Source organism: Engystomops pustulosus, chromosome 7, assembly GCF_040894005.1.
Source record: "Engystomops pustulosus chromosome 7, aEngPut4.maternal, whole genome shotgun sequence".
Lineage (NCBI taxonomy): Eukaryota > Metazoa > Chordata > Amphibia > Anura > Leptodactylidae > Engystomops > Engystomops pustulosus.
Genome location: NC_092417.1, coordinates 10,078,593 through 10,336,757, shown reverse-complemented (window position 1 = coordinate 10,336,757; position 258,165 = coordinate 10,078,593). Strand labels below are relative to the sequence as shown.

General features: G+C 48.8%; 4 protein-coding genes across 16 annotated transcripts; 2 read left to right on the top strand and 2 right to left on the bottom strand.

The window, feature by feature from the left end:
• The first annotated feature begins 26,304 nt into the window (after positions 1-26,304).
• RXFP4 (relaxin family peptide/INSL5 receptor 4) lies at positions 26,305-32,193 on the top strand. Its single transcript, XM_072114690.1, has one exon. The coding sequence runs from the start codon at positions 26,679-26,681 to the stop codon at positions 27,885-27,887; it is 1,209 nt and encodes a 402-aa protein (XP_071970791.1). The 5' UTR covers positions 26,305-26,678; the 3' UTR covers positions 27,888-32,193.
• Positions 32,194-71,306: 39,113 nt separating this feature from the next.
• ARHGEF2 (Rho/Rac guanine nucleotide exchange factor 2) lies at positions 71,307-185,276 on the bottom strand. 9 transcript variants are annotated; one of them, XM_072114621.1, is made up of 27 exons: positions 185,145-185,276; positions 156,126-156,588; positions 153,799-153,940; positions 153,041-153,128; positions 149,115-149,154; positions 145,432-145,558; positions 97,503-97,665; positions 90,593-90,660; positions 90,412-90,475; positions 89,932-90,064; positions 89,745-89,857; positions 89,475-89,621; positions 88,959-89,209; positions 88,740-88,865; positions 88,520-88,637; positions 81,162-81,410; positions 80,991-81,067; positions 80,735-80,904; positions 78,219-78,286; positions 77,943-78,131; positions 77,723-77,818; positions 77,549-77,607; positions 76,768-76,809; positions 73,864-73,914; positions 73,296-73,736; positions 73,029-73,215; positions 71,307-72,747 (listed from the first exon to the last, which is right to left on the bottom strand). In XM_072114621.1, the coding sequence occupies exons 2-27, from the start codon at positions 156,380-156,382 to the stop codon at positions 72,662-72,664; spliced, it is 3,552 nt and encodes a 1,183-aa protein (XP_071970722.1). In that variant the 5' UTR covers positions 156,383-156,588; positions 185,145-185,276; the 3' UTR covers positions 71,307-72,661. The 9 variants fall into 9 exon arrangements, with proteins under 9 accessions (XP_071970722.1, XP_071970724.1, XP_071970723.1 ...); XM_072114623.1 differs by lacking the exon at positions 185,145-185,276 and adding an exon at positions 174,303-174,434; XM_072114622.1 differs by lacking the exon at positions 185,145-185,276 and adding an exon at positions 165,747-165,816.
• Positions 185,277-188,702: 3,426 nt separating this feature from the next.
• SSR2 (signal sequence receptor subunit 2) lies at positions 188,703-193,847 on the bottom strand. The gene is made up of 6 exons (XM_072114736.1): positions 193,703-193,847; positions 193,194-193,348; positions 192,642-192,740; positions 191,086-191,194; positions 190,920-190,997; positions 188,703-189,179 (listed from the first exon to the last, which is right to left on the bottom strand). Exons 2-6 carry the CDS (start codon positions 193,346-193,348, stop codon positions 189,069-189,071), a joined length of 552 nt encoding a protein of 183 aa, XP_071970837.1. The 5' UTR covers positions 193,703-193,847; the 3' UTR covers positions 188,703-189,068.
• A 9,361-nt stretch (positions 193,848-203,208) lies between these two features.
• Positions 203,209-256,866, top strand: LOC140069205 (NACHT, LRR and PYD domains-containing protein 3-like). Of its 5 annotated transcripts, XM_072114639.1 has the most exons (13): positions 203,220-203,339; positions 210,388-210,569; positions 215,586-215,637; positions 221,115-221,278; positions 223,330-223,501; positions 228,459-228,524; positions 238,484-240,182; positions 240,413-240,583; positions 242,226-242,396; positions 250,706-250,876; positions 252,005-252,175; positions 252,570-252,740; positions 256,304-256,866. In XM_072114639.1, exons 3-13 carry the CDS (start codon positions 215,613-215,615, stop codon positions 256,389-256,391), a joined length of 3,069 nt encoding a protein of 1,022 aa, XP_071970740.1. In that variant the 5' UTR covers positions 203,220-203,339; positions 210,388-210,569; positions 215,586-215,612; the 3' UTR covers positions 256,392-256,866. The 5 variants fall into 5 exon arrangements, with proteins under 5 accessions (XP_071970741.1, XP_071970740.1, XP_071970739.1 ...); XM_072114638.1 differs by lacking the exon at positions 210,388-210,569; XM_072114637.1 differs by lacking the exons at positions 203,220-203,339; positions 210,388-210,569 and adding an exon at positions 211,701-211,897.
• Positions 256,867-258,165: the final 1,299 nt, after the last annotated feature.

Below are 258,165 nucleotides of genomic sequence, written 5' to 3'. Positions count from 1 at the left end.
TTAGTGAGGCTTACGTGTGTCTCCTGGTAGTGATGTCAGGAGAGGAGGCTTCATGTCGGGGATGTATGTATTATATACTCTCCTCTAATATACGGGGGACACGTGGAAAGTAGTAGTAGCGCCCCTAGTATACTAACAGTCATAGAGCGCCCCCTAGTGTACTAGTAGTCATAGAGCGCCCCCTAGTGTACTAGTAGTCATAGAGCGCCCCCTAGTGTACTAGTAGTCATAGAGCGCCCCCTAGTGTAGTAGTAGTCATAGAGCGCCCCCTAGTGTACTAGTAGTCAGAGAGCGCCCCCTAGTGTACTAGTAGTCAGAGAGCGAGCGCCCACTAGTGTACTAGTAGTCATAGAGCGAGCGCCCCCTAGTGTACTAGTAGTCATAGAGCGAGCGCCCCCTAGTGTACTAGTAGTCATAGAGCCCCCCCTAGTGTACTAGTAGTCATAGAGCGCCCCCTAGTGTACTAGTAGTCATAAAGCGCCCCCTAGTGTACTAGTAGTCATAGAGCGCCCCCTAGTGTACTAGTAGTCATAGAGCGCCCCCTAGTGTACTAGTAGTCATAGAGCGCCCCCTAGTGTAGTAGTAGTCATAGAGCGCCCCCTAGTGTAGTAGTAGTCATAGAGCGCCCCCTAGTGTACTAGTAGTCATAGAGCGCCCCCTAGTGTACTAGTAGTCATAGAGCGCCCCCTAGTGTACTAGTAGTCATAGAGCGCCCCCTAGTGTACTAGTAGTCATAGAGCGCCCCCTAGTGTACTAGTAGTCATAGAGCGCCCCCTAGTGTACTAGTAGTCATAGAGCGCCCCCTAGTGTACTAGTAGTCATAGAGCGCCCCCTAGTGTACTAGTAGTCATAGAGCGCCCCCAGTGTACTAGTAGTCATAGAGCGCCCCCTAGTGTACTAGTAGTCATAGAGCGCCCCCTAGTGTAGTAGTAGTCATAGAGCGCCCCCAGTGTACTAGTAGTCATAGAGCGCCCCTAGTGTACTAGTAGTCATAGAGCGCCCCCTAGTATACTAGTAGTCAGAGAGCGCCCCCTAGTGTACTAGTAGTCAGAGAGCGCCCCCTAGTGTACTAGTAGTCATAGAGCGCCCCCTAGTGTACTGGTAGTCATAGAGCGCCCCCTAGTGTACTAGTAGTCATAGAGCCCCCCCTAGTGTAGTAGTAGTCATAGAGCCCCCTAGTGTAGTAGTAGTCATAGAGCGCCCCCTAGTGTACTAGTAGTCATAGAGCGCCCCCTAGTGTAGTAGTAGTCATAGAGCGCCCCCTAGTGTAGTAGTAGTCATAGAGCGCCCCCAGTGTACTAGTAGTCATAGAGCGCCCCCTAGTGTACTAGTAGTCATAGAGTGCCCCCTAGTGTACTAGTAGTCATAGAGCGCCCCCTAGTGTACTAGTAGTCATAGAGCGCCCCCTAGTGTACTAGTAGTCATAGAGTGCCCCCTAGTGTACTAGTAGTCATAGAGCGCCCCCTAGTGTACTAGTAGTCATAGAGCGCCTCCTAGTGTACTAGTAGTCATAGAGCGCCCCCTAGTGTACTAGTAGTCATAGAGCGCCCCCTAGTGTATTAGTAGTCATAGAGCGCCCCCTAGTGTACTAGTAGTCATAGAGCGCCCACTAGTGTACTAGTAGTCATAGAGCGCCCCCTAGTGTATTAGTAGTCATAGAGCGCCCCCTAGTGTACTAGTAGTCATAGAGCGCCCCCTAGTGTATTAGTAGTCATAGAGCGCCCCCTAGTGTATTAGTAGTCATAGAGCGCCCCCTAGTGTACTAGTAGTCATAGAGCGCCCCCTAGTGTACTAGTAGTCATAGAGCGCCCACTAGTGTACTAGTAGTCATAGAGCGCCCCCTAGTGTACTAGTAGTCATAGAGCGCCCCCTAGTGTACTAGTAGTCATAGAGCGCCCCCTAGTGTACTAGTAGTCATAGAGCGCCCCCTAGTGTACTAGTAGTCATAGAGCGCCCCCTAGTGTACTAGTAGTCATAGAGCGCCCCCTAGTGTACTAGTAGTCATAGAGCGCCCCCTAGTGTACTAGTAGTCATAGAGCCCCCCCTAGTGTAGTAGTAGTCATAGAGCGCCCCCTAGTGTACTAGTAGTCATAGAGCGCCCCCTAGTGTACTAGTAGTCATAGAGCGCCCCCTAGTGTACTAGTAGTCATAGAGCGCCCCCTAGTGTACTAGTAGTCATAGAGCGCCCCCTAGTGTACTGGTAGTCATAGAGCGCCCCCTAGTGTACTGGTAGTCATAGAGCGCCCCCTAGTGTACTAGTAGTCATAGAGCGCCCCCTAGTGTACTAGTAGTCATAGAGCGCCCCCTAGTGTACTAGTAGTCATAGAGCGCCCCCTAGTGTACTAGTAGTCATAGAGCCCCCCCTAGTGTAGTAGTAGTCATAGAGCCCCCTAGTGTAGTAGTAGTCATAGAGCCCCCTAGTGTAGTAGTAGTCATAGAGCCCCCTAGTGTACTAGTAGTCATAGAGCGCCCTAGTGTAGTAGTAGTCATAGAGCCCCCTAGTGTACTAGTAGTCATAGGACGCCCCCTAGTGTAGTAGTAGTCATAGAGCCCCCCCTAGTGTAGTAGTAGTCATAGAGCGCCCCCTAGTGTACTAGTAGTTATAGAGCGCCTCCTAGTGTACTAGTAGTTATAGAGCGCCTCCTAGTGTACTAGTAGTCATAGAGCGCCTCCTAGTGTACTAGTAGTCATAGAGCGCCTCCTAGTGTACTAGTAGTCATAGAGCCCCCCTAGTGTAGTAGTAGTCATAGAGCCCCCCCTAGTGTAGTAGTAGTCATAGAGCGCCCCCTAGTGTACTAGTAGTCATAGAGCGCCCCCTAGTGTACTAGCAGTCATAGAGCGCCCCCTAGTGTAGTAGTAGTCATAGAGCGCCCCCTAGTGTACTAGTAGTTATAGAGCGCCTCCTAGTGTACTAGTAGTTATAGAGCGCCTCCTAGTGTACTAGTAGTCATAGAGCGCCTCCTAGTGTACTAGTAGTCATAGAGCGCCTCCTAGTGTACTAGTAGTCATAGAGCCCCCCCTAGTGTAGTAGTAGTCATAGAGCCCCCCCTAGTGTAGTAGTAGTCATAGAGCGCCCCCTAGTGTACTAGTAGTCATAGAGCGCCCCCTAGTGTACTAGCAGTCATAGAGCGCCCCCTAGTGTAGTAGTAGTCATAGAGCGCCCCCTAGTGTACTAGTAGTCAGAGAGCGCCCCCTAGTGTACTAGTAGTCATAGAGCGCCCCCTAGTGTACTAGTAGTCATAGAGCGCCCCCTAGTGTACTAGTAGTCATAGAGCCCCCCCTAGTGTAGTAGTAGTCATAGAGCCCCCTAGTGTAGTAGTAGTCATAGAGCCCCCCCTAGTGTAGTAGTAGTCATAGAGCGCCCTAGTGTAGTAGTAGTCATAGAGCCCCCTAGTGTACTAGTAGTCATAGAGCGCCCCCTAGTGTACTAGTAGTCATAGAGCGCCCCCTAGTGTACTAGTAGTCATAGAGCGCCCCCTAGTGTACTAGTAGTCATAGAGCGCCTCCTAGTGTACTAGTAGTCATAGAGTGCCCCCTAGTGTACTAGTAGTCATAGAGCGCCCCCTAGTGTACTGGTAGTCATAGAGCGCCCCCTAGTGTACTAGTAGTCATAGAGCCCCCCCTAGTGTAGTAGTAGTCATAGAGCGCCCCCTAGTGTACTAGTAGTCATAGAGCGCCTCCTAGTGTACTAGTAGTCATAGAGCCCCCTAGTGTACTAGTAGTCATAGAGCCCCCTAGTGTACTAGTAGTCATAGAGCGCCCCCTAGTGTAGTAGTAGTCATAGAGCCCCCTAGTGTACTAGTAGTCATAGAGCGCCCCCTAGTGTACTAGTAGTCATAGAGCGCCCCCTAGTGTACTAGTAGTCATAGAGCGCCCCCTAGTGTACTAGTAGTCATAGAGCGCCCCCTAGTGTACTAGTAGTCATAGAGCCCCCTAGTGTACTAGTAGTCATAGAGCCCCCCCTAGTGTACTAGTAGTCATAGAGCGCCCACTAGTGTACTAGTAGTCATAGAGCGCCCCCTAGTGTACTAGTAGTCATAGAGCCCCCCCTAGTGTAGTAGTAGTCATAGAGCGCCCCCTAGTGTACTAGTAGTCATAGAGCGCCTCCTAGTGTACTAGTAGTCATAGAGCCCCCTAGTGTACTAGTAGTCATAGAGCCCCCTAGTGTACTAGTAGTCATAGAGCGCCCCCTAGTGTAGTAGTAGTCATAGAGCCCCCTAGTGTACTAGTAGTCATAGAGCGCCCCCTAGTGTACTAGTAGTCATAGAGCGCCCCCTAGTGTACTAGTAGTCATAGAGCGCCCCCTAGTGTACTAGTAGTCATAGAGCGCCCCCTAGTGTACTAGTAGTCATAGAGCGCCCCCTAGTGTACTAGTAGTCATAGAGCCCCCTAGTGTACTAGTAGTCATAGAGCGCCCCCTAGTATACTAGTAGTCATAGAGCACCCCCTAGTGTACTAGTAGTCATAGAGCGCCCCCTAGCGTACTAGTAGTCATAGAGCGCCCCCTAGTGTACTAGTAGTCATAGAGCGCCCCCTAGTGTACTAGTAGTCATAGAGCGCCCCCAGTGTACTAGTAGTCATAGAGCGCCCCCTAGTGTACTAGTAGTCATAGAGCGCCCCCTAGTGTACTAGTAGTCATAGAGCCCCCCCTAGTGTAGTAGTAGTCATAGAGCCCCCTAGTGTAGTAGTAGTCATAGAGCCCCCTAGTGTAGTAGTAGTCATAGAGCCCCCTAGTGTACTAGTAGTCATAGAGCGCCCTAGTGTAGTAGTAGTCATAGAGCCCCCTAGTGTACTAGTAGTCATAGGACGCCCCCTAGTGTAGTAGTAGTCATAGAGCCCCCCCTAGTGTAGTAGTAGTCATAGAGCGCCCCCTAGTGTACTAGTAGTTATAGAGCGCCTCCTAGTGTACTAGTAGTTATAGAGCGCCTCCTAGTGTACTAGTAGTCATAGAGCGCCTCCTAGTGTACTAGTAGTCATAGAGCGCCTCCTAGTGTACTAGTAGTCATAGAGCCCCCCCTAGTGTAGTAGTAGTCATAGAGCCCCCCCTAGTGTAGTAGTAGTCATAGAGCGCCCCCTAGTGTACTAGTAGTCATAGAGCGCCCCCTAGTGTACTAGCAGTCATAGAGCGCCCCCTAGTGTAGTAGTAGTCATAGAGCGCCCCCTAGTGTACTAGTAGTCAGAGAGCGCCCCCTAGTGTACTAGTAGTCATAGAGCGCCCCCTAGTGTACTAGTAGTCATAGAGCGCCCCCTAGTGTACTAGTAGTCATAGAGCCCCCCCTAGTGTAGTAGTAGTCATAGAGCCCCCTAGTGTAGTAGTAGTCATAGAGCCCCCCCTAGTGTAGTAGTAGTCATAGAGCGCCCTAGTGTAGTAGTAGTCATAGAGCCCCCTAGTGTACTAGTAGTCATAGAGCGCCCCCTAGTGTACTAGTAGTCATAGAGCGCCCCCTAGTGTACTAGTAGTCATAGAGCGCCCCCTAGTGTACTAGTAGTCATAGAGCGCCTCCTAGTATACTAGTAGTCATAGAGCCCCCCCTAGTGTAGTAGTAGTCATAGAGCGCCCCCTAGTGTACTAGTAGTCATAGAGCGCCTCCTAGTGTACTAGTAGTCATAGAGCCCCCTAGTGTACTAGTAGTCATAGAGCCCCCTAGTGTACTAGTAGTCATAGAGCGCCCCCTAGTGTAGTAGTAGTCATAGAGCCCCCTAGTGTACTAGTAGTCATAGAGCGCCCCCTAGTGTACTAGTAGTCATAGAGCGCCCCCTAGTGTACTAGTAGTCATAGAGCGCCCCCTAGTGTACTAGTAGTCATAGAGCGCCCCCTAGTGTACTAGTAGTCATAGAGCGCCCCCTAGTGTACTAGTAGTCATAGAGCCCCCTAGTGTACTAGTAGTCATAGAGCGCCCCCTAGTATACTAGTAGTCATAGAGCGCCCCCTAGTGTACTAGTAGTCATAGAGCGCCCCCTAGTGTACTAGTAGTCATAGAGCGCCCCCTAGTGTACTAGTAGTCATAGAGCGCCCCCTAGTGTACTAGTAGTCATAGAGCGCCCCCAGTGTACTAGTAGTCATAGAGCGCCCCCTAGTGTACTAGTAGTCATAGAGCCCCCCCTAGTGTACTAGTAGTCATAGAGCGCCCCCTAGTGTACTAGTAGTCATAGAGCGCCCCCTAGTGTACTAGTAGTCATAGAGCGCCCCCTAGTGTACTAGTAGTCATAGAGCGCCCCCTAGTGTACTAGTAGTCATAGAGCCCCCTGGTGTACTAGTAGTCATAGAGCGCCCTCTAGTGTACTAGTAGTCATAGAGCGCCCCCTAGTGTACTGGTAGTCATAGAGCCCCCCCTAGTGTACTAGTAGTCATAGAGCGCCCCCTAGTGTACTAGTAGTCATAGAGCGCCCCCTAGTGTACTAGTAGTCATAGAGCCCCCCCTAGTGTACTAGTAGTCATAGAGCGCCCCCTAGTGTACTAGTAGTCATAGAGCCCCCTAGTGTACTAGTAGTCATAGAGCGCCCCCTAGTGTACTAGTAGTCATAGAGCGCCCCCTAGTGTACTAGTAGTCATAGAGCGCCCCCTAGTGTACTAGTAGTCATAGAGCGCCCCCTAGTGTACTAGTAGTCATAGAGTGCCCCCTAGTGTACTAGTAGTCATAGAGCGCCCCCTAGTGTACTAGTAGTCATAGAGCGCCCCCTAGTGTACTAGTAGTCATAGAGCCCCCCCTAGTGTACTAGTAGTCATAGAGCGCCCCCTAGTGTACTAGTAGTCATAGAGCCCCCTAGTGTACTAGTAGTCATAGAGTGCCCCCTAGTGTACTAGTAGTCATAGAGCGCCCCCTAGTGTACTAGTAGTCATAGAGCGCCCCCTAGTGTACTAGTAGTCATAGAGCGCCCCCTAGTGTACTAGTAGTCATAGAGCCCCCCCTAGTGTACTAGTAGTCATAGAGCCCCCCCTAGTGTAGTAGTAGTCATAGAGCGCCCCCTAGTGTACTAGTAGTCATAGAGCCCCCCCTAGTGTACTAGTAGTCATAGAGCCCCCTAGTGTACTAGTAGTCATAGAGCGCCCCCTAGTGTACTAGTAGTCATAGAGCGCCCCCTAGTGTACTAGTAGTCATAGAGCGCCCCCTAGTGTACTAGTAGTCATAGAGCGCCCCCTAGTGTACTAGTAGTCATAGAGCGCCCCCTAGTGTACTAGTAGTAATAGAGCGCCCCCTAGTGTACTAGTAGTCATAGAGCGCCCCCTAGTGTACTAGTAGTCATAGAGCGCCCCCTAGTGTACTAGTAGTCATAGAGCGCCCCCTAGTGTACTAGTAGTCATAGAGCCCCCCCTAGTGTACTAGTAGTCATAGAGCCCCCCCTAGTGTACTAGTAGTCATAGAGCGCCCCCTAGTGTACTAGTAGTCATAGAGCCCCCCCTAGTGTACTAGTAGTCATAGAGCCCCCTAGTGTACTAGTAGTCATAGAGCGCCCCCTAGTGTACTAGTAGTCATAGAGCGCCCCCCAATGATCCTTGGTCCCATTACAGCAAAAAAATGTTGAAAATCTAATTGTTACAGGGACAAAAAACATTTGCCTGGATCTACTACTATTAAAGGGGTTATCCGGGTTTAAATTTTTTTTTATGTCCGGGCTGGGGAGGGCTAGTTAAACATAATAAACATGTACTTACCCCCTCCGGCGGCGCCGATGTCCCGCGCCGCGGTCCCTTCGATCCGTGCCCCTGTTTGTTTACAGGGGCACGGAAGCCGCGCACAGGGAGCTTCCGGTCCACGATGTGGACGGCTCCTCCCATGCGTCCCTATCTCTTAGCGTTGTAAGCGCTGAGAGATGGTGCGCATGGGAGCTTCCGGCCGGCCGGAAGCTCCCTGTGCGCTGGTGTAATGAAACCGGCGCACAGAGAAGACGGGCCGCGGCGCGGGACATCGGCAGCACCGGAGGAGGTAAGTACATGTTTATTATGTTTAACTAGCCCTCCCCAGCCCGGACATAAAAAAAAATTTAAACCCGGATAACCCCTTTAAATCTACCAATTCTGACTTACATACCAATGCAACTTAGGAACAAACCTACAGAACCGATCCTGTATGTAACCCGGGACTGCCTGTATCTAAACCAGGGGTGAATATTATTACAGTCAGGGAGAGAAACTTTGTAACATAAAAAAACTTCCAAATGTCTGAATCTTGGCTTTTTCACAATTCAGTGGGCTATAATTTTTTTTTTTTGCCTAAGATATTCATGTTGGAAAATTGCAGTTACATAGTCCTGCCACTAGATGGCACCAGAAGACATCAAGCAGTGCAGGTAGATCGGAGATATCCAGTGTTAGTTCCCAGTGTGTACAGTGTCCTTACATTATCAGCTGCGGGGGCTGGGGATGAAGCGCTTATTATTACCATCTGACAATGTTAATTATAGTCCATCATCAGCCTCTCAGGTAGAGATGACACATGTATGCGGTGTAGGAGGAGAGTGCTCCATGCACAGTGTCAGGAGGAGAGTGCTCCATGCACAGTGTCAGGAGGAGAGTGCTCCATGCACAGTGTCAGGAGGAGAGTGCTCCATGCACAGTGTCAGGAGGAGAGTGCTCCATGCACAGTGTCAGGAGGAGAGTGCTCCATGCACAGTGTCAGGAGGAGAGTGCTCCATGCACAGTGTCAGGAGGAGAGTGCTCCATGCACAGTGTCAGGAGGAGAGTGCTCCATGCACAGTGTCAGGAGGAGAGCGCTCCATGCACAGCGTCAGGAGGAGAGCGCTCCATGCACAGCGTCAGGAGGAGAGCGCTCCATGCACAGCGTCAGGAGGAGAGCGCCCCATGCACAGCGTCAGGAGGAGAGTGCTGCATAACAAGTGTCAGGAGGAGAGTGCTCCATGCACAGTGTCAGGAGGAGAGTGCTCCATGCACAGTGTCAAGACGAGAGTGCTCCATGCGCAGCATCAGGAGGAGAGTGCTCCATGTGCAGCATCAGGAGGAGAGTGCTCCATGTGCAGCATCAGGAGGAGAGTGCTCCATGTGCAGCATCAGGAGGAGAGTGCTCCATGTGCAGCATCAGGAGGAGAGTGCTCCACGCACAGGGTCAGGAGGAGAGCGCTCCACGCACAGCGTCAGGAGGAGAGCGCTCCACGCACAGCGTCAGGAGGAGAGCGAGAGCGCTCCATGCACAGCTCCTACTTCCACTGAACTACTCCACACTTCACTCACACCCAGAACTAGTGAGAACCCCTTTAATTAACTATGAGATTCTCTTATTAGAAGGTTCTGGGTTGCCAGCCAGTGATAATGCCTTATTACCACCAGGTGATGTAAAAAAGTAATCATACATATTAAAATATGTCAAAGTGAAAATCCAATTTCCAAATGATTTTTACCATTCAGTTATAGGTTATTCCCAATTTCAAAACAAACTGAATGAGTAATGAATATAAGTAAATATGATTTATGTATATCGCGCTCCTCCAATATGAAAAAAGTTGGTTTTTTTACCTTTCGTTGTTGCGATGCTCGGGTAGAGGGTAAGGAATCGGTGCACTGTTTTGCTTCTGCCACGGATCCGGAGCAGCCCCGGCCGGTGACCGCGTTCGGATGTGCGTGGACGCTGTTCGAAGTTCTCCGGTGTCTGCTTCGGTGACGTCACCACTGGAGCTACGGAAACAAAGGAGGAACAAGTTTCCTACGCGTTTCGGAGACAGGGACGGTCTCCTTCGTCAGGGATCGTTACACTCATTTGGAAGTATCCTTATGTAGCTACTTGGCCTCACCTTTGAACTTCTTACAGTGGGTGTTAGGTGCACCTATCGACAATTGGTTTTTAAAAGGCAAATATTTCTATCTCACTATTTAATCCCCCCGGGACAAGGGTATTGAGGTTGAAAATCCACTTACTTTCAGCTCTTGACATTTTGTTAATAAAGTTTCCTCCCCTTTGATCGGGGGGGGGGGGGGATGATTTCGATACCGAAAATAACAGTTCCGGATAATTGTCCTGAATGCTTTTCCATGAAATGTCGGGACAGTGGGTGCCCTTTATTCTTTTTCTTTATGTTTAGTATATGTTCGTTTATTCTCTTGTAAAGGGGCCGTATTGTTCTTCCTACGTATAATTTTTCACAACTACATTTTAATCCATATATCACCCCTTTAGTGTGACAGTTGATTCTATTTTTAATTGTGAATGAAGTATGGGACCCGCACATTTGTACCTCATGGACTGGATATTTTAGTTTCAGGGTCTTACACATGGAGCATCTTCTGCATGGGAAAAATCCGTTTGGCATTTGTGTCTCCAAGGTGATTTTATTTGTGTTTTTCGGGACTTTTTTGTTCTTAATGGTGGGTGCTATCAAGTTTCCTAGATTTTTAGCTTTCTTGAAAATGAAGGAGGGTTTTTCCGGTATTAGCTCGCCTATCACTTTATCCTCCTTCAGGATGTCCCAGTGTCTTTTGATGATCTTCTTAAACAAACCGCCATGGACTGTATGATTGATTAGGAAGGGGACCTTAATTTCGAACAGCGTCCACGCACATCCGAACGCGGTCACCGGCCGGGGCTGCTCCGGATCCGTGGCAGAAGCAAAACAGTGCACCGATTCCTTACCCTCTACTCGAGCATCGCAACAACAAAAGGTAAAAAAAAACAACTTTTTTCATATTGGAGGAGCGTGATATACACAAACCATATTTACTTGCATTTCCTTATGAATACGATAGGAGGTACCTAGTATATTGCAGCACCGATCAGACGCAGTTGCGCCAGTAAGCCCCTATCTTTATTACTACTGAGTAATGAATATAAGCTTCCTCCAAGTAAATCCAGTGAGTCTAGCATAGTGTGTACATACAGGAGGAGCTTAAAGCAGTGAAACAGTTGCATGAAATTTAGTTTGTGCTGTGTGAGCACTAAAGTTCACAGCTTCCCTGCTGAGCAGATAGTGTCCAGAGATGAGAGGCTGTGGGTTGCTGCAGCGGAGTCTATGAGATTGTTTGAGGTACAGAAAGATACAGAGAATGTTGTTCAGAATTACAGAATAGGATGCTGGGAATGGGAGATATTTTCCTTGTAGAAGGCTTCTGTATCCACAGATCTGCTCAGGCACAACTCTCTCGCTAGCTACACAAAGAGTATCAAATGACCTCCCTCTCCCTCCAGAGTGAGTAGGGAACAGTTATTCCTCTCCTCCAGCAGTTAGAATCCATTTATATTCTTGTCTCTCAGACATAAGCAGTAGTGATGGGAATTATGTCTCTTCTTAGTGAGCTCACTCTTCAGGTTCCGTTTACTAAGAAGAGCCGGCTCTTCTGGCTCCTGAACGACTCTCTATATAATATATAATAGAGCCACAGGCCAGTCAATTACCCTACACCATTCCACTTTTAACCCGATTGTATTGGGTTAAAGGGGGCGTGGTGAGACGTTTAGGGGCCGGGTTAAGTGAGCCATTGGCTCACTGACGGGAGCCGGCTCCCATTGTTCACGGATAAGAGCTGGCTCTTTCGTGAACGACACATCACTAAAAAGTTGCACAACTCAGTGAGACAACTACTGCAGGGACCGGCTGAATTCAGGAGGACAGTAAAGAACTGCTGGACTTACAGTCCTATTTTACAACTGCTAATGATCTATAAAAAAATGATCAGAGTTGCACTTTAATTGCGGGGCATAAATACCCATAAACGCCAGAGGCGGCGCTGTACCACCCAGATCAGACCGGGGTAACCCAGGGCTGTCCTAGGAATAAGGACAGGAGCAGGGTGATCAGGACTACTTCCCCGATACCACGGGGGTTACCAGAATTTCACCACTTGGAGCCGCGATTCCCTGTGTCGTACACAAGTTTCCTTTTCCAGTTAGTAATTCCAGCTGCAGTAATGGAGGATATTAACCAGTGATGGAACTGGGAGAATCCAGACGTAGGTGGTGGTCCGGAGGAGGAGGGGTCTGTCATTTTAATTAAGATACCATCTGGCAATTAGTATGGATAACACATAGGTAAACATCCGTGCCGGGATGTGTGTGTTCTGTGAGAGCAGGACTGCTCCCGTGTCACACACAATCACGCATACACACACAGCGCACACGCTAATCTCATGTCAATATTGATCTGGGATGGGCTTAAAAAGTAAAACCTTTATTAGCTCGTCATAAAAGTGGTAATTAAACGGTGTATAGGGAGCGAAGCCGGAAGGAGCCGGAGAGGGAGCTGGAAATTGGGAAGATGCTCAAATATCACTGGTAGCCAAGACTTATCTATATACTGATCCTGAGTTACATCCTGTAGATCTTTTAATTACATATAAAGTATAAAACATAACAATATATAACATAAACCAAAGCTAATATACAATATATACAAAATATTTACAATAACTTACCTGCTGGTCCGGCCCCATTCACGCCTAACAAAAGTTACCACTTAAAATACACCAAAATGAATAAACAAAGTTGGGGTCATTTACTTAGGGCCCGAATCGCTTTTTTTTGTCAGGTTTCCCAAAAATTACCAATTTGCGCCGAAGTGCCCCGGGTTTTTGGCACACCCGATCGGATTATGGCGCATCGACGCCGGCATGCACTCGATGGAAATCGGGGGGCGTGGCCGGCGGATTCGGAAAAAACATTTAAAAAAAAAATGTTTCGCTTGACACGCACTTACTTGCACCCAGGATAGCTTGGTGATCTCCAGTGAACTCCGACGGGTAAGTAAATCCCAGAAATTTCTAAAGGCCGACGAAAGTGCGATCAGCGAGAACCTTACTAAATACTTACTTGTCCCTCACACACAGCTTTCCAGGGAAGCAGCGCCAAGTCACGTCCCAAAACTTCAAGGGGATCCTGATGGAATTCAATAAACTCAAACCCAACCCCAGATCCCGACTTGGGCAATCCCTGAGGGCCAGAGGCTTCTGGAAATGGGTCAACAGAACCCTTTTGTCAAGGAGTTTCCTCGACATGGTCCTGATCTCCCACATTCCCAGACCCCACCGGCGAATCACCTTCAGAACCGGGGTAGCGTAAGCCGGAAGATGCCCATGCGGTGTACGGAGATCCTTCACTTGCCCTCCTGTCTCCCATTCCTGGAAGAGAGGCCGAAACCATCCCCTACAGGAGTATACCCACGGAGGAGCCCATCCCCTGCAGGAGTATACCCACGGAGGAGCCCTCTCTTTCCAGAGGTTGGCAATATTGATCTTAAGAAAGGTATTCACTAGGAACACCACAGGGTTGACCATACACAACCCTCCTTGTCTCCTCGTGCGGTAAGTAACCTCCCTCTTGATTAGGTTCAGCCTATTCCCCCATAACAGCTGGAAGAACAGACTGTAGACCCGAGTCCAGAGGGGTTCTGGCAACATGCACACATTGCCCAGATATATCAGTAACGGGAGCAGGTAGGTTTTGATCAGGTTCACCCTTTCTCTGAGGGTCAAAGACCAACCCTTCCACTGGTCCACCCTCTGAGCGGCGACCTCAAGCCTGCTGTCCAAGTTTTGCATTGGGTAATCCCCCTGCCCAAATTCGAGTCGTGGGGCTCTGGAAGAGTGTCCGGGAGATCAAAGCCTGGACTTCCCTCTCCCAGCCGGGACACTTATCCCGGTTGATCTTGGTCCCAGAAGCCTCTGAATAGCGTCCAACCTCCGACATTACTCATCGCACCTCCCATCCCGAGGACACGAAAACGGTGACATCATCGGCATATGCTACTACTCTACGAGTGGCTTCCGGTACTGCCCGATCCATCCCGACTCCCACCACCGGCCCACGGTCAACCCCCCTAAGGAATGGGTCGCTCGCGAACACGTAAAGAAGTGGGCTCAGAGGACAACCCTGGCGAACACCAGACCCGACCTCAAAAGCTCAAAAACTTTCAGTCAATCAACAAACTCTCCCGGCAGGCCATACCTCAGAAGGACAGACCAGAGGTACTCGTGGTTAACCTGATCCAAGGACAGCAAGTACCCCTTCCAGTTACCAGCCCTGCCCTGCTCCACTGCCTCCCGGACACAAAGCACAGCACTAAATGTACTACGGCCTGGAACAGAGCAGTGCTGGGTCCCCGAAAGGAGCCGGGGTGCAAACTGCACCAACCGATTAAACAGCACCTTTGCCAAAACCTTTCTGTCCGTATTGAGAAGCGCTATGGGACGCCAGTTCTCAACACGAGATCAGTCCTTACCCTTTGAGAGTATGATCAGGGCTGACCTCCTCATTGACTTTGGTAGAGCGTCCGAGGAGTCCCCTGGTTCAAGGACAGTTTCGGCCAGGAAAGCCGACATCACATCCCGATCTAGATCCTTCCTGCCCAAGAGGTGTGAGTAGAAGGATCTGACGACCTCCAGAATCCCTGATCTGGACCTTTTCAGGGACCCCGTACTGTCAACCAGTCCTGTGACAACTTTACCATTCACTGACATCTTGCAGTTTCTGTAAGGGTCGGGCGAGCGGTATTTCCCGTAATACCTCTCAAAAACCAAAGATGCGTGTCTATCGTACTGACACCTCTTCAGCAAGGATTTCACTCTGGAGATGTCCTCACGACTACCTCCAGTCGAGACGAGATGCTCAAGTTTCCTCCTCAGGCCCTGATACAGGCGGTACCTGTCCAGACTCCTGAGGCTCGAGAGCTGGCGGAAGAATCTCGCCACCCTTTTCTTGAGCATCTCCCACCACTCTGACTTACTGCTACAAAGGCCCAGCAATGGTACCTGGCTCTGAAGAAAGTCCTCAAAGGATTGTCTGATCTCTACTTCTTCCAGGAGAGACGAATTGAGCTTCCAGTAGCCTCTTCCCATCCGGGGGGTCTCTGTAACATTCAGAGAAAACAAAATTAGACAGTGGTCGGAGAACTCCACCTCAACAACAGAAACTGGTAAAGAAATGGCTTCCTCCTCCACTGTAGTCACTGTGGCAAAGGAGCGAGGACAACGGTGAGATGACCTAGCCCACCACACAAAGCGCACTTCTGCACTTGGCAGCTGGCGCTAAAGTGTGTGGGGTCACCGCACCTGTGACAGACCTTCGGCTGCCCCTGGTAGAAAATCAGGATTCTGTCTCGCCCAAGAAAGGCTGAAGAGGGAATATGGGCGACTGTGCCGCCTGAACACTTCAACTTAACCATGAAGGTCCAGGCCCCAGACCAAATGCCAAATTCATCACGGTTTTTCTGAGGTACCTGTACAACCTCACCATAACGACTGAGCCAAGTCATGATGTCCACGCAAGAAAGTGACTCATTACGGGTCAAAACGGTCACCTTCCTGACTGCGTTTTGGCGAGACACTGCTTGCACAGCAAAGTCTCGCCATGCGGGCTCGTTCTTTGCCAGCTCATAATTCGACCAGAAGAGCTCTAAGCCCTCCGGCCGAACAAAGCTGACATCGAACTCCGGAGTACCATAAGGATGTATCAGGGCAAAGATGTCACTAGCCCTGAAGTTCATCTTCAGGAGGAGCTCCACCACCCTTGACCTGGGTGGGCATGCGTCACTGCCCCGCCAGCGAAGACGAACCACATTCCTACGGGCAGCTCCGGGCCCGGTTGTGGGTAAAGACCATACAGTCTCTCCCCCCCTTTTCTCTTGGAAGGCTGCCAGGCCATGCCTGTCCGTCCAGAAGGACAGATCAACCTCTCTCCCCTCTACAGTGATTGACTTTTCCCCTCTCCTGAGAGCCTCCAGAAGACGCCTTCTTCTTCTTTTGAGCGTCATCCGGCAAATCATCACCAAAGTTAAAGTTCTGGAGGTGAACTGGGGACTCGAGTTGTCGTATTTGAGCCATTAGCGCCCCTCCCTGGCCGGTGCCATCTTTTTTCTCCTCCAGGTTGGCAGAGCGGCAGCCTGATGGTAATGCCTGTCGTGCGAGGCCACGCTGGTCTTCCTCATCCTCCTCCTCATCGCCATCATCTGCCTGGATCTCAAGCCGCTTCTGCTTTCTCAGCTGCTCATCCTGAGTTACACCCTGTATAATCCAGAGCTGCACTCACTATTCTGCTGCACCGCTGAGCTCCCACCCTGGAGGTGACGATACTGTGATTACTATGGGAGAAGAATCAATATTCCTGTTCCTGTTTCTTGATGATTTATGACCCCATATCCCCAGCGTCCGCTCTCAGGATGACCTGACCCTGTCCTCTCCTGACATCCAGGAGCTCCGGTGCTGCTGATACCAGGTCATCCTCTATACTACACACCACCAGCACCTCATCCTCTATACTCCACACCACCTGCACCTCATCCTCTATACTCCACACCACCAGCACCACATCCTCTATACCCCACACCACCAGCACCTCATCCTCTATACTCCACACCACCAGCACCACATCCTCTATACTCCACACCACCAGCACCTCATCCTCTATACTCCACACCACCAGCACCTCATCCTCTATACCCCACACCACCAGCACCACATCCTCTATACTCCACACCACCAGCACCACATCCTCTATACTCCACACCACCAGCACCACATCCTCTATACTCCACACCACCAGCACCACATCCTCTATACCCCACACCACCAGCACCTCATCCTCTATACTCCACACCACCAGCACCTCATCCTCTATACTCCACACCACCAGCACCTCATCCTCTATACTCCACACCACCAGCACCTCATCCTCTATACTCCACACCACCAGCACCACATCCTCTATACTCCACACCACCAGCACCACATCCTCTATACTACACACCACCAGCACCTCATCCTCTATACTCCACACCACCAGCACCACATCCTCTATACTCCACACCACCAGCACCTCATCCTCTATACTCCACACCACCAGCACCTCATCCTCTATACTCCACACCACCAGCACCACATCCTCTATACTCCACACCACCAGCACCTCATCCTCTATACTCCACACCACCAGCACCTCATCCTCTATACTCCACACCACCAGCACCTCATCCTCTATACTCCACACCACCAGCACCACATCCTCTATACTCCACACCACCAGCACCACATCCTCTATACTCCACACCACCAGCACCACATCCTCTATACCCCACACCACCAGCACCTCATCCTCTATACTCCACACCACCAGCACCACATCCTCTATACTCCACACCACCAGCACCTCATCCTCTATACTCCACACCACCAGCACCTCATCCTCTATACTCCACACCACCAGCACCTCATCCTCTATACTCCACACCACCAGCACCTCATCCTCTATACTCCACACCACCAGCACCACATCCTCTATACTCCACACCACCAGCACCACATCCTCTATACCCCACACCACCAGCACCTCATCCTCTATACTCCACACCACCAGCACCTCATCCTCTATACCCCACACCACCAGCACCTCATCCTCTATACCCCACACCACCAGCACCTCATCCTCTATACTCCACACCACCAGCACCTCATCCTCTATACTCCACACCACCAGCACCACATCCTCTATACTCCACACCACCAGCACCACATCCTCTATACTCCACACCACCAGCACCTCATCCTCTATACCCCACACCACCAGCACCTCATCCTCTATACTCCACACCACCAGCACCACATCCTCTATACTCCACACCACCAGCACCTCATCCTCTATACTCCACACCACCAGCACCTCATCCTCTATACTCCACACCACCAGCACCACATCCTCTATACTCCACACCACCAGCACCTCATCCTCTATACTCCACACCACCAGCACCTCATCCTCTATACTCCACACCACCAGCACCACATCCTCTATACTCCACACCACCAGCACCACATCCTCTATACTCCACACCACCAGCACCACATCCTCTATACCCCACACCACCAGCACCACATCCTCTATACTCCACACCAGCACCACATCCTCTATACTCCACACCACCAGCACCTCATCCTCTATACTCCACACCACCAGCACCACATCCTCTATACTCCACACCACCAGCACCTCATCCTCTATACTCCACACCACCAGCACCACATCCTCTATACTCCACACCACCAGCACCTCATCCTCTATACTCCACACCACCAGCACCTCATCCTCTATACTCCACACCACCAGCACCACATCCTCTATACTCCACACCACCAGCACCTCATCCTCTATACTCCACACCACCAGCACCTCATCCTCTATACTCCACACCACCAGCACCACATCCTCTATACTCCACACCACCAGCACCACATCCTCTATACTCCACACCACCAGCACCACATCCTCTATACCCCACACCACCAGCACCACATCCTCTATACTCCACACCAGCACCACATCCTCTATACTCCACACCACCAGCACCTCATCCTCTATACTCCACACCACCAGCACCACATCCTCTATACTCCACACCACCAGCACCTCATCCTCTATACTCCACACCACCAGCACCACATCCTCTATACTCCACACCACCAGCACCTCATCCTCTATACTCCACACCACCAGCACCTCATCCTCTATACTCCACACCACCAGCACCACATCCTCTATACTCCACACCACCAGCACCTCATCCTCTATACTCCACACCACCAGCACCACATCCTCTATACCCCACACCACCAGCGCCTCATCCTCTATACTCCACACCACCAGCACCTCATCCTCTATACTCCACACCACCAGCACCTCATCCTCTATACTCCACACCACCAGCACCACATCCTCTATACTCCACACCACCAGCACCACATCCTCTATACCCCACACCACCAGCACCTCATCCTCTATACTCCACACCACCAGCACCTCATCCTCTATACTCCACACCACCAGCACCTCATCCTCTATACTCCACACCACCAGCACCTCATCCTCTATACTCCACACCACCAGCACCACATCCTCTATACTCCACACCACCAGCACCACATCCTCTATACTCCACACCACCAGCACCACATCCTCTATACTCCACACCACCAGCACCTCATCCTCTATGCTCCACACCACCAGCACCTCATCCTCTATACCCCACACCACCAGCACCTCATCCTCTATACTCCACACCACCAGCACCTCATCCTCTGTACCCCACACCACCAGCACCTCATCCTCTATACTCCACACCACCAGCACCACATCCTCTATACTCCACACCACCAGCACCTCATCCTCTATACTCCACACCACCAGCACCTCATCCTCTATACTCCACACCACCAGCACCTCATCCTATATACTCCACACCACCAGCACCTCATCCTCTATACTCCACACCACCAGCACCTCATCCTCTATACTCCACACCACCAGCACCTCATCCTCTATACTCCACACCACCAGCACCACATCCTCTATACTCCAGAGTACCAGCACCTCATCCTCTATACTCCACACCACCAGCACCTCATCCTCTATACTCCACACCACCAGCACCACATCCTCTATACTCCACACCAGCACCACATCCTCTGTACTCCACACCACCAGCACCTCATCCTCTATACTCCACACCACCAGCACCTCATCCTCTATACTCCACACCACCAGCACCACATCCTCTATACCCCACACCACCAGCGCCTCATCCTCTATACCCCACACCACCAGCACCTCATCCTCTATACTCCACACCACCAGCACACTCCACACCACCAGCACCACATCCTCTATACTCCACACCACCAGCACCACATCCTCTATACTCCACACCACCAGCACCTCATCCTCTATACTCCACACCACCAGCACCTCATCCTCTATACTCCACACCACCAGCACCTCATCCTCTATACTCCACACCACCAGCACCTCATCCTCTATACCCCACACCACCAGCACCACATCCTCTATACTCCACACCACCAGCACCTCATCCTCTATACTCCACACCACCAGCACCTCATCCTCTATACTCCACACCACCAGCACCTCATCCTCTATACTCCACACCACCAGCACCACATCCTCTATACTCCCCACCACCAGCACCACATCCTCTATACTCCCCACCACCAGCAGTTACCACTCCTTGTCCTCTGGACTCCATGTTCCTTGTGTTGTATGATCTCTATACCAAGCACGGCACATATAGATCTGCGTCATAACCTAAAGTCTCTGATCCGGTTCCTGTCTGGTTCTGTATTCTGTCTGGGTCAGTGGAGCAGGTAGCGCTGCTGTTTATCACCCTGTATTATACCGCCCCCCCATCACTATAATCATCTATAATGTGCGTCTGGTTACATGCTGAACGTCACACGTATGAAAGTCGACAGCGTTGTCGTTATTAAGCGAGGAAATGATTTTTCGTCTTTATTATTTCCTTGAGAGACTTGCCTGCTGTTTAAACACGTTGTTTTGTGAGTGTCGCCCGGAGGCCGCCGGCACTGTGTACACTCCAGGAGAGGACCACACAGAGGACATGCCGGGGGTAACATCGCCAGGGGCTCTTTATCTTCACCGCATCTACTGAGTGAAGCCGCCTTTTCAGGAACTACGCAAATCGCGTTTGCAATGTAAATGTATAAACACGGTGAGCGTTGTGTGCAGTAAGAGACCTTGTCTGCTGCCGGGTTCCCTCAATAACCCATGGGGCCTTGAGATAAGTGACCGTAAGGTCACATAGTAGAAATGTGTCCACTGGAAGGATCTCAATGTTCCACTTGTAGGTACAGTCTCGCTTGTGTGACAGATATGCGGGTTCTGCTCCAAGTTCTGGTGCCGCTGACACATGGGGCCATTATGCAAGGCACAAGTTATGTCGCTTGTGCAAAGGAATCGAGCTGAAAAATGTAAGTGTCTAAAGGTCATCCGAGAAAACATGAAAAATGTGTCATAAAAGCCGTCGGTCGAGTTCTGCAAATAAACACAAGCCGATTTGGCTGTAGGTTTCCACTGGTAGCGATGAGTATAAGGCGCTGTGACAGCACAGAGTATTTCAGGGCAGGAGGATGATGATGGATGATCGGTCTATTCATATACATCATGGACGACATGCACCATGAGATAAGGACGGGAATAGAGACCAGAAGGGGTACGCAACATTTCAGGGTAGTACAATGTGGATGGTTCAGGTGAGGGTTCTTACAAAGGTAACATTAACGCCTGTACAATTCTCGCACAAGCAATTTTACTCCTTGAAAAAAATCTTTTAAATATGCATAAGACTCTTTCCTCTCTCTATGCAGCGACCTGTGGTTGCTTCATTGCTGCAGCTCGCGGGGTGTACAGTGTCAGCCACGCTCTGGTCCATGGTGTGCAGCGTCAGCCACGCTCTAGTGGCGGTTGTCAGGATTCAGGATACAGGAATCCACTGGACCACCGCGGGAGATGGAACTGGAATCTAAGTGGCACCTGGACTTCACCAGAGCCCAAAGCGGGTTGGACTTGCTGCGGCAGGATACCACCATGTCGTTCCACAGGTGCAACTAGCCCGCGGTGGCAGCCGAGGTCGAGGTACCTTAGCAGGAGACAGACTTGTGGTTGGGCCCAGGCACAGGGTCAAGGCAGGAGGCAGAGATGCAACGTCAAGTCCAATCTGGGGTCAGCAACGGGAGGTCCAGGCAGGTGGGAACGGGAACACAGGAACACGGACGAACTCTAGTAACACAGGAACGCAGGATCCATAATCACTATGGAGCTTTCTCTAAGGCTGCGAGGCACAAAGATCCGGCAGGGGACACAGGAAGGGGGTGGAGTCATCGCTGGATCCTGGGAAGGTGAATGGAACGCCGGGGACCGGGAGCAGCGGAAAGGGGCATGCGACCCGGGTGATGGGTTGCCTGAGCACCCGTGACAGTTGTGTTTGGTGGCAGCCACGCTTTGGTCCGGGGTGTTCGCCCCTTTTTGTGAAAAAAAAATCCCAGACAGAAAATAGACCATGCAGTAAAAAGCCACTTTAATGAACCTGATGGGCAGCGAAGCTCCGAAAATAGATCTAGATCTGTCCCAAGGAGCCGCCTAATGGTAAATCTCCCCCATTGTGTGGATGTGTTTTCATCACACGGGAGTAAAGCACTGGACGTATATTACTGTATCCCCCCCAATCCTTCACCCGGACAGGGGCCCCATCCAGGGGGCCCCCGAGGCTCCAGCCACCAATAAATGTGTAAATCCATCGGTGGCTCCGCTGTCCTGGTGGAGGACGTCATCCGTCAGCGGAGCGCATTCCTTGTCATCGCGCTTTATGGCAGGATCAGCCGCAGGTTGTAATTTCTCCTGTTGTCAAGATAAAGTCTCTCTCTTCAAATATATTATCAGGATCATAAATCAGAGGTAATTACTTAATTATACCCAATATCTCAGCCGCTACTCTGTTCTCACAGCTTCCATCCACCCCTGACAGGAGAGGTTATCATGGCGGCAGCGCAGGGTGTGACCGGCACAGGGGCCGCCATGTTCTCACCAGTGATGGCTCGCTCACAACCGAGTCGGTACAAAGTGACTTTTCATTGAACGATGGAGCCGGCTCCCACCTGTGAGCTAATCCAGTGAACATTTCCATCCAAATTGCACTATAGGGGGTCGGACCAGGCAGGGGACAGGACATGTGACGTTTATTGGGGTCTCTCTATTTCTAATAAATTCACCCTACACTAGCTGACTTTGGGGCTCTGTAAACCCCACCCTTCAAGACTAGCTCCACCCCTAACAGAGATTCCCTATATTTAATAAGGCAACCTTTCAGGAGCCGGCTGAGTGATCCAGCTCACTAAGAAGAGCCGGACTTCCCATCACTTGTTGTCACCAGTAACAATGAGGGGCTTACATGTCCCCCTATGTAATATTCTGTAGGTCCATACCATTGTTGTCGTGTATGCCCCCATTACAGAGTAGATCCACATCATTCCAGAAAGTGCCATCATTGTGTAGGAGCTGATCAGTGTATGGATATTAATCTTAATCATTATATCATGATCACCTTTCTTCCCCATACTGATGCTCGGTTTGAACTGCAGGAGATTGTCTTGACCATGTCTACATGCCTAAATGCACTGAGTTGCCGCCATGTGATTGGCTGATTAGAAATTAAGTGTTAACGAGCAGTTGGACAGGTGTACCTAATAAAGTGGCCGGTGAGTGTAGATCCCCCTGATACTATAGGTCCTGAACACTGTGTAGGTCCCAGCCTGAAGCATGTGTTGAGTTCAAGGGAAGGGGGAGGCAGCTGCAGCAGCCGGTGTGCCCGTGTCTCAGTCTCCTTATGCATTGTCCCTCCCTCCCTCCCCTCCACACCCCTCCTCCGTCTCCTGCTCCCTCCCCTCCACACCCCTTCTCCCTCTCCTGCTCCCTAGCCTCCACACCCCTCCTCACTCTCCTGCTCCCACCCCTCCACACCCCTTCTCCCTCTCCTGGTCCCTCCACACCCCCACTTTCTCCTGATCTCTCCCCTCTACACCCCTCCTCCCTCCCCTGCCTGCTCGGTGCACATAACAGGAAGTGGGGAGAAGAGCTGGGTGAGTGTCACAGGCACAGGCACACACAGGCTGCTGCTGCCCCTCCCCTGGGACTCACTACTCACTGCTGGTATGGAGCCAGGTAATATGAAATAAAGTTTTATAAAGTACTGAAATACTTCAGAATGCTGACAAAGGCATTTTTAAAGTCAGCAATAGCATAGGCCAGTGATGGCTAACCTATGGCACTGGTACCAGAGGTGGCACTCAGAGCCCTTTCTGTGGGCACTCAGGCCATCACCAGAGATGACTCCAGGTATCTTCCTGCAGTCCCAGACAGCCCAGGACTTGCTGTGCACAGAGCTATATTAAAGTGACAGCTCTACCTGGGACTATTTTCTGCTTTATTGGTGCCTCAGGTGCTGGTATCAATGAAAACTGTGACAGAGAAGGGAGTATAAATCACAAATTACATTTCTGTGTTGGCACTTTGTGATAAATAAGCGGGTCTTTGTTGAAGTTTGGGCACTCGGTCTCTAAAAGGTTCGCCATCACTGGCATAGGCTAAAGGAACCTGTCACCAGCTAAAAATGACATACCAGGTGACAGGTTCGCTTGAAGCGCCTACAGAAGATGATATATCTCTATTAACTAGAGATAAGTCCGATGAGGTGTCTCTTGTGTCCCTGCGCTGTTGGGGGAGCGATACACCCCAGGTTCATTGTATGGCTGGCATAACTACAGCACATGCACAGAAAGCCACGGTACAGTACGGAGCGAAGTATAAAGTTTTTGATTTTAATAACAGCCACGGAGGGACTTAACCCGATTTGGGACTCTGAACCGCCTGTCCATAAGGACCTGTGGATGGTTTAGTGTCCTATACTGCAGGACCTATAGAAGTAGACGTATAGGGGATTATACACGTATCCTCTGCTCCTTCCAGGTTAATATAACAGCCAGTGCTGGAGCTGCGGGGGGTCCGGAGGGGGGGGGGGGGGACCGGTTACCTTGACTCATGGAAGGAGAAAATGATCATTATGAGCAGCTGATTAACTCTCACCTATGCAATGTATGCGCCTCACGTCCCGCTATACGCCGCCCGCTGCACCTACACAGTTAATGGGTGAATCATGGGAGTAATGTGCTGCAGAAAAACAACAACCTGATCCCCGCAAATCCCTACTGCTCAGAGTAATAGGAAATAAATTGCAATTGACGAACATCCATGACACCTATATGTGCCGTGCGGGGGGAGGCGGTTATATATAGACACGAGGGGTCACGTTCCCCTGACTACACCGCGCTGTACATCACATGGACCGCAGGAATTACTCCACGCGTACTGCAGAGCATTGCACTGTCCCCAACACCTCCTGACAGATACATAGTGATATATGCTGCAGATTATTACACAACTGTCCTATCTAATGGTCTGCAGAACATCGCTCCTCTACCTCCTGACTGACCCTTAGTGATTTATCCTGCAGATTATTACACCTCTGACCTCTATAGAGAGCTGCAGGCCATCCTTTACCTCCTGATGCATAATGATATATCCTGCAGATTATTACACCTCTGACCTCTATAGAGAGAGGCAGAACATCATTTACCTCCTGATGGACCCATAGTGATATATCCTGCAGATTATTACACCTCTGACCTCTTTTAAGAGCTGCAGGACATGTTTTACCTCCTGACTGACGCTTGATGATATATCCTGCAGATTATTACACAACTGTCCTATCTAATGGTCTGCAGAACATCGCTCCTCTACCTCCTGACTGACCCTTAGTGATTTATCCTGCAGATTATTACACCTCTGACCTATTTTGAGAGCTGCAGGACATGTTTTACCTCCTGACTGACCCATAGTGATATATTCTGCAGATTATTACACCTCTGACCTCTATATAGATCTGCAGAACATCCTTTACCTCCTGAGGGACTAGTAGTGATATATCCTGCAGATTATTACACAATTGACCTATCTAAAGGTCTGCAGAACATCGCTCCTCTACCTCCTGAATGACCCATAGTGATATACCCTGCAGATTATCACACCCCTGACCTCTATATAGATCTGCAGAACATCTTTTACCTCCTGACTGATGCATGATGATATATCCTGCAGATTATTACACCTCTGACCTCTACAGAGAGCTGCAGGCCATCCTTTTACCTCCTGACTGACCCATAGTGATATTTACTGCAGATTATTACACCTTTGACCTCTGTATAGATCTACAGAACATCTTTTACCTCCATGATGATGTATCCTGCAGATTATCACACCACATATTACATATCACTCCCCCCGCCCCAGCTGATACATAATGAAATGAGTTTGCAGATTATTACACCACTGACCTCTCCAGGTCAGCAGAGCATCGCTCCTCTAACTTCTGACAGATACACAGTGATATCTCCTGCAGATTATTATATCACTGACATATATATATGGTCCTGCAGAGCATCGCTCCTCTATCTCCTGGCCGATACACAGAAATATATGCTGCAGACTATTGCTCCACTGACCTCATTAGACATTTGCAGAGCGTTGAGTTTTTGGTAAAATTTTAGTTTACCATATTTTTATGCCTTTCACTGTTCTTGTGGCATCGCTGTAACCTGCAGATGATTGCACCTCTGACCTTTATAGTATTCTGCAGCACATCACTCGTCTACCTCCTGCTAAATAGCGACATATCCTGCAGAGTATTGCACACTGACCCCTACACAGACCTGCAGAATGAAATCTATAAACAAATTGCCATTTGGCGTGTTCATTTTACGGAAAATCTCTCCTACAGGGGTGCGCAGCGTCCTGGATTTGCGTCCCCTTTAACCCTTCCATGGCCGCATTACACTCCGCACACAGGGAAGCGTTTCCTTGCTGGGGTTTATTGCAGAGACTTTACAACACACGGTCATAAATCTGTATTTTTCTCTCTCCGCGCAGAACGTTGGCTCGTCCTTGTCTCATCTTCAGATCCTGCTCTGTTTGTTCTTCATAACACAAGGCTACATATATGTGAGCAAACGGAGCGCAGAGTGATAGCCCAGCCTCTCCGAGAGAACAACCCCCAGCACTGAGTGATAGACAAGTCACAAGCAAGAAGCTGGGACTGTCACACACTGTGCGCTCCCAGACACTGCCACAGTCCAGCTGCTTCTAGGAATAGGCAGAAACAAATCACGGCAGGCGCAGGATGGTGACCCCGGAGCAGACCAGGAGCTAGAACCAACCAGAAATGGTCCTACTCGAAGAGAGCTGGTGACTGCGGAGACTCGAGGCAGAGTATGTCCCAACAACAACTCCTTTGACTACTTTCCACCCCCTGGCCAGGTCTAGAAGTTGGAACAAATGGATCTGAATTTGACTTCACACCTGGTTCCTGTGAACACCACCGAAGAGGCTCCAGGTCTCAGCGTAGACGACGATGCCACCATACCCACGTATGGGCTGGTGAGTTTCCGTATTCTTATCTCTACCATGTACTCTCTGGTGTGTGCGGTGGGACTGCTGGGCAACTTCTTTGTCATGTATCTAATACGGGCAAAGAGAGCCACTGGTCTCACAGCCATAGACATCTTCGTCTTCTGCCTGGCCTTAAGTGATTTCCAGTTTGCTTTTACCTTGCCCTTTTGGGCTGTGGATGCCATCATGGATTTCAGCTGGCCATTTGGACACCCGATGTGTAAAATCGTCTTGACTATGACTGTCCTGAATGTTTACAACAATGTTTTCCTACTGACTGCCATGGCGGTGACCAGATATTGGTCGGTGGCTTCGGCGCTGAGTCTTCGGTGTCGAGTGTCCGCCTACATCGCAAAATGGATCAGCTTCGCTCTTTGGTTACTTTCCCTGGTGGCCACCATCCCGACCACAGTTTTTGCCAGTACCAACAAAGTTCTGGGGGACGAGCTTTGTCTTCTCAAGTTTCCTGGGAACAAGTGGCTGGCCACCTACCATCTTCAGCGGGTCATCATCGCTTTTGTCATCCCACTGGTGGTGATATCTTCATCTTACATTATGCTCTTGAACTTCTTGAGACAACACAAGGTCAATTCCAACAACCAACACCGGCAAAGTAGAATTACCAATTCCATCCAACTGGTGATCATTGTCTTCTTTGTTTGCTGGTTTCCCAACCATGCTGGCATCTTCTGGGGAATCCTCATGAAGTATGAAGTAGTACAGTGGAGCGATGCCTATTACTACTTCCATACCTATGTCTACCCAATCACCCTCTGCCTTGCACATAGTAACAGCTGCCTCAACCCTGTTATCTACTGTCTCATGAGGAAGGAGTTTCGGATATCACTTAAAGCTTTGTTTTGGGAGGTTACAAGCATGGCTGGGTCCTACTTGCCCACTGGCAAGGACAAGCAAAGCAACCCAGATCAGGAAACGTCTATTCCCTTGTATCGGAAATCCAGCTATCCTCAAACCACTAGTAAGGACTACGCAGTAGCTACCATGTCCACCATAACCCTACTTCCAGAAGTGACCACCAAAGACCAAAGTCAACACAAAGCCGAGCCTAATGGTCAGGAGACCTCTATAGATTAGCCCAGTGACCTACAGATTGCAGGTAAAATGACTTTCCTCCCACGCATACAATTATTAACAAGTGGTGTTCATGTCAGCGACAAAAGCTGGTGAGGGCGACGTGGGCGAACTCCTGTTTCCATTTAGCCTTTCGTGAGAAACACATGGATGGCGGTGCGGTGGCCGCAATCGATTCTGTTTAGTCTCTGAGACTACAAGACACTTCAAAGTGTGTCAATGACTCCCGAGCAGTAATCCGCACTTAAACACGTCAATACCAGCGATTTGCCTAATGAACCAGAACAGCGTCTCGTTCTTAGTAAACAAAGACCTGCTGAATGGCCCTTAATGTATAATTGAGCCGCTTGCCGTGGTCCTGCATAGCCTGAGAAGTCATCCGCACAACCACGCAAAACAGTTATCCGTGCAGAAACTTTGCTGGACACGTATCGATCCTACGCTGCCGGGCAAGAAAACAGTGTTGGAACAAACTGGGGGGGGGGTGTCATGGACGTCATTGTATGTTATGGTGGAGTATGTCACATGATGGTTTATGATGGAGCAGGGTGAGATAATAGCCGGCTCTTACATGTTGTGTGACCACATCTGGGCCAATAAAGAAACTTTAGGTCGCCTGTTACAACAGGTCATCAACGGATCTGAGAACAATGGACATCATGTATTATCTGTCCCCGGGGGGCACATTAGTTTTTCATTTTCATTCCTCTTCTCCCAAGGCAAGGAGATAACAAGAATCTTATCGATCGCTGAGACGAGTGATTCTCACGCTGTGATCTGTTATTAGCGCATCCCGGAGACCTGGTTATTGGACTTCTTGTCCTTACATTCTATAAATTGGATTGTACAGTGTGGATATTGGATGGTCTGAAGACTATTGTGCCGTGTCTGTCTCACTGCCCTTCCCTTGTGTATACATAATTTTTTTTGTAGAAAAAGATTTGGTATTTAGTGTAAAAGCTGCCGGAAAATCCCAACAAAATAATCCGTGAGATTCTCGTTTCTTGTCTAATTTGTCCTCGGAAGTAAATCTACAGATAAGATAAGTTTTAGGCTCCCCCTGGAACAAGAACAATTTGCTTTTTGCAGTCATTTCCTTAGGGGAGGTTTCTCTTCTGTTACATATTGATGTTACGTGAGATTCCAGTGTGAATGTATAACAGGATAGAAGAATTGGTTGGATGTAATTTGGTTCTAGAATCTTGGGGGGGTTTGGGGTTTTATGACATCTGAAAGGCTTCACGGTTCTTGCTCCGCTGTCGGAAAGGTGAATTGTAAATTGTGCCATTTTATACAGCTCTGAAATACATCCATGACATACACAGTGACATCTTCCTCCCCCAGTAGAGTCGTCTTCTGACATGGTTACACTTATCATCCCGTCTTCTCATAGCTGATAGGTCACTCTCATCCCCTGATCAATACCTGGATTACGACTCCTATCTTCTCCATGTATCTGCTTCCTCTTTGTGAAAGGAAACATTGTAACTTACCTGCAGATACACCAGAGTCTTAAGATGTTTCGTTCAGTGGCAGCAAGAAGAGATCTTGGAAATGTGAAAGCAATTGTACAAGGTATAACAGAACGATGTAGAAATCACCTACTTACTGAAGACATTGTGGTATTGTGGATGTGATGTGAAGGAATCTGTGCACAGATCCGACACTCAACACAGAAACTGAGCGGATTTTATTATAGTCGATGTTTCTGTAATAAGTCTGCCCCATCCCCGAAACATCCCAATTCCCTGACAGCGACTACATCCGCCCCCCACAATCTCTCTAGTCGCCATACAGGATATTTAATGATTCCTTTGGCTCAGGATGATTCTAGTTTGTTCTATTAGGCCAGTGATGGCAAACCTTTTAGAGACCGAGTGCCCAAACTACAACAAAGACCCGCTTATTTATTGCAAAGTGCCAACACAGAAATGTAATTTGTGATTTATACTCCCTTGTCTATCACAGCTTTCATTGATACCAGTGCTCTGAGGACACCAATAAGGCATAAAATAGTCCCAGGTAGAGCTGTCACTTTACAATAGCTCTGTGCACAGCAAGTCCTGGGCTGTCTGGGACTGCAGGAAGATACCTGGAGTCATCTCTGGTGATGGCCCGAGTGCCCACAGAAAGGGCTCTGAGTGCCACCTCTGGCACCAGTGCCATAGGTTAGCCACCACTGTATTAGGGCAATGGGCAGAAATATCATAGACGTGCTGTACAAATCTCCTGATCCTGTCTGATGATAATGGCGTATACCGAGGCTGAGGTCACACGTTCCGGTTGCGTTTTGAAACACAATTCAATTGGAACACAAGGGGGGTGTCCTGACTGTATATGTGGTACAGCCGAAATCCATGCAGCTGATAAGGAGCACCCGGTGTATTGTATGGGTTACATACTAAACACATGATAATCATTCCAGATCACAATCCGCGCAACTTGTGTTCTGATTGAATTGCGATTCATAACTCAGTCGGAACGTTATTACATAAATGTTTTTGCCTCGGTTATTGTGAGTTAAAACTGGGAGACCATACAGACACAAGGCATAAGGGAAACACTTGCACTTTACTGTGTGCTTGACCGCACAAGATTTCCGCTCACTATAACTGATGCAAAAACTGATAAAATAATGGAGAATCCTGTGCCTCCATTTTCTGCCAGGTTTTGTTGGCTCGTGGTGCAGTCACACGTGGCGCTTACATTGTGTTTTGAAACACTTTTGTAATGCAATGGCAATGCCTTATGTTAAACTGTTAATATTCGTTAACATTTTGTAAATGTTATGTAAACACAACGTTAACACAACACAATTAGGCAAATCTCCAGCTGTTGAATTGTGTTTCCAAACACAATCTAAACACCACAAGTGAACGCAGCCTCAAAGCAGAATTTGGACCTGTTTGGATTAGCGAGTCTTTCCTTTAGTGCCTGCCGGGCAGTGATAGTGGACCAGGGGGATGACTATGGGGATTCGTACTATATGTATCTGTTAAGCTAAGGCTGAATTCACACTACCCTTCTTTACCTCCATTAATAAAGTGAAGAATGGAGGATTCAGGACAGTGCAATTATACATCAGCACTGAAATGTTCCGGTAATCTCATGACTGATGTGTTATTTATGTCATCTCCTCCGCTGGATTTGGATACTGCACATAAAAGAATAAAAAATAAGAAATGCATCTACTAGTAAGGCTGCGTTCACACTGCCGTTTACACCTCCTTTCTGTAAGTAAAGAACGGAAAGAATGGAAGTTTAACAAATCGGTTTAAAGAATAAAGGAATAACAGAGGCATAATGTATCACTTATGTCATCCTTTATGGTGAGTTTCGCACTGATCCGTTATCCAAACAGAGGAAAAGTCCTGCAGCCTCCGTCATTCTTTCCATCCAAAACCCCATGGATAATGGATCCCTGCCTAAACGGAACATAAGGGATGACACAAAATTTACATTGATGTCAGTGGGATTTTTAAGTGATACATTATACCTCTGTTATTCCTCCAACCTTTACTTTATATTTATCAGATGTATGTAATGAGGTGTAAACTGCAGTGTGAACGGAGCCTTAATAGTGGATGCATTTTTATACTTTTAGGTGCAGTATCCAAATCCATTTCTGTCTTAGCGGAGGAGAGGACATAAATAACGCGGCAGTCATGAGATTACCGGAACATTTCAGTGCTGATTGTATAATTGCACAGATCCCGGATCAGATGGTTCTCCTCTATCCTGCGGATTGGGAATAACATACAATCTTTCTACCTCCCCTTTAAGAATCGTGTTCAAGTGAAAACTGTAAATTCGCTGTTTTCTAACAATAAATTATGTTGCAATGTTTCATAGTCATAAATCCGGATGCCGTCATCAGAGATGCCACACATCGGCACTCCTGCCTCACTCCACTCATAAAAAGCAGCAATATACATAATATACACGGCACCCAGCTCTCCCAGGAGCAGATATACACATTGTATGGGGGTTAGGGGATTTTATGGCTGGTGGAGCGCGGCCTGACCCCGGAGCACAATCCTGTGTACAGTACGGGCTTAATGTGAATATTCTTGTTACTAGTCACGACGTGGGATGTACTGTCCGGTTATTGTAGATGCCGAGTATTTTTGTATAATGTTCCATGTATTGGTGGTGAGCTGTGTACTATAGTATATATATATATGTACAGTGTATAGGATTATACAGTATGTGCCCACTCTTGCCATAACACCTTGGACTGATGGAGCTGATGGAGATGTATCGCAGCAAAGAAGAGGAACCGGTGATTAAAAACATGTCATAAACTCAACCGAGTCTGATTGTCCTTTATACAAGAATTGTAACATCATGTTCTGCGTGTCGCGGCGCCGTACACGGTCATATATACTGTAATATAATGGCGCCTGGCAGCACTGGGGTATATGAGGAGCAAGCAAAGAGGATAAAGGGCATCTACCATCAGGATGAAGGACTGTATGCACATGAGCTTAAAGGGCTCCAGGCTCCATAGGTATTAATAGAGCCTGGAGCCCCTTGAGCTCATTTGCATACAGTCCTTCATCCTGATGGTAGATGCCCTTTAAATGAACAAATTGTGGTGACGATGGGTCTAGAACTAGCAGAGAACTAGTGGTGGTTCTGGTAGGTACTGCCCGGGCCGCGTTAAGTTTTGCATAGCGTCTGCAGAACTTGGATCCCCAGTCGTTGTATTAATTCATTCCCTTAACAAGGGCGGATAAAGACTGCCATGTGGACCCTGAATACTATAGACCCACTGACGAGAAGGTACTCGCTGTATCCGCCATAGAGGTGTATAGGTCAGTTGGCGCATGCGTGACTGGCCGCTCTGTTCATCTGGGATACAACATCAGTATAATGGACCCCTGTTCTCATGAGCTGCAGGGGTCCCAGCACTGAGACCCCCACCAATCAACAAGGTTGTCAGTGCATAGTCACTGGACAACCCCTTTAAGGTTACACCTTTGATTCCACTCCAGCTCCTGCCAGAGGGGGGCGCACTCCAGCCTGTCACTGCCCCTGCCGTACAATCCTTCATCTTGGTGGTAAATGTCCTTTAAATATATAATGATTTATGGGGGCGGGGAAATGCAATCCTAAATGCAAATCATACCCCAACCACCTGGGGGCGCCATTGCAGCCATTAGTGCCTGGATAATCCCTCTATTCACTGCTATCTGTATTCTCAGGACATACAAATAAATTCTAAGATGGAGGATTGTCTTAGGGGACACTATTACACCCCGTGTTTTCACCTCCCTGCAGAAAGGTTCCCCGTGTGACCTCGCTGCCAAAAGTGTCCTGAGGAGAGAGAATTAGAGGTCGGTGGAGAGTGGAGGCTCATTGATAGGAAGGTGTCAGGACACACAGGACTTCACCTCCCTCCACAGTAGTGACATCACTTCTCCTCATAGATCACAGCGATGACATCACACAACGATGACATCATCTGCCGTCTTCTTTCTGGTCGGAGTTCCTGGATGTTTCCTCTGTTCCTTCCTCTGTATAATAATATTGTCCGTTCCGCACTGGAGTATAAACCCTACAGCGTCCAGACAAGGACTCCAGATGGAGAAGCCACGGACGGAAGGAGCCGGGTGTGTGATAATGGAGTTATGAGGAATCTGCTTCCATCCAGAGCAAAGCTTGGGTATCTCCAACGCACTCCCCGGAATAATGACAATTATGAATGGGAGATGTAGCGTCTCCTCCCGGGAAATGGCCATTACCCGGCCGTAATCTTCAGGGCATCTGTCACCAGGAATTTATCATGCACGTGCAGCAATGCAGAAAGGGCCGCGGGGCGATGCATCAATGTCACCGGACAATAACATGCGCCGCTCGCCACCGCGGGGATAAGAGAACGGCCTGGTTTTGGCCAAATTATCAGGATTTCCAGACTACTGGGTGCAGGATTTTTTTTTTAACAAGAAAATGTGGAATATTTGGAGTATTAAAGGGGTTGTGTCATTATCAACAATTATTACATAATGCAGAAGATTTATCAAAAGTTTCTGAGGTAAATCTGTTCTAGTTGCCCATGGCAACCAATCAGGGCTCAGCTTTCATTTCCCCACAGCTGTTTATAAAACTAAAGCTGAGCTCTGATTGGTTTCCATGGGCAACTAGAACAGATTTACCTCAGAAACTTTTAATTTATCTCCCCCAATAAGCTTATATTGAGGTGGGCTTCATGTTAGAGGGATTTCAAGATTTCATTAGTCCCTTATGACTTTTGCGCACTGTTCTGCATACAATATGGCCGAAACCATCAGTCACAGTTGGATCTCTACTCCCCAATATTGTTCTTCCGATCCGGAAGCCCCAAAGAAGCCATAGGGCAGGTGACTAACCTCATCCCGTGCCCCAGGTGACTTCCGCAGGATTTTCTGAAACCTGCAAGTCCTGTGGATCAGAGGTGGTCATAGTCTCTAATCCTGCGGGGGGACGGGAGGTCGGATTTACATTCCTTATCTTCCGATATCAGTCATCTGATATCAGGGTCTGTTCACACAGATCATTTGCCACTGTTTTTTTATTCTTGGATCATCTTTACATCAGTTTTCCTTCAGTGTAAATGGAGGTTAAAAAAAAAACTGATACCAACTGATAAGTGTGAACGGATTCGAAAAGGAGCCTGGAGACCCTCAGAGGCAAATAGGATGCAGCTCCCTCCGATGATCCTTTCACCACCAAAACCTGGAAGGAAGAAGATCCAGTGGATTTACGATAACCCATTTTGTGGCGCATTGGGGGTCCGGATTGTTGGACACCCCTCATCATATACTTATTGGGACAGATTTACTTACCTGGTCCTGTCGCGATCCCGCAGTGAGTTGTGTCCGACATGGATTTGGGTCCGGCGCGATTCACTAAGATCATGCGTACGAGTTCCTGCATGCGCTGCTGCGCTGAGGTCACCTGGAGTTCACCTTCTTCTTCCTGGTGCATGTAAGTGCATTGTCTTGCAACACAAAACCTTTTTTCAATTCTGCGGTTTGTCCGAGTCCGTCGCGTAGTCCAATGACTACACCCCCCCCCACCCCCCGGTTTCTGTCGTGTGCAAGCCGTCGTGTGCAAAATCCGATCTTGTGCGCCAAAATCCCGGGACAATTTGGACAAAACGGAAACCCGACGAAAGTGGGGCGTTCGGCGCCCTTAGTAAATGAGCCCCATTATTGTCTTTACATCGGGGATCATTTGTTAATGACACAATCCCCTTAGACGGAGTGTACCGCGCCGGAGTGGTGGAGAAGTGCCCTGGGATTTCCATCATATTATTATTTCTGTCCATTATGTAATCTGTATGATAATGAGCCCCGTGCTGCGCCCTGGAGGTCCCCTACCATCTGGAGCGCTGCTGTTCCTGCCTGGACCTTTACCCTCTGTGTAGATCATCACGAGATTTGTCCTGCGAAGAGGAAAATTGGAAGGAGAGAGAGGAGTGATTTAGGAGGGGTGACAGTGCTCCGGGTGCTGAGGACATGCCCCCAGTGCACCCACTGCCTCATTAGCATATTAATTACATTGGGAACATCTCAGAGATATCACCATGGATGGAAATCACAGGTGTATGTAAGGTGTTTAACCACCCTAAACCCTCCGCACATCTCTCCCTGTGTCAGCCCTTCAGTCCTCGGATTCTCCTGAGCCCCGGATACTGGGAATCCATCCCATTCCCACACTCCGGCCTTACAGGTCACCGACACAACAAGGAATCTGGCACCAACCACTGAAATATCAGGCAGACCCGATACTCTGTCCAGGAATGTCCCTCCAATGTGCGACACATCCAGATCATACTACTACTCCCATCATCTCATAATACCTTCTGTGGAAGAGGTGGAGATCAGCCGGCTCAGTCAGTATCACACAGGACAGGATTAGATACACAGCTCAGCAGACAGTATCACACAGGATAGGATTAGATACACAGCCCGGTAGGCTGTATCACACAGGATAGGATTAGATACACAGCTCAGCAGACAGTATCACACAGGAGAGGATTAGATACACAGCTCAGCAGTCAGTATCACACAGGATAGGATTAGATACACAGCTCAGCAGACAGTATCACACAGGAGAGGATTAGATGCAGAGCTCAGCAGACAGTATCACACAGGATAGGATTAGATACACAGCTCAGCAGACAGTATCACACAGGAGATGATTAGATACACAGCTCAGCAGTATGACACAGGATGGGATTAGATACACAGCTCAGCAGACAGTATCACACAGGATAGGATTAGATACACAGCTCAGCAGACAGTATCACACAGGATAGGATTAGATACACAGCTCAGCAGACCATATCACACAGGATAGGATTAGATACACAGCTCAGCAGTCAGTATCACACAGGATAGGATTAGATACACAGCTCAGCAGACAGCATCACACAGGAGAGGATTAGATACACAGCTCAGCAGGGAGTATCACACAGGATAGGATTAGATACACAGCTCAGCAGACAGTATCACACAGGATAGGATTAGATACACAGCTCAGCAGACAGTATCACACATGATGGGATTAGATACACAGATCAGCAGACAGTATCACACAGGATAGGATTAGATACACAGATCAGCAGGCAGTATCACACAGGATAGGATTAGATACACAGCTCAGCAGACAGTATCACACATGATGGGATTAGATACACAGCTCAGCAGACAGTATCACACATGATGGGATTAGATACACAGCTCAGCAGTCAGTATCACACAGGATAGGATTAGATACACAGCTCAGCAGTCAGTATCACACAGGATAGGATTAGATACACAGCTCAGCAGTCAGTATCACAGAGGATAGGATTAGATACACAGCTCAGCAGACAGTATCACACAAGATAGGATTAGATACACAGCTCAGCAGTCAGTATCACACAGGAGAGGATTAGATACACAGCTCAGAAGTCAGTATCACACAGGATAGGATTAGATACACAGCTCAGCAGTCAGTATCACACAGGATAGGATTAGATACACAGCTCAGCAGTCAGTATCACAGAGGATAGGATTAGATACACAGCTCAGCAGACAGTATCACACAAGATAGGATTAGATACACAGCTCAGCAGTCAGTATCACACAGGAGAGGATTAGATACACAGCTCAGCAGACAGTATCACACAGGATGGGGTTAGATACACAGCTCAGCAGTCAGTATCACAGAGGATAGGATTAGATACACAGCTCAGCAGACAGTATCACACAGGATAGGATTAGATACACACCTTAGCAGACAGTATCACACAGGATAGGATTAGATACACAGCTCAGTACACAGTATCACACAGGATAGGATTAGATACACAGCTCAGCAGGGAGTATCACAGAGGATAGGATTAGATACACAGCTCAGCAGACAGTATCACACAAGATAGGATTAGATACACAGCTCAGCAGTCAGTATCACACAGGAGAGGATTAGATACACAGCTCAGCAGTCAGTATCACAGAGGATAGGATTAGATACACAGCTCAGCAGACAGTATCACACAAGATAGGATTAGATACACAGCTCAGCAGTCAGTATCACACAGGAGAGGATTAGATACACAGCTCAGCAGACAGTATCACACAGGATGGGGTTAGATACACAGCTCAGCAGTCAGTATCACAGAGGATAGGATTAGATACACAGCTCAGCAGACAGTATCACACAGGATAGGATTAGATACACACCTTAGCAGACAGTATCACACAGGATAGGATTAGATACACAGCTCAGTACACAGTATCACACAGGATAGGATTAGATACACAGCTCAGCAGGGAGTATCACAGAGGATAGGATTAGATACACAGCTCAGCAGACAGTATCACACAAGATAGGATTAGATACACAGCTCAGCAGTCAGTATCACACAGGAGAGGATTAGATACACAGCTCAGCAGTCAGTATCACAGAGGATAGGATTAGATACACAGCTCAGCAGACAGTATCACACAAGATAGGATTAGATACACAGCTCAGCAGTCAGTATCACACAGGAGAGGATTAGATACACAGCTCAGCAGACAGTATCACACAGGATGGGGTTAGATACACAGCTCAGCAGTCAGTATCACAGAGGATAGGATTAGATACACAGCTCAGCAGACAGTATCACACAGGATAGGATTAGATACACACCTTAGCAGACAGTATCACACAGGATAGGATTAGATACACAGCTCAGTACACAGTATCACACAGGATAGGATTAGATACACAGCTCAGCAGGGAGTATCACAGAGGATAGGATTAGATACACAGCTCAGTACACAGTATCACACAGGATAGGATTAGATACACAGCTCAGCAGGGAGTATCACAGAGGATAGGATTAGATACACAGCTCAGCAGACTGTATCACACAAGATAGGATTAGATACACAGCTCAGCAGGGAGTATCACACATGATGGGATTAGATACATCACACAGTGGCGTTGCTGTGTATTATTAGATCCTCCTATACGTTGCGTCCTCCCAGTAATCGTGTTGCGCTCCTGTAGCACCACCAGACATACAGATCCCTCTGCTATCAGGAGGACGGGGGAGGTTGTCCTCTTATTGGGGTGATATTAGGATCACTGATAACCTGCAGGTTTTCCTGGAACTTTACGCCCCTCATGACCTGGGGACACAGGTTTCTGGCACTGGAGGGGTCACATTTAGGGGTCACCAGGCATCAGTAAGCAGCAGATATTCTCCTCCCGGCACAAATAACATCCATTTTATTTCACGAAAACAAATGGTGATGATGAGAAGGGACCACAAAGGTCATGAAGACTGAGGACTCCTCCAGGGGACCTGTCAGCAGGTGTTACAGCCAGTGTATTGGCCCCCGAGAGCTGCCCCCCACCACTATAATGAGGTGAAAAGGTGGAGTAATATCTATAGGAAGCTGCGGTTTTTGTAAAAGCCGAGTTTTGTCCTTTGTGAGATGCATTTTGCATAGACATACAATAAATCTACCTCTATTGTCCTCCACTTACTCACATGGGCCCCTCACAGACACCCTCTGGCCACATAAAGTTGGCCAGTTGTGGGACATGACCGGTTCATGAAATGGCCAATCTTTCAGGATTGTGGAAGGACCCCCTTTTGAGTCCTGACCACCACATGTGGACGAGGTTACAATCCATCATAAACTTTAGATGCCATGGTTTAATTAGTCCGAGGCATTTACAGGGTCAATTTCTTACAACCTCACTGGCAGCCTGAAGCCTCCTGAAGGTTATATGGTGCAAGATGTCTCATACCCTGGACGGGGGGGTTGGGGGAGTCTGGTGTGACAGCCATATAAATATATAAAACTATAAAAATTCTCACTGTCTGCCCACAAAAAAAATATAAATGATAAAAAAGAGTTAGCTGAGGCCAGAGATTGTGATAATACCTGGACAAGTGTCTATTACGCTTGTATAGAAAGATATAAACTTCAAAAATAGTCACATGTGGCCGCATTGGCCATAGTCTGGTTGTGGGGTGACAGCCATAGTCTGGACAGGAAAGGGGGGTCTGGGGTATAACCCATAGTCTGGACAGGGAAGGGGGATTCTGGGGTGACAGCCATAGTCTGGACGGGGAAGGTGGATTCTGGGGTGACAGCCATAGTCTGGACAGGGAAGGGGGGTCTAGGGTGACAGCCATAGTCTGGACGGGGAAGGGGGGTCTGGGATGACAACCATCGTCTGGACGGGGAAGGGGGATTCTGGGGTGACAGCCATAATCTGGACAGGGAAGGGGGGTCTGGGGTGACAGGAATAGTCTGGACAGGGAAGGGGGGTCTGGGGTGACAGCCATAGTCTAGACGGAGGGGGGGGGGGGTTGGGGTGACAGGCATAGTCTGGACAGGGAAGGGGGGTCTAGGGTGACAACCATAGTCAGGACAGGGAAGGGGGGTCTGGGGTGACAGCCATAGTCTGGACAGGGAAGGGGGGTCTAGGGTGACAGCCATAGTCTGGACGGGGAAGGGGGATTCTGGGGTGACAGCCATAGTCTGGACGGGGAAGGGGGATTCTGGGTTGACAGCCATAGTCTGGACAGGGAAGGGGGGGTCTAGGGTGACAGCCATAGTCTGGACAGGGAAGGGGGGTCTAGGGTGACAACCATCGTCTGGACGGGGAAGGGGGATTTTGGGGTGACAGCCATAATCTGGACAGGGAAGGGGGGTCTGGGGTGACAGCCATAGTCTGGACGGGGAAGGGGGATTCTGGGGTGACAGCCATAGTCTGGACAGGAAAGGGGGATTCTGGGGTGACAGCCATAGTCTGGACGGGGAAGGGGGGTCTAGGGTGACAGCCATAGTCTCGACAGGGAAGGGGGGTCTGGGATGACAACCATCGTCTGGACAGGGAAGGGGGGTCTGGGGTGACAACCATCGTCTGAACGGGGAAGGTGGATTCTGGGGTGACAGCCATAGTCTGGACAGGGAAGGGGGGTCTGGAATGACAACCATCGTCTGGACGGGGAAGGGGGATTCTGGGGTGACAGCCATAATCTGAACAGGGAAGGGGGGTCTAGGGTGACAGCCATAGTCTGGACAGGGAAGGGGGCTCTGGGGTGACAGGAATAGTCTGGACAGGGAAGGGGGGTCTGGGGTGACAGCCATAGTCTAGACGGAGGGGGGGGGGGGTTGGGGTGACAGGCATAGTCACCCCAGAAGGGGGATTTTGGGGTGACAGCCATAGTCTGGACAGGGAAGGGGGGTCTAGGGTGACAGCCATAGTCTGGACAGGGAAGGGGGGTCTGGGGTGACAACCATCGTCTGGATGGGGAAGGGGGATTTTGGGGTGACAGCCATAATCTGGACAGGGAAGGGGGGTCTGGGGTGACAGCCATAGTCTGGATGGGGAAGGGGGGTCTAGGGTGACAGCCATAGTCTGGACAGGGAAGGGGGGTCTGGGGTGACAGCCATAGTCTGGACGGGGAAGGGGGATTCTGGGGTGACAGCCATAGTCTGGACAGGGAAGGGGGGTCTGGGGTGACAGCCATCGTCTGGACGGGGAAGGGGGATTCTGGGGTGACAGCCATAGTCTGGACAGGGAAGGGGGTCTGGGATGACAGCCATCGTCTGGATGGGGAAGGGGGATTCTGGGGTGACAGCCATAATCTGAACAGGGAAGGGGGGTCTGGGGTGACAGCCATAGTCTGGACAGGGAAGGGGGCTCTGGGGTGACAGGAATAGTCTGGACAGGGAAGGGGGGTCTGGGGTGACAGCCATAGTCTGGACGGGGAAGGGGGGTCTGGGGTGACAGCCATAGTCTGGACGGGGAAGGGGGATTCTGGGGTGACAGCCATAGTCTGGACAGGGAAGGGGGGTCTGGGGTGACAGCCATCGTCTGGACGGGGAAGGGGGATTCTGGGGTGACAGCCATAGTCTGGACAGGGAAGGGGGTCTGGGATGACAACCATCGTCTGGATGGGGAAGGGGGATTCTGGGGTGACAGCCATAATCTGAACAGGGAAGGGGGGTCTGGGGTGACAGCCATAGTCTGGACAGGGATGGGGGCTCTGGGGTGACAGGAATAGTCTGGACAGGGAAGGGGGGTCTGGGGTGACAGCCATAGTCTGGACGGGAAGGGGGATTCTGGGGTAACAGCCATAGTCTGGACAGGGAAGGGGGGTCTGGGGTGACAACCATCGTCTGGACGGAGAAGGGGGATTCTGGGGTGACAGCCATAGTCTAGATGGAGGGGGGGGGGTTTAGGGTGACAGGCATAGTCTGGACGGGGAAGGGGGATTTTGGGGTGACAGCCATAGTCTGGACAGGGAAGGGGGGTCTAGGGTGACAGCCATAGTCTGGACAGGGAAGGGGGGTGTAGGGTGACAGCCATAGTCTGGACAGGGAAGGGGGGTCTGGGGTGACAGCCATCGTCTGGACGGGGAAGGGGGATTCTGGGGTGACAGCCATAGTCTGGACAGGGAAGGGGGTCTGGGATGACAACCATCGTCTGGATGGGGAAGGGGGATTCTGGGGTGACAGCCATAATCTGAACAGGGAAGGGGGGTCTGGGGTGACAGCCATAGTCTGGACAGGGAAGGGGGTCTGGGATGACAACCATCGTCTGGATGGGGAAGGGGGATTCTGGGGTGACAGCCATAGTCTGGACAGGGAAGGGGGCTCTGGGGTGACAGGAATAGTCTGGACAGGGAAGGGGGGTCTGGGGTGACAGCCATAGTCTGGACGGGAAGGGGGATTCTGGGGTAACAGCCATAGTCTGGACAGGGAAGGGGGGTCTGGGGTGACAACCATCGTCTGGACGGAGAAGGGGGATTCTGGGGTGACAGCCATAGTCTAGATGGAGGGGGGGGGGGGTTTAGGGTGACAAGCATAGTCTGGACGGGGAAGGGGGATTTTGGGGTGACAGCCATAGTCTGGACAGGGAAGGGGGGTCTAGGGTGACAGCCATAGTCTGGACAGGGAAGGGGGGTCTAGGGTGACAGCCATAGTCTGGACAGGGAAGGGGGGTCTAGGGTGACAGCCATAGTCTGGACAGGGAAGGGGGGTCTGGGGTGACAACCATCGTCTGGATGGGGAAGGGGGATTCTGGGGTGACAACCATCGTCTGGACAGGGAAGGGGGATTCTGGGGTGACAGCCATAGTCTAGACGGAGGGGGGGGGTTTGGGGTGACAGGCATAGACAGGACAGGGAAGGGGACTCTGGGGTGACAGGAATAGTCTGGACAGGGAAGGGGGTCTGGGGTCACAGCCATAGTCTGGACAGGGAAGGGGGGTCTGGGGTCACAGCCATAGTCTGGAAAGGAGGGGACTGGGGCGAAATCTGGATAGTGGGGCACAGAAAGCACTGACTGGGCTGTAATGATTTCTTGCATGAATATTCATGTATTTACCCTGTATACACCTAGGAGTTATTTATATGTATTACTGAAAATTTCATACTCCTCCTCGGCTAGAAATACTCCTCAAAAATGGTGAGAGGAGTATTATTACCCTTCTGGGAAAGTGTTAGTGCGACCTCTGGTTGAGGCGGTTTATCTCAGACAATGTAGTACAGTACAGGACACAGGATTATCTATACTACGGGCTCCAAGATCTGGATCCACTGGTGATTATGGGGTTAAATCTCGCTCCCGCCTTGTCCTCTCGTTAGCACATTCTCCACACTCGCTCATCAGGTCTTAAACCTGCATACGGGTATTTAGAGAGAGGGTGTCGGCAAAACCGAGTGACCCTAAAGCGGATGATAAATCTGCACTGGTTTAGTACCTACAGCCTGGTATTCCCCCCCACACCTAAGAAAAAACTTTGTGGAAATTGAGCCGTTTAGATTTTCCAATGACAATTCTGGGTGATTGACCGGTTTGTACTCAATTCACACAGAATATTCACGATTTCTCAGGTTTTTCTGTTTCTATAAACTAAAAAAAATCAGTTTTCTAAGAAAAAACATAAAAATGCACCAGAACACAAAGTCATGTGACCGACAACCTGAGCAGCGCCAGCGTGTTTACACATCGCTATACGCCTGCCGAGCTATAAAAGCAGCGAGACTATGTCTGTACACGACCGCACCCCAAGGACGAGGCTAGAGGTGAGCGAACATCCGGATATAACATCCACATCCCAGGCCGTAAACCCGCTATGATACACATATGTAACAAATCACTGCCTTACACTACTTCCTATACTACTACTACTTCCTATGCCTTACACTACTATAATCCTGTACATTAGTAAAAACAAACAAATATATACAATACATTCTTGTGAGTAACTTCAAATTAAAAAGTCCCTGGTAATAAGGGAAAAAAGAAATAATAAACAGAATTTCATGACATGATACATTGTCTGTCACTGTAGATTTATGTTCCTCTGTAAGGGTCCATTCACACGTGGTATGCCCGCCGTGCGCTGGAGAGGAGGAGGAGGCGGCCCCTCCTCCCTCCATAGAAAACAGCGGCGCACGGCCGCACACACGCCGAGAGATAGAGCATGCCCGCCGTGCCGCTATTGCCGTCTATGGGGACGTACATGCAGCTACAAATTTGCGGCCGCATGTACGTCCACGCAGACGGCCGTGTGAATGAGCCCTAACTGAATATTCTCACTCTTTTTACCAAGCTCTAATGATTGGATCCACCTCAGCTCTGACAGTATCTGTGTGACTGCGGTCATGGGCTGGAAGGACTCGCTATGTACGGACACTCTGGTCCTGGTGTGCCAGTGGTAGTACTTAGTTACCGTGATGATCAGGTACATGGTCCCCCTGTCGATGCCGGCTACCTGTGGTGTCACCCCATAGATTACATCAGGGTAGGCCAGAGACTGCAGTCTTGGTATCCTGAGCCTGCGGGACACCTCCTGCCATATCCGCCTCCCTCCCTGGCACTCGGTAATGAAGTGCGTCTCCTCCTGCTGACAACCCAAGGGACACATACGATCCGAGACACTCAAAAACATAAAATTGCCCCTAATGAAAAGCTTCCCGTGCAGGGATAACCAGGCGATGTTGAATAGTTTTGCTGGGAGTCTCAGACTATTGAGGAACCTCAGACTCTCCTGCAGGATGGCCGTTGTGCAGTCCCTCAGAGCTGGCTGTAAAGTATAAAAGGTCCTACAGACACTCATATAAAGGTCCTTCCTGGTCCTACTCTCCAGATAGGTCTTCCCTATTCTCCTCTTTTTCATGCACCTGAGACCAAACTCCAGATATTGGGGGAGGAAGCCAGGAGTCCATCGGCCCCTCTTGAGACTGCCGCCTCGCACCCAAGACTCTGCAAAAGGCAATATCCAGTCCCTGACACTACTTACCCACAGGAGATCATTTGAGTCCAGGCAACCAAAATTAACTTTCAGAAACATGGAGTCAAAGAAAACCCTTGGATTTAACATATCCAGTCCACCCTCTCTCCTCTGCAGGTAGGTGATCCCTCTTTTTACTGGGTTCAACCTATTCCCCCATAAAAGCTGGAAGAACAGGCTAAAGAGCCGAGCGGAGAAAGATTCTGGCAAAGGAAAGACGACAGAGACGTAAAGGAAGACAGGGACCAGGTAAGTCTTCATCAGAGTAACCCTTTCTCTATAGGTCAGCCTCCAGTTCTTCCATCGCTGAACCTTTACATTTCCGGCTTCCAACTTCTCTTCCCAATTTAGTTTGGCATTATCCAGTAACACAGCTACATACAGCCGCCTCATCCCCAGTAACACAGCTACATACAGCCGCTTCATCCCCAGTAACACAGCTACATACAGCCGCCTCATCCCCAGTAACACAGCTACATACAGCCGCCTCATCCCCAGTAACACAGCTACATACAGCCGCTTCATCCCCAGTAACACAGCTACATACAGCCGCCTCGCCCCCAGTAACACAGCTACATACAGCCGCCTCACCCCCAGTAACACAGCTACATACAACCGCCTCATCCCCAGTAACACAGCTACATACAGCCGCTTCATCCCCAGTAACACAGCTACATACAGCCGCCTCATCCCCAGTAACACAGCTACATACAGCCGCTTCATCCCCAGTAACACAGCTACATACAGCCGCCTCGCCCCCAGTAACACAGCTACATACAGCCGCCTCACCCCCAGTAACACAGCTACATACAACTGCCTCATCCCCAGTAACACAGCTACATACAGCCGCTTCATCCCCAGTAACACAGCTACATACAACCGCCTCATCCCCAGTAACACAGCTACATACAGCCGCCTCGCACCCAGTAACACAGCTACATACAGCCGCTTCAACCCCAGTAACACAGCTACATACAGCCGCCTCGCCCCCAGTAACACAGCTACATACAGCCGCCTCACCCCCAGTAACAAAGCTACATACAGCCGCCTCAACCCTAGTAACACAGCTACATACAGCCGCCTCACCCCCAGTAACACAGCTACATACAGCCGCCTCAACCCTAGTAACACAGCTACATACAGAAACCTCAGCCCTAGTAACACAGCTACATACAGCCGCCTCAACCCTAGTAACACAGCTACATACAGCCGCCTCATCCCCAGTAACACAGTTACATACAGCCGCCTCAGCCCTAGTAACACAGCTACATACAGCCGCCTCAACCCCAGTAACACAGCTACATACAGCTACATACAGCCGCCTCATCCCCAGTAACACAGCTACATACAGCCGCCTCATCCCCAGTAACACAGCTACATACAGCCGCCTCAACCCTAGAAGCTATGAATAAGGTATAATTACCGAAACGCGTAAGCTTGGATGCTATTTTTTATTCCTTATGCTGTGTCATATACTACCGTGTCTATTTTTAATGGATCTAAAATAAAAATTGTTACTTTTTAATGAAACTTCTGACGTCTGATGTCCAGCTGGAAATAGTCTTTCTTTGATTTCATCGTTATATGCACCTGTGACCGAGGTTTTCCGTGCTGGAGTGTCCAGAGTCAAGACCATGTGGATTGTTCTAACGGAGAGGGTGAGCTGATTTCACAATATTTTTTTGTGACTGTTTTTGTGCAACCCTAGTAACACAGCTACATACAGCCACCTCAGCCCTAGTAACACAGCTACATACAGCCGCTTCATCCCCAGTAACACAGCTACATACAGCCACCTCAGCCCTAGTAACACAGCTACATACAGCCGCTTCATCCCCAGTAACACAGCTACATACAGCCGCCTCGCCCCCAGTAACACAGCTACATACAGCCGCCTCGCCCCCAGTAACACAGCTACATACAGCCACCTCAGCCCTAGTAACACAGCTACATACAGCCGCTTCATCCCCAGTAACACAGCTACATACAGCCGCCTCATCCCCAGTAACACAGCTACATACAGCCGCCTCATCCCCAGTAACACAGCTACATACAGCCGCTTAATCCCCAGTAATACAGCTACATACAGCCGCCTCGCACCCAGTAACACAGCTACATACAGCCGCCTCAACCCTAGTAACACAGCTACATACAGCCGCCTCATCCCCAGTAACACAGCTACATACAGCCGCCTCAGCCCTAGTAACACAGCTACATACAGCCGCCTCAACCCCAGTAACACAGCTACATACAGCTACATACAGCCGCCTCATGCCCAGTAACACAGCTACATACAGCCGCCTCAACCCTAGTAACACAGCTACATACAGCCACCTCAGCCCTAGTAACACAGCTACATACAGCCGCCTCATCCCCAGTAACACAGCTACATACAGCCGCCTCAACCCTAGTAACACAGCTACATACAGCCGCCTCAACCCCAGTAACACAGCTACATACAGCCACCTCAACTCCAGTAACACAGCTACATACAGCCACCTCAGCCCTAGTAACACAGCTACACACAGCCGCCTCAACTCCAGTAACACAGCTACATACAGCCACCTCAGCCCTAGTAACACAGCTACATACAGCCGCTTCATCCCCAGTAACACAGCTACATACAGCCGCCTCATCCCCAGTAACACAGCTACATACAGCCGCCTCACCCCTAGTAACACAGCTACATACAGCCACCTCACCCCCAGTAACACAGCTACATACAGCCGCCTCACCCCAGTAACACAGCTACATACAGCAGCCTCACCCCTAGTAACACAGCTATATACAGCCGCTTCATCCCCAGTAACACAGCTACATACAGCCACCTCAGCCCTAGTAACACAGCTACATACAGCCGCTTCAACCCCAGTAACACAGCTACATACAGCCGCCTTGCCCCCAGTAACACAGCTACATACAGCCACCTCAGCCCTAGTAACACAGCTACATACAGCCGCCTCGCCCCCAGTAACACAGCTACATACAGCCGCCTCGCCCCCAGTAACACCGCTACATACAGCTGCCTCATCCCGAGTAACACAGCTACATAAAGCCGCCTCATCCCCAGTAACACAGCTACATACAGCCGCCTCGCCCCCAGTAACACAGCTACATACAGCCGCCTCATCCCCAGTAACACAGCTTCATACAGCCACCTCAGCCCTAGTAACACAGCTACATACAGCCACCTCAACCCCAGTAACACAGCCACATACAGCCGCTTCATCCCCAGTAACACAGCTACATACAGCCGCCTCGCCCCCAGTAACACAGCTACATACAGCCGCCTCATCCCCAGTAACACAGCTACATACAGCCACCTCAGCCCTAGTAACACAGCTACATACAGCCGCTTCAACCCCAGTAACACAGCCACATACAGCCGCTTCATCCCCAGTAACACAGCTACATACAGCCGCCTCATCCCCAGTAACACAGCTACATACAGCTGCGCTTCCCCCCAGTAACACAGCTACATACAGCCGCCTCATCCCCAGTAACACAGCTACATACAGCCGCCTCATCCCCAGTAACACAGCTACATACAGCCGCCTCATCCCTAGTAACACAGCTACATACAGCCGCCTCATCCCCAGTGACACAGCTACATACAGCCGCCTCGCCCCCAGTAACATAGCTACATACAGCCGCCTAACCCCCAGTAACACAGCTACAGACAGCCGCTTCATCCCCAGTAACACAGCTACATACAGCCACCTCAACCCTAGTAACACAGCTACATACAGCCGCCTCAACCCCAGTAACACAGCCACATTCAGCCGCTTCATCCCCAGTAACACAGCTACATACAGCCGCCTCGCCCCCAGTAACACAGCTACATACAGCCGCCTCATCCTCAGTAACACAGCTACATACAGCCGCTTCATCCCCAGTAACACAGCTACATACAGCCGCCTCAACCCTAGTAACACAGCTACATACAGCCTCCTCAACCCTAGTAACACAGCTACATACAGCCTCCTCAACCCTAGTAACACAGCTACATACAGCCGCCTCAACCCTAGTAACACAGCTACATACAGCCGCCTCAACCCTAGTAACACAGCTACATACAGCCGCCTCAACCCCAGTAACACAGCTACATACAGCCGCCTCAACCCTAGTAACACAGATACATACAGCCGCCTCAACCCCAGTAACACAGCTACATACAGCCACCTCAGCCCTAGTAACACAGCTACATACAGCCGCCTCGCCCCCAGTAACACCGCTACATACAGCTGCCTCACCCCAGTAACACAGCTACATACAGCTGCGCTTCCCCCCAGTAACACAGCTACATACAGCCGCCTCATCCCCAGTGACACAGCTACATACAGCCGCCTCGCCCCCAGTAACATAGCTACATACAGCCGCCTAACCATCAGTAACACAGCTACAGACAGCCGCTTCATCCCCAGTAACACAGCTACATACAGCCACCTCAGCCCTAGTAACACAGCTACATACAGCCGCCTCAACCCCAGTAACACAGCCACATTCAGCCGCTTCATCCCCAGTAACACAGCTACATACAGCCGCCTCGCCCCCAGTAACACAGCTACATACAGCCGCCTCATCCTCAGTAACACAGCTACATACAGCCGCTTCATCCCCAGTAACACAGCTACATACAGCCGCCTCAACCCTAGTAACACAGCTACATACAGCCTCCTCAACCCTAGTAACACAGCTACATACAGCCTCCTCAACCCTAGTAACACAGCTACATACAGCCGCCTCAACCCTAGTAACACAGCTACATACAGCCGCCTCAACCCTAGTAACACAGCTACATACAGCCGCCTCAACCCCAGTAACACAGCTACATACAGCCGCCTCAACCCTAGTAACACAGATACATACAGCCGCCTCAACCCCAGTAACACAGCTACATACAGCCACCTCAGCCCTAGTAACACAGCTACATACAGCCGCCTCGCCCCCAGTAACACCGCTACATACAGCTGCCTCACCCCAGTAACACAGCTACATACAAACGCCTCGCCCCAAGTAACACAGCTACATACAGCCACCTCATCCCCAGTAACACAGCTACATACAGCCGCCTCATCCCCAGTAACACAGCTACATACAGCCGCCTCATCCCCAGTAACACAGCTACATACAGCCGCCTCAACCCCAGTAACACAGCTACATACAGCCGCCTCAACCCTAGTAACACAGCTACATACAGCCGCCTCAGCCCTAGTAACACAGCTACATACAGCCGCCTCAACCCTAGTAACACAGCTACATACAGCCGCCTCATCCCCAGTAACACAGCTACATACAGCCGCCTCAGCCCTAGTAACACAGCTACATACAGCCGCCTCAACCCCAGTAACACAGCTACATACAGCCACCTCAGCCCTAGTAACACAGCTACATACAGCCGCTTCATCCCCAGTAACACAGCTACATACAGCCGCCTCAACCCTAGTAACACAGCTACATACAGCCGCCTCAGCCCTAGTAACACAGCTACATACAGCCGCCTCAACTCCAGTAACACAGCTACATACAGCCACCTCAGCCCTAGTAACACAGCTACATACAGCCACTTCATCCCCAGTAACACAGCTACATACAACCGCCTCATCCCCAGTAACACAGCTACATACAGCTGCCTCATCCCCAGTAACACAGCTACATACAGCCACCTCAGCCCTAGTAACACAGCTACATACAGCCGCTTTAACCCCAGTAACACAGCTACATACAGCCACCTCAGCCCTAGTAACACAGCTACATACAGCCGCCTCGCCCCCAGTAACACCGCTACATACAGCTGCCTCACCCCGAGTAACACAGCTACATACAGCCGCCTCATCCCCAGTAACACAGCTACATACAGCCGCCTCGCCCCCAGTAACACAGCTACATACAGCCGCCTCATCCCCAGTAACACAGCTACATACAGCCACCTCAGCCCTAGTATTACAGCAACATACAGCCGCCTCAACCCCAGTAACACAGCCACATACAGCCGCTTCATCCCCAGTAACACAGCTACATACAGCCGCCTCGCCCCCAGTAACACAGCTACATACAGCCGCCTCATCCCCAGTAACACAGCTACATACAGCTGCGCTTCCCCCCAGTAACACAGCTACATACAGCCGCCTCATCCCCAGTGACACAGCTACATACAGCCGCCTCGCCCCCAGTAACATAGCTACATACAGCCGCCTAACCACCAGTAACACAGCTACAGACAGCCGCTTCATCCCCAGTAACACAGCTACATACAGCCACCTCAGCCCTAGTAACACAGCTACATACAGCCGCCTCAACCCCAGTAACACAGCCACATTCAGCCGCTTCATCCCCAGTAACACAGCTACATACAGCCGCCTCGCCCCCAGTAACACAGCTACATACAGCCGCCTCATCCTCAGTAACACAGCTACATACAGCCGCTTCATCCCCAGTAACAAAGCTACATACAGCCGCCTCAACCCTAGTAACACAGCTACATACAGCCGCCTCAACCCTAGTAACACAGCTACATACAGCCGCCTCAACCCTAGTAACACAGCTACATACAGCCGCCTCAACCCTAGTAACACAGCTACATACAGCCGCCTCAACCCTAGTAACACAGCTACATACAGCCGCCTCACCCCAGTAACACAGCTACATACAGCCGCCTCAACCCTAGTAACACAGCTACATACAGCTGCCTCAACCCCAGTAACACAGCTACATACAGCCACCTCAGCCCTAGTAACACAGCTACATACAGCCGCCTCGCCCCCAATAACACCGCTACATACAGCTGCCTCACCCCAGTAACACAGCTACATACAAACGCCTCGCCCCAAGTAACACAGCTACATACAGCCACCTCAGCCCTAGTAACACAGCTACATACAGCCGCCTCATCCCCAGTAACACAGCTACATACAGCCGCCTCATCCCCAGTAACACAGCTACATACAGCCACCTCGCCCCCAGTAACACAGCTACATACAGCTGCCTCACTCCAGTAACACAGCTACATACAGCCGCCTCACCCCCAGTAACACAGCTACATACAGCCACCTCACCCCCAGTAACACAGCTACATACAGCCGCCTCAACCCTAGTAACACAGCTACATACAGCCGCCTCGCCCCCAGTAACACCGCTACATACAGCTGCCTCACCCCAGTAACACAGCTACATACAAACGCCTCGCCCCAAGTAACACAGCTACATACAGCCACCTCAGCCCTAGTAACACAGCTACATACAGCCGCCTCATCCCCAGTAACACAGCTACATACAGCCGCCTCATCCCCAGTAACACAGCTACATACAGCCACCTCGCCCCCAGTAACACAGCTACATACAGCTGCCTCACTCCAGTAACACAGCTACATACAGCCGTCTCAAATCCAGTAACACAGCTACATACAGCCACCTCACCCCCAGTAACACAGCTACATACAGCCGCCTCAACCCTAGTAACACAGCTACATACAGCCGCCTCAACCCTAGTAACACAGCTACATACAGCCGCTTCATCCCCAGTAACACAGCTACATACAGCCGCCTCAACCCTAGTAACACAGCTACATACAGCCGCCTCATCCCCAGTAACACAGCTACATACAGCCACCTCATCCCCAGTAACACAGCTACATACAAACGCCTCGCCCCAAGTAACACAGCTACATACAGCTGCCTCACCCCAGTAACACAGCTACATACAAACGCCTCGCCCCAAGTAACACAGCTACATACAGCCACCTCAGCCCTAGTAACACAGCTACATACAGCCGCCTCATCCCCAGTAACACAGCTACATACAGCCGCCTAATCCCCAGTAACACAACTACATACAGCCACCTCGCCCCCTGTAACACAGCTACATACAGCTGCCTCACTCCAGTAACACAGCTACATACAGCCGCCTCACCCCTAGTAACACAGCTACATACAGCCACCTCAACCCCAGTAACACAGCTACATACAGCCGCCTCAACCCTAGTAACACAGCTACATACAGCCGCCTTGCCCCCAGTAACACCGCTACATACAGCTGCCTCACCCCAGTAACACAGCTACATACAAACGCCTCGCCCCAAGTAACACAGCTACATACAGCCACCTCAGCCCTAGTAACACAGCTACATACAGCCGCCTCATCCCCAGTAACACAGCTACATACAGCCGCCTCATCCCCAGTAACACAGCTACATACAGCCACCTCGCCCCCAGTAACACAGCTACATACAGCTGCCTCACTCCAGTAACACAGCTACATACAGCCGTCTCACCCCCAGTAACACAGCTACATACAGCCACCTCACCCCCAGTAACACAGCTACATACAGCCGCCTCAACCCTAGTAACACAGCTACATACAGCCGCCTCAACCCTAGTAACACAGCTACATACAGCCGCCTCATCCCCAGTAACACAGCTACATACAAACGCCTCAACCCTAGTAACACAGCTACATACAGCCACTTCAGCCCTAGAAACACAGCTACATACAGCCGCCTCATCCCCAGTAACACAGCTACATACAGCCGCCTCACCCCGAGTAACACAGCTACATACAGCCACCTCAGCCCTAGTAACACAGCTACATACAGCCGCCTCACCCCCAGTAACACAGCTACATACAGCCGCCTCGTCCCAGTAACACAGCTACATACAAACGCCTCGCCCCCAGTAACACAGCTACATACAAACGCCTCGCCCCAAGTAACACAGCTACATACAGCCACCTCAGCCCTAGTAACACAGCTACATACAGCCGCCTCACCCCCAGTAACACAGCTACATACAGCCGCCTCGTCCCAGTAACACAGCTACATACAAACGCCTCGCCCCCAGTAACACAGCTACATACAGCGCCTCATCCCCAGTAACAAATCTACATACAAACGCCTCGCCCCCAGTAACACAGCTACATACAGCAGCCTCATCCCCAGTAACACAGCTACATACAGCCGCCTCATCCCCAGTAACACAGCTACATACAGCCACCTCGCCCCCAGTAACACAGCTACATACAGCTGCCTCACTCCAGTAACACAGCTACATACAGCCACCTCGCCCCCAGTAACACAGCTACATACAGCTGCCTCACTCCAGTAACACAGCTACATACAGCCGCCTCACCCCCAGTAACACAGCTACATACAGCCACCTCACCCCCAGTAACACAGCTACATACAGCCGCCTCAACCCTAGTAACACAGCTACATACAGCCGCCTTAACCCTAGTAACACAGCTACATACAGCCGCTTCATCCCCAGTAACACAGCTACATACAGCCGCCTCAACCCTAGTAACACAGCTACATACAGCCACCTCATCCCCAGTAACACAGCTACATACAGCCGCCTCATCCCCAGTAACACAGCTACATACAAACGCCTCGCCCCAAGTAACACAGCTACATACAGCCATCTCAGCCCTAGTAACACAGCTACATACAGCCGCCTCACCCCCAGTAACACAGCTACATACAGCCGCCTCGCCCCAGTAACACAGCGACATACAAACGCCTCGCCCCCAGTAACACAGCTACATACAGCGCCTCATCCCCAGTAACAAATCTACATACAAACGCCTCGCCCCCAGTAACACAGCTACATACAGCCGCCTCATCCCCAGTAACACAGCTACATACAGCGCCTCATCCCCAGTAACACAGCTACATACAAACGCCTCGCCCCTAGTAACGCAGCTACATACAGCCGCCTCATCCCCAGTAACACAGCTACATACGGCCGCATCGCCCCCAGTAACACAGCTACATACAGCCGCCTAATCCCTAGTAACACAGCTACATACAGCCACCTCGCCCCCAGTAACACAGCTACATACAGCCGCCTCATCCCCAGTAACACAGCTACATATAGCCGCCTCATCCCCAGTAACACAGCTACATACAGCCGCCTCATCCCCAGTAACACAGCTACATACAGCAGTCTCATCCCCAGTAACACAGCTACATACAGCCGCCTCGCCCCCAGTAACACAGCTACACACAGCTACATACAGCCCCCTCACCCCCAGTAACACAGCTACATACAGCCGCCTCATCCCCAGTAATACAGCTACATACAGCCGCCTCACCCCCAGTAACACAGCTACATACAGTCGCTTCATCCCCAGTAACACAGCTACATACAGCCAACTCAGCCCTAGTAACACAGCTACATACAGCCGCTTCATCCCCAGTAAAACAGCTACATACAGCTGCCTCATCCCCAGTACCACAGCTACATACAGCCGCCTCTTCCCCAGTAACACAGCTACATACAGCCGCCTCATCCCCAGTAAAACAGCTACATTCAGCCGCCTCGCCCCCAGTAACACAGCTACACACAGCTACATACAGCCGCCTCATCCCCAGTAACACAGCAACATTTAGCCGCCTCACCCCCAGTAACACAGCAACATACAGCCGCCTCGCCCCCAGTAACACAGCTACATACCGCCGCCTAACCCTGAGTAACACAGCTACATACAACTGCCTCACCCCCAGTAAAACAGCTACATACAACTGCCTCACCCCGAGTAACACAGCTACATACAGCCGCCTCACCCCCAGTGACACAGCTACATACAGCCGCCTCATCCCCAGTAACACAGCTACATACAGCCGCCTCATCCCCAGTAACACAGCTACATACAGCCGCCTAACCCCGAGTAACACAGCTACATACAGCCGCCTCACCCCTAGTAACACAGCTACATACAGCCACCTCACCCCCAGTAACACAGCTGCATACAGCCACCTCACCCCCAGTAACACATTTACATACAGCCGCCTCGCCCCAGTAACACAGCTACATACAGCCGCCTAACCACGAGTAACACAGCTACTTACAGTTACCTCATCCCCAGTAACACAACTACATACAGCCGCTTCATCCCCAGTAACACAGCTACATACAGCCACCTCAGCCCTAGTAACACAGCTACATACAGCCGCTTCATCCCCAGTAACACTGCTACATACAGCTGCCTCATCCCCAGTAACACAGCTACATACAGCCGCCTCGCCCCCAGTAACACAGCTACATACAGCCGCCTCATCCCCAGTAACACAGCTACATACAGCCGCCTAATCCCTAGTAACACAGCTACATACAGCCGCCTAACCCCAGTAACACAGCTACATACAGCCACCTTACCCCCAGTAACTCAGCTACATACAGCCTCCTCTTCCCCAGTAACACAGCTACATACAGCCGCCTCATCCCCAGTAAAATAGCTACATACAGCCGCCTCAGCCCCAGTAACACAGCTACATACAGCCGCCTCATCCCCAATAACACAGCTACATACAGCCGCCTCATCCCCAGTAACACAGCTACATACAGCCGCCTCACCCCAGTAACACAGCTACATACAGTCGCCTAACCCCGTGTAACACAGCTACATACAGCCGCCTCTCCCCCAGGAACACAGCTACATACAGCCGCCTCACCCCCAGTAACACAGCTACATACAGCCGCCTCTCCCCCAGGAGCACAGCTACGTACAGCCGCCTCGTCCCCAGTAACACAGCTACATACAGCCGCCTCATCCCCAGTAACACAACTACATACAGCCGTCTCATCCCCAGTAACACAGCTACATACAGCCGTCTCATCCCCAGTAACACAGCTACATACAGCCGTCTCATCCCCAGTAACACAGGTACATACAGCCGTCTCATCCCCAGTAACACAGCTACATACAGCCGCCTCATCCCCAGTAACACAGCTACATACAGCCGCCTCATCCCCAGTAACACAACTACATACAGCCGTCTCATCCCCAGTAACACAGCTACATACAGCCGCCTCACCCCCAGTAACTCAGCTACATACAGTCGCCTAACCCCGTGTAACACAGCTACATACAGCCGCCTCACCCCTAGTAACACAGCTACATACAGCCACCTCATCCCCAGTAACACAGCTACATACAGCCGCCTCTCCCCCAGGAACACAGCTACATACAGCCGCCTCACCCCCAGTAACACAGCTACATACAGCCGCCTCTCCCCCAGGAACACAGCTACGTACAGCCGCCTCGTCCCCAGTAACACAGCTACATACAGCCGCCTCATCCCCAGTAACACAACTACATACAGCCGCCTCATCCCCCAGTAACACAGCTACATACAGCCGCCTCATCCCCAGTAACACAGCTACATACAGACGCCTCGCCCCCAGTAACACAGCTACATACAGCCGCCTCACCCCCAGGAACACAGCTACGTACAGCCGCCTCGTCCCCAGTAACACAGCTACATACAGCCGCCTCATCCCCAGTAACACAACTACATACAGCCGCCTCATCCCCCAGTAATACAGCTACATACAGCCGCCTCATCCCCAGTAACACAGCTACATACATCCACCTTATCCCCAGTAACACAGCTACATACAGCCGTCTCATCCCCAGTAACACAGCTACATACAGCCGTCTCATCCCCAGTAACACAGCTACATACAGCAATCTCATCCCCAGTAACACAGCTACATACAGCCGTCTCATCCCCAGTAACACAGCTACATACAGCCGTCTCATCCCCAGTAACACAGCTACATACAGCCGTCTCATCCCCAGTAACACAGCTACATACAGCCTCCTCATCCTCAGTAATACATACATACAGCCACCTCATCCCCAGTAACACAGCTACATACAGCCGCCTCATCCCCAGTAACACAGCTACATACAGCCGCCTCATCCCCAGTAACACAACTACATACTGCCACCTCACCCCCCCCCCCCCTCCCCACATTACCCGAATAAAATAAAATTGGCATCAAACCTAGTGACACTTCTCCGGTTTGCTCCCCAGGGGGAGCTAGATATCACATTGGGACAGATTTACTTACTCGGTCCATTTGCGATCCAGCGGCGCGTTCTCTGCGGTGGATTCGGGTCCGGACGGGATTCACTAAGGTAGTTCCTCAGCTGTCCACCAGGCGGCGCTGCTGCGCTGAAGTTCCCCGAAGCCCGCCGGAATGCACTGAAGTTCACCGGCCTACTCCTGGTGAAGGTCAGTGCAAGTTCCGCAACACTTTTTTTTTTTAAATGCGGCGGTTTTTCCGAATCCATCGAGTTTTCGTTTGGCTACGCCCCCCGATTTCCGTTGCGTGTATGCCGGCGCTGATGCGCCACAATCCGATCGTGTGCGCCAAAATCCCGGAGCAATACAGGGAAAATCGGCGCAAATGAAAATATTTGGGTAACACATCGGGAAAACGTGAATCGGGCCCTTAGTAAATGACCCCCATTGTACTTTGGAAGGAATAAACTCTGCTGACCTCTGGAAAAAATTATGATTATATTAAAAACGATAGCGACACAAATGAAAATTTTGCTGCACAATTTGGTTAATGTGTGTGTGGGGGGGCTGACCTTTTGACCTTTACAATTTTGTTAATATATTCAAATCAAAAGGAGCACAAACAAAAATGTGAGCAGTACCAACCAGCACAAACGTAGAACAATTGATTGACACCAGTTTTGTTTGATTTGGGCAATGTGGAGGGGACTGGTTGACCTCTTGAAACTTTTATTAATATCTTAAAAATGATAGCGACACAACGAAAATTTCTGCTGCACAAACGTTTGACACCAATTTTGTTTGATTTGTACAAGGTGGGAGACAGGACTCATTAGATGTTACTGTTGTTTGGTGTTAAGGGAATCACGAAATATTTGGGCTCCATGTCTGTTTTGGAGTGAAGGGCGATATGACAACTGGCCACGCAGCAATGTTACGTGCAGGAAGTTCAGTCCGTATGTTCAGTTGGATACGCTCATACAGGGGCACATTATTATTATAAGGAATTGTATATAAGGCTCTGTGTATAAGGCCCTGTATATAAGGCTCTGTGTATAAGGCCCTGTACTGTATATAAGGCTCTGTATATAAGGCTCTGTGTATAAGGCCCTGTGTATAAGGCCCTGTATATAAGGCACTGTCTATAAGCCTCTGTATATAAGGCCCTGTATATAAGGCGCTGTATATAAAGCTCTGTATATAAGGCCCCATATATAAGGCCCTGTATATGAGGCCCTGTATATAAGGTCCTGTATATAAGGCCCTGTCTATAAGGCTCTGTATATAAGGCCCTGTATATAAGGCGCTGTATATAAGGCTCTGTATATAAGGCCCTGTATATAAGGCCCTGTATATAAGGCTCTGTGTATAAGGCCCTGTGTATAAGGCTCTGTATATAAGGCCCTGTATATAAGGCCCTGTATATAAGGCTCTGTATATAAGACCCTGTATATAAGGCTCTGTATATAAGGCTCTGTATATAAGGCTCTGTATATAAGACCCTGTATATAAGGCTCTGTATATAAGGCTCTGTATATAAGGCTCTGTATATAAGGCTTTGTATGTAAGGGTCTGTGTATTAGTTCACATGTAGTGAATGTACAGTATCTGTGCGGTGTATATAGATGTAGTCGTGACTTGTGACTTCCCTGTGTATTAGATTAGATGACGAGGATCGTGTGTAGCATTTGTAGTGGGGTCACAGCGAGTTTAGCAGAAACAAGTGATCCCAGAACACGGAATCGCATTATCCCGTCTCGTCTTATTACCGAGACAGACGAGACCCGTCACCATGTACAGGATGAGAGATGGAAGAGGAAACCAGAGGAGGACATCACTTCTTGTATGTTACATCCCCCACCGGGGCCTTTCCTTGGGGCCTGGAGGCAGCCGGGGCCCAGAATACCGGAGTGGCTGGCGGTTGCGGCCTAGGGCACATTGATGTCACGGTGCTTGGTATGGGGACCGGAGGACTGTCCTACAGCCTGGCAGGTCTCCAGCAGGTGGTGTGTGCAAGAAATATGGAGGGAGAGGCTGATGTACTGGTTCTCCCTGGGGCAACCCTTTGGGGTCTGTAATATATGCCCCTAGGTGATGGATGGGGGAGCCCGTGGTGGTAACAGCCGTATCCAGGGATCAGATGGAGGCAACGTTGTGCAAATCAACTTACAGTTCTTTATTGAACAACAGGTAGCAGGCAATGGCCAAAACGGTCTCACAGCAGATTCTGGTTACTGGAGCGGTCATGGAGAGGGGTCCTCAGGAATAGTGCACCAGCCTGGTAGTAGATGATGGCGTAGTTGGAGCTGTGTCCAAACTGTGGAAGCTGCAGCTCTGGGTTAGAGTCTCCGGATTCTGGTTCTGGGATTAGTACAGCAATGAAAGTGTTCTCCACAACGGGATTTATTTACTAAGGGTCGCGGATTGCACTTTCGTTGGACTATTCACGCAGCTGGGACAGGTATTTCGCAGGGGATTGTGTTGCGGCTGCGAGTTAATGAGCCCCAATGTCTCTCTTCACTTAGACCGTGTGCTGAGGGTCTGGATGGTAAAGCATGTGCAGGACAGGATGAGATACACAGCTCAGCAGACTGTATCACACAGGATAGGATTAGATACACAGCTCAGCAGACTGTATCAAACATGATAGGATTAGATACACAGCTCAGCAGACAGTATCACACAGGATAGGATTAGATACACAGCTCAGCAGTCAGTATCACACAGGATAGGATTAGATACACAGCTCAGCAGACAGTATCACACATGATAGGATTAGATACACAGCTCAGCAGTCAGTATCACACAGGATAGGATTAGATACACAGCTCAGCAGTATAACACAGGATAGGATTAGATACACAGCTCAGCATACAGTATCACACATGATGGGATTAGATACACAGCTCAGCAGACAGTATCACACATGATAGGATTAGATACACAGCTCAGCATACAGTATCACACAGGATAGGATTAGATACACAGCTCAGCATACAGTATCACACAGGATAGGATTAGATACACAGCTCAGCAGACAGTATCACACAGGATAGGATTAGATACACAGCTCGGCAGTCAGTATCACACAGGAGAGGATTAGATACACAGCTCGGCAGTCAGTATCACACAGGAGAGGATTAGATACACAGCTCGGCAGGCAGTATCACACAGGAGAGGATTAGATACACAGCTCAGCAGACAGTATCACACAGGAGAGGATTAGATACACAGCACGGCAGGCAGTATCACACAGGAGAGGATTAGATACACAGCTCAGCAGACAGTATCACACAGGATAGGATTAGATACACAGCTCAGCAGACAGTATCACACAGGATAGGATTAGATACACAGCGCAGCAGGCAGTATCACACAGGATAGGATTAGATACACAGCGCAGCAGGCAATATCACACAGGAGAGGATTAGATACACAGCTCGGCAGGCAGTATCACACAGGACAGGATTAGATACATGGATCGGGCCGGGATGACAGGAGGTGACACATAGTTACGATGTGACGAGATGTAACATGTTATTCCCTTTTACAATGCTGGGGTTGCGGATCCTCCCGGGTTACAGGTGACATTGCAGGGACACGATGAGACCCGGGGATACGGCTTCTGCTGGCGCCGAGCGCGGCTTTTAATTTCCTCTTTTTAATAATATGTAACTGGATGGAATTTTTATTGCAGATTAACAAGAATTTCATGGAGACGACTGAAATCTGACAAATATAAAATCTACAAAGTGGTAATAAATCCCCTCGTTACACGGATATCAGCGCCATGACATCATCTCTGGGGATACAGCGTATCTAAACCCGCCTTGTGTCATCCATCTAAAGAGTTGGTGTATCTAAGCCTCCAATTTGTGGTATTGTGTAAGGGGTAGATATATGCAAGTCTATAGTGAGTGTATCTAAGCCTTTTATGTTACAATGATATCACCTAATAAGCTGGTGTATCTAATCCCTTGTCATATTCTCAACATTTGTATCTAAGCCTCTTATTTTTGGCATTGTTTATTCAGTTGGTGTATCCAAGCCTGATTTGTGATGCTCTCTATTGAAGATGTGTATCTAAGCCTAATTGTGTTTCATGTAGTCTAATGTGTTGGTGTATCTAAGCCTTTCATGCAAGATACAAATAAGTGTAACTTCATAAATGTATGTAATGTGAATATACGTCTATTTCTGCCAGAAAATCACTGCTTCCTGTGGTTAATAAATTTAGAGGGAACCCGTCAGCACATTTGCACATATACAGCTGATGACATGTTCCCATAGAGTCCTAGTAACTGACTGACCCCCTAATTTTAGCTAAAAATTGTTTCCGTTACATCCCCACAAATCAACCTTCGTGTTATATTACCTGGCATCAAAGGGGGCGAGTCCTGCTAGACTAGCTCCTCCCATCTACTGCTAATTCCCACCCCTAATGCCTCCTCACTTATTAAGAACTTCATGTCATGTGACCAGGGTGATGTCACCTAGGGTCCTCTACCCACTAATATTTGCAGTGCCTACCCCATGTATGCATCTGATCACATGAAATCACAGCCAACTCCATGCAGTGCTACTCCCCCCCATCCTCCATGGAGGCTTCTTTGATCTCATGTGATCACATGCATACAGCAGCAGAATATTATAGCCCCCACAAGTCTGGAACCACTTCCTACATATGGTGCTGGAATCAGCGTCTTGGGGAATGGAGGATGTGTCCCTTCTGCTGCTCTCAATGTTCAGTTTCAGGATCTTTTGGAGGACCTTTTTCAGTCAAAATAAGAGGATGTGGTTCACTGGCAGCCCAGGAGAAAAGAAGAGTCATACCCATGATAAAAGAGTCATGTCAGTCAGTCAAGTCAGTTGCATATCAGCAAAACAGCTGTAATTAATGTACAGCCCCTCACTGGCAGCTAATTTTAGATGATATGGAGAGGGTCTGTAACCCTTCCCCGGCAAGCATTGCTGGTGTGTGTGGAGGGGGGGGGGAGGGTTAAAATACTGGTGACAAGTCTTTAACCTGTTTCCGCTCTACAGTGTACTATTACGGCAGGATAATTGGCAAAAAGCTCTCCTTGCCGTAATAGTATGTGGTGGAGCCAATGCCGATTCGGTTCTGCACCGCAGCTCAACTGTCATTGGGAAACACAGGGTTTCCGCTGTAATCTAATGTTGACATTTATATGCCTGTGATCGGCACCTCCCCCCCCCCCCCCCCCACTCCATGCATCATTTTCGGGGCTCAGATCAATGTTACGCCAACCCTGCAGTCTGAGCTAAGACCACAGGGACCCAGACACCCCTGTCCAGACTATGGCTGATGCCCCAGACACCCCTGTCCAGACTATGGCTGATGCCCCAGACACCCCTGTCCAGACTATGGCTGACGCCCCAGACACCCCTGTCCGGACTATGGCTGATGCCCCAGACACCCCTGTCCAGACTAATGCTGACGCCCCAGACACCCCTGTCCAGACTATGGCTGACGCCCCAGACACCCCTGTCCAGACTATGGCTGACGCCCCAGACACCCCTGTCCAGACCATGGCTGATGCCCCAGAGACCCCTGTCCAGGCTATTGCTGACGCCCCAGACACCCCTGTCCAGACTATGGCTGACGCCCCAGACACCCCTGTCCGGACTATGGCTGACGCCCCAGACACCCCTGTCCAGACCATGGCTGATGCCCCAGAGACCCCTGTCCAGGCTATTGCTGACGCCCCAGACACCCCTGTCCAGACTATGGCTGACGCCCCAGACACCCCTGTCCAGACTATGGCTGACGCCCCAGAGACCCCTGTCCAGGCTATTGCTGACGCCCCAGACACCCCTGTCCAGACTATGGCTGACGCCCCAGACACCCCTGTCCAGACTATGGCTGACGCCCCAGACACCCCTGTCCAGACTATGGCTGACGCCCCAGACACCCCTGTCCAGACTATGGCTGACGCCCCAGACACCCCTGTCCAGACTATGGCTGACGCCCCAGACACCCCTGTCCAGACTATGGCTGACCCCCAGACACCCCTGTCCAGACTATGGCTGACGCCCCAGACACCCCTGTCCAGACTATGGCTGACGCCCCAGACACCCCTGTCCATACTATGGCTGACGCCCCAGACACCCCTGTCCATACTATGGCTGACGCCCCAGACACCCCTGTGCAGACTATGGCTGACGCCCCAGACACCCCTGTCCAGACTATGGCTGACGCCCCAGACACCCCTGTCCATACTATGGCTGACGCCCCAGACACCCCTGTCCATACTATGGCTGACGCCCCAGACACCCCTGTGCAGACTATGGCTGACGCCCCAGACACCCCTGTCCAGACTATGGCTGACGCCCCAGACACCCCTGTCCAGACTATGGCTGACGCCCCAGACACCCCTGTCCAGACTATGGCTGACGCCCCAGACACCCCTGTGCAGACTATGGCTGACGCCCCAGACACCCCTGTCCAGACTATGGCTGACACCCCAGACACCCCTGTCCAGACTATGGCTGACGCCCCAGACACCCCTGTCCAGACTATGGCTGACGCCCCAGACACCCCTGTCCAGACTATGGCTGACGCCCCAGACACCCCTGTCCAGACTATGGCTGACGCTCCAGACACCCCTGTCCAGACTATGGCTGACGCCCCAGACACCCCTGTCCAGACTTTTATTAGCCTTAGCCTAGACAGGAGGGGGTTACTTTTTTTAACTATGATTACGTGTCCCCTGCTGTAATATCTAATAGTAACATCCCATAGGATCTCTGTTATTAGTGATCTGTATACAGACGTGCAGCGTATATGCACAGGACATCCTCCCAGCATGCCCCTCACCTCCTCAGTGCTGTACTAGGGGGCGCTGTGACTACAGACTGATGCTGGCTGTCTGTAGGAGTTACATCGGCCAGTGACCTCCTTAGACTAGTATAAGTGACAGGACAGCGCCACCACCTGCTGGTCACTACAGTTACTGCAATTCTTTTTCCGAGATTTTGTGTGCGGTATTTGGTTTGGGGAATTATGATAATAATACCAACAATTATTATTATTTATATGGCGCACACAGATTACGCAGCACAGACCTTGCCAAATCGGTGCCTGTCCCCATGGGGCTCACAATCTAATCACCTACCAGTATGATCATCCTGCCAGCGCTCCCCGATCTCCGTCAGCTCCATAGAGATTAATGGAGCAGAGCGGTCATGTGCGGCCGTCTGCGCCATTAGTCTGGCGGAGGTATGCAGGACCCCACTTGACCCCTCATTTTCGTGATCTGTGGGTGTCTCCTCATGGAGACCCCCACCGTTCAGTAAAGTTAGGCCCTATGCTGTGGAAAGGGCCTAACTTGTGTTTGTCGGAAAACCCCTTTAATGTTAACCCTGTAGTGGTGGCAGGGTGCAGGATGGAACAGAAGGGGAAACTACACGAAACTCAAGTATAAGCCGAGGCCCCTAATTTTTCCACAAAATACTTGGAAAAGTTACTGCATAGAATATAAGCCGAGGGTGGGAAATGCCCCATGCAGCCTCCCCAGTAATTAATATAAGTTTTTGTGTGGAGGAGTACGTGTTGTTCTGCAGAGGTTGTGTACTACCTCGCCCCATCATGTCACAGAAATCATACACTGACTTGGAGGTGTATAACTATATGGCCTCCGATACGGAGTCAGCTAGTGGGGACGAGTGTCCGTTTTATCTGTCCACCTCGTCCTCACAAAGCGAACATCTCCTGGTGTGCCCCGGACTTCTCCTGGTGTGCCTCGGACTTCTCCTGGTGTGCCTCGGACTTCTGCTGGTGTGCCCCGAACTTCTCCTGTTGTGCCCCGGACATCTCCTGGTGTGCCCCGGACTTCTGCTGGTGTGCCCCGAACTTCTCCTGGAGTGCCCCGAACTTCTCCTGGTGTGCCCGGGACTTCTCCTGGAGTGCCCCGGACTTCTCCTGGTGTGCCCCGAACTTCTGCTGGAGTGCCCCGAACTTCTCCTGGTGTGCCCCGGACTTCTCCTGGTGTGCCCGGGACTACTCCTGGTGTGCCCGGGACTACTCCTGGCGTGCCCCGGACTTCTCCTGGTGTGCCCGGGACTACTCCTGGCGTGCCCCGGACTTCTCCTGGAGTGCCCCGGACTTCTCCTGGAGTGCCCCGGACTTCTGACCCCACATGGGTGACCCCCAGTAATTATGCCCCTGATTTTACGGCCAGTCCTGGGATACGCAGAGACACGGCAGGGCTCTGACCAGTGGACTACTTTAAGGTTTTTTTTAGTGAGGACCTAGTTGGTCTGATGGTTTCCCAGACCAATCTCTACGCTGTAACCCCACTTCTTTTTATTCGCAACCTCAAAGGTAGATCCCTGTTTCTGTTTCTTATGGGACTCGTCAAAAAGCTCACTATCAGGGACTATTGGAGCACAGACATTCTGTACCCACCCCGATGTTCCGCATGGCGACGAGTAGGATGCGCTTTGAAGCCATCCATAGGTTTTTGCTTTTTGCCAATAATTCTCAGTGCCCACCCAGAGATGGCCCCAGTTATGATAGGTTGTATAAGGTCCGACCCATATTAGACTACCCGAGTGCCCGATTTATGGAAGTGTATACTCCAGAGAGGAATTTATCGATAAACGGGTCTCTGGTGCATTTCAAAGGGAGACTTCAGTTCCGCCCAATACCTGCCCAATAAGAGGGCGAGGTAGGGCGTGATGTATAAGTTGTGTAAGAGTCTTCAACACCCCGGCCAACGTTTAGACAAGGTGGTAGTTGTGAATAGCGCCCTCTACCTGTCAGGCCTGGTGAGCCTGCGCTACTCACCCAGGGAGATCTCAGGTATCTGCAGCTGAAGCCTCTGCCTGGACAGGCAATAGTTACATGGGTGTAAGATACTATCCAATCATGTGGCTGTATTGTAATCTGGAGTGTGATTGGAGAGGAGCTACCACCTGACCAGGGGGAGAATAAAACCCCTGTGCAGGGGGAGCACATGGTCAGAGCTAAGAGAGAGACAGAGTGTGGAGCACATCTGCAGTGCTGACACAGAACCCAATCCCAGCTACTGAGTCCGGAGACTCTAACCCAGAGCTGCTGCTTCCACAGTTTGGACACAGCTCCATCTCCATTATCCCAGCATCTACTAGCAGGATGGTGCACTAATCCTGAGGACCCCTCTCCATGACCACTCCAGTACCAGAGTCCAGATCTGCTGTGAGACCGTCTAGGCCATTGCCTGCTGTTCAATAAAGAACCGGGTGTTGATTTGCACAACGTTGCCTCCATCTGATCCCTGGATACGGCTGTCACCACCACGGGCTCCCCATCCATTATCCAGGGACATATTTGACAGAGACTCAGGGGTTGCACCAGGGAGAACCACATCAGCCTCGCCCTCCATATTTCTTGCACACACCGTACTATTGCCGTACTCGGGAGAACCCACATCGTGATTTTTGGGGTGTTTGGCTAAAGTGGCATGACTTGGAAACAATATATTAGGCACTAAAATGATATTTTTTACTCATATTGTGGCCTCCTCTCATCTCCTCCTCATATTACGACCTCCTCATATTGTCACCTTCCCCTAATAGTGTGGCCTCACATCTCTTCATCAATGTGTCCTCTCTCTTCTCTCCCTTATATTGTAGCCCCCTCTCATACCCCCAAATTGTGCGCCCCCCTCATACACCACATATTTTTTTCCCCTCTCATATCCCTCCCATAATGTGCTAATACCTCTCTGCACCATCCGGTTATTCTGTGTCTTCTCCGGACACAGAGTTAAAGTCCCGACACAGCCGGTGCGGGGGCGGAGTTGACACGCATGAGTGGGCGGAGCTAATAGGTTTTAGGACCCACCAGTATTCTCACCGCTGGTCCAGTCCGACCCTGACCGTGTGCAGTTCGCCTAAGACACCAGTCCATAAGCTGGATCCCGTGGACTGGTCAGTGGCCTCCATATTAGTGGCATAAATCAAGAACACAGACAACTGCCAGCACCTTCCATATGAATACATTTTATTGACCAGCAAAGCAAAAATAACTTTTTTCCTTTTTTTTTTTTTTGGAGTTTTATCAGAACAAAAAAAAAATCCATGAATTTCATACAATATTAAGTCAGGCTATTTACAAAACTTGTCTTAATATTTATATATATACACATACAAATATCTGTTAAATATCTTACTCAGGTTTTCTTTTTTTTGACTGTATTAAAAAAAAAATTTTCGGAAGAAGCTGCTGGTTAACAGTTAACAGTACATCACTGATTGGTCCATCGGGGAAAATCGCAGAAAGTGGAGGCGGCCATTTTGTTTCTCTGAATTAAAAAAAAAACCTCAGGTTGAAAAAAAAAAAGCCCCGCCCACTTGGAAAGTTAAAAAATTATAAAAGAAAAACATTTCATTTCCCTCCTGGGGTGCAGAGTAAAATGTAATTATGATTATGATTGATTATTTCCAGCAGCTTTGCTTCGGAGTTCCCCATCTCTGCTTTACCGAGTGCTTATTGTTTTAAAAAAAAAAAAAAAACACAATTAAAAATGCAGACGCAAGTCGATAAAAAAAAAAAACAAAAAAAATTGTGAAACAAAACAGGACCGCAGTAAAAATCTAAAACTATTTACATGAGATCGGTTCGTACAAAATATAAATAGGTCTGACGGTTCTAATAGTCGATTTTCGGGTTTTTTTTCCTCGTTAGTGTAAAGCAGCCACGAAAGTTTTAATGTGAAAAAGAAACTAAATTTTTTTTTTTTTTTTTTTTACACGGAAACATTGAGGAAGAAGAGAAATGTGATGTGTAAAATGTGCCAAAAATAGTTGCAGGATAATCGTGAACGAACCAAAAATTTGCACCATATTTTGATCCTTCGGAGGGTCACATCTTGTGTCGCCCAATATCACTATTTTATTTTTGTAGTTTTTAATGATATTTATACAGATTTCTCCCTCTTCTGCCTTCAGGCCGAGGCAATTCAAGCTTCTCCCGAACGCAGATGTGTTTAGACCTGAATGATTGGTGGCAAACAACATTGGGGCTTATTTACTAAGGGTCCGTGGGCGCACTTTCTGATGTTTTCAGGATTTGCACGGCTGGGACAGGGATTTAACAAGGGATTGTGTCACATGTGATCGGATTGTGGTGCAGTTGCGCTCCTTTCATTTGGCAGAAATCAGGGTGCGGGCCATTGGACGATCCAACTGATTCGGACTGAGCGCGGGATTTAAGATTCAAATTGTGTCGCAAGACCAAGCATGCACCAGGAAGAAGAAGGAGAACCCTGGGGACCTGAGCGGGGAAGCGACACATGAAGGATATTGGACGCACGATCTTAGGGAGTCCCCGCACAGCGCATTATACACGGACAATGCACTTACATGCACCAGGAAGAAGAAGGTGAACCCTGGGGACCTGAGCGGGGAAGCGACACATGAAGGATATTGGACGCACGATCTTAGGGAGTCCCCGCACAGCGCATTATACACGGACAATGCACTTACATGCACCAGGAAGAAGAAGGTGAACTCCGGGGACCTGAGCGGGGAAGTGACACATGCAGGATATCGGGCGCAGGATCTTAGTGACTCCCCGCACAGCGCATTATACACGGACAATGCACTTACATGCACCAGGAAGAAGAAGGTGAACTCCGGGGACCTGAGCGGGGAAGCGACACATGCAGGATATCGGGTGCAGGATCTTAGTGACTCCCCGCACAGCGCATTATACACGGACAATGCACTTACATGCACCAGGAAGAAGAAGGTGAACTCCGGGGACCTGAGCGGGGAAGCGACACATGCAGGATATCGGGCGCAGGATCTTAGTGACTCCCGGCACAGCGCATTATACACGGACAATGCACTTACATGCACCAGGAAGAAGGTGAACTCCAGGGACCTGAGCGGGGAAGTGACACATGCAGGATATCGGGCGCACGATCATAGTGACTCCCCGCACAGCGCATTATACACGGACAATGCACTTACATGCACCAGGAAGAAGAAGGTGAACTCCGGGGACCTGAGTGGGGAAGTGACACATGCAGGATATCGGGCACACGATCTTAGTGACTCCCCGCACAGCGCATTATACACGGACAATGCACTTACATGCACCAGGAAGAAGAAGGTGAACTCCGGGGACCTGAGCGGGGAAGCGGCACATGCAGGATATCGGGCGTAGGATCTTAGTGACTCCCAGCACAGCGCATTATACACGGACAATGCACTTACATGCACCAGGAAGAAGGTGAACTCCGGGGACCTGAGCGGGGAAGAGACACATGCAGGATATCGGGCACACGATCTTAGTGACTCCCCGCACAGCGCATTATACACGGACAATGCACTTACATGCACCAGGAAGAAGAAGGTGAACTCCTGCGGACCTGAGCGGGGAGCGACACATGCAGGATATCGGGTGCAGGATCTTAGTGAATCCCCGCACAGCGCATTATACACGGACAATGCACTTACATGCACCAGGAAGAAGAAGGTGAACTCCGGGGACCTGAGCGGGGAAGCGACACATGCAGGATATCGGGTCCACGATCTTAGTGACTCCCCGCACAGTGCATTATACACAGACAATCCACTTACATGCACCAGGAAGAAGAAGGTGAACTCCGGGGACCTGAGCGGGGAAGCGGCACATGCAGGATATCGGGCGTAGGATCTTAGTGACTCCCAGCACAGCGCATTATACACGGACAATGCACTTACATGCACCAGGAAGAAGGTGAACTCCGGGGACCTGAGCGGGGAAGAGACACATGCAGGATATCGGGCACACGATCTTAGTGACTCCCCGCACAGCGCATTATACACGGACAATGCACTTACATGCACCAGGAAGAAGAAGGTGAACTCCTGCGGACCTGAGCGGGGAGCGACACATGCAGGATATCGGGTGCAGGATCTTAGTGAATCCCCGCACAGCGCATTATACACGGACAATGCACTTACATGCACCAGGAAGAAGAAGGTGAACTCCGGGGACCTGAGCGGGGAAGCGACACATGCAGGATATCGGGTCCACGATCTTAGTGACTCCCCGCACAGTGCATTATACACAGACAATCCACTTACATGCACCAGGAAGAAGAAGGTGAACTCCGGGGACCTGAGCGGGGAAGCGGCACATGCAGGATATCGGGCGCACGATCTTAGAGACTCCCCGCACAGCGCATTATACACAGACAATGCACTTACATGCACCAGGAAGAAGAAGGTGAACTCCAGGGACCTGAGCGGGGAAGCGACACATGAAGGATATCGGGCGCACGATCTTAGTGACTTCCCGCACAGCGCATTATACACGGACAATGCACTTCCATGCACCGGGAAGAAGAAGGTGAACTCCTGGGACCTGAGCGGGGAAGCGACACATGCAGGATATCGGGGGCAGGATCTTAGTGACTCCCCACACAGCGCATTATACACAGACAATGCACTTACATGCACCAGGAAGAAGAAGGTGAACTCCAGGGACCTGAGCGGGGAAGCGACACATGCAGGATATCGGGCGCACGATCTTAGTGACTCCCCGCACAGCGCATTATACACGGACAATGCACTTACATGCACCAGGAAGAAGAAGGTGAACTCCGGGGACCTGAGCGGGGTAGTGACACATGCAGGATATCAGGGGCAGGATCTTAGTGACTCCCTGCACAGCACATTATACACGGACAATGCACTTACATGCACCAGGAAGAAGAAGGTGAACTCCGGGGACCTGAGCGGGGTAGTGACACATGCAGGATATCAGGGGCAGGATCTTAGTGACTCCCTGCACAGCACATTATACACGGACAATGCACTTTCTGGGACTCCTCCGGACGGGTAAGTAAATGAACCCCATTGTATTTTAACAGTAAACTATCCAAAATATCTAAATCTTTCCTGGCAGCAAGTGTTTAGGTCTAAAGTCATCTGTGATCGGGAAAGGCTCCTCCCCGCTGCACTTTAATATGCAGCGTGTGAACACAGCCTGAAAGCTGCCGAGTCCTACAGGTACATTATTATTTTTGTCCAGGTGTCAGGAGTGATAATGATTTGGTCTAGTAACCTGTGTGCGAGGCCTCGGCCTGGTAACAATGATGCCTCCAGACGCGGCTCGTTTGGCTTTCTTAACAGTCATGGAAAAATAATTCCTTCAGCTTCGGGTTATTGGCTTCTCCTTGAACCTGTTTGGATGTGTCAAACAATAACTTAAAAAAAGAAACAAAAATAAAATAATTAAAATTCCATAAAATAATAAATAATGTCCATCCAGCGGGATCAAGGTAAGTGACAATATACCCGTCTTGGAGAAAGCTGCGGCGCTCGGCCACTTCCTGGATGTGGGGGGGGGGGGTCACTAGGTCAATTTTGGAAAATTGTAACTTCTAAAACAAACAAATTGGAATGTTTTCCCCCGTAGTTATAACTGCCCCCAAAAATAGTTGGTTTTGGAAGATTGGGTTTTCTTCTCGCCTTTCATGAGGGAGACATAAGTGATGCCCCGATGTGTTGTGATTTTTTTTAGGGTGAAATTGATGGCACTAAATTATTTGGAATATAAGATATTCTTAGGAGCGGTCATGACTGCGGTCACACATTACGGCCGGCTTGCATTTAGAAACATAAGTCAACCAAAACAAGGAGGGGGGTCTTGGCCCGATTTCATGCGTTTCAGCAGATCCGATTGGCCGAGGCCCCTCCACGTTCCGGTTGACTTGAGGCTTCCATTTGAGTAGCATTTAAAACACGTAACTGCAGCCATAACTTCTGTTCACACTCCGTATTTTCAGCTTCCGGCAACTAAACGGGACACGGAGTCAACAACTTCCGGTTCCATATCCCGAGTGTAACACGGATTGAAGAGCCGGTGATTGGGAGGCCTCACAGATCCCACTGATCGGCCAAACATAATTATCCCTGGACATTTCCTGCTAAAATTTAAGAGAAGTTTGGTAACATTTGGTAACAAGGGTCTATGTGACTTCCCCACATCCACATTCCTGACATGGGCAGGTATCCGAGGGCATGGAAGTTTTTCCGTCAATAAGTGAATTCATTCATTTCTAAAAACAAAATGTATACAGGAGGGGATTGAGCCGTTTCTTCCGCCACTAACAGTATCAGTCACTTTATTTCGCCGCTCCTCTGGGTAGAGCGGTTCGTCCATCTTGTCGTAAATTCCTACGTTCCTTAACTTTCGGAAGATCCCATCTCTGCGTCTCTCAGGTCCTGAACGCTCTCGGCCTCCTCTGGAATGTCCTGCATCCTCAGAAACTCTGCAACGACAGGAGACAAAGGATGTAGAGATCCCAAACCATAGAATCAATGGATAGAGAACGTCCTGCACTATATGTAACAATTTTGTTGCTGTAGTTGTGAAAAAATTCCAAAATGTGGAACTTTGCATCAGCCATAAAGTTTATAAAATAAATGTTTGAACAAACAAGAAAATCAGTAAAATCTTGGTACGAAGAAGAGTAGCGGACATGTGACCGTATAGCGCCACACACTATAGCGCTGTGTATGAGGTCATTTGATCATTGTGGACACCTCTTACCTCGCGTGCTTGAGGGCGATGTTGGCGGCCCACCTCCCTCTTCCTCAGAGGACTCGGTGTCTGCGATCTCTGGGAGCCTTTCCAGCTCGGTGAGGTCACTCAAGTCATCTTTAAGGTCTGGATCATCTTGAAACGTGATGATGGGGAGTTGTCCGTCCACCACCAGAGAGCGCCGCTCGTGATTGGACTGTGTGCGGATAGGACAGAGTTGTTAGAAACTGATGTTGAGATGCAGATTTGGGTGAAGAAGAAGTGGAATGTATTTACCTGAGGAGGGGTGAAGGTTTGGTACAGGGCGTCTCCGGCGGGCAGGCTGCGTCTTCTGGGGTCACATGGTCTGGTGACCCTGCCGAGGTCAATCCCGCTATTACTGCGCTCTCTCTGCACCAGGGTCAGCTGTCTCTTTGCTTCTTCCAGCTCGAGCTCCAGTTTGCTCCTGACCTGCTCGCTTTCCCTCAGCCGGGTCTCTAGGGTCCCGGCCTCCTGAGCTCGCTCTTCACACTGCCTCCTGCTGCGCCTCAGCTCTTCCTGGAGGAGGGTATGCTGCCGCTGCAGCAGGGTCAGCTCCGTCCCGGGCTTATCAATACTCTTAGACAAGGGCTCGGCCACAGTCAGGTCTCGGGAATTAGTACGGGAAAGAGTTTCCTTCTTATCGCTGCTGTCTGGGACCTGGAGGCTCAATAGGCTATCCTGCTGCGTGACCACAACCTGCAGACGAAACAGCAATGATTAGTGCTCCACCTAGTGTTGGGGCAGGTATGACCTCAGTAGTGGTAATACTTCACTGTAGCCTGAATAACATGCATCTAACCAAAATAATAGCACTTATTCTCACCTGTAGCCCGTGTAGCAGGTTGTAGAGACAGGAAATCCTCTGCAGCGCCTCCTACAGGAGGAAAAAGAAAAAGAGAACTTTATTCACCGGTCCGGATTTCTATAATCACTCAAACAATTATCATTATCCTTTGTCTCACAAATGATGGTTCTTAAGTATCTAGGAAATCCAAGTAGACCTTGAAATAATGGGGAAGAAGTCTAAGTGCATATAGTTCATATAGTCTACCATGTCAGTAACTATCTGCTCCAATAATGTGAATGGGCTAAATTCACCCTATAGAAGAAATGCATTGATAAGGGTCCTATCAAGACCTAAGAGGACATCATAATCATACAGGAGACATCTCCAGAAGGATAAACACCCCAAGATGTCACATATCTACATGGCCAAAGGTCCAACGAAAAAAGCAGGCACCCTACGGCTATAGAACTTTCTTTTACAATGTGGAGGAACAACAACTTCCTAATGAGGTTGCCTACATACCAACATCACATTACCAGAGCAATTGGGGAATACCTTCAGTGAAAGACACAAGAGGTTGATCCTTTTACAGTATGGCTAGCCCACAAGGCGCTTCTTAGATGGGTCATCATGGATATAAATGGCAATCGCCGCAAAACGAGGCAAGAAAAAACCTAAAAGCATACTGGCCCAAACTAAACAAATTGGGGGACTGATACAAAAAGACCCAAAAACCTATGCTCCTGATGGAGAAGTAGGATGGACATATGGTCTCCCTTAAAACAACCCACTATGTATCGCATAACAAACAGGAGGAGATCAGGAGGAGATCACCAAAGCCATTCATTCCCCAAAAACCCAAAAGCTCCAGGGCCTGATGGTTTTGCTAACAAGTACTGCCAGTTATTTGGAACGGGGCGTACTGTACCGAGGCGATGTGCCGAGCAGGGTACCCTCCCAGAAGAGATGTTACTTGCCACAGTAGTTACCAACCCAAAACCAGGGAAACCCGCCGACACTCCGACCAACTTTCCTCCCATATTTCTGTGATACCAAATTATATTCCAAACTAATAGCTCAGAGTTTATTGGGAATCCTCCCAAATAGTGCATAACAATCAGGTGGGGTTCACAATCCTCACATGAGACGAGAAGACTGGTCTCACTGATGACCATGATGGAGAGATCTCCAATGCCTTTTCTGCTCCCCACACCGGACACAGAGACGGCATTCGATAGAATAAACTTGTGGTTCGCCTTCTCCACCATAATAAATTTGGGTTCTCTGGAACCATACTGGATGCAATCAAAGTGCTTCACACCATCCCCTCAGCTGGAGTCCTTGCAAATGGATCTCTATCAGATAAGTTCTTGATCACCAATGGCACACGCCTAGGGTGCCCTTTATCTCCACTGGTCTTTACCCATTCACTGAGGCCCATAGAACCAACCCAGACAATGCTGGACTATCGGCAGGGGCTAGACAGCACAAAATCTTCCTCTTCGCATAAGACCCCATTATCTCACTCACTAATCCCACCGCCTCCCCCAGAGGGGTCACAGATCTCATAACACAATTCGGAAGGATATTAGAAGGTCAATAGTAACAAATTCCCAATGCTGGGCTTCCACATTTCATCTTCCTTACGTAGAGCTGCGGAGTTTGGATTTCCATTCCAATGGGAAAAGGAATCAATCCCTAACCTTGGAATTGAACTGGTCACCCCACCAAGGAAAACGGCAGCAGCCAATGTTTCCTCGCTTCTAAGCGCCTTACAAAGAGATTCCTCCAGGGGTGAAGAATCCTCTACAGAATTATGACTTGGCTGAGAGTGATATATTACTTTCGCACATTAGCCGTCTCTATCCCAAACTGTCTTTTCAACCAACTTCAAAAACAAATGCTAACATTTATGTGGGGCATATCTAAGCCACGAGTGGCAACTTTTTAAGCCCCAGAATAAAGGAGGAATGGGGATACCCAATCTGCTCTGGTACTACCATATGACACGGTGGCAGTGCTCTTCAGCATCTGGCAGGCATGAAATCGATAAGGGATTGAACAATAATAGACCCCTGATTCACCGGGTGCAAGTGCACTCAGTTCCTGCCCCATATCGCTACCTAGAGCCCCCTCACTTCAGGCCCATGAGCTGGAAATATATGGCATGAAAACTCAGAGGCCAAAAGTGTGGATAGATAAAGGACATGCTACCATAGCGGACCTGACCGCGGGGGAGAAAGTAAGATCAGCCACTGCCATTGTACAGGAATCTGATATTCTGGGACCCCAAGTCCGGACTATTACACAAATGAGAAAATGTAGGCATTCCTATTTCTTCAAAGAAGGGTTTCAGCTATTTATGGCTATGAGACTGATGTATGGCGCAATGGTGGGGGAAATGGGGACTTCAAGAGGTCACACATTCTTAAGTGGGAAAAAGACCTGGAAAAGGAATTCTCTAGTGCCCAATGGCATCAGCCGTGTGTCTGGATTACCAATCATTAAACTGAACTAACCTCACTGAGGTCCAACAAAAACAATCATAACTAGATGCTACTATATACTCCATCGCATTTAGCCACAATATACCCCGGCACAACTAAGAGGGGCTCATGGCACAACTAAGAGGGGCTCATGGCACAACTAAGAGGGACTCAATTGCTCACAACACCAGTGTCCACAGTTTCTCCATCTTGTGGTTTTGCCCGATACTGAAGCCTCTTTGGATGGGAATTTTTGAGATGCCCTGAACCCCCCCCCGACCGCCCGCCCGCCCATTGGCAATACTCATTCTGGACATTAATAGGTTCACCTGCAAAAATCGAAAAATCATAGCACCGAGTACAGAAGAGGTGATTCCAGCATTGAATACACGGGGCCAAAGGTCGGGCACTGGCTACACAAGGTGACAGTGTTACTGGGATCTGTGGTACTTACCTCCTGTGGACTTTTATTCTGCAGCTGGTTTCCATTCCGGTCCTACAGAAGAGCAGACATGACATGTAGTGACCCGTGTGCCATACAGACCACACACTGAGCATATACACGCAGCCACATGCTGACACCACAGCTGTAACACTGAGTAAGACAACATCACAGCTGTAACACTGAGTAAGACATCATCACAGCTGTAATACTGAGTAAGACAACATCACAGCTGTAATACTGAGTAAGACAACATCACAGCTGTAATACTGAGTAAGACAACATCACAGCTGTAATACTGAGCAAGACATCATCACAGCTGTAACACTGAGTAAGACAACATCACAGCTGTAACACTGAGTAAAACAACATCACAGCTGTAACACTGAGTAAGACAACATCACAGCTGTAATACTGAGTAAGACAACATCACAGCTGTAATACTGAGTAAGACAACATCACAGCTGTAATACTGAGTAAGACAACATCACAGCTGTAACACTGAGTAAGACATCATCACAGCTGTAACACTGAGTAAGACAACATCACAGCTGTAATACTGAGTAAGACAACATCACAGCTGTAATACTGAGTAAGACATCATCACAGCTGTAACACTGAGTAAGACATCATCACAGCTGTAACACTGAGTAAGACATCATCACAGCTGTAACACTGAGTAAGACATCATCACAGCTGTAAAACTGAGTACTTCCTCAGTAAAGCTGTACAGTGTAACGGCTTGAGATACTAAGTATCTGCAAGGATCCGCAGGGAGAGTTGATGGATTTACCTTTTGATCTTCATCCTTGTTAGAATCCAGGGATCCGTTCACACTGCTGCTCTCAGTATCTAGAATGGACAATTATTTCATTATAAAAAAAAATCCATCATATTACAAAAGTCATTCTGGTAAAGTCCAGAAAATCTTCCATATAAAATCTAGCGCCCCCTGGAGGATACTCACTGGGAGTGTTGTGAGGGGTAGAAACATGATTATGATCCATTTTTGGCAACTGCTGATCGGTTCCAATTGAAAGTATCACATCCTTAAGCGCTTCCACTAGAAAATAAATACACAATAGGAATAAATAAAGCTGCTGCAGTACCACATCCGGCCATCGGAGGCAGCGTCAGACTGAACACACGTTTAAACAAAGTGTAATGGATGGCAAGAGGGACCTCACCTTCTTTAATGGCCTCCGTGATAAGTTTCTCTCCTCGGTAGCTGTCTGTGGATTCAGTCCTGAAGAGTTTCCGGGTGTTACCCCCCACACAGATGTCTTCTCCCGCCTGGAGCTGCAGCACTTTAGTGAAAAGGGTCACCTTTTCTTCGAGTATGTCTGCAACTTCTCGATCCCTCTGTTGGATGACCTCTGCAGGAAACACAAGTATAATTATCCTTTAGTGATCCTACAATGGAAAACAAGTTATAGGATACAGGAGATGGAAGTCATGGATACCTTTCAGCTTTCTTAGTTTGGCGTCAACTTCGGTCTCAATCAGTGGGAAATCCTCACGTTTGGGACATCTGAAATAGAAGATCACGTTATATGAGAGCCACCATTCTACAGAAGACTTGTAGGGATCAACAGAATAGTGGCCTGCTCTTCATGTAGTCCATATGGTGGTCACGCAGGATGACCACCTTACCCGTATCCAATGGACAACCATCCATCTGATCTGCAGAAGACGTCTGGCCAACTACTGCTCACAAGAGGTTGGGAAACCGAAAAGAATTGGGTATGCCAAGCTTCAACATTACCAGAGGAGGTTAAAGGGGTTTTCCAGGTACCTTCAGGTGATGTAGAATAATTGAAATCTCCAGAAGATACCCATTGCTTTTGGTCTAGGTGACCATTGCAACACTTGAAACGGGTGTCAAAATAGGGTAAATACCGTAAAAGCCGAGGCCCCTAATTTTAACACAAAAAACTAGAAAAACCTATTGACTCGAGTATAAGCCGAGGGTGGAAAATACATTGGTGACAGCCCCCCAGTATATAGCCCTCCAGCCCCCTGTAGTATATAGCCAGCCAGCCCCCTGTAGTATATAGCCCGCCAGCCCCCTGTAGTATATAGCCTGCCAGCCCCCTGTAGTATATAGCCTGCCAGCCCCCTGTAGTATATAGCCTGCCAGCCCCCTGTAGCATATAGCCCACCAGCCCCCTGTAGCATATAGCCCACCAGCCCCCTGTAGTATTTATCCAATGTAGTATATAGCCAGCCAGCCCCCTGTAGGATATAGCCAACCAGCCCCCTGTAGGATATAGCCAGCCAGGCTCCTGTAGTATATAGCCACCCAGCCCCCTGTAGCATATAGCCCGCCAGAACCACGTAGTATATATCCCCTGTAGTAGATACCCGCCAGCCCCCTGTAGTATTTATCCCCTGTAGAATATAGCCTGCCAGCCCCCTGTAGCATATAGCCCACCAGCCCCCTGTAGTATTTATCCAATGTAGTATATAGCCAGCCAGCCCCCTGTAGGATATAGCCAGCCAGCCCCCTGTAGGATATAGCTAGCCAGCCCCCTGTAGGATATAGCCAGCCAGCCCCCTCTAGGATATAGCCAGCCAGCCCCCTCTAGGATATAGCCAGCCAGCCCCCTGGAGTATATAGCCCGCCAGCCCCCTGTAGTATATAGCCTGCCAGCCCCCTGTAGGATATAGCCAGCCAGCCCCCTGTAGGATATAGCCAGCCAGCCCCCTGTAGGATATAGCCAGCCAGCCCCCTCTAGGATATAGCCAGCCAGCCCCCTCTAGGATATAGCCAGCCAGCCCCCTCTAGGATATAGCCAGCCAGCCCCCTCTAGGATATAGCCAGCCAGCCCCCTCTAGGATATAGCCAGCCAGCCCCCTCTAGGATATAGCCAGCCAGCCCCCTCTAGGATATAGCCAGCCAGCCCCCTCTAGGATATAGCCAGCCAGCCCCCTGGAGTATATAGCCCGCCAGCCCCCTGTAGTATATAGCCTGCCAGCCCCCTGTAGTATATAGCCTGCCAGCCCCCTGTAGCATATAGCCCACCAGCCCCCTGTAGTATTTATCCAATGTAGTATATAGCCAGCCAGCCCCCTGTAGGATATAGCCAGCCAGCCCCCTGTAGGATATAGCCAGCCAGGCTCCTGTAGTATATAGCCACCCAGCCCCCTGTAGCATATAGCCCGCCAGAACCCCGTAGTATATATCCCCTGTAGTACATACCCGCCAGCCCCCTGTAGTATTTATCCCCTGTAGAATATAGCCTGCCAGCCCCCTGTAGCATATAGCCCACCAGCCCCCTGTAGTATTTATCCAATGTAGTATATAGCCAGCCAGCCCCCTCTAGGATATAGCCAGCCAGCCCCCTCTAGGATATAGCCAGCCAGCCCCCTCTAGGATATAGCCAGCCAGCCCCCTCTAGGATATAGCCAGCCAGCCCCCTCTAGGATATAGCCAGCCAGCCCCCTCTAGGATATAGCCAGATAGCCCCCTCTAGGATATAGCCAGCCAGCCCCCTGGAGTATATAGCCAGCCAGCCCCCTGTAGGATACAGCCAGCCAGCCCCCTGGAGTATATAGCCAGCCAGCCTCCTGGAGTATATAGCCAGCCAGCCTCCTGGAGTATATAGCCAGCCAGCCTCCTGGAGTATATAGCCAGCCAGCCTCCTGGAGTATATAGCCAGCCAGCCTCCTGGAGTATATAGCCAGCCAGCCTCCTGGAGTATATAGCCATGGGCGTCAGAAGGAGAGTACACTTTTTGGGGTTTGGGGACTCTTGAGCCGAGTTAGGGTTTTTCAGCTAATTTTTTGTGCTGAAAAACTCGGCTTATACTTGAATATACGGTAAGTACACTTTTTTGGGAAAGCCCCCACTAGCCCAGGCTTGACCATGGAGAACATGTACATGCAGAGTATCAGGGGGAAGAACTTTTGCTTGAATTGGCCGTCGGGAGGAGCGGAAGTTTGTCAGATAGTGTCTGTAGTTGCTGCTTAGACTTACACTTTGACAGCCTGTGCAATCAGCTTCATCCACGTGTTGCGTTCTTCTCGAGAAGCAGCATGGACCTCGTACATCTCAGGAGGCTTGGCGCTGATCAAAAACATTCCTTTTTCCTGGTTGGCAATATCCCGGACAATGAGGTTTTGTAGAGAGATAATAGGTGATTTGTCCTAGGATAGAAAATCAGTGGTCAACATCGGGATGGGTCAAGTCAACACTTCAGTCCAGAAGACCTTTGAAGACCACAAGTTCTCACCAGGGTTGGGAAGTAGTATTTCTGGTCCTTCTCTTGGAGCAGGACAAGGGCATCAGTCATTAGCAGCATGATAACATCTACGAGAAAATATACACCTAGATCAGTCATCAAAAGCCCAAACAGAACATCGCAATACGTCCTGACAGCCCCACAAGTGGTTGTCGTTGTCACCTTTGAAACGCCCAGCGACCGTCTTCCACAGTAAGGAACCTTCATGAACCAACTTCCGTCTCAGCAGCTCTTCCTTGCTGAAGCAATTATTGTCCTGCACCGAGGCTGCGGATTTGCTGTCCACTTTCTGGTAGATCTCTTGCAGACGGAGGTTCTTCTCGTAATTGTAGACATCTTGGTCAATAGAGGAAAGGAGGTCCTTCACGAGTGTCAGAGAGGTGGCCAAGTCCTGGTGCTCCTCCTCATCACCTGCACAAATAAGGGCTTTTAGTGGGCGGCACTCAACAAGCAGGAACCAGAATACGTGTCAGTCACTGATGTGCTGAACCCAATGTTATACAATATATTCATAGAGGGCAGTATTATAGCAGTTATATTCTTGTACATAGGGGGCAGTATTATAGTAGTTATATTCTTGTACATAGGGTGCAGTATTATAGTAGTTATATTCCTGTACATAGGGGGCAGTATTATAGTAGTTATATTCTTGTACATAGGGGGCAGTATTATAGTAGTTATATTCTTGTACATAGGGTGCAGTATTATAGTAGTTATATTCTTGTACATAGGGGGCAGTATTATAGTAGTTATATTCTTGTACATAGGGGGCAGTATTATAGTAGTTATATCCCTGTACATAGGGGGCAGTATTATAGTAGTTATATTCTTGTACATAGGGTGCAGTATTATAGTAGTTATATTCCTGTACATAGGGGGCAGTATTATAGTAGTTATATTCTTGTACATAGGGGGCAGTATTATAGTAGTTATATCCCTGTACATAGGGGGCAGTATTATAGTAGTTATGTTCTTGTACATAGGGGGCAGTATTATAGTAGTTATATTCTTGTACATAGGGGCAGTATTATAGTAGTTATATTCTTGTACATAGGGGGCAGTATTATAGCAGTTATATTCTTGTACATAGGGGGCAGTATTATAGTAGTTATATTCTTGTACATAGGGTGCAGTATTATAGTAGTTATATTCCTGTACATAGGGGGCAGTATTATAGTAGTTATATTCTTGTACATAGGGGGCAGTATTATAGTAGTTATATCCCTGTACATAGGGGGCAGTATTATAGTAGTTATATTCTTGTACATAGGGGACAGTATTATAGTAGTTATATCCCTGTACATAGGGGGCAGTATTATAGTAGTTATATTCTTGTACATAGGGGGCAGTATTATAGTAGTTATATCCCTGTACATAGGGGGCAGTATTATAGTAGTTATATTCTTGTACATAGGGGGCAGTATTATAGTAGTTATATCCCTGTACATAGGGGGCAGTATTATAGTAGTTATATTCTTGTACATAGGGGACAGTATTATAGTAGTTATATTCTTGTACATAGGGGCAGTATTATAGTAGTTATATTATTGTACATAGGGGGCAGTATTATAGTAGTTATATTCTTGTACATAGGGGGCAGTATTATAGTAGTTATATTCTTGTACATAGGGGGCAGTATTATTGTAGTTATATCCCTGTACATAGGGGGCAGTATTATAGTAGTTATATTCTTGTACATAGGGTGCAGTATTATAGTAGTTATATTCCTGTACATAGGGGGCAGTATTATAGTAGTTATATTCCTGTACATAGGGGGCAGTATTATAGTAGTTATACTCTTGTACATAGGGGGCAGTATTATAGTAGTTATATTCTTGTACATAGGGGGGCAGTATTATAGTAGTTATATTCTTGTACATAGGGGCAGTATTATAGTAGTTATATTCTTGTACATAGGGGGCAGTATTATTGTAGTTATATCCTTGTACATAGGGGCAGTATTATAGTAGTTATATTCCTGTACATAGGGGGCAGTATTATAGTAGTTATATTCTTGTACATAGGGGGCAGTATTATAGTAGTTACATTCTTGTACATAGGGGGTAGTATTATAGTAGTTATATTCCTGTACATAGGGGGCAGTATTATAGTAGTTATATTCTTGTACATAGGAGGCAGTATTATAGTAGTTATATTCCTGTACATAGGGGGCAGTATTATAGTAGTTACATTCTTGTACATAGGGGGTAGTATTATAGTAGTTATATTCCTGTACATAGGGGGCAGTATTATAGTAGTTATATTCTTGTACATAGGAGGCAGTATTATAGTAGTTATATTCCTGTACATAGGGGGCAGTATTATAGTAGTTATATTCTTGTACATAGGGGGCAGTATTATAGTAGTTACATTCTTGTACATAGGGGGTAGTATTATAGTAGTTATATTCCTGTACATAGGGGCAGTATTATAGTAGTTATATTCCTGTACATAGGGGGCAGTATTATAGTAGTTATATTCCTGTACATAGGGAGCAGTATTATAGTAGTTATATTCTTGTACACAGGGGGCAGTATTATAGTAGTTATATTCTTGTACATAGGGGGCAGTATTATAGTAGTTATATTCCTGTACATAGGGGGCAGTATTATAGTACCGTATTTTCCGGGCCATTAGGCGCACCGGAGTATAAGGCGCAACAGTCCGATGCGCCTTATATATGTAATAATTACATATATAAGGCGCATCGGACTATAAGGCGCAGGGTCGGGGGCGTGGCGGAGGTCCGGGGGCGGAGCGGGGACCCGACGGGACGAGACGCGACGCCGAGACGCGGAACGCGGGGAAGGTGAGGGGGAGGTAAAGAATAGAATACTTACATAGATCCCCGCTACCGGAGACAGCAGATCTCCAGCGGGAACTGCAGACCACGCGGCAGAAGTTGTTTGTGCCGCGTGGTCTGCAGTTCCCGCTGGAAATCTGCTGTCTCCGGTAGCGGGGACCTATGTAAGTAGGGTCCGCTGCCTCATATAGGGCGCACCGGACTATAAGGCGCACTTTGGATTTCCAAGGAAATCCAAGGCTTTTAAGTGCGCCTTATAGTCCGGAAAATACTGTAGTTATATCCTTGTACATAGGGGTCAGTATTATAGTAGTTATATTCTTGTACATAGGGGTCAGTATTATAGTAGTTATATTCTTGTACATAGGGGGCAGTATTATAGTAGTTATATTCTTGTACATAGGGGTCAGTATTATAGTAGTTATATTCTTGTACATAGGAGGCAGTATTATAGTAGTTATATTCTTGTACATAGGGGGCAGTATTATAGTAGTTATATTCCTGTACATAGGGGGCAGTATTATAGTAGTTATATTCTTGTACATAGGAGGCAGTATTATAGTAGTTATATTCTTGTACATAGGGGCAGTATTATAGTAGTTATATTCTTGTACATAGGGGGCAGTATTATAGTAGTTATATTCTTGTACATAGGGGGCAGTATTATAGTAGTTATATTCTTGTACATAGGGGGCAGTATTATAGTAGTTATATTCTTGTACATAGGGGGCAGTATTATAGTAGTTATATTCTTGTACATAGGGGGCAGTATTATAGTAGTTATATCCTTGTACATAGGGGGCAGTATTATAGTAGTTATATTCTTGTACATAGGGGGCAGTATTATAGTAGTTATATTCTTGTACATAGGGGGCAGTATTATAGTAGTTATATTCTTGTACATAGGGGGCAGTATTATAGTAGTTATATTCTTGTACATAGGGGGCAGTATTATAGTAGTTATATTCTTGTACATAGGGGGCAGTATTATAGTAGTTATATTCTTGTACATAGGGGGCAGTATTATAGTAGTTATATCCTTGTGAGAATAAGGAAGCAAAGGAAAGTCCAGCTCAAACCACGAGTGGAACGCTGAATACTGGAGAGCACGGGTCCTCGCCCCAGACGAGTAGAAGCCACGAAACCAAAGGAATGATCCAGCTCAGATCCAGGTAGATTGCAGCATAAAACGAAATCTTTATTTAGACCATTTTAAAAGAGACATGGGAACAGCAAGGAAAAATCCAACGCGTTTCAGACGCTCACGGCGTCCTTAGTCATGGATAAAATAACAATTCACAATGATGGTATTTAACAAAAAGAAACATGTCATGTGACCAATAAGCCCTCCTCCGTGGAATAGAAAAAATGCAATTAAGAAGACCAGCAGCTGGTGTGAATGTATCAAGATCCTCAAGGGGAGTGGTTTAGTGGTTAGAACCAGCGGCGAACAACTTCACCATGGCAACCATCAAACACACTACGCTGCGAGGTAAAAATCTGCGGAGAGTCACTATCGCATAATGGATGATCAACAGGGTAAGATTAATCATGAGCATAGTATCAGCATATATGAAGGAAAATGCTGGTAATGAATACCCCACTTTGGAGTTTAAACATAAGAGCATTTGATAGAAGAAATGTATAAAACACATATGAAATACAATGGTGATATTTACCAGGAAAATCATATTTTGTGATCACTAAGCCCTCTATCGTGAAATAGGGGAAATGCAATAGAGAAAACCAGCAACTGGTGTAAGTATGTACATGTAACAAAGTAAGATTGAATGTAAACATGAATGTAAACATAATGTTGACATATAAACATAAATATAAACATAAAAAGAAACATGTATGGGAATCCACGGAGAGTCACTGTCGCATGTGGGATATTCGGCAAAGTAAAATTAAATGTAGACTTGAAATGTAAACAAAAAATGTTAACATGTAAACATAAATGTAAACATAATGTTAACATATATGGAGAAAATTGCTGATGATGAGTACCCCACATGCGACATTAAGGAATTTAGGCATGGAAATATTTGATAAGAAGAACATATGAAGCATATGTGATAAAATCAATCATCATTTGGCTGAGGTGAGCAGGCGTAATAGGAAGGAAACAAAATGCAGACATTTTTATGTTTATATGTCAACATTATGTTTACATTCATGTTTACATTCAATCTTACTTTGTTACATGTACATACTTACACCAGTTGCTGGTTTTCTCTATTGCATTTCCCCTATTTCACGATAGAGGGCTTAGTGATCACAAAATATGATTTTCCTGGTAAATATCACCATTGTATTTCATATGTGTTTTATACATTTCTTCTATCAAATGCTCTTATGTTTAAACTCCAAAGTGGGGTATTCATTACCAGCATTTTCCTTCATATATGCTGATACTATGCTCATGATTAATCTTACCCTGTTGATCATCCATTATGCGATAGTGACTCTCCGCAGATTTTTACCTCGCAGCGTAGTGTGTTTGATGGTTGCCATGGTGAAGTTGTTCGCCGCTGGTTCTAACCACTAAACCACTCCCCTTGAGGATCTTGATACATTCACACCAGCTGCTGGTCTTCTTAATTGCATTTTTTCTATTCCACGGAGGAGGGCTTATTGGTCACATGACATGTTTCTTTTTGTTAAATACCATCATTGTGAATTGTTATTTTATCCATGACTAAGGACGCCGTGAGCGTCTGAAACGCGTTGGATTTTTCCTTGCTGTTCCCATGTCTCTTTTAAAATGGTCTAAATAAAGATTTCGTTTTATGCTGCAATCTACCTGGATCTGAGCTGGATCATTCCTTTGGTTTCGTAGTTATATCCTTGTACATAGGGGGCAGTATTATAGTAGTTATATTCTTGTACATAGGGGGCAGTATTATAGTAGTTATATTCCTGTACATAGGGGGCAGTATTATAGTAGTTATATTCTTGTACATAGGAGGCAGTATTATAGTAGTTATATTACTGTACATAGGGGCAGTATTATAGTAGTTATATTCTTGTACATAGGGGGCAGTATTATAGTAGTTATATTCTTGTACATAGGGGGCAGTATTATAGTAGTTATATTCTTGTACATAGGGGCAGTATTATAGTAGTTATATTCTTGTACATAGGGGGCAGTGTTATAGTAGTTATATTCTTGTACATAGGGGCAGTATTATAGCAGTTATATTCTTGTACATAGGGGGCAGTATTATAGTAGTTATATTCTTGTACATAGGAGGCAGTATTATAGTAGTTATATTCCTGTACATAGGGGGCAGTGTTATAGTAGTTATATTCTTGTACATAGGGGGCAGTATTATAGTAGTTATATTCCTGTACATAGGGGGCAGTATTATAGTAGTTATATTCCTGTACATAGGGGGCAGTGTTATAGTAGTTATATTCTTGTACATAGGGGGCAGTATTATAGTAGTTATATTCTTGTACATAGGGGGCAGTATTATAGTAGTTATATTCTTGTACATAGGGGGCAGTATTATAGTAGTTATATCCTTGTACATAGGGGGCAGTATTATAGTAGTTATATTCTTGTACATAGGGGGCAGTATTATAGTAGTTATATTCTTGTACATAGGAGGCAGTATTATAGTAGTTATATTTCTGTACACAGGGGGCAGTATTATAGTAGTTATATTCCTGTACATAGGGGGCAGTATTATAGTAGTTATATTCTTGTACAAAGGGGGCAGTATTATAGTAGTTATATTTCTGTACACAGGGGGCAGTATTATAGTAGTTATATTCTTGTACAAAGGGGGCAGTATTATAGTAGTTATATTCCTGTACATAGGGGGCAGTATTATAGTAGTTATATTCCTGTACATAGGGGGCAGTATTATAGTAGTTATATTCCTGTACATAGGAGGCGTTATTATAGTAGTTATATTCCTGTACATATGGGGCAGTATTATAATAGTTATATTCTTGTACATATGGGGCAGTATTATAATAGTTATATTCTTGTACATATGGGGCAGTATTATAGTAGTTATATTCCTGTACATAGGGGGCAGTATTATAGTAGTTATATTCTTGTACATAGGGGGCAGTATTATAGTAGTTATATTCCTGTACATAGGGGGCAGTATTATAGTAGTTATATTCCTGTACATAGGGGGCAGTATTATAGTAGTTATATTCCTGTACATAGGGGCAGTATTATAGTAGTTATATTCCTGTACATAGGGGGTAGTATTATAGTAGTTATATTCCTGTACATAGGGGGCAGTATTATAGTAGTTATATTCCTGTACATAGGGGGCAGTATTATAGTAGTTATATTCTTGTACATAGGGGGCAGTATTATAGTAGTTATATTCCTGTACATAGGGGGCAGTATTATAGTAGTTATATTCCTGTACATAGGGGGCAGTATTATAGTAGTTATATTCTTGTACATAGGGAGCAGTATTATAGTAGTTATATTCTTGTACATAGGGGGCAGTATTATAGTAGTTATATTCCTGTACATAGGGGGCAGTATTATAGTAGTTATATTCCTGTACATTTGTTCTAGATGGTATAGTCGTGAGTGACAACTTATTCTTGTGATGTGCTCAGAGTCGTTGTCACTGCCCGTCGCCCACTCCAGCTTACATACAGTACATTAGTCAGTGAGTACATAGGAGGTTTCACTCTGCAGGGAACATGACTCACATCTACAGAACATACGTCTCACCTTTAGAATTCTGCAGGATCCGATCTATGAGGACTGGATACTTGGTAATTCTCTGGGTGACTAGAAGAATACACTCTGGTACTCCGTGCCTCCGGAGCAGCTGAGAACGAGTCAGTTTCTTTATGATGAGAAGAAGCAAATCAGAAATTAATAAATTACTATAATGCCCCTCATCCCACATAGTGATATGACTAGAGATGGGAGTGCCAGGAATACTTACTCGTATCAGCTGCTGAAATTTCTTATCCCGGGAGAACAATTCCTTGTAGAGTTTTACGGCCTTCTGATGTTGGCTGCAGAATTCAGTGTAAGCTTTTTTCATATGTTCTGCGTTAGTCCCTGAAAACTGCGGGAGGAAGAGGATTAAATACATCTGACAACACTGAAGATCGTCCCGTATTTCACGGGATTTCATCTTCCAATCATAACACATCGTTACCTGGTTTATGAGGATGTCTCCCAGCTTGTTAATGACAAAGTTCTTGTTGCTGTCAGATGCCAAGGAGTCCTTTCTTCTTTCGAGGAGTTGGATGAGGAAGCGTATATGGATATCACTGAGTTCATCTACACAAGGGAACATCTTCTGGACCAAGGCGGGATCCATCTGCAGGTCCTCCAGCATTCCTTTACGGAACAAGTTGGTCATAATTTTCAAGGTGCGAACGTGGTGGACTTCAGTTTGGATAAGCTCTGAGAAGAAAACCATAAAGGACGTGTCAGACACTGGAATTCACCGATTTCTGTTCACAGGTGTTAGTTGGGATCGTATTAGTAATAAAAAGGTCAGCTAATTTTCTAATATCATTGCCACTCCCATCCGGAGTTGATTAGAGATGAATTGTGATAGTAGACAGGCCCTACGGACATGCGTGGTGCTGTTTTTCGAGAACAAAATCAAGACTCTACTTTCTGATCCCGGACGAACCCCCAAGATTCTGAGGTCTCCGCCTCTCACCGTATATAACATCCTGTCTTTTCATCACGTCTTTCTTGTGCTGCTGCAGATAATTATTATCCACCGCCGTGCTCCACGAATCTGCCTCAAACTCCTTCTCGTCCGTTGCAAAATCGCTCATCAGCTGACTGCAGATTATGTCGGCTCCTGGGAGACATTACACATGGAATATCATAAGAATATCTAATGTCCAGGCCGAGTGGTCAAAGCACTTGGGTAAGAGTGGTCAGAGTATTGGGTAAGTGATACGTAAGGGGCAGAGGCACTTACCTCCTTCATCTATCAGAGACTCCACAGACAACGTCCGATTCCTCATGTTCAGAGAATCCGTGGACTGAGACAGAATCCTGCGTATTCCCAGGGGGCTCTCATCATTCAGATTCCTGCGGACAATATATTGTAAATGCTCCTGGCCCCCACCATGTAGTCACAACCCTGAAGGAAACTCCACTCTTACCCTGCAATATTGGTGGTGGACACGCTTTTGGAGAGAGATAACGATGGTCGGCCCCGGCGTGAGCCCAGCAGGGAGTGTCGGAGGCTGTCGGAAGGATAGATGGCAGAGTTGGGCCTCTCTCTTAGTGTAGTCGCTGCAAGAGAAAAGTTTCCATTTGTATGTGGGTGCAGTACCGTCTATCTCCTGGGGGTGGCAGTAAAGGATCAGGGGTTTATTCTTTATTGCAGATCTTCTCCTCGTTCTGTGCGGTCACATGACGTAGGTGTAATAAAATCGCTAGTTCTGAGGAATGAATGACTTCCTGATTTTGCAGTTTGACCACCCAGCACCCCCCCCCCCCCGATGACATGATTACAGGTTACTTTATTGTGCGGAGACATCTGTTCCCCAGCGCGACGTGCAATTACCCCCAGTTTATTAGGGTATATAAATGGCACATAACGACCCGCTCGACCGGTTCTTACACCACACTGTACTTACATTTATTCCTTAGTGACACGTTCTGTAGAGCAGAGTTGTTCTTCAGGAACGCCGCTTTCTGTTGCTGGAAAAAAATAAAGGGAAAAAAAACGTCACCAATGCCCCTTCACCGTGTGACCTCTGACCCTAGAGCTACCCTCAATCCTGCCCCATGTAACCCCAAAAATGAATCCATATCTACCTTCTGCTTCACCTTGGTACAGCTGGGAAGGGCGTCCTTACACCGGTTGTGTATGGTAACGCTGCAGGCTGAGGGGGGAAGACGAGGACAACGATTAATTACAAGCTTTCGGCTTAGAAATCTAAAATGGCTGCCTGTGTTCAAAATGGCCGCCTACATCCAATATGGCTGCTCCTGCAGGCTAATACAGGATACACCATCTAAGTGTATACTTGGCCTCTGATCACACGGCCCTTGTGTGCGTCATATATAACCGTGACCACCACCTTTGGCAGCTAGTATGCAAATTAGCTTTTTTATGTCAGGTGGGCGGTGCAAGTCTGTCTGTTGTAGCCAAGGACCGCCCACCTGACAGCCTAATTAGCATATTAGGTGAAGAACAGAAGACCAGTGATTGTTTGGGGGAAGTTGGGGGCTTAAGAAAAAACTATTATTGTGTTTTTCAGATTCTACCACCCAAAGAGCACGGAAGTGGAGGACACGGGACGGGAACTAGCAGCTCCACTGTCCCCTAGGACATTGTAAGGGTTAATGATGAGCGCCGTCTCAGGACAGGAGCTTCCTCTTCTGTAAAAATAGACAGCGGAAACCCCTCCGGAGCGGCCCGGCATCACTCGGACCTATATGACACTGCTGGACACATAGAAGAGCCCAGATGTAGTAGTCGTAGTCATGGAGGAGGTAGAGGATCACTGAGGCAGCGTAGGCCCCGTAGCTCAGGACTGTGACCTCATGGAGGCGCGAGGCTGTAATTATACACAATTAGAGTGAGATAATTTAATTTCCTGTTTTTTCTTTCATCCATGGGGGGGAAGGGGGTGGATAATTAACTCTTTAAAGAGGTTTCGGACTGAGATGCGGCGGCGGTTACGAGGCCTCTGCCAATATACAGCACCCCGAGGGAGATGACGTATCCCGAAACTGCAGAGCCGGTAATGAGAGGAACGAGGGCAGACAGACAACTCCTCTCCTGTAACGTCTCACAGAAGCTCCATTGTGCGCAGGCCGGAGCCCAGACACATCACAAGGTCTCAGCTGAGGAAATGTCATGATGTAACCACCAGGGCCACAGACAAGGCCACCAGGGCCACGGCCACCAGGGCCACAGACACGCCCACCAGGGCCACAGACACGGCCACCAGGGCCACGGCCACCAGGGCCACAGACACGGCCACCAGGGAACGTCATCAGATCGTTGCCCATCACACAGAATATTATCCTATATGCAGTATATGGCGGTATTATATATACACAGGACGTGCACCTATTACTATAGTCCTCAGGAGCGATGTCACTACAGCCAAAATAACACCAAAAACAAGTCTCTGAACTTTCACCTTTCTCACGGTCACACCCTGAGACCACATCCTGTCACCCACTGCTGTCATAGCAACGTACAGGACGTGATGTGTGCACCCAGGAAACGCAGCTCACATGGGCGCACCTCTGTTATAAGACTGTATCACACAGGATGGGATTAGATACACAGATCACCAGTATCACACAGGAGAGGATTAGATACACAGCTCAGCAGTATCACACAGGAGAGAATTAGATACACAGCTCAGCAGTATCACACAGGAGAGGATTAGATACACAGCTCAGCAGTATCACACAGGATGGGATTAGATACACAGATCAACAGTATCACACAGGAGAGGATTAGATACACAGCTCAGTAGACAGTATCACACAGGAGAGGATTAGATACACAGCTCAGCAGTATCACACAGGAGAGGATTAGATACACAGCTCAGCAGACTGTATCACACAGGAGAGGATTAGATACACAGCTCAGCAGACAGTATCACACAGGAGAGGATTAGATACACAGCTCAGCAGACAGTATCACACAGGAGAGGATTAGATACACAGCTCAGCAGTATCACACAGGATAGGATTAGATACACAGCTCAGCAGTATCACACAGGAGAAGATTAGATACACAGCTCAGCAGTATCACACAGGAGAGGATGAGATACACAGCTCAGCAGTATCACACAGGAGAGGATGAGATACACAGCTCAGCAGTATCACACAGGATAGGATTAGATACACAGCTCAGCAGTATCACACAGGAGAGGATTAGATACACAGCTCAGTAGACAGTATCACACAGGAGAGGATTAGATACACAGCTCAGCAGACAGTATCACACAGGATAAGATTAGATACACAGCAGACAGTATCACACAGGAGAGGATTAGATACACAGCTCAGCAGACAGTATCACACAGGATAAGATTAGATACACAGCAGACAGTATCACACAGGAGAGGATTAGATACACAGCAGACAGTATCACACAGCATAGGATTAGATACACAGCAGACAGTATCACACAGCATAGGATTAGATACACAGCAGACAGTATCACACATGGTCTTGGATACGTTGCTTCTATCACTTGTGGACCCTCCGGTAATAACATTCTGGGCAGGGTTTTCACATTGTTGCAGATTTTCCTTCTATCATCGCTCAATCTTACATTTTCACTAATATAATGTTTCTTAAACTGTTCTGGATCAGTTCCATCTCTATGGTGAGGACCTCTATTCCAGGATTTTTCCCCAAAAACCCTACAATTTGCACAATACACGACGGTGGCTGCAGTAGAGGTCACTCACACCCCCCATTTGTCTGTCGCTGGACGCGACCCAGCGCCAGGTCACGACCCTTGGTACTGTCCCATTATATAAAGGTTACATTATAACTCCCCAATAATCCGACCCCTGGCACCGTCCCACTTTAACCTCCCGATAATCCGACCCCCGGTACTGTCCCATTATAACCTCCGGATAATCCGACCCCCGGTACCGTCCCATTATAACCTCCGGATAATCCGACCCCCGGTACCGTCCCATTATAACCTCCGGATAATCCGACCCCCGGTACCGTCCCATTATAACCTCCGGATAATCCGACCCCCGGTACCGTCCCATTATAACCTCCCGATAATCCGACCCCCGGTACTGTCCCACTATAACCTCCCGATAATCCGACCCCCGGTACTGTCCCACTATAACCTCCCGATAATCCGACCCCCGGTACTGTCCCACTATAACCTCCCGATAATCCGACCCCCGGTACTGTCCCATTATAACCTCCGGATAATCCATGTGTAACACATCGGAGTCAATTTGACAACAGATGATATTTTAGTCTTTATAATCTAAAAATATGAATTTAATGTGTTGAATACACGAGCAGAGAGACAGGTGAGACACAGGACCTGGGGGGCAGAGAGATGCAGGGAGCCGCGGGTCACCACTGCCGGGATTTACACTCCCTACAGCTGACAAGCACCGCACATGTCGTCTGTCTGAGCACAAGGAAACTATTAAGGGGGATGGAAGCGCAGCTGCTGGGAAAGGGATCTCAGCACAGGAGGAGACAGCTGCACAGAGCAGGGGTAAGAGCAGTAACCAAATATCCACTACAGCCTGGAGGGGGGCCACCACATGACCCCAGCCAAGGGGAGGCCCCATGTACACAAACATAGAGACACATACATGACATCCAGTATTATACCCCAGAGCTGCACTCACTATTCTGCTGACTAAACTGAACCCACACTGAATTTGCTGCAGTTCTTAGGATTTAGGGCGATGGCCTCTTCTATACAGGACAGTGCAGGGTGTGATTAGAGGGCCCGGCCATAGGGGGCGTTTATCCTGGACGCCCCTGCTCTGTGTGGTCTGGTGTTATCCCCTTCCAGTATTTACCTGGTAAACCTCAGATTTGGCGTCTGGAGGAGATGGAGGATCCGGAGCCCGGACACATCACACGGCAGGGAAGGAAGTCTGGGATAATTAGTATCGCTGCGGGGGGATGGCAGAGCGTGTGCTCCTATTAAGGGGTCCTATGGGAGGTGCGGGGGGAGGGGGGGGGATGTATAATTAAGGGGAGTATTAAGCAAACGGATTAATCTGGAAGAGGAAAGACCAGAGATTAACCACTTAATTCCCAACATCTCGGATTTCTTAATGGAGATTTTCATCAGGGAGATAAAATTCCGGGCAGAAGATCCGACATCCATCGCTCGCAGCCTGAAGAAGGGGGAGAAATCAGCAGATCCGTGCAGACCCCCAGTGCTCCTAGCGGCGGCTGGTGACTACCCCGGGGTCTCTATACCCACCTAGGGAGCAGAGAATGAAGTCGGAGGCCAAACTAACGTGTATAGTTTATGTGTATTACTGGGGGGGTCCAGTGCTTATATACTGTCTAGTCTCCACATGGATATGGAGGTCCAAACGGGTCACCGGCCCATAGCAGGGAATTCGGCTTCAACCTGCGCCATTGTTGGATGGAAGAAGGAAAGTAGAACCCTAAACCACTACTATAGGTGTCCCCTGCAGTGAGTATACACAGCGCGGGTGATGACCCTCTGGAGGTCAAGGGAAGGTTGAACGAGTTCTTCTAGAGCCCGGTCCTCCACATTCTGGGATTCATCAATGAGGAACATCCTGAAGAAAATAATCTTGGAGACCTTGGAGATGACCATAGACCTAATCCGCCGCCAATGTCCATGGTCTGTGACCAAAAATCTGCATCTACTTGAGGAGCATCCAACGTGGAGGTCAGGATCCCATATCCATGTATATATCAGAAGGCGGATCAGCGCTCAGCCGCGAGTCTGCCAGCCATATGTCATGTAATGTATTCAGGGAGGATGGGGGGGGGGGTTGTATTCAGACACATTTTTGGAAATGTACTCGTGCCACGGAACAGCATGTTCTGAAAAAAGCCCACGTTGGCAAAGAGATGACTCCCAGCGTCTCCACGTCTGCTGCTCGGTGGAGATGGATTGATGGGGGTGGGGGGGGCCTTATTCTCCCACTGGTGGTCGGAGAGGTCTCAATAGACACAGTAGACTGCTCACACTGCCACTAGAGGTCCAAATTATCCGTGCACTGGTGTAAGGTCAGGTACGATGATGGACACCTCGATGGAAAACCCAATAGACTCAGAACCGCATCTACTACAAGATTGACGGGATAGTCGGGATGACGGCGTGTATCTATACACCAGGAGTGATGGGGATAGTCGGGATGACGGTGTGTATGTATACACCAGGAGTGATGGGGATAGTCGGGATGACGGCGTGTGTGTATACACCAGGAGTGATGGGGATAGTCGGGATGACGGCGTGTAGGTATACACCAGGAATGATGGGGATAGTCGGGATGACGGCGTGTATGTATACACCAGGAATGATGGGGATAGTCGGGATGACGGCGTGTGTGTATACACCAGGAATGATGGGGATAGTCGGGATGACGGCGTGTATGTATACACCAGGAGTGATGGGGATAGTCGGGATGACGGCGTGTATGTATACACCAGGAGTGATGGGGATAGTCGGGATGACGGCGTGTATGTATACACGATGAATGTTGGGGATAGTCGGGATGACAGCGTGTATGTATACACCAGGGATGATGGGGATAGTCGGGATGACGGCGTGTGTGTATACACCAGGAATGATGGGGATAGTCGGGATGACGGCGTGTGTGTATACACCAGGAGTGATGGGGATAGTCGGGATGACGGCGTGTGTGTATACACCAGGAGTGATGGGGATAGTCGGGATGACGGCGTGTAGGTATACACCAGGAATGATGGGGATAGTCGGGATGACGGCGTGTGTGTATACACCAGGAGTGATGGGGATAGTCGGGATGACGGCGTGTGTGTATACACCAGGAATGATGGGGATAGTAGGGATGACGGCGTGTATGTATACACCAGGAATGATGGGGATAGTCGGGATGACGGCGTGTGTGTATACACCAGGAATGATGGGGATAGTCGGGATGACGGCGTGTATGTATACACCAGGAATGATGGGGATAGTTGGGATGACGGCGTGTATGTATACACCAGGAATGATGGGGATAGTCGGGATGATGGTGTGTATGTATACACCAGGAATGATGGGGATAGTCGGGATGATGGTGTGTATGTATACACCAGGAATGATGGGGATAGTCGGGATGAAGGTGTGTATGTATGCACCAGGAATGATGGGGATAGTCGGGATGATGGTGTGTATGTATACACCAGGAATGACGGGGATAGTCGGGATGACGGCGTGTGTGTATACACCAGGAATGATGGGGATAGTCGGGATGAAGGTGTGTATGTATGCACCAGGAATGATGGGGATAGTCGGGATGAAGGTGTGTATGTATACACCAGGAATGACGGGGATAGTCGGGATGAAGGTGTGTATGTATGCACCAGGAATGATGGGGATAGTAGGGATGACGGCGTGTGTGTATACACCAGGATTGGATTGCGTAGACTATGCTCCTGGATTATTTACTGTTACAGCAGGATAGACACACCTGAGCGAGTAGACCATGTTCCGGGATTATCTACGGTTACAGCAGGATTGTTACATTGTTGCAAGTAGGTGAAACAACTTCTATGACAACTGATGTGTCAGACTCCACCCACTTCCTACATAAGTCACACAAGAAATATCCGACAACCAGGACTGCAGTGGAATTTGTAAGAATGTAGAAATTTTAAGCCTGATCATGATCCATCATCACCTCTAGGACTTATTATGCAGTGAGTGGAGTTCCCCTTTAAATGAATTGTAAATGCACAGCGTGGCTAAACATTCAGCCTTGTCTTGTATGTATTGTCAGCTATAGCTGGATGCATTGTCTGCATTGTCCGCCCCTTTAAGGAGTCTCCAGCCTCGCTGCCTGCAGGGGTCCTCGCTGCTCACCTACTCAGGAGCTCATATCTGCCGCAACACCCACATGCAGAGCCATGCGTTACATACACAGTACAGGGTGCCTGCGGGGTCTACAACCCGTACAATGGGGGTAAGCGGCCGAGGTACTTAAAGGGGATGTCCATCACATGACTGACCTCAAGGGGTTCACATACTTACTGGGACAGATGAGAGCCTCTTTGGCGGTGATGCTCTTGCTACAGACGAAGCACATGGTGGTCCCGGACACGGAGATGGTGGTGAAGAGGTGGCCATTCGTGTAGCGGGTGTCCTTCTCCTTCCCATCTTTTTCCCTCTCCTTCATTTTCTCTTTTTCCTTATTCTGTATAAAGAAGATACAAAGCCGGTCAGTGGTCCATTCCCGATCCTGTATTATCCATTCCCGATCCCGTATTATTCATTCCCGATCCCTCATTACCCATTCCCGATCCCGTATTACCCATTCCCGATCCCGTATCATCCATTCCCGATCCCGTATCATCCATTCCCGATCCCGTATCATCCATTCCCGATCCCGCATCATCCATTCCCGATCCCGTATTACCCATTCCCGATCCTGTATTATCCATTCCCGATCCCGTATTATCCATTCCCAATCCCGTATTATCCATTCCCGATCCCGTATCATCCATTCCCGATCCCATATTACCCATGATCCCACGCTCCCGCAGCTGCACCTAGAGGTCACCACTTCCCCGGGGTCACATGAACCTACCGTCCCCGCGATTGTCCGCTCGTTCAGGCGCTTGGCCCTCCAGGTCATGGTCTGGAGCCTGCGAGGGGAGGCTTCCCCCCGGGCAGGGCCGTGGATGGAGGGGCTGCGGAGACCCTGCTGGTGCTGCATCCCCGGGAAAATGCTGCATTATCCACCAACACAGAGGATTCCTGAAATATCTCTCCGCTCACTAGTTTTCTATGTATAACCATGACAACCATCAACCGAGCCAGAGCCTCCCTCATCCACTAACATCACTGCAGAGACACCGACAGTGTATCCAAGCCCAGCATGTGTGATACTGCCTGCGCAACCATGTATCCAAGCCCAGCATGTGTGATACTGCCTGCTGAACCCTGTATCCAAGCCCAGCATGTGTGATACTGCCTGCTGAACCCTGTATCCAAGCCCAGCATGTGTGATACTGCCTGCGCAACCGTGTATCCAAGCCCAGCATGTGTGATACTGCCTGCTGAACCCTGTATCCAAGCCCAGCATGTGTGATACTGCCTGCGCAACCGTGTATCCAAGCCCAGCATGTGTGTGATACTGCCAGCGGAACCATGTATCCAAGCCCAGCATGTGTGTGATACTGCCAGCGGAACCATGTATCCAAGCCCAGCATGTGTGATACTGCCTGCTGAACCGTGTATCCAAGCCCAGCATGTGTGATACTGCCTGCGCAACCATGTATCCAAGCCCAGCATGTGTGATACTGCCTGCGCAACCATGTATCCAAGCCCAGCATGTGTGATACTGCCTGCGCAACCATGTATCCAAGCCCAGCATGTGTGTGATACTGCCAGCGGAACCATGTATCCAAGCCCAGCATGTGTGATACTGCCTGCGCAACCATGTATCCAAGCCCAGCATGTGTGTGATACTGCCTGCTGAACCCTGTATCCAAGCCCAGCATGTGTGATACTGCCTGCGCAACCCTGTATCCAAGCCCAACATGTGTGATACTGCCTGCGCAACCGTGTATCCAAGCCCAGCATGTGTGTGATACTGCCAGCGGAACCATGTATCCAAGCCCAGCATGTGTGTGATACTGCCTGCTGAACCGTGTATCCAAGCCCAGCATGTGTGATACTGCCTGCTGAACCCTGTATCCAAGCCCAGCATGTGTGTGATACTGCCAGCGGAACCATGTATCTAAGCCCAGCATGTGTGAAACTGCCTGCGCAACCATGTATCTAAGCCAAGCATGTGTGAAACTGCCTGCGCAACCATGTATCTAAGCCAAGCATGTGTGGTACAGCCTGCAGAACCGTGTATCCAAGCCCAGCATGTGTGATACTGTCTGCAGAGCTGTGTATCTAATCCTCTCCTGTGTGATACAGTCTGTATCTAAGCACACATATAGTACGGGGGGTCTCCTGTATGATACTGTCTGCTGAGCTGTGTATCTAATCCTATCCTGTGTGATACTGTCTGCAGAGCTGTGTATCTAATCCTCTCCTGTGTGATACAGTCTGTATCTAAGCACACATATAGTACGGGGGGTCTCCTGTGTGATACAGTCTGCAGAGCTGTGTATCTAAGCACACATGTAGTGAGGGGTCTCCTGTGTTAGTCGCGGCCCCGCCATTGTCAGTTCTGGGTAATACAGTGAATGTGCAGAGCTGAGGCTCTGGGGTCTCTGAAGACCCTTAAAGGGGTTTTACAATCTATAATAACTGGAATCCCCCTCCTCGGGGGTCAGTGCGGTGAGTCACATCCTGTGTAACTACACACATTGCTCTAGTCACAGTTAAACCTTTCCGTCACGCTGTGAATCACTGATGACCTGAGATTTCCACTATTTGCTTCTCCAGTGGGTTTTACAACTACAACTCCCATCATGCCCTCAGTCTGCAGCCATACAGCCACATACTATACAGAAGATTATGACGGGTAAACATTTTGGGATTGGGTAACATTTTTCGGAGGGAACAGGGTTTCCGGGTGACACAAGTCCTCTACTTCCTGCTTCTGTTACTGAGCAACTACTACACCCATCGTGACCCTGCCGCTACTTCCTGTAGACTGTCAACAAACCCAGGAAACCTTCAGGTCAGAGCAGGCTGGGAGTTGTAGTTCTACAAGGGACCTTGGATTAGGAGCCAGATCCTCTGTATAATCAGCTGCAGTCCCCACTACCATCTATAGGGGGCGCACTTCTCCATTCAGAAGCTGGGGCAACCCAAGTGTGGGACCCTCTAAGGGCTGATCCCCAAAATCCTGGACCCCCGGAGCGTTATCACACTTTTTCAGGCATTTCCCTTTTAAACGGAATCTAAATATTTGTTGCCATTTTTGTGTTATTATTATTAGTAACGTGTTCTGTGCAGGACGCGGCTTCCTGCGCTGCGTCCTGCCGATTACACGAGGAGGAGGAGCCACAGTAATGGCCCCTCCCACTCCGCTCTTAAAGAATTAGAATTGTCACTGCTGAGCGTCAGTCGGTCTATTAGTCAAGAGGATTGATTGTAGCATCTTCATAAGGATCAGTTATGTCCTCACACTGCTGTGCACTTGGCTCTCTGCACCGAGATGTTACACAGCTCCCCTACTCTGCATTACAGCTGAGGAATTGGACAATGCTGAAGCGTAAACTCAGAGTAAAGACTGTGCAGGATATCAGTGCAGGAAGCTACGGGCACAGCAGTGTGAGGACGCTTGCCCATTTCTACAATTCTGAATTATAAATCCATGTATCACAGTCCTGCTGCTACTAACAACTTACATAAAATGTATGATCATTCAGCTCTCCAGGGGGCTTGCAATGGCTGCACAGAGCACAGCAGTGTGAGAACACATTTCACCTTCCTGTAATCTTGAAATGTAAATCCATATTTCACAATCCTGCTGCTACTAACAATGTGCACAATGGGGCTTATTTACTAAAGGTCGCGGATTGCACTTTCATCAGACTTCCCGACGTTTTTGGAATTGCACGGTTGTGGTATATAACAGGGGTCTGCGCTGGGATTTTGGCGCAGCTGCGCTGCTTTCATGCGACAAAATTGGGGGCGTGTTATGTAGCACCGCCGCAGAGAGAACAGGGCACAACAGTGTGAGAAGCCCCCAGTGCTACAATTCTGGAAGATAAAGACATATATCACAGTCCTGCTGCTACTAACAACATACACAAGGGCTCATCTCTCCAGGGACAATACATAACACTCGCTGCAGAGAGCACAGAGCACAGCAGTGTGGGGTCTGATTACACATCTCTCCAGGGACAATACATAACACTGGCTGCAGAGAGCACAGAGCACAGCAGTGTGAGGTCTGATTACACATCTCTCCAGGGACAATACATAACACTGGCTGCAGAGAGCACAGAGCACAGCAGTGTGAGGTCTGATTACACATCTCTCCAGGGACAATACATAACACTGGCTGCAGAGAGCACAGAGCACAGCAGTGTGAGGTCTGATTACACATCTCTCCAGGGACAATACATAACACTGGCTGCAGAGAGCACAGCAGTGTGAGGTCTGATTACACATCTCTCCAGGACAATACATAACACTGGCTGCAGAGAGCACAGAGCACAGCAGTGTGAGGTCTGATTACACATCTCTCCAGGGACAATACATAACACTGGCTGCAGAGAGCACAGCACAGCAGTGTGAGGTCTGATTACACATCTCTCCAGGGACAATACATAACACTGGCCGCAGAGAGCACAGAGCACAGCAGTGTGAGGTCTGATTACACATCTCTCCAGGGACAATACATAACACTGGCTGCAGAGAGCACAGAGCACAGCAGTGTGAGGTCTGATTACACATCTCTCCAGGGACAATACATAACACTGGCTGCAGAGAGCACAGAGCACAGCAGTGTGAGGTCTGATTACACATCTCTCCAGGGACAATACATAACCCTGGCTGCAGACTATAGGGTCAAAACTGCGTACACTGTCAGGGACTTCTGACGTACCGGGTTACAGGACAATAAAGATGAAATCTGAGCTCAGCATTTGAATATGCAAATACATTCTGGATTCTGCTAATTTGGATACAAATCCTAGGATGCGATTTCACACTAGATTTATCACCGGAACATCCCTGGAGCAGTCTCTGAGCCAACAGAGCTTACAATCTAAGCAGATTAGCTGAAAAAATCCTCTGTACCTCCACACGGAGGCCAATCCCGATCCCTGGCAGCACAGACCCTCATAATTTCTCCATAATTTCCAGCAGTACAGACCCTCATCTTCCCCCCATAATTCCCGGCAGTACAGACCCTCATCTCTCCCCCGGCAGAGATTACGTCCCCTCGGCGGTTCCGTCTCTGCAAAGTTTCGTCTTCTCGTATTCCACCTGCGGCGGTAATTACCAGTAATACATCCCTGGCCTTAGTAAACATGGGTGGAGGTCCGCGGGGTGCGGGGTGGGTGTCAGGCGGCCGTCAGGTAGCTCACAGCTGGCAATGGCGCAGCCTGATGACATAGAGCACCTCTCCTAACAACGGGAACAGCTGGCGGGGATCAGGAGGAGCCCAAACCTCACAGGGATTTACTGGCATCCGCAGCTAGATAAACCCTAGGACACAGCACCAGGCACACGAAGGGCACAAGAGCACAGCACCAGGCACCCACAGGGCACGAGAGCACAGCACCAGGCACCCACAGGGCACAAGAGCACAGCACCAGGCACCCGCAGGGCACAAGAGCACAGCACCAGGCACCCACAGGGCACAAGAGCACAGCACCAGGCACCCACAGGGCACAAGAGCACAGCACCAGGCACCCACAGGGCACAAGAGCACAGCACCAGGCACCCACAGGGCACAAGAGCACAGCACCAGGCACCCACAGGGCACAAGAGCACAGCACCAGGCACCCACAGGGCACAAGAGCACAGCACCAGGCACCCACAGGGCACGAGAGCACAGCACCAGGCACCCACAGGGCACAAGAGCACAGCACCAGGCACCCACAGGGCACAAGAGCACAGCACCAGGCACCCGCAGGGCACAAGAGCACAGCACCAGGCACCCACAGGGCACAAGAGCACAGCACCAGGCACCCGAAGGGCACGAGAGCACAGCACAAGGCACCCACAGGGCACGAGAGCACAGCACCAGGCACCCACAGGGCACGAGAGCACAGCACCAGGCACCCACAGGGCACAAGAGCAAAGCACAAGGAACCCGAAGGGCACGAGAGCACAGCACAAGGAACCCACGGGGCACGAGAGCACAGCACAAGGAACCCACGGGGCACGAGAGCACAGCACAAGGCACCCACAGAGCACAAGGCACCCACAGGGCACAAGGGCACAGCACCAGGCACCCACAGGGCACGAGAGCACAGCACCAGGCACCCACAGGACACAGCACCAGGCGCCCGCAGGACACAGCACCAGGCGCCCGCAGGACACAGCACCAGGCGCCCGCAGGACACAGCACCAGGCGCCCACAGGACACAGCACCAGGCGCCCACAGGACACAGCACCAGGCGCCCACAGGACACAGCACCAGGCGCCCACAGGACACAGCACCAGGCGCCCACAGGACACAGCACCAGGCGCCCACAGGACACAGCACCAGGCGCCCACAGGACACAGCACCAGGCGCCCACAGGACACAGCACCAGGCGCCCACAGGACACAGCACCAGGCGCCCACAGGACACAGCACCAGGCGCCCACAGGACACAGCACCAGGCGCCCACAGGACACAGCACCACGGCCCACAGGACACAGCACCAGGCGCCCACAGGACACAAGGATGCAGCACCAGGCGCCCACAGGACACAGCACCAGGCGCCCACAGGACACAGCACCAGGCGCCCACAGGACACAGCACCAGGCGCCCACAGGACACAAGGATGCAGCACCAGGCGCCCACAGGACACAAGGACGCGGCACCAGGCGCCCACAGGACACAAGGACCAGGCGCCCACAGGACACAGCACCAGGCGCCCACAGGACGCAGCACCAGGCGCCCACAGGACGCAGCACCAGGCGCCCACAGGACGCAGCACCAGGCGCCCACAGGACACAGCACCAGGCGCCCACAGGACACAAGGACGCGGCACCAGGCACCCACAGGACACGGCACCAGGCACCCACAGGACACAAGGACGTGGCACCAGGCACCCACAGGACACAAGGACGCGGCACCAGGCACCCACAGGACACAAGGACGCGGCACCAGGCACCCACAGGGCACGTGTCTGCACCCGGGGGGCAGCTACCTAGACTTTCTGTACAAATTTCGTCTCCGTCTGCTATAAAAAGCAGCAAAACAACCATTATCTTACCGGAAGTAGCCCCAAAATATTGGTTGTGCCATAAGTGCGACACAAATTAAGGAAAATCTGGAAAATTTTTCTGACCTAAACTGGTAGTAGGTGTAATATGTAACGCTGGAGGGGTAGGAGCTGGAGGATAGCAGTGCCCGGAGGGATCTCGTCGACTCATAATGAGGCCTATCGTAATGAATGCTCATGAAGTCTGGGGCTTGTTACATATAGATCTTACTTGAGCCAGGCCACTTATGTGCCCCCCCCCCCCAGCAGCTCTGGGCCCCGGCACTTGGCCAGGTATGCCCAGTGCTAGCGTCGGCCCTGATGACTGCACCACCAGAAGCAGCTCCCGGAATATAAGCCTTGGCGATGACATCAGTCGCTAAGCATCGGCTGTGATTCATATAGGTGCAGTCTATAGGGGGGAGGTCTGCACAGGGTAACGGTGGGAGTAGGAATAAAAATTCTGCTGAGTAACACAGACGTCCTGGTGATGTGCAGAGTAAAGATCTCGCTACTCCGACACATTACATGGAAACGAGTCACACGGAGAGGTCACCAAATTTATCAGGAACACAGATTGTGCTGATGCTGAATGTGACCAATATCAGGCCAATGTCTGTACAATCATCTGATGAATAATCGTGGATTTCATATCAGTTGTAATCATTACTCCAACTATGCGGACAATCAGGGACAGATCAATCCACAGAAAAGACAAAACTTGAAGGATAGAACCTTTCATCCGAGTGTCAATGTCTAACGAGGAGGCGCGGGGAGAGAGCGTGTGTACCGAGAGATTCGGGCGAGAGTGTGCGTGTGTACAGAAGATTAAGGCGAGAGTGTGCGTGTGTACAGAAGATTCGGGTGAGAGTGTGCGTGTGTACAGAAGATTCGGGTGAGAGTGTGCGTGTGTACAGAAGATTCGGGCGAGAGTGTGCGTGTGTACAGAAGATTCGGGTGAGAGTGTGCGTGTGTACAGAAGATTCGGGTGAGAGTGTGCGTGTGTACAGAAGATTCGGGTGAGAGTGTGCGTGTGTACAGAAGATTCGGGCGAGAGTGTGCGTGTGTACAGAAGATTCGGGTGAGAGTGTGCGTGTGTACAGAAGATTCGGGTGAGAGTGTGCGTGTGTACAGAAGATTCGGGTGAGAGTGTGCGTGTGTACAGAAGATTCGGGCGAGAGTGTGCGTGTGTACAGAAGATTCGGGCGAGAGTGTGTGTGTGTACAGAAGATTGGGGCGAGAGTGTGCGTGTGTACAGAAGATTGGGGCGAGAGTGTGCGTGTGTACAGAAGATTGGGACGAGAGTGTGGGTGTGTACAGAAGATTCGGGCGAGAGTGTGCGTGTGTACAGAAGATTGGGGCGAGAGTGTGTGTGTGTACAGAAGATTGGGGCGAGAGTGTGTGTGTGTACAGAAGATTGGGGCGAGAGTGTGTGTGTGTACAGAAGATTCGGGCGAGAGCGTGCGTGTGTACAGAAGATTCGGGTGAGAGTGTGTGTGTGTGTACAGAAGATTGGGGCGAGAGTGTGTGTGTGTACAGAAGATTGGGACGAGAGCGTGCGTGTGTACAGAAGATTGGGACGAGAGCGTGCGTGTGTACAGAAGATTGGGACGAGAGTGTGTGTGTGTACAGAAGATTGGGACGAGAGTGTGTGTGTGTACAGAAGATTGGGACGAGAGTGTGTGTGTGTACAGAAGATTGGGACGAGAGTGTGTGTGTGTACAGAAGATTGGGGCGAGAGTGTGTGTATGTACAGAAGATTGGGGCGAGAGTGTGCGTGTGTACAGAAGATTCGGACGAGAGTGTGTATGAAGGATCATACAAGTGATTGCATATGTATCAGTAAGGAGAAGTATATATATATATCAGGCCGGATTATAGGCCTCTTCCCTGTAGGTGTATGTGATATCACCATATAATGAATGGGACTTCATGTCTCCATCTCTTATGTGTGTGATGATTCCTAACAGCAGACGCCTAGGACTATAGCGCATGGATCAGGCCTCCATTATCCACGTGATGTCACGTGTAGCCTCAACCTAATCTGCCAGGGACCACGTGAGCTCTAGTGACCAATCACAGCATACTCATTTGTAGAAAATAACTTCCCTGAGTGAATGTGAAAACAGGAAGAGCTATCATAGGGACGCGATTCTGCGCGGGTGATATACAGAATTTGGCCAATCCATGATCACCGCTTACATGTCCGTCCCTTCTGTCTATAGGGGGAGTCCTGACCGCCCCAAACATGTCAGACGATTCTCTAGTCCTGCCTAAATATGATGTCATGGCCAATGTTATTATGATTGCACCCTCCTACAACCCTAGGGAGCGGTCACATGTACCCTACAAACACAGTGCTAGAATACGGGGCAGGCCTCGGCCCGATCTATGGAAACACAGCGCTAGAATACGGGCAGGCCTCGGCCCGATCTATGGAAACACAGCGCTAGAATACGGGGCAGGCCTCGGCCCGATCTATGGAAACACAGCGCTAGAATACGGGCAGGCCTCGGCCCGATCTATGGAAACACAGCGCTAGAATACGGGGCAGGCCTCGGCCCGATCTATGGAAACACAGCGCTAGAATACGGGCAGGCCTCGGCCCGATCTATGGAAACACAGCGCTAGAATACGGGGCAGGCCTCGGCCCGATCTATGGAAACACAGCGCTAGAATACGGGCAGGCCTCGGCCCGATCTATGGAAACACAGCGCTAGAATACGGGCAGGCCTCGGCCCGATCTATGGAAACACAGCGCTAGAATACGGGCAGGCCTCGGCCCGATCTATGGAAACACAAGCGCTAGAATACGGGGCAGGCCTCGGCCCGATCTATGGAAACACAGCGCTAGAATACGGGCAGGCCTCGGCCCGATCTATGGAAACACAGCGCTAGAATACGGGCAGGCCTCGGCCCGATCTATGGAAACACAGCGCTAGAATACGGGCAGGCCTCGGCCCGATCTATGGAAACACAGCGCTAGAATACGGGGCAGGCCTCGGCCCGATCTATGGAAACACAGCGCTAGAATACGGGCAGGCCTCGGCCCGATCTATGGAAACACAGCGCTAGAATACGGGCAGGCCTCGGCCCGATCTATGGAAACACAGCGCTAGAATACGGGCAGGCCTCGGCCCGATCTATGGAAACACAGCGCTAGAATACGGGCAGGCCTCGGCCCGATCTATGGAAACACAGCGCTAGAATACGGGGCAGGCCTCGGCCCGATCTATGGAAACACAAGCGATCTGTAAGCAGACCCAGTGTCTCACATTGTTATAATGCAATTTTTTTTTGTAGTGTTAAAGGGATCTTCCCATTTCGTCAAATTATTGATATGGTTTGTACGATGAAAAATTGTACAATATTCCAATATTCTCTCCTTGCAAATACCAATATATCTCTGCTTGCTGTCCTGCTATAGGAAGCTTCTGTGTTTACTTCCAGTGGACAGAAATCCGACCATGGTCACACAGGAGAACAGCCCGTTATATATCACACAGGTGCACAGCCCATTATATATATCACACAGGTGCACAGCCCATTATATATATCACACAGGTGCACAGCCCATTATATATATCACACAGGTGCACAGCCCATTATATATATCACACAGGTGCACAGCCCATTATATATATCACACAGGTGCACATCCCGTTATATATATCACACAGGTGCACATCCCGTTATATATATCACACAGGTGCACATCCCGTTATATATCACACAGGTGCACATCCCGTTATATCACACAGGTGCACAGCCCGTAATATATCACACAGGTGCACAGCCCGTTATATATCACACAGGTGCACAGCCCGTTATATATCACACAGGTGCACAGCCCGTTATATATCACACAGGTGCACAGCCCGTTATATATCACACAGGTGCACAGCCCGTTATATATATCACACAGGTGCACAGCCCGTTATATATCACACAGGTGCACATCCCGTTATATATCACACAGGTGCACATCCCGTTATATATCACACAGGTGCACATCCCGTTATATCACACAGGTGCACAGCCCGTTATATATCACACAGGTGCACAGCCCGTTATATATATCACACAGGTGCACAGCCCGTTATATATATCACACAGGTGCACAGCCCGTTATATATATCACACAGGTGCACAGCCCGTTATATATCACACAGGTGCACATCCCGTTATATATCACACAGGTGCGCAGCCCGTTATATCACACAGGTGCGCAGCCCGTTATATCACACAGGTGCACAGCCCATTATATATATCACACAGGTGCACAGCCCGTTATATATATCACACAGGTGCACAGCCCGTTATATATCACACAGGTGCACATCCTGTTATATATCACACAGGTGCACATCCCGTTATATCACACAGGTGCACATCCCGTTATATCACACAGGTGCACATCCCGTTATATCACACAGGTGCACATCCCGTTATATATCACACAGGTGCACAGCCCGTTATATATCACACAGGTGCACAGCCCGTTATATATCACACAGGTGCACAGCCCGTTATATATCACACAGGTGCACAGCCCGTTATATATCACACAGGTGCACGGCCCGTTATATATCACACAGGTGCGCGGCTCGTTATATATCACACAGGTGCGCGGCCCGTTATATCACACAGGTGCGCGGCCCGTTATATCACACAGGTGCGCGGCCCGTTATATCACACAGGTGCGCGGCCCGTTATATCACACAGGTGCGCAGCCCGTTATATCACACAGGTGCGCAGCCCGTCATATCACACAGGTGCTCAGCCCGTTATATCACACAGGTGCGCAGCCCGTTATATATCACACAGGTGCGCAGCCCGTCATATCACACAGGTGCTCAGCCCGTTATATCACACAGGTGCACAGCCCGTTATGTCCCTGGTAAAGTGATGTCACACAGGTGCACAGAGAGTAATCAGAGCCGTCTGTTATATACGAGCCGTGCACCTGTGTGACCATGGTCAGATTTCTGTCCACTGGAAGTGCATCTATAGAAAGACAGCAAGCAGAGATCTACAAAACTGTGAAGTATTTTGGAAAATTAACTTTTTTTAAAATTAACTTTTCATCATACAAACAATAACATTTAATAGCTGAAATGGGAACATCCCTTTAAGTTTCTGGAAATAAAGCTAAAATATTAAGAGTACACATGAGGATTATATATCTCCAGGTAATTATCCTTTACAAGAGGTCTGCACCCTCCTGCGACCTTAACTTTACCCAGAAACAAAGATAATAAAAGACATAATAAGTGAAATATTAACAGAACATGTGGCGGAAAATACATATCTAAATATAAATCTGCAGGGAGGGATCTTTGAGGAGGTCTGCGCCCTCCAGCTACCTTAACGTTATTCCCAGAAAACAAAATCTACAGAAAATTAAGCAAGAGTTCACACTGGCAATTAATTTTCTAAAGGAGGTTTATGTTACTTTCAGAAACGGTGATAAATAATTCTCCATAAATATTACACATGATGGATCATATTTTCTAATGAGGATTGCGCCCTCCTGCAACATTAACTTTACTCCCAGAATCTATGACCACCACAAGTAGTTATCTATGGTTACAATATGTAGATGACAGGACAGGAAGTCTCTGTGCGCTGTAAATACCTTCCCCTGGCAATCACTGCTTGTATATAGCAGGGCCCGTATTTTAGGACTCTGGACCTAGAACTTGTTATTCTTATAACTAAATTGATGCGCTTTTGTTGGGTACGAGGACACGGGGACATTTACCAAAATAACTTGTAGACTTGGAGGTTCCCTTTTAAGGGCCGAGGGACTCAGCGGAGAGAATGTGATCCTTATAATGGACGATGCAGGTTATTACGGACACTAATGCGGTGTCGGTGTATGATGCACCTTGTGTACAGTGCAGTATATAAGAAGTATGTGACCCCCCCCCCTCGTTACACGTGAGGGGCAGCTGTATCCAGACACAACAAATCCTGCATCTGTGTAATGTCCAGTCCTCGGGCACGTAGACACTGGAGCCGGGAGGAAACCAGAGCTCCTGGAGGAAATCCTACAATAATATGGTGACAGAGCAAGGTCCTGCCGGACTCACCAAGGGGGGAGCTGTAAGGGGGGCAGCTGTAATGGGGGTGGCTATAAGGGGGGTGGCTATAAGGGGGCAGCTGTAATGGGGGGTAGCTGTAATGGGGGCAGCTGTAATGGGGACAGCTGTAATGGGGTAGCTGTAATGGGGTAGCTGTAATGGGGGTAGCTGTAATGGGGGCAGCTGTAATGGGGGTAGCTGTAATGGGGGTAGATGTAATGGGGGGTAGATGTAATGGGGGCAGCTGTAATGGGGGCAGCTGTAATGGGGGGTAGCTGTAATGGGGGGTAGCTGTAATGGGGGGTAGCTGTAATGGGGGGTAGATGTAATGGGGTAGATGTAATGGGGTAGATGTAATGGGGTAGATGTAATGGGGGGTAGCTGTAATGGGGGGTAGCTGTAATGGGGGGTAGCTGTAATGGGGGGTAGCTGTAATGGGGGTAGCTGTAATGGGGGTAGCTGTAATGGGGGCAGCTGTAATGGGGGCAGCTGTAATGGGGGGTAGATGTAATGGGGGGTAGATGTAATGGGGGTAGCTGTAATGGGGGCAGCTGTAATGGGGGCAGCTGTAATGGGGGCAGCTGTAATGGGGGGTAGCTCTAATGGGGGTAGCTGTAATGGGGGTAGCTGTAATGGGGGTAGCTGTAATGGGGGTAGCTGTAATGGGGGTAGCTGTAATGGGGGTAGCTGTAAGGGGGGTAGCTGTAAGGGGAGTAGCTGTAAGGGGAGTAGCTGTAATGGGGGGTAGATGTAATGGGGGTAGATGTAATGGGGGCAGCTGTAATGGGGGGTAGCTGTAAGGGGAGTAGCTGTAAGGGGAGTAGCTGTAAGGGGGGTGGCTGTAAGGGGGGTAGCTGTAATGGGGGGTAGCTGTAATGGGGGGTAGCTGTAATGGGGGGTAGATGTAATGGGGGGTAGCTGTAATGGGGGTAGCTGTAATGGGGGTAGCTGTAAGGGGGGTAGCTGTAAGGGGAGTAGCTGTAAGGGGAGTAGCTGTAAGGGGGGTGGCTGTAAGGGGGGTGGCTGTAATGGGGGTAGCTGTAATGGGGGGTAGCTGTAATGGGGGTAGCTGTAATGGGGGGTAGCTGTAATGGGGGTAGCTGTAATGGGGGGTAGCTGTAATGGGGGTAGCTGTAAGGGGAGTAGCTGTAAGGGGAGTAGCTGTAAGAGGGGTGGCTGTAATGGGGGGTAGCTGTAAGAGGGGTGGCTGTAATGGGGGGTAGCTGTAATGGGGGTAGCTGTAATGGGGGGTAGCTGTAATGGGGGGTAGCTGTAATGGGGGTAGCTGTAAGGGGAGTAGCTGTAAGGGGAGTAGCTGTAAGAGGGGTGGCTGTAATGGGGGGTAGATGTAATGGGGGTAGATGTAATGGGGGTAGCTGTAAGGGGAGTAGCTGTAAGGGGAGTAGCTGTAAGAGGGGTGGCTGTAATGGGGGTGGCTGTAATGGGGGCGGCTGTAATGGGGGCAGCTGTAATGGGGTAGCTGTAATGGGGTAGCTGTAATGGGGGTAGCTGTAAGGGGAGTAGCTGTAAGGGGAGTAGCTGTAAGAGGGGTGGCTGTAATGGGGGTGGCTGTAATGGGGGTGGCTGTAATGGGGGTGGCTGTAATGGGGGTGGCTGTAATGGGGGGTAGCTGTAATGGGGGGTAGCTGTAATGGGGGTAGCTGTAATGGGGGTAGCTGTAAGGGGGGTGGCTGTAAGGGGGGCAGCTGTAATGGGGGTAACATCCCATCCCAACGTAAGGAGAGGTCTAGACTCCTGAATGAATCTCCGACCACCAGGACCATCGGGTTCCTCCACATTGTAGGTTATTTTACAGATCCAGAGATACATTATGATAATATAGTAAATGTATGTACAGTGAGAGCGGTCCCGGTGTCTGCTGGATACTGGAGCCGAAATACCCGCACCACAGAAGAAAGTAATTGTCAGGAAGGAAAGGGCGACGATCCCACAGCCCCTGCTCCCTCATAATCACAATGTGATCTGAGGCAGAAAGTCTGAAAGATTCCAGACCTGGTCCTGGCCCCAAGCCACGTCCACAACGTCACCTACGACCGTCATGGCTACCGTCTAAAAATTACTCATTTCCGATATCAGGTTACCAGAGAAAATCTACATGACAGGGGCCTCTATTATCAGAGAAGTGAAGGAGCAAACCTGGAAGGGTGTGGGCAACAGGAGCACCATTATACCATCTACAGCGGCAACAATGATGTGGAGCGACTAGATATCTAGGAGAGGTCTTCATCCAATCCAGAGGTCACAGTCCTGCTGCTACTAACATCATACACAAAGGTGTGATTACCACCAGGTGGGACCACGCAGTACCTCTGACAGTAGGTAGGTCAGTCCAATCATTATCCAATCCTGCTGAACCACCCCAAAAGGAAGGTGTTGGTTTTCATCAACGTTGATCCAAAACTATGGAGTCAGGTCAAAGCTGAAGCTGAAGCAGAAGAACAAGAAGGGCGGATCTTCATGATAGGTACAAGGTCCAGTATAAATAGCACCCCAGTAACCAAACACTGGATTCAGAGCAGAGAGTGGAGACCCCAGAGCAGATAATAATAGTACTGGAGACCACCGGAAACCTCCACAGCATAAAACTACTGAAATTGGAAACCGCCACTTCATAGATCACAAAGTGTTGCAGATCATACACATGTAATCACACACATGACCCGGACACGTTCTCAATGCCCGGGGGTTCTGGTGTGCGGTACTGATCACCACTATACATCACCCAGGACCAGCGATACGCGGCTACATGGAGAGGGTCCAGTCCGCAGAGGGTTACACTTACATATCAGGATAAATGGTCATTCCTGCGATCAGCGGGTGATAAGATGCAGGAATTAGTTATGGAGGACGAGCCGTCACGTCACTTTCCATCTCCCCAGATGCAGAGAGATTACACAATGATCTGCACAACGCGTGACCACCAACACAGCTGCTTACACACGTCTCCTGACCCGAGCACATCCACTATGTGCTATCCCAGCGGTGCTATCACTGAGAATACAGCCTATCCATCACTAGAGAGCAGTATCGCCATCACTGAGAATACAGCCTATCCATCACTAGAGAGCAGCGGTGCCATCACTGAGAATACAGCCCATCCCTCACTAGAGAGCAGCGGTGCCATCACTGAGAATACAGCCTATCCATCACTAGAGAGCAGCGGTGCCATCACTAAGAATACAGCCTATCCATCACTAGAGAGCAGCGGTGCCATCACTGAGAATACAGCCTATCCATCACTAGAGAGCAGCGGTGCCATCACTAAGAATACAGCCTATCCATCACTAGAGAGCAGCGGGGCCATCACTAAGAATACAGCCTATCCATCACTAGAGAGCAGCAGTGCCATCACTGAGAATACAGCCTATCCCTCACTAGAGAGCAGCGGTGACATCACTGAGAATACAGCCTATCCATCCCTAGAGAGCAGCGGTGCCATCACTGAGAATACAGCCTATCCATCACTAGAGAGCAGCGGTGCCATCACTGAGAATACAGCCTATCCATCACTAGAGAGCAGCGGTGCCATCACTAAGAATACAGCCTATCCATCACTAGAGAGCAGCGGTGCCATCACTGAGAATACAGCCGATCCATCACTAGAGAGCAGCGGTGCCATCACTGAGAATACAGCCTATCCATCACTAGAGAGCAGCGGTGCCATCACTGAGAATACAGCCTATCCATCACTAGAGAGCAGCGGTGCCATCACTGAGAATACAGCCGATCCATCACTAGAGAGCAGCGGTGCCATCACTGAGAATACAGCCTATCCATCACTACAGAGCAGCGGCGCCATCACTGAGAATACAGCCTATCCCTCACTAGAGAGCAGCGGTGCCATCACTGAGAATACAGCCGATCCATCACTAGAGAGCAGCGGTGCCATCACTGAGAATACAGCCTATCCATCACTAGAGAGCAGCGGTGCCATCACTGAGAATACAGCCTATCCATCACTAGAGAGCAGCGGCGCCATCACTGAGAATACAGCCTATCCATCACTAGAGAGCGGCGGCGCCATCACTGAGAATACAGCCTATCCATCACTGAGAATACAGCCTATCCATCACTAGAGAGCAGCGGTGCCATCACTGAGAATACAGCCTATCCATCACTAGAGAGCAGCGGTGCCATCACTGAGAATACAGCCTATCCATCACTAGAGAGCAGCGGCGCCATCACTGAGAATACAGCCTATCCCTCACTAGAGAGCAGCGGTGCCATCACTGAGAATACAGCCTATCCATCACTAGAGAGCAGCGGTGCCATCACTGAGAATACAGCCTATCCCTCACTAGAGAGCAGCGGTGCCATCACTGAGAATACAGCCTATCCATCACTAGAGAGCAGTGGCGCCATCACTGGGAATACAGCCTATCCCTCACTAGAGAGCAGCGGCGCCATCACTGAGAATACAGCCTATCCCTCACTAGAGAGCAGTGGCGCCATCACTGAGAATGCAGCCTATCCATCACTAGAGAGCAGCGGTGCCATCACTGAGAATACAGCCTATCCCTCACTAGAGAGCAGCGGCGCCATCACTGAGAATACAGCCTATCCATCACTAGAGAGCAGCGGCGCCATCACTGAGAATACAGCCTATCCATCACTAGAGAGCAGCGGCGCCATCACTGAGAATACAGCCTATCCATCACTAGAGAGCAGCGGCGCCATCACTGAGAATACAGCCTATCCATCACTAGAGAGCAGCGGCGCCATCACTGAGAATACAGCCTATCCATCACTAGAGAGCAGCGGCGCCATCACTGAGAATACAGCCTATCCCTCACTAGAGAGCAGCGGTGCCATCACTGAGAATACAGCCTATCCATCACTAGAGAGCAGCGGTGCCATCACTGAGAATACAGCCTATCCATCACTAGAGAGCAGCGGTGCCATCACTGAGAATACAGCCTATCCATCACTAGAGAGCGGCGGTGCCATCACTGAGAATACAGCCTATCCATCACTAGAGAGCGGCGGTGCCATCACTGAGACTACAGCCTATCCATCACTAGAGAGCGGCGGCGCCATCACTGAGACTACAGCCTATCCATCACTAGAGAGCAGCGGCCCCATCACTGAGAATACAGCCTATCCATCACTAGAGAGCAGCGGTGTCATCACTGAGAATACAACCTATCCATCACTAGAGAGCAGCGGTGCCATCACTGAGAATACAGCCTATCCATCACTAGAGAGCAGCGGTGTCATCACTGAGAATACAGCCTATCCATCACTAGAGAGCAGCGGTGTCATCACTGAGAATACAGCCTATCCATCACTAGAGAGCAGCGGTGTCATCACTGAGAATACAGTCTATCCATCACTAGAGAACAGCGGTGTCATCACTGAGAGTACAGTCTATCCATCACTAGAGAGCAGCGGTGTCATCACTGAGAGTACAGTCTATCCATCACTAGAGAGCAGCGGTGCCATCACTGAGAATACAGCCTATCCATCACTAGAGAGCAGCGGTGCCATCACTGAGAATACAGCCTATCCATCACTAGAGAGCAGCGGTGCCATCACTGAGAATACAGCCTATCCATCACTAGAGAGCAGCGGTGCCATCACTGAGAATACAGCCTATCCATCACTAGAGAGCAGCGGTGCCATCACTGGGAATACAGCCTATCCCTCACTAGAGAGCAGCGGCGCCATCACTGAGAATGCAGCCTATCCATCACTAGAGAGCAGCGGTGCCATCACTGAGAATACAGCCTATCCATCACTAGAGAGCAGCGGCGCCATCACTGAGAATACAGCCTATCCATCACTAGAGAGCAGCGGTGTCATCACTGAGAATACAACCTATCCATCACTAGAGAGCAGCGGTGCCATCACTGAGAATGCAGCCTATCCATCACTAGAGAGCAGCGGTGCCATCACTGAGAATACAGCCTATCCCTCACTAGAGAGCAGCGGCGCCATCACTGAGAATACAGCCTATCCATCACTAGAGAGCAGCGGCGCCATCACTGAGAATACAGCCTATCCATCACTAGAGAGCAGCGGCGCCATCACTGAGAATACAGCCTATCCATCACTAGAGAGCAGCGGCGCCATCACTGAGAATACAGCCTCTCCATCACTAGAGAGCAGCGGTGCCATCACTGAGAATACAGCCTATCCATCGCTAGAGAGCAGCGGTGCCATCACTGAGAATACAACCTATCCATCACTAGAGAGCAGCGGTGCCATCACTGAGAATACAGCCTATCCATCACTAGAGAGCAGCGGTGCCATCACTGAGAATACAGCCTATCCCTCACTAGAGAGCAGCGGTGCCATCACTGAGAATACAGCCTATCCATCACTAGAGAGCAGTGGTGCCATCACTGAGAATACAGCCGATCCATCACTAGAGAGCAGCGGTGCCATCACTGAGAATACAGCCTATCCATCACTAGAGAGCAGTGGTGCCATCACTGAGAATACAGCCTCTCCATCACTAGAGAGCAGCGGTGCCATCACTGAGAATACAACCTATCCATCACTAGAGAGCAGCGGTGCCATCACTGAGAATACCATTCTCCTAGTAATCATCATGATCTTGATCAGTATCTGTGTTTTGTTCTCCTGGTGGTCAGTGACCTGGATAACAATCGGTCTCTGACATCCTGGGTCTCCAGTCGTCCTGTATATCCGACCCGGTTTGGACAATGGACGCGTCTGATCACTTTTATGTCACATAACAATGGACCCTCAGAGGGGAAGTGATGGGGAGGAGGGGGGAAGCCTGGAGGGAGAATCCAACATGGGATCAAACAGATATGTAACAAGAGAAAACACAAAGGCTTCTGGGAACTAACGGCGCAACCATCCGCACCCCCTACCCCCCTCCCCCCTCCATCATCATCATGGAGACTGTCCATTCCAAAGGAAATGTTACAAATTAAAAATTGCTACATGACTAAGCCAAGTTTTTTAAATCAGAAGATGACGATTTTCTTAAAAAAATTTCCAACATGAGTCAAGACGTTTATCAGACACTTACGAAATTATTCACCCCGGTCGTAGATGTAACAGCGTCCCGAAATTTCCCGCGTGGGTTGACATATTGGACGCCCTCTTACCGAAATGTACAACAATAGTAACAATTCTCTATTTATTCATATTAAACTAAGTTTTTGAAAAACCATCAGAATTGGAAGGTTTTGGGAATTTTTTTTTTATACACATTCATCCTATAGGAAGCGTCTGTTCCTGGGTGAATATGGGGAGGAGATATTTTCCCAGAGTTCTCTATAAAGCCGGAGAAGAATTTTCCGACTCCTCGGACCAGGTGTGTGAGACAATGCCGCGTTGTATTATGTCTGCGCCGCGCGTTCCGAAAACAATGAAAACCCCTCGCGGTGCCCACATTCCCGGGACTCGGTCATCGCCAGACGTGGGAGGTAAAACACGAGACGAGAGAAGTCGTCTCTGCCTCTTATACAGGAAATCACAGAATCCATAGGACAGCGCCCCCGGTGGTCACATCAGCAGTGATAATTCCGGAATGTCAAGTCCATTAATTCACTAATTCCTGGTTCTCCGCTTCTACAGATGTCAGATTAAGGAGAGGCTCAGATCTATAGGAACTCGTCTCCAGCGCTTATGCAAATCACATGCAAATTGCAAGGAAAATCCTCATTACTCAAAATTTCCCTACCCCCGAGGGGATACACATAATGATCACTCACCGCAGAGAAAAGCCCAGAAGCCTCATAATGCACCTGTCACAGCACAAAGAGCAAGGAAATTACAGCAATTACCACTGATAACCAGCCTGTACTTCATGTGTGAGAGGTAGTCATAGCCCCGCCCCCTGCCTGTACTTCATGTGTGAGAGGTAGTCATAGCCCCGCCCCCTGCCTGTACATCCTGTGTGAGAGGTAGTCACAGCCCCGCCCCCTGCCTGTATATCCTGTGTGAGAGGTAGTCACAGCCCCGCCCCCTGCCTGTATATCCTGTGTGAGAGGTAGTCACAGCCCCGCCCCCTGCCTGTACATCATGTGTGAGAGGTAGTCATAGCCCCGCCCCCTGCCTGTACATCCTGTGTGAGAGGTAGTCACAGCCCCGCCCCCTGCCTGTACATCATGTGTGAGAGGTAGTCATAGCCCCGCCCCCTGCCTGTACATCCTGTGTGAGAGGTAGTCACAGCCCCGCCCCCTGCCTGTACATCCTGTGTGAGAGGTAGTCACAGCCCCGCCCCCTGCCTGTATATACTGTGTGAGAGATAGTCACAGCCCCGCCCCCTGCCTGTATATCCTGTATGAGAGGTAGTCACAGCCCCGCCCCCTGCCTGTATATCCTGTGTGAGAGGTAGTCACAGCCCCGCCCCCTGCCTGTATATCCTGTGTGAGAGGTAGTCACAGCCCCGCCCCCTGCCTGTATATCCTGTGTGAGAGGTAGTCACAGCCCCGCCCCCTGCCTGTATATCCTGTGTGAGAGGTAGTCACAGCCCCGCCCCCTGCCTGTATATCCTGTGTGAGAGGTAGTCACAGCCCCGCCCCCTGCCTGTACATCCTGTGTGAGAGGTAGTCACAGCCCCGCCCCCTGCCTGTACATCAGGTGTGAGAGGTAGTCACAGCCCTGCCCCCTGCCTGTATATCCTGTGTGAGAGGTAGTCACAGCCCCGCCCCCTGCCTGTATATCCTGTGTGAGAGGTAGTCACAGCCCCGCCCCCTGCCTGTACATCATGTGTGAGAGGTAGTCACAGCCCCGCCCCCTGCCTGTACATCATGTGTGAGAGGTAGTCACAGCCCCGCCCCCTGCCTGTACATCATGTGTGAGGGGTAGTCACAGCCCCGCCCCCTGCCTGTACATCATGTGTGAGAGGTAGTCACAGCCCCGCCCCCTGCCTGTATATCCTGTGTGAGAGGTAGTCACAGCCCCACCCCCTGCCTGTATATCCTGTGTGAGAGGTAGTCACAGCCCCGCCCCCTGCCTGTACATCCTGTGTGATGGTAGTCACAGCCCCGCCCCCTGCCTGTATATCCTGTGTGAGAGGTAGTCACAGCCCCGCCCCCTGCCTGTATATCCTGCGTGAGAGGTAGTCACAGCCCCGCCCCCTGCCTGTACATCCTGTGTGATGGTAGTTACAGCCCCGCCCCCTGCCTGTATATCCTGCATGAGAGGTAGTCACAGCCCCGCCCCCTGCCTGTACATGTAATACTTCCCTGTGGTGTGGAAATACTTGGACATGTTATTATAATCAGTGCAATTATATTGGTTCTGGCAAAGTGGAAAAACTGGTAAAACGGATTCTGTGACCCAACATATAATGAGTCTGTGACCCGGTATCATAGGAACTGGAACAATCCGATTCCACTTCCCCCTATATCTGGTGAATCTCCCCCTCCTGCCGGAGGAGGTCACAACCTTGTGGTGTATCAGAGATGTAACGATATGTAGCGGACGGGTCCTTGTGCTGCGCCTCACATGCCCCGTCCACGTTATCCGTGGCCTCGCCGGGCATTCCCCGCTTATCTCACACATAACTGGCATACCTGGACAGAGGACACAGAGCTGCACCGCATAGCAGGGATGGACTGATAGCAGGCCGTATCACACGTGATGGGATTAGATACACAGCTCAGCAGAACGTATCGCACAGGATGGGATTAGATACACAGCTCAGCAGGGAGTATCACACGTGATGGGATTAGATACACAGCTCAGCAGACAGTATCACACATGATGGGATAAGATACACAGCTCAGCAGTCAGTATCACACGTGATGGGATTAGATACACAGCTCAGCAGGGGGTATCACACAGGATAGGATTAGATACACAGCTCAGCAGTCAGTATCACACAGGATAGGATTAGATACACAGCTCAGCAGTCAGTATCACACATGATGGGATAAGATACACAGCTCAGCAGTCAGTATCACACGTGATGGGATTAGATACACAGCTCAGCAGGGGGTATCACACAGGATAGGATTAGATACACAGCTCAGCAGACAGTATCGCACAGGATAGGATTAGATACACAGCTCAGCAGACAGTATCGCACAGGATAGGATTAGATACACAGCTCAGCAGTATCACACAGGGTAGGATTAGATACACAGCTCAGCAGACAGTATCGCACAGGATAGGATTAGATACACAGCTCAGCAGACATGATTAGGGACATGATTAGATACACAGAAGGTGTATCACACAGTATGGGATTTGATATGGTCTGCTGTGTATCTGATCCTATCCTGTGTGATACTGTCTGCTGAGCTGTGTATCTAATCCTATCCTGTGTGATACTGTCTGCTGAGCTGTGTATCTAATCCTATCCTGTGTGATACTGTCTGCTGAGCTGTGTATCTAATCCTATCCTGTGTGATACTGTCTGCTGAGCTGTGTATCTAATCCCATCCTGTGTAATACTGTCTGCTGAGCTGTGTATCTGATCCTATCCTGTGTGATACTGTCTGCTGTGTATCTAATCCTATCCTGTGTGATACAGTCTGCTGAGCTGTGTATCTGATCCTATCCTGTGTGATACTGACTGCTGATCTGTGTATCTAATCCTATCCTGTGTGATACTGCTGAGCTGTGTATCTAATCCTCTCCTGTGTGATACTGTCTGCTGAGCTGTGTATCTAATCCTATCCTGTGTGATACTGCTGAGCTGTATATCTAATCCTATCCTGTGTGATACTGTCTGCTGAGCTGTGTATCTAATCCTATCCTGTGTGATACTGACTGCTGAGCTGTGTATCTAATCCAATCCTGTGTGATACTGTCAGATGAGCTGTGTATCTAATCCTATCCTTTGTGATACTCTGCCCAGCTGTGTATCTAAACCTATCCTGTGTATTACTGCCTGCTAAACTGTGTATCTAAGCATGTTATGTGTGATACTGTCTGCTGAGCTGTGTATCACTTTTGAAGGGATTAGATACAATCTAAGCAGACAGTATCACATATGAGAGGATGATTAGATGCAGCAGTATCACACAGGATTAGATACACCTCCTGGGTCACACATTGGGAATAATCTATTAGGCGTCACACTTGTGATTCACCCTGAGACATCAGTAATAATTATCCTGGTTAGTGTGTGGTAACATGTCGCCCCGCGTGTACACCCCTGTCTGCTCCGCGCCCCGGGCAGAGGGTCCGCTCACCCCCCCAGGCTTCGCCTTACTTGGCCCTGACTCACTTCCAGGAGTGTTTGCTGTATGGCAGGTTGTGTAATGTGAGGTACACGTCACCTCCACACACAATGGCCGCCATAGTGAGACCCCCAATACAGGTCCTGACTGCTCCCCGGCCTGTGAGACCCCCTATAAGATAGCAGTAATGGCCGCCATAGTGAGACCCCCAATGCAGGTCCTGACTGCTCCCCGGCCTGTGAGACCCCCTATAAGATAGCAGTAATGGCCGCCATAGTGAGACCCCCAATACAGGTCCTGACTGCTCCCCGGCCTGTGAGACCCCCTATAAGATAGCAGTAATGGCCGCCATAGTGAGACCCCCAATACAGGTCCTGACTGCTCCCCGGCCTGTGAGACCCCCTGTAAGTATCAGTAATGGCGGCTTCTGTCACGTATAGCGATTCTAAATTATCACATTTCCCTCAAGAAACATGGCGGCAGCGGTGACCCATCTCAGGAGTGACCACGTGTCCTGTGTGACAAGAGGGACCTGGAAATAGAAAAGTCGGGACCTGATTTTTTGGGGTCACATTTTTCTGAGAGAAGAAAATGTACAATATGTAAGATGAATGTGACACAACCGAATACAGCTACCCCCCCCCCTCTTCTTGAGTCCAGTGTCAGAAAAGGAGAAGTTCACCCAACAGCTTAAATGTTTAACCCCGTCCTCTCCACACTCCCTCAACCACAAACGATTTGGTTCACAGGAGGATCTGTAATAATCAGAAACCTAGAACGGCTTCTACCTAGAACATAGTGACACAGGCTGGAAAAACATTGTGATGGACACAGAAAACACTGTAACGCAGCGTGAAGTAACCCGGAACGCAGCATGGCAGGCCGTAGTAACCCGGAACGCAGCATGGCAGGCCGTAGTAACCCGGAACGCAGCATGGCAGGCCGTAGTAACCCGGAACGCAGCATGGCAGGCCGTAGTAACCCGGAACGCAGCATGGCAGGCCGTAGTAACCCGGAACGCAGCATGGCAGGCCGTAGTTACCCGGAACGCAGCATGGCAGGCCGTAGTAACCCGGAACGCAGCATGGCAGGCCGTAGTAACCCGGAACGCAGCATGGCAGGCCGTAGTAACCCGGAACGCAGCATGGCAGGCCGTAGTAACCCGGGACGCAGCATGGCAGGCCGTAGTAACCCGGGACGCAGCATGGCAGGCCGTAGTAACCCGGAACGCAGCATGGCAGGACGTAGTAACCCGGAACGCAGCATGGCAGGCCGTAGTAACCCGGAACGCAGCATGGCAGGCCGTAGTTACCCGGAACGCAGCATGGCAGGCCGTAGTAACCCGGAACGCAGCATGGCAGGCCGTAGTAACCCGGAACGCAGCATGGCAGGCCGTAGTAACCCGGGACGCAGCATGGCAGGCCGTAGTAACCCGGAACGCAGCATGGCAGGCCGTAGTAACCCGGAACGCAGCATGGCAGGCCGTAGTAACCCGGAACGCAGCATGGCAGGCCGTAGTAACCCGGAACGCAGCATGGCAGGCCGTAGTAACCCGGGACACAGCATCGCAAGCCGTAGTAACCCGGGACACAGCATCGCAAGCCGTAGTAACCCGGGACACAGCATCGCAAGCCGTAGTAACCCGGGACACAGCATCGCAAGCCGTAGTAACCCGGAACGCAGCATGGCAGGCCGTAGTAACCCGGAACACAGCATCGCAGGCCGTAGTAACCGGGAACACAGCATCGCAGGCCGTAGTAACCCGGAACACAGCATGGCAGGCCGTAGTAACCGGGAACACAGCATGGCAGGCCGTAGTAACCCGGAACACAGCATGGCAGGCCGTAGTAACCCGGAACGCAGCATGGCAGGCCGTAGTAACCCGGGACACAGCATCGCAAGCCGTAGTAACCCGGAACACAGCATCGCAGGCCGTAGTAACCGGGAACACAGCATCGCAGGCCGTAGTAACCCGGAACACAGCATGGCAGGCCGTAGTAACCCGGAACGCAGCATGGCAGGCCGTAGTAACCCGGAACGCAGCATGGCAGGCCGTAGTAACCCGGAACACAGCATGGCAGGCCGTAGTAACCCGGAGCACAGCATGGCAGGCCGTAGTAACCCGGAACGCAGCATGGCAGGCCGTAGTAACCCGGAACGCAGCATGGCAGGCCGTAGTAACCCGGAACGCAGCATGGCAGGCCGTAGTAACCCGGAACGCAGCATGGCAGGCCGTAGTAACCCGGAACGCAGCATGGCAGGCCGTAGTAACCCGGAACGCAGCATGGCAGGCCGTAGTAACCCGGGACACAGCATCGCAAGCCGTAGTAACCCGGAACGCAGCATGGCAGGCCGTAGTAACCCGGAACACAGCATCGCAGGCCGTAGTAACCGGGAACACAGCATCGCAGGCCGTAGTAACCCGGAACACAGCATGGCAGGCCGTAGTAACCGGGAACACAGCATCGCAGGCCGTAGTAACCCGGAACACAGCATGGCAGGCCGTAGTAACCCGGAACGCAGCATGGCAGGCCGTAGTAACCCGGGACACAGCATCGCAAGCCGTAGTAACCCGGAACACAGCATCGCAGGCCGTAGTAACCGGGAACACAGCATCGCAGGCCGTAGTAACCCGGAACACAGCATGGCAGGCCGTAGTAACCCGGAACGCAGCATGGCAGGCCGTAGTAACCCGGAACGCAGCATGGCAGGCCGTAGTAACCCGGAACACAGCATGGCAGGCCGTAGTAACCCGGAGCACAGCATGGCAGGCCGTAGTAACCCGGAACACAGCGCTGTAGACTGGAGTTATTTGAAACACAGAAACGGAGGCTGTTGTAACCTGTAACTTTATAACACAGGCTGTAAGGACCTAGAACTGTCTTGCAGAATGTAATAACTCATAAAGTAGCAACGCAGGTTGTAATAAATGGTAAATCAGTAATGCAAGTAACCCAGACTGTAATACTCTGTCACACTGTGTACTAGGATATTATAATGTGTTCTGGGGTATTACAGTCTGTAACACAGATTATAATGTCCTAGTACCCAGTATGACAGACTGTAATACCCCGGAACACATTAGAATATCCTAGTGCCCAGTATGAAAGACTGTAATACCCCGGAACACATTAGAATATCCTAGTGCCCAGTATGAAAGACTGTGAGAACCTGGCACAAGGGATGTAGTAACCTAGATCCCATGTTGCATTGTTATCTCCAGTCCAGCTGCTTATCTCGGAGCACAGATGTGAGCGAGCGCCGTCATAACACAACCACAAACATCACTACACAAAACTCCAGCAACTTCCCCATCAACACAACTGTCCATGACCCGATCTTAAAGCAAACGTGTACATAATCCGGTATTACAGAACAACAGTTGGGTCCGTGACACATGGTAGAAGGCACCGCATACTGAAGCCGTACCACTCGTCTGACAACCGTCACATCTAACCTGACAACCCAACTACTATAACCTCCCCTGACAACCCAGCAGATAATCATCTGACCAATCTTATTGACCGCCTTACTAATAAGACTATTAATCACAAAAGTGACAATAACTATCCATCAACAATAATAAAGCTGACACAAAACTATCCATCACCTCATCTGACAACCAAACTGACCATCACCAAAAGCTCACAGCCCATGTGACCGTCACCCATCCTGATAACCCAGGCGTCCACCACGTTTCTCAGCCACGTCACCTCCGGCCTCTGACCCAGCCACATATCCATTACACCTTACGTTCTACACCGAGTTACAGCCCCCTCATGTAGTGCCCTCAGCCACGAGGCCAATCTGTAGTCACTGACTGATGAGACACCCAGATGTCCGGTCCCTCTAATCAGGAGCATCTACAATACCCTCTGCCTCAAAAACCTTCATAAAAACATTTGGACACAAAAAAAACTTTTCTCCTAATTCTCTATAGACATTTATTGAAGGCCCCCGGATTGGCGCAGCAGCTCCTCCTACGTCTACCCATCACTCCCGACAAGGTCTACAATAGCGTTTAACCCTGTGACCAGCACCAGACCCCCTGCCGGGTGATGTGACAACAAAAGAGCAGCATCCACAGCCCAAAATAATAAAGTATCTGCCCCCTTGTCTTGATGTTAGTCATTTCCCGCACATGGTGGTCAGGAAATCACAGACCTTTGGGGGATTTTGCTGGTAGCAGCGGCCACATGGCCTGGGGGTGGTAAAGTGTCCTCTGCAGCGATGCCAAACCCCAAAGGATCGTATACACGCAACACAAAGGGGGTCCGGCTGTCACCTTCCAGAAGAGACCCCAACCTCTGCTCGAATTCCTTTATGTGGCACAGCTGGTGGCTTCACCCTCCGGAGGGCGTTATACCTATTGGGCAACGATGCGTTGTCTACCCCCCTCTGGCAGCGAAACGCGTAATGACAGATGGTAATTGTGACCTACGGAACAATGGAAGCACGAGACGGAATCCCCTCTAACGAAAGCCCACCTCCGTTATATAGATATATTATACATCCCACCGTTCCCCATACGCCAAGTGCATCCCCAGCACCGGCAGCACCCGCAGGGGTGACACCCCAGGAGACAATGGGAACCAGAGCACTGACCTTCAAGGCTACCTCCTTAGACCGGTCTGTACGCGCTCTTGAGAACGGCTCTATCCGAGACATATCCTCGTAAAGCTGCTTTTCGGATCGGGCGGCTCCTCTCTTTGCCCCCCTCCAGTTTTTCTCCAATCTACGAGTTTCACTACCTCTTGCCCAGAGAGAGACAGAAGCTCACACGCTGCCAGTGTGCTCCGAGTCACAGGAAGTCACAGCCTCCGCTCTTACAATTCAAAACCAAACCCCTCCACCCCCAGCTCCCAAACCCAGTCCTTCCCATCCCACTACAGCAAGCAGAGGAGGGGTGTGGGGTGGAGGAGGAAGGGGGGTGGCACACACAGTGCAGCTGTTGTAGACTATTATTCCTCCATTAACCCTCTAGAGATGACAAAGTGGTCGCACACAAACGCCTTTCTTGTACCCAGAAAAACCCAATTCTTACCTCCGGCAAAAACCTCCAGCCCTACAACGAGCTGCGGTCTGAAAAGAATTTTTCAGAAACTTTGTAACTTTTTTTTTTCCTCTCGTTTAACCGTTAATTCTGAATGAATAGCGGCACAGTGAGTGGAGCACCGCCCAGAGATGTAACAGAATATGACGGAGGCTTACATGGAAAAATAAGGAATAGACTAAAATATACAAAGAAAATATATAGATATTTTAATGCAAACTTGGGAATTTTTTTGCCACATTAGAATGTCATCATCTTCATACAAACAAAATGTGCGATTGTGAACATCAAATGTGCAATTCACACAAAAAGGGAAATACTACAGGACAAAAAAAAATAAAATAGATAAAAAAATTTATATATATATATAACCCGGCGACAAGTGCAGTACTCCAGACTGGTGCTCATCCATATATACACACATATATATAACTATCCCTCAGGTAGGGCCCCTATTCCCATTGTTTCACCTGACAAGGTTCTTATTCTGTTACTTTGTAGCACATGACCTGTATAGAATATGATGGCAACTACAGAAACCATTTATTACCATTACTACTACGCTTTTACACAGGGCCGGATTATAGGCGGGGCTCCCGGGGCTAGAGCCCCGGGGCCCCCACCATCTTGCCCCCCCAGGGGGCCCGCACCAGATCACCCCCCCTGGGCCATGGCTCCTCTGCCGCCACCTCCCAGAGCTGTCCGCCCGACCACGACACAGGTGACCGCCTCCCCGCACAGGTTCCCACCTCCCTGCCCGCCCAACTCGCTGCATGGTTACGCCTCCCCGCCCGCTCGTAACCCCGCTCGCGCTCGTCCTCCCCAGCCCGCACAAGCGGCCGCCCTCCGCAACCCCCCCTCCCCCGCCTGAACAAGCGGTCGCCCTCCGCTCCCCAACCCCCCCAGAAATGTGGCCGTCCTCCGCTCCCCAACCCCCCCAGAAATGCGGCTGTCCTCCGCTCCCCCCCCCCCACCAGCGGAACAAGCGCCCTTCCTCCACTCCAAACCCCCCACCCGCGCCCGAACAAGCGCCCGTCCTCCGCTCCTCGCACCCCCCCCCCTCCAGCGGCGGATCAAGCGGCCTTCCTCCGCTCGCATCCACCACATCGCCCCCCCCCCCCCCCGCTGTAAGAAGCGTTCATCCTCCGCTCCTCCTCCCCCCCGGCGGAACAAGAAGCAGCGGTCGCCCTCCGCTCTCCCTACAACCCCCCCCCCCGGCAGAACAAGCAGCTGCCGTCCATCCTCCCCCCGGCGGAACAAGCAGCAGCGACCGTCCTCCGCTCTCCCCCCCCCTTCCCCCGGCAGAACAAGCAGCTGCCGTCCTCCGCTCCCCCCCCCCCCCCCCCCGCGGAACAAGCGGCTGACCTCCGCTCCTACTACCCGGCCGAACATCCAAACCAGCAACCGACCGACCCCCCCACGCCGAAGACCCGCCTGACCCGACAGCCAGTCATCCTAAAAGGGTAAGTATACACTACATATGTATTTATCTGTGTTTATATATGATGTATATACTGTGTATATGTGTATAAATGCATCTACTGTGTGTATATATGCATCTACTGTCTATATATGTATATACTATGTATATGTGTATATATGCATCTACTGTGTATATGTGTATATGTGTATATATGTATATACTGTGTATATGTGTATATGCATCTACTGTCTATGTTTGTATATACTGTGTATATGTGTATATATGCATCTACTGTGTATATGTGTATATACTGTGTATATGTGTATACATGCATCTACTGTCTATATATGTATATACTGTGTATATATGCATCTACTGTATATATGTATATACTGTTTTTATACACGCATATATTTGTATAAGCATATATATGTGCAGATTTAAAAATATATATATATATATGATGTATGTTTACATGCTGTGTATGTGGTATGTATGTATATGCTCCGTATACTGAATGTGTGTGTATTTCCCGTATGTCTGTGAAAATGCTGTATATACTGAATGTGTGTGTATTTGCTGTATGTGTGTATATTGGGGGCGAGGCAGCTGTATGTAGGTGTGTTACTGGAGAGGCATGTGTATGTAGCTGTGTTACTGGGGGCCAGGCGGCTGTATGTAGCTGTGTTACTGGGGGCCAGGCGGCTGTATGTAGCTGTGTTACTGGGGATGAGGCGGCTGTATGTAGGTGTGTTACTGGAGAGGCATGTGTATGTAGCTGTGTTACTGGGGATGAGACGGCTGTATGTAGCTGTGTTACTGGGGGCGAGGCGGCTGTATGTAACTGTGTTACTAGGGATGAGGCGTCTGTATGTAGTTGCGTTACTGGGGGGAAGTGAGGCGGTATGTAGCTGTGTTACTGGGGGCGAGGTAGCTGTATGTAGCTGTGTTACTGGGGGCGAGGTAGCTGTATGTAGCTGTGTTACTGGGGATGAGACGGCTGTATGTAGCTGTGTTACTGGGGATGAGGCGGCTGTATGTAGCTGTGTTACTGGGGTTGAGGCGGCTGTATGTAGCTGTGTTACTGGGGGTGAGGCGGCTGTATGTAGCTGTGTTACTGGGGGTGAGGCGGCTGTATGTAGCTGTGTTACTGGGGATGAGGCGGCTGTATGTAGCTGTGTTACTGGGGATGAGGCGGCTGTATGTAGCTGTGTTACTGGAGAGGCATGTGTATGTAGCTGTGTTACTGGGGGGTGAGGCGGCTGTATGTAGCTGTGTTACTGGAGAGGCATGTGTATGTAGCGGTGTTACTGGGGATGAGGTGGCTGTATGTAGCTGTGTTACTGGGGATGAGGCGGCTGTATGTAGCTGTGTTACTGGGGGTGAGGTGGCTGTATGTAGCTGTGTTACTGGAGATGAGGCGGCTGTATGTAGCTGTAATACTGGGGGTGAGGCGGCTGTATGTAGCTGTGTTACTGGGGGTGAGGGGGCCGTATGTAGCTGTGTTACTGGGGGGCGAGGCGGCTGTATGTAGCTGTGTTACTGTGAGCGAGGCGGCTGTATGTAGCTGTGTTACTGGTGAGGCGGCTGTAATGTAGCTGTGTTACTGGGGGCGAGGCGGCTGTATATAGCTGTGTTACTGGTGAGGCGGCTGTAATGTAGCTGTGTTACTGGGGGCGAGGCGGCTGTATGTAGATGTGTTACTGGGGATGAGGCGGCTGTATGTAGCTGTGTTACTGGTGATGCGGCTGTATGTAGCTGTGTTACTGGGGGCGAGGCGGCTGTATGTAGCTGTGTTACTGGGGGCGAGGCGGCTGTATGAAGCTGTGTTACTAGGGGTGAGGCGGCTGTATGTAGGTGTGTTACTGGGGGCGAGGTGGCTGTATGTAGGTGTGTTACTGGGGGCGAGGTGGCTGTATGTAGCTGTGTTACTGGGGGTGAGGCGGCTGTATGTAGCTGTGTTACTGGGGGTGATGCGGCTGTATGTAGCTGTGTTACTGGGGATGAGGCGGCTGTATGTAGCTGTGTTACTGGGGGTGATGCGGCTGTATGTAGCTGTGTTACTGGGGGTGATGCGGCTGTATGTAGCTGTATTCCTGGGGATAAGGCGGCTGTATGTAGCTGTGTTACTGGGGGTGAGGTGGCTGTATGTAGCTGTGTTACTGGAGATGAGGCGGCTGTATGTAGCTGTAATACTGGGGGTGAGGCGGCTGTATGTAGCTGTGTTACTGGGGGTGAGGGGGCCGTATGTAGCTGTGTTACTGGGGGGCGAGGCGGCTGTATGTAGCTGTGTTACTGTGAGCGAGGCGGCTGTATGTAGCTGTGTTACTGGTGAGGCGGCTGTAATGTAGCTGTGTTACTGGGGGCGAGGCGGCTGTATGTAGCTGTGTTACTGGTGAGGCGGCTGTAATGTAGCTGTGTTACTGGGGGCGAGGCGGCTGTATGTAGATGTGTTACTGGGGATGAGGCGGCTGTATGTAGCTGTGTTACTGGTGATGCGGCTGTATGTAGCTGTGTTACTGGGGGCGAGGCGGCTGTATGTAGCTGTGTTACTGGGGGCGAGGCGGCTGTATGAAGCTGTGTTACTAGGGGTGAGGCGGCCGTATGTAGGTGTGTTACTGGGGGCGAGGTGGCTGTATGTAGGTGTGTTACTGGGGGCGAGGTGGCTGTATGTAGCTGTGTTACTGGGGGCGAGGCGGCTGTATGTAGCTGTGTTACTGGGGGTGATGCGGCTGTATGTAGCTGTGTTACTGGGGATGAGGCGGCTGTATGTAGCTGTGTTACTGGGGGTGATGCGGCTGTATGTAGCTGTGTTACTGGGGGTGATGCGGCTGTATGTAGCTGTGTTACTGGGGGTGATGCGGCTGTATGTAGCTGTGTTACTGGGGGTGATGCGGCTGTATGTAGCTGTGTTACTGGGGGTGATGCCGCTGTATGTAGCTGTGTTACTGGGGGTGATGCGGCTGTATGTAGCTGTGTTACTGGGGGTGATGCCGCTGTATGTAGCTGTGTTACTGGGGGTGATGCCGCTGTATGTAGCTGTGTTACTGGGGGCGAGGTGGCTGTATGTAGCTGTGTTACTGGGGGCGAGGCGGCTGTATGTAGCTGTGTTACTGGGGGCGAGGCGGCTGTATGTAGCTGTGTTACTGGGGGTGATGCGGCTGTATGTAGCTGTGTTACTGGGGGTGATGCGGCTGTATGTAGCTGTGTTACTGGGGGTGATGCGGCTGTATGTAGCTGTGTTACTGGGGGTGATGCGGCTGTATGTAGCTGTGTTACTGGGGGTGATGCGGCTGTATGTAGCTGTGTTACTCGGGGTGAGGCGGCTGTATGTAGCTGTGTTACTGGGGGCGTTGCGTCTGTATGTAGCTGTGTTACTGGGGGTGAGGCGGCTGTATGTAGCTGTGTTACTGGGGGTGAGGCGGCTGTATGTAGATGTGTTACTACGGATGAAGTGGCTGTATGTAGCTGTGTTACTACGGATGAGGCGGCTGTATGTAGCTGTGTTAATATGGATGAGACGGCTGTATGTAGCTGTGTTACTGGGGGTGAGGCGGCTGTATGTAGCTGTGTTAATATGGATGAGACGGCTGTATGTAGCTGTGTTACTGGGGGTGAGGCGGCTGTATGTAGCTGTGTTACTGGCGAGGCGGCTGTATGTAGCTGTGTTACTGGGGGTGAGGCGGCTGTATGTAGCTGAGTGACTGGGGGTGAGGCGGCTGTATGTAGCTGTGTTACTGGGGGCGAGGCGGCTGTATGTAGCTGTGCTACTGGGGGTGAGGCGGCTGTATGTAGCTGTGTTACTGGGGATGAGGCAGCTGTATGTAGCGGTGTTACTGCGTGGATAGTGTGCAGGAAGACGTGTATGCACGCTGCACACAGTGGGGGCCTCCACCAGATTTTGCGCCCAGGGGCCCCCACCAACCTTAATCCGGCCCTGCTTTTACATATTCATGAGCGCGCATAAATGTATAAGATAAGAAATAAAAACAAAAAAGGAATGAAAACGGTTAATTGAAACAACATAACTGATGGTGAAATCCTCCATGTTCACACACCGGAAATATTGTATCATCTCCTGATTAGGAGGAAGGCCCTTATTGGACAGGTTGTCACAGCCCTGCCCCAAGATTTCTATCTGTATCAATGTCAGCGTGTCCCTGTCCTGTCCCCCAAGTGTCAGCGTGTCCCTGTCCTGTCCCCCCAAGTGTCAGCGTGTCCCTGTCCTGTCCCCCCAAGTGTCAGCGTGTCCCTGTCCTGTCCCCCCAAGTGTCAGCGTGTCCCTGTCCTGTCCCCCCAAGTGTCAGCGTGTCCCTGTCCTGTCCCCCCAAGTGTCAGCGTGTCCCTGTCCTGTCCCCCAAGTGTCAGCGTGTCCCTGTCCTGTCCCCCAAGTGTCAGCGTGTCCCTGTCCTGTCCCCCCAAGTGTCAGCGTGTCCCTGTCCTGTCCCCCCAAGTGTCAGCGTGTCCATGTCCTGTCCCCCCAAGTGTCAGCGTGTCCCTGTCCTGTACCCCCAAGTGTCAGCGTGTCCCTGTCCTGGCCCCCAAGTGTCAGCGTGTCCCTGTCTTGTCCCCCAAGTGTCAGCGTGTCCCTGTCCTGTCCCCTAAGTGTCAGCGTGTCCCTGTCCTGTCCCCCCAAGTGTCAGCGTGTCCCTGTCCTGTCCCCCTGATGACACTGCACCTCGTCGCTCTCCAGGGCCAGTGAGGACGGATGTGACCGGTGTAGTTATTCCCCTTGGATAATCTTGGAAGGTGTACAATATACGGAGTGGTTACTATGGTAACGCCGCCATGACCACCCACTGGAAACCTGTTGTCAGTCCCCACAATCTGTGTCTATTACTATACGCTATATACTGCTCTGTATCACCTCACCCAACGTCTCCCATCGCTCTGACAGCCACGACAAAAGCTAGAAGTGCCCGAGGTCTGTGACACAGCGCAGGACATGCTGGTACCTGTAGTACTCCATGTTTACCCCACATGGTATAAACTGACAGATAACCTGCCGCTCCACCGGATCTCTGGAGAATTCCTCCTCAGTCCAGGACACGGATGTCACCGGAACCACCACCGGACCCAACCAGAACCGCCACATCCAATATCATACCCGAGCCTGACCGACCATAGCCTGGAGTGTGTGCAGCAGCTGTATCTAATCCTCTCCTGTGTGATACTGACTGCTGAGCTGTGTATCTAATCCTATCCTGTGTGATACTGTCTGCTGAGCTGTGTATCTAATCCTATCCTGTGTGATACTGCGTGCTGAGCTGTGTATCTAATCCTATCCTGTGTGATACTGCTGCGCTGTGTATCTAATCCTATCCTGTGTGATACTGCGTGCTGAGCTGTGTATCTAATCCTATCCTGTGTGATAGTGCTGAGCTGTGTATCTAATCCTATCCTGTGTGATACTGCGTGCTGAGCAGTGTATCTGATCCTATAACACGTGATACAGTCCTCCCTGCTGGCGGCTTAGTACATGGTGAGCGCGGTGTCCCCGTCCTCCATGATTATCTTGCTCTTGGAGTATAATCTGCGGGTGACAGACGCGCTCGCGCTTATGACAATTTTTACTTCAGACACAATAAGAGCCAAGAAATTTCCTGGAAATCCCTGGCTGCGGCCTGCGGAGCGGCTCCTGGGAGGTGGCAGGCGGATGTATCGCAGTGACATGTGCGGCCACTTATATAAACACCCAGGAAAACCTGCGCGGTCAGCACCGGGAGACGAGGCGCAACTAACCGGGAGAGACGGCGACCACAAAGGGCAAGTACTGCGACCCCCACAAAGGGGCGAGGACTGCGACCCCCACGCCGAATCCCCACAAAGGGGCGAAGACTGCCACCCCCACACCTAATCACCACAAAGGGGCGAGGACTGCGACCCCCACACCTAATCACCACAAAGGGGCGAGGACTGCGACCCCCACACCTAATCACCACAAAGGGGCGAGGACTGCGACCCCCACACCTAATCACCACAAAGGGGCGAGCACTGCGACCCCCACACCTAATCCCCACAAAGGGGCGAGCACTGCGACCCCCACACCTAATCACCACAAAGGGGCGAGGACTGCGACCCCCACACCTAATCACCACAAAGGGGCGAGGACTGCGACCCCCACACCTAATCACCACAAAGGGGCGAGCAGTGCGACCCCCACACCTAATCACCACAAAGGGGCGAGCAGTGCGACCCCCACACCTAATCCCCACAAAGGGGCGAGCACTGCGACCCCCACACCTAATCACCACAAAGGGGCGAGGACTGCCACCCCCACACCTAATCACCACAAAGGGGCGAGCACTGCGACCCCCACACCTAATCACCACAAAGGGGCGAGCACTGCGACCCCCACACCTAATCACCACAAAGGGGCGAGCACTGCGACCCCCCACACCTAATCACCACAAAGGGGCGAGGACTGCCACCCCCACACCTAATCACCACAAAGGGGCGAGGACTGCGACCCCCCACACCTAATCACCACAAAGGGGCGAGGACTGCGACCCCCACACCTAATCACCACAAAGGGGCGAGGACTGCGACCCCCCACACCTAATCACCATAAAGGGGCGAGCACTGCGACCCCCACACCTAATACCCACAAAGGGGCGAGCACTGCGACCCCCACACCTAATCACCACAAAGGGGCGAGGACTGCCACCCCCACACCTAATCACCACAAAGGGGCGAGGACTGCGACCCCCACACCTAATCCCCACAAAGGGGCGAGCACTGCGACCCACACACCTAATCACCACAAAGGGGCGAGCACTGCCACCCCCACACCTAATCACCACAAAGGGGCGAGGACTGCGACCCCCACACCTAATCACCACAAAGGGGCGAGCACTGCCACCCCCACACCTAATCACCACAAAGGGGCGAGGACTGCGACCCCCCACACCTAATCACCACAAAGGGGCGAGCAGTGCGACCCCCACACCTAATCACTACAAAGGGGCGAGCACTGCGACCCCCCACACCTAATCACCACAAAGGGTCGAGGACTGTGACCCCCACACCTAATCACCACAAAGGGGCGAGGACTGCGACCCCCACAAAGGGGAGAGGACTGCGACCCCCACACCTAATCACCACAAAGGGGAGAGGACTGCGACCCCCACACCTAATCACCACAAAGGGGAGAGGACTGCGACCCCCACACCTAATCACCACAAAGGGGCGAGCACTGCGACCCCCACACCTAATCACCACAAAGGGGCGAGGACTGCGACCCCCACACCTAATCACCACAAAGGGGCGAGCACTGCGACCCCCCACACCTAATCACCACAAAGGGGCGAGGACTGCGACCCCCACACCTAATCACCACAAAGGGGCGAGGACTGCGACCCCCACACCTAATCGCCACAAAGGGGCGAGGACTGCGACCCCGACACCTAATCACCACAAAGGGGCGAGCACTGCGACCCCCACACCTAATCACCACAAAGGGGCGAGCACTGCGGCTGCGACACCAGGCCATCATGGAGGCATCTGAGGTAACGTCAGGGCGTCTCCAGTCATCACCTTGTTTACAGCCATCAGAAAGTTCAGGCTCTGTTTACATGTAGACAGGAAAGATGGCCGCCGGCACGTGTCACTGCCGCTCCTGGCACAGAATGACTTACAGGGTTATCAATGAGAAGTGGGATCAGGAAGGGTTAAAAGGAAGGGGTGTAATGGGTGATACGTACTATAAGGGGCTTCTGTGGGAACTGGGGCCCTGGCTGTCATCAGCCATATTCTTATCAGCCACAGTGTTTGTGTAGCTGGAGACTTGATAGACAGGTCAGCGAGAGGTTAAAGGGGCACCCGGGGGAGACAGTGGGACCCTGGAGAAACACGGAGAGCAGCCATCATCAGAGAGGAGAAGTGTAAAGACCGGTCTTCAGAGACACCAGAGGTCGCCTGGAACAGAGGACCTCAATGGCCGTCCTCCAACAGAGGTCCCCCCACCAAAGAGAAGATGGGGCACCAGAGGCCCCCCCCCCCAAAAGAAGACGGGGTGCCAGCGACCACCCCCATCCCCAAGAGAAGACGAGGCGCCAAAGACCACCCCCATCCCCAAGAGAAAACGAGGCGCCAAAGACCACCCCCCTCCCCAAGAGAAGACGGGGCACCAGAGACCGTCCCCCTCCCCAAGAGAAGACGGGGCACCAAAGACCACCCCCCTCCCCAAGAGAAGACGGGGCACCAGAGACCGTCCCCCTCCCCAAGAGAAGACGGGGCACCAGAGACCGCCCTCCCCCCCAAGAGAAGAAGGGGCACCAGAGACCGCCCTCCCCCCCAAGAGAAGACGGGGCACCAGAGACCGCCCTCCTCCCCAAGAGAAGACGGGGCACCAGAGACCGCCCTCCTCCCCAAGAGAAGACGGGGCACCAGAGACCGCCCTCCTCCCCAAGAGAAGACGGGGCACCAGAGACCGCCCTCCTCCCCAAGAGAAGACGGGGCACCAGAGACCGCCCTCCTCCCCAAGAGAAGACGGGGCACCAGAGACCGCCCTCCTCCCCAAGAGAAGACGGGGCACCAGAGACCGCCCTCCTCCCCAAGAGAAGACGGGGCACCAGAGACCGCCCTCCTCCCCAAGAGAAGACGGGGCACCAGAGACCGCCCTCCTCCCCAAGAGAAGACGGGGCACCAGAGACCGCCCCCCTCTCCAAGAGAAGACGGGGCACCAGAGACCGCCCTCCTCCCCAAGAGAAGACGGGGCACCAGAGACCGCCCTCCTCCCCAAGAGAAGACGGGGCACCAGAGACCGCCCTCCTCCCCAAGAGAAGATGGGGCACCAGAGACCGCCCTCCTCCCCAAGAGAAGATGGGGCACCAGAGACCGCCCTCCTCCCCAAGAGAAGATGGGGCACCAGAGACCGCCCTCCTCCCCAAGAGAAGATGGGGCACCAGAGACCGCCCTCCTCCCCAAGAGAAGATGGGGCACCAGAGACCGCCCTCCTCCCTAAGAGAAGACGGGGCACCAGAGACCGCCCCCCTCTCCAAGAGAAGACGGGGCACCAGAGACCGCCCTCCTCCCCAAGAGAAGATGGGGCACCAGAGACCGCCCTCCTCCCCAAGAGAAGATGGGGCACCAGAGACCGCCCTCCTCCCCAAGAGAAGACGGGGCACCAGAGGGCACCTTTCCGACATAAGACATGGCACCAGCGGGTGCCAAACTAACAGAAGACAGGGCACCAAGGACGGCTTCCAGCACAGGATAGACATGAGACCAGACCACAGTCTAGCCTCCATCAGAGACCAAGAAACATGAGGCCAGCCTCCATCAGAGACCAAGAAACATGAGGCCAGCCTCCATCAGAGACCAAGAAACATGAGGCCAGCCTCCATCAGAGACCAAGAAACATGAGGCCAGCCTCCATCAGAGACCAAGAAACATGAGGCCACCCTCCATCAGAGACCAAGAAACATGAGGCCAGCCTCCATCAGAGAGCAGGGAACATGAGGCCAGCCTCCATCAGATTGGACATAATGTGAGAGACCATGCTGACTATTCAGGACACAAAAATCAGAAGACAAGAGAACAGAACAGAACACAGAGACCGTCCTGAGAAGACCGGACTCTAGAGGCGCCTCCGCCGGAGAGGAAGACACCGGAGGACATGCAGCATCACATGATGGGAGCAGAGCCACGGCCTGATGATGTATTTGGCTTCTATAGGTCAGGCCCAGTCTTATCCGCCTTGTGTCTGGGTCACAGGGTTCAGTCCTGGTTGGGGAGGGTGTTCCCAGGTCTCGGCAGACACAGTGGGGGGCGCTCGCACATGACTGCCCCGTATTTCCCCCGTCTGGCTGCTCACACAACATGACATCAACATAACTGCAGCTAATTATAGAGTATGAAGAAACCTTCTCCACCCACACCCCGTATAGCAGAGCCGAGCGGTAACACAGCGCACACAGCTCAGCACAGGAGCACAAGAGCTGACCCTCTAATAGCCCAAATGTAGGGAGGGGGGGGGGGGTCCTGTGGTCACTCTTGGGTCACAGGGTAGATGAGGACCATCCCCTGACGTACAGTTATCTCTATGTGCCTCTAGTCCCAAGGGCTAGCAATCTAAAAGATGCAATCACATAAACATGAAGCCGATATTGCAGTACAGTATATAACCCTATCGCCCAACCCTGTCCAAACCTTACACATTTACACCCCTTCCCAATTTACTAGAAACAAAACTTCCACTTTCCAACAATTACCCCCACCTTTAAAATTTACCCCTGAGCGATACCTGGTCTATAGTTACCTCTTCCAAATCTACCCTCCACCAAACCTTCTGCATTGCCCAAACCATAGTATCCATAGTTCCTTCCCTTCAATCCCTCCCAAACCTTCCTAATAACTGGAAAATGCCCCTCCCTGCCCCCAATTATTGCCTCCCCTCCTCCGTGCCCCGCACATCACCCCCTGCCCACCTCTCCCGCGTCTAACAGCGGAAACGCACATTATCCAAGACTTCCATAGCAACCAAACTATGTGGGAACAGGTAGATGGTGGGGGCAGACAGCGGAGGGGGATACACCAAGAGAAGCAGGAGAGACTCGAAAAATAAGGGGGGGGGGGGGCATGTAAATAAAAACCTAAAAGTGTAAAAATACCTGGAAGCTGCCGGAATACAGGAAACAACTGGGCAAGGAAGAGGAAGAGCCGCTGCACAATGGAGAGGTCACAGTCGTGTGGACCACGTGCTGCTATTTATACAGAACCAACGCGTTTCACAGATGGATAATTACACAAAGTGTAAAAGCTGCGAACTGCGTCTGTGCTACAGAACCAATAATAAAGCTGTAGCGGTATATAAATAACAGCGACATCAGGGAATATTCCCCCCATATACAGGCAGTAGAGCAGCTGTAAATATCCGCAATATAGAACAAGAAATGTGTGCATCGTAGAGAGAAAGTGCAAAGCTGCAGAATATGTCAGAGGTTTATAACAAATCCGGTAATATCTGTAATATAGAGGTGATAATATAGCCTCGAAATGCGTCACCCAGTAACACGCTGAAGCTGTCAAATGTGACAGGGCTTTTATACGTAACAGCTAGACTGTGAAACGCGTTTGCATATAATATAAAGCGAATGCAGGAGCCGCATCTGCAATATAAAACTGATGGAAAAATAAATAAAATAAAACCAATAACTTTATGATTTTGGAGTATGATATAATATAGATACTATGAAACGCGTTGGCCATAAGATGGAATTTCTATAGAGAATGGATAATAACAACATGAAAAGGTTTCAGCGATACAGAAGCCATCGTAACAACACGGAATGGGTCAACAGTACAGAACCTACAATCGTAGCGTGAAATGTATCTACGACAGCGAACTGAGACTATGATACCATGAAACGCGACTATAATATAGAACCACCACTAGTACCATGAAATGTGTCTATGATATAGAACCACCACTAGTACCATGAAACGCGACTTATACAGAACCACCACTAGTACCATGAAATGCATTTATGATATAGAACCACCACTAGTACCATGAAACGAGGTCTATGATATAGAACCACCACTAGTACCATGAAACGAGGTCTAGGATATAGAACCACCACTAGTACCATGAAACGCGTCTATAATATAGAACCACCACTAGTACCATGAAACGTGTCTATGATATAGAACCACCACTAGTACCATGAAACGAGGTCTAGGATATAGAACCACCACTAGTACCATGAAACGCGTCTATAATATAGAACCACCACTAGTACCATGAAACGAGGTCTAGGATATAGAACCACCACTAGTACCATGAAACGCGTCTATATTATAGAACCACCACTAGTACCATGAAATTTGTCTATGATATAGAACCACCGCTAGTACCATGAAACGCGTCTATAATATAGAACCACCACTAGTACCATGAAATGTGTCTATGATATAGAACCACCACTAGTACCATGAAACGAGGTCTAGGATATAGAACCACCACTAGTATCATGAAACGCGACTATGATATAGAACCACCACTAGTACCATGAAACGCGTCTATAATATAGAACCACCACTAGTACCATGAAATGTGTCTATGATATAGAACCACCACTAGTACCATGAAACGAGGTCCAGGATATAGAACCACCACTAGTACCATGAAACGCGACTATGATATAGAACCACCACTAGTACCATGAAACAAGGTCTATTATATAGAACCACCACTAGTACCATGAAACGCGTCTATGATATAGAACCACCACTAGTACCATGAAACGAGGTCTAGGATATAGAACCACCACTAGTATCATGAAACGCAACTATGATATAGAACCACCACTAGTATCATGAAACGCGACTATGATATAGAACCACCACTAGTATCATGAAACGCGACTATGATATAGAACCACCACTAGTACCATGAAACGCGTCTATAATATAGAACCACCACTAGTACCATAAAATGTGTCTATGATATAGAACCACCACTAGTACCATGAAACATGGAACCACCACTAGTACCATGAAACGAGGTCTAGGATATAGAACCACCACTAGTATCATGAAACGCGACTATGATATAGAACCACCACTAGTACCATGAAACGCGTCTATAATATAGAACCACCACTAGTACCATGAAATGTGTCTATGGTATAGAACCACCACTAGTACCATGAAACGAGGTCTAGGATATAGAACCACCACTAGTATCATGAAACGCGACTATGATATAGAACCACCACTAGTACCATGAAACGAGGTCTATTATATAGAACCACCACTAGTACCATGAAACGCGTCTATGATATAGAACCACCACTAGTACCATGAAACGCGTCTATAATATAGAACCACCACTAGTACCATGAAATGTGTCTATGATATAGAACCACCACTAGTACCATGAAACGCATCAATGATATAGAACCACCACTAGAACCATGAAACGCGTCTATGATATAGAACCCCCACTAGTACCATGAAACGTGTCTATGATATAGAACTGTCGTCAGGCTGTGAAATGCTTCAGCGTCATGTACAGGCCACGTCGTCAGGCTGTGAAATGCGTCAGTGTCATGTACAGGTCACATTGTCAGGGAGTGAAATGCGTCCGCGTCATGTACAGGTCACATTGTCAGGCTGTGAAATGCGTCAGCATCATGTACAGGTCACATTGTCAGGGTGTGAAATGCGTCAGCGTCATGTACAGGTCACATTGTCAGGGTGTGAAATGCGTCAGCGTCATGTACAGGTCACATTGTCAGGGTGTGAAATGCGTCAGCGTCATGTACAGGTCACATTGTCAGGGTGTGAAATGCGTCAGCGTCATGTACAGGTCACATTGTCAGGGTGTAAAATGCGTCAGCGTCATGTACAGGTCACATTGTCAGGGTGTAAAATGCGTCAGCGTCATGTACAGGTCACATTGTCAGGGTGTGAAATGCGTCAGCATTACGTACAGGTCACATTGTCAGGGTGTGAAATGCATCAGCGTCACGTACGGGCCACGTTGTCAGGCTGTGAAATGTGTCAGCATCCTGAAAATAACAGAAATCTAACTAATGAGATGTAAAGAGGAATGAAGACCCCACTTAACCCCCTAGTGATGTATCACTGCCTGACACAAGGGGAAGGTGACAGGTACACAGGGCAGGAGGGGTATCCGGATTGTAACATAAAGGGTGAGCGATGGGGGGAGGGGAAGTCTGCGGGTGGGAGTGAGGGCGATACAAGAGCCACTAATTATATATGCGCCATTTCTGCCTGGCTCAGCTGTCTGTATCCCGCATGAAAGGTTTAGATACAGAGGTTTGTTACACAGTATCGCACATGACGGGGTTAGATACACAGTCCCAGCAGGATGTATCACACATGATGGGGTTAGATACACAGTCCCAGCAGGATGTATCACACATGACGGAGTTAGATACACAGTCCCAGCAGGATGTATCGCACATCACAGGGTTAGATACACAGTCCCAGCAGGATGTATCACACATGATGGGCTTAGATACGCAGTCCAGCAGGATGTATCCCACATGATGGGGTTAGATACACAGTCCCAGCAGGATGTATCACACATGATGGGCTTAGATACACAGTCCCAGCAGGATGTATCACACATGACAGGGTTAGATACACAGTCCCAGCAGGATGTATCACACATGATAGGGTTAGATACACAGTCCCAGCAGGATGTATCACACATGATGGGCTTAGATACGCAGGGCAGTAATCCAGCCTGTATCTGGAGGAAGCTCTGTCAGTGATGGGACAATGTTGGGGGTGATTGTGCTCGCACAGTTTGTCATCTCAGCGGAGCAGGAAGTCAGTCACGTCCTGTGTCCCCCTGATCTGCTTCCTCCCGGACACCAACTGCTCTCAGGAGATAGATGATGGCGGGAACCGAGGAGGGGGGGGGGGGGGCGGGGGATGCCAGTCATCACCGCACATTGTAATGGCATCTATACAGGAGAACAGTATTACACACTGACCCCTATAGAGATCTGCAGAACATCGCTCCCCTGCCCACTGACCGCTACATCCTGCAGATTATTACACCTCTGACCTTAGGAGAGACCTGCAAAACTTTGCATCTCTACCTGCCGATACATTGCGATATATTCTGCAGATTATTACACCTCTGACTCATCAGGAGATCCGCAGAACATTGCTCCTTCACCTCCTGCTACATAGCGACATATATTCTGCAGATTATTACACCACTTTCCTCTCTGGAGTATCATTGTGGTCCTGTTCTCCCCCCATGATAATAGTTATAGCCCCCCGGAGCTGGACATTGCCCCCCGCTGGCTGGTGTAGGCCTCGCTCTGCGGTGACTCATGATCCCTGCTCTCGCCTGGCGTCTGCCCTGGCAGGAAATGCCACATCTCTACAGCGGCTGATGCAACCCTCCCGAAATCCTGCCGGATGGAAAGAGGAGGGGGGAGACTCCACAGACCAGACCACCGCAACCTGTCCAGACCCCAGAACCAGGGCCTCGCCTCCCATGCAAGTGTCTCCAAATATTCATCACACCCCAGACTATAAGTAACTACAGAGGCCAATGGGACAGAGTAATGCAGACACCAAACCACAAGTCCCCCAAGTGTCAGTGTGTCCCCGTCCTGTCCCCCAAGTGTCAGCGTGTCCCCGTCCTGTCCCCCAAGTGTCAGCGTGTCCCTGTCCCCCAAGTGTCAGCGTGTCCCTGTCCCCCAAGTGTCAGCGTGTCCCTGTCCCCCAAGTGTCAGCGTGTCCCTGTCCCCCAAGTGTCAGCGTGTCCCTTTCCTGTCCCCCCAAGTGTCAGCGTGTCCCTGTCCTGTCCCCCCAAGTGTCAGCGTGTCCCTGTCCTGTCCCCCCAAGTGTCAGCGTGTCCCTGTCCTGTCCCCCCAAGTGTCAGCGTGTCCCTGTCCTGTCCCCCCAAGTGTCAGCGTGTCCCTGTCCTGTCCCCCCAAGTGTCAGCGTGTCCCTGTCCTGTCCCCCCAAGTGTCAGCGTGTCCCTGTCCTGTCCCCCCAAGTGTCAGCGTGTCCCTGTCCTGTCCCCCCAAGTGTCAGCGTGTCCCTGTCCTGTCCCCCAAGTGTCAGCGTGTCCCTGTCCCCCAAGTGTCAGCGTGTCCCCGTCCTGTCCCCCAAGTGTCAGCGTGTCCCCGTCCTGTCCCCCAAGTGTCAGCGTGTCCCCGTCCTGTCCCCCAAGTGTCAGCGTGTCCCCGTCCTGTCCCCCAAGTGTCAGCGTGTCCCTGTCCTGTCCCCCAAGTGTCAGCGTGTCTCTGTCCTGTCCCCCAAGTGTCAGCGTGTCCCTGTCCTGTCCCCCCCAAGTGTCAGCGTGTCCCTGCCCTGTCCCCCAAGTGTCAGCGTGTCCCTGTCCTGTCCCCCAAGTGTCAGCGTGTCCCTGTCCTGTCCCCCCAAGTGTCAGCGTGTCCCTGTCCTGTCCCCCCAAGTGTCAGCGTGTCCCTGTCCTGTCCCCCAAGTGTCAGCATGTCCCTGTCCTGTCCCCCCAAGTGTCAGCGTGTCCCTGTCCTGTCCCCCCCAAGTATCAGCGTGTCCCTGTCCTGACCCCCCACAAGTGTCAGCGTGTCACTGTCCTGTCCCCCCAAGTGTCAGCGTGTCCCTGTCCTGTCCCCCAAGTGTCAGCGTGTCCCTGTCCTGTCCCCCCAAGTGTCAGCGTGTCCCTGTCCTGTCCCCCCAAGTGTCAGCGTGTCCCTGTCCTGTCCCCCCAAGTGTCAGCGTGTCCCTGTCCTGTCCCCCCAAGTGTCAGCGTGTCCCTGTCCTGTCCCCCCAAGTGTCAGCGTGTCCCTGTCCTGTCCCCCCAAGTGTCAGAGTGTCCCTGTCCTGTCCCCCCAAGTATCAGCATATCCCTGTCCTGTCCCCCCCAAGTGTCAGCGTGTCCCTGTCCTGTCCCCCCAAGTGTCAGTGTCCCTGTCCTGTCCCCCAAGTGTCAGCGTGTCCCTGTCCTGTCCCCCCAAGTGTCAGTGTCCCTGTCCTGTCCCCCCAAGTGTCAGCGTGTCCCTGTCCTGTCCCCCCAAGTGTCAGCGTGTCCCTGTCCTGTCCCCCCAAGTGTCAGCGTGTCCCTGTCCTGTCCCCCCAAGTGTCAGCGTGTCCCTGTCCTGTCCCCCCAAGTGTCAGCGTGTCCCTGTCCTGTCCCCCCCAAGTGTCAGCGTGTCCCTGTCCTGTCCCCCCAAGTGTCAGCGTGTCCCTGTCCTGTCCCCCCCAAGTGTCAGTGTGTCCCTGTCCTGTCCCCCCCAAGTGTCAGCGTGTCCCTGTCCTGTCCCCCAAGTGTCAGCGTGTCCCTGTCCTGTCCCCTAAGTGTCAGCGTGTCCATGTCCTGTCCCCCCAAGTGTCAGCGTGTCCCTGTCCTGTCCCCCAAGTGTCAGCGTGTCCCTGTCCTGTCCCCCAAGTGTCAGCGTGTCCCTGTCCTGTCCCCTAAGTGTCAGCGTGTCCATGTCCTGTCCCCCCAAGTGTCAGCGTGTCCCTGTCCTGTCCCCCCCAAGTGTCAGCGTGTCCCTGTCCTGTCCCCCAAGTGTCAGCGTGTCCCTGTCCTGTCCCCCCAAGTGTCAGCGTGTCCCTGTCCTGTCCCCCAAGTGTCAGCGTGTCCCTGTCCTGTCCCCCCAAGTGTCAGCGTGTCCCTGTCCTGTCCCCCCAAGTGTCAGCGTGTCCCTGTCCTGTCCCCCAAGTGTCAGCGTGTCCCTGTCCTGTCCCCCCAAGTGTCAGCATGTCCCTGTCCTGTCCCCCAAGTGTCAGCGTGTCCCTGTCCTGTCCCCCCAAGTGTCAGCGTCTCCCTGTCCTGTCCCCCCAAGTGTCAGCGTGTCTCTGTCCTGTCCCCCAAGTGTCAGCGTGTCCCTGTCCTGTCCCCCAAGTGTCAGCGTGTCCCTGTCCTGTCCCCCCAAGTGTCAGCGTGTCCTTGCCCCTCATTACAGGAGTTTTTTTAGGAGTTTTGATAACTTTTCGTACCTTACTTTTCCCTCCTATTTTCCTGATGAAGCTCAGTGTCCTCTCTAAACGAGATTCCTCTTTGTTCCTATTCTCCTTCTCATCAGTTTCCAGGACATCAAACTCCCCACAGCTGACAGCGCTCAACCTGCAGGAAACACAGAGGTCACACACAGTGAAGGGTTAACCTCAAAGAACAAAAGGAGATTATTGTGCAGAAGTCACAATCATTGTGTGGTGTAAAGTCATGCAGGGAGCGCAACCTGCCAGAGATCAGATACACAGGGAAGTATTATCAGTCACCGGAGAAGACCCCACATTACAGAGGAAGAGTCTACAGAGAGCAAGTACAGGACTACAAACCCAAACCAAGGACTAACGAAGACACAGAGAGGGTCCGACACCAGAGACACAACCTGATAATTCCCTGCACCAACTATATACACAGGAGTATTATAGTAGTTATATTCTTGTACATAGGGGGCAGTATTATAGTAGTTATATTCTTGTACATAGGGGGCAGTATTATAGTAGTTATATTCTTGTATATAGGGGGCAGTATTATAGTAGTTATATTCTTGTACATAGGGGGCAGTATTATAGTAGTTATATTCCTGTACATAGGAGGCAGTATTATAGTAGTTATATTCTTGTACATAGGGGCAGTATTATAGTAGTTATATTCTTGTACATAGGGGGCAGTATTATAGTAGTTATATTCCTGTACATAGGAGGCAGTATTATAGTAGTTATATTCTTGTACATAGGGGCAGTATTATAGTAGTTATATTCTTGTACATAGGGAGCAGTATTATAGTAGTTATATTCTTGTACATAGGGGCAGTATTATAGTAGTTATATTCTTGTACATAGGGGGCAGTATTATAGTAGTTATATTCTTGTACATAGGAGGCAGTATTATAGTAGTTATATTCTTGTACATAGGGGGCAGTATTATAGTAGTTATATTCTTATACATAGGGGGCAGTATTATAGTAGTTATATTCCTGTACATAGGGGGCAGTATTATAGTAGTTATATTCCTGTACATAGGGGGCAGTATTATAGTAGTTATATTCCTGTACATAGGGGGCAGTATTATAGTAGTTATATTCTTGTACATAGGGGGCAGTATTATAGTAGTTATATACTTGTACATAGGGGGCAGTATTATAGTAGTTATATTCCTGTACATAGGGGGCAGTATTATAGTAGTTATATTCCTGTACATAGGGGGCAGTATTATAGTAGTTATATTCTTGTACATAGGGGGCAGTATTATAGTAGTTATATACTTGTACATAGGGGGCAGTATTATAGTAGTTATATTCCTGTACATAGGGGGCAGTATTATAGTAGTTATATTCCTGTACATAGGGGGCAGTATTATAGTAGTTATATACTTGTACATAGGGGGCAGTATTATAGTAGTTATATTCTTGTACATAGGGGGCAGTATTATAGTAGTTATATTCTTGTACATAGGGGGCAGTATTATAGTAGTTATATTCCTGTACATAGGGGCAGTATTATAGTAATTATATTCCTGTACATAGGGGCAGTATTATAGTAGTTATATTCCTGTACATAGGGGTCAGTATTATAGTAGTTATATTCTTGTACATAGGGGGCAGTATTATAGTAGTTATATTCTTGTACATAGGGGGCAGTATTATAGTAGTTATATTCCTGTACATAGGGGCAGTATTATAGTAATTATATTCCTGTACATAGGGGCAGTATTATAGTAGTTATATTCCTGTACATAGGGGCAGTATTATAGTAATTATATTCCTGTACATAGGGGCAGTATTATAGTAGTTATATTCCTGTACATAGGGGGCAGTGTTATAGTAGTTATATTCTTGTACATAGGGGGCAGTATTATAGTAGTTATATTCCTGTACATAGGGGGCAGTATTATAGTAGTTATATTCTTGTACATAGAGGGCAGTATTATAGTAGTTATATTCTTGTACATAGGGGGCAGTATTATAGTAGTTATATTCTTGTACATAGTGGGCAGTATTATAGTAGTTATATTCCTGTACATAGGGGGCAGTATTATAGTAGTTATATGCTTGTACATAGGGGGCAGTATTATAGTAGTTATATTCTTGTACATAGGGGGCAGTATTATAGTAGTTATATTCCTGTACATAGGAGGCAGTATTATAGTAGTTATATTCCTGTACATAGGGGGCAGTATTATAGTAGTTATATTCTTGTACATAGGGGGCAGTATTATAGTAGTTATATTCCTGTACATAGGGGACAGTATTATAGTAGTTATATTCTTGTACATAGGGAGCAGTATTATAGTAGTTATATTCCTGTACATAGGGGGCAGTATTATAGTAGTTATATTCCTGTACATAGGGGGCAGTATTATAGTAGTTATATTCTTGTACATAGGGGGCAGTATTATAGTAGTTATATTCTTGTACATAGGGGGCAGTATTATAGTAGTTATATTCTTGTACATAGGGGGCAGTATTATAGTAGTTATATTCCTGTACATAGGGGCAGTATTATAGTAGTTATATTCCTGTACATAGGGGGCAGTATTATAGTAGTTATATTCTTGTACATAGGGGGCAGTATTATAGTAGTTATATTCCTGTACATAGGGGGTAGTATTATAGTAGTTATATTCTTGTACATAGGGGGCAGTATTATAGTAGTTATATTCCTGTACATAGGGGGTAGTATTATAGTAGTTATATTCTTGTACATAGAGGGCAGTATTATAGTAGTTATATTCTTGTACATAGGAGGCAGTATTATAGTAGTTATATTCTTGTACATAGGGGGCAGTATTATAGTAGTTATATTCCTGTACATAGGGGGCAGTATTATAGTAGTTATATTCTTGTACATAGGGGGCAGTATTATAGTAGTTATATTCCTGTACATAGGGGGTAGTATTATAGTAGTTATATTCTTGTACATAGAGGGCAGTATTATAGTAGTTATATTCTTGTACATAGGAGGCAGTATTATAGTAGTTATATTCTTGTACATAGGGGGCAGTATTATAGTAGTTATATTCTTGTACATAGGGGGCAGTATTATAGTAGTTATATTCCTGTACATTGGGGGCAGTATTATAGTAGTTATATTCTTGTACACAGGGGGCAGTATTATAGTAGTTATATTCTTGTACATAGGGGGCAGTATTATAGTAGTTATATTCTTGTACATAGGGGGCAGTATTATAGTAGTTATATTCCTGTACATAGGAGCAGTATTATAGTAGTTATATTCTTGTACATAGGGGGCAGTATTATAGTAGTTATATTCCTGTACATAGGGGGCAGTATTATAGTAGTTATATTCTTGAACATAGGGGGCAGTATGACTGTAGTTGTGCTAATATCACTAGTGATTGGAGAGAATCAGATGATTTCTATATATTAGAATACATAGGGGCAGATTTATCAAGCAGTCTAAAAGTCAGAATATTTCCAGTTGCCCATGGCAACCAATCACAGCTCCCCTTTAAAATATTCATGAGCACTGGTGAAATGAAAGCTGAGCTGTGATTGGTTGCCATGGGCAACTGGAAATATTCTGACTTTCAGACTGCTTGATAAATCTGCCCCATAGTGTTTTTCTATAATTACAGACACTTCTTGCATACAGTACTCGCCCTGAGGATGTGCGGCAGATACAGGTGTGTAAGAGGATTTCTTGTCACTTACCCATTCCCCAAGTGATTTCCGTGTGAGAACAGAACCACATCTGTGAAAAGACAAAATCAAGGATTTTAGCCACTCACCCACCTGAACCCGGAACATTAATGGACACATTTGCCAATTTCACAGCTGAGACGGAAGCTAAAATATCAGTAATATCCGGGGATAATCCAACAGCTTCAGAATTACAGGAAATATACAAGTATTTCCTCCTCTACCTTCTGCTGGAGGACTGGATCTAAGCTGTACATGTATGTGGATCGATTGTATCTATACTAATTGTGTAGTTGCACTATGGCCAGGTTCACATCGCATCTTATGCATCGATTAGACATTTGCATCTAAAATTTGCCAAAAACAGGTGCATTTTTCTTGATACGTCTTTTTTTAATGAATAGGTTGTATCCGGCAACATTCATTTTTATGCTTAAAAACATTTTTTTTGCTAGTTTTACATTTGGGCATAAAATCGACATAAATGGATCCGCCATAGCACGCGTTTTGTTTAGTGATAAACGTGTCTGTCCGCAGAAAGCAAAAAAATAGTAAGTGAAATGCTGGATCCTGACCCATTACACCGTATAATAATGATACGAAATTGGAAGATTAAAAAAAAATGTAAAAATAATGGGTGCAGACAATAAGCACCATCACATGTGGGATCATTGCGCCCTCTAGTGGGCACAGTATGACACAGCTACACCCCGCTCCGCAGACACCCGCAGTGGTGTAATGACTAGTTTCACCAGTTGTCAGTCGCCCCTTGACCTCGGAGCGCGTCCAGTCACACAATGCATTGTGGGTAATATCGGGGACAGGTTTATGGCTGCTACATACAAAACATGGAAGTGATAAAGTTGTAGGATTGCACTTTCCATGGCAACAAGAATTCCAATTATATAAAGGAGGATTTCACTATTTTTTGGAAGTGGAAAAAAAAAAGAACATGGATATTTATATATAGGAACAGGGGAGACGGCGGATACGGTGACCACACAATCATCTACAAGCAAGTGCAAAACACATATACAAATCTATTACCCAAAACATACAATATACATCAGCGGTTGGTAATAATTAAAATACAAAAGTTTATTACGGAAAACTCTAAGCTCCAGCTACCCTGCTGTCCCCCAGAGCAACTCCTCCTACTCTGCCCCCCCCCCTTCCCCACCGTCAGCCCCACCTACCCTGCGCCCCACCACCGGCAGCTCCTCCTACTCTGCCCCCCCCTTCCCCACCGGCAGCCCCACCTACCCTGCGCCCCGCCACCAGCAGCCCCTCCAACCCGCGCCCCCCACCGGAGCTCCTCCTACTCTCCCCCCCCTTCCCCACCGTCAGCCCCACCTACCCTGCGCCCCGCCACCGGCAGCTCCTCCTACTCTGCCCCCCCTTCCCCACCGGCAGCCCCACCTACCCTGCGCCCCGCCACCAGCAGCCCCTCCTACCCTGCGCCCCGCCACCAGCAGCTCCTCCTACCCTGCGCCCCGCCACCAGCAGCCCCTCCTACCCTGCGCCCCGCCACCAGCAGCTCCTCCTACCCTGCGCCCCGCCACCGGCAGCTCCTCCTACCCTGCGTCCCCCCCACCGGCAGCTCCTCCTACCCTGCGTCCCCCCGCGGCAGCCCCTCCTACCCTGCGCCCCGCCACCGGCAGCTCCTCCTACCCTGCGTCCCCCCACCGGCAGCTCCTCCTACCCTGCGTCCCCCCACCGGCAGATCCTCCTACCCTGCGTCCCCCACCAGCAGCTCCTCCTACCCTGCGTCCCCCACCGGCAGCTCCTCCTACCCTGGGTCCCCCACCGGCAGCCCCTCCTACCCTGGGTCCCCCACCGGCAGCCCCTCCTACCCTACGTCCCCCACCGGCAGCCCCTCCTACCCTGCGTCCCCCACCGGCAGCCCCTCCTACCCTGCGTCTCCCACCGGCAGCCCCTCCTACTCTGCGCCCCGCCACCGGCAGCTCCTTCTACCCTGTGTCCCCACCGGCAGCTCCTCCTACCCTGCGTCCCCCACCGGAAGCTCCTCCTACCCTGCGTCCCCCACCGGAAGCTCCTCCTACCCTGCGTCCCCCACCGGCAGCTCCTCCTACCCTGCGTACCCCACCGGCAGCTCCTCCTACCCTGCGTACCCCACCGGCAGCTCCTCCTACCCTGCGTACCCCACCGGCAGCTCCTCCTACCCTGCGTACCCCACCGGCAGCTCCTCCTACCCTGGGTCCCCCACCGGCAGCCCCTCCTACCCTGGGTCCCCCACCGGCAGCCCCTCCTACACTGCGTCCCCCACCGGCAGCCCCTCCTACCCTGCGTCCCCCACCGGCAGCCCCTCCTACCCTGCGTCCCCCACCGGCAGCCCCTCCTACCCTGCGTCCCCCCACCGGCAGCTCCTCCTACCCTGCGTCCCCCACCGGCAGCCCCTCTTACCCTGCGTCCCCCACCCTGGTAACTGACCCGAAGCCCAGAACTACACAGGAAGTCCCGGTTACTGACCCAAAGCCCAGAACTGCACAGGAGGTCCTGGTCACGGAACACAGGCGAGAACACAGTCTCACAGATTACTGGAACACACCACACTATCATGGATTACAATCATGCAGGACCTGCAAGGTCTCCTGCACATGTCCAGGCCTGTTTGACCATACGGAAGACCCAGAGGAAGTACAGGGAGAAGGTCATGTGGTCAGATGAGAACAAAACAGAACTTTATGGAATCAACCTGATCACTTCTGTCTACACCTGGTAATGCGGCTGAATAATATCTGCCTGTGGAGGGAGTGTTAAATTGTTGACCAATTATAATTGTTTTATCTATGTCAATCCCAAGGTTCCTTATTGGTTGATTTCATCCAAAAAGAAATCCTCTCATAGACAGGCTCGGATGATGAAACAGAAGGGGACTTGTTCCCTTTGCTACGTCACCACGGTGGTCGGATCCATTGTGGCTGTGAAGCGATCAGGCAGGAGCTGTCCCAGGATGCCTAGTATATATTAATTAAGTAACAAAGTGTCTGTAGAAAGGGCTTTAAAGTGAAATGTTATCAATAAATAACGTGCAATTATGTGAAATGTTATCCATAAGTATTAGATGAATGTATATCGATCTATCCTTTTGTTTAAGATGGAGTGTTGATCTAGTGACTAGTGCTCGTAGGTGCACTTATTGGTGGATGCCTCCTAGAGGTAAGTTTAACTTCCATTCTCATCTACCTCGGACATTGGCAGACAGAACCAGTACCTCCGCCGGTTACTGTTGCTGCTTTGAAGTTTTGGAATAAAGAGATTGTAATTTTGATGTTCTACATCTTGTCTCCACGTGTGATCCCTGGCTGCTGCTAACATCATAGGCCTCCCTTCTACCATTTAGCCAGGGATCCCAGACATCACACATACACTAGGGGGTAACCTTCCATCATATTGCGGTCCTCGCTGGACCTACCCAGCGTAGATGAGGCCTATTCCATCTGGGCTTAATAGACTGAGAAGTCTAGGTCTAATCCCCGCTAAAGCCAGCAGCTCAGGTACCAGGGGAACCCAGATGCCCCCAAGCCTAAAGTTTGTTGGGAAGGCATTGCACATGTATCACAAAATTTGGAGCAGAACAGAAGATGGTTTGTGGTCTTAAAGGATGAAAATGACCCAAAACACACAACCAGGGCACCTAAGGAGCATCTCCTAAAGAAGAACCTCACTGTCCTTATCACCTGAACCCCATTGAACGTCACAGGAGGAGCTTAAACTCAATGTAACCCAGCGACAGCCTCCGAACCTGAAATATCTGGAGATGTAGGAGCCACAATCCCTGCCGCAGACTACAAGAACTGCAAGGAAGTCCGACCTCTGGAACTGCTAAATATCACGTCCTCCCTTTCGATTGGATCACTTACTAAATGTTGCATCTCCACCACCAGACCTGTGATACCCCGGATCTTTCCACTCACCATCGATCCCAGTCATGGACACGGACTTGGACAGCGGGTTGTAGCGATTGGCGTTGGACAGATATTCCTGGAGCCTCTTGGCATGTTCCTGTAGGAGACGAAGAGGACATATTACACATCCTATAGCAGGGTGTATGGAGGTACATTGTACGGTCTATACTATACACAGGATCCTAATATAGAGGGGAGGTCATCAGAGCTGGAGCCTATAGGATGACAGTGAGCGAACCACCCCCCTCCCACCAGACAACATCGGGGAACTATTGAGGTCAGTGGGGAAACACACGCGCTGTTCTCTTACTATAATAGGGAACCTCATAGGAGAAGGGGATTCCCAGCATCTTTACTTCCACAGTATGACGTGACCCCCTTCTGTGCTGGCCAGTGTCATCCTCCCGTATTCAGCGACCACAAGGTATCCGTGGGTACCAAAGTACCATCACATCACCTAAATACTGCTCTTAAAGGGATGTTCCAGCCCCGTGCTTTAGCATAGGCCATCAATGGCTCTCTCACTCCTCCATCACTTTGGTTTTGTTGTGGCGGCTCCTGGTATTACAACTCACTCCGATCCAATCAATAGATGGGTAAACGGACCGCCAATTATATTACATAATTACTAGAAAGGCAAAGGAACACGCAGGGGATGCTGGGAGATTCCAGCTCTGAAGCCGGCAGGATTGTGAATGCAGCCTAATATAAACGGCAGGATGTGATTGGTTGTTAGAAGTCGCTATAGGATGAGGATAGATCTTTACCTCTTGGGTCACCTCCACATCTTCCCCTCGTAGTGACAGCAGAGACTCCAGCATATCGGTGCTGCGGATAATGGGGGTCCGCCGTGGGTCCCGGCTGTAGCCCAGGGTCTCCTCCATCTCCTCCTCCGCGTTCAGGCTGAGGCTGTAAGTGGACAGAGATGATGAGACATGAGTGGATGATGGGTAGGTAGTACAGTCACAGGCAGGAAGCAGAAGCCTTGTGTTTCTCAGAGTCGTTCTGTTATAAACCACCGGCTTCCTCCCATCAGAAGTGAAAGCGGGGTCTGCTGACAGTCAAGGTCGCCCCCTCATATGACGTCTGACCCCGGGGTCTCACCTACCACTGGGAGGACTTTGCGGGGTACAACAAGCCGCCCCAGCGGGTGAGGTGACATCTATCTGCCATCTTGCCCCGTTTCCTGCACAAGTCGTATTTGCAGAAGTCTCCAGAGACGGAAGACACCGGCGCCTTCCTGGGGGTCACGTCCCCTGGTGTCTGCATGGCTGTACTACTGGATAGGATCCGGACCGGGGAAAGCTGGGTGACCACCCAACTCTCCTACAGCCCTCCCTTATCCTGGTCATAGTGATACAAGCCGCGATCACAAGGACTGACCACATTATATGTTATTACGGATCAGTGCGTGACGTCATCAGTCATATCCAGAGGTGGGATCAAGAAGAAACTGAACAGGACTACAACCCCCATCATGTCACATGACCCAATCTCATGCTGACAAAGTTGTATCTAATCCTATGACGTGCAATGCCTTCTTCTGAGCAGTGTATCTAATCCTATGATGTGCAATGCCTTCTTCTGAGCAGTGTATCTAATCCTATGATGTGCGATGCCTTCTTCTGAGCCGTGTATCTAATCCTATGATGTGCGATGCCTTCTTCTGAGCCGTGTATCTAATCCTATGATGTGCGATGCCTTCTTCTGAGCCGTGTATCTAATCCTATGATGTGCGATGCCTTCTTCTGAGCCGTGTATCTAATCCTATGATGTGCGATGCCTTCTTCTGAGCCGTGTATCTAATCCTATGATGTGCGATGCCTTCTTCTGAGCCGTGTATCTAATCCTATGATGTGCGATGCCTTCTTCTGAGCCGTGTATCTAATCCTATGATGTGCGATGCCTTCTTCTGAGCCGTGTATCTAATCCTATGATGTGCGATGCCTTCTTCTGAGCCGTGTATCTAATCCTATGATGTGCGATGCCTTCTTCTGAGCCGTGTATCTAATCCTATGATGTGCGATGCCTTCTTCTGAGCCGTGTATCTAATCCTATGATGTGTGATGCCTTCTTCTGAGCCTTAGTTTAGGATCAAGCCACCAAATCATCAGCTAGGAGACCACTACCAAGCCATCGCCTCCAGTCCTAACCACCTAATGACCCCACCCGTCAGTCCCCAGTGGGATAATGTTGTATGTATCTAATCCTATCATCTGTGATACTGCCTGCTGAGCGGTGTATCTAATCCTCTCCTGTGTGATACTGCCTGCTGAGCTGTGTATCTAATCCTCTCCTGTGTGATACTGCCTGCTGAGCGGTGTATCTACTCCTCTCCTTTGTGATACTGTCTGCTGAGCTGTGTATCTAATCCTCTCCTGTGTGATACTGCCTGCTGAGCTGTGTATCTAATCCTCTCCTGTGTGATACTGCCTGCTGAGCGGTGTATCTAATCCTCTCCTGTGTGATACTGTCTGCTGAGCTGTGTATCTAATCCTCTCCTGTGTGATACTGCCTGCTGAGCGGTGTATCTAATCCCATCATGTGTGATACAGCCTTCTGAGCTGTGTATCTAATCCTATCCTGTGTGATACTGACTGTTGAGTTGTGTATCTAATCCTATCCTGTGTGATACTGTCTGGTGAGCTGTGTATCTAATCCTCTCCTGTGAGATACTGCCTGCTGAGCGGTGTATCTAATCCTCTCCTGTGTGATACAGCTGAGCTGTGTATCTAATCCTCTCCTGTGTGATACTGCCTGCTGAGCGGTGTATCTAATCCTCTCCTGTGTGATACTGTCTGCTGAGCTGTGTATCTAATCCTCTCCTGTGTGATACTGACTGCTGAGCTGTGTATCTAATCCTCTCCTGTGTGATACTGTCTGCTGAGCTGTGTATCTAATCCTATCCTGTGTGATACTGCCTGCTGAGCGGTGTATCTAATCCCATCCTGTGTGATACTGCCTGCTGGGCGGTGTATCTAATCCTCTCCTGTGTGATACTGCCTGCTGAGCGGTGTATCTAATCCTATCCTGTGTGATACTGCCTGCTGAGCGGTGTATCTAATCCCACCATGGCAGTAGTAGTAGGATGTACCTCTCATAGCCGGGCTCTTCCTCCTGCATCCTCTTGCCCGGTTCCCAGCTGTGTCTCCGGAAGGAGTCTCGTACATGGACCGAGGACCTTGTTGGGCCGTATCTCCGCATGGGGACTCCCAAGAACCGGTCCTGCTCCTCCTGGAGTTCCTGTAGGTCCAGGTCACTGGGTACCCGCTGCTCCACTGCGGACAGGCACCGCTGCTTGTGGCCCCGCACCATGTAGGGCCCGGCATCAAACACCTCAGCGTTATTCATTCCTGCCCTCCTCTTATACACAGCGGCCACAGTCAGGGGAAGATCAGGAAGAAGTAGGGGGCGGGGCTGTGACTACCACACATACACACCGCTCAGTGCTATGGACCATCACAACGTGCATTCTTGTAGAGGGCGACATATAACGTACATAGGGGGCGCCACGTCTCTTCTGTACCGCACGGACATCTACGCTTCTCCAGATTCACCTGAAAGCAAAATATATACAATATTACACCAAGAGGGGACAGAGGGGAGGAGCTCGGCACTGCGCCACCGACCACAGGGGGAGGAGCTCGGCACTGCGCCACCGACCACAGGGGGAGGAGCTCGGCACTGCGCCACCGACCACAAGGGGGAGGAGCTCGGCACTGCGCCACCGACCACAGGGGGAGGAGCTCGGCACTGCGCCACCGACCACAAGGGGGAGGAGCTCGGCACTGCGCCACCGACCACAGGGGGAGGAGCTCGGCACTGCGCCACCGACCACAGGGGGAGGAGCTCGGCACTGCGCCACCGACCACAGGGGGAGGAGCTCGGCACTGCGCCACCGACCACAGGGGGAGGAGCTCGGCACTGCACCACCGACCACAGGGGGAGGAGCTCGGCGCTGCGCCACCGACCACAGGGGGGTGTATACAGCTCATGGTGTCATTACAACCTCTCCAGTGTCCGGCACATGTACAGAGGACACCAGTGCTGCATGTATACATGTACTATATATAGTAATAATCCCCTATGTATATTCATGGGCGGAGGGCGAGAGCAGCAGAGATCCCAAGGATTACAATAATTTATGTTGGAGAATTATTTCCATTCAGTAAGGGGTTCACATACATATGGGAACAAGTGACAGCACAAAAGATAGAAAACCTCATTGCACTAGTAGAGCAGAGGAGAAGCTTCCTGTAATGTCTCTATGTATCTGCGGGGGGCGCTGTGGTGTCAGCATGATGTGCTGTGTACCTCCGGCACTGGCCACTAGGGGGCAGGAGGCACCTGCACATTACACTGCCGCCTCCTCTTCACCTGCTAATGGAGTTTACAGAACACAAGATGATCACAAAGTCCAGGGAGGAGGGCAGGACCAGAACCGGAGGTCCGGGGGAAATGTGCCACTACCTTATGCAGCCCCATAATACCGCCATATACAGCCCAAATAATACTACCATATACAGCCCACATAATACTACCATATACAGCCCACATAATACCGCCACATACAGCCCACATAACACCGCCATATACAGCCCACATAATACCGCCATATACAGCCCACATAATACCGCCATATACAGCCCACATAATACCGCCATATACAGCCCACATAATACCGCCATATACAGCCCACATAATACCGCCACATACAGCCCACATAATACCGCCACATACAGCCCACATAATACCGCCACATACAGCCCACATAATACCGCCATATACAGCCCACATAATACCGCCATATACAGCCCAAATAATACTACCATATACAGCCCACATAATACTACCATATACAGCCCACATAATACCACCATATACAGCCCACATAATACCACCACATACAGCCCACATAATACCGCCACATACAGCCCACATAATACCGCCATATACAGCCCACATAATACCGCCACATAAAGCCCACATAATACCGCCACATACAGCCCACATAATACCGCCACATACAGCCCACATAATACCGCCACATACAGCCCACATAATACCGCCATATACAGCCCACATAATACCACCATATACAGCCCACATAATACCGCCATATACAGCCCACATAATACCGCCATATACAGCCCACATAATACCGCCATATACAGCCCACATAATACCGCCATATACAGCCCACATAATACCGCCATATAGTGCCAGGATTACAGATCCCACATAATACTACCATATAGTGCCAGGGTTACACTACCATATACAGCCCCCATAATACCCCTAAAGATAATGCCAAGACCATACAGTATAAAACATCCCGCGTTACGCTGCCAAATTGTGTATAGGTAATATTACAATAGACAGGCTACACAATGCCGCCAAATAGTGCCAAGATTATACCACTATATACAGCCCAAACAATGCAGCCACACAGCGCCAAGGTTACACCGCCTTATACACTTTACAAAATAATACTAAATGGAGTCAGGATTACATGGCGTATGCAGTACAACCCGCCATAAACCACCAAATCACCATACATTATACTGCTATATGCAGCCCACACAATGTATAGTGTATATACTTCAATACAGAGTGTAGAATGTAAGTTAGAACCTACCTAATAGGCAGTATAGTGCCTATATCATACCGCAATATACCTCCATATAATACCGCCATGTACCCCCACATAATACCGCCATGTACCCCCACATAATGCCGCCATGTACCCCCACATAATGCCGCCATGTACCACCACATAATACCGCCATGTACCACCACATAATACCGCCATGTACCACCACATAATACTGCCATATAGCACCAGTATATGTATCTATTACCCCTACGTAATACTGCCGTATAGCACTAAGAAAATACTGCAATCTAGTGAATAGATAATATTGCCTTATACTCCCACATAATACCGCCATACAGCAACAATATTATACTGCCATGTACATTCCGCATACTACCACCATATATTGCCAAAATTATACTGCCTTGTGCATCCAGAATAATACCGCCATTTGGTGCCAGGATCATACTAACATACATATATATTCAGAATAAACAATGACCAGTATAGCGTGCACATAATACCGCCATACAGATGTGCCAGGACACTAGAGGGGTCTTCATGCTCGGCTGGTCTCCCCGTTACTCAGTAATAATATAGATTGTGGTCGCTGTTCCGCTCCAGGGAGTCATAATTAAAGTTGTGGGAAGATGTTTGTGTGTGGGGGGGTAATTACTGCAGGACCCCCCTCCCCCTGTGTGACAATGCCCCCAGTGATGGGGGGTGTAACACAACCCTCCGCACCCACCGGAGCAGAACACCATCGCCCCCAGCGACTCATCACCCCGGGGCCCAGGTAATTACCCCCAGGACCGCAGTGTAACAGCTCTATGTACGCACCTCATCCACATGGTCACCGACTTAAAGGGGATGTCCATACAATTTCCAGTCACCAAGAGAGATCCTCCACCTGATCTACATAACACAATGCCGTACGTGGGAGAAATTACCTCAAAAATCTTCCATAAAGTGCCGGTCAGAGGACAGTCCATGACTAGGGGGACAAATCTACCTATTAACCTCTAAAGTGCCAGGATTGGTTTGGAAATCAGCAGGTCACACTAGTAGTCTCCTGTAGACATCCCCTTTTAGTAGAAATATTGGTCACCAGGAGAGGACCCTGGAAAGCAGCAGGTCACATGACCTCTGAAGTTGCCTACTTAAAGGGGATGTCCATAGAAATATTCTCTGCTTGGATTAGTAGCAGACATCCCACAGATCAGAGCCCCCGGGGGGGGGGGGCGTTCTTTATAAGCATCTGACCGGAGACGTCCCGTCTGTAATGTGATGTCCCAGAAACTGACAGGAAGACCCTCAAATAGTCACTACTGATAATCCAGCAACGTCCTGTCTGATAATCTGGAATCTCACAGGATTATATATGGAGTTACACAACTCCCCAGCCGTTGTGTAACCAGGGCAGGCAATGTTGAGAGTAGTAGTATCACAGGTACTAATGCATGACAATAGTTCTCCATAAAACCAGTGGTCTGTATCAACCCACTACTTCCCCAGCCATATAATGTAATGATAGTGTACACTGAGACGCCATAACATCACCCCCCAGGCCAAAAACTGCCCCCACCCCCCGCTCAGTATCAATGGTACAGTCCATCCTGTCAGCACAGACACCTGTGACCACCTCTTAAAGGGGAGCGCTAACATTTCATTACACCCCTGTTCCCTCCTCACTGGGAGGGCCTGAGCTTTATTACAGCTGAGGGTTCGTTCACGTGTGGCGTTTAACATGTTACCGCGCTTTTGGCTGCTATAAAAGCGTTTTTCTTTCATTGCTTTAAGTGTAACACAGCTGCAAAGAAGAAAAACGGATTCAAAGCAGCCGAACACAGGGTAATATGTAAAACGCATGGCCAAAACGCCACGTGTGACCGCCCCCTCAGAATTTCTTACTCCGGATGTGACACATCGGGCCACATTTACTAAGAGCAGTGCGGTGTGTACTGTGTGCAGCGTCCTGTGTAGTGTCCAGGGGGCGCCGGATTCACGATTTCTGGCACCCCCCTGCCCCCATAGAGGGCACCACTATTTTTGTTGCACCCGTAACTTAGGGCGCGCAACAAAATTCAGAGAGAGAGAGAGAGAGAGACACATTGAGACCTAAAGGACAACCAATCAGAATCCAGAGCTGGGGAATACAATGCCACCACCCCCCCCCCCCCCCCCTGGTGCGGCGCTACCTGGCCATGGCAGACATTGTCTGCTCCAGTAACTGGTGTGACCCGTCCTCATGAGGAGAACAAAACACTCACTAATCCCTGTCTGTCCCTCCCATGTCTCCTCACCACAGGCGCGACGCTCTGCAGCTGCCACACTGCTAGGAGGACCAGGATGTGGCCCCCATAACACTGCACCCCACATCATACTGCTAGGAGGCCCAGGATGTGCCCCCCATAACACTGCACCCCACATCATACTGCTAGGAGGCCCAGGATGTGCCCCCCATAACACTACACCCCACATCATACTGCTAGGAGGCCCAGGATGTGTCCCCCATAACACTGCACCCCACATCATACTGCTAGGAGGCCCAGGATGTGTCCCCCATAACACTGCACCCCACATCATTCTGCTAGGAGGCCCAGGATGTGTCCCCCATAACACTGTACCCCACATCATACTGCTAGGAGGACCAGGATGTGGCACCCCATAACACTGCACCCCACATCATACTGCTAGGAGGCCCAGGATGTGTCCCCCATAACACTGCACCCCACATCATACTGCTAGGAGGCACAGGATGTGGCACCCCATAACACTGCACCCCACATCATACTGCTAGGAGGACCAGGATGTGGCACCCCATAACACTGTACCCCACATCATACTGCTAGGAGGACCAGGGTGTGCCCCCCCCATAACACTGCACCCCACATCATACTGCTAGGAGGACCAGGATGTGCCCCCCATAACACTACACCCCACATCATACTGCTAGGAGGCACAGGATGTGGCACCCCATAACACTGCACCCTACATCATACTGCTAGGAGGACCAGGATGTGTCCCCCATAACACTGCACCCCACATCATACTGCTAGGAGACCAGGATGTGGCACCCCATAACACTGCACCCCACATCATACTGCTAGGAGGCCCAGGATGTGGCACCCCCATAACACTGCACCCCACATCATACTGCTAGGAGGACCAGGATGTGTCCCCCATAACACTGCACCCCACATCATACTGCTAGGAGACCAGGATGTGCCCCCCATAACACTACACCCCACATCATACTGCTAGGAGGCACAGGATGTGGCACCCCCATAACACTGCACCCCACATCATACTGCTAGGAGGACCAGGATGTGCCCCCCATAACACTACACCCCACATCATACTGCTAGGAGGCACAGGATGTGGCACCCCATAACACTGCACCCCACATCATACTGCTAGGAGGACCAGGATGTGCCCCCCATAACACTACACCCCACATCATACTGCTAGGAGGACCAGGATGTGCCCCCCCCCCATAACACTGCACCCCACATCATACTGCTAGGAGGCCCAGGATGTGTCCCCCATAACACTGCACCCCACATCATACTGCTAGGAGGACCAGGATGTGTCACCCCATAACACTGCACCCCACATCATACTGCTAGGACACCCAGGGGGTGGCACCCCCATAACACTGCACCCCACATCATACTGCTAGGAGGCCCAGGATGTGGCACCCCATAACACTGCACCCTACATCATACTGCTAGGAGGCCCAGGATGTGGCCCCCATAACACTGCACCCCACATCATACTGCTAGGAGGCACAGGATGTGGCACCCCATAACACTGCACCCCACATCATACTGCTAGGAGGACCAGGATGTGGCCCCCATAACACTGCACCCCACATCATACTGCTAGGAGGCCCAGGATGTGCCCCCCATAACACTGCACCCCACATCATACTGCTAGGAGGACCAGGATGTGCCCCCCCCCCATAACACTGCACCCCACATCATACTGCTAGGAGGCCCAGGATGTGTCCCCCCCATAACACTGCACCCCACATCATACTGCTAGGAGGCCCAGGATGTGCCCCCCATAACACTACACCCCACATCATACTGCTAGGAGGACCAGGATGTGCCCCCCATAACACTGCACCCCACATCATACTGCTAGGAGGACCAGGATGTGCCCCCCATAACACTGCACCCCACATCATACTGCTAGGAGGCCCAGGATGTGCCCCCCATAACACTGCACCCCACATCATACTGCTAGGAGGCCCAGGATGTGCCCCCCATAACACTGCACCCCACATCATACTGCTAGGAGGACCAGGATGTGTCACCCCATAACACTGCACCCCACATCATACTGCTAGGACACCCAGGGGGTGGCACCCCCATAACACTGCACCCCACATCATACTGCTAGGAGGCCCAGGATGTGGCACCCCATAACACTGCACCCCACATCATACTGCTAGGAGGCACAGGATGTGGCACCCCATAACACTGCACCCCACATCATACTGCTAGGAGGCACAGGATGTGGCACCCCATAACACTGCACCCCACATCATACTGCTAGGAGGACCAGGATGTGGCCCCCATAACACTGCACCCCACATCATACTGCTAGGAGGCCCAGGATGTGCCCCCCATAACACTGCACCCCACATCATACTGCTAGGAGGACCAGGATGTGCCCCCCCCCATAACACTGCACCCCACATCATACTGCTAGGAGGCCCAGGATGTGTCCCCCCCATAACACTGCACCCCACATCATACTGCTAGGAGGCCCAGGATGTGCCCCCCATAACACTACACCCCACATCATACTGCTAGGAGGACCAGGATGTGCCCCCCATAACACTGCACCCCACATCATACTGCTAGGAGGACCAGGATGTGCCCCCCATAACACTGCACCCCACATCATACTGCTAGGAGGACCAGGATGTGGCACCCCATAACACTGCACCCCACATCATACTGCTAGGAGGCCCAGGATGTGTCCCCCATAACACTACACCCCACATCATACTGCTAGGAGGCACAGGATGTGTCCCCCATAACACTGCACCCCACATCATACTGCTAGGAGGACCAGGATGTGCCCCCCATAACACTGCACCCCACATCATACTGCTAGGAGGACCAGGATGTGGCACCCCTTAACACTGCACCCCACATCATACTGCTAGGAGACCAGGATGTAGCACCCCATAACACTGCACCCCACATCATACTGCTAGGAGACCAGGATGTAGCACCCCATAACACTGCACCCCACATCATACTGCTAGGAGACCAGGATGTAGCACCCAATAATAGTGGGGACCAGAATTATGGGTGCCAAAATACCAACATACTGTGAGTAAATAATAGCACCATCACCGTACTAGGTAAGTATTACCACTACACAAGTGTACCAAACATGGGAAGAAATAATAGTGCTAGTGCCCCAATAACAGCACTAGTGCCCCAATAACAGCGCCAGTGCCCCAATAACAGCGCCAGTGCCCCAATAACAGCGCCAGTGCCCCAACAACAGCGCCAGTGCCCCAACAACAGCGCCAGTGCCCCAACAACAGCGCCAGTGCCCCAACAACAGCGCCAGTGCCCCAATAATAGAACCAGGTAAGTAGCACCTTTTATATGCCACATTAAGTAACCAGTACACTATATGGATGCACTATACACAGCACATGTAATACCGCCATGTGGAGTCACATAACACCACAATTACTACAACCATTTGGCGCCATCACCATGAAAAGAAAACCGCCATACAGCATGTACCCCCATAACATACAGCGCCCAGGGATATAATAATGGCGCTATACAGTAACCACTGCCCAACACTACAATACAGCGGTGATGTGATGGCGCTATATAAATAATAATATAAAGATATTATCATTACAGTGACCACAACCAGCGCCATACAATACAAATACCAGCAGCATCCTGGAGGGTGAGCCGTGGGGTGCCCCTCCTGCAGGGTGAGCCCTGGGGGTGCCCCTCCTGCAGGGTGAGCCCTGTGGGTGCCCCTCCTGCAGGGTGAGCCCTGGGGGTGCCCCTCCTGCAGGGTGAGCCCTGGGGGTGCCCCTCCTGCAGGGTGAGCCCTGGGGGTGCCCCTCCTGCAGGGTGAGCCCTGGGGGTGCCCCTCCTGCAGGGTGAGCCCTGGGGGTGCCCCTCCTGCAGGGTGAGCCCTGGGGGTGCCCCTCCTGCAGGGTGAGCACTGGGGGTGCCCCTCCTGCAGGGTGAGCCCTGTGGGTGCCCCTCCTGCAGGGTGAGCCCTGTGGGTGCCCCTCCTGCAGGGTGAGCCCTGTGGGTGCCTCTCCTGGGTGCCCCTCCTGCAGGGTGAGCCCTGTGGGTGCCCCTCCTGCAGGGTGAGCCCTGTGGGTGCCCCTCCTGCAGGGTGAGCCCTGTGGGTGCCCCTCCTGCAGGGTGAGCCCTGTGGGTGCCCCTCCTGCAGGGTGAGCCCTGTGGGTGCCCCTCCTGCAGGGTGAGCCCTCTGGGTGCCCCTCCTGCAGGGTGAGCCCTCTGGGTGCCCCTCCTGCAGGGTGAGCCCTCTGGGTGCCCCTCCTGCAGGGTGAGCCCTCTGGGTGCCCCTCCTGCAGGGTGAGCCCTCTGGGTGCCCCTCCTGCAGGGTGAGCCCTCTGGGTGCCCCTCCTGCAGGGTGAGCCCTCTGGGTGCCCCTCCTGCAGGGTGAGCCCTCTGGGTGCCCCTCCTGCAGGGTGAGCCCTCTGGGTGCCCCTCCTGCAGGGTGAGCCCTCTGGGTGCCCCTCCTGCAGGGTGAGCCCTCTGGGTGCCCCTCCTGAAGGGTGAGCCCTGTGGGTGCCCCTCCTGCAGGGTGAGCCCTGTGGGTGCCCCTCCTGCAGGGTGAGCCCTGTGGGTGCCCCTCCTGCAGGGTGAGCCCTGTGGGTGCCCCTCCTGCAGGGTGAGCCCTGTGGGTGCCCCTCCTGCAGGGTGAGCCCTGTGGGTGCCCCTCCTGCAGGGCGAGCCCTGTGGGTGCCCCTATCTCCTGTCATGACCTGTGATGTGCACATGATGTCACCAGTGGAGTATCAGCTCTTCAGCCTGTGTGCTGTATGAGAGGTGATGCTGGGACCTGTAGTGCTCCCTGTGTACTTACCCTCTATGCCAGGCTCTATGCCAGGCTCCATCCCAGGCTCCATCCCCGGCCCCTTCGGTCTCCCCATCGCCTCCAGGTAAGTTCTCTCATCCTGATCACATGGGATCTTCTACCTGCAGGCCCCGCCCCTGACTCCTCCCTCCAGGAGTGATAGCCCCGCCCCGGCCCGGACAATGATTACACATCCAGACACAGAGATAATAGCGGCTGATAACACATGTATACTGCCTGATGTATCTAAGCTCAGCGTGTGTGATACTGCCAGATGTATCTAAGCTCAGCGTGTGTGATACTGCCTGATGTATCTAAGCTCAGCGTGTGTGATACTGCCAGATGTATCTAAGCTCAGCGTGTGTGATACTGCCTGATGTATCTAAGCTCAGTGTGTGTGATACTGCCAGATGTATCTAAGCTCAGCGTGTGTGATACTGCCTGATGTATCTAAGCTCAGCGTGTGTGATACTGCCAGATGTATCTAAGCCCAGCGTGTGTGATACTGCCTGATGTATCTAAGCCCAGCGTGTGTGATACTTCCAGATGTCTCTAAGTCCAGCGTGTGTGATACTGCCTGATGTATCTAAGCCCAGCGTGTGTGATACTGCCTGATGTATCTAAGCCCAGCGTGTGTGAAACTGCCAGATGTATCTAAGCCCAGCGTGTGTGAAACTGCCAGATGTATCTAAGCCCAGCGTGTGTGTCACTGATGTATATACAGGAGATCCCCAGGTTATACCGGCTTTACATATATCATTATATACAGGAGATCCCCAGGTTATACCGGCTGTACATATATCATTATATACAGGAGATCCCCAGGTTATACCGGCTGTACATATATCATTATATACAGGAGATCCCCAGGTTATACCGGCTGTACATATATCATTATATACAGGAGATCCCCAGGTTATACCGGCTGTACATATATCATTATATACAGGAGATCCCCAGGTTATACCAGCTGTACATATATCATTATATACAGGAGATCCCCAGGTTATACCGGCTGTACATATTTCATTATATACAGGAGATCCCCAGGTTATACCAGCTGTACATATATCATTATATACAGGAGATCCCCAGGTTATACCAGCTGTACATATATCATTATATACAGGAGATCCCCAGGTTATACCGGCTGTACATATATCATTATATACAGGAGATCCCCAGGTTATACCAGCTGTACATATATCATTATATACAGGAGATCCCCAGGTTATACCGGCTGTACATATATCATTATATACAGGAGATCCCCAGGTTATACCGGCTGTACATATATCATTATATACAGGAGATCCCCAGGTTATACCAGCTGTACATATATCACTATATACAGGAGATCCCCAGGTTATACCGGCAGTACATATATCATTATATACAGGAGATCCCCAGGTTATACCGGCTGTACATATATCATTTTATACAGGAGATCCCCAGGTTATACCGGCTGTACATATATCATTATATACAGGAGATCCCCAGGTTATACCGGCTGTACATATATCATTATATACAGGACATTCCCAGGTTATACCGGCTGTACATATATCATTATATACAGGAGATCCCCAGGTTATACCGGCTGTACATATATCACTATATACAGGAGATCCCCAGGTTATACCGGCTGTACATATATCACTATATACAGGAGATCCCCAGGTTATACCGGCTGTACATATATCATTATATACAGGAGATCCCCAGGTTATACCGGCTGTACATATATAATTATATACAGGAGATCCCCAGGTTATACCGGCTGTACATATATCACTATATACAGGAGATCCCCAGGTTATACCGGCTGTACATATATCATTATATACAGGAGATCCCCAGGTTATACCGGCTGTACATATATCATTATATACAGGAGATCCCCAGGTTATACCGGCTGTACATATATCATTATATACAGGAGATCCCCAGGTTATACCGGCTGTACATATATCATTATATACAGGAGATCCCCAGGTTATACCGGCTGTACATATATCATTATATACAGGAGATCCCCAGGTTATACCAGCTGTACATATATCATTATATACAGGAGATCCCCAGGTTATACCGGCTGTACATATATCATTATATAAAGGAGATGCCCAGGTTATACCGGCTGTACATATATCATTATATACAGGAGATCCCCAGGTTATACCGGCTGTACATATATCATTATATACAGGAGATCCCCAGGTTATACCGGCTGTACATATATCATTATATACAGGAGATCCCCAGGTTGTACCGGCTGTACATATATCATTATATACAGGAGATCCCCAGGTTATACCGGCTGTACATATATCATTATATACAGGAGATCCCCAGGTTATACCGGCTGTACATATATCATTATATACAGGAGATCCCCAGGTTATACCGGCTGTACATATATCATTATATAAAGGAGATCCCCAGGTTATAGCAGCTGTACATATATCATTATATACAGGAGATCCCCAGGTTATACCAGCTGTACATATATCATTATATACAGGAGATCCCCAGGTTATACCGGATGTACATATATCACTATATACAGGAGATCCCCAGGTTATACCGGCTGTACATATATCATTATATACAGGAGATCCCCAGGTTATACCGGCTGTACATATATCATTATATACAGGAGATCCCCAGGTTATACCGGCTGTACATATATCATTATATACAGGAGATTCCCAGGTTATACCAGCTGTACATATATCATTATATACAGGAGATCCCCAGGTTATACCGGCTGTACATATATCATTATATACAGGAGATCCCCAGGTTATACCGGCTGTACATATATCATTATATACAGGAGATCCCCAGGTTATACCAGCTGTACATATATCACTATATACAGGAGATCCCCAGGTTATACCAGCTGTACATATATCATTATATACAGGAGATTCCCAGGTTATACCGGCTGTACATATATCATTATATACAGGAGATCCCCAGGTTATACCGGCTGTACATATATCATTATATACAGGAGATCCCCAGGTTATACCGGCTGTACATATATCATTATATACAGGAGATCCCCAGGTTATACCGGCTGTACATATATCATTATATACAGGAGATCCCCAGGTTATACCGGCTGTACATATATCATTATATACAGGAGATCCCCAGGTTATACCGGCTGTACATATATCATTATATACAGGAGATCCCCAGGTTATCCCGGCTGTACAGATATCATTATATACAGGAGATCCCCAGGTTATACCGGCTATACATATATCATTATATACAGGAGATCCCCAGGTTATACCGGCTGTACATATATCACTATTTATAGGAGATCCCCAGGTTATACCAGCTGTAAATATATCATTATATACAGGAGATCCCCAGGTTATACCGGCTGTACATATATCATTATATACAGGAGATCCCCAGGTTATACCGGCTGTATATATATCTGTATATACAGGAGATCCCCAGGTTATACCGGCTGTACATATATCATTATATACAGGAGATCCCCAGGTTATACCGGCTGTACATATATCATTATATACAGGAGATCCCCTGGTTATACCTGCTGTACATATATCATTATATACAGGAGATCCCCAGGTTATACCGGCTGTACATACATCATTATATACAGGAGATCCCCAGGTTATACCGGCTGTACATATATCATTATATACAGGAGATCCCCAGGTTATACCAGCTGTACATATATCATTATATACAGGAGATCCCCAGGTTATACCAGCTGTACATATATCATTATATACAGGAGATCCCCAGGTTATACCGGCTGTACATGTATCATTATATACAGGAGATCCCCAGGTTATACCGGCTGTGCATATATCATTATATACAGGAGATCCCCAGGTTATACCGGCTGTACATATATCATTATATACAGGAGATCCCCAGGTTATACCGGCTGTGCATATATCATTATATACAGGAGATCCCCAGGTTATACCGGCTGTACATATATCATTATATACAGGAGATCCCCAGGTTATAGCGGCTGTACATATATCATTATATACAGGAGATCCCCAGGTTATACCGGCTGTACATATATCATTATATACAGGAGATCCCCAGGTTATACCGGCTGTATATATATCATTATATACAGGAGATCCCCAGGTTATACCGGCTGTACATATATCATTATATACAGGAGATCCCCAGGTTATACCAGCTGTACATATATCATTATATACAGGAGATCCCCAGGTTATACCGGCTGTACATATATCATTATATACAGGAGATCCCCAGGTTATACCGGCTGTACATATATCATTATATACAGGAAATGCCCAGGTTATACCGGCTGTACATATATCATTATATACAGGAGATCCCCAGGTTATACCGGCTGTACATATATCATTATATACAGGAGATCCCCAGGTTATACCGGCTGTACATATATCATTATATACAGGGGATCCCCAGGTTATACCGGCTGTACATATATCATTATATACAGGAGATCCCCAGGTTATACCGGCTGTACATATATCATTATATACATGGTGTTATTATGGTCTGGATGTGTTTCTCTGTACAGATACAATTAATAAATATTGTTACAGAAGTTAATGGGAGGGTTCGGAGCGGGGGGGGTCACTTATCCCCCGGATCACAGGACACAGCTGGCGGGTCGGGGAGGTACTATCAGGGCTGTAGCTAAGATCAGGGTTAGGTGGGGCCGGAGAAGACGTCGTCCTCTTGTAGATGTAATGTAAACACTGAGCTGCGGCCACCACAGACGACCAGAGCCAAGTACCAGGCACTCAGTCATACAGGGAGCACACACTGTACAGGAACAGAACCGGCCCAGCCCAATCATCCACCGCACCACTAGTAATACTCACATACATGGCCTGCAGATTATCACACCACGGACCTCTAGAGATCTGCTGATCATCACCCCCTATACCTCCTGACAGATACATAGTGATACTAAGGGTTAACTGAAAAAAGATCCAAGTTCTATAAATAAATACAGAACCAGAACCAAATTCTATAAATAAACACAGCACCAGAACCAAATTCTATAAATAAATGCCGCACCAGAACCAAGTTCTATAAATACATACCGCACCAGAACCACATTCTATAAATAAATGCAGCACCAGAACCAAATTCTATAAATAAATACAGCACCAGAACCAAATTCTATAAATAAATACAGCACCAGAACCATTTTTTTAAATAAATACAGCACCAGAACCAAATTCTATAAATAAATACAGCACCAGAACCAAATTCTATAAATAAATGCAGCATCAGAACCAAGTTCTATAAATAAACACAGAACCAGAACCAAATTGTATAAAAAACAAATACAGCACCAGGACCAAGTTGTTTCAATAAATGCAGTACCAGAACCAGATTCTTTAGTGAATGCAGCATCAGAACCAAGTTTGATTCGTGAAAAACACACATTGTATACATAAATGCGGCTCTAGAGCTGAGTTCTATACATAAATATAGCATCATAACCAAGCCTAGTATGTAAATACAGCACCAGAATCAAGTTCTATGTATAAATTTAGCACCAGAAGTTGTATACATAAATTCAAGTGATAACATTGTATACATAAACACAGCACCAGAACTGAGTTCTATAAATAAATGCAGCACCGGAACCAAGATCTATAAATAAACACAGCACCAGAACCAAGATCTATAAATAAATACAGCACCAGAACCAAGATCTATAAATAAATGCAGCACCAGAACCAAGATCTATAAATAAATGCAGCACCAGAACCAAATTCTATAAATAAATACAGCATCAGAACCAAATTCTATAAATAAATAAAGCACCAGAACCAAATTCTATAAATAAATGCAGCATCAGAACCAAGTTCTATAAATAAACACAGAACCAGAACCAAATTGTATAAAAAACAAATACAGCACCAGGACCATGTTGTTTCAATAAATGCAGTACCAGAACCAGATTCTTTAGTGAATGCAGCACCAGAACCAAGTTTGATTCATGAAAAACACACATTCTGTAGATAAATGCGGCTCTAGAGCAGAGTTCTATACATAAATACAGCACCAGAATCAAGTTCTATGTATAAATTTAGCACCAGAAGTTGTATACATAAATTCAAGTGATAACATTGTATACATAAACACAGCACCAGAACTGAGTTCTATAAATAAATGCAGCACCAGAACCAAGATCTATAAATAAATACAGCACCCGAACCAAGATCAATAAATAAATACAGCACCAGAACCAAGATCTATAAATAAATGCAGCACCAGAACCAGGATCTATAAAGAAATACAGCACCAGAACCAGGATCTATAAATAAATACAGCACCAGAACCAAGATCTATAAATAAATGCAGCACCAGAACCAAGATCTAGAAATAAATGCAGCACCAGAACCAAGATCTATAAATAAATACAGCACCAGAACCAAGATCTATAAATAAATACAGCACCAGAACCATGGCTCCTCACTCTGGAGAAAGCAGCAATTTTTGTCTCTTCCCCTTGAACCCAAACGGACCGGACATGATTAATAAAACTAGTCCCCAGTGTCTGGCTATAGGGGGTCCGCTCCAATATTCTCGTTCCTGATGTGGTTTTGGACATGACCACCAGGCGACTTTTATAGTGTTCTATGATTAATCTATTGTAGTATCTCAGATACTTTATATCTCTCTGGTTTGTAAAGTACAAGGGATCAGTTCTAGGAGTTGGCGCCGCTCTGGAATGTGCAGATTTTAAAGTGTCCTTAGGGTCCCCCTATTCATCACATCCCTGCTCCGGTATTGTCCCGCTGGTGTTCCTGATCCCAGCTGTGGGGGGCGCCGGCTATTGTCCGCACTGGGTGTCCTGCTGCAGGTCTATAGTGATGGTCACTGTATTTCCTGTGTGATCACTATTCTGTTATCATTACATCTGGTGAGGAAATCGTCCCAAAAAATAAAAACATCATCTATGTACCTCCCCAAAAAGAGAAGGTCCTGGGTGAGACACCCCAAATCCTCAACAGGAATGTGTCCAGCCTCCCGCCACCCTAGAAATACATTTATGAAATTTGGGGCGCGCGTCGTGCCCATGGCGGTGCCTCCTGTCTGTAAATTATTAAAGAAAAAACTAACACAATCACAAATGGGGCAAAGACACCGACAGCACAAAGGATATATCCTGCAGTTTATTACACCCCTGACGCCTCTAGATATCTGCAGAGCATCACTCCTCTACCTCCTGATGCATAGTGATATATCCTGCAGATTATTACACCACTGACCTCTCTAGAGTTCTGCAGAGCATCACTCCCCTACCTCCTGATACATAGAGATATATCCTGCAGAGTATTACACCCCTGACCTCTCTAGAAATCTACAGAGCATCGCTCCTCTACCTCCTGATGCATAGTGAGATATCCTGCAGATTATTACACCCCTGACCTCTCTAGAGATCTGCAGAGCATCGCTCATCTACCTCCTGATACATAGTGAAATATCCTGCAGATTATTACACCCCTGACCTCTCTAGAGATCTGCAGAGCATCACTCCTCTACCTCCTGATACATAGCGATATATCCTGCAGATTATTACACCACTGACCTCTCTAGAGACCTGCAGAGCATCGCTCCTCTTCCTCATGATACATAGTGATATATCCTGCAGATTTTAACACCCCTGACCTTTATAGAGATCTGCAGAGCATCGCTCTTCTACCACCTGATACATAGTGATATCTGCTGCAGATTATTCCACCCCTGACCTCTCTAGAGATTTGCAGAGCATCGCTCCTCTGCCTCCTGATACATAGTAATATATATTGCAGAGCATAGCTCCTCTGCCTCCTGATACACAGTGATATATTCTGCAGAGCATCGCTCCCCTACCTCCTGATACATAGTGATATATCCTGCAGAGCATCGCTCCCCTACCTCCTAATACATAGCGATATATCCTGCAGAGCATCGCTCCTCTACCTCCTGATACATAGCGATATATCCTGCAGAGCATCGCTCCTCTACCTCCTGATACATAGCGATATATCCTGCAGAGCATCGCTTCTCTACCTCCTAATACATAGCGATATATCCTGCAGAGCATCGCTCCCCTACCTCCTGATACATAGTGATATATCCTGCAGAGCATAGCTCCTCTGCCTCCTGATACATAGTGATATATTCTGCAGAGCATCGCTCCCCTACCTCCTGATACATAGTGATATATCCTGCAGAGCATCGCTCCCCTACCTCCTGATACATAGTGATATATCCTGCAGAGCATCGCTCCCCTACCTCCTGATACATAGCGATACATCATGCAGATTGTTACACCCCTGACCGCTATAGAGATCTGCAGAGCATCGCTCCCCTACCTCCTGATTCATAGTGATACATCCTGCAGATTATTCCACCCCTGACCTCTGTAGACACCTGCAGCACATTGCTCTGCAGTTATTGGGTAACCACATGAAGCGGGTTGCTGTCTCCAGGGGATGTGATGTGTCCCTCCTCCCGCGTGCTCCGGGTCTGTAGTCAGCAGTAAATTACCTGTAAATATTCCCGGATTGTCACATCAAACGCTCTGGTGTCCGGGAGCGGAGGATCACTGCCATAATTGTTCTCCTGTGATAATTTGGGTGGAGAATCGGCGCAGACGTCAGCCTAAAACATGGCTAATTCCTGGCTTTGAAATATATAACCCGAGCGCTGAGGCCATGATGGCACTTGTCCGCACTCCACGTCCCAATAATGAAACTTTAATCACACACAGTAATGTGTACAGGACGACTCGTCTTACCTCAGGGAGAGACCATGGAGATAAGGCCTCACATACTGTACACACAGGGCTTACAGGGGAGTCTCACCTGTACAGTAACAACAGTATCCTGTATATCACAGCCCCGCCCCCTACCTGTATATCCTGTGTGATAGGTGGTCACAGCCCCGCCCCATGCCTGTATATCCTGTATGAGAGGTAGTTATAGCCCCGCCCCCGGCATGTATATCCTGTGTGAGAGGTAATAACAGCCCCGCCCCCTGCCTGTATATCCTGTGTGAGAGGTAATAACAGCCCCGCCCCCTGCCTGTATATCCTGTGTGAGAGGTGGTCACAGCCCCGCCCCCTGCTTGTATATCCTGTGTGAGAGGTAGTCACAGCCCCGCCCCCTGCCTGTATATCCTGTGTGAGAGGTAGTCACAGCCCCGCCCCCTGCCTGTACATCCTGTGTGAGAGGTGGTCACAGCCCCGCCCCATGCCTGTATATCCTGTGTGAGAGGTAGTCACAGCCCTGCCCCCTGCCTGTACATCCTGTGTGGGAGGTAGTCACAGCCCCGCCCCCTGCCTGTATATCCTGTGTGAGAGGTAGTCACAGCCCCGCCCCCCTGCCTGTACGTATATCCCGTGTGAGAGGTAGTCACAGCCCCGCCCCTGCCTGTACATCCTGTGTGAGAGGTAGTCACCGCCCCGCCCCCTGCCTGTGTATCTTGTGTGAGAGGTAGTCACAGCCCCGCCCCCCTGCCTGTACGTATATCCCGTGTGAGAGGTAGTCACAGCCCCGCCCCCTGCCTGTACATCCTGTGTGAGAGGTAGTCACAGCCCTGCCCCCTGCCTGTATATCCCATGTGAGAGGTAGTCACAGCCCCGCCCCCTGCCTGTATATCCTGTGTGAGAGGTAGTCACAGCCCCACCCCCTGCCTGTATATCCCATGTGAGAGGTAGTCACAGCCCCGCCCCCTGCCTGTATATCCCATGTGAGAGGTAGTCACAGCCCCGCACCCTGCTTGTATATCCTGTGTGAGAGGTAGTCACAGCCCCGCCCCCTGCCTGTATATCCCATGTGAGAGGTAGTCACAGCCCCGCCCCCTGCCTGTATATCCCATGTGAGAGGTAGTCACAGCCCCGCCCCCTGCCTGTATATCCCGTGTGAGAGGTAGTCACAGCCCCGCCCCCTGCCTGTATATCCTGTGTGAGAGGTAGTCACAGCCCCGCCCCCTGCCTGTATATCCCATGTGAGAGGTAGTCACAGCCCCGCCCCCTGCCTGTACATCCTGTGTGAGAGGTAGTCACAGCCCCGCCCCCTGCCTGTATATCCCATGTGAGAGGTAGTCACAGCCCCGCCCCCTGCTGATCACATCACTGATATAATGGGCAGGTGATCAGACATGATATGATGAGAAGATATCAGGACAATGGTGGATGACGCGGTGCACTTCTCACCTGCCTCATACGTCTCCCACCTGTCGCCTCTATCCACATGGATGGATCCGATCCTGCGTCTCCCACACACAGCTGTGCTCTGTGCCCTGTGCTCTGTGCCCTGTGCCACCCACTCCTCAGCATCACCACTGACTGGGTCCTGACACCAGCACCAACATGTACAGCACAACCCAGACACAGCTCAGCTGTATCACACAGGAGAGGATTAGATACACAGCTCAGCAGTATCACACAGGAGAGGATGAGATACACAGCTCAGCTGTATCACACAGGAGAGGATTAGATACACAGCTCAGCTGTATCACACAGGAGAGGATTAGATACATAGCTCAGCAGTATCACACAGGAGAGGATGAGATACACAGCTCAGCTGTATCACACAGGAGAGGATGAGATACACAGCTCAGCTGTATCACACAGGAGAGGATGAGATACACAGCTCAGCTGTATCACACAGGAGAGGATTAGATACACAGCTCAGCTGTATCACACAGGAGAGGATTAGATACATAGCTCAGCTGTATCACACAGGAGAGGATTAGATACACAGCTCAGCAGTATCACACAGGAGAGGATTAGATACACAGCTCAACAGTATCACACAGAAGAGGATTAGATACACAGCTCAGCAGTATCTCACAGGAGAGGATTAGATACACAGCTCAGCAGTATCTCACAGGAGAGGATTAGATACACAGCTCAACAGTATCACACAGAAGAGGATTAGATACACAGCTCAGCAGTATCTCACAGGAGAGGATTAGATACACAGCTCAGCAGTATCTCACAGGAGAGGATTAGATACACAGCTCAACAGTATCACACAGGAGAGGATTAGATACACAGCTCAGCAGACAGTATCACACATTAGATACACAACCCGGCAGGCAATATCACACATTAGATACACAGCTCAGCAGACAGTATCACACATTAGATACACGGCTTGGCAGGCAGTATCACACATTAGATACACGGCTTGGCAGGCAGTATCACACATTAGATACACAACCCGGCAGGCAGTATCACACATTAGATACACAACCCGGCAGGCAGTATCACACATTAGATACACGGCCCGGCAGGCAGTATCACACATTAGATACACAACCCGGCAGGCAGTATCACACATTAGATACACGGCCCGGCAGGCAGTATCACACATTAGATACACGGCCCGGCAGGCAGTATCACACATTAGATACACGGCTTGGCAGGCAGTATCACACATTAGATACACGGCTTGGCAGGCAGTATCACACATTAGATACACGGCCCGGCAGGCAGTATCACACATTAGATACACGGCTTGGCAGGCAGTATCACACATTAGATACACGGCTTGGCAGGCAGTATCACACATTAGATACACGGCCCGGCAGGCAGTATCACACATTAGATACACGGCCCGGCAGGCAGTATCACACATTAGATACACGGCCCGGCAGGCAGTATCACACATTAGATACACGGCCCGGCAGGCAGTATCACACATTAGATACACAACCCGGCAGGCAGTATCACACATTAGATACACAACCCGGCAGGCAGTATCACACATTAGATACACGGCCCGGCAGGCAGTATCACACATTAGATACACAACCCGGCAGGCAGTATCACACATTAGATACACGGCCCGGCAGGCAGTATCACACATTAGATACACGGCTTGGCAGGCAGTATCACACATTAGATACACGGCTTGGCAGGCAGTATCACACATTAGATACACGGCCCGGCAGGCAGTATCACACATTAGATACACGGCTTGGCAGGCAGTATCACACATTAGATACACGGCTTGGCAGGCAGTATCACACATTAGATACACGGCCCGGCAGGCAGTATCACACATTAGATACACGGCCCGGCAGGCAGTATCACACATTAGATACACGGCCCGGCAGGCAGTATCACACATTAGATACACGGCCCGGCTTCCTGTTGTGTACACGGTGCTGGTTTCCATGGTGATCTCCATGTTATCAGCTTCCTGGAGGCCTCGGGATTCCTCCTCTTTTCCGTCCTATCCCCGGATATCTCCAGCTCCTTCCTATCTGCTCCATGACGTCTCCTCTCCTATATTTTCAATCTTGTCTAAATTCCTCAGAGTTTCCCACGTGGGGCCTGATTCATGTCCCAGAATTCGAGGGGATCTCCATAATCACCATGGTCCCTGGGAGTCACCAGTGAGTATGACCACCACCAGCACCACTCATGGTCAGGAGAGGAGCCACTGCCATGGTACAGCCGATCCCATATGGTCTGGACACGCAGGAGTTAATCAGTCATGGGGGGGGGGGGGAGCCCTGGAATTTCCTGAGGGGTCAGGACACCTTGCTGACCTCACGTGAGGTGTCCAGGAAGTGTTATCATGTGCACATTACATCCGGAATGAGCTCATGGAGAAGTCGGGATCAGCGGGAAATAATCCTGGGAATATTGCCGCCTCCATGTTCTCAGACTCGGGTCGTGACTCTTAAAGGGGCGTTCCTCCTCACTGGTAGAGGTGACAACCACCAGCAGCGTCCATTGTGGTGGGTATCACTGAGTGTCTGCATAAGTGTCAGTCCTAACTGCAGATCTAGCCTTCTATTCATACGTCACACCATGGCTGAACAGCGCTGTGTCAGACAACCCAGCTTTCCATAGGTCTGTACGGGAGCTATGTGACTGAGCCCCTGATGCTGCCCCCTATCTTGCTGTAGCTGGTGCTACCTGAGGCGAGAGGTTCAACTTGGCTGATGCTCCCCTGGCTACATTCCTTGTCTATCACTCCAGTTCTGGCTTTCTGAATCAGGAGGCACAGGATGAACAAAGCATTGGTCAGTCTTACTAACCCTGAGAGTGGTAAATCTCCTGTATGTGTGTGTCAGTCCTCGCATTACATCCCTAAACCCTGCTTTCCACTCAACTTTTCCAGGAATGGCAGCGCCTTGTGTGGATTGTCAGCTCTGTGGGTTAGTGTCAGTGTGATGGGATACATACACGTAGGGTGTCTTTGATCTCGCCCCACCTCGTATAATGGGCCGGGGTTAAACATTTACACGTCCTCCAGGATTTTACAGGCAGCGAAGAAGTGACAAGATGGAGATGCCCTCCTCCTCCTCACCAGACGTCAAATGTGAACACAGTCCTAACCACAGCCTGATAACACGGGAGAATCCACCTCCCAGAATCCTCTGACATCACTGATGACATCACACCGTATTTCCACCTCCCAGAATCCTCTGCTCCGGCTCTGGTGACATCACTGATGACATCACGCCGTATTTCCACCTCCCAGAATCCTCTGCTCCGGCTCTGGTGACATCACTGATGACATCATGCTGTATTTCCACCTCCCAGAATCCTCTGCTCCAGCTCTGGTGACATCACTGATGACATCATGCTGTATTTCCACCTCCCAGAATCCTCTGCTCCGGCTCTGGTGACATCACTGATGACATCACGCCGTATTTCCACCTCCCAGAATCCTCTGTTACGGCTCTGGTGACATCACTGATGACATCACGCCGTATTTCCACCTCCCAGAATCCTCTGCTCTGGCTCTGGTGGCATCACTGATGACATCACGCCGTATTTCCACCTCCAAGTATCCTCTGTTCCGGCTCTGGTGACATCACTGATGACATCACGCCGTATTTCCACCTCCCAGAATCCTCTGCTCCGGCTCTGGTGACATCACTGATGACATCACGCACTATTTCCACCTCCCAGAATCCTCTGCTCCGGCTCTGGTGACATCACTGATGACATCACGCTGTATTTCCACCTCCCAGAATCCTCTGCTCCGGCTCTGGTGACATCACTGATGACATCACGCCGTATTTCCACCTCCCAGAATCCTCTGCTCCGGCTCTGGTGACATCACTGATGACATCACGCACTATTTCCACCTCCAAGTATCCTCTGCTCCGGCTCTGGTGACATCACTGATGACATCACACTGTATTTCCATCTCCCAGAATCCTCTGCTCCGGCTCTGGTGACATCACTGATGACATCACGCCCTATTTCCACCTCCCAGAATCCTCTGCTCCGGCTCTGATGACATCACTGATGACATCCCGCTGTATTTCAAGGACAATTATCTCCTCATTTACTAATTGGCCAATTATCCCGGGTCAGAAATGCTGAAATCTTCTTAAAGCGACGCTAATCCCCAAATACTTCTCTCATTAATTTCTTATAAATCCGGTAAATTTCACAAATCTGAGACAGGGGCGGAGCATCACCTGATCCGGAATATTTCTCACATTTATAATATATTATAACGGGAGAGCTGGGTGACTGTGTTTCAGATACCCAGCTTTCCCAGATGTGTATCACTAACCCCATATATCTATATGGTCACTTTGCTATTCAGGATTGTTTAGATTATTTAGTTACTCAGCTTTCCCAGTACCAGATATAACTAAATTACCACAGAGTATTAAAAACAGCACCACCTAGTGGTCAATAAATGATGAAAAATCATTGCATAATGATGCCTTGCAGGCACCCAGCTTTCCCAGTACCAGATATAGCTAAATTACCACAGAGTAGAACTAAATAGAAACATTTTCTAACATATTTCCATAGGCAACAATGAAACAGCGCCACCTAGAGGCCAAGTTATAAGGAAAAATCATCACCCCAAGAAGCTGCATTTCATATAGTCACCCTCGTTATCCAGTTCATAAAAAAGCACAGTGCTCAACGTGAGTAGGGTGATTGACCTGTCCTTCAGGATTCCAGGAAAGCTGAGTGGTAACTGTAATAGCAGCCATATTGATCATCACCCAGCTTTCCCAGTGGCAGATATTACCTAATAACTACATAGAACTTCAAAGACTTGTATTCCCTGACTTATTTATCAAGCAAAGCAGCACCACTTTGTTGCTCTATAATTGCACTATAATGCTATGCAGTCACCCAACTTTTCCAGTACCAGATATAACTATCTAACCCTATTATAGAACTTTATGGTAGAAGATGAGTCTACTGTTTTCTGACCTATTCTCATAGATTTCAATACAAACAGCTCCAATGTGTGGTAAATATATGATGAAAAATCAGTACCCAATGACACCATGCAGTCACCCAGCTTTCCCTGTACCAGATATAACTAAATAACTGTATAACAGAACTTCATTGTAGAGACTGAATTAAATCATAAATTCTAGGATTCACAGGATAGCAAAGCTTTATTGTAGAGGACAATTTTCACACTTATTTTTATACAACTCAACAAAAACAGCAACACCTGGTGGTCAATATATGATGAAAAAACATCACACGCTGATGCTGTGCAGTCACCCAGCTTTCCCAGGACCAGATATAACTAAATAACCATAAAGCAGAGCTTCATTGTAGAGGATTGCTAAATTACATCATAGATTCCAATAAAAACAGCTCCACCTTATGGTCAATACATGATGAAAAATCATTAGACAGTGACGCCATACAGCCACCCAGCTTTCCCAGTACCATATATCCTAGATAACTATATGGCAGAACTTTGTACTAGAGATTGAACCCATTAAATTGTAGATTCTATTGATAAAGCGCCACTTACTGGTCACTCTCAGAGTCATTACACAGTGACGCCATGGAGTCACCCAGCTTTCCCAGTACCAGATAAACAAAAAAAACTATATGAAAGAACCTCATTGTAGAGGGTGACTCAGTTACTCCAATTTTCACACCTTTTTTCATACAATCAAATAAAAAAAACTGTGTCATCTAGTGCTCAATTTCTGATGAAAAATCATTACACAGTGATGCCGTTCAGTCACCCAGCTTTCCCAGGACCAGACATAACTAAATAACCATATAACAAAGCTTCATTGTACTGGATTGCTCAATAACATCATAGATTCCAATGAAACAGCGCCACCTAGTGATCACTTGGTGATGAAAAATCCACAGAGACGTCATGCAGTCACCCAACTTTCCCAGTAGCAGATAAAACTAAATAACCATATAGCAGAGCTTCATTGAAGGGGTTTGCTCAATTACATCATAGATTCCAATTAAACAGCGCCACCTAGTGATCACTTTGTGATGAAAAATCAATACACAGAGACGTCATTCATTCATCCAGCTTTCCCAGTACCAGATATAACTAAATAACCATATAGCAGAGCACCATTGAAGGGGTTTGCTCAATTACATCATAGTTTCCAATGAAATGGCGCCACCTAGTTGTCAATTTGTGGTGAAAAATCATAACAACTTTATGAAAATTTAAGAAATGTAAAGATTTTGGTCCAAAAACGCTGAGGCGATGTACATGGACTCTGGAGGATCAGACTTGATGGCACCCGCCGCCGTCTTTGCTTATCAGCTCCTAGTGACGAGGGCCCTCAGCGCTGCGCTATTTGTGCCACTTATGAGTCAAGTGGCGCACACCCAGAGCACAAACACTGGAGTCCTGGCCCGGGACCACTCCACGCCGGGGCCCGCCCGTCCTGTACTTGAAGACTGTGCTGTATGTCACTGCGTCTATCCGCCCGGCTTCCCTCCTAATCTCCAGTCCATGGCAACCGGAGAGAGATAGCAGTGATCTTGGATCAACCTCGGGCTGCCATGGGCAGGGCGTGTAACCTATGAATCAGCTCATGTGCCGGCCACGTCTCCACACAACACTATAATAATGGCCGCTTCGAGGGATTGTCCATGACTGTGTAAATAAAGTTTATTGAACAATGTACTGGGATACAAGGCTGCTTCTTACAGCTAGGCCTGACAAGATGGCGGCCTCTAGTCTATGTATGTAACTAATCTAAGAAGTATGCGGGACCCATAAAAGGGCCCCTACACCCGCCCCTGTGACGTCCACCACCACATTAACGGGTTATAATCCAATTTTAAGAGCAGCTCGTCACGTCTCCAAGTAACACATGAGACGTCTCAATAAAATGTCTGTCTCATGACAGATTACAAAAACATGGCTGCACTTTTTACTAAACAGCGACACACATTACTACAGGCTGTGTGCGGTATTACACTGCGGCACCACGTGAGCTGCAGTACCAGATACAACCTCAGAGCCGCTGTGGCGCTGTTTCTGTGAGAAAGGAACCATGTTTTTGTGATACATAATACAATGTCTGAAAAAAAACGTCGATAGAGCGAGGCAGAGTAGATGTGGTTCCCCTTTAAGGCGACGATCCCTTGTTATTGGCTGAAAGATAATGAAATTAAACCCCTCCCACATTATGACTGAATTATAGGGATTTTTATAAATTCTTATATAAAGTCTCTTCTCCTTGTGTCTCATGGAGGGTCGTCACACTGGACACAACAATCTCATTGGTGTATGGACATGCCCTTTACATTTTTAACGCTGGGACTTGTAGTGCCCCAATAACCGCTTCTACTGGGTCCATGTCCCCCTCTTGTGACCCGGGACGCCCATGGTTAAAGGCATTACATGGGAAAACAGTAAAAACAATGGATGCAAAGCAAACAAGACGCAGGAGACGCTTTCTAACAATCCCGCCACCTCTGGTTACTGATCAGCCCATGCAGGCACTTAAAGGGACGGCTCATATTACTGGAACACCTGTGACTAGGCAAACAGAAGCCTCTACGACCTGGTCCAACCTGTCACCTACCTCGCCTATAATCCCAGTGGTAACCGGGGCTACTGACCTGTCCCCCACAGTGGAGAATTATCCCTTTAAGAACGTTATGTGTGACCCTTATTATACCACTGTATACATGACTCCCGATTATTCCACCATATACATGATAGGTGTCTCTATATTATACCATAAATATATAATACGTGGCCCCTTACTATACCATCATAGATGTGATAAATGACCCTCAATTATTCCGTCATATACGTGATACGTGGCCCCTTATTATACCGCCATATACATGATATGTGACCGCTATTATACCACTATATAGATGGTACACTACCCCTTATTATACTACTATTATACCGCTATATACATTGTACACTACCCCTTATTATACTGCTATTATATCACTATATACGTAGTGCACTACCCCTTACTATACCACTATATACATGATATGTGACCACTATTTTACCATCATATACATGAAACGTGACCCTTCTTATACCGCCATATACACAACATGTGGCTCCTTATTATACCACAAAATACACGCTCCATGGCCCTTATTATACTGCCAAAGACATGATGTGTGATGCTATTATACTGCCATATACATAGTAAGTTACCCCTTATTATACTACCATATACATAGTAAGTTACCCCTTATTATACTGCCATATACTTGGTAAGTTACCCCTTATTATACTGCCATATACATAGTAAGTTACCCCTTATTATACTGCCATTTACTTGGTAAGTTACCCCTTATTATACTGCCATATACATAGTAAGTTACCCCTTATTATACTGCCATATACTTGGTAAGTTACCCCTTATTATACTGCCATATACTTGGTAAGTTACCCCTTATTATGCTGCCATATACTTGGTAAGTTACCCCTTATTATACTGCCATATACTTGGTAAGTTACCCCTTATTATACTGCCATTTACTTGGTAAGTTACCCCTTATTATACTGCCATATACTTGGTAAGTTACCCCTTATTATGCTGCCATATACTTGGTAAGTTACCCCTTATTATACTGCCATATACTTGGTAAGTTACCCCTAGTATATCAACATATATGGGATACCTGACCTCTATTATACCAACATATACATGGAACGTGACCCCTATTATACCGCCATATACATGACTGTTAGGTAGATGAGAATATACAGGTAGAAGCATTGGGGTCCTGCACAGCCTGGGGGACCCCTTTATGACCACCTACGGCGCCCCCTAAGTCTGGTTCTCAGGAAATACAGTTGAGGTTGGAGATCCCGCTCCAGGGGGGTCTGTTTCCCCATCACAGAGCAGGCTGCCTGACTACGACTACAAGTCTCTGCATAGTCTAGCAGTTAGTACTAGTGAATAACTTCTGTAGGAAGGGAAGAAGATTCCTCAAAGTTCCCAGGGATCAATTTAAAGGGGATGTAACAAGCAACTTGGCCTCAGAGCTGACAATCTCTCATCCATACTAGTGACTAGTCACATCTTGTAGACTCTGATCCAGAGAGCGCAGCCCTGTCACTTCCCTATAATGCAGGATTTGGCAGAAGAGCTTGCACTCTTGTAGTGACTCACCCCTGGCGGTATCCCGGTCACTTCCAGTTCTGTCCTATGTGATGGGTGTCACATTAGAGACCCCGGGGTGCCCCTTAGTGTTGGGTGCTGATGTATTCCTAGCAGCGGCTCGCAGTAATGTGTGTGCCTGTAGGGACTATCCTCCCTGCTCCCTCCTCCACCACTCCCTGCTGCCTCCTCTCCCCCTCCTCCTCCGCCTCAGGTTGGAGTCACAGCTCCGCACTGATTCACACACTGTAACCCTGGAGCTGACAATCTGACGGACAATCCCTTAAAGGGCAACTCCAGAAAAAGAAACTGTAGGATTCTAACAGGGGGTGGAGCCAGAGGGGAGTGCAGGGGTAGCAATAGTATCCACACCATCATCCTTAAGGGGGCTACGCATATTGGTGTATTCTGAGAGGTGACCCTAGAACTTTGGGGCCCGGAAACTTTACCCAACTTTCTGCTGACCCTGAATGTTACATAACTCTGCATTACATTGTCTAGTGTCAGTCTACACTGCAAGCTCTCGCATTGTGTTCATATCCAGGACTGTGTTAGCCATTGCGGCGCCAGTAGGGAATCGTACCCCAGCTTTCCCTGCACCCAGAAAGCCACAGGGCGACTGTCATCAAACTGCTCTGCCCGTATAATGGTCACTGCCCATAGGGGCACCATCCAACTTTCCAAAGACCCTGAATGGGAAACATGTGCCCTGCTATACACAGCATGCTCTGTGTCAGTCTTCACTGTAATTCTAGAATTCTATTCATTAACTGCAAAACCTGAGATAAAAAGCAGAACTCTAGCCGGGAGGACACACTCCATAATGTCACCCTTTCATTGCTGGAGTCCTGGCGCCCCCTGGTGGTGTGATGTCACCGGTGGAGACAGTCAGCAGTACAATGTCTGATGAGATGTCACGTGTCGCTGTGCGTGGCCGGAGAATAATACGTCCGTGTAACATCCGTGGGCTCGGGCACACACAGCGCATTGTGTCACTTCTGACTGACAGCAGTTTTATCACCCACCAGAGATTCCTCCCGTGTCACCAACATATCACAACCCACAGGGGGCACTGGCGCCCCATCCAGTGCTGCCAATGGTCCAGGGTCCCCCTCGCACTTATCCCCTACCCCAGTGATGGCAAACCTTTTGGAGACAAAGTGCCCAAACTACAACCAAAATCCACTTATTTACCATGAAGTGCCAACATGGCAGTAACTTATTGCTCCCTGTTCTTCCAAATCTTTCAATCGTATCGGCCCCCTGAGGCAACCAATACACTTCAAAGAAGGAGGGCAAATTCAGACATCATTGTAGCTTCTCTACAGGGTCTCTCAGTAGAGGAAGAATGTTGGGTCCAGCAGGATGACCTCCAAAGATATTGCAGTTCTGTCAGCACCTTCTCACCATTCCTGCAATTCCTAACGGCTAATGAAGTGTCGCTTTAAAATAGCGCTGAGAGCAGCATCTCTTCAGTTTCCTGGGACTGCAGGAAGTTTTGGTGGATCTGGTCCTATTTGGCTAACTCTGTCCTGGGGCGATGGTCTGAGTGCCCACAGAAATGGCTCCGAGTGCCACCTCTGGCACCCGTGCCATAGGTTCGCCACCACTGCCCTACCCTAACATCAGGATGGGCGGCTGTGGTGGACAACCCCTTTAACTCCCCTGAGGCTGAGCTTTAAAACTTTTCATGCAATTTTGTAAAAAAATTTAGGCTCATAATTGGCAGTGCCATGCGCAGTACAGGAGCGCCCCGCCGAACCCCCTGCGCGGTACAGGAGCGCCCCGCCGACCCCCTGCGCGGTACAGGAGCGCCCCGCCGAACCCCCTGCGCGGTACAGGAGCGCCCCGCCGAACCCCCTGCGCGGTACAGGAGCGCCCCGCCGAACCCCCTGCGCGGTACAGGAGCGCCCCGCCGAACCCCCTGCGCGGTACAGGAGCGCCCCGCCGAACCCCCTGCGCGGTACAGGAGCGCCCCGCCGAACCCCCTGCGCGGTACAGGAGCGCCCCGCCGAACCCCCTGCGCGGTACAGGAGCGCCCCGCCGAACCCCCTGCGCGGTACAGGAGCGCCCCGCCGAACCCCCTGCGCGGTACAGGAGCGCCCCGCCGAACCCCCTGCGCGGTACAGGAGCGCCCCGCCGAACCCCCTGCGCGGTACAGGAGCGCCCCGCCGAACCCCCTGCGCGGTACAGGAGCGCCCCGCCGAACCCCCTGCGCGGTACAGGAGCGCCCCGCCGAACCCCCTGCGCGGTACAGGAGCGCCCCGCCGAACCCCCTGCGCGGTACAGGAGCGCCCCGCCGAACCCCCTGCGCGGTACAGGAGCGCCCCGCCGAACCCCCTGCGCGGTACAGGAGCGCCCCGCCGAACCCCCTGCGCGGTACAGGAGCGCCCCGCCGAACCCCCTGCGCGGTACAGGAGCGCCCCGCCGAACCCCCTGCGCGGTACAGGAGCGCCCCGCCGAACCCCCTGCGCGGTACAGGAGCGCCCCGCCGAACCCCCTGCGCGGTACAGGAGCGCCCCGCCGAACCCCCTGCGCGGTACAGGAGCGCCCCGCCGAACCCCCTGCGCGGTACAGGAGCGCCCCGCCGAACCCCCTGCGCGGTACAGGAGCGCCCCGCCGACCCCCTGCGCGGTGCAGGAGCGCCCTGACGGACCCCCTGCGCGGTGCAGGAGCGCCCTGCTGACCCCCTGCGTGGTACAGGAGCGCCCCGTCGACCCCCTGCGCGGTACAGGAGCACAACACTGACCCCCATGTGCAGGAACCAGGAGGGCACCCTAAGGTGCTGTTTTACAGCTCTTATAGAGGAATCTGTAATCATAAGTTTGTGTATGTTGTTAGTAGAAGCAGGACTGTGATATGTGGATTTATATTCCAGAATTGTAGCTTCTCCAGGTGCAAGCCTCACACAGCTTTGCGCTGTGCTCCACAGCTAGTATTATAACGTACCTGGAGATGTGTAATCAGACTTATGTGTATGTTGTTAGTAGCAGCAGGACTGTGTAATAGATTTATATTTCAGGATTGTACTGATGACCTGTCCTCACACAGCTGTTCTCTCTGCAGGCAGGGTTAGGTACGGTCTCCAGGAGAGATGTGTAATCATACCATTGTGGTTGTAGCAGCAGGACTGTTCTCACACTGCTGTGCCCTCTGCAGCCATTGTTCGGAGAGATGGGTAATTAGTAACAGGAGGACTGTGAAATATAATTATTATTCCAGGATTGTAGCAGGTATTGTCAGGTGCACTGGTGTGTTGGATCCCCTCCCTACACTGCTGTACGTCGTCGTCGTCGTCCCCCCCCTCTCTTACACACCTCTGTGCTTCAAACCTAGCTACAATCCTGGAATACAAATCCATATATCACAGTCCTGCTGCTACTAACAATATACGTAAAGGTATAATTACACGTCTCCAGGGACACTGGCCAGTTTGATTGGTAACATCTGCCCTGCAGTCTATAAAGATTAAAAAAAAAATTTTAACAAGGGTCCGACGCACTGAAACAAGTGCAGAGCGCAGCAGTGTCAGGATACAGACGCGCCCCTCATACAAGTCATCACACACCAGACTTTTATTCCACTTTTATTAGAAAACCCTCTTCTGTTCCAAAATGTGTGGGAATACGTGGGGCAGCCCGGTGCTCGATAGCGCCCCCTGCCCCTCGCTCTCTGTACTGTCAGGACGCAGCAGGTAGACGGCTTTAGCACCCAACACTGGGGGTGACCCCAAAAATAGAAAAAAAAACCTAAAATGGTGTTTTGTTGCATCTGAAGAATCACCCCAATATAAATTAGGTCCTGGAGCGCCCCCTGATGGAGGGTAGATGGCAGCAGGTCTGGGCAGAGCCGGCTGTACATGGGGTTCCCTGGAGAAGGCAGCGGGAGGGGGGTGCAGTCTCAGCAAGTCCTGAATGTGGGGTCAGGGGCGGAGCCTCAGTTCTTCTTGGGTTTCGGGGTGTCGTATTTTCTCTTGCTTGAATACCAGAGGAGGAGGGGGATGCCGATGGAGGGCAGAGTCATCACTCCGAAGGCGGCCCAGTCCAGCTACGGGTGAGAGAGGATACAAAGTGTTAACAATTATGCCGATGCCCGGCATGTGACGTGCACGCGCAGCAGCGCCCCCAAGTTCCAGGGGGAGGGAGCACATGTCTCTTCTGGAAATTAATATTCATATTATCCTGATACGGGAGATGTTATGAGATTATTATTTTATGAATGTTGTGATCTCTCTCTCTCTCCAGCTGCAGAATTGTGTGACTGCCCCCCGGGAGCAGAGCTGTAACCACATTATTTTGGAAACCAATCAGAGCTCAGCGTTCATTGTATAAGTTGCTGTGGGGAAAAGCTGAGCCTGAAACAGTTAAAAAGATAAGTATTTCCAAGTAGAAGCAGTAGCTATAACACAGGTACGTAGCACGTGCCGATCACCTACCTCTAGATACACCAGCGGCTGGCGTCACCCGCTCTCTTATGTTTATCCGTTTTATCTGGAGAGATTTCATCCGGCTGATAATTCTCTTGTTACCCGCGTCTGGTGAGCGAGGGGGGAGACCTGCGCCCTCCCAATACCGGTATCACACGTACACTGATAACTCATGTTATGGTCCCTTAACCCTTTGTATCCCACGTTCTGACCTCCGTCATACTGCGCTGCACGGACCTGCGTAAAGCGCCGCGCTATTGGAAGACGCGCTGAGGGTGCGGTTACATTTTGCAAGACGTACGACCCAGCGATCACTACAGGAGTAATTATTCGTCTTACAGCAATGACCATAAGGAAGCAGAATTTTTATATTTCCCTATTTTGTGATGAGGACATCCAACAGGTTTGGGATTGTGTAGTATATATGTGCGTTATAGGGTTAAATCTCTCCTCATAGGCGCAGCGGTATAGCACCAGATGTGTGGCCTTCCAGAAGGTGCAATAGGGATCATCGGGCCACAGCTCTCAGTGACATGACACACAGAGGTCATCAGGACTCCTGACATTTGCTTCTACGCTACACTGCTAAGGGGGCCATGACATAGCAGCTTTTTATCCACCCCCTCCCTAATACACATGTATAAACATCTATCAGAGACTGGAATGAAGCAGATATCAGACTTTTCTCAAGGCCAAGATGAATTCATCCCATGACAGCGAACCTGATCCTTACAGTACATTCACACGGCCGTTCTGGGAGCAGTAATTAATAATAATAATAATTCCTTTATCTGTATAGCGCCTACAGATTCTGTAGCGCTGCACAGAGCTGCCAGATAGGTCCCTGTCCCATATGGGGCTCACAATCTAATCACTTACCAGTATAATTTGCGTTGTCAGAGGAAACCAGAGTACCCGGAGGAAACCCATACAATTGCAGAGAGAACATACAAACTCCTTGCAGATGTTGACCCTGGGACTAGAACCCATGACCCCAGCGCTGCAAGGCTGTAGTGCTAACCACCGAGCCACCTTGCTGTGATCGCATGATTTCGAACCTGATCGCATCCCCCATAGACTTCTACGGCTCCTGAGATGAGCAGACGCAAAGTATATGTCATGCCCCATAGTTTAGCATATCTGCAGTGCAGCCGCTCATCTGCCTATGGAGGGAGGGGTGAAGAGTGCTCCCCAAGGATATGTGGCCTCATGGCAGCCTAAGAGCCATTATACTGAGGGCAAGATCCCATCTCTTACAGTGCAGTACCCCCCACACCCTTTCATCAAATATGACAACATCTGAGACACAGGTGTGAACAGGCACTTATGGCTGCCCTGGTTAGAGATCATCAGGCACTTACAAAATGTGGGGAGAATCGTCTATCAAACTCGCGCTGAGCCAGGATCCCTCCTTGTCCGGGGGCGCTGGTGTACCCCACCTGTCATAGAAAACACAGCATATAGTGAGGACTGGACCACACAGAAAGATACACAAACCCCTTAAACAATATGGAGGTGACAACTTACCACAACCTGGGAGCCCTCCTGAGCCAGGTAAGTGATGGTGGCAGAGGTGAAGTTAAAGTATCCGGCCTTCAGGGGGCGCAGCACCACAGTGTGAGACACATTGCTGGCTCTATGGATGAGGAGTTAAGGAAGGAAAACAATAGGGGGCAATAGCGGGTACCGGTGACACATTATTCGGGCGTAGAGAGGAGAGCACATGAGGGTTGGGTTGTGCCACCTGACAACATTTCTGGATTGGCAGCCGAACAGCCAATAGGGAAAACTGACGGCCCCAGGCAACGGCTATGAATGGCCAGGGGACAAGCATAGCCAGAGCTACAAATAGAAATCAGTCTGAGCTCAACTTCTTACAATACTATGGGGCAGATTTACTTACCCGGTCCGTTCGCAATCCAGCGGCGCGTTCTCTGCGGTGGATTCGGGTCCGGCCGGGATTCACTAAGGTAGTTCCTCCGCCGTCCACCAGGTGGCGCTGCTGCGCTGATGTTCCCCGGAGGCGCGCTGGAATGCCCTCAAATTCACTGGCCTATACCTGGTGAAGGTAAGTGTAATTTTCGCGACACATTTTTTTGTCTTAAATGCGGCGGTTTTTCCGAATCCGTCAGGTTTTCGTTCGGCCACGCCCCCCGATTTCCGTCGCACGCATGCCAGCGCCGATGCGCCGCAATCTGATCGCGTGCGCCAAAATCCTGGGGCAATTCAGGGGAAATCGGCGCACATCGGAAATATTCGGGTAACACGTCGGGAAAACGCGAATCGGGCCCTTAGCAAATGACCCCCAATGTCCTATTTACCATGAAGAAAATCAATGCACCATCAAAAGTTCTTTCTATTCCACCAACTAATAGGAAATAGTGCGGATCAATAACTTTCACCACGTGCCTTGTGCTGTCAGTGATGAGATACGTCCCAATCTGAAAACCGATGCTTTATGACACTGGGAAGATTTGAGCGGACAGGTGCAGGTAACTTTGGCCAGGGCCAGACTCACCTGGTGTCGTGTCCGGACTTTTAGCACGTTTATAGTAGGTTTTAATAAAATATAAATAATATCGATGTGACCTGCACTTGTCCGCTCACATCCAGTGTCATAAAGCATCTGTTTTCAGATTGGGACGTATCTCATCACGGAAACATGGTGAAAGATGCAATAGTGTGACCACAGAGTTATTGATCCTCATTATTTCCTATTAGTTTGGTGGAATAGAAAGAACTTTGGATTATGCATTGATTTTATTCATGACAAACGGGACATTGTATTGTAAGAAGTTGAGCTCAGACTGGTTTCTATTTGCAGCATTTTCTCGGGGAGGAGTGTGCGGCCCCTTCATTTCAGGTCAGCTGTGAGTTTCCCTTCGATGCTATCACACATAGCCATGACTAGTTTGGACATCAACTTGCCGGATTGGCTGTTTGCCCGCCAATATGTAAATTGGCCGAACCCAAACGCTGAACTGAACCATCAGGTCCGCTTATCTCTACTGAGGAAGTAACCCATAGGGAGATGAGGATGGGCTGGAGGGATTTCCAGTAATTTGGGGTTCAGTAAAGGATACGGGGCGATTCTGTCCCATTTCACATTCAGCATCCCGGAGACGATACCAAAATCCTCAGGAGGGAAAGAGTCGTCTGAGAGCTCCACATCCAGGGCGGCGCTAGGGAGAAGATGTGCAGGTTATAGCACACATTGAGGTAAGACACAGCACTAGAGAACACAGGGAGTAAGTCTAAAATACGAAATATCACATGTAGGAGACTTATAACACACTGATAGGAGGTGTAAGGGAAAGCTGGGTGATAAGCAACATGGGCACCACAGCTCAATGTTATACAAGCTGCTGCCGATCTAGGAGAATAGATAACCCACTCACACCTCGATTCAACTTTCTGAACCTGTGTGGCAGAGATACAGCCCTGACCATGCAGGAGCCTGGGTAAGCTGAATGACACGCATGGATTAACGAATAGCAGCCATAGTGATGATCACTTCTTCCCCGATAACCTGACACAAGACGACAACTAATGACCCAGCTTTCCTAAAGACCTGCATAGTACAGGGCCATAAGACAAGCACCCAGCTTTCCTGGGATCAGATATACAGTCCTCACCTGGAGCCCACGTTGTAGATGTTATACTGCAGCGTCAGGTCCTTCCCCTCCACGGCGTATCTGTTCAGCAGGGTCTTAGAGGCCAATAACCGAGCCCCCTCCTCACAATGGGCGACCGCCAGGAGGGCGAGCAGCGCTGCGAATAACGTCTTCATCTGCGGGAGGAGAAAACACGAGCCGTGACATCACACAGACCCCAGAGATGACATCACACACCAGCTGTGGCATCACAGGCCAACATACACCATCCCTTTAAGGCAAAGCTATCATTCTGCATGATAATGTAGTGTATCAGACATGTAGGGTACTACAACCCCCATCAGGAAACCCCAGAGGGAACCACAGCTAATAGTAACGTGTGTAATGTGAGAGCGCGGCTCCTATAGCGCTGCAGGCTGTATATAGTAATGAATGGGGGTCGCTGTGTATGTGTGTATATTATATAGTATATACTATAATATATGTACTAGGGCCCTGTACACACACGTGTCCTCTGCCGCAGTACTCACCGCTCCGGTCTCCAGCTCACACTGACGCTGCTCCGGGATCGCCGCGATCACAATTACAAGAAGGACACGTCAACTAGCGACAAAGCGGATATCCGGCCGTACTGCGGCCCCGAGCATCATGGGAAATGTAGTCAACGGCCGCTGCTGCGAGTCACGTGACAGTACATGCTGGAGCCAACCAGCGGTGAGCGCGGGAACTGAGTGTATGTCCTCACACGCCCCCTTCTGGCTTCATGTGGTATGGCAGTTTCTATCATGAGCAGAGGAGGCACAATAGGGAGAGTTGACAGACTGTGACATAATTGTGTCTAAAATTGCCTAAAAAAACAGTCATTCCTAGCGCCACATGGTTTAAGGCATTTAAGCCCTTAAGGACACAGGGTTTTTCCGCTCATTTCTCGCTCTCCAACTTCAAAAATCCATAACTTTTTCATTTTTACGTGTGAGGGCTTATTTTGTGCGTAACAAATTTTACTTTCCCGTAATGTTATTTATTTTAACATGCCGTGTACTGCGTAGCTGAAAATAAATTCCAAATGTGGAAAAATTTTAAAAAAATTTGTTCTTGTGGGTTCAGTTTTTTCGACTTTCACTGTGCACTCAAAATAACACGCCTACTCTATTCTTTGGTTCGGTGCGATCGCGGTGATACCAAATTTATATAGGTTTTATTGTGTTTTAATACATTTTCAAAAATGAAACGAATGTGTACAAAAAAGAAAAAAAAAATTTTACCATCTTCTGACGCTAATAACTTTTTCATACTATGGTGCACGGAGATGTGTGAGGTGTCATTTTCATTGCTACCATTCTGAGGTCTGTGCGACATTTTGATAATTTTTTATTTCATTTTTTATGTGATGTAAAAAGGTGTAAAAGTCGTATTTCGGACATTTGGGCGCCATTTCCCGCCTCGGAGGTCAACGCCGCCCGTAACCGTTTTTATATTTTGATAGATCGGGCATTTTGGGACACGGCAATACCTAATATGTTTGTGATTTTTACTGTTTATTATGTTTTATATCCGTTCTAAGGAAAAGGGGGTGATTTGAATTTTTAATATTTTATACATTTTTTTTATTTTTTAAACTTTTTTTTTCTTTTTTTTTTTCACTATTTTTTAGACCATCTAGGGTACATTAACCCTAGATATTGAGATCGCTCCTACCATATACTGCAATACTTCTGTATTGCAATATATGTCATTTTTGCAGCACATTCATTACAATGAGCCACTGGTGAAGCTCCCGTGGCGAGGGCTAGATTTTCGGAAGTCTGGAGGTTCTTTAAAGAAACACCGGATGACCGACCGACTGTGGTGTGCAACCTGTGCCAAACCAGGATCAGCAGGTGTTCCACCACTACCAGCTTAACCACCACCAGTATGCGCAGGCATCTGAATGCTAAACACCCCACTCAATGGAACCAAGGCCGTTCACCTCCGGCCGGGCACACCACTGCTCCTTCCCCTGTGTCATCTGCTGCCTCTGCTAGTCAGCCCCCTGCCCAGGACCCTGGCCCAAACACCTCCCGTGCGAAAACCAGACCTTCACCTCCACAATCCTCCACAGCACCCACCAATGTCTCCATGCACAGCGTTCGGCTCTCCATACCCCAGACGCTGGAGCGCAAGAGGAAGTACAGTGTAACCCACCCACACTCCCAAGCCCTCAACGTCCACATCTCCACACTAATTAGCCTGGAGACCGAGGACTTTCGCAGGCGCCGCTACTTTTCCCGATGTGCCGTTCCAGCCCTGCACCAGCACGTGTTAGACAACATCATCCGTGCCCTGACCAACGCCGTTTCTGACAAGCTCCATCTGACCACGGACACGTGGACGGGTGCTGCCGGGCAGGGCCACTATATATTGCTGACTGCACACTGGGTTAACTTGGTGGAGGCTGGGACCGAGTCTGACCCTGGGGCTGCTCATATACTGCCGACGCCGAGGATTGCGGGGCCTACCTCGGTCCAGGTCTCTCAGGCCTACTATGCCTCCGATTACCGATTACTGGGTATTCACTCTCAAAATCTTTCCACTCTCATCCCTGGAGAGGAAAGGAGTGTGAGAATGCATGAATACCAGCAGGCCCTGGTGCACAAGCTGAAACAGTATTTCCCTTCTGACAGCGCTAGCGGCAGAGTGCGTAGTTCTGCGGGACAAGTAGCGAGGGAGAGTAGGCGAGCAGGCAGCTTGTCCAGCACTGGCAAGGGTACGCTTTACAAGGCTTTTGCCAGCTTTATGTCACCCCAGCAAGACACTGTCACCTGTCCCCAGTCTCGGCAGAGTAGGGCTGATCGTTACAGAAAGATGGTGAGGGAGTACGTAGCTGACCATACCATCGTCCTAAATGATCACACAGCTCCCTACAACTACTGGGTTTCAAAGCTGGACATGTGGCACGAACTGGCGCTGTACACCTTGGAGGTTCTTGCCTGCCCTGCCGCTAGCGTGTTGTCCGAGCGGGTTTTCAGTGCAGCTGGTGGCATCATCACCGATAAGCGTACACGCCTGTCGACTGACAGCGCTGACAGGCTGATGCTTATCAAGATGAATAAAGCATGGATTTCTCAGGATTTCCGTTCTCCACCAGGTGAAAGAAGCTCAACCTGAATAATTTATGCACTCCTCCTCCTCATTTTCTTCCATCTCCTCCTCTTTGTACACTAAAGCAGAGGAAACTGGCTATTTTTTGCCAGGGCCAACTGGCTCTAGCTATAGTACTCTATGTATTTAATTTTTCTGGAGGGCCACCACCCGGTCCTCTGTTTTAAACAATTTTTGGGAGTGCCACATACAGGCACTCAATCTATTTAATTTTTCTGGAGGACCACCTACCTGCTCCTCTGGTTTGAAAACTTTTTTGGACTGCCACATACAGGCACTATCCAAATTTAATTGTCTCCATAGCAGCCTCCACACGTCGTCTTTATAGCTGCCTCCACACGTTGTCTCCATTGCTGCCTCCACATGTCATCTCCATAGCTGCCTCCCAAAGTCGTCCATATAGCTGCCTCCATACATCGTCCCCTTAGCAAACGAGCTGTGTCAGGCAGAATTTGGGGTTGTTTTCATGGCTTCCACATCAAACTTGTTAACTTTGTCGCCACCCTGCTGTGTAATCCACAAAATATACTGGCAAACTTTTATCATTTACCGATATTATTTCTTTTTTTTTTTTCAACTTACATTTTTATTTTTCCAAAAGAGGAGTTACAAACAATCATGCTCAAGTAATAAAACATAGTATTACCAGATTGGTATAAGCATATACCGCACATTAATACATAAAGTAATAGTTAGGTCACGCAGGACCTCTTGTAGGTGGTGTAGAAGTCGAATAAAACAGGCAGCTTTAAATGACTCAATAAATAGCAGGAGAGTAAGGAGCAAAGTCCAGTTCTTATGGGAAAAAGAATAAAGTCTTTCATTCGAGCTCAATCTCTTTTGCTGCGTTACTTTATGTAAAAGAAATATAAAGAAAAAAAGTAAAAAGGGACCAAAGGTCCAACTTATCAACACATTAAATGTCAACACAAAACAGAACATACCATATCCATGGATCCCATTCCTAAATTAAGAATCTAGTAGCTAAAACATAGGTAGGTTGTCTCCAATAGTATCCCAAGGGGACCAAATTTTGAGGAACTTGTCCGAATTTTCGTGCAGCGAGGCAGTCATATGTTCTAGAGTTCGTATATGCCTGATGCGGGAATAGAGATCTAGCAGTGAGGGCGGTGCAGGACGTCTCCAGTGCAACGAGATCAGGGTCTTTGCAGCACACAGAATATGGAGGAGCAGTTTTGACTGCAATTTACCCATCTCCGGGGGAGGAAGCCCTAGCAAAAAGGGTCTCTACACAAACTTATCTCCAGTACCCTTTCTATCACTAATCGAACCTTCTCCCAAAAAGGTTGAATAGCCCCACATTCCCAAAAGATGTGATATAGGGTGGCGTCTGGGGCTTTACACCTCCAGCAGATATCTGGGATGTTTGGATCCATTTTGTGTAAAAGCGCCGGGGTGTGGTACCAATGCATCAAGATTTTATATTGGTTTTCTTTGTATATAGTGGATAAAGAACCTCTCGGGGCCCTATCCCATATCTTTTTCCAATCCAATATCGAAAGTGTCCCACCCAGCCAGTCCTCCCATTTAGTCATGTACGCATGTTTATCCGAATTCCGGTATGTCTGGGCCATGAGCAAGACGTATAAATCTGAGATAAGTCCTCTAGACGCCGAACCCCTAAGACAGATCCGCTCAAATTCTGTAAGATCCGGTATTATGGGAGATTGTAGTATAGATATACAATATTGGTAGATCTGTGGGTACGTATTTGCGGCGGGGGCAAACTGATCAGATGCACTGCTGAGGTCTGATAGCTTAAGGAGGTTCTTGGTAGTTGGGTGTGTCAGGTCCCTAATCTGGAAAATTTTCATCGGCCTCCAAAAATTCACAAAGTCTGGTTTGAGACTTTGGGGTAGACCCGGTGTATATAGAAACGGGGTAAGAGGCGACTTCAAAGTAGCAAGAGAATATCGCATGCGACATCTTCTCCAAACCTCTCTAGTAAACGCTATGGGACCTAATAGGGAATGTGTAGGAATTTCCAATGGTGGCCCCCATATCAATGCAGCGGGATGAGCGGGAGCTAACCAGAGCTTCTCAATTTCTGTCCACTTATTGAAGGCCGCCAGTGAAGTCCAGGATACTATGTGTCTTAGATGAGTAGCATAATAATACACCGCTATATCAGGTAGTCCCAAACCCCCTTGTGACTTAGGTGCTGTTAAGACTGTTTTTGAAATCCTATGCCTCTTGGAATTCCATATAAAATCCAAGAACAGTGATTGGATTTGCCTTAGAGTGCTAACTGGCACCCACACTGGGAGAGTTTCAAAAAGATATAAAAATCTGGGAAGTACTGACATTTTTATAGCCGCTATTTTACCTAGCAGGGAGAGGTTTAGAGTACGCCAGCTTTGTAGCTGCCTCCTCACATCCTGAATTAAGGAGGGGAAGTTTTCTTTGTATAGCGAGTTATATGATGCGGTAAGTTTTATCCCCAGGTATTTTATGGAGGTCAAGTTCCAAGTATAATGAAAGTTGTCCTCTAGAGAGCTTAATAATGTGGGGGACAGATGTACTGGCAATGCCTCTGACTTAGTCTGGTTAATTTTGTATCCAGAGACATTACTATATTCCTCGATTTCAGTGTTTAGGTTCGGGAGCGATATGAGGGGGTCAGTGATAGTGAGGAGCACATCATCCGCAAACAGAGCTATTTTGAACTGTTTGTCCCGTACCTCAATGCCCTTAATGTCTGGGTTGTTTCTGATGCGTGCTGCTAAGGGCTCAATGCTTAAAACATATAATAAAGGGGATAGAGGACAGCCTTGACGAGTGCCATTCTTAATTGTCAGGGAATTTGAATGGGCATGCGGTAGTCTAATTTGCGCTGTAGGAAAAGAATAGAGATTGGACAGGGCGTTCAGAAATGGTCCGCGGAAACCAAAGTGTGTTAATGTCCGAAACATGTAATGCCAATTTAATCGGTCAAATGCCTTTTCAGCATCTAGACTCAACACTAAGGCTTCTGATTTGGTTTTCTGTACCAGATCTATCAGATCAATGGTACGGCGAGTGTTATCGCCTGCCTGTCTATATCGGACAAACCCCACTTGGTCCTTATGTACCAGGTGCGGGAGCCATTCACTTAATCTGCTAGCCAGAAGCTTAGTAAAGATCTTAAGATCTGTATTTAATAAGCTAATGGGCCTATAGCTGGAGCATTCTGAAGGGTCTTTGCCTTGCTTAGGGATAACTGTAATATGTGACGTCAACATTGTTTGGGGGATCGCCTCGCCTTTAAGAAATTTGTTGAATAATTCCACCATGTGAGGCAGAAGAAGTGGCAAAAAAGTCTTGTAATAGAGGTACGTAAATCCGTCCGGGCCTGGGGCTTTATTTCCCGGCAAGTCTCCTACCACTTCCTCTATCTCCTCCGGCGCCACTACTCTGTTTAATTGGGTTAGGGCCTCTGTAGTTAAACGGGGTAGAGAACACTGGGAGAGATATTGATCTAGTTTTATTCGCCGTTCAGGGGATACCGATATTATTTCAGCGCTTCTTGCGCATCTGTTTACATTCCCCTCACCCGCCATAACCCAAACTTATAAGAACGCTACTACACTTGATCTTATACAAAAGGTTCTTAGAAGTGCTGTTTGTAGCCACAGCCTGCTTTGAAAATTATAATATTTTCAAAGTAAACGCTTCTGGCCCCCAGGCTCATTTTGGGTGGGGAGGAGCTGAGAGACAGGGGCTTGGACAGGCGAAAGCTCGCCTGGCAGCGGAGCGCCAGCTCCATCCCAAGATCCAACTAACATAGTTTTAACTGCAGCACCTTTAATCTACTACTAGTTCACTGCCTCCATACATCGTCCCCTTATCAAACGAGCTGTGTCAGGCAGAATTTTCGGGTGTTTCACCAGATACATAATGGAACTCGGCCCATCTGTCGCCGCCATGCTGGAGACCTGAAGTTGCAATCATAGCAGCGCAATATGGATGACCCATACTGTCGCTCTTAATCATGGAACTATTTCCGTAAAAACTATTAAAAATAGAACCACTATGCTATTCCATTATTCCTAGGTGAAATATTAAAAAGACCCTGCCTGCTTTGAAAATTATAATTTTTTCAAAGTAAACACTTCTGGCCCCCAGGCCCATTTTGGGTGGGGAGGAGCCGAGAGACAGGAGCTTGGACAGGCGAAAGCTCGCCTGGCAGCGGACCGCCAGCTCCATCCCAAGATTAGGCAGCCTCAGAGGCATCCATGCATGCTGCCCCTGCTGTTTCCTGTCCATTTTGCCTCCACGATCCTCCACAGCGTCCACCAATGTCTCCATGCACAACTTTCAACTCTCTATACCCCAGACGCTGGAGCACGAGAGGATATGCAGCACATCATCCCCTTATCAAACAAGCTGTATCAGGCAGAATTTTCGGGTGTTTCACCAGGTACATAATGGAACGCGGCCCATCTGTCGCCGCCATGCTGGAGACCTGAAGTTTCAATCATAGCAGCGCAATATGGATGCCCCATACTGTCGCTCTTAATCATGGAAGTCGTCTCCATGGCTGCTTTCACATGTCGTCCCCTTATCAAAAGAGCTGTGTCAGGCTCATTTTTCGGGTGTTTCACAAGATACGTTATGGAACTTGGTCACTATGTCGCCACCATGCTGTGTTATCGACTAAATATACCGTCAACCTTTTGTTCACATAGGAAATCATTTCAGCACTTCTTGCTCACCTCCTTTGGTTCCTCTCTGCCGCCTTAACCAGGCAAAATACTGATACATACAGTGCTACACGTTATCCTCGCCAAAAGGAATTTTTTAAATTAGTTTGAAGCCTGAGTCCATTTAGGGTATGTCGCCATGCCACTCTCTAGCCTTCCGCTGCTGCCGCTGCCTCTGCATGCCGTCTTCTATAGTGTCAGGGTCAATTATTGGATGTTTTAGATGCTATCTAGCCTCATTCGGTCACTCTGTCATGGCCATGCTGTTGCCCATAATTTTGGCATAATGGTGCGATTAAGCAGCCTCAGAGGCATCCATGCATGCTGCCCCTGCTGTTTCCTGTCCATTTCCGTGGTGTTTCCATCCTTTTCTGAGGTTCCCAGGTGTTTGGCCAAGCTTCCCTGTGCAGAGCCTTGGTCCCCTTGAAAAATGCTCGAGTCTCCCATTGACTTCAATGGGGCTCGTTATTCGAGACGAGCACTCGAGCATCGGGAAAAGTTCATCTCGAATAACGAGTACCCGAGCATTTTAGTGCTCACTCATCTCTATTCCTGATGCTTTACGCTGATATGGTGAATTCTCGTTGTGACCCTGGTTCCGTTCCTGACTTCGCTATTCTGCTGCCTGCCTTGACCTTTTGCCTTGCTCCTGACTCCGATCCTGTGCCGCCTGTCCTGACCTTCTGCCTGTACCTGACCATGATTCTGTCTCACGATTCCGTACTCCACCTCGGCAGCCACCGCAAGCAAAGTCGCGCCTGTAGAGCGACCTGGTGGTATCCCGCATTCCAGTGGGCTCTGGTGAAAACCAGGTGCCACTTAGACTCCGCTCCCAGGTGTCGCCTTACACCGTCGCTCGCGGTGGTCCGGTGGGTCCACTGTCCCTGAATACTGAAAATATAAAGGGCAGAGACAGGATTAAAAAACATCACACAAGTGTTTGCACCTTCGCAGTCTATGAGCTATACATACGGTCCTGGATGGGTCCCACAATCATCCAACATGTAGTTTTCAAAAATTCTAAGGTTATACGACCGGAGGTCACCAATGCAGAGTTTATTTTTTAGTTTCTTTATCCTTCTGCATATGTATAAAAGATTTTTCTGTAACCATGAAAACTTAATACGACCCGAAACTTCAACGAGAATAAGATGCCATTCAGACACGAAACCGCTGCGGTCCTTCCTCCTCAAATATCCTTCATAGCTCACTCCACTATGTAGAGAAGATATACACAGACATTGGGCACATTTACTTACCCAGGCCTGTCGCGATCCCCGATCCGGACGGTCCAACGAAGATGAAGTCCGGCGCGATTCAAGTAGCTCGTGCGCCCGATTTCCTGCATGTTTCGCTTCCCCGCTGAGGTCCGCCGGAGTTCATCTTCTTCTTCCCGGTGCTTGTAAGTGCGTGTCTTGCGATACAATTGGAATTTTAAATCCCGCGCCCAGTCTAAATCCGTCGGGTTGTCCGACGGCCACGCCCCCCGATTTGCGTCGCATGATAGTCGGCGCTATTGCGGCAAAATCCGATCGTGTGCGCCAAAAAACCCAGTTAAATGCGGCGCAACACGGAAAAAGATGGGAAACCCGACGAAAATGCGGTCCGCGGACCCTTAGTAAATAAGCCCCATAGTGTAGATGGTTTCAAATGATCATAAAAATGTATTTCTCAATCTACTCACATAAAAGAATAAAACATGCGCATATTTACTACTCCGCGAGGACGCCAGTCATTGCCCGACCTAGGGTTTCGCCTCAGCTTCTTCCGGGGCAGAATGCATATTTTTTTTGGTGCACTTGGTTCATGCTGCAGAATTGCGGTGCACGGTGCGACTGAGCAGTAACAGCCCCTTTAGGTGCACATTTTTTCTGTGTTGTGGGACACAGAGCAGCCGCGACACAAAACTAGTGCAGACACTTTATAAATACAGGTACAAGCAGTTTGCACGTTCTTTTCAGTGCAAATTCAGACAGAAAACTGCGCAAACACTTTAGTAAATGTAGCCAATTGTGTGACTGCAGCCTCAGGCAAAAAAGAAACTTTCTGCGGTGGGCAAGGCTTTTGTGCCTCCTTCGTGACAAGTCGCCAATGTGTTTGTGGTGGATAACACAGTTATCAGCGGCTGCAGCTATTTGGCTCTTCAGCGAGAAGAAAACTCCCCTCCCACAGTAGTTGTTTTTAAAGGGCATGAAATTCTGCATTTGTTTCTGCACTTAGACACTTGCTACCATTTGGAGAGTCTCACAATAGCGCAATTTCACATAGACCAAGAATCTGAAGCGAAGCCGCGGGACTGCGGATTGGGATACAATTACATGAGGTAATGCACAGCTTTCAATTTGTGTCTCATATCTGTGTATTCTAGCACATCATAGGGATGGCACTGAAGCCATATATACCTCCCTCCCTCCGTCACTGCCGTGCCCCTGTTTGTTTTACAGAGGTTCATCAGCTCCGCTCCTACAACTCCTAGGTCACTGGGACCGGAGAATGGTAAGCGCTCCAGGTGGGTGGCTTTGCCGGAGCGGAGGTGCCGTGCCCCTGTAAACAAATAGGTGCACAGTAGCAATGGACGACGGCGTGAGAGACTGGAAGCGCTGAGAGAGGTAAGTATAGGTTTATTTATTTTTAAAAGCCACCCCCCCCCCCACCACCACCAGTAAAGTTTTTATTCATGTTGGAAAACCGCTTTCCTGACCTGCTCAGACTATACCACTGAGCTAATCATATACAGATATAAGCACGGCTCTATATATTATACATCACTTTATTTCAACCCCAAACCAATATAATGGCACAACACACCCTGATATATTACATGTTTGGAAATAAAGAAACATGCGCAAAGATTATAGGGCTCATTTACTTTGCCGTCCGGAGGAGTTAACAGAAACACAGAAAGTGCATTGTCCGTGTATAATGCGCTGTCCGGGGAGTCACTAAGATCGTGCGCCCGATATCCTGCATGTGTCGCTTCCCCGCTCAGGTCCCCGGAGTTCACCTTCTTCTTCCTGGTGCATGTAAGTGCATTGTCCGTGTATAATGCGCTGTGTGGGAAGTCACTAAGATCGTGCTCCTGATATCCTGCATGTGTCACTTCCCCGCTCAGGTCCCCGGAGTTCACCTTCTTCTTCCTGGTGCATGTAAGTGCATTGTCCGTGTATAATGCGCTGTGTGGGGAGTCACTAAGATTGTGCACCTGATATCCTGCATGTGTCACTTCCCCGCTCAGGTCCCCGGAGTTCAACTTCTTCTTCCTGGTGCATGTAAGTGCATTGTCCGTGTATAATGCGCTGTGCGGGGAGTCACTAAGATCGTGCACCCGATGTCCTGCATGTGTCGCTTCCCCGCTCAGGTCCCTGGAGTTCACCTTCTTCTTCCTGGTGCATGTAAGTGCATTGTCCGTGTATAATGTGCTGTGCGGGGAGTCACTAAGATCCTGCGACCGATATCCTGCATGTGTCGCTTCCCCGCTCAGGTCCCCGGAGTTCACCTACTTCTTCCTGGTGCATGTAAGTGCATTGTCCGTGTATAATGTGCTGTGCGGGGAGTCACTAAGATCCTGCGACCGATATCCTGCATGTGTCGCTTCCCCACTCAGGTCCCCGGAGTTCACCTTCTTCTTCCTGGTGCATGTAAGTGCATTGTCCGTGTATAATGAGCTGTGCGAGGAGTCACTAAGATCGTGCGCCCGATATCCTGCATGTGTCGCTTCCCCGCTCAGGTCCCCGGAGTTCACCTTCTTCTTCCTGGTGCATGTAAGTGCATTGTCCGTGTATAATGTGCTGTGCGGGGAGTCACTAAGATCCTGCGGCCGATATCCTGCATGTGTTTCTTCCCCGCTCAGGTCCCCGGAGTTCACTTTCTTCTTCCTGGTGCATGTAAGTGCTTGATCTTGCGACACAATTTGAAAGTTAAATCCCGCGCTCAGTCCGAATCAGTCGGATCGTCCGATGGCACCGCCCCCCGATTTCTGTCGCATGAAAGCCAGCCCAGCTGCGCCACAATCCGATCGCATGCGACACAATCCCCAGTTAAATATCTGTCACAGCCGTGCAAAAACCGAAAACGTCGGGAAGTCCGGTGAAAGTGCGGCCCCAGAACCTTTGTAAATAAGCCCCAATAACTGTATCTAAGTATGTAGATGCTTTCAACATTATTTGCATGGGAGGTGGGTTCTTTTCTGACATTCACCCTGTGACCTAGATATTGCCCTGATAGTTGGGGATCTTCAGGCTTCATTCACACATTGGGGCAGATTTACTTACCCGGCCCATTCGCGATCCAGCGGCGTGTTCTCTGCACAGGATTCAGGTCCGGCCGGGATTTATGGAGGTAGTTCCTCCGCCGTCCACCAGGTGGCGCTGCTGCGCTGAAAATCATCTCAACGCGCCGGAATGCACCACCTCGGACCAGGTGAAGGTAAGCGCTTCCTAAGCGACACTTTTTCGGTTTTTAAATGCGGCGGTTTTTCCGAATACGTCGGGTTTTCGTTCGGCCACGCCCCCCGATTTCCGTCGCGCGCAAGCCGGCGCCGATGCGGCACAATCCGATCGCGTGCGCCAAAATCCCGGGGCAATTCAGGTACAATCGGCGCAAATCGGAAATATTCGGGTAACACGTCGGGAAAACGCAAATCGGGCCCTTAGTAAATGACCCCCATTGTGTTCCATTTGCGTTTGTAAAATCAATGTGGAGGGACTTTCAACTGAGACACATGGCTTATGGAATGAGCACCTGGTGTTTTGCACCACTTACATGCTAAACACACAGGCCCACATTTATCAAAACTATGTGCAGTGTGTATGATGTGCGGTGTGTACTATGTGCAGGGGGTGTACTATGTGCAGGGGGTGTACTATGTGCAGGGTGTGTACTATGTGCAGGGTGTGTACTAAGTGCAGGGTGTGTACTAAGTGCAGGGGGTGTACTATGTGCAGGGGGTGTACTATGTGCAGGGGGTGTACTATGTGCGGTGTGTACTATGTGCAGGGTGTGTACTATGTGCAGGGTGTGTACTATGTCCGGTGTGTACTATGTGCAGGGTGTGGACTATGTGCAGGGGGTGTACTATATGCAGGGGGTGTACTATGTGCAGGGGGTGTACTATGTGCAGGGTGTGGACTGTGTGCAGGGTGTGTACTATGTGCAGTGTGTACTATGTGCAGGGTGTGTACTATGTGCAGGGTGTGTACTATGTGCGGGGTGTACTATGTGCGGTGTGTACTATGTGCGGTGTGTACTATGTGTGGGGTGTACTATGTGCGGTGTGTACTATGTGCAGGGGGTGGTACTATGTGCGGGGTGCACTATGTGCAGTGTGTATGATGTGCGGTGTGGACTATGTGCGGTGTGGACTATGTGCAGGGTGTGGACTATGTGCGGTGTGTACTATGTGCAGGGTGTGTACTTTGTGCAGGGTGTGTGCTATGTGCAGGGTGTGTACTATGTGCAGGGTGTGTACTATGTGCGGGGTGTGCTATGTGCAGGGTGTGTACTATGTGCGGTGTGTACTATGTGCGGGGTGTACTATGTGCGGTGTGTACTATGTGCAGGGGGTGTACTATGTGCGGGGTGTACTATGTGCAGTGTGTATGATGTGCGGTGTGGACTATGTGCGGTGTGGACTATGTGCAGGGTGTGGACTATGTGCAGGGTGTGGACTATGTGCGGTGTGTACTATGTGCAGGGTGTGTACTTTGTGCAGGGTGTGTGCTATGTGCAGGGTGTGTACTATATGCAGGGGGTGTACTATATGCAGGGGGTGTACTATATGCAGGGGGTGTACTATATGCAGGGTGTGTACTATGTGCAGGGGGTGTACTATGTGCAGGGTGTGGACTGTGTACAGGGTGTGTACTATGTGCAGTGTGTACTATGTGCAGGGTGTGTACTATGTGCAGGGTGTACTATGTGCAGGGTGTACTATGTGCAGGGTGTGTACTATGTGCGGTGTGTACTATGTGCAGTGTGTACTATGTGCAGGGTGTGTACTATGTGCGGTGTGTACTATGTGCAGTGTGTACTATGTGCAGGGTGTGTACTATGTGCGGTGTGTACTATGTGCAGTGTGTACTATGTGCAGGGTGTGTACTATGTGCGGTGTGTACTATGTGCAGTGTGTACTATGTGCAGGGTGTGTACTATGTGCAGGGTGTACTATGTGCAGGGTGTACTATGTGCATTGTGTACTATGTGCAGTGTGTGTACTATGTGCAGTGTGTGTACTATGTGCAGTTTGTACTATGTGCAGGGTGTGTACTATGTGCATGGTGTAGTATGTGCAGGGAGTGTACTATGTGCAGGGTGCTGTGTACTATGTGCAGGGTGTTATATGTGCGGTTTGTACTATGTGCAGGGTGTACTATGTGCGGTTTGTACTATGTGCAGGGTGCTGTGTACTATGTGCAGGGTGTACTATGTGCAGGGTGCTGTGTACTATGTGCAGGGTGTACTATGTGCGGTTTGTACTATGTGCAGGGTGTGTACTATGTGTGGTTTGTACTATGTGCAGGGTGCTGTGTACTATGTGCAGTGTGTACTATGTGCAGGGTGTATTATGTGCGGTTTGTACTATGTGCAGGGTGCTGTGTACTATGTGCAGGGTGTACTATGTGCGGTTTGTACTATGTGCAGGGTGTACTATATGCGGTTTGTACTATGTGCAGGGTGTACTATGTGCGGTTTGTACAATGTGCAGGGTGTGTACTATGTGCAGTTTGCCTGTAGAGGGTGCAACATGCGACAGATTCATGAAATGTGTCACTCGGTCTTCATGAATGTGGCGCCCCCTGCACTGCTCCGGCATTTATTTTGGTGCACTTTGTTTATGCTGTAGAATTACGGCACAGACAGAATTGTGAAGCAAAACTGACAGAATTGCGGTGCACGGTGCGACTGAGCAGTATCAGCCCCTTTATGTGCACATTTTTCTGTGTTGTGGGACACAGAGCAGCCGCGACACAAAACTAGTGCAGACACTTCATAAATACAAGTACAAGCAGCTTCCACTTTCTTTTTAATTCAAAGTCAGACAGAAAACTGGTGCAAACACTTTAATAAATGTGGCCATTGTACAGATCGCAGGCCTCTCAGTGGAAACATATGTATTCTGCTCAAGCCCCTCCCCATTTTGTTTAACCCTTTAAGGACCTCGTCCTTTTTTGTTTTTTCATTTTTCACTCCCCACAATCAAAAATCCATAACTTTTCCTTTTTTTACAATTAAGGAGCTCTGTGAGGGCTTGTTTTCTGCGTAACAAATTGCACTTCTTATTGATGGTATTGAATATTCCATGTCGTGTACTGGGAAGCAGGCAAAAATTTCCAAATGCAGTGAAATTGGTGAAAAAATGCATTTACCAAAACTTTTTTTTTATTATTTTGCCATCTTCTGGCGCTAATAACTGTTTATTCTTTGGTGACAGAGCTGTGGGTGGTGTCTTTTTTGTGACTTTTGATGAAGTTTTCAATGCTATCATATTTAGGGCGGTGCAACCTTTTGATTGCTTTTTATTGTTTTTTTTTATATTTTTCAAAATGACAAAAAAGTGACATTTTCGACTTTGGGCCCTATTTTCTGTGCTTTAAACACAGTGGAAAAAACGGTTATCATATTTTGATAGATCGGGCATTTTCGGACGCGGCGATACCTAATGTGTTTATGATTTTAACTGTTTATTTATAGTTATATCAGTTCTAGGGAAAGGGGGGATTTGAATTTTAAGGTTTTTTTATTATAATTTTTTTTTTTACTTTTTTATATTTTTACTTTTACTATTTTTCAGACTCCCTATGGTACTTTAACCCTAGGGTGTCTGTACGATCCTATCATGTACTGCCATACTACAGTATGGCAGTATATGGGGATTTTCATCCTTATACATTACAATGTGCAATTAGCACATAGTAATGAATGGGTTAAATCCAGACAGCCTCAGGTCTTTGGAAGATAAAGATCATTTTTCACCATTTACTTTACAATGTTACTCAGTGTTATGGCTGTTTTAGCTCCTATCATTCAGTGATGGTCAGTGTAAGACCAAGAGTGTGAGCGGGGACTCTCTAAGCAGATACTTCATGACCCCTCTGTGCTGTGAGATGCTGTGTGCTGACAATGTGCTTAGATTATAAGGGTGCAGGTTTATTTACACTTTTATTTAGCTTCTGCACATTTACTAGTATCTGACACATAAAAAAAGAGAGATGAGACAGATCAGAGATGATAAGATCCGTGAGATGACTATTACACATGAACTTCTGAACTCTGCTATATACCTCCCTCCCCTGGATAAAGACCTTTTCTTGCCTATAACTTGTAGCTTTACTCTCCTCACGATGTGATGTGTTGCTTGTCAGCAGGAAGTCTCTGTGTGTCTATGTGTGTGTGAGCTCGTTCTCAAATGCAATGGGGCTCATTTACTTACCCAGTCCTGTCGCAATCCAGCGGCGTGTTCTCCGACGAGGATTCGGGTCTTCCGGCGATTCAGCAAGCTCGTCCGTCCAACTTCCTGCAGGTGTCGCTGCTGTGCCGAAGTCCGCCGGAGTACACCATCTTCTTCCCGATACATGTAAGTGCTTGACTTTGCGACACACTTCGTTTTATAAATTCCGTGGTTTTTCTGAATCCGTCGGGTTGTCCGACGGCCACCAACCCCCCCCCCCATTTCTGTCGCGTGAAAGCCGGCGCGATTGCGCTGAAATCCAATCGGGTGCGCCAAAATCACGGCGGAATTCGTAGAAAAACTGAAAAAGTCGGGAAACCCTACGAAAGTGCGGCCATGGAGCCCTTAATAAATGAGCCCCAATATGTCCTCCCGACCGTAAAGTCAGAAGATCCACAGTCGGGTCCAGGGGAACTGAATTTGTGAACTCCAGGATTGATAGAGACAGGTTGTCAGCGGTCGGTATGATCATGAGTGTACTAAATTTATATAGGTTTTAATGTGTTGTAATATATATTTTTTTAAAATTTCCATACAAAAAAAAATCTCCATTTCACCGTCTTCTGGCGCTAATAACTTTTTTATACTTCAGTGTGTGGAGATGTGTGACATTTTTTTTTGTGAGATGAGAAGACATTTTTTTATTGCTACCATTTTGAGGACAGTACAGACTTTTGATCAGTTTTTATAAAAAATTTTATATGTTGCAATATAGCGAAAAAGTGCCATTTAGGACATTTGGGTTGATTCGGTTGTTTTGAATGTTTACAGGTTTAGATGTCAGGAATACCTAACATAATTTTTAATGTTAATTAATGTTTATCTCCATTCTAGGGGAAGGGGGGTGATTTGAATTTTTATTTTTTTTCATTTATTTATGTTTTCCTTTTTTTTATACTTATTTTTCCTACCCCTTTAACCGTAGGTTGTCTGATTTATCACACAATGGGGCAGATTTACTTACCCGGTCCTGTCGCAATCCCGCGGTGCATTGTCCGACGAGGATCCGGGTCTGCCGCGATTCACTAAGATCGTGCGTCCGAGTTCCTGCATCCGTCACTTCTGCGCTGAGATCCGCCGGAGTTCACCTTCTTCTTCCTGGTGCTTGTAAGTGCGTGTCTTGCGACACAATTCTAAATGTTAAATCCCGCGCGTTGTCCGAATACGTCGGGTTGTCTGATGGCCCACCCCCCGATTTCTGTCACGTGCAAGCCGGCGCCGATGCTCCAAAATCCGATTGCTTGGGCCAAAATCCCGGGGCAATTCGCCGCAAAACGGAAATCGCCGGGAAACCCGGCGAAAATGCGTCCGACGGACCCTTAGGAAATGAGCCCCAATATTACTGCAACACTAGCATTATATGGGGATTTTAGTGATCATCTATTACAATGTGCCACTAGCACACTGTAATAGACCTCCTTATTATACACAGGCTCATGGCAACAGATTGTCCCTCCCTGATGACATCACAGGGAGCGACGATCTAAGGGAGCAGAGCAGAGAGTGAGCAGAGCAGAGAAAGGTACTGAAGCAGAGCAGCAAGACAGTAAGATTCATGTCCTGTCCCTCCCCTAGATGTTTTCTGATACAATGTGGGTAAAAGTGATGTGGAGTGGGTGACTGGCTGGACTGCGGCTCCCTATTATACACGTAATAGGGAGTCGTTCAGAAGCCAGAAGAGCCGGCTCACTAAGAAGAGCCAGAATTCCCATCACTAGGATAGCCCATTAGTGCAGGAAATGGAAGTGCATTAAACTCAGTGTAGGACATGTGTCATTGATTCTACACCAGTTTCTAGCATCGAAGCACTGAAATAATCACAATTTCTTAAAATCTGCAAGAAATTGTGATTATTTTTGTGGCTTCGCCACCTCGACGCCATGTGGAGGGACGCAGGGGCCAGCAGAGTGGTGCACTTTCCAAAAACTTGCAAAAATTTGTTACATAAAACTAGGACAGGTCAGACATTCTAAGGACACTAAGGGGTTGCCCTGGGGAGAACCAGTACCACAGCCTCTCCCTCCATATTTCTTGCACACACCACCTGCTGGAGATCTGCCAGGCTGTAGGACAGCCCTCCGGTCCCCATACCAAGGACCGTGACATCAGCGTGCCTAGGCCGCAACCGCCAGCCACTCCGGTATTCTGGGCCCCGGCTGCCTCCAGGCCCCAAGAAAAGGCGCGGCACAAGTCAATGTAGAAATCCCTCGTGCTCAGACCTTATATAGCAGCTGTGGGGGACTTCCGGGTGGATAATATATCTGCACATTGTACCAGGCAACTCTCCAAGAAGCCCTGGAAAGTATGTGCAGTGTTTATGTATCCTGGGGGCTGTACAAGTGCAGGGATGTATTTTAGTCTCAGTCGAGCCCCGGATCACCATGTACAACAAGTCCTGGTGTCTGTGGATTCACCAATTACAGTTCTACTAAAAGGTGAGGAGGATACTCACTTAGTGCTGGGGGAGTTATTCAAGGTTTTATTTAAAGGGGATATCACAAAAAAGTAAATAAGAACAGTCAGCATGAAGTATAACTTTTATGTAACAATTATGTCTACAAATCTCTGATGTCACAAGAACTTTAGCTTCTCTCTACTACTTTTCACAACCAACGCCAAGACTCCGATAAGAATATTTTGTGATCTACTGTACATTACAGCAGTTTATCACCTATTGTCAGTAGTGATGTAATGATGGGTCAGTGTTATCTATATAGAGGTCATTGTACAGCGAGGGGGGAGGAGATAAGCTGTGACATCATCTATTGTCAGTAGTGATGTAATGATGGGTCAGTGTTATCTATATAGAGGTCATTGTACAGGGAGGAGGAGATAAGCTGTGACATCATCTATTGTCAGTAGTGATGTAATGATGGATCAGTGTTATCTATATAGAGGTCATTGTACAGGGAGGAGGAGGGGATAAGCTGTGACATCCTCTATTGTCAGTAGTGATGTAATGATGGGTCAGTGTTATCTATATAGAGGTCATTGTACAGGGAGGGGGAGGAGATAAGCTGTGACATCATCTATTGTCAGTAGTGATGTAATGATGGGTCAGTGTTATCTATATAGAGGTCATTGTACAGGGAGGGGAGGAGATAAGCTGTGACATCATCTATTGTCAGTAGTGATGTAATGATGGGTCAGTGGTATCTATATAGAGGTCATTGTACAGGAGGGGGAGGAGATAAGCTGTGACATCATCTATTGTCAGTAGTGATGTAATGATGGGTCAGTGTTATCTATATAGAGGTCATTGTACAGGGAGGGGGAGGAGATAAGCTGTGACATCATCTATTGTCAGTAGTGATGTAATGATGGATCAGTGTTATATATATAGAGGACATTGTACAGGGAGGGGAGGAGATAAGCTGTGACATCATCTATTGTCAGTAGTGATGTAATGATGGGTCAGTGTTATCTATATAGAGGTCATTGTACAGGGAGGGGAGGAGATAAGCTGTGACATCATCTATTGTCAGTAGTGATGTAATGATGGGTGAGTGTTATCTATATAGAGGTCATTGTACAGGGAGGAGGAGGAGGAGATAAGCTGTGACATCATCTATTGTCAGTAGTGATGTAATGATGGGTCAGTGTTATCTATATAGAGGTCATTGTACAGGGAGGGGGAGGAGATAAGCTGTGACATCATCTATTGTCAGTAGTGATGTAATGATGGGTCAGTGTTATCTATATAGAGGTCATTGTACAGGGAGGGGGAGGAGATAAGCTGTGACATCATTTATTGTCAGTAGTGATGTAATGATGGGTCAGTGTTATCTATATAGAGGTCATTGTACAGGGAGGGGGAGGAGATAAGCTGTGACATCATCTATTGTCAGTAGTGATGTAATGATGGGTCAGTGTTACCTATATAGAGGTCATTGTACAGGGAGGGGGAGGAGATAAGCTGTGACATCATCTATTGTCAGTAGTGATGTAATGATGGGTCAGTGTTACCTATATAGAGGTCATTGTACAGGGAGGGGGAGGAGATAAGCTGTGACATCATCTATTGTCAGTAGTGATGTAATGATGGGTCAGTGTTATCTATATAGAGGTCATTGTACAGGGAGGGGAGGAGATAAGCTGTGACATCATCTATTGTCAGTAGTGATGTAATGATGGGTCAGTGTTATCTATATAGAGGTCATTGTACAGGATGGGGAGGGGATAATCTGTTACATCATCTATTGTCAGTAGTGATGTAATGATGGGTGTTATCTATATAGAGGTCATTGTGTAGGGAGGGGGGAGGGGATAAGCTGTGACATAATCTATTGTCAGTAGTGATGTAATGATGGGTCAGTGTTATCTATATAGAGGTCATTGTACAGGGAGGAGAAGGAGATAAGCTGTGACATCATCTATTGTCAGTAGTGATGTAATGATGGGTCAGTGTTATCTATATAGAGGTCATTGTACAGGAGGGGGAGGAGATAAGCTGTGACATCATCTATTGTCAGTAGTGATGTAATGATGGGTCAGTGTTATCTAAATAGAGGTCATTGTACAGGGAGGGGGAGGAGATAAGCTGTGACATCATCTATTGTCAGTAGTGATGTAATGATGGGTCAGTGTTATCTATATAGAGGTCATTGTACAGGGAGGGGGAGGAGATAAGCTGTGACATCATCTATTGTCAGTAGTGATGTAATGATGGGTCAGTGTTATCTATATAGAGGTCATTGTACAGGGAGGGGGAGGAGATAAGCTGTGACATCATCTATTGTCAGTAGTGATGTAATGATGGGTCAGTGTTATCTATATAGAGGTCGATGTACAGGGAGGGGGAGGAGACAGGCTGTGACATCATCTATTGTCAGTAGTGATGTAATGATGGGTCAGTGTTATCTATATAGAGGTCATTGTACAGGGAGGGGGAGGAGATAAGCTGTGACATCATCTATTGTCAGTAGTGATGTAATGATGGGTCAGTGTTATCTATATAGAGGTCATTGTACAGGGAGGAGGAGGAGATAAGCTGTGACATCATCTATTGTCAGTAGTGATGTAATGATGGGTCAGTGTTATCTATGTAGAGGTCATTGTACAGGGGGAGGAGATAAGCTGTGACATCATCTATTGTCAGTAGTGATGTAGTGATGAGTCAGTGTTATCTATATAGAGGTCATTGTACAGGGAGGGGGAGGAGATAAGCTGTGACATCATCTATTGTCAGTAGTGATGTAATGATGGGTCAGGGCTGCTATCTCTTTTATTTTCCAATGGTTGTTGCAAAATGAGGAAGCTCTGGCCCCCTAGTAAACCTGGAACATTGATTATACACCAGAATGAAACTTACAGCCTGGCATAGAATTAAGCTATAACCTCCATGCTTGGTAAATTTGGTGTGCTCCCTTGCTCCCTTTTCAAAATAGTGGGGCAGATTTACTTACCCGGTCCGTTCGCGATCCAGCGGCGCGTTCTCTGCGGTGGATTCGGGTCCGGCCGGGATTCACTAAGGCAGTTCCTCCGCCGTCCACCAGGTGGCGCTGCTGCGCTGAAGTTCCCCGGAGGCGCGCTGGAATGCCCTGAAATTCACCGGCCTATACCTGGTGAAGGTAAGTGTAATTCTCGCGACACATTTTTTGTTTTAAATGCAGCGGTTTTTCCGAATCCGTCGGGTTTTCATTCGGCCACGCCCCCCGATTTCTGTCGCGTGCATGCCAGCGCCGATGCGCCACAATCCGATCGTGTGCGCCAAAATCCCGGGGCAATTCAGGGAAAATCGGCGCAAATCGGAAATATTCGGGTAACACGTCGGGAAAACGCGAATCGGGCCCTTAGTAAATCACCCCCAGTGTTGTGAAGTTGGCAAAAAGGTGAAACCCTGTTACAATGTCTGATGCTGGATGATAAATCAGGAGTGGTGTAACCTCATATTACTGCGGTCGGTTTTGGCACATGTGCATAATGTTTGGCACACGCTGAATTCTCCTTTCATTAGTTCTCATCCTAGTTGTATACAGATTGATACATAATTTATAAGTGAAACAATAACTTATAAATATGACACTTTAAAACAAACATCTCCTGCTGAAAGTAAGACCCATCCACCAGCTACATCTACCAAAAGATAAGACGTAAGATGTCACCTACTGTTGTGTCTTGCAGGGATTTTCCATCTTCCTAGGATACAGAATGAATGTTATCAGTCCCAGTGATGGTAAGGATTCCTCTTCTCCCATCTTATTGTTGTAATTGATGAATGCCGTTACATCCGTGCAATTCACAAGTGTCCTCAAAAGGACATGAGGTCCTGTAGGTGAATGTCACCATATACTTATTTCCCACCATAATTTGCAAATAAATTCTTGAACACAAATTACGACACAAATTTCTGCTCTGATGGCGGCGTTCCGGTGCTCAGTCGGACCGTGCGCCAGATTTATCATGCAAAGTCCAACGTGGGAAGTGCAGGGGGCGCCAGATTCATGAAGAACGTGCACCAGAAATCCAGAATCTGGCGCCCCCTGCACACTACACTGCACATAGTACACAATGCACATAGTACACACCCTGCACATAGTACATAGGCCACAGCATATAGTACACACTACACATAGTACACAGGACACTACACATAGTACACACTACACATAGTACACAGGGCACTGCACATAGTACACACTGCACATAGTACACAGGGCACTGCACATAGTACACACTGCACATAGTACACAGGGCACTGCACATAGTACACACTGCACATAGTACACAGGACACTACACATAGTACACACTGTACATAGTACACAGGACACTACACATAGTACACACTGTACATAGTACACAGGACACTACACATAGTACACACTGCACATAGTACACAATGCACATAGTACACACCCTGCACATAGTACATAGACCACAGCATATAGTACACACTACACATAGTACACAGGACACTGCACATAGTACATAGGGCACTGCACATAGTACACACTGCACATAGTACACAGGACACTGCACATAGTACACAGGGCACTGCACATAGTACACCGGGCACTGCACATAGTACACACTGCACCTAGCACACACCCTGCACATAGTACACACCCTGCACGTAGTACACACTGCACATAGTACACCCTGCACGTAGTACACACTGCACATAGTACACACCCTACACATAGTACACACCCTGCACATAGTACACACCCTGCACATAGTACACACTCTGCACATAGTACACACTCTGCACATAGTACACACCCTGCAAATAGTACATAGGCCACAGCATATAGTACACACTACACATAGTACACAGGATACTGCACATAGTACACAGGACACTACACATAGTACACTCTGCACATAGTACACACCCTGCACATAGTACACACCCTGCACATAGTACACACTCTGCACATAGTACATAGGCCACAGCATATAGTACACACTACTCATAGTACACAGGATACTGCACATAGTACACAGGACACTACACATAGTACACACTGCACATAGTACACAGGACACTGCACATAGTACACCCCCTGCACATAGTACACACCCTGCACATAGTACACACCCTGCACATAGTACACACCCTGCACATAGTACACCCTGCACATAGTACACACCCTGCACATAGTAAACACCCTGCACATAGTAAACACCCTGCACATAATACACACTGCACATAGTACACACTGCACATAGTACACACTGCACTGTTCTTAGTAAACACCCTGCACATAGTACACACTGCACATAGTACACACTGCACATAGTACACACTGCACTGTTCTTAGTAAACACCCTGCACATAGTACACACTGCACTGTTCTTAGTAAATGTGCCCTAATGTGACTTCCTGGATTTTTTTTCATCATTTTGTCTCTCATAGTTGAGATTCTACATATGATAACAGGTACCGGCCTCTCTAATCTTTATAAGTGGGAGAACTTGCACAACTGACTAGATACTTGTTTCCCCACTGTACATACAGCAGACACAGCGAGGAGAATATTACTGTCATACTGTGCCCTTAATTAAAGTTTTTATTCCATAATTGATACTTATCCCCTATCTTAGAAGGGCAACATCCCCCACCGGGCCTGGGAGTAGCTGGATTCTCCTGGTACCCGAGTGGCCCAGCTTGGTCCAGGTAGAACAGGCCTTGTCCATGTCTCCCTGGGGTGTTTGAGGCATCCTTGGATAGATAGGAGAGGGGAGGCCCGTGATGTTAGTGGCAACCAGGGATCACACATAGACAAGAGATGTAAAACATCATTATAGCTCCTTTATTCCAGAACACGAACATAGCAATAGGCAATGGCAATAGGCCACGGTACAGATCCTTTCTGCCTAAGTCCAAGGTAGCTGGTTGGATTATGTCTGGCAAAGAATTGCTCACAGCTTAGTTTCTGTAGCTTTAGGCTGGAGAGGTTGGGAGCTGCTTGGCAGCAATCTTACAGAATATTTGTTAGGGAACAGGGCTTCTGCAGGCCTGGTATCTGCAAGCTGTGTGTCCCGTAGCAAGGACTCATCTGCTACCCATCTTATCTCAGCTCTCAGCTCATTCTGGGACTTTCTAGCCACTGGGAGTTTGATATAACCTTCACCTGGGGGCGGAGAGTTTTGTTATCCAACTAGGGATGTTGTTACAAAGGGAATTAACTTTATACTATTGGTCAATATGTAAACAATTCCTTCCCAGGCAGGTGTTATGCAGCTGCACTACCAGATATAGACAGTAGATGGCGCACAGAGGTGATCAGGCTCTATGGGACACATTCAATCTAATAGGAGCAATATTAATAATGAAACTGCGTTGGCTGGGACATTACAGAAGGATAGTGGATAAATGTCTGACTGGGGTGAGTCTGTCAATTGGGAACCTCTGCTATAAGCAGAATGAAGGACTTCAAGTCCTCCTAATCTGCCTGAACTACATGGGACTTCCAGGGGATTGTGTTGTGAACCATCCAGAAACAGAACGAGTTTTCCATTCTACTGATTCCTATGAGAGTGGTGGGCCCATTGCCTGCCTTCTGTAGTGCGTTGCTAACAGCAGGAGGCACATTGTAGTCACATCATCATGTCTCCTGCCGGGTTTCTCTCGTGGGCTGAATGGTGCAAGGAGCTAAAAGTTCTCTATTTGAACAAATATTGATTTTTGGATATCCGGGACCCCAGCCAAAAGGTCTGTGACTTACTGACAGCCCATCTTCTATGACATTTACAAAAAATTACCCCTTTATCGACAAGTCCCTTCAGGAACATTGTTGATCAAGCAAGAGAATACCTGCATGCTGCGGCAGCACTCACCAGTCCCGCTGCCTTATTCCCTTATTTCCATGATTTTCCTTCTCTTGTTCCTCCATTTGTTTGCTGTAGGAAGAGAAAGGTGAAGGACAACTAAGCTGCAGTGTGATGATCTAGGTGGTTAAGGAACTGGTCTCCAGCCCTGAGTTCATATGCAACACCCCTGCCAATGCATAGGCAGGCTGGTAGTTGCGAATAGCGCCCTCTCCAGGTCAGGTGCTGTTAGGGGGAGTCATGAACCCTGTTTCTAGAACTTGAGATATTGGGGCAGATTTACTTACCCGGTCCATTCGCGATCCAGCGGCGCGTTCACTACGGTGGAATCGGGTCCGGCCGGGATTCACTAAGGTAGTTCCTCTGACGTCCACCAGGTAGTGCTGCTGTGATGAAGTTCTCCGAGGCCCGCTGGAATGCACTCAAGTTCACCGGCCTATACCTGGTGAAGGTAAGTGCAAGTCCCGTGACACTTTTTGTTTTTTAAATGCGGCGGTTTTTCCGAATCCGTCGGGTTTTCGTTCGGCCACGCCCCGCGATTTCCATCGCGTGCATGCCGGCGCCGATGCGCCAAAATCCGATCGCGTGCACCAAAATCCCTGGGCAATACAGGGAAAATCGGCGCAAATAGGAAATATTCGGGTAACACGTCGGGAAAACGCGAATCGGGCCCTTAGTAAATGACCCCCATTGTGTAATTGCAGCTGTAGCTACTGCCTGGTTAGGCAACAGTTAACATTGTGATATGTGATTGTCCAATGATGTTCTTGAAATACAAGCTGGAATGTGATTGGAGAAGTGCTACCACCTCAGGGTCTGTCTGCCTTAGCCACTGTCCTAATTCCAGGAACTTCAAGTGCCTCAGGCCCACTGCCTAGCACCCAGGGCAAGTCCGAAGACTTAAGCCCAGAACTGAGATCCACCACCTGGACTCAGTTCCATCTGCGTCAGCCCAGCCTGAACCTACTATCAGGCTGCGTGTAACCTTCCTGTGGACCAGCTCTCCATGACTCTTCCAGCTTGAAAATCTGCTGTTATCGTTTTGGCTGTTGCCTGCTACCTGCTGTTCAATAAAGAAATGTAAGTTGATTGGCACGATGTTGCCTCCTTCTGATCCCTGGATACGGCTGTTACCACCACGGGCTTCCCCATCCATTACCCAGGGACTTATCTTACGGACACTCAGGGGTTGCCCCAGGGAGAAGCAGTACATCAGCCTCTCCCTCCATATTTCTTGCACACACCACCTGCTGGAGAGCTGCCAGGCTGTAGGACAGTCCTCCGGTCCCCATACCAAGCACCGTGACACTAGCGTGCCTAGGCCGCAACCGCCAGCCACTCCGGTATTCTGGGCCCCGGCTGCCTCCAGGCCCCAAGGAAAGGCCCCGGTGGGGGATGTTGTACATTTAATTCCTGGACATCCAGGTTCTAACCTTCGATTTGATGTTGATTTACTGGATAGGCAAAGGCAGGGGAAATTACAAATTCAGAGCTTTATTAAAAGGCACAAGGCGACATCAAAGACACACAAGGCGGAGTGGGTTATTAATCCTCTTAGTTGACATCTGGTACTGTGCATCATGGGATTGACTGACTGGGCTGTTACCCAACCTTCCTATTTCAGTTCTTGGAGGTATCTTACATCCTGGATAGTCCTAATGCTGTAAATCCCAGAGGTGAACTTCAAGCAGCTCTTGAGAACATGTGATATAGCAGGGAACGTACCAATGGTCTTCTCATCCATTACAAATCTTCCCAGTCAGCCAAACAGTTCTGTCTGGATATTAAGGCGCCACCTTCCTTTCTGTACTAAATTTTTGAGATGTTTATGAAATTTGGATGAAAAAAAAAAAATGGGAACACACTCTCTTTTGAGAATGGACAAAGTCTTGCCCCGCCCCTTACCGTTATCGACTCTGGCCCCTGCCGAATGTCCACCAATGTGGATGTGGATGGTTATGCTGGTTAGCACAGAAGACTATTACTTTTGTACGGCAAGCACTTGGTGACCTCTGACCTCTGGATTCTGATAGACACAATAAAGTTCATACACAGAACAATATTACCCAACAGCTACCACTGCATTGTCTTCCCATGGTGTATGGAGGCTTCATGGTTCCATGCTACAAAGCGATGGAGTCTATGGGAACTTTTCTTTATACGTGAGCTTTCAGAATGCATTTACTTAAAATAGGTTTACAGGTTTTTTATTTTATTTTTATATGATTTTTATAATTTTTACTAATTGTGTCATTTACCAGTGGATGTGTAAGTCTCTTTAGTGGAAGCGTCTGTAGGAAACATTGACATCCACTGTTGTCAGTCCTCTAGAAGTTCTAGAATATATTATTATGCTTGTGTCTCCCTCATTTCCCAGATACTGAGACCCGGGAGTTTTACCAGCAGCTTTGTCACTATCCACATCATGTCCTGAGGATGACGTATGAATATTTCCAGGAGGATCTGCTCTACATTGTGGAGAACTGGAGATCCCTGTCACTTCTGCATGAGCTGAGCTCCCGAAATATCCCAGATCTCAAGGTGAGAGGATATGATGTTCCAGTGTTATATATAGGTGTCCCCTGTGTTATAAATAGGTGTCCCCCATTTTATATACAGGTGTACCTGTTTAATCATGTTTTAGAGGAACAATTATCAAATTATGATAATGAGGTTCTGTTGCTCCTGTGGCAGCACATAGTACACACCACACTGCACACACCACAACGCACATAGTACACACCCTACACATAGTACACACCCTACACATAGTACACACTGCACATAGTACACACTACACAAGACACTGCACATAGCACACACCCTGCACATAGCACACACCCTGCACATAGTACACTCCGAGCATAGTACACACCCTGCACATAGCACACACCCTGCACATAGTACACACTCTGCACATAGTACACACTCTGCACATAGTACACACTCTGCACATAGTACACACCCTGCACATAGTACACACCTGCACATAGTACACCCTGCACATAGTACACACTTGCACATAGTACACACTGCACATAGTACACACTCTGCACATAGTACACACTGCACATAGCACACAGCGAACATAGTACACACACTGCACATAGTACACACTCTGCACATAGTACAAACCCTGCACATAGTACACACCCTGCACATAGCACCCACCCTGCACACAGTACACACCCTGCACATAGTACACACCCTGCACATAGTACACACCCTGCACATAGCACACACTCTGCACATAGTACACAATGCACATAGTACACAATGCACATAGTACACACCCTGCACATAGTACACACCCTGCACATAGTACACACACTGCACATAGTACACATAGTGCACATAGTACACACCGTGCACATAGTACACACCATGCACATAGTACACTCCGCACATAGTACACACCCTGCACATAGTACACTCCGCACATAGTACACACTGCACATAGTACACACCCTGCACATAGTACACACCCTGCACATAGTACACACCCTGCACATAGCACACTCCGCACATAGTACACACCCTGCACATAGTACACACCCTGCACATAGTACACAGCCTGCACATAGTACACACCCTGCACATAGTGCACACCCTGCACATAGTACACACCCTGCTCATAGCACACACCCTGCACATAGTACACCCTGCACATAGTACACACCCTTCACATAGTACACCCTGCACATAGTACACACTCTGCACATAGTACACACTGCACATAGTACACACCCTGCACACAGTACACCCCCTGCACATAGTACACCCCCTGCACATAGTACAACCCCTGCACATAGTACACCCCCTGCACATAGTACACCCCCTGCACATAGTACACACCCTGCACATAGTCATAGTACACCCCCTGCATATAGTACACACCCCCTGCACATAGTACACACCCCCTGCACATAGTACACACTCCGCACATAGTACACACCCTGCACATAGTACACACCCTGCACATAGTACACAGCCTGCACATAGTACACAGCCTGCACATAGTACACACCCTGCACATAGTACACACCCTGCTCATAGCACACACCCTGCACATAGTACACCCTGCACATAGTACACACCCTGCACATAGTACACACTGCACATAGTACACACTCTGCACATAGTACACACCCTGCACACAGTACACCCCCTGCACACAGTACACCCCCTGCACATAGTACACCCCCTGCACATAGTACACCCCCTGCACACAGTACACCCCCTGCACATAGTACACCCCCTGCACATAGTACACACTGCACATAGTACACACTCTGCACATAGTACACACTGCACATAGTACACCCCCTGCACATAGTACACCCCCTGCACATAGTACACACCCTACACATAGTACACCCCCTGCACCTAGTACACCCCCTGCACACAAAGGAACTTTTTGAGGATGGTCAGTATGGGCAGTAGTAGTACCCAATCTAAAGCAGATCCCTCTAAATCAATGCCTGACTAACAAGAAGCTTACGGACAAATACATATATCTACATAACATAAAGTCTATTTCTGTTAATCATTTGAATTTGTGTATAATAACCATGACTTTTCTTGTGTTCTAGAAATACAAGGATCTAGAACATGATAGGAAAACCTTGGCCCGGGATTTACTCCAGGAGATTTTCCATAGAGGAAGAGAAGCTGTGACAACATTGTGGGTCAGTCTCCATGTATTACGGAAGGATTACGGCTCCTACACCCTGGACGCTGTACTGGAGGAGCTCATCCACACAGGTAACATTGTGCATAAAATAATAAATATATCATAGGGAAATAAAAATAGATTAAATTATGTTTTTTAAGAAATCGAAAATTAGCTTGTTGAGGAATCTCCTGTCGCAGACTTTTTTGGTTCATTTTGGGCTCCAAACGATCTTATTTATTCTTTGGTTCGGTACGATCTCGGTAATACCAAATTTATACAAGTTTTATTGTATTTTAATACATTTCAAAAATTAAAACAATGGGGAGGGGGATTTAACAATGTGGGGCACATTTACTTACCCGGTCCAAGGAGTTCACAGAAAGTGCATTGTCCGTGTATAATGCGCTGTGCGGGGAGTCACTAAGATCCTGCGCCTGATATCCTGCATGTGTCGCTTCCCCGCTCAGGTCCCCGGAGTTCACCTTCTTCTTCCTGGTGCATATAAGTGCATTGTCCGTGTATAATGCGCTGTGCGGGGAGTCACTAAGATCCTGCGCCCGATATCCTGCATGTGTCGCTTCCCCGCTCAGGTCCCAGGAGTTCACCTTCTTCTTCCTGGTGCATGTAAGTGCATTGTCCGTGTATAATGCGCTGTCCGGGGAGTCACTAAGATCGTGCGCCCGATATCCTGCATGTGTCGCTTCCCCGCTCAGGTCCCCGGAGTTCACCTTCTTCTTCCGGGTGCATGTAAGTGCATTGTCTGTGTATAATGCACTGTGCAGGGAGTCACTAAGATCCTGCGCCCGATATCCTGCATGTGTCACTTCCCCGCTCAGGTCCCCGGAGTTCACCTTCTTCCTGTTGCATGTAAGTGCATTGTCCGCGTATAATGTGCTGTGCGGGGAGTCACTAAGATCCTGCACCCGATATCCTGCATGTGTCGCTTACCCGCTCAGGTCCCCGGAGTTCACCTTCTTCTTCCTGGTGCATGTAAGTGCTTGATCTTGCGACACAATTTGAAAGTTAAATCTCGCGCTCAGTCCGAATCAGTCGGATCGTCCGACGGCCCGACCCCCGATCTCTGTCGCATGAAAGCAGCGCAACTGCACCACAATCCGATCACGTGCGACACAATCCCAGTCTTTTGCTGCGCCAAATTTATGACTGTGATGACGAATTATGGTGCAGTATAAGACTGTCGGTTCCTACTTTAGACTTACTTTTAGTAGGTATAAACAGTACACCAGAATTTTGGGCACACGGACGATTTCCCACAAGCCGTGCCCCTTTCTCGTAAGGCTACGCCCCCTTAGTCAGACAAATACCAAAAAAAGGTCTAAAAGCCTTGATAAATGTGGTGCAAAGCATTATAAACAGTGTTTTTGTGCCGAAAAAATTGTGGTGCACGTCCAATCCCGTCCAATATGTACGAAAAAAACTTAATATCAAATGACATGTTTCCAGGGGCATAACTACAGCGGTAGCAGCCGCTATGGGGCCCACAGTGTCAGGGGGCCGCGTCATCCGATCTGCTCCTAAAGCATGGAGGATGTGCACCATTATATACATATAATGCTGCACATTGTGGTGTATATATGCTGTATATGTGTGCGTATCTGTGATGTGTATTTGCTGTATGTGTATATGGTGTATGGTATGTATATATACAGTAAGTTATGTGTGTATGTAAGCTGTATGTCTGTATATGGCACTGTATGTGTGTATATGTGATGTGTATATGCTGTATGTGTATATGGTGTAAGTTATGTGTGTATGTAATCTGTATGTCTGTATATGGCACTGTATGTGTGTATATGTGATGTGTATATGCTGTATGTGTATATGGTGTAAGTTATGTGTGTATGTAAGCTGTATGTCTGTATATGGCACTGTATGTGTGTATATGTGATGTGTATGTGCTCTATATGTGTGTGACAGTGTATAAATGTGTGTGTATGAGTGATGAACTGTATGTTTATGTATATAGGAATGTAATATGTATATTTTTAAGCTGGAAGGGGGGCCCCGTCATAAGTCTACTATGGGGCCCTGCCTCTCCTAGTTACGCCACTGCATGTTTCCTATATTCTTTGGGTTGGTGCGATCATGGGGATACTACATTTATATAGGTTTTAATGTATTGTCATATATTTTTTTTAAAAGAAACATTACCCTACAAAAAAAAAATCTCCATTTCACCATCTTCTGGCGCTAATACCTGGGTGTACAGAGCTGCGTGAGACGAGATAAGATGTTGTTTTCATTGCTACCATTTTGAGGACTGTGTGACCTTTTGATCAACTTTTAATACATTTTTATGTGATGTAAAACGGCATTAAAGTGGTGTTTTGGGCATTAGAGTGCTATTTTCCGTCATGGGGTCCACCACCGGGAATAACTGTGTTTAAATCGTCATAGATACCTAACATTTTTGTAATTTTTACTGTTTATTTAGTTTTTATCAGTTCTAGGGAAAGTGGAAAAATTTTTATCTATTTTTAAAAAATATTTACCGCTAGAAAGTCTGATCGTTTTTACTATATACTGCAATACTACTGTATTGCAGAATATGGTGTTTTTGACATGATTCATGTCATTGGGGCTCATTTACTAAGGGTCGCCCTACTCACTTTTGTCGGACTTTGCACCTGTTTCGGGGATAGCGCGGCTTGGACAGATATTTAACAGGTGTCCGTGCTGGGATTGCGTCACACGCAATCATCTTTTGGCGCAGCTGTGCTGCTTCCATGCAACACAATTTGGGGGGGGGGGGCGTGCTGTCGGTCAAAATCCCTTCAATAAGTTACAGGATTGGAATGTTATTACCATATACAGTGCCAAACTTGCATAGATTTATGGGATCCCATATACAGTATTTTGAACAAATAGAAAATCTAAAGAAAACTAAACACAAAATAGTTCAGGGTCGGTTTCTGTAACTTCCCTCTCTGGTTTCTGTCTTCCTGATCCTCATGTGTCGCCTCCGATTATAAAAGGCACCTTATTCCTATGAGAAGTGTCTGAACACTGTATTGTTCTATAAGGCATCATTCACACTCCCATATGGGGGACGTAAATACGGCAGATATACATCCCCCATAGGCGGCAATGTGCACACAGCGCCGTACGGGAGCGGTGCGGTGCAGCACACGTGTGGCACCATACCGCCCCATACCCCGTGAAAAGTTAGGACATGTCCTATCTTTTCACGGCATACGGCGCCATACGCCATACATCCCAATGGAGAGGGGCGGGGTTGAGCAGCACTCACCTCCTCCTCCTCTCCCCGCGCGCTGCCGTGTGCCCGCCGTGTTGCGGTACGGAAAATTGCTTCTATAACACAAACATCTTATCTTAAAGAGTAACTGTAAAATTACCTGACAAAAAATAGTTTTAGCAGTTGAAAAGAGCCTTTGACAACAATTCCAATGATACCTGTATCATGTTGATGGATTCTTCCTAGCCTTAGATCCAGCCTGGTATATCCACCAGCCCTATCTGTAAAATCTTCTTCAGCTATTCCTATAGTGGGCGGGACATCCTGGTTGTGACATCATCTAAGGGCACTGAGGCCAGAGCATTGAGTGTGTTCACACAAACAGCCCAGCCAATCAGCACACAGAATCAGTGTTACTGCTTGTACAGAGATCTAGTGCAGACAAAGGCAGGGAAGACACAAAGGCTACATTAACCCTAGAAAGTCTGATCGTTCCTACCTTATACTGTAATAATACTGTCTTACAGTATATAGCGTTTTTTTAACGGACCTCTGGTAATTGGTAATTTACTTTATCCCTAGGCTACAATAAGCAGCTATAACAGTTATCACAGGTGTCTGTAATGAAGATTTATTGTTAATCCTGGTTCTTATGACAACCCAACATTTTTAAAACCCAATTGTCACAAAGACCAAAAAAAATTTGGCTGGGGTTACAATGATAAAATACACAGTTCCGACTTACATACAAATTCAACTTAAGAACGAACCTACAGAACCTCTCCTGTACGTAACCTGGGTACCTCCTGTAATCTACATTGCTCGCTGTTGTACTCAAGAGACAATTAAAAAAAAGTTTGAGCACCATAACCAATAACCATAGGCCAAGACCTTGGGGGACATGTAATAAGTTATCTGCGGCAAAAAAAAATGCCGGGATTTTATGTTTTTTTTTTTTGGCACAGAATTGTTGCGGATCATTTAAAATAAGTTTACGCCAGAAAGAACAGATGTTTCCTACTATCCCGGCTCCTCCATTATCCGTCACATTTATGTGTATTTTGTTGGCATTTTTTGGCGCAAATTTTGGCGCACAGTAGACCAGGAAAAAAATGGTCAGAAAGCAAAATTAAGTCGCAGTCCATGTAAGATTTTGGCACACATGTCATTTTTATGGCGCACGAATGATTAGTTGCGTCTACCCATTATTTACTTACAGCCGTGCGCCATTTTAATACATCGAGCTGTGCTTTCAAGAGACTGATCTCCGATGCCGACAGTCGTTCTTGCACCAGATTTAGTAAACTTAGTGGGGCAGATTTACTTACCCGGTCCATTCGCGATCCAGCGGCGCGTTCTCTGCGGTGGATTCGGGTCCGGCCGGGATTCAATAAGGTAGTTCCTCCGCCGCCCACCAGGTGGCGCTGCTGCGCTGAAAAGCATCTGAACGCGTTGGAGTTCACCGGCTCGGGCTGAGTGAAGGTAAGCACGTCCCGAGCGACACATTTTCCGTTCTTAAATGCGGCGGTTTTTCAGAATCCGTCAGGTTTTCGTTCGGCCACGCCCCCCGATTTCTGTCCCGCGCATGCCGGCGCCGATGCGCCACAATCCGATCGCGTGCGCCAAAATCCCGGGGCAATTCAGGTACAATCGGCGCAAATCGGAAATATTCGGGTAACACGTCGGGAAAACGCGAATCGGGCCCTTAGTAAATCACCCCCAGTAACTTTATTTCTATTATTATCCCTCATCTTATTTATCATCACATCATTTACGTCCTGCATTGATGAAATATATTAAGAACAAAATTGTTGAAATGTTCTTATTAGGTAACACCCTGGTAGAGCAAATCATACTGGATGAAGATGGGCATTCCCTTCCCCCTGAACTTAAAGGTAAGTGCACATTATGGGGCAGATTTATAAAAAGTGTCCTAAGGTTAGACAGCGCAATGTTAGACTAGACTTATTCTGCACCAGATTCATATACCGGAAGTGTCTGGTGCTGGTCTCGTCGTACTGTGCACCCACTGTTAGTTGGCTTACTTTACGGCAGAAAATTAGGACAAAATTCTGGCGGGTCAGCAGTATATTTGGCTCAAACCCTTTATAAATGTGGTGCAGACAGTTTTAAGTGCAAACTATGACTGATTAATCTGTCCACGACAGAATTCTATCTCCCCCTATGTTTCTATTAATTATCACTGTCAGGCACCGGGGTAAGTGGACCCACTGGACCACTGCGGACAATGATGTAAGCTGACAACTCAGACCAGAGTCTAAGTGGTACCTGGCATCAGGAACAAACCTTTCTCAGAGGCACAAATATGCGGCAGGGGTCACAGGAACAGGCTGAGCAATTATAGGTATTCAGGTGGCCAGCGGCAATTAGCGATTTCAGACGGACGGGACGCACGTGCCCCAGGAGACGAGGATGCATGCATGAGAACGTCGCTGGATCGCGGCTAGGTGAGTGAGGCAGCTGCTGGCAAGAGGGGGCACACGGAGGCATGCGGGTGCGCCTGCGATCCTGAACATGGGTTGTGGGAGTGCCCGTGACAATCACAATGTACACCAGAGACCAAAAGTTTGGATAGTTCTTCTCGTTCAAAGAGTTTTCTGTATTGTCATAGCTATAAAAATTGTAGATTTGCACTGAAGGCATCAAAACTATGAATAACACACGTGGAATTATAGACTTACCAAAAAAGTGTTAAACAACTCAAAATCTGTCTTATATTCCAGGTCTTTGTGCTCTGATCACTGCTCTGCACAGTCTGGGCTTCTCTTGATGAGCTCCAAGAGGTAGTCACCTGAAATGGTCTCAAACAGTCTTGAAAGAGTTCCCAGAGATGCCCTTTTGTCCTCACTCTGCGGTGTAGCTCACCCCAAACCATCTGGATTGGGTTCAGGTTCTGGCGACTGTGGAGGTCAGGTCACCTGGTGTAGCCCCCATCACTCTCCTTCCTGGTCATATATCCCTTACACAGCCTGGAGGTGTGTTTTGGGACCTGTTGAAAAATAAATTATGGTCCAACTAAACGCAAACCGGATGGAATAGCAGCCGCTGCAAAATGCTATTATAACCCTGCTGGGCCAGTATAATCCCCAACAGTGTCACCAGCAAAGCCCCCCACACCATCACACCCAACAGTATCACCAGCAGAGCCCCCCACACCATCACACCCAACAGTGTCACCAGCAGAGCCCCCCACACCATCACACCCAACAGTGTCACCAGCACAGCCCCCCACACCATCACCTCCATCAGTGTCAGCAGCAGAGCCCCCCACACCATCACACCCATCAGTGTCACCAGCACAGCCGCCCCACACCATCACACCCAACAGTGTCACCAGCACAGCCCCCCCCACACCATCACACCCAACAGTGTCCCCAGCAGAGCCCCCCCCACACCATCACACCCATCAGTGTCACCAACACAGCCACCCCACACCATCACACCCAACAGTGTCACCAGCACAGCCCCCCCACACCATCACACCCAACAGTGTCATCAGCACAGCCCCCCCCACACCATCACACCCAACAGTGTCACCAGCAGAGCCCCCCACACCATCACACCCAACAGTGTCACCAGCAAAGCCTCCCCCGGACCATCACACCCAACAGTGTCACCAGCAGAGCCCCCACACCATCACACCCAACAGTGTCACCAGCAGAGCCCCCCCCCACACCATCACACCCAACAGTGTCACCAGTACAGCCCCCCACACCATCACACCCAACAGTGTCACCAGCACAGCCCCCCACACCATCACACCCAACAGTGTCACCAGCACAGCCCTCCACACCATCACACCAAACAGTGTCACCAGCACAGCCCCCCCCACACACCATCACACACAACAGTGTCACCAGCAAAGCCCCCCACACCATCACACCCAACAGTGTCACCAGCAAAGCCTCCACCGGACCATCACACCCAACAGTGTCACCAGCAGAGCCCCCCACACCATCACACCCAACAGTGTCACCAGCACAGCCCCCCACACCATCATACCCAACAGTGTCACCAGCACAGCCCTCCACACCATCACACCCAACAGTGTCACCAGCACAGCCCCCCACACCATCACACCCAACAGTGTCACCAGCACAGCCCCCCCACACCATCACACCCAACAGTGTCACCAGCACAGCCCCCCACACCATCACACCCAACAGTGTCACCAGCAGAGCCCCCACACCATCACACCCAACAGTGTCACCATCACAGCCCCCCCCCACACCATCACACCCAACAGTGTCACCAGCACAGCCCTCCACACCATCACACCCAACAGTTTCACCAGCACAGCCCCCCCCCCCACACCATCACACACAACAGTGTCACCAGCAGAGCCCCCCACACCATCACACCCAACAGTGTCACCAGCAAAGCCTCCACCGGACCATCACACCCAACAGTGTCACCAGCAGAGCCCCCCACACCATCACACCCAACAGTGTCACCAGCACAGCCCTCCACACCATCACACCCAACAGTTTCACCAGCACAGCCCCCCCCCCCGCACCATCACACCCAACAGTGTCACCAGCAGAGCCCCCCACACCATCACACCCAACAGTGTCACCAGCAAAGCCTCCACCGGACCATCACACCCAACAGTGTCACCAGCAGAGCCCCCCATACCATCACACCCAACAGTGTCACCAGCAGAGCCCCCCCATACCATCACACCTCTTCCTCCATGCAGGTGGGAACCAGGAGTCCATGTTTGTTGACCTCTTCTGCATCGCACAAAGACACGGCGGTTGGAACCAAAAATCTCAAACTTGGATTCAGCAGACCAAAGCCCAGATCTTCCCCGTTGTAATGTCCAATCCTTGTGTCTCTGGTGCTTGGTGCTGGTCCTTAGCAGTGGTTTCCTAGCAGCGATGTTACCATGAAGCTGCTGCACACAGTCTCCTCTTACCAGTTGTTGTAGAGATTTGTCTAGTGGCGTACTGACCGCGTACGGCACGCCACTGGAAGTCGGGCAGGGGCCTCCGTCCGGACAGGAAGCTCCTGCCCGTCACTGAATAGTGCTCGATGTGGCCAGAAGACAGCCCCGGCGCACATCGCTCCATGAACTAGGATGCGCGGCCACGTGATGACATCATCACACTGCCGCGCACCACTTCCTGTCTGGCCGCAGGTGGAAGAAAGAAGATGCGGGACCCACTGCCAGAGGTGAGTACAGGTTTTTTTCAAATCAAGCAGAATATGTAATAATTCATTGTGGGGGGGACATAATATATGATAATTAATTGTAGGGGGCAGAATATGTAATAACTCATTGTAGGGGAAAGAATATGTAATAATTCATTAAGGGGGGACAGAATATTAAATTATTAATTGGGGGCAGAATATGTAATAATCACTGAAATGTCGGTTAGCAGAAAGGGTTTTGAGGGGTTTTTTTTAGGTATAATTGGGGGAGGGGCCCCATTAGTAAATTTTTTCCCGGGGCCCAGTGGACTCTAGTTACACCACTGGATGTGTCTGCTGCTAGACCTCTGTGCGCCAGTGACCTGGTCTCTAATATGAGTGGCTGTTACCTCCGATTTCTGAGGCTGGTGACTCGGATGAACTTATCCTCCGCAGCAGAGGTGACTGTTATCCTCTGCAGCAGAGGAGACTCTTGGTCTTCTTTTTCTGGGGCGCTCCTCATGTCAGCCAGTTTCTTTGTAGTGATTGATGGTTTTTGCAACTGCACTTGGGGACACTTTCAGAAACAATGGGGCGGGTTTACTTACCTGGTCCATTCGCGATCCAGCGGCGCGTTCTCTGCAGTGGATTCGGAACCGGCCGGTATTCACTAAGGCATTTCCTCCAACGTCCACCAGGTGTCGCTGCTGCGCTGAAGACCATCGGAGTGCACTGAAGTTCACCGAGCCATCGTGGGTGAAGGTAAGCGAATGTCGAGCGACACTTTTTTTTTTTTAAATGCGGCGGTTTTTCTGAATCCGTCGGGTTTTTTTACGGCCACGCCCCCCCCATTTCCGTTGCCCGCATGCCGGCGCCGATACGACAAATTCTGATCGCATGCGCCGGGGCAATACAGGGAAAATCGGCGCAAAAACGGAAATATTCGGTAAAACCAACTTAGTAAATGACCCCCAATTTTTCTGACTGCCTGACCTTCATTTCTTAAAGTAATGATGGCCGCTGGCTTTATGTTACTTAGCTGCTTTTTTCTGTCCATAATACAGATTCTCCCAGTCTATTCAGTAGGAGGATCGGCCGTGTATCCACCCGACTCCTGCACAACTGATCCCACCCCCATTTATAAGGCAAATAAATCCCCCTTATTACCCCTGAACCTGTGATGTGAGAACCTCTTCAGGTGACTACCTCTTGTATCTCATCAGGAGAAGCCAAGACTGTGCAGAGCAGTGATCACAGCACAAGGACCTGGAGTATAAGAGACTGTGCAGAGCAGTGACCACAGCACAAGGGGCGGAGTATAAGAGACTGTGCAGAGCAGTGATCACAGCACAAGGAGCTGGAATATAAGAGACTGTGCAGAGCAGTGACCACAGCACAAGGACCTGGAGTATAAGAGACTGTGCAGAGCAGTGATCACAGCACAAGGACGTGGAGTATAAGAGACTGTGCAGAGCAGTGATCACAGCACAAGGAGCAGGAGTATAAGAGACTGTGCAGAGCAGTGATCACAGCACAAGGACGTGGAGTATAAGAGACTGCAGAGCAGTGTTCACAGCACAAGGAGCGGGAGTATAAGAGACTGTGCAGAGCAGTGATCACAGCACAAGGAGCGGGAGTATAAGAGACTGTGCAGAGCAGTGATCACAGCACAAGGAGCTGGAGTATAAGAGACTGTGCAGAGCAGTGATCACAGCACAAGGAGCTGGAGTATAAGAGACTGTGCAGAGCAGTGATTACAGCACAAGGAGCTGGAGTATAAGAGACTGTGCAGAGCAGTGATCACAGCACAAGGAGCTGGAGTATAAGAGACTGTGCAGAGCAGTGATCACAGCACAAGGAGCTGGAGTATAAGAGACTGTGCAGAGCAGTGATCACAGCACAAGGACCTGGAGTATAAGACAGATTCTCAGTTGTTTCACACTTTTTGTTAAGTATATAATTAGACGTGTGTTATTCATAGTTTTGATGCCTTCAGTGTGAATCTAAATCTACAATTTTTATACTAATGAAAATACAGAAAACTCTATTAATGAGTAGGAGTGTCCAACTTTTGGTCTGTACTGTATATCTGCAGAAACAACATTCATACTCTGGAGCGGGTCACTCCTAAGTACCTAGAATCATAGTTCTGGTGTTTTTGCTACCTATTGCTCCCCCACCGCCAACATACAGAGCCTTGGGAAAGTATTCAGCCCCCTTTCAACTTTTCTACCTCCTTTGGTCACATTTCAGGTTTCAAACATAAAAATATAAAATTTTACATTTCTTTGGTGAAGAATCAACAACAAGTGGCACACAATTGTGAAGTGGAATGAAATTTATTGGATATTTAAAACCTTTGTAGAAAATAATAAATTGAAAAGTGTGTGTGGCGGAGGGTGGGGGGGTGCATTATTATCCGGCCCCTGTAAGTTAATACTTTGTAGCGCCACATTTTACTGCGATTACAGCTGCAAGTCACTTGGGGTAACAGGTCTCTATCAGTTTTGTACATCGAGAGCTCAGTGAGGTTGGATGAAGTGTTTGTGAGCAGCAGTTTTTGGCTCTTTCCTCGGATTCTCCATTGGATTGGGGTCTGGATGTGACTCGTTCTAACACCTGGAGACGGATATTTGTGAACCTTCCAGTGTAGATTCTGCTTTATGTTTGGGATCTTTGTCTTGTTGGAAGATAAATCTTTGTCCCAGTCTCAGGTCTTTTGCAGACTCCATCAGGTTTTCTTTCAGAATGGTCTTGGATTTGGCTCCATCATCTTCCCATCTATTTTAACCATCTTCCCCATCCCTGCTGAAGAAAAGCCCAAACCATGATGCTGCGGTGGGATGCTGCCCCCGCCATGTGTGACAGTGGGGATGGTGCCCCCCCCATGTGTGACAGTGGGGATGGTGCCCCCCCATGTGTGACAGTGGGGATGGTGCCCCCCACCATGTGTGACAGTGGGGATGGTGCCCCCACCATGTGTGACAGTGGGGATGGTGCCCCCCCCATGTGTGACAGTGGGGATGGTGCCCCCCACCATGTGTGACAGTGGGGATGGTGCCCCCACCATGTGTGACAGTGGGGATGGTGCCCCCCACCATGTGTGACAGTGGGGATGGTGCACCCCACCATGTGTGACAGTGGGGATGGTGCCTCCACCATGTGTGACAGTGGGGATGGTGCCTCCACCATGTGTGACAGTGGGGATAATGCCCCCGCCATGTGTGACAGTGGGGATGGTGCCCCCGCCATGTGTGACAGTGGGGATGGTGCCCCCGCCATGTGTGACAGTGGGGATGGTGCTCCCACCATGTGTGACAGTGGGGATAATGCCCCCGCCATGTGTGACAGTGGGGATGGTGCCCCTGCCATGTGTGACAGTGGGGATGGTGCCCCTCCCATGTGTGACAGTGAGGATGGTACCTCCACCATGTGTGACAGTGGGGATGGTGCCTCCACCATGTGTGACAGTTGGGGATGGTGCCCCCACCATGTGTGACAGTTGGGGATGGTGCCCCCACCATGTGTGACAGTGGGGATGATGCCCCCGCCATTTGTGACAGTGGGGATGGTGCCCCTGCCATGTGTGACAGTGGGGATGGTGCCTCCACCATGTGTGACAGTGGGGATGGTGCCCCCGCCATGTGTGACAGTGGGGATGGTGCCTCCACCATGTGTGATAGGGGAGATGATGCCCACCACCATGTGTGACAGTGGGGATGGTGCCCCCCACCATGTGTGACAGTGGGGATGGTGCCCCTACCATGTGTGACAGTGGGGATGGTGCCTCCACCATGTGTGACAGTGGGGATGGTGCCTCCACCATGTGTGACAGTGGGGATGGTGCCTCCACCATGTGTGACAGTGGGGATGGTGCCTCCACCATGTGTGACAGTGGGGATGGTGCCCCCACCATGTGTGACAGTGGGGATGGTGCCCCCCACCATGTGTGACAGTGGGGATGGTGCCACCACCATGTGTGACAGTGGGGATGGTGCCTCCACCATGTGTGACAGTGGGGATGGTGCCCCCGCCATGTGTGACAGTGGGGATGGTGCCTCCACCATGTGTGACAGTGGGGATGGTGCCCCCGCCATGTGTGACAGTGGGGATGGTGCCTCCCGCTATGTGTGACAGTGGGGATGGTGCCCTCCACCATGTGTGACAGTGGGGATGGTGCCCCCGCCATGTGTGACAGTGAGGATGGTACCTCCACCATGTGTGACAGTGGGGATGGTGCCTCCACCATGTGTGACAGTTGGGGATGGTGCCCCCACCATGTGTGACAGTTGGGGATGGTGCCCCCACCATGTGTGACAGTGGGGATGATGCCCCCGCCATTTGTGACAGTGGGGATGGTGCCCCTGCCATGTGTGACAGTGGGGATGGTGCCTCCACCATGTGTGACAGTGGGGATGGTGCCCCCGCCATGTGTGACAGTGGGGATGGTGCCTCCACCATGTGTGATAGGGGAGATGATGCCCACCACCATGTGTGACAGTGGGGATGGTGCCCCCCACCATGTGTGACAGTGGGGATGGTGCCCCTACCATGTGTGACAGTGGGGATGGTGCCTCCACCATGTGTGACAGTGGGGATGGTGCCTCCACCATGTGTGACAGTGGGGATGGTGCCTCCACCATGTGTGACAGTGGGGATGGTGCCTCCACCATGTGTGACAGTGGGGATGGTGCCCCCACCATGTGTGACAGTGGGGATGGTGCCCCCCACCATGTGTGACAGTGGGGATGGTGCCACCACCATGTGTGACAGTGGGGATGGTGCCTCCACCATGTGTGACAGTGGGGATGGTGCCCCCGCCATGTGTGACAGTGGGGATGGTGCCTCCACCATGTGTGACAGTGGGGATGGTGCCCCCGCCATGTGTGACAGTGGGGATGGTGCCTCCCGCTATGTGTGACAGTGGGGATGGTGCCCTCCACCATGTGTGACAGTGGGGATGGTGCCCCCGCCATGTGTGACAGTGGGGATGGTGCCTCCACCATGTGTGACAGTGGGGATGGTGCCCCCGCCATGTGTGACAGTGGGGATGGTGCCTCCACCATGTGTGACAGTGGGGATGGTGCCCCCGCCATGTGTGACAGTGGGGATGGTGCCTCCACCATGTGTGACAGTGGGGATGGTGCCCCCACCATGTGTGACAGTGGGGATGGTGCCCCCACCATGTGTGACAGTGGGGATGGTGCCTCCACCATGTGTGACAGTGGGGATGTTCAGGGGGATGAGCTGTCTTGATTTTACACCAAACATATCGCTTGGCAATGTGGCCAAAAAGTTTCATCTGACCAGAGCACCTCCTTCCACATGTTTAGTGTCTCCCCAGTGACTTTTTCTGGATATCTGTGAGAAATGGCTTCTTCTTGCCTCTTCCATAAAGGGCAGATCTGTGCAGTGACTGATATTTGTCCTATGGACAGACTCCCCCACCTCAACTGTAGATCTCTGCAGATCACCCAGAAGGGTTTGTGGGCCTCTTGGCTGCATATCTGATGAGTCTTCTCCTTGTTTGAGATGAAAGTTTTGAGGGACGGCTGGGTCTTGGTAGGTTTGGAGGGTCTGATGCTCCTTCCACTACAATATGACGCTTGCACACGGCTCCTTGGGATGTTTACATTTTTTGAAATAATTTGTAACCAAATCCGGCTTTAAACTTTTCCACAACCGTATCATGGACCTGCCTGGTGGGTTCCTTCATGATGCAGAACCTGAGACTATCACAGAGCAGGTGGATTTATACACAGACCTGATGACACACAGGAGGATTATATTCATCATCATCAGTCATTCAGGACGACATTGGATCATTCAGAGACTGAATTTCTAGAGGGAGTTTGCTGCACTGAATGTACAGGGGCTGAATAATATTACACTCCCCACTTTTCATTTTATCATTTATTTTACAAAACTTTAAAATATCCAATAAGTTTAGTTCCCCTTCACAATTGTGTCCCACTTGTTGTTGACTCTTTCCCCAAAATTTTATATCTTTATGTTTTAAGTCTGAAATGTGGAAAAAGGTAGAAAAGTTCAAGGGGGCTGAATAGTTTCACAAGGCACTGCACACAATTCTACTGCATTCAACCTTTCAAACACAACCAGCCCTGCTACATACCATTCCTGGGGCAATTACAAATCCTGGACGTCCTGAAGTATATGATTAGTCACATGCTTGTGACATCACTAAAAGTTCTGAAGTTTTTTCGTACTGCTGGGAATAGTCAGGGCTGATGTTCTCCTGCACCTGAAGTGCAACTCCCAAAAAGATCAACCTACCCCCCCCCCCCCACACACACACTCATCTCTAAATTTAAGAAACGCATACCCATGGCAAACAAGGTAAATAGAAGAAAAGTTGCGGCACTCACCAAGGAAACTTCAGTGTTTATTGAAAACAACACAGGTGATGCAGGACGCCGGCATGCGGCAAGGCGACGGGCCGTTTCGCGCTAAACAGCGCTTTCTCTAGCCTCTGACCATGGCAAACAATCCCAACAAAGAGAGAGCAGCCAGGGGGATGAACTGCCGATAGCTGAGAGTGAATTAGAGAACTGCTTATTTTAGCTTAGTGCAGCGTTATGCTAAAGTCTTAATTACTTTATAGTAGTACTGATCTTGTCGAAAATGCTTGTTGCATTACTGCCTCTTATCTTTACATTATTTTACTATTTATTTTCTGTAGACATCCAGAACTGTCATAAAAAATATTTATGTGAAAAAACGGAGAAACTTATAGAACATAAACCTCCGAGATGTAACCAGGAGGAGGAGAGTTTTCCCTTCTGCACACGTTATGTGACCCTCATCATTGTCTCCACCAATGACTTTAGGAAACGCTTGGAGAATGAGCTCATAAAGACCGGGGAAAAACATGAAGAATATTTAAAGCAAAAGCAAAGTATTTTACTACGCATATACCCTAACAAGATTTTCCGCTGGTGCCACCAATCCAGACTGGTACCACATATGGTGATGGTGGTCGGAGTGCCTGGTATAGGGAAGACCACGCTGATGCAGAAGATTGTCTATGACTGGGTGAAGGGGGATCTCTATCAAAGATTCTCTTTTGTCTTTTTCTTCAAATTTCGAGAACTCAACAGATGGGATACGGTTAGTCTGGAGACCCTGATCCTTCATCATTACCCATATCTGTGGCAGCAGCTCGGGAACATCTTCCAGGATCCAGAGAAACTTCTCTTTATATTTGATGGATTAGATGAAAGCAATCAGACAATGGATTTCACATCCCGTCACTTGTGCTCCGACCCTAAACAGCCGGAACGTTGTGGTCACATTGTGGTCAGTTTGGTGAGAAAGTCTCTTCTTAATGGTTGTTCTGTTCTGATGACCAGTCGCCCGACCAGACTGGCATCAATGGATTGTAATGTTTTCCAGCGAATGGTAGAAATTACTGGATTTTTTACAGAAGAAAGAAAGATTTACTTCGAGAATTTCTTCAGTGACCCTGAACTGGCAGAAAAGGCTTTTTCCTACGTGAAGCAGAATGACACATTGTACACGTTCTGTTACCTCCCGTCCTACTGCTGGATCATCTGTACAGTATTATCCAGGAGCTTCCAGACAACAAGTAGTGACCAGCAGGTCTCATTATTACCCAGAACCGTGACCCAGCTCTTTGCCATATTTGTCGCCAACATCCTGTCCAATCACAGCCTGGAGAAAAGTGGCGCCCAGAAGCTCCTGCAGTCCATGGGATGGATGGCAGAACATGGGGTCATGAATCACAGGATTATATTTGATGATCGGGATCTGGAATCTTTCCTTGTGGACAATAAGTCAAAGCTCTTATCAAGTTTTCTGATGGAATCGGAGGAACCTGTGTCCTATTCCTTCTTACATCTCACTGTCCAGGAATTCTTCTCTGCCTTTGTGCATTATGCAGATTATTCTCCTGAGAAGTTACAGGAATCACTAGAGAAAGCCAAATCCTATCCTGATGGACGAGGTGAGATGTTCCTCCGCTTCCTGTGTGGTCTATCAGATGCCACCACCAGGTCAATACTAGCCGGATACCTGGACACACAAGCAGCTCAGGCCTCCAGAGACGTCATCACTTGGCTGAAAAACTTCATTCCAGAACAAAAGAGTCTGGAGGAAAGTGAAGACAAGAAGAGAAGTCTTCTCAGGACATTCTTCTATCTCTTTGAAACCAGAAATAAGGCTTTAGTGCAGGAATCATTAAAATCACACAAAAGATTTGACCTTTCTGGTGTTCACCTATTAACCCTAGACTGCACAGTGTTAGCATTTATCATGGAAATCTGCACAAATATTAAAGAGCTTAATTTATGGAGTTGTTTTATAGGCCATAATGGATTAGAAAGACTAACACCAGTGTTGCATGGTCTCCAGGATCTGAGGTAATCTACTAATTATATTTCATCATTCTGTTATATTAAAGTTCTGACAAGTATCTTATAAATTTATTGGTTATTTATTAATACCGGGGTTTTGCACACTGGTCTATTTGCTAAGCTGCTGTGTCTAATACTTTTATACATGACACAGTCAACTATACCAGTTTATGTTGATTGTTGTAGTGTGATAATGTTTGCTGATATGTCAACAATATCTCATCTTACTTTTACAGTTTGGCTTATAATGATCTATCAGACACCTCCTGTGGACTTCTAGCATCATTAATAAAGAATAACCCTTCCCTGAAGACACTTGTCCTATCTTATAACCATCTGTCTGGTTCTCACCTCATTGACTTGCTGGATGCACTGTCCAGTCCTGCCTGCAGGATAGAGGAATTACAGTAAGTATAAAAGATGTGTACAGGAGGAGACATTAGATGTATAAAAGAGGAGACAATACAGTGAATATAAGAGTTGTGTACAGGAGGAGACATTACAGTGATTATTAGAGATGTTTACAGGAGGAGACATTACTGTGAGTATAAGAGATGTGTACAGAAGGCAACATTACTGTGAGTATAACATATGTACAAGGGGAAAGATTACATGGAGCATAAAAGATGTGTACAGGAGGAAACATTACAGTGAGTATAAGATATGTTTACAGGAGGAGACATTACAGGGAGTATTAGAGATGTGTACAGGAGGAGACATTACAGAGAGTATAAGATATGTTTACAGGAGAAGACATTACAGGGAGTATTAGAGATGTTTACAGGAGGAGACACTACGGTAAATGTAAGAGATGTGTACAGGAAGAAGGACATAACTGTGAGTATAACAAATGTGTACAGGAGGAGACATTACAAAGAGTATGAGAGATGTGTACAGAAGGAGACATTACTATGAATATAAGAGATGTGTACAGGAGGAGACATTACTATGAGTATAAGAGATGTGTACAGGAGGAGACATTACAGTCAGTATAACAGATATGTACAGGAGGAGATATTACAGTGAGTATAAGAAATGGGTACAGGAGAAGACATTACAGGTTTTATAAAATGTGTAAAGGAGGAGACATTACAAGGAGTATAAGAGATGTGTACAGGATGAGACATTACAGTGAGTATAAGAGATGTGTACAGGAAGAGACATTACAGGGATTATAAGAGATGTATACAGGAGGAGACATTACAGTGAGTATAAGAGGTGTGTACAGGAAGAGGGACATTATAATGACTATATGAAATGTGTAGAGGAGGAGACATCTTAGTGAGTATAAGAGATGTGTACAGGAAGAGACATTACAAGGAGTATAAGAGATGTATAGAAGAAGACATTATAGTGAGTATAAGAGATGTACAGGTGAAGACATTACAGTGAGTATAAGAGATGTGTACAGGATGAGACATTACAGTGAGTATAAGAGATGTGTACAGAAGTAGACATTACAGTGAGTATCAGAGATATGTACAGGAGGAGACATTACAGGGAGTATAAGAGATGTGTATAGGAAGAGGGACATCACAATGACTATACGAAATGTGTAGAGGAGGAGACATTTTAGTGAGTATAAGAGATGTGTAGAGGAGGAGAGATTACAATGCATATAAGAGATGTGTACAGGAGGAGACAGTACAGTGAGTATAAGAGATGCATACAGGAGGAGACATTACAGTGCATATAAGAGATGTGTAGAGGAGTAGACATTTTAGTGAGTATAAGAGATGTGTACATGAGGAGACATAACCATGAGAATAAGAGATGTGTACAGGAGGAGACAATGCAGTGAGTATAAGAGATGTGTACAGGATCAGATGTTACAGTGAGTACAAGTTATACATTTCTTTTATTAGGTTTTATGCTCTGGAGCATTGCATGATATAAATTGCAGACTGTACCTTAATTTGTGACATCTCTTCTAAGCCGGTGTGTCCAAACTTATGATGTGTTATAATGTTTGGTAAACCAGTTATTTAATCTTATCATATATGATACTGTCTGCTGATGAATGAACAAAATCTTATTTTTTTCTTACAGTTTGTATAATAATAATCTAACAGACACATCCTGTACACATTTAGCATCCGTAATAAAGAACAACCAGTCCCTGAAGATTCTTGGCCTGTCTAATAACTGTTTGTCTGGTCCACACCTCACTGACTTAATGGAAGCCTTGTCCAGCCCAGACTGCAAGATAGAAGAATTATAGTGAGTATTAGAGAATAGAGATATATGGGGAACATGTTTTCACATCCCCACTGATCAGTTGATATTAACCATGGTCAGAGATGGAAGTAGTCAGCTGGGCATGTAGAGTATCAGCTCGATGGCCATTATACTATAGATCAAGCTGTCTAACTAAGGCTCCCACTATACTCTATAACAGCTGTTTCTTGGGGTGCTGGATGAAGAAACCCCACAGATCAAAAACTAACACAAATTTTCACACAAAAGAATAAAATACAGGTAAGACAAAGAAACCAATGGAGAAAGGAATATGCAAATACATTTTACAGTTATCTAGTATCATAGTTTATACGGTTCAAAAAAGACACATGTCCATCAAGTTCAACCAAGGGAGGGAAGGGATTGGATGAGGAAGAGATTTATGGGAAACCGTTCCATATAACATAACTATCAATGTTGTTTAGGTGTAAAAAGGCATCTAGACCCTTCTTGAAGCTCTCTGCTGTCCCTGCTGTGACCAGCGCCTAAGCTCGGCTATTCCACAGATTGAAAGTTCTCATAGTAAAAAAGCCCTGTCTCCTCTGGTGATTAAACCTTGTTTTCTCCAGACGGAGACAGTGCCCCCTCATCCTTTGATTTGATTTAAACGGGAACAATTTGCCACCATATTTTTTGTATGGACCATTCGTATATTTATATAAATTAATCATGTCCCCTCGTAGTCGTCTCTTTTCCAGGCTAAATAAATCTAGTTGTTTTAATCTTTCCTCATAACTGAGACCCTCCATATCCCTTATTATTTTTGTGGCTTTTCGTTGAACCCTCTCCAGCTCCAGGGCCTCCTTTTTATGGACCGGTGCCCAGAACTGGACACCATAATCCAGGTGAGGCTGAACCAATGCCTTGTACAGTGGTAATATTACATCCCTATCCCGAGATTCCATACCACTTTTGATACATGACAAGATCCTACTGGCTTTAGAGGCAACTGATTGTCACCTAGGTCCTTCTCAACAAGGGACTCTCCCAGATTTACTCCCCGAAGGACATATTTGGCCTTTGTATTATTAGCCCTCAGCTGCATAACCTTAAATTTATCCACATTGAACCTCATTTGCCAAGTGGGTGACCAAAAACTCCAAGTTTATCCAAGTCACCCTGCAGCCTATGAACATCCTCCGTAGACTGTACTACACTACACAGCTTGTACTACTCCCCTCATCCTCCATAGACTGTATTACACTACACAGTTTGGTGTCATCTGCAAAAATAGACACAGTGCTTTTAATTCCTACCTCTATATCATTAATAAATATATTAAATAGTAGTGGGCCAAGCACAGAACCCTGGGGTACACCACTCATAACTGGTGACCATTCTGAGTAGGAATCATTGACCACAACTCTCTGGATACAATCCTTCAGCCAGTTCTCAATCCAATTGCAAATGATTCCTGCCAAACCAATAGCCCTAATTTTACCCATCAGGCGTCTATGAGAGACAGTGTCAAATGCCTTTGCAAAGTCCAAGAACTTTGCTTCTTTATGGAAGGCAGCTTCCTCTATATCAATGCCCAACTTTCAGGCAGCTTCAACACATAACTGACTCTACTAGCAAGTCTCTGACAGCACTGTTTCAAAGTTTTTATTTCTTGTCAATGCAGGGAACTGGTTTGGCTAATATAGAGGCCATAAACATGGGTCATGAATAGCAATTTCTCCTTGAAAAGAGGTAAAAATTACATGAATGTATTTTCCTGTACTTTTTAACACCAACAAAGTCCTGTAAACAAATGAAAAAGAAAGCAGTTGCATGCTACTTGGTTGCATAACCTTTTATGGTTCCATCAAGTTTATTAAACAAGACAGAGAAGACTAACAAACAATAACAAATGTGTATGGACGGATCATGCTTATAAAGCAAAACAGTTCCATAAGGATCTGTACAAATTAAAATCACAATGAATAAGGTCTCATCCAAATGCACCTACCCTGATATGTTGGCTCACCCCAATAAGGAAGATCCATCAGGGGGGGTAAAGATAGGAAGGGACTCCCAGAATTTGATATAGTGGAGCCATGATGTTGATTACGGATCTTGCTGCAATGAGGACAAATCATAGGAGATCCCGTTTCTGGGCTCCTATTGAACCTGGGAGCATCGAGAGCAAGGCCAACTGAGGCGCCTGAGATTGAAGGATATGCCGCAAATACCTGGTCCCAGAAGGTCCTGATTCCATTGCACCCCCACCAAATGTTTAACATATCTCCCTTTGCTGGAAAGGATTTTGTAGTTCCTTTCCTGTGTGGCACAGGCTGAACCAGGTCTCTCTCCACCCTGCAACAAACACTGGAGTGGAGGTATCTGACTCCTGAGCCAAGAACGCATAAATTCGAGAAATTCCATGTTCTGGGGGGCGGAGGAAAAACAGAAAAGACCCACAAAAGCTGTGAGGGAGAACTAAAGCCGTTTGGAGAAATCAAGGTTTAATCACCAGAGGCGACAGGGATTCTTTACTATGAGAACTGTCAATCTGTGGAATAGCTGAGCTCAGGCGCTGATAACAGCAGGGACAGCAGAGAGCTCAGGCGCTGGTCACAGCAGGGACAGCAGAGAGCTCAGGCGCTGGTCACAGCAGGGACAGCAGAGAGCTCTGGTGCTGGTCACAGCAGGGACAGCAGAGAGCTCAGGCGCAGGTCACAGCAGGGACAGCAGAGAGCTCAGGCGCTGGTCACAGCAGGGACAGCAGAGAGCTCAGGCGCTGGTCACAGCAGGGACAGCAGAGAGCTCAGGCGCTGGTCACAGCAGGGACAGCAGAGAGCTCAGGCGCTGGTCACAGCAGGGACAGCAGAGAGCTCAGGCGCTGGTCACAGCAGGGACAGCAGAGAGCTCAGGCGCTGGTCACAGCAGGGACAGCAGAGAGCTCAGGCGCTGGTCACAGCAGGGACAGCAGAGAGCTCAGGCGCAGGTCACAGCAGGGACAGCAGAGAGCTCAGGCGCTGGTCACAGCAGGGACAGCAGAGAGCTCAGGCGCTGGTCACAGCAGGGACAGCAGAGAGCTCAGGCGCTGGTCACAGCAGGGACAGCAGAGAGCTTCAAGAAGGGTCCAGATGCCTTTTTACACATAAATAACATTGATGGTTATGTTATATAGAATTAGTTCCCCTTAATCTCTTCCTCATCCAATCCGTTTCCTTCCTTGGTTGAACTTGATGGACAAGTGTCTTTTTTCAACCGTATAAACTATAAAAAAAACTATAAACTATTGTCAGCTCCAGCAACTCTGCTAAAGGAAGAAAGCTGCAAGTACTCTAGCCACGACAATGTACTTACGTCAGGACGTGAGCTTCAGTAGCTAAAAGGGGGTGGAGGCGACCCTCCTTTGATATCAACCATGTGGGGATCATCACTATAGTTAAAACCCAAAAATGCATCTCAGTGTAGGGAGAAATTCTAGGTTTCTGAATAGTTGGGTGAGAGGAGGGGAGGGAGGTGGTCTGGAAAGTATAAGTCGTTTCAGTAGTCCCTGCCATATTGCTAAAGCCATACGAAGGAGGGTTGTAGGTGGAGATGCAGGTGCTATGGATGTAGGTGGCAGCTATGGGAGAAGTTTACTGGGGGTTGAAAAACCCCGTTGTTCCAATGAGACTCACTGTGCTTATGGTATTGCTAGTCTAGAAAATGTAGAATTGAGGCTTGATGGTACAGTTTCATATCAGGCAACCCTGCCTCCCCCCCCCCACCTGCTTTGGATGAAATTAGGTACCTCCACCCTATATGGCGTTTGGGTGTGCCCCATACGGGTACCCCCGCCCGTAACATTGCCGTTCGTAGGGAACAAAAAAAATGAGGGAGGGGATGAATAGGGACACCCTAAAAATAAACACAGAAAACGGGGTAACACGTAGCAAGGTCTTTTAGTGTACACTAAGTTCTTCCACTGAAGTGGGAAATTCTCCTCTATATGACTAATTTCGAAGGGAAATGTTGAGAGCTTTAGATTTACTATAATTAATTTTGAAGTTACTAAGTCGGCAACAGAGCAGAGACAGGACGCAACCCTGCCTGGTCCCATTACTGATGGGAAACGAGTCTGTCAGGACCCCGTTAACTTGTGCCAGGGCTGTGGGACCAGAGTATAAGGTAAGGATCTTCCCAAGGATTCGATTCGTCTCAATGGTGCTGTCAAGCCCTAATGCACCTGGTCAAATACCTTCTTGGCAACTACTGTCAGAAGACAAAAAGGAATGGAGCAGGATTGGGACTGCTGCATCAGGAGAAAGGTTTTATTTAGGTTGTCTCTTGGTCGTAATGGATGATAGAGGGGAGATGAGGGGTCAGTCAGTTTGCGAGTATCTTAGAATATAGTTTAATGTCTATGTTGAGCAGGAAAATGGGACAGTAACTAGCAGGAGATAGGGGATCTTTACCAGGTTTAGGAATGATCGTGATATTCGCTGTCAAGGACTGCAACGGGAATAATGTGGGGAGGGGGAACAGCGTTAAACACCTCGGTCATGAAAGGGGACAGTGAGTCATTAAGTCGTTTGTATAGTGTGGGTGTAAAGCCGTCTGGGCCAGAACTTTTACCCGCAGCAGATTTTTTATAAATGACCCCCAATCTGTGTGCCTGATAAAGAGATCTAAGAGGTGTAACCTTCACTTTTAGTTAATACTATCTCCTAACTCTTACCCATGGAAATAAGTTAAGGAAGGGGAAGTTCATCTTATTGGATGGACTCTTCTAGATTTGTCTGGGTGTTCCTCTAACCTGGAGGTAAAGGCCTACTGGCACAAATTGGTTGACGTCTATAATAATAATAATAATAGAAGTTGTACTGCCCTATGGAAAGCATAAGCATTGATAGAAAACATGAAGCAGCTGAATGCGTAACTGCAGGAATGAGCAGTTGCATAAACATTTGAAGATACAGTATATGAGTAATGGCACACATTATAATAATTAGAGAACAGGAAGGAAATTCTATGGGTAACTTTTGACAAGACTAACAGCTGTCATCATGGCGGCTTTATGGCTCATTGAATATGTCCTTCCCAATTGTCTCAAAGACTGTAAACCACCAAAGGTTCTGCTGCTTCTCTATATAAGGCATAGATTGTTTGATACTCATTCCTAAGCATAAGCAATGGTGAAGGGTACAAGCAGGACCCCCTATGATGCACCACAGTAGATTCCCAATATGTGATGGTTGTAAAAACAGGGAGTTATGTTGTTGTTTTTTTTGGTAGTTTTTTATCTGGATTATTTAGTATAAAGATGCAAATCGTAAGACTCAGGAAAAGGAGTGCATGATCTGTACACATTACTCAGCTTCTTCATATGAACCGAAAACTATTCATTCTTGTGTTTCCTAAAGAAAAGAATTGTTCTGGAAGAATCAACATCCCTTATCAAAATAAGTTGTTTCTAATATGTTGGCAGTTTTGCCAGTATGACCTGACATCCAGGCTGTTGCTTCTGCTCTGGTTATAGTCTGTAATTGAGAAGAAGAGAAAACAATTGTAATAATTTGGAGGAAGTGGCGGCTGGTAGCCAACAGAAGCAGCTCATAGCCACAATGTTGCCTGTCACTGCCCACAGTGTTCAGGGACTGAGAACACAAAGTCCCATTTGGAGGGTAGAACTACATCACGCCTCGGCTGCAGGTGAATGGGCTGAGCCCTCTCCATAGCCGGTAAATCTTTGCTGCATATTGCAGCAGCCCACTAGTATAAAGCCAGTATCCCTGTTGTATATAGCCAGCATCCACCTGCCCCCAGTATATAGCCAGCAGCTCCCTAGTATATAGCCAGCCAGTGCCCCTCAGTATTTAGCCAGTGCCTGCCCCCCCAGTAAATAGCCAGTGCCTGCCCTCCAGTATATAGCCAATGCCTGCCTCCCATATATAGCCAGTGTCTTCCCCCTTCTTCTCAAATATATATCCAGTGTCTTCCCCCCTCTCTCCGTATAGAGCCAGTGTCTTCCCCCCTCTCCCCGTATATAGCCAGTGTCTAACCCCCCCTTATATAGCTAGTGGCCCCCTGCCCAGCCTAAAAAAAAAACAAAAAAACTTGGTACTCACCTTTCTGACGCCCCCTGCAGGTCTTCTTATGTCTGCGGCTCCCTGTGTGGTCCCGTTGCATACACCCTGATGTCACCCACATGGTATCATAGTGGATACCGATGGCGGCGGACTGACTGTGATGTCGCCAAGCGTCTTATGACATGGTGTGTGCAAAGGGACCACACAGGGAGCCAAAGATGGAGACAGAGCCAAAGACAGAAGAGGACCTGCGGGGGGGGGGGGGGCGTCGAAATGAGTACCAACTTTTTTTTTTTTTCATTGACTCGAGTATAAGACGAGTTAGGGTTTTTATACTCGAGTATACAGGGTTCCTTTTTCACTATTGAACTACAAAATACATGCCTATGAAATATTGGGGCAGATTTATTTACCCGGTCCATTCGCGATCCAACGGCGCGTTCTCTGCGCTGGATTCTCTGCAAGCTCCGCGACAGATTTTTTGTTTTAAATGCGGCGGTTTTTCCGAATCCGTTGGGTTTTCGTTCGGCCACGCCCCCGATTTCCGTCGCGTGCAAGCCGGCGCCGATGCGCCACAATCCGATCGCGTGAGCCAAAAACCCGGGGCAATACAGGGAAAATCAGTCTAATTATACCCAGCAGCTCTGTTTAACCCCTTTAAACCCTCTGCTCCTCCGTAAATCATGGTCATTCAGCGCAATGCTGTGAGGAGCGGAGAAGGAAGAAGCGGTAACGAACCGCATCTCTCTGCTCCCTAGAGACACCCGGAGATCAGGTCCTGCTCCCTAGTGTCTCCCTGCGTCCTGCCCCCACGCTAAAGACATTGCTGCAGACTCGGGACGTCAGCGGGCGGTCCGAGAAGAGCTAAAGATGTACATGCTACAAAAGTACCACATTTATGCGTCTCACTGGTAGCCATGTCTGTATGACTGAAATCCCCTTCTATATGTGATTACCAGTTTGACCTCAATATATTCAGGGATATTGACATCTCTGTTCAAGATTCCCCAATAGGTTATTAATGATTTGTTGGATCTCCTAGTACTTATCATCATATGTTCCAATAATCCCTAGAATCTGATTTCTTATCTTGTTCATTGATCTTTGGAGACAATGGGGCACATTTAATTACCCGGCCGAGGAGTTCATCCAAAGTGCATTGTCCGTGTATAATGCACTCTGCCACGATTCACAAAGATCGTGTACCCGATATGCTGCATGTGTCACTTCTCCGCTAAGGTCCCCGGAGTTCACCTTCTTCTTCCTGGTGTATGTAAGTGCATTGTCCGTGTATAATGCGCTGTGCGGGGAGTCACTAAGATCGTGCACCCGATATCCTGCATGTGTCGCTTCCCTGCTCAGGTCCCCGGAGTTCACCTTCTTCTTCCTGGTGCATGTAAGTGCATTGTCCGTGTATAATGCGCTGTGCGGGGAGTCACTAAGATCGTGCGTCCAATATCCGGCATGTGTCACTTCCCCGCTCAGGTCCCCGGAGTTCACCTTCCTTCTCCTGGTGCATGTAAGTGTATTGTCTTGCGACACAAATTGAAAGTTAAATCCCACGCTCAGTCCGACAAAGGTGTGATCCATGACCTTTAGTAAATAAGCCCCAATAGATCATGCAGTTGTAGCATCATACAGAAGATGTATTGTAATGATGGACTACCCCAAACTCAATCCGGTAATATGGAATACATGATCTTGTCTATCATTAGGCATCAAGAGAGAATCTAAGGTAGCAATTTATAGAACCCATGCAGAGGGGTCTGGTGGAGGCATGTTGAACCCTAAGTGCAACTGCTGGCCCGTGGCCACATTTATTTTCAAAATTCATGAAATAACCAATAAAATCAAAGATTTATTTCACAAAGGTAGTTTTTTTTTTTTACAAAAAGGAGAGCACAGAATTACATCTAAACCAGCTAAGTAAAAAATCTGGATTGCAATCCACGAGAGGCCTTGCCACCCCCTTTTTTAAGGCGGCATTCATGATAGATGAGGTTGCCCCTGTACAATGTAGTTGTGGGCTTTCTTAAAGCTCTATATGGGCTCAGATGCTCTATTCCATTAGATGCTGCTCAGTTTTGAGCCATAGAAGTGACTTTAAAAAGGTAAGATTAACCCACTTCCCGACTTTCCAGGGAATGCTGGTGTGAATCAGCTGTAATGGAATTACTTACATGTTTGTGTTACTCTTTTGTAAATGAGGAGGATTTCACATATATTCAAATGGATTTTATTCCACTATCTGCTCTGCACTAACATCTCATCTACTTATTTTTTCAGTTTGGTTGGTAATAATTTACCAGACTCTTCCTGCATCCAGTTTGCATCTGTAATAAAGAATAACTGGTCCCTTAAAATACTTAGCCTATCTAATAACCGTCTATATGGTCCTAACTTCAGTGACCTTATGGAAGCTCTTTCCAGTCCCACCTGCAGGATAGAGGAATTACAGTAAGTATGAGATGTATAAAGGATGAGACATTACTGTGAGTATAAGAGATGTGTACAGGAGGGGACATTACAGCGAGTATAAGAGATGTGTACAGTAGGAGACATTACAGCGAGTATAAGAGATGTGTACAGGAGGAGACATTACAGTGAGTATAAGAGATGTGTACAGGAGAAGACATTACAGTGAGTATAAGAGATGTGTACAGGAGGGGACATTACAGCGAGTATAAGAGATGTGTACAGGAGGAGACATTACAGCGAGTATAAGAGATGTGTACAGGAGGAGACATTACAGTGAGTATGAGATGTGTACAGGAGAAGACATTACAGTGAGTATAAGAGATGTGTACAGGAGGGGACATTACAGCGAGTATAAGAGATGTGTACAGGAGGAGACATTACAGTGAGTATAAGAGATGTGTACAGGAGAAGACATTACAGTGAGTATAAGAGATGTGTACAGGAGAAAACATTACAGTGAGTATAAGATGTGTACAGGAGGATACATTACAGTGAGTATAAGAGATGTGTACAGGAGGATACATTACAGTGAGTATAAGAGATGTGTACAGGAGAAAACATTACAGTGAGTATAAGAGATGTGTACAGGAGGATACATTACAGTGAGTATAAGAGATGTGTACAGGAGAAGACATTACAGTGAGTATAAGATGTGCACCAGAGAATACATAACTGTGAGCATCATAAATATGTACAGAAGGATACATTACTGCGAGTATAAGAAAAGTTTACAGGAAGAGACATTGCTGTGAGCATCATAGATGTGTACAGAAGGGGATATTACTGTGCGTATAAGAGATGTTTACAGTAGGAGACATTACAATGAGTATAAGAGATGTGTACAGTAGGAGACATTACAGTGAGTATAAGATGTGTACAGGAGGAGACATTACAGGGAGTATAAGAGATGTGTACATGAGGAGACATTACAGTGAGTATAAGAGATGTGTACAGGAGTAGACATTACAGTGAATATAAGAGATGTACAGTAGGAGACATTACATGGAGTATAAGCTATGTACAGGAGGAGACATTACATGGAGTATAAGAGTTGTGTACAGAAGAAGACATTATTGTGAATCCCCACATCTTATCTATTCGAAACAGCATGTCTAAAAATGATCTCCCAGACATGTCCTGCATACAGTTGGCCTCTGTAATAATGAATAACCCCTGCCTGAAGATACTTGACTTGTCTTATAATCAGCTGTCTGGTCCATACTTCAATTATATGGTAGAAGCTCTGTCCAGTCCGGCCTGCAGGATAAAGGAATTACAGTAAGTATCGGAGATACTGACAGCTGAGTTGCTGTTTCTTCACCAGCCATGTGCATGACTGCCTGCTGAGCTGTGTATATAATTTTATCTTGTGTGATGCTGTCTGCTAAACTGTGTATCTAATCCTATCATGTGTAATAAGGTCTGATGAGCTGTGTATCTAATCCTATCATGTGTGATACTATCTACTGAGCTGTGTATCTAATCCCTTCATGTGTGATACTGTCTGCTGTACTGTGTATCTAATCCTATCCTGTGTGATACTGTCTGCTGTACTGTGTATCTAATCCTATCATGTGTGATACTGTCATTAAAGTTTTTGTATCTAAAATCTGTATGATACTGTCTTCTGATACATCACCTGCTTCTCACTTTCTTTTTCTTCTTCTTACAGTTTGGGTGGTAATAATCTACAACTCACATACTGCATCCAGTTGGCATCTGGAATAAAGAATAATCAATTTCTGAGGTCACTTGATCTTTCCTATAATCATTTGTCTGGTCCTCACCTCAGTGACCTGATGATAGCTCTGTCCAGTCCAGACTGCAAAATAGAGGAATTACAGTGAGTATAAGTTATGTACAGGAGGAGACAATACTGTATCAGATTTATGTACAGGAAGAGACATTACTCTGAGTGTAAGATCTGTACAGGAGAAAATAATACTGTGAATATTAGAGATATGTACAGTTGGACACACTGGAGCACATTTACTTACCCGGTCCAGTCGCGATCCCGCGGCACGTTGTCCAACGAGGATTTGGGTCTGCTGGAATTCACTAAGGTCGTGTGCCCGATATCCAGCAGGTGTCGCTGCTGCGCCGAGGTCCGCCGGAGTTCACCTTCTTCTTCCTGGTGCATGTGAGTGCTTGATTTTCCGAATCCGTTGGGTTGTCCGACGGCCACACCCCCGATTTCTGTCACGTGAAAGCTGGCGCCGATGCGCCACAATCTGATTGCGTGTGCCAAAAACCCGGGGCAATTCAGTGCAAAAGGGAAATATTCAGGAAACCCGAAGAAAGTTTGGACCCTTGGTAAATGAGCCCCACTATATTGGTATAAGATGTGTACCGCAGCCCCTGTGTTTAGGAGCATTTTCAGCAAAGCCTTTTCTCCCACTATCCTCTCTTTGTCCAGGTATATAAAATATTTTATATTTGGAAGTGGGGGGTGAAGGTTTAAAAATAATGAAGAGCTGAAACTCACCCCTCTCTCAGTTCCCTTTAAGCCACAACGCTGCCTGTCACTGCTGGGTATCTGTTTTATACAGAGGTTGGCAGTGCCATCCTGATCACTACCGTGCACCTGCTACAGCCTGTGCCAGTTCCTGGAGTCATCCGTAGAATCTTTTACCCCCCTGGAGCCTCTTGGTATATCTGTTGCCCAGTTGGTATATCCCAGAGTCAGAGGGGATATAAAGCATTGGAGAAAAAAACTCCTCCCCCCAGACTTTCCCCGTGCGGCCACACCCCCTTTCAGAGACCGGGCCCTATTTGTCACAATAGTCTGAAAATGGTCAAAATATGGTTTAAAATTAATGTGGCACAAGGGATTTTAGACTTCTTCCCAAGTGTCTTTTATCAAAAACCTCTGTTGTGTGGGTATGCCAGTACAAGCCTCCCACAACATCTGCCAACCATTAAAGGGTTGGGGGGCTTTACATATCAGAAGGCCGGAGTCTCTAGATATATCTGGAAAGGCAGGAGGGGTGGGATATAGGTCACACCCTGGTGTACCATGCACCCGCACATGATAATTCCCCCCATTATTGCTACCTCTGAAACCAAGGCTCCCGAGTTCACACCCCCCCTGAGACACGTGTTGAGAAAACTGTCCCTGCTATTAGAAGGAGCCTTCCATACTGTATCAAAGAAAAGCTTTCTGTCAACCTAGAGGCTGAGGAATGAATGTAAGATGTAAAAAAAATTACATTATATGTCACTTTTTCTACTAGAGAAGACCTTTTATAGATATAGGGCAACTGGAACACTAACCCAAATATGTCCGAAATCGCCCTATAAATCTTTGGTCCGTGGCTTACCGTGGCTAACAAAAAAAAACTTACCCTGAGAGAAGTCTGATAATGCTCATCGACTATTCTCTGGGGCTCCCAAGCACAGAGAGCTCTAGATTGAGTTCAAAAAGGTTCCCTTAAGTTCACTGATTGTCTGCATATGCTGATAGTTCACAGTTGCCATGTAAGACAGGTAAGTAGACTATGAGGAAAATCTACCAGGTGAGCAAAAGCGGGGTTGGAATGGGGGACCTAGGGCCAACCAGTGAACTTGATTTTGGGGGCCCACCTACTTCTACATGGGAATACAGGCAGTCCCCTACTTAAGAACACCTGACTTACAGACTACCCATAGTTGCAAACGGACCTCTGGATTTTGGTAATTTACTGTACTTTAGTCCCAGGCTAAAATAAACAGCTATATATCAAAGGTGTCTCTAATTAAGATTTATTGTTAATCTTGATTCTTATGACAACCCAACATTTTTAAAACCCAATAGTCAGAGAGCGAAACATTTTTTGCCTGGGGTTACAATTAATAAAGTATACAGTTGTATTGTGGGCCCCCTGGTATCTCCCTCTTTCATCTCCCCCTCTGATTGAGAGCCCCCCATCTTTTTTGCCCCCCCATGTTCTCAGGCCCCTCTCATTTCCCCCTATTTGTGTGACCCCACTCATCTCCCTCTTATTATCTCCCCCACTTATTGTGGGCCCCTTAATCTCCCCCCAATTTGTGTGGCTCCATCTCTTTTTTTGTAGTGTAGTTAAAAAAAAAACACACACTCCTCCCCAGCAGCTCCTCTCCTCTTCTTCTCTGCTGCTGTGTGCAGCAGGCCACCAGGCGATGATGTCATCCATAGCGCGCCTTTCGGCCTGCAGCACATGGCAGCAGAGAGGTACAACGATGATGTGGAGAGCTCATTGCTCTCTGTATCATCATTCATTCCTACTCTGTGTCAGAAGGGCACAGAGAGAGTTGAAGCCTCGAATGGAGTTGGTGAGAATAGGGTTGGAGTCGGGTGGATAGGGGGCGGAGTCATCAGGTGTCGGGGCCCACCAGTGCTTTCACAGGCACACCGGTGGCTTAGTCCGACCCTGAACAAAAGTAATTTTTTTACATGTTCCCTGCTGTACAGGTTTTTTTGTCTATGTCTGGTGGTGCTTTGGCGTAATTGTGGTACAAAATGTTTTGTGACCTCCCATAACACATAATGAACACAGGACAGTGCAAGTCACTTTGGCATAGACCCTGCTTTCACCAAATAACTGTTTTCCCCAAATTCATTATTTGTATAGGCAAGTTTTTACAATAGGCCTAATTTCATGATTTGTGACTTTCTCTTTAGCTGCAAGTTTTGGCACAAATTGACTCCTGGTCTATGTGCTGTGACTTTTGATGATATTTTGCGACTGTTGCATACAACCCACATGGCATAAGACATGGCCAGCAGATTTATCAAGGGCCAAAGCCAATCTAATGGGGCAGATTTGCGATCCAGCGGTGCGTTCTCTGCGGTGGATTCGGGTCCGGCCGGGATTCATCAAGGTAGTTCCTCCGCCGTCCACCAGGTGGCGCTGCTGCGCTGAAGAGCATCGGAACGCACTGGAATACACCGAGCCGGGCTGAGTGAAGGTAAGTGCAATTTTCGCGACACATTTTTTTTTTTTTTTAAATGCGGCGGTTTTTCTGAATCCGTCGGGTTTTCGTTCGGCCTGCGCTGAAAAGCATCTGAACGCACTCAAGTTCACCGAGCCGGACCAAGTGATGGTAAGCGCGTCCCAAGCGACACTTTTATTGTTTTAAATGCGGCGGTTTTTCAGAATCCGTCGGGTTTTCGTTTGGCCACGCCCCCCGATTTCCGTCGCGTGCATGCCAGCGCCGATGCGCCAAAATCCGATCGCGTGCGCCAAAATCCCGGGGCAATACAGGGAAAATCTGCGCAAATCGGAAATATTCGGGTAACATGTCGGGAAAACGCGAATCGGGCCCTTAGTAAATGACCCCCAGTGTGTCTGATGGCCGCAGAGCTCCAAAGACTGACTCTCTAAATTCTGAAGTCCCAAGATATTCCTCACAACAGTCACTAATACTGGTCTCTGTTCTATCTTCTAGCCTGGAGAGCAATGGCTTCTCTGAAGAAGAGAAAGAAGAAATAAGAAAACTGCAGGGACACAAACCAAAAATGAGGATAATTTATTGAAGAAACCAGGATCCAGATTTAAGCAGATAAAATTATGGACAATACCTCTTAATAGGTCTAGGAATGTTTACTTGTGCATTATAGGTAATAAAATCTGATCTACATGTTACAGACAGCTAAATGAGGACCTGTCAGGGCGATTTAGGACACTAAAACATCTACACACCCTTAGGGACCGGTGGTTTAGTGTCCCAAATCGCCCTTTACCAAATTCCTATGTGCCCGCTATTAGTGTTAAAAACGTTATCTATATAGAGATGAATGGAACTGAGCAGACATGGGCGGCCGCCTGCTCCATGGAATCCCTCATTTAATGATACAGAAACCCACAGTTGTCAAAGAAATAACTTGGATCTGACGAAAGTAAAACTAAATTTCTATGAGAATGAACACACGAGAGGCAGACATTGCTTTCCTCCAGGTTGCAACAGAATTAAAAGAAAAATAAAACTGGTGACACAGTCCTGGACAGAAATGATGGTTCCCTTGACTTAATATTTTGTTGCAGAACCTTTTGAGGCGATCGCTGCGATCACACGATTCCTGGCAGGGAGACCTCTGCTCCTCTCAGCAGGGATATGGTCGCTCCTCATGAGCTGTTCCAGTGTCTGAGGGGTGAAGGGTTTCAGCTCCATCCAAATATGCTCAATAGGATTTAGGCCCAGACTCATAGAAGACACTTCACAGTAGTCCAATGTTCTCCTCTCAGACATTCTAGGGTGATTTTAGTTGTGTTTTGGGTCATTAGCCTGTCGCAAGACACATGACCTGCGGCTGAGTCCAAGCTTCCTGACACTGGGCAGCACATTTTTCTCTAGAATCACTTCATAGTCTGGAGATGTCATTGTCCCCTCCAGTTTTGCTTTTTTATGATTTGCTTTCAGCAATGGAGTCCACCTTTGTCGTCTCCCATTAAGTCCACTTTGGCTCAAACAACAACGGATTATGTGATATGACACCGATGTTCCTTGAGGTTAAAGTTCACCTATAAAAGACATCTACCACCAGGGCCAAGTACACTTACATTCAGGTGTGTGCCCCTTTGGCAGAATCTGCTCTTCTTTAAGCTTCTTATTTTTAAAAAAAGGCTTTAAAAATTATGCAAATGAGTCTGAAGGCTCCATGCTGCCATGCTGCATTAATACCTATGGAGCCCGGAGAACCTCTGGTTTATTTGCATAACTTTAATAGCCTTTTTTTGTAAAAACCAGGGCATAAGCAGCTAATAAAAGAGCAGATCCTGTCAGAGGGGGCACACACCTGAATGTAAGTGTACTTGGTTTACAATCCTTGATCCTGTGTGTTAGATGTCCTTTAATCTCTTTAGAAGTTTTTCTGGGCTCTTTTGTTACCATTTGTATTTTTCGTCTCTTTGATTTGTAATCAGTTTTCCTCCTGTGGCCCCGTTCAGGGAGGTTGGCTACAGTCCCAAAGATCTAAAATTTCTGCACAATATGCACAACTGTAGTTACAAAAACTGTGCTGTTCCCCTTAGTTATATGTGTTGTTATTTAGCTGTTCATATTACTGTGTTCTGCCTCCTTCTTGTTAAGTGTGACATATGTTGGTGCTAAGCTGCTATCTGTTGGTCAGGATGTCCCTCTGTTTGTTTTGATAAAGTTTATTTCTAAGTGGGTGTGGTTTTGGTGCTCCATTCCCTGTTATTTCCTGTAGCAGCCATTTTAGGTTGCCTGTAACTGGGAACACACATGTTTTGGGCTACTGAAGCATCAATTTCTGACCAGCAGCAATAGGTGTCAGCAGCAAATATCAT

Coding starts and splice junctions, on each gene's coding strand:
- RXFP4 (XM_072114690.1), top strand. CDS start 26,679: ATGGATCTGAATTTGACTTCACACCTGGTTCCTGTGAACACCACCGAA.
- ARHGEF2 (XM_072114621.1), bottom strand. CDS start 156,382: ATGAATAACGCTGAGGTGTTTGATGCCGGGCCCTACATGGTGCGGGGC. Junction 90,065..90,411: donor CGTGTCACTAAGGAATAAAT/GTAAGTACAGTG, acceptor TTTCTCTTGCAG/CGACTACACTAAGAGAGAGG. Junction 73,737..73,863: donor ACCTGCTACACGGGCTACAG/GTGAGAATAAGT, acceptor TTTCGTCTGCAG/GTTGTGGTCACGCAGCAGGA.
- SSR2 (XM_072114736.1), bottom strand. CDS start 193,348: ATGAAGACGTTATTCGCAGCGCTGCTCGCCCTCCTGGCGGTCGCCCAT. Junction 192,741..193,193: donor ATCTACAACGTGGGCTCCAG/GTGAGGACTGTA, acceptor TCTTCTCCCTAG/CGCCGCCCTGGATGTGGAGC. Junction 190,998..191,085: donor AGGAGGGCTCCCAGGTTGTG/GTAAGTTGTCAC, acceptor TTTCTATGACAG/GTGGGGTACACCAGCGCCCC.
- LOC140069205 (XM_072114636.1), top strand. CDS start 211,780: ATGTATCCTGGGGGCTGTACAAGTGCAGGGATGTATTTTAGTCTCAGT. Junction 223,502..228,458: donor GGAGGAGCTCATCCACACAG/GTAACATTGTGC, acceptor TGTTCTTATTAG/GTAACACCCTGGTAGAGCAA. Junction 242,397..250,705: donor TGCAAGATAGAAGAATTATA/GTGAGTATTAGA, acceptor TTATTTTTTCAG/TTTGGTTGGTAATAATTTAC.